The 273,430-nt window shown below is 44.7% G+C and overlaps 2 protein-coding genes and 1 non-coding gene across 3 annotated transcripts in view; 1 reads left to right on the forward strand and 2 right to left on the reverse strand.

The window, feature by feature from the left end:
• Positions 1 to 60,406: 60,406 nt before the first annotated feature.
• On the forward strand, positions 60,407 to 226,641 carry LOC135915618 (uncharacterized). Its single transcript, XM_065448724.2, has 4 exons — positions 60,407 to 60,494; positions 206,507 to 206,623; positions 218,825 to 218,959; positions 223,479 to 226,641. Exons 2-4 carry the CDS (start codon positions 206,535 to 206,537, stop codon positions 223,699 to 223,701), a joined length of 447 nt encoding a protein of 148 aa, XP_065304796.2. The 5' UTR covers positions 60,407 to 60,494; positions 206,507 to 206,534; the 3' UTR covers positions 223,702 to 226,641.
• On the reverse strand, positions 150,811 to 150,885 carry TRNAS-GGA (transfer RNA serine (anticodon GGA)). Its single transcript has one exon. It is a non-coding gene; the product is annotated as a tRNA-Ser (tRNA).
• A 12,917-nt stretch (positions 226,642 to 239,558) lies between the features above and the next one.
• LOC135915617 (neprilysin-1-like) overlaps positions 239,559 to 273,430 on the reverse strand; it is a 37,805-nt gene continuing 3,933 nt past the window's right edge. Inside the window, exons 3-11 of the mRNA XM_065448723.2 lie at positions 269,241 to 269,309; positions 266,281 to 266,394; positions 262,436 to 262,797; positions 259,245 to 259,622; positions 254,435 to 254,889; positions 249,179 to 249,446; positions 246,924 to 247,168; positions 242,332 to 242,614; positions 239,559 to 240,333 (exon numbers count right to left, since the gene is read on the reverse strand). Coding sequence (XP_065304795.2) covers positions 240,037 to 240,333; positions 242,332 to 242,614; positions 246,924 to 247,168; positions 249,179 to 249,446; positions 254,435 to 254,889; positions 259,245 to 259,622; positions 262,436 to 262,797; positions 266,281 to 266,394; positions 269,241 to 269,309 — 2,471 coding nt within the window. The 3' untranslated portion in view covers positions 239,559 to 240,036. The remainder of the gene's footprint in view (positions 240,334 to 242,331; positions 242,615 to 246,923; positions 247,169 to 249,178; positions 249,447 to 254,434; positions 254,890 to 259,244; positions 259,623 to 262,435; positions 262,798 to 266,280; positions 266,395 to 269,240; positions 269,310 to 273,430) is intronic.

Here is a 273,430-nt window from a genome sequence, read left to right on the forward strand (position 1 = left end):
ATAATGAAATTTTTATTGACTGCAGTAAGCGGGCACGTTTGCATTGAATAGTTAGTGGCAGTCGTGATTCTACGCAATTCAATTTCGCAGAATCGTTCCGTTATGCCCGTGTTCCGCGATAACCGACTTCGAGTTTCAATTTCCGTTCGCAAGATTACGCATTCAAGACTGTGAGGATCGGCGCAAAGCTCCTAGCTGACGAGACGCGGTTGTTGCGTACGGCGTTTTGCCTGAAAACAGGTCCGGGGGGAGGCTTGCATCGGCAAAGATGATAACTTTTCTCCTTTCGCACTCGACTGGCCAAATAAAAAAATCCCAGAACCCGGAACCGCTGTCGAAACACGTAAACATGCAGCCTGTAACGATGGTGGCAGCTGCCATGCCGAGATAAGGGAGCTAGTGGAGGAGCCGGAGGGAAATGCCCATGCGTATCGGCGAATAGACGAGCGGGCACTGTTCCCAGGGTGACGCATAAAAAGTGATTGTTAATTTATAAATATTGTCATCTTTATTTAAAACATCAACTAGAAGAAAAGCGGATTTAGTTGTAACAAGTATTTCGTTCTGCAATTTCAAAGTTGCCCAGCTCGTGCACAAATCCCACTTTTCATAGCAATAACGACAACCATCAAGATGTCAATGCTTTAAAAATGTTCAAAATGCTTTACTTCCACAGCAACGCAAAGTATAAACCACTTTCGCGTTGACTCCATACCTCTGCGCACTTCTGGGCCGATGCTCGCACAGGCAAGTATTTTCCTGTTCTTCATGTCATTAACGTCAGTGGACTCTGTTGCTTAAACTCCATCTTTAACGTATCCCCGAAAAAAGTCGAGCCGTGAAAGATGGAGGGATCTCGTCTGCCAAACTATCGATCGTGAGCCTCAAATCCACTGTCGTGGAAAATGACGGTCCAACCAGGTATTTGCAAAAGTGGAGAAATGTGGTGGCGCTCGGTTATACTGGAACCATGCATACCTGGCGCAGGTCATTCACAGGAAGACTGGAGACGCAGTAACTGTTGTCGATGACAACACTTGGTATTTCTTGCCTGTATTTGTTTCCGTTCAGGTTGTCCTTAGAAACGTAAGGTCTAATAGTCCTGTCCCGAGTATCTCACACCAAGTATCCACACTGCAGCAAACTTTGTGCTCCGGTTGCCGCAGCGAGTGTGAATCTTCTTTGGACTAATCAAGCGACTGTGACAGTGATGTCCTGTACCACACAAGAGGGATGGACTGTAACTGACGATGTGTGTACTGTGCTATGTGCTCTCTCTCTCTCTCCTCCCCATCTTCCATACCGCCATCCTGCCACCCCGCTCCCGTGTGTAAGGTAGCAAACTGGTGGAGCTAAACTGGTTGACCTCCCTGCTTTTCCTTCTCCACTTTTTTCCTTCCTTCCTTGGGACTAATAATGGACGTTAGGAACGTTTACAGTGTCATTCCGGCAACAGCGAGCTTCATCTGCCCAAATTACTCTTTGCATGGACTCCTTTTTCCCTTCAGTTTTGATCATGTCCCAATTGCAGAAGTCAAGCTGTCTCCCAAAGCCTGCCTCACTTCAGTCTTGGTGAAGGCAAACATGGCATGGATGAAACCTATGCTTCTTTAGCATTTATGCGACTGTTCCGAAGCTGCGTCCGCGCTCATCGGCAGTATGTGGAAATAGTGCTTTCTGGTATCAACGTTACGTATGCGAGAGCGTCAATTTCGAAGTTTTTATCAAAAATTACCTTCTTGGTCTATCTCTGATGGACTTAGCCTCTTGAGCGAAAGCACCAAGATATTTTTATAAAGGCTAACCTACTTGAAACTGGACGGTCTTGGTGGCAAGACAAAAATAGCCCCATCGCTAATTGCCATTCATCTCTTCCATTGTAAGAGCCACGTCTATTTTGTTTTTGGTAGAATACCTAGTCTTGGTAGAAGCAGCCCTGTGAGCACCAGTCTATCTCAGCGCGTTTCTTGCTAGTTACGCCGGGATCCTCAGTGACAGTTATTCGGAATTACTGCAACACTACAGGGGGACTAGATTCAAGTACCCACTGCCCCATAAAGCGCTGACGAAGGAGGAAGCAACTGGCTGGCGTAGGCTCCAGACAAACACCTTCCCCAACCTTTTCATATTAAACAAGATGTTCCCAACGCAGTATAGGGACACCTGCCCCTGGTGCGGGACTACGCCCACACTCTATCAGATAACTTGGGAGTGTGAACGAAACGACGCATTCCGCGATCATAAACCCCCGAGTGCGCAGCATTGGGAGAGCCGGCTCGTCAGCTGCGAGCTCGCCGTCCAAAGAAGGATGGTGGAGCACGCTAGGGACGCGGCCAAACTCAGTGGAGCCCTGGACTGAGGGACCACCCGTGCTGAAGAGGCTTCCCTTCGACGAGAAGACAGCGTGACGAAGAGATGACCTCGATCCGCGAGAATTCCATTTTATGCTTCAATAAATGTTTCTCTCTCTCTCTCTTGTCATTGTCCTTCCGGAAGCGCCGCTATGGCAGATGCAGTCTGGCAGATGGCAGTGAAGCTAACGCCTTGACAAGATAATGTCCTGGTGCTATCTCAAATTGTATAAAACAGTTCTGCAAAATTACCTTCTGCGATAGCTTTTTACAGGGTAATGCGTACCTCGTACTCTACTCCACGCAGTAGTTTCTTAATTTTGGCAACCTAGAGTTAAAGCGCTAGAGTTATCAACTTTGCTTATACGTACGTCCAGTTTTAAGGCTAAACACCGTACATAAACGCCGCATCACATCAGGAAGGCGCTTCTGACCGATCCGCGTGGTCTTGGATGCGTACTCATGCCTACGAAAATAAAAGTTTGCAGCCGGATATCTAAGAACGCGTGCATGCTAGAAGAATTTTGAAGAAAATGTTATATGCCTCAATATTTCCAATGCAAACATACCCGTTTACTGCAGTTACTAAAAAGTTTATTATTCTAGAATTGAATAATAAACTTTATAGTAGGTGCAATAAGCGTGCATGTTTGTATTGAAGAGTTAGAGGCAGTCGTGTTTCTACGCAGTTCCACTTGGCAGAATTAATGTTATGCCGCGACATATCATTTACATGGCAAACCTTTTATTTCTCGAGTTAATTTATCTGCACGATTTAACTTAACTGGCCAGCAGTCAGCCATAATTAAAATATGATATTGTGCTCCCCTAGCCACATAGCTTATTTGACGTACCTCCTAGCACCTATTTTTAATACAACAACAAATCATAATTTTGGTCTCACTGGATAGACAGTAAAGACGATCGTGCTTTTAGAAGCGGTTAGAGATATTATGTACTGATAGAACGAGACTGAAACAGTAATGTTACCTGGTCTGGTAGTGGTCAGTGTGTTTTGGTATAAAAACAAATGAGAGTTGCATTTCTGCTTCTGGGAGAACCAAGAAGGTTTAAATAAAACTGCTGGAGCGGAGGTCACCTATGCCTACCATTGGGCGGCTGTGAAGGAGAGCCCATCGCGCGGCGGCCATCTTGCGTTAGGGAAGAAACGGATAGTCGCAGCGCGTCCACAGCGCAGACTGCGTCTCCCCGCCGTGCTTTTTAATGGTGTGTGCGACCACTATGGGCGAAGTAGTCAATAATAGGAAGTCAAATGGCAGATGACAATGCAAGCGCCTTTATTTTGTTTGTTTCAGCGTCATATTAGAAAGCATCAACACCGCGATGAAGGGTCTGTATCACTGATTGTAAAAAATAATGAGTTTCCGCACAACTGTTGGCCATGGTCATTTTTCTGGCAACAAAGCTTGCGATATAAGGCATTATAGCTTCAGCAAAAGATGTTAGGCTCTCAGAATAGTTTACATGTTTTCTGAATTCATGGTCGTCTGGCTGTAAAACTGGCAACCACCTTGCTGCAGTCACAGCTGCACCAACACTTTGTTGAAGAGCAGCTGTGCCACACAAAATGGACACGATGTGTTGTGCGTAGTTTGCACAGCTTCAAAATTTTACTTCAGTTAGCGCAAGAAGTCGCTTGTAGGAGGCCATGAACTGCGCTGCTGTCGGGTTGTTATTGTACCCACCTCCTCCGCTAACACATTCAAGGTCATTTCCTCCTGGACTTGACTCAATTTGTGAATCAGGATATACTTGAGATCGCCTTCACCGAACAACTTGTGAAATATTTTTCGCGTACTTTGTATGTTCACAAGTAAGCCAGAAAATACAGTCTTCTTTCCACTTTCTAAGATGGGTTGCCCTTTCGAGTCTTTCGCAGTCATTTTGTCGGCCTTGGCTTTGGAGAAGGACAGCCTCCAGAAAGCTTCATTTTGCTTACTCAATGATGCCTTGAACGGCCTGTCGAGACGATTTTTGGAGTTGAGCATGTCAAAAAGCTGGCTAAAAATTCTTATCAATCTTGCAGAACCACTTGCCCCTTTGAATTCGGGCATCTTTAGTTGAGAATTACAAAACTCCAGAGCATAGCAACTGACGCATTTACTGCCTGGACCGTGAGCCTCACCTTCATTTTCTGATTTTCCCATTTCAATTGGACATTCGTCAGCCCGTTTCATAGCGACAGCCCTTTTTGTTATAATGTTTCAAGTGTTTTATGTATCCATACTTCACAATGTTGCCGTCACCATCAAACATGTGACTGATGGTTGCCAAAAAATCACGGATCAGCTTGACCATGTGACATGCATCGAAGATTATGTACACATTTATTAGAGTCGCACGGGTTCTCAAGTATTGAAAAATGCGCAGAGTATGGTTGTAGGTGTTCACCGGGCAACTTTGCCATGGTGAGGTTTGGTGCAGCACGATAAAATGGAAATGAAACAACCTCAATGCCTATTGGTGTTAGCTCTTCAATACATTGTTTAGTTTGCTCGGCTCTATCTGCTCGTGTCAACGAATCAATTAAATATAACAAACTGGCATCTTAAGTACCAAGTTCAAGCCAACGAGCACACTCAAAAACGCATTCTGGGTTTCAGGCGGACTGTCATCACGTATTCCAGTCCCAAAGCCCACATATATAACCATTTTGTCGCCCCCAAGGTCAATATATTTCCTGATTGACATGGCATCGACAGTCAAAGTACAGTACAGGATCTCCGTGCGGCATTGGACAGGCGTTTTCAAGAAAGACAGTGACTCAACCGTGAAGCCCGGATCCCCGCTGATTGAACTGTGCCATTCTCGTATAGTGCGCTCTGTTGTCAGTGCTCCATTAAACTTCGAGCCTGTGCGCTCATAAGGTGATGGAGAATGCAAGTGCAGCGTCAACGCAAATTCACGCAACTCGGATGGCTACGTACCTCTCTGGACTTTTCCTGCCGGGTTGAGGAGTTGCTGTACACCAGGGTAACAGGCTGCAGTGAACACGTCCATCCCTCATCAAACGTGATATTTTGGTCGTTCGTTACCTTATTATCTCTTCAGCAGTGTCGTTATTTTTGGGCAATCTCCGCTTCATCTGCTGCAGAATGTTGTTCTCGTTGAGCTGTGTTATCTCCTCTTGAGAAACGTGAAGCACATCTTTGTAAGCCTGCTTTGTAGGTGATGCAAGTGCCTCATCTTCAACAACTTTGTCCACTTCAACACCTCTGTTGGCTGAAGTACTCTGGAACCTCGCTCGTGGTCGCTATCTCTTCAGCGGAAACGAGAATTCGGCACTTTTAAAACTACTGGATTTACTCGCTGCATCGCGTAAGGCAAACACGAGTATAAGAATACAAAAGGCACAATTGTAAGACATAATGCTGCTCATATGTGTGTGTGTGTGTGTGTTTGTGTGTGTGTTTGTGTGTGTGTGTGTGTTTGTGTGCGTGCGTGCGTGCGTGCGTGCGTGCGTGCGTGCGCGCGCGCGCGTGTGTGTGTGTGTGTGTGTGTGTGTGTGTGTGTGTGTGTGTGTGTGTGTGTGTGTGTGTGTGTGTGTGTGTGTGTGTGTGTGTGTGTGGGTGTGTGTGTGTGTGGGTGTGTGTGGATGTAGATTTGGATGTAAAATCGTGGGCTTTGTCGGTGGCATCGTTCCACTCCTGTGCAGCCTCATGAATTCATTAACTACAGCGCAACCGAAGCACAAAAACGAAGTGAACACACAGAACCCCTCGTTCTTGTTCGTTGTCTATCTGTTGCACTGTATTTATTAATGAATACACACCAACTCGCCCACTTTTAAGTTCGGGCTCATGAACCCACTTGTGTCCTGAAATATCTGCATGGCTATGTATCCTGTAATTTAACTGATTGACCATGTGCTTGCAAGTTACGTGTCAATCTCCCTTTTCTTGACAATAATTTGTGATGAGCAGGCCCCGGAAGTTTCTGGTGAATTCATGCGAGCATGCAGGATGTTGTACTCTGCAAATTTTCACTGCAAGTGCTGCTTTGATTGCTTTTAGTTCACCTTTTCTGGGTGTAGAACGTTCTGGAATGTACCTTAATTTTACGTAGTTTAATGCTACTTTTACAATACTATTACTACATCCGTGGGCTATATGTGCCTGAGGCTTGGTTGTATCTTTATGATTAGAAACCTGCTCAGTGTGTTTGGCAGTTGCATGTAGGCTCCTGGACTAACTGTTTATCCCGATATTGCATGGTATGGGCCAGTTGTGTTTCAAGTTCAGGTGCTCCTGAGGTTGTGTTTCTAAAGGGAGGGGTAGCCGTCTATGCAACTCATATGCTAGCTGGCATAGTATCTTGGGACCAGGTTCCGAGCTATTGAGGGAAAAGAAATTGTGTTGCAGGCTGTAATGCTGCTCTGTCTATGGGCTTGTTCATTTGCTCTTTCCCGTAGAGGTTGTCAAGCTTGGTAAACCAGAAGTACGTGTTGCTTGGCTAGTCGGTTTATACTGCCGAGTAGACCATAAATAGGATCGCTTTGGCGCTAAGAAACAAGGATGGAAAGGAACAATGGAAGGGAATAAGGGGAGCGCCATCTTTGAACAGTTTGTCAACAAACAAACCGCCAAACGATGGCGCTCCCCTTGTTACCTTCCTTCCTACCCTGTTTTGCGCCGAAGCAAACATATTTGTGGTCTAATCAGCAAGCTTGGTAAAGTTGCAAGGCCCTGTAAGTACGCCATGTCTGTATTCGATGAGTGGTCTTTTTTGTGCGCTGCTGGTAATTGTTACTGTGCAATAGCTTAAAGAAAGTATAGCATCTGCGATTTTCCATAGCATCCGCTCGTCCACTCCCCCATGATCTTGCGATAATTCTTTTCACCAGGTGTAGAATTAGTGTCCAGGCATGGCATAATTGTTTCGCTCACGCGCCGACTCTACCGTCTTAATCTTTTACTTGTTGAGTTTCCTGGATGTTGAATTGCAGGTATATTTGTCTAGCTATGTGGAGCACAACGTGCAATCAGGGGTAGTTCTGGATTCTAATCCTTTTTCCGACGTCAATGCTAGCTGACTTATCAGACCGCGATAGGCCAGATTGGCCAAGAAAGTATGCAGTGTTGTTGAGAGCTTGTTCCAGCACTCTTGAGTTCTGTATAAGATAGCATTACCATAGACTCTATAGACTCCAAGTACTCCATAGACTGTAGTACTTGTAATATGTCTGTGTTGTTGTTATGGGTAAACCAAATGTACCTCCGACTCTCACCTGGAAGTTTCTGCATTTCAAAAACAACGGTTGACCATAAGTGCTGTACCACAAATTTTCTTGTTCATCATTCCTCCTATTAGAATAGCATGAGGTAGTGTATCGAAATCCTCTTCACTTTCTTCATTCTTCCATAAGTGGTATTACACATTGGCCTCTACTAATGTTTCTGCTGCTTATGGCGCACTCATATCTGCCAGAAACACACCTTTTTCACATAAAAGGTGTATGTGATCATGCTTATTTGTGCAGTGCTGTTGAACAACACACATTCGTTTCTCAATTTTGCATATACATGCCCCCATGCCCCCTTGTGCAATGTTCTTTGGATGTTTAAGGGTTCAATAAATGATCATGAACTAAATCTAAGTGCAAGAGCTTATTTTTTTACCTATGACTCCCGTCGAAATGCGACTACCATGGCTGGCAATTCAAACCTTTACCTTGTGTTAGTAGCATAATGCCATAACCACAGTTGCAGGTGAATAAATTAAACGACTAATTTATTGTCTACAGATTTGTTCTTTTTTCTTGCTTGTAGCCGAAAATTGCAATAAGTGCATTATGGAAAAAAAAGAAGTTGTGGTCGTTTATTGAATAAATTGCATATTGTTTAAATGAAATACAGAAAATTAATATCCCAAGGTGATAAGTTCTTGCAAATACATTGGTCTTCATTACTTTTAAAGGTAGTAATCACAGAGGATGTCGTTATATGGGTGTACACATCAAAAAATGTGATCACAATCTTATAAGAAACTCTTTTAAAACATGCAAAGCATGGATGTTTCTGCTCATTTGATTAGCTGTGGACGTGCAAGAAGCGTTTCTCTTAAATTATTCAAAGGTTCACACAAAGGCATGCAATTGGCCAATTGACTGCGCTGTTGAGATTGACTTTTCTTTGATTTGTCGTCTTGGATTATTTTATCTACATAAGTACAGGCTGTTCTGCTTGCTTTTAAAATTGTTGCGCGAGTTTTACATGACGGTGCATGAGGACGCGTTGTCATTTCGCTACTATAGCAAGGCAATAATTAACCAACAGTAGAGCTAATTGCCATTCAAAACGAATGCTAATATAGGTGCAGTAGGGATACAAAGACCGCAACGTATTCAAGATTATATGGATTCTGTGCACGAAAAAAATTCTCCAGAGAAGACATGAATCATAGCGTGCATGAAATATTCGAAAACAAATTAACGACGCTGTTCATTCAAGGCGCCATGTTAATGCTATGGTAGAAAATTCATTACGACAGCTTGCAGGTTTTCCCTGTTAAATTTAGTAACTAAGTGAGCTAAGATAACGTTTCAAGATGCATCGGGAATCGGAAAAACCGAAAAGAATGCAACTGAACGGTCCAGCGTTGAGCGCAACGTTGAAACTTCGGCCACTTTGCTGTCTTATCATTTGCCCTTTCCGAGGTTGAAATTATTTAAACTTCTCCATCCACGGCGATTTTTGCATGTTACTCTACAAAAGAAAGATGTAACGACCCCAAAAGGTGAAGTCGTCTAATGGGGAAAGAAGACTTCGTAGTATTGACAACTCGCAATGGCCTACGAAGGAAAGCTGAAATGCACTTAATTTTCAACGTAGCGTGCCAACGAACGCAGAGAAATGGGAGCATGCATTCTACGGTACAAGTTTTGTATTTTGATTTCGTGTACCTACTGAATTCGGCAATCCACGTCTCCGCGCGCTGCACATCTAGAGTGAGACGGCATTTGCAAAGAAGTAAAGAAAGCCTTGGGAGCCATGCAAGCGGGGAGACAGCTGGGGTAACTGCAGGATTGTTGAAGGATGGTGGGCAGATTGTTCTTGAAAAACTGGGCACCTTGTACACGCAATGCCTCATGACCTCGAGCGTACCAGAATCTTGGAAGAACGCCAACATAATATTAATCAATAATAAAGGGTACGCTAATGACTTGAAAAATTATAGACGGATCAGCTTACTGTCCGTGGACTATAAAGTATTTACTAAGCTAATCGCAAATAGAATCAGGAACACCTTAGACTTCTGCCAACCAAAGGAACAGGCAGGATTTCGCAGAGGCTACTGAACAATAGAACATATTCACACTATCAATCAGGTGACAGAGAGATGTGCGGAATTAACCAACCCTTATATATAGGTTTCATTGATTATGAGAAAGCGCTTGATCCAGTCGAAACCTGAGCAGTCATGCAGGCATTACGGAATCAGGGTGCAGACGCGTCGTATGTAAAAATACTGAAATATATCTATAGCGGCTCCACAGCCACCATAGTACTCCATAATAAAAACAACAAAATCCCAATAAAGAAGGGCGTCAGGCAGGAAGATACGATCTCTCCAATGCTATTCACAGCGTGTTTACTGGAAGTATTCAGAGACCTGGATTGGGAAGAATTGGGTATAAGCGTTAATGGAGAATGCCATAGTACCTTGCGATTTGCTGATGATATTGCCTTGCTTAGTAACTCAAGTGACCAATTGCAATCAATAGTCACTTACCAGCAGGGCAGGAAAAATAGAAAGGTGGGGCTAGAACTTAATCTGCAGAAAACTAAAATAATGTTTAACAGTCTCGGAAGAAGTTTACGATAAGTTGCGAGGCACTGGAAGTGGAAAAGGAATGTATCTACTTACGGCAGGTAGTGACCGCGGATCCGGATAATGAAACTGAAATAATCAGAAGAATGATAATGGGGTGCGGGTAATTTGGCAGGCATTCTGAAATCATGAACAGCAGGTTGCTTTTATCCCTCAAGAGACAAGTGTGTAACAGCTGTGTCTTACCAGTACTCACATAAAGGGCAGAAACCTGGAGGCTTACGAAAAGGGTTCTACATAAACTGAGGATAACGCAACGAGCTATGGAAAGAATTATGGGTATAACGTTAAGGGGGTTAAGAAGTAAGCAGATTGGGTAAGGGAACAAATGCGAGTTAATGATATCTTAGTTGAAATAGAGCGAAATGGACATGGGCAGGGCATGTAATGAGGAGGGAAGATACTTGATGGTCATTAAGGGTTACGGACTGGATTTCAAGAGGAAGGAAGCGTAGCAGGGGCGGCAGAATGTTAGGTGGACGAATGAGATTAAGAAGTTTGCTGAGACAACATGGCCACAATCAGTAAGTGACCGGGGTATTTGGAGAAGTATGGGAGGGATCTTTGCCCTGCAGTGGGCATAGCCAGGCTGATGATTATGATGACTGCGCAATTTTTCTTAGCGCAATTTCGCCGGAAAATCGCAGCGCTTGCTGCGACGGCGCGACGCTTTCGCGCGGTGGCCAACCAGTTGCCACGCGGGAGGGCGTTAGAATTGGGGGACGGGGTTAGGAACTACGGTGGCGATTTCCATCGCATGCGACGGAAATCACACCTCTGGTGCGACGAAAATCCGATCATGTGAAACCGGCATGACACGTGCTTGGATGTGCAGCCGTCTCGCACTCGGAAGCAGCTGCGCAGTCCGTATCTTTTTCTCTCTCTTTCTCACGCTCATTGCGCTTAGCTGCAGCGCGCCTGCCGGCCATGGTGGCCGCTGCGGCTTGCTTGGTGTCTCGGTGCGCAGGACGTCGGAGGCATGTTGCGTTGGCGTCGCGGGCTCCTGCTATCTGCTTGCTCGGGTAGCACCTGCCGTTATGGCACACCGCTCGCGGCGCGAAACTCGAAGGACCCCTCAGCGGCGTTCAATTGCACATTAATGCTTTCGCATTCATAACTCCGCTTTCTTTTAGCTCTCCGCTTTGCTAAGACAGGCCGGCTAGTCTTTTATTCAGTGCCGCTCATTGTTAACGTGCACAAGGCATCAAGTATGTAAAACTACGTGTTTCTGCCGTAAAATAACATGAAAGATATATTACTTCGGTAATGTAAGGTATTAATTTGCAGAGCAACTAGAAGTGTCGACAAACTACTGCTAAAAATTGTTAACTATTATGCTTCGCTAATAAACAATCTCAAGGTTATAGAACTGACCACAGGAACCTGAACGCAAAAGATACACCCTAGTTTTAGTTCTGTTGTGCATGTGTTCAATCTTTATACCTATCATGCGTGCTTTACAAGCTCGTTCGGTAGAGAAGACTCTACTCTAAAAAAACTTGGAGGTCAAGCCAAAGGGATGCCCCAGACTTGTGAATGTTAGTGCATGCGCAGGAGTTTCTTTAACAGCACCTGGCCATGTCGCCAGAAATGTGTGTTAACATTGCTTATTATTATTGTATAGATATCTTTGGCACCTATGTTAACGATTTTTCCAGTTCGACTGCACGTATGCAGCATGACGCACATCGTTATTTATTTATAAAATCAGGATATCTGCTTAACAACCGTCCCCCGGTATTCACTGGAAGCGCTCGCCTATTGATGTCTGCCCAAACCACAGGCAATATGGTCGTGGCTATGACTGAACGACTCCGGTGGCAATGCACACGGCACATTCACTCCGTAAGCGGGCATGCTCCTGTATAGGAAATCATAACCGCTATACAAACGCGAAGGAAGGAAACCGCTGATGCTAGATAGCCGCAGGGCAGCGGCGCCAGCATTTTCTCTGATGTTGTCTGTCCCTACCGGCCAGCAAGTTCCTTTTGCATTGGCAATCAAAAGATACTAAAACACACACAGCCAGGTTCGATACATGAACAGCTCCAGTAACTTCCCATAGCCGCGATAGCGAACGGTCAAATCGGAGCATCGTGACGTCATTAGAGAATTCGATGCAAATGAGATTATCATTTTTTTGCTTATGATACATATCGCATTGACAGTAATGCCGGTGTTCGGCTGCTATGTAAGTAGCTGTTTCAAAACATAGTGTTCAGCATCTACATGCATTAGGGTGTATACATATATTGCGCTGCATTTTTTTCTAGCGTATAGGACGGACTCTAATAGTTATTTTTTCCAAAGAAACAAAGAAGCGAGAACAATATATGTGAAAATAAATGAACTGAATAACCTGATACAAAGCTACGGTACTCACGTAACTGCGGACAACAAACACATAAATAGTTTTTATAGCTTGGTGAGTTGGTACGGGTTTATAACTTTTTAAAGAATAGCGCTGTAGGACAGGACACAAAGAAAGAAGTCAAACAGACGAGCGCGCGTCTGTCTCACTTCATTACTTGTGTATTGTCCTACCGCACGGCTTGTTAAAAAAAGATGAACACACACATACACGTGAATGTTTTTGAAAAAGCTTAATATCTTCACAGAAAGCAGGCAACAAGGAGAAGATGCAATATATAACACCTGCTGAGGTAAATTATTTGAAATTGCAAAACGTGACTATGCCCGACTGGGCACTATATTTCATCTAGAAGAAGAGGCGGTCTCGCACTTATTACAAGCACGCTATGTGAGTACTGAGCCACCCCGGTGGGGGAAAATGATGGGTAAGGAGTCACCCATATATTGTTGAAGTTCCCCACCTAGCACTCTACTTCAACTCATGAAAGTCGGTGTCGGCGCTACCCTCGACAGAAGCGGTCACTGCGCGCTACGTTGCCACCACACCAAGATTCTTGAGATGTTTAGCGTATTCTTGAATTGAAGGGTGAAGGATCGACTTTATTGAGTGGAAGGAAGAGCTACCTATCAGGTATGTTGTAAGATTAGGGGGGTACGCGTTCGCACTCGCGACAAGTGAGCATCGAATGGACAAACATACAAATAAGATAGAAACGTTGACTTTCTGCGGTAATGGCTGTCAAAGCCTTGACACGTCTTGCAAACAAAATAAATGATATGAAATTAAATAGGTGAACTGCAGAAAAATGTATTTCATAGTGCTTAGGAAATACGTTCTACTTTTCGCGGGTTCACTAAAACATCGAAAATCCTACTTTATTACTATCTGGGGTCTCTTATTCAGAGGTGAGCTTAGTTTCCTTTTTACTTGGCCACACGGAAGACGCTGTTAAGCCAATGAAAATGGATACAGGACAGAAGAAGCATGAATAATCTACAGCGCGCACGCATTCTAGGGATTGCACCAAGCATCCATTGTATAACAGATAGTATGCGCTTTTTTAGGTTTGCATTAAAGTAACCAAGAACGGATCATTGTTGAAGTACGCCAAGGGCAGTGGCGAGTGTAGAAAGTCCAGCATAGGGCTATGTAACCGCAGAAGATAACTCTGGTTCTTAGGAAAAACGACTGCACTTACACATCTGCTAACTATTCATGAAGCATATGAGTCATGTTGCTAACCATTTCCGTCCACGTAAGCACACTATATATATACTGTACGCTCACATGCTTAAGGTTGGCTACGGCACCAAAACATTCTTGCTGCCTCGTATTCTAAGTTTCATGGCAGGTTGGTGCATGCGCTTAAAGGTGCTCAAGATAACGCAGGGGAAACACATGTCGACGTCATGTAGGCCGTAAAAAGAGATTTGCTATGTTCTTTGTGGACTCCTGCCGCCAGGTAAGCAAGTTAGTGCGTCAAGAAAGACGAGCCATGTGCTTGTTATGCGCTATAATATTAAAAATGAAAATAAATTATGAGATTTTGCGCGCCAAAACCACTTTCTGAATATGAGGCACGCCGTAGTTGAGGACTCCGGAAATTTCGACCACCTGGGGTTTTTTAACCGGCACCTAAGTCAGTACACGCGTGTTTTCGCATTTCGCCCCCATCGAAATGCGGCCGCCGTGGCCGGGATTCAATCCCGCGACGTCATGCTCAGCAGCCCAACACCATAGCCACTGAGCAACCATGGTGGCTGCACTATAAAATTGCATCCAGAGCAATGTAGGCTGTCACCAAATATCATATCAGGCAATGGGCACTCTTATAACGGATGGCAGAACGATGGCTGCTATCGTTAATTGCGAGCAATATAAAAGCTGATATTCAATTCCTGCCAGCGCAGGTTGCCATAATCGAAATGCAAAAACAAAATCTGTATGCCTTTGAACGTAACAGAGCATTGGTCACGACACTTTTCAGACAGACTGTATACAGTATTGAGGGAGAGGCTCTATTCACTAAAAACACAATACTTCAGCAATAAACTGATTTTCGGAATTTCTTGGCCATAGAAGCAGCACTTAGACGTCCTGCACCTGCGAAAATCTTACGCATGCTTTTTCCTAATTACACAAAATATCAACGCTTTGACACAGGAATACCTCGGAGTCGACATCAGTTTCACTCAAAGTTATGCTCACATGGTTCAAAAATTCAAAACATCATTCAAAAATTATGTTTCATCAACTTGTACAATACTAATCGACAATTCTTTCGCATTGTTTGTGGGCTCTATTGACTTACTTTTTGTTCACTTGGGAGTTCACAATCAACAACCTTGTATATGCAGTTATTATAGCTCTTTCTTTATTCCTTGCTGTGTTAGGATTTCTATTATATTTATTTATCCGACCTTCAACTAGCCTTCGGCTACAGGTTGGACAAGTGTTTGTTACTTGTGTACAATAACATGTAAATAAACATTTCATCCATTAAAGAAAGCAAGCTTCTGAAGGAAAATACGATAATGCAGAATATAATAAGCATTGCTACAAATTGATTTGTACGTTAGAGAACCTAATACCCAAAGCGTTATTGTAAAGTATTCGGCCAATACCATTGTTATATCATTATTATTACATTTCGAACCACGTGTAACAATAAGATTGATAAGAAAAGAAACGCTAGGTGCAGGCTGGAAATTGCCACTGGAAATGGCACAACGCATGCCTACGCTCTAGAAAGAAGGCGAAAGCAACAGAAATGAATGATAGCAAGACGTAAATGAAAGAACAAGGTGGCAGATCGCAAGGACTAAAGTGAAATGACAACAAACAATAGAGTATGACAGTAACAAAAGAAAAACTTTGTTTATGTCAAGCTACATGTTTGAAAGTTGTTGATTTTTAAAATTCTTTCTGATCTCTGATTCAAAAGCTCTATTTCCAAGCGTCTTCTCTTTTTTCTTGTTTTCTTCTTGAAATTTGTTTAAGAATTTCTGCTATGAGCAAAATGCACATGATTATACTGTGAAATGTTTATTTACATAATTGATGCGCTGGTGATGCTTATATTTCATATTGTCCATCTTCTTTCGCTTTCAAAGCTCTCTTGAGAAGCGTAATTATAATTTCGTAGCACTTCACTGCCTACTTAATTGTTATGCTCAGAACTTAGAAACAAGAGAACAATAAGTGCTAAAAAAAGAAGAAACATTGTCCAAGGTATTGTCATTTGAAAAAGGCAAAGAAGAGAAATAAACTACAAATGCCACCAGTGTCAGTGTCAATTTCTTTCAGAAAAGTAAAAAGGGCATGAGGAGCTTGATCATGTCGACAAGCATAGCCACTGGGGATCAGACATTCATGGAGGTTCGTACATTACAGACGAAGTGGGCTTTAGTTCCGGAGAAGCCGCCTCCACTGCTAAAAAGAAATAAAAACAGCTCACTCCGTTATCATGTGCTGAAGTGCTTTGCAAAAACCAGAACACCTACACGGCAGACTCTCCACATATGCTTGTCGAAGGGAACCTTCACCCACCCAAGCTTTAGCTTCATTCGTTGTGCGACAGCCCTCTACCATGAACGCGGAGCGGAAACGTTCCACGTTTGGCGCACAGGTCATGGTGAGGCTTGAAGACGTAGCGACAAATTAGCAGGCAAGCTCCATTACATTCGCAGAAAATTTCCGGGTAGTTCGAGTCAATTTCAGCAAATGTAAAGCAAGCCAGGCTCTTCATTTTTGGCGATCCCTATAGGTGCGATAATATTCACTCGCCAAAGAGATTACCCCACAATATCTAATTTTTGTAGCAATCAGTAATAGTACGCTAAATAAACGAACAGCATCGATTCTCTGTAGTCTGCTAAAGTCAGTGCCGGAGCCTCTAAGTATATCAAGTTTTTCTACCGCTTTAGTCGGCCTATGATTATTTTAGCGCGCCATCAATCGATTCTTTACCTATGTAGTTGCTGATGTGGCTAATTGTGGTGGCTGAATTAGAGTGTACTAGACAGAGGGAGCCGGTCCAGCGCGGGTTCCTCACTGAGATTTTTTATTGAAAAGAGGAAGCACCATCGTCGCCTTCGCCGCCTGAATGAGTGGCCCCGCGCGCCAGCCGCATGCTTGTCGCGTCGGAGGCCCTACCGCATCAGCATGAAGCTTTGGCAGCCCTTTCACTCTGCTGCGTATAGTTTTGCTACTCGGTGGCAGAAGCAGTGATGTTATTCCACACTGACCTGCAGCCTACAAAATAGCAAAAGAGCGACGGAAACGACGCAAACGGCGCAGCAATGATGATGCGTTGAGCGGACGACAGCTACTCACCCCGTGAGTTCACCTCAGCCAATCGGCGCTGAAGGCAGTGCAGCCGCGATTTTACCGTTTTTTGCATCACGCTCGGTGCTTGGCAAGGCGTCCGCTGGACCGACTGCCCAATTCTAGTACACTCTAGTGAAATATACGTCATGTTAAAGTCGAAAAATACTAGAGAGCTGCAGAGGTGTCTGGGCCATCGCTGTGTAAGAGAGCATTATTCGAGCCATCGGTAATTTCAGTTCACCCTTTTTATCACAGGTGCTTGTAGATCATAAGTGAAGGCAAATTGATAATTTTCTATATCTGAAACCTGCACAGTCATGCCATTTTTACGTGCCAGTTCCTATGATTTAGAGTAAATCCTTGAAGGTTCTGTATGAACACTTCTATTGGCAGCTCACGTGTGCTCACAGTTCTCTTTAACAGAAATCATCATTCATCATCATCATACTGGTTACGCCCACTGCAGGGCAAATGCCTCTCCCATACTTATCCAACTACCCCGGTCATGTACTAATTGTGGCCATGTTGTCCCTGCAAACTTCTAACTTTCTGCCACCCCCTGCTACGCTTCCCTTCCCTTGGAATTCAGTCCGTAACCCTTAATGACAATCAGTTATATTCCCTCCTCATTAAATGTCCTGCCCATGCCCATTTCTTTTTCTTGATTTCAACTAAGATGACATTAACTCGCGTTTGTTCCCTCACCAAATCTGCTCTTTTCTTATCCCTAACGTTACACCCATCATTCTTCTTTCGATAGCTCGTTGCGTCGTCCTCAATTTAAGCAGAACCCTTTTCGTAAACCTCCAGGTTTCTGCCCCATACGTGAGTACTGGTAAGATACACCTCTTATATACTTTTCTTTTGGGATAGTGGCAACCTGCTGTTCATGATTTGAGAATGCCTGCCAAACGCAACCCAGCCCATTCTTACTCTTCTGATTATATCAGTCTCATGATCCGGATCCGTGGTCACTACCTGCCCTAAGTAGCTGTATTCCCTTACCACTTCCAGTGCCTCGCTACCTAACGCAAACTGCTGTTCTCTTCCGAGACTGTTAAACATTAATTTAGTTTTCTGCAGATTAATTTTTAGACCCTCCCTTCGGCTTTGCCTCTCCAGGTCAGTGAACATGCATTGCAATTGGTCCCCTGAGTTATTAAGCAAGGCAATATCATAAGCGAATCATAATATTAGGCAAGGCAATATCATAAGCATAACCTCCTGTAAACACGCTGTGAATAGCATTGGAGAGATCGCATCTCCCTGCCTGACGCCTTTCTTTATTGGGATTTTGTTGCTTTCTTTATGGAGGACTACGGTGGCTGTAGAGCCGCTATAGATATCTTTCAGTATTTTTACATGCGGCTCGTCTACACCCTGATTCCTGAATGCATCCATGACTGCTGAGGTTTCGACAGAATCAAACGCTTTCTCGTAATCATTGAAAGCTATATATGAGGGGTGGTTATATTCAGCACATTTCTCTATCACCTGATTGGTAGAGTGAATATGGTCTCTTGTTGAGTAGCCTTTACAGAATCCTGCCTGGTCCCTTGGTTGACGGAAGTCTAAGGTGTTTCTGATTCTATTTGCAATTACCTTAGTAAATACTTTGCAGGCAACGGACAGTAAGCTGATAGGTCTATAATTTTTCAAGTCTTTGGCGTTCCCTTTCTTAAGGATTAGGATTATGTTAGCGTTCTTCCAAGATTCCGGTACGCTCGAGGTCATGAGGCATTGTGCATACAGGGCGGCCAGTTTTTCTAGAACAATGTGCCCACCATCCTTCAACAAATCTTCTGTTGCCTGATCCTACCCCACTGTCTCCCCCTTTGCCTAGCTCCCAAGGCGTTCTTTACTTCTTCCGGCGTTATTTGTGGGATTACAAATTCCTCTGGACTATTATCTCTCACATTATCGTCGTGGGTGCTACTGGTACTGTATAAATCTCTATAGAACTCCTCAGCCACTTACTTGAACTATCTCATCCATATTCATAACGATAAAGCCGGCTTTGTCTCTTAACGTACACATCTGATTATTGCCTACTCCTAGTTTCTTCTTCACTGCTTTTAGGCTTGCTCTCTTCCAGAGAGCATGTTTAATTCTATCCATATTATAGTTCCTCATGTCAGCTGTCTTACGATTGTTGATTAACTTAGAAAGTTCTGCCTGTTCTATTCTCACTGTAGGGTTAGAGGCTTTCATACATTGGCGTTTCTTGATCACATCTTTCGTCTCCTGCGAAAGAATACTGGTATCCTGTATAACGGAGTTAACCCCGACTCCTATTGCACACTCCTTAATGATGCCCATAAGATTGCCCTTCATTGCTTCAACACTAAGTTCCTCTTCCTGAGTTAAAGCCGAATACCTGTTCTGTAGCTTGATCAGGAATTCCTCTATTTTCCCTCTTACCGCTAACTCATTGATCGGCTTCTTATGTACCAGTTTCTTCCGTTCCCCCCTTCAGGTCTAGGCTAATTCGAGTTCTTACCATCCTGTGGTCACTGCAGCGCACCTTGCCAAGCACGTCCACATCTTGTATGACGCCAGGGTTAGCGCAGAGTATGAAGTCTATTTCATTTCTAATCTCGCCATTCGGGCTCCTCCACGTCGACTTTCGGCTATCGCGCTTCTCGAAGAAGGTATTCATTATCTGCATATTAAGCTGTTCTGCAAACTTACTAATAACTCTCTCCTGCTATTCCTAGAGCCTATGCCATATTCCCCCACTGACTTGTCTCAAGCCTGCTTCTTGCCTACCTTCGCGTTGAAGTCGCCCATCAGTATAGTGTATTTTGTTTTGACTTTACCCATGGCACATTCCACGTCTTCATAGAAGCTTCCGACTTCCTGGTCATCATGAGTGGATGTAGGGGCGTAGATCTGTACGACCTTCAATTTGTACCTCTCATTAAGTTTCACAACAAGACCTGCCACCCTCTTGTTGATGCTATAGAATTCCTGTATATTACCCGCAAATAATCAGGAATCCGGCTCCTTGTTCTCGTCTCTCCGCTAAGCCCTGGTAGCACAGTACGTGCCCACTTTTTAGCACTCTATATGCTTCTTTTGTCCTCCTAAGCTCATTGAGCCCTATTATATCCCATTTATTACCCTCTAATTCCTCCAATAACACTGCTAGACGCGCCTCGCTAGATAACGTTCTAACGTTAAACGTTGCCAGGTTCAGATTCCAATCCACGGAAATGCAAGGGAATAAAAGTTCACATAGTCTAGAACCTTGCGTTTCGCAGGCGATAGCTTTCCCAGCGACAATTGCTGCCCCACCAGGCGCAACCTAACATGAATATGCAGCCAAGAATACTGCTCCTCTTTGCATGAGCGTTAGTTGGAATTCTCACGTTTTGTCACTGAAAGCATTGGCAGTTGGACATTGAGACACGCCGAATCTGGAGAGTATAAAATAACGGCCTTTATATACCCTGTATATATTCAAGTGGAGATTGATGGTTCTTGTCGACAACATTTCTTCATGGCGGCCTTTTTCATTCTAGAATGGAACCGAATACAGACATTTAGGCTGGCTCACATGAGGTGATGAACTGCAGCAGAACTTTTACTATATTTTTTTGTCTTACGATAGACCATTTCAATACAGGAGGGGGCAGAGTGGGCATCCTAGGTGATTAAGAGATAGCTTTATCTTCACTTCATAGTGACAGCAGCGAATCAGAAAACATTGTATTAGCTGAATAAACTCTAAGGCATCTCAGAAAAGCAAGGAAGGATGATCGCACCCTAATGTTCCAGTGGATACGTAGCTGATGCAATATACCTGCGAATTGCAGCGGATGAACGAGCTGGACAAGCGGATATGCGAATGTCAAAAGTGGACCTCTTAACTCAGCGGGAATTGCGGCATGTACTAATACTGGTTTCAGCCCGCGGTTACAGAGCGACAAGGTTCAATAAGGGCTCTAAATTTTCAGATTGATTTTGCATTTTACAGTGATCCTTTGCATGAATTTAATGTCCAGTTTACATTATAGCAGAGAAAATCCCTTGAAACGCTGGTACACCGTCTTCGATATACATAAAACATAACATAACTTAAAACACTTCCTACAGAAAACACTTTCATACATAAAACATAAACATAAAGCACTTCCTAAAGTGTTTGCCTAAAGTGTTTTGACAAAAAACACTTCCTAGGCAAACATTCACGAGCTGGTAGCCCACAATATAATTGTGGCCACGTTTATGAGGCTGTACTACATTTTCTGCTGGAAGCCCGCGACATTACACACAAGCAAAAACGTTTCCTGTGTGTATTACTGCAATTGGACCACACGCTCTTCAGCCTCAAGAGGATCCCAGATCAATGGACAACATATTCATCAAATAGGCAAGTGTTAACAATGCTCCAGAGACTTCTTGAAGTGCGAGATATTATAGAAAAATATTGTTTAGAGTATATCTCATCTATTTCAAGCTCACAGTTGTTTAATTTGGCATATCTTTGTTACGTTCTGTGCCAAGATTCGCAGAATATATTCCGTGTTTTGTTATGTGTCATGTCTTTATTGTTCTTTTGGGACTGAACTTTGTGTTCTTGTGCTCTGTCTTTAGGTGGTAGACTTTAGGCTGAGTATGTGACTTCTTTTTATATGTTCACGTTCCGTTTGAGCGTCGTTTTATGTGGTCTCTTTTACATCTCAGCCCTTTAGTACTCGTGCTTTTATGTGAAATGGCGTATCCGGCGCCCATTATAGGCGGAAACTTCTTCTAAACATCAAACATAAAAAAAGCGGATTAAGATACCACCACCACAAGAGGTTTTCTCTAACGAGAACGCAAACCTCGGCAAACGAGCATGTTTTGCACGTCGAGTGCTCCAGAATGGAACCACCGCAGCCGGCATCGCAAATTGCCGGATCTTGCACAGCGGCCCCGCGCGTTATATCAACTGAGACATCAAGCTCGAACTCGTGGGTAACTAAAACACAGCGTACTTATTACACATCTGTAACTGCAAAAGAACTCTAACACGTCTTTGTACGAAAGTACTAGGGTGGTTCCAAAAACTGCACACTATATATATCCCCTACAAGTACTTGCTCGTTAAGTGGAGGCTGAACACGCAGCAGGGCTTACGTACCGAGAACCGCATTTCAGCTCATGAAATTCCAGTTTCCTTTAGAGTTATGAGATCAGAGCGAGCAAAACGCAAAAATAGGCATTACTTTCTCCGTGCTGCTAATTTTTGTAAGCGCGCCTCAGGACACGCTTGCTTGAGTACGGGCCCATCAAGATTTCAGATCGCTATATGCGCCCGCGAGCGTAAATATTAATTCAGCAAGCAGAATTCTCTTTTCCTGAAAGCATGACGTAGCGTCTCGCACGCTGGGATTAGGAAAATAAAATCTGTCCATCATGCTGACGGGCAGCGCGTGCGCTTGACTTGAAATGTTTACGTAATGAACGCTTGTTTTTTACGGCAAGTATCAGCGGCATTACTCAGGCGAAAATAAAATAAATAACACTGGCGCGTCAGCGCATTATTTCATTAGAGCTATCTTTGCAGATCAAACTGGTGTGCCCAACTACAAAAAGCTATAAAACGTCTAGGCTACACGGAAAAAAAATGACTTGTGGAGGACATTACCCTCAAATCCTAAGTAGCATCCATCACGTGCGCTGTCATGGTGGAGTCGAAGCGTTATGAAACTTGCTCAGTAGGAGTTATTATGCTGCTACGTTTATTTGGTGCATTGGAAAGGCAACACATTGGCTGCTGCTTCATTTATTGCCGAATACCTTCTCCCTGCAGTCTTTCGAAGCTGACCAAGAGTATTATTTTACAAACTTCGACAGAGCTGGCGTCCTTTACATAAATACTCAGCGTTTACACCGGTAACGCTTCTATAACAGCAAAAATTGCTATTCCAGTTAATATTTACGAAATACATTCGCTCACCAGAGATGGCTTCCCGGCGATTTGCAATTAGTGCTTGAGCACTGAATGGAGAAAGCTGTGTACTGTATCTCGCATATATAAATAACGCAAAACGTTCTTCTTTGAGTCGCCGTTTTGGTGGGTTAGCTTGTCATACCGTTCTTTTGGCCCGATCTAAGTTTTACTGAGTCATGTCTTTCGCGGGCTGATAGCAGTAAGAGTGAAGTAAAAAATCACTTGCCACATGGCAACTGGGTGTTTGTAACGGGGAAAGCTAGGCATGTGTGTTCGCTATGTGCGCTGGGGCCAGTAGGCACGTTCCATTAGGCAGTCTCACTGGGTAGTGCACTGGCTATGTGTACTGGGTATGTACATACCCATAATGAATAAATAAATATTAAATAATAAATAACAAATGTACATACCCAAAATAAATAAATAAATAAATAAATAAATAAATAAATAGACCGCGTACTCATTGCTATGGTTTGTGGTAGCAAGTGGTCGGGGATTCCGAAGCTACGAGATCAAGGCTGGTAGAGTGGTTGGTGATACTGACGACGGCATGCGAAAGAACAACGTGATGGGCAAGGAGGACATCCGCGATAGGAGATACGACACACAGTCACCGTCAGGCACAGATGGAGCTGCAGAAAGCAGGACGCTTGCCGTGGTTTGTAGGGCGAGTAGAATGCACTCGGCGGAGCGCAGTCTGCTGGGAACTACCTCAGGAGGGTCAAGACAAGGTAAATCAAACTCAGCGAGTCTGGTGGAGCGAGCGGATGGGAAATCAGTGCGGAGCGAGCGGATGAGAAATGAAGACCTAGAATAACATCATAGGGACGCTCTTGAATAATGGTAAATGACATGTTTTGTAGCCACCGACACCATCACGAGCGGCACACATTCCTATTGTGGCACATGTCCTTCTGTCAGCGACTCGTAAAGCGCAGGACGCCGCCGGTGTCACTCGAGCCCAAGAAACACCAAGTTAGTCACTGTCATCTTTGTGTGTCTCAGAACAAGCAGAAAAGCATTTGTGACAGTTGTCACAGGGACGCCGTATATGTTTCTGGGGATCTTGTCCTCCTGTGATGTCCCACCCGATGCTTCGGCCTCTCAAAAAACTAATGTCCCTCAACTCCGGCCCTTGCCGGCTCATCTGTCAGGTGACCGACGTAAGCTACGAGATTTTTCCGGTTGCACCTACTGCTCAATCCATCCAGAACTTACCAAGATGTCGTTGATGTCAGCTACCTTGAATCGCTACCAGTACTCTTCTTCTTAAGGAAAACCACGAAGGCGCTTCAAGGCCGGGTTGAAATATGCTGCACAGCTCTGCACAACGCTGAAGAAGATGAGCATGATCTTGATACTAAAGATGGCGCTTCAGTGACTAGCCTGCTGCAGACCTGTCGTTGTCAACTACACTGCACATTCTGTAAATTAAGAAGTAAATTTGGTATGCAGTTTTACGTGCCAAAACTACAATCTGATTATGAGGCATGCCGTACTGGGGATTCTGGAAAATTTCGACTACCTGGGGTTCTTTAACGTACACCTAAACCTAAGTGGGCGTGCGTTATCGCATTTCGGCCTCATATAATTGCGGCCGCCATGCTGTAAATTCGTTACCCGTCTTGCTTCTGCCGTCTTCGACATCATCATCATCATCAGCCAGGTTATGCCCACTGCAGGGCAAAGGCCTCTCCCATACTTCTCCAACAACCCCGCTCATGTACTAATTGTGGTCATATCGTCCCTGCACGATATTTTCTTCGACAATATCATTCTTAATCTATCCTAAGGGGAAGCTTTAGCTCCTATACGGGAAATGAGTAATTGTTTCTTCTGACAGCCACTGCACGGAAATTAATGTGTAACGTAGAACTTAAAAGAAACACTTAAAATGCAATTTCAGAACGCGCATTCCTTATTATGTTTCCACTTTTTTACATTATTTCTAAAAAATTGCGAAATGTCGGAAAACAATACCTGAAGTATACAACTCTGTACCTCAGCAACTAAACACGATATCGCAGTTGTGTAGGCTGCAGATATTATTTTATTTATTGCGGACAAAAGCTACATATTATATCCCACCCTAAAACACACAACTAACTTCTCAATATGGCATTCCCAAAACCTTTACAACCATTGTAACGAATTCCCATAAGTCGTAAATTTATACGCCAAATTTGTACAATTGCGATGCTCCAAGGGATGCGGTTTATAGAGGCGCGATAATAGTTTTTGACGCTAACTAACGTAGTCCTAAACTTCTGTTCTTTTTGCAGATCTACTGATTTTTGACAATTCGTATCAAAAATGACATTGCCTGAATCAATATTACTTCGCAGCAGTCATTGTGATTTAATTTTCTCTCAAATGCAACAATCCTAATTCAGATAGGTTGAGTGTTTTTCTCAGAAAATTCTTCAAACGTTTTACATGTATTTGAGCAGCCCTCACCGATGATATACCCTAGCTAAAGCTTCAGACGTCTTCACACGTCTTCCTTTAGTGCGAGCTTGCGAAAAGAACGGAACCATTTCGGGTTGTTCAAACTAATGAGTCATGAGGCTGCTATCTTGAGATTCTGCACCCGCCTTCTCGAAGTACGATCAAGCCTCTTGCCCGGCCATCAATTGGCACGAAACTGTTGATTGACAATCGACCAACCGGTCACTTGTTTTATGCGTGCGGCGATCTTAGGCGAGCACAGCGGGCTCCGATCGCGCCCCAAATCACCGATTTTCGATTCTTCCTCAGCGGTGAATGTTGACGCTGTGGTCTTGCTTTTTATCGTGATAGCAATCATACGGAAACTCCAGGCACATTTCTGCCGCCGTCGTGAGATTCCGCATGAGTGAAAGCGTGTGAGGGTGAGCAGGCGAACGCGGTTCCATCTCGCGTTCGCGAGCGGGGAATGCGGCCCGGATGCGTGCCCTCTCCTATCACGCGTGAGGCATGGGGTCAGACGAGGGAGGAGGGGCGTCCTTCTCTGGTGGCTGCTAGGGTGTCTCGATGTTCTCCTCGGCCCCCGCTCCGTACAGAGTGGAGACAACTGCGGCGTCGTCTACGGCGTTGGCCACGGGAATCGCGGACGCCGTAGTATACACCTTTGGCGGACGCCGTGGAGACGCGTTCTGTAGAGAGCGATCTGCGACGTGGCGAAAGTCTGCGCCCACGCGGGCCGGATCACCAAAGTGGTCTGCGATGTTTATAGAGTGCGCGTACTGTCCCATTAAAAAAATTGTTGAAAGGTTATTCAAACGTCTTTGTTTAACGTCAACAAATGACATATAAAGATCATTGGAAATTGTTGAAATTGTTGAGGTAGTCATTGACAAGTGTTGGTAATTGGCCTGCAACATTTTGTCTAAACATCACTGGAACCTTTCAATTTGAAAGACCATTGGTGTATTAAAACCACGGTGTATTTCAATATTGAAACCCACTGAAGCATTGTTGAAGATGTTGAGTCTCAAAATTTAAAGCCCATTGAGGTATTATTGAAATGTGTTTGTCAATATTGAAAGCCCATTGAAGCAGTGTTCCAGATCTGTTGAGTCTCAACATTGAAAGTCGATTGAAATATTCTTGGAGCTGTGTTGAACGTCGACACTCAAATTACGTTGAAAGCCCTTTATACCGCCAGTAGGCATTTAGCAGTGTTTAAAACTGTCCTTTTCTTAAAATGCTGCTGAGCTATATTGTGTTGCATATAATTATCTGATGTCATGATTTGATGTTTGCTGTGAGAGGTTAGGGGTAAAACGTAAATACAGGCGCTTTTGTATTGCAGGCCTCGGTCACCCTGGACTCAAAAGTATGCTGTAATAAACTATATCGTAAAGCTGCTAGCAGTACTGTTTTGCCGCTCTTTCCTTTGTCACAGTGAATCCTTCACGAAATCAAGTGCTGAAGTGATGCAAAAACCATTTTTCTAGGTGAATTGTTTATTTGTAACCAAACATCTGTGTAAATGTACTACCATTTGTAGTGTGAGACCATGAGAAACTTCTTAAAGACTATTAAAAGTACAAACTTCCTGCAGCTTCACACATAACAAAATGGAATACTGAAAGATCAAGTCTGTGTAGCCCTAAATAGAAATAAATCTTAAAAATAAATAGCCAAATAAAGAAATGTGCAAGCAGATTGACATAACAGGAAATAAGAACACTAAGAAAGGTACTTGCTTTCTCTATTAGTTAGCCAGTGGTACTATAACGATGGCACAATTCGTTTGAGCCCATAGTACTGACTAGCAGGGTGCAGGGTGGTTATTTTTATATTTCATGGAATTTATTAAAGACTGGAGATGATAGCTAACATAATTCTAGATACAGAGTGACAGACAATACTTGCATAAGAAATGAAGAAACATAGTCGGATAATTAACAAAAACTTATTTCCTAATACTTTTTCTCCGAATTGTAGCCGGTAATCTTACAAGGTGTATGCCCTTAGAATGAATTTCCACCATGACAACAGTAATGAGATACCTGCCATCAAATTGGCCGGGGCAATGCACTGCTGTTCTACTTCTCTTTAACAAAACGCACTGTTATGCATTGAGCAGCAAACGCAACTGGACTGCCCATGTATATCGTCTCACATTTATGGAAAAATCCCGAAACTGGTGTTATCCTGGAAATTAATTTCAAGTGAATACGTCTTGCAAACTCACTGGCTGCAATTTGCAAATTGCAATATGTGCCGTAATGCTATAAGTGAATTAGCAAATTTGTAAGAATCAGTTGAATGTGTTTCTATTTCTTGTGCTAATAATATCCACCTGTGAATAATACAGCTCAAGACCAAGAATTATGCTACCTGGCATAGGAACCGTAAAAAAAATTTGCCAAACTTTAAAAGGATCACTCTATACAATCCATATTTGTCGGTTGAATCGTGTGTACCAATTTCAGTAAACATTATCTACTTTTAAAGAATGCCTATAGTAATAGGCGATGCGATGGGAGCGGTTTTTATGCTGCATTGCTTGTTGCATGATTGAGGTGTGTTTTCTGCCGTGATAACGTTCCTGCGCAGGTCATTCCATATCAAGTAAGGCTGCTTTAGATTTTTACATGAAAATAAAAGATATTAGGGGCATGCTGGAAAACTACAATTATTCTTGATGTGAGTTCTATTTCAAGTTTGTTCAGTGCAACAAAACATAGCGAAACAATTCACAAAAAATTTGGTTTGATGCAAACATGAAAAGCACATCATTGCCATTACCGGAGAGCTTTTGTTGGACTTTAAATTTAAGCCAACTTATGTATATAGTTATTACTCATGTATTTTAGATAGCAAAACAAGCAATTTTTATGAAGTTATGTAAACTTCAGTTTTTACTGAACAACTCTGACAATGGCACAGATGCACTTGTGTGTCCCATGACGAGTCGACCAGCATTTTTTGACACCACATATATACCTTAAAACATTGCCACAAGTTTACTGGAGATGAAAACTCCTTCCTCACTTTTATTTATTTTTGCCAAAAAATTTGTACCATTTTGGTGACAGTTTAGTTTCACTGCTCAGCTTAGCTAGAGGCCATCAATCGACATTCATTTTCAAACGCCCACTGTATGGATCGAGGCCCTAAAATGGTGTGCACGGAAGCACGGTCAAGTGATGCGACTGCCAAAATAGAGAATTTTTCAAATATTTGAATACTGCGATGCTTTTGGCACCGGCCAAAGTGAGTAAAATTTCCATGCAATAACTTTTTTGATAACAAACATTCGGAAGACAGAAATTAAATACAGAATGGTGGCCCAGGTGACGTAGTATAGCAGAAAAGTATTTGAAGCTCTGAAGGTTCCGCTGATCGCCTGTAAAAAACTGTGAAATTATAATCTTTTGCAAGAAGCTTCATGTTCAAGGTAAAATGAGCTTTGGTGGCTGGCCAAAAAATATGTGATACATCATTTGGTAGCTCTACATGTCTGCTAGGCATGTGTGATGCTAAAAAAGACATTGTTTTTAAATGCTATTTTTTTTATTTTTGCCATCCCTGGTTTTTCTCGAAAGTGCGAAAAAGCTTACCGGCCGGGAATACAGACGACAAAGCTGGCTTCGTCTGCAACACAGATGACAGACAAGCTGAGTTGGGGTCTGCGTTTTATTGCCAAGAGACGCACGCTCTAACGCAATGAGGTTTGTGCTTGGCGTGGGCCGGGTAAACCATACAGCCATTGCACATAAATTAGCAATACGTCCTAAATTCGTGTGGGGGTCCCTCAGTGTTAAAATATAGGTTTCGTGCAATTTGCAACCAGAAATATCTGATATTAAGTAGACAGTAAATAAAGAAATTGCGCTGATGTTGTTCATGCAAAGCATTTTAGAGGACGTGTCGCACTGCAATGCGACATGCATGGAGCAGGATACTTCGTGCCCTGCTCCCTGGAACCCAATGACTATGTAAGTAGAAAACATCTTCTTAATTAAAACTGAAAACATAGACGAGTATGAACAAGTTTCTTACGGTGTTGCATGTTACCACTGTTTTAGAGCCGGAACATGCTCATCTATAAAAGTCATATGTGCCGTGTTCAGTCTGATGTGTTGAGATATCGGCGACGACTTTTCGCGCTCATGCTAAAAAAATGAGTCGTGACTGCGGCGCTTGACATCACCTTCCTTTGTTGATAAAAAAAGGCAGTCACATTTTGTGGACTAGTTCTTGTGGCTAATTTATTCACAATTTTTCTTGGTAGATGAGAAGGTTTCATATATATATGCTGTGTATGTGATCCACAAATCATCATTCTAAAAAAAAAATTAATCGCACTTAGAAAATACCGTTTGAAAAACTTGTCACATGCACAGCAGATATGTAGGGCTACATAATGCCTGGTGAGATATACTTCTGCACCGGCCACCAAAGCTAATTGGTTCACCTTCAACACGAAGCTTTTTGGAAAACATTTGAAATTTACAGCTTTTTAGGTGATCAACTGAATCTCCAAGGCTTCAAATATTTTCCAGCTATACCAAGTTAACAAGGCGGGATTCTATAACTATTCTGTGCCTTCTGTATTTCCCTGCGTTCGAAGAAACAAATTCAAACTTTGCTATTTCGGCAGTCACACCACTTTATTCTCTTGACATGAACACTACCTGAATATATGGATCATACAATTTTGTATTGAAAAGAAACGTGGATAAGTGTCTTGTACCTTAGCTGGGCAGGAATAATTTTTGCCAAAGTTCTAGAAAATGATTGCGAAGGAAAATAAACCGGGAGAAAGAGTTCGGAGCTTCAACAAACATATCGAAATGTTTTCAACTGTATCTGTGATGGTAAAAAAAAAACTCTGGTCGGCTGCCCTGGTATGAAAGCAATTCTTTTCAAAAATTTTTGCATGGTAGCTACATTTGAATATGAAGGAAACTTTAAATGGTTTACCATAATGGAACAGTTCTTGACAAAACTGGGTGGCTTGGTACAAATCACTGAATATACCTAAAAATAAAATGATAAGGAAACACTATCCTTGCTGGAACTATATACAAAATTAACATAAAAATGTAGCGAAATATAACAAAGCACAACTGTTGTATTCTGGATTGAGCCATCCAACGTGGACTTCTCAGGAGACTAGCATAATTACCATAAAAGTGTCAAGGCATAGAAAGGCGCAACATTTATAAGCACGTTTGAGAAATCCGAATTGGGCTCTTGAGGAGACTAACACAAGCATAAGCGAACATAAAAATGCCGGGAGTTACAAAGGCACAACACTTGTGTTTTGATCTGAGCGGTCCAACTTGGGCTCTTCAGAGGCTTTTGGTCCCATACCAGACCAGAGTTCTTTACATACGACATGTTGGTCCCAGGAGATTCGTGACACGTGAAGCCTGCAAAAACAACAAAAAGCCACAAGTTTTCAAAAGCAACTTCCACATGAAAGAGCACGGCATGCAATATGCCCTCGTTATGATGATATCGATTTATGTATTTGTCTTGCTTTATTCCAACTTTCCGCGGGTTCAGCTTCACAGCATGACCATTGAAATTTATTCAATGTGGCACAGGACTCCACTAAATGTCAAATGGAGAAAACGGCAAAGAGAAACAACACGCTGTAGGAAATAACTCTATGAATATCTTCAATGTCGAAGATGTGAACTTTGCTTGCTTAGAAACAATGTTTCAAGTCGTTCAAGTAACCTAAACTACTGACAACTAATATTATTTCTCCACGTTCCTTGTAACTGTAATTACTTCGTGTAACTTTCATAGTTAACATGCACATCACTTTTCTGTGCTTTTTCTAGATCCAAATACAATACTGTCATTTCGCTAGAATTGAGTGTGTCTTCATTTGAAGCTAGGTTTCATCAGTTGCCAGGCAATTGGAGTGCACTTCTCTCGTTACAATCGCTTAGGACTTTCTACATTAAAAAAAATACTGCTTACAGTGAAGTGTGTTTTCTGTCTCAACGACTGAACGACTGTTATAATGAGGATTCTCTGTAGTTCTGCACCAAGTTGGTTACCATGACACATGCAGGATGTGACAGATACGGAGGAATACTCAGTCTTCTAAGAGTCATATGCCAGAGGACTGACTTCTTTGACCCTTTGATGTTCACTGCCGTAAATCTGTGGCTGCGACGGAACATTTTGAAAAAAAATCTGTCTTTTCAGAACAAAGTGTTGCCTAGCATCACACTGGAGGTGCTGCAACCTTCGGAGACTACTAGAGATATCCTTGTGGCGCTGTAGCCCATTGGGTTTCTCCAAAACTGATTTTTCACTTAGCCCCTTGGTGTCTGCCATTGCAGTAGTTTGGGAGGCTTGCCACTTGACCTAGCTTTATACATAACAAGTTTTTTGTAAGTTTCAATGCACAAAAAATTATGCTGCTTTATCCTGAATGGAAAATAAAACACGTAAACTGCGAATACTAGAAGGGTTTTCTCATTCAAAAAAGTTATTTACTGGATTTTTTTTTCTGAAAGTTCACTCTGAAGAACTTAAATCAGCGATATAAATATTAGTGACGTGCCAATAGTGATTTCTGATGCCGAACCGAATAATGCCAGAAGCAAATCAAATACTGAATAGCTTTGGAATTATGAACAGCTGATATCACAACAGCTGTAAAATGATGTTCACATTGTAGTATTCTTAATGTTATCAAGTTTCCGTGATTGCATACTATGTTATGAAGGGCTGTTTGTTAAAAGCGCAAATAGAGCAGCAAAAAGTTTCTTCACTTGTACAGGCTTCTTCAGTAAGCATGAATGATTTCTGTACAGCCTCTAAAGTACAGCTACTTAAGTAACATAGCCTGGTCTGCTATATGTATAAGTTTTCATGCTTTATGTCCATAGTATGCTCTTGGGGGTGAAAATTCACCGTACTTTGGCTCAAATGTTATGTTTCATTGATGTTTTGAAATGCTGAACTATTATTCGCATTTACAAATAGCGACCATTCAAAGACGAAATCGAATAGGGCACTATTCACTTCAGAAGTTTCGAGTATTTGCACACCACTAAAATATATAGCTCCTGAATTGGAGAGACATATTTTTCCCCAAGATGTTATCCTCAATGGGCTAAACAAGAGCGACGGGAAAGCCCATTCGTCTTTTTAAGCCCATAATCTATTCAGCAATGGTTCATAATAACACTGTAAACAGGCAAGAGAAGTAAAAAAGCAGGAACAATTCCAACAATTTCATTATGGGTGTAATGGGCATGTCCGATCATCTGTAAGAACCTTTGTACAGTAGTCGCCAAGGGCCTATTCTCAATTTATTTAAGCATATGGGATAAAGTGAGATAAATATTTTTTTTTTCATATCTTAGAATACAAAGTGATAAAGTGCACGTTAATAAATAGGTTAGTTGCTTACGATGGATGAGGTTCCATTAAACATAGTACTGTTGACAGTGAGGCTGGCAACTCTGTCCCTGTTGTTTCTTCGATTGAAACAACCAAAGAAAAATGCCACACAACTCATGTTCCCTCTGCTGAAAGGCTGCTCTCTGGCTTCACATGGACCTCCTTCAATATAGGAGCAGTTCAATGTTGTCTGTTAAAATTGTTGAAACTACTCTTTCATATTACTTGAAGAAAATAGCGCTACGAAGACGCGGACTAAAAAAGGAACATATACGACGGACTAGGCCCCTTGTCTGTCGTACATGTTCCTCTTTTAGTCCGCGTCTTCGTAGCGGTCTTTTCTTCAAGTTTACAAAACCAACTCGCCCACATCAAGCTTCTGCTCTTTCACATTAAAGAACCTAGAGAGCTGTTTTTATTGCTGAAATTTGGTGAATGCGCTGTTGCTCGAGCTGAGCAGTAACCACACTTGAGCATAGCTTCTCCCCAATTCGTGTATTAGAACAACATTTTCAGCCTAATTAAGCATCTCCTCCATGCCACTAGATTTGGAGCGTGCTTCACAGACAATTATTCAATGTAATGACAGCCATGTAGCACTGCTAATGCGCAAATGCAGCTCATTTATTCTGGTAGAGCTCCCAAAAATTTCTGGCAATAAAAGCAGCTTTCAAATTTTAGAAGCATTTGAGTGTGGTGGCATTAGGCACTTAAGGTCATATGAACAGCGATTCCAAATGGTAGGCTATTGTGGCACACAAGTGCACACGCGGGCTACATGAAAGTCGTTTGTTATGCCAACGGCAAGTTGCTAATTTAAAATGCAAAATGTGAAAGTAAAAATGCAACGGGAAAGGATATATAGTATTTGCCTATAATAGCGTTCACCCTGGTAGGGAGCCTCTTGTGCCCCTTAGTGTTATTTGCAAAGAAAAAATGGCTCATGAGCTCCTCCTCCGTGAACATATGGTGAAGCAAGGCCCTTGCAAACTTTCCTGGTCCACCATGACAGGTCATGGTGACCTGTGCCAGGATAACCTTCAAAATACGCACTCCTCCAACCTATGTGAACCTGCGTGTTTAGGTACCTGTTAGCAAAGCAGTTTTAAGGCTTTCAAACACATTTACACAACAGCCCCACTGCAAATAAATTACAGCAGTGCCTGTTACAGGTGTAGAATGCTAAATTTATTTGACTTCTTACTAGCTTCTTATGCTATCTAGATGCCACGTGTTTCAGAAAAACAAGAATTTATCCAGCACAATCAAGAAAAGTAATAACTGAAATAAAGTATCCAGGACATCTAGTATTATTTAACGCGATTACCATTCTTAGGATACTTCATATTTTCGGGGTTTTATCTCTATTTTTCCACCAATTTGTGTCAATGGGTAGCCCATGGTCTAATGGGAGGAGGTTGGACTCCCATGTTGAGGGAAGTGGGTTCATGATCAACCGTCGGAACAGCTTCGGTCACTGGATGTGTGAACCTGGGCATGTGCCACTTTTCAATGAATCTCTTTCACGCTACCTTGGGCAACTGCTGCTGCTTGTGTTGGCAAGCAGCATTAGAAGCTCGAAGAGGGACATGGCTGTCGATCGTTACTAAGAATAACACTACACATCCGGTTCACTTGCTGTGCTCCAGAAGTAATATGCGAGATTCCACTCTGCTGTATGAAATGTACATAAGCCACAAAGGCACTATCTGCCAAACACTACTTCATGAACTAAATTAATCGACTCGCAAAGCACAGGTTGCATAGGATCACGGAGTGAACTCGGGTGTTTGTGGACAGTCAGTTGATGTCCACGTCAGGGACCTCTACGAAGACTCGGTCATTTCCTCGACGTGCGTCATCATGCCCTCACACACTGTATTACAATTCTGTCTCCTTAGTGCCACCGTTCTGTGACTCGTCATCATGTATCACAACTAATTAAAAGATAAGTAGACACTTATATGTACTGTTCATTAAATCTTTGTCGAGAATACCTTGAGCATGAGTTTTAGCAGAGATGATGAATGCTACAGCAAATGAACACTATAGAAAAATTAAATTAATTACATTCCGGCGTTCTACGTGCCAAAACAACAATCTGATCTTGAGGCACACCATAGTGGAGCACTCCGGATTAATTTCGGCCACCTCCGGCTGCATGGTACATGGGCAGGTTTTCATTCGACCTCGTGCTTAGCGGCGGCGCTCTGCCAACGCTACGAAGCAACCACGGCATGAAAGCAGTAAAGAGAAAAATAATTTCACACGTATCAGTAAATGAACTTCCTACAATTCAAGACATTCACTCGTACCGTGACAAGAGTCTGAGTAAACTCAAAGGCGCAAGAGGGAAGGCTGGTGGCACTGCTGCCTTAAAGTCACCACACTAGCTTGGTGTGACGTCATGGATTTTTACGGTGTCTCCTCAGTGTAACATTTTTTTTACGAATAAAGGCATTTTTCATGGCATTCCGAAAAAGCCTGAAACCTAAATTAAGAAGCGTCAGGACATTTTACTGAACCCAAACGACCCACGTTTGTAAAAAATACTTGAAATCCAGGATGTGACATTGAGTTGTCACCAGGTAGATTTTGGGGCGATACTCAGAAAATTGAACTTCGACCTTTATTTTCTCTAATAATCAACGAATTACCGATAAATTTACGGAAATAGATATTTGAAACGACGCTTCTTTATCTTAAATTGAATTAGGGTATCATTAGTGTCCCCTCAACACAAAACAAGGAATGCACTTGGCTGCGTAATACGATAACATGCATCATTGGTTCTGATTAAGGTAGGATTATCAATACAGCAGAGGGAATGCACTGGCTAATCCAGAGGGGAGCGCTGCCACTTCCCCCCAGCCTCCCAATTTCCAATTGTTTTATGAGCAGTGATGCAATTTCTGCACCATAAAGAGACACAATGCCAAGCAGATTCCTGCCGTGCTGGCTAGTGAACGGCACTGCACACCGTCCAGCTTGGCATTATTATTTTAGGAGGTTGGCCCTTCAAATGCAGAAAGCCCCGATCACAGCTCCTTCTTCAACCAACTTTCTCAATGGGTGCTACTTTTTTGGTTTGATACTCCTAGCAGTGCACTGCTGTATGCCATAGGTCATAATGCCTTCATTCTGGTAAAGCTATAAAGACGTGCACTCATGTAGACCACTAATGTGCACATTATGTTTCTGGATGCCCCTCTTATATCAGGCATTTACGCTGAAAAAAGACACATTCTACATTTAATATGTTCACAAGTGAAATTAAAATTTACTCCCAGTCCAGGTACAGTTGCAAAATTTTTCAGCTGAGTGCTTAAAGGCACCATGTCTGCGACTGAATGCACTGTGCATCAACTGACCACTGGAGGAAGTGCTTGCAGTGGCATCAGCAATGATTCTTTTTCAGTTCCCTGCAATACACTTTCACTGCATCACCGCAGTGAAATCATGGTGAAGCTACGGAATGAATTGCCAAAGAATTCACCTTTCGTGTTCTAGCTAGGGCGTCTTCCAGCTCATTTTGAAACTGAAAAAAGATGGCGGTATTAAAACGTGAAGCTACGATGCACCACAAGCAACAATCAAAAGAGCTACATGGACCATTAGGCTGACATGAATAGATGGATATAAATGACTGATTGAAAACACTCAAGCGCGGCTGCTTTTGCCAATGGCAGTGTGAGCTGGTCAAATAATTTATTTCGCGTTCCTCTCCTTATATTAAAAGCTATTTCTGCTCATCTACACAACTGTTATGGCCACATCTTAAAGGCAGCTTCTTCATATAAAACCACAGTGGCGAATATTTTTACTGCCTATCTACCTCATGCTACTGAAGCTCTGCTTACTCTCAAATAAAGTATTTGATAGAACTTCACCACTGACAAAGCGTTATTCCAAGCTGGTGGCAAGCGTCATTTAGTTCCCAACGATGCGCTCCCCTTTCAATCTGTTCTCTCTGAAGTGCTCGAATTCAATGCAAAAATAGCTTTTTACATACCTATGGTCAAAACAAGCTTTGCTAATTGTTGACGTTTATGTTGCCGATAACGTATGATTGCCGCTGGAAACACAGTGAACGGACACGGCAGATATGTCCAGGCATCTCGTTCCTTTGCTTATGTTAAAGCTTTGTTAAATGAGTTAATTACTGAAGTGCGAAAAGCTGAATTTTAACGCTATTACATAACTTTTAATGTTCTATCCCAGTAAGGTTGGACCTAGAGTGCCATGGAATCTGCCTTTTTCCTGGACGCAAAGAGTGCCTTGGCGAAGCCGTTTGCACGAAACACTCCTTAACAGCGAACGGAGAAGATGAAGAAAGAAAGTTGAATGCACACGAACTGGTGGAAATCAAAACACACGCGGTTGGCATAACGCATAACTCGATGATTTCGCAACACATGGTGGTACCACGCCTATATTATTTCACCTATCACAAAGAATCACACGCACACCCCTGAAATTCTTTATTATTATCGCGCCATAGGCTCCTATATGTTTTCTGATCACGCGAACAGCGGCCGCACGGCGTGTCAGCGGCCTTGCAGCAACGCAGGCCACTCGATCCTGAAGCGCACAGCGCAGCAGAATACATTTCCAACGATCCCACCGCCCCTCGTTGCTACCAGCCCGCTCACATGTGGTGTACTAGACTGCATCGTCCAAATGAAATATCGTCCATGACAGTACACTTTAAATGATTTCATGTCACATTGTTTTGCGCTCATTAATGAGGCTAACTCAATCGGTGCTCGAACACCGCACTAGAAATCGTGGCGTACAACATGCCCTCTTTTAGCTGGTGCCACAATGCTGCGTTACGTCACCACAAGCGGAGTGTGAAGTTAAACCAGCGCAAAACTCCATGTTCAATACCACAAACCTATGGTTGTATAACCAATTCTCACACAGGCAGGACAGTACTAGGAATGAAAACTATAAAAGAGGAGCGCGGAAGACACGCACATGCGCTGTACGCATTTTCGCGCTTTTATTAACCGCGTCGCAATGGACGAACAAGGGGAATTCGAAACACTCACTCACCTTTGATGTCGGTGAATCAGAGCCGATCATGGAGACCTTCGAGGCAACAAGACGATAAAAATCTAGCAACACGCAGGAACATTCCAAGGAAGTCATATCAAAGCAGAGAAAGAGCGCAGAAAACGCAGAAAGCTCTCAAGCAAATGGCGTGCACAGACTCACAGAATGTGCCGAAAAGTAAACAGCGCAAACGCGCAATCATGCAAGTACAGGCATACAAATAGAGGCTTATAACATCATGAATTGAACTATTTAATACCAAATTTTGTGATAGATGGTATTGCTTAACCATTGCTGCGATTTGCAAGTGTATGAAAGGTTTCTGCTTGGCTTCTTTGATGGTATGGTATGATGAACTTTATATAATGTCCTGAAGATCAACCCTTAGGTTGACGCAGGCGGCTCCCACGTCGGGACAGTAAGGTTTAACCTTACCGCCGTATCATGGGCCTTCTGGACGGCCTGTACTTGATCGGAAAGAATTCCACTGTGTAGGACTCGCTGCCACCAGTCTCTCTCCTTGTCACAGTCTGTGAAAGTCACAGGACACTGCCAAAGCATGTGATCCAGAGTAATGATGCCATTACACTTCTCGCAATTGATTGGTATCTCTCTTTCAGGATATATCTTGTTAATAAAGTTTGGACTTGGATAAGTTCTTGTTTGCAACAATCTCAGAGTCACCGCTTGAGCTCTATTGAGCTTAGCGTGTGGCACTGGGAATTCCCTTCTGTTCATGTAGTAATGCCTTGTGATTTCATTATATGGAAGTAATTGGTCCCTGTTCTCCACCTGTATATTATTAAGGTCCTGGTCGCGTAGTGCACGGATAGTAAGCCCTCGTGCAGCTGCGTTAGCCATCTCGTTTAAATTCTTCCTAGATGGATCGACAGACCCCATGTGCGCAGGAAACCAGCGGATTTCGATCTCTTGGCTGTCCAACTCACCGATCAGCTGGGCAGCCCTTTTGGTTACAAAGCCATTGGTAAAGTGTCTAATAGCCACCTTAGAGTCGCTGTAAATCTTCGTCCACTTATTATTCCTTAAAGCCAATGCTATCGCTACTTGTTCCGCGACTGTCGTGTCTTTAGTCATGATTGTAATAGCATCCCGAGTGAGACCATCTGCATCTACTACTACTGCCGTAAAGGCTTTCTTTCCTCTGACCCACGCAGAATCTACAAATGCCGCATGTTCTCTGTCGTGTTCTATCTCTTGCAGGAGAGCTTTGGCCCTTGCCTTTCGTCTTTCCAGGTTGTGCACTGGGTGCATATTTCTGGGGAAAGGAGTCGTCTTGATTATCTCTCTTATGCTATCTTTTAGTTCTACTGTGCCTTCACCTGAAATTTTGGATTCGGTTGGGCACCATCCTACCTCTTCTAGTATTGCTCTACCTGGCCTTGTTCCAGAGAGCCTCTCTCTGTGGGCAATTTGCTGAGCTTCAATTATCTCGTCTATTGTGTTGTGGAGCCCCAGTTTCATTAATTTGTTATCCGGGGTATTAATCGGTAGCCCCACTGTTGTTTTGACAAGCCTTTTAATTAATCTGTTCAACTTGTTTAGCTCTGTCTGTGTCCAACTGAGCATCCCAGCTACATATGAGAAGTGGCACAAGGCGAAAGCGTGGACCAGTCTCATGGCGCTCTCCTCTCCCAGCCCTCTTTGTCTGTTAGTGATTCTCCTTAGCAGTCTTATTACCTCCACAGTCTTGCTTGTGATGTGTCGTATTGTTCTTCCATTTGCCCCGTTTGCCTCCAGAAATAACACTAAGACTCTTATGGATTCTACTTGCTTAATAGATTCGCCTGCCTTCGTGGTTAGTACTAACCGGGGTTCTTCCTTTGATGAACTACTTTCTTTATCGCAGTAACGCAGTGCACCGGCCGGAGCTAATGGGTGCGCGCGAAATGACGCAAAATTCAAGCATCGCAAACACCGCGCCATGTGTGCGCGCACAGTTTTCAGCGTTTGGATTTCAAAACATAATATATAACTAATGCGCGCAGCAACCACGTGAACTGAATTATTGACCAGAAGAGTACAGAATTGTCGCTGTTTGTGCTTGTTAGTTCGACATCAAGGCAAACCTCAGATGGTCTGTCGTCTCATTCTTTAAATATTTGTGTGTATGTTTCTGCGCTATACAATCTGTCACCGGAAAGGTATAGCAGCGCAGTTTGTGCTTGGTGGCCAAGCAGATTACCAGCCGATTACTTTCTCCGTCGCACCCTCCGTGGTAGCGTCGTGGCTGAGGTGTTGCGCTACTAATCCGAGTGCGCGCGATCTGATGCCGGCCGCGGCGGCTGCATATTTAAGGGGGTGAAATGCAAAAACGCCCGTGTACCATGCGTTCAGTATAGGTTAATGAACCCCAGGTGGTCAAAACAAATGCAGAGTCCCTTACTACGGCCTCACTCATTATGAAAACGTACTTTTGGCATGTAAACCCACAAACTTGAGTTTTGTTAACTTTCTCCGCTATCGTGCCCATATTTAACATGGAGGCAATCACCTTTCCTAACACACAGCCAGGGCACTGGCCATTTACAGTCGATGCCGATGGGAATGCAGGATGCCTCACATCATCGGTTGTTGGTTACTCCTTGTAGGGATGTTTAATTGTCTTCTTCTCAAACTACCACATACATATGTGTAGAAGGTGTTTCAGCTAACTTTAGACATAATTTAAAAATATGCCGATGCACTCCAAGACGACGCGACCAAATGCATGTTCCTCACTTCTGTATGTAGTCTGTCGCGCAATTTTTGTATTTAGCTTAATTAGATAATTAGGCAAGAATAATTATCCAACTTCTGATGCAATGAAGCTAGGAAAAAATTCAATTAGAAAGTTGCAGAGAGGTTTGCAAAACGTCCGAGTAAAACGTTTCTGTCTTACTGTCTGTCAAGAAAAAAGTGTTTTTGAGCTTACAGCGGGTACCCGCGAAATAGAAGAAAACACCGCGTGACAGGCCCGTTTGCGAGTCGTGATTGCACTGCTCCCAAGCCGTCCATGCGCAAACAAACAGCATTTAGCCGGTCTGAGCACCCGTCTGCTTATCGCTATCATCAACCACCACGAGGGAACACATCACTGGCGTAACTAACGCAGCCAATGCCTTCATCACTGCCCTGTCGCCTTTTAAGCGACCGCACGCCCTGGTAGGTGGTATGCTCGTTTGTACGAGGACAGTTTGGGAGCGCTGCAATAACGGCGCGCAAGCGGGTATGTCACGTGGTATTTCTTTTTCTTCGCAGACATCCACAGTAAGCAGCAAAACACGGATACTTAATAGATAGAAAGTTAGAATTTGCCTAATCGGGCGTTTTGCAATGTGTTCTACAACTTTGTAATTGGAATTGTTTGCCTTACATTGTTACTTCAGAAGTTCGTTAATTGTTCTTCACTAATTATATAATTAAGAAAGAAAAGTTGTTTTCCAAGAAGCGCATCAACATTCAAATAAAACCTTGCAGCAACCATACATACCTCTATTCTGAAGTCATATATATACATATGTGCGTGTGTGTGTACGCAGGGTATTTTAGGTAACTTAACATGTCAATTAGAAAATGTAGAGCGACAGGAAAAACTCCCGATACAGGAAGGAAGGAAGGAAGGAAAAAGTGGAGAAGGAAAGGTAGGGAGGTTAACCAGTATGGCTTAACCGGTTTGCTACCCTACACATGGGAGAGGGATGGGGGAGATTAAAGATGGGGAAGGGGGAGAGGGAGAGAGAGCACATATCACAGCACACACACATCAATACAGCTTTCTGTTGGTCAATACGTGCTACATAAAAGTATTTTTCTGAGCATGAAAGAAGCCCGCGAATACACGCAAATTGCCGCAAGCGGCCAGTGGCGTGGCTAATATATATATATATATATATATATATATATATATATATATATATATATATATATATATATATATATATATGTATATACGTGTTTGTGTGTGTGTACACGAGGAGAAGGCAGATAGCGGGGCTAAATTTGTCAATGTACCTCAACCACGAAACACAACGGTATTATTTTCGTATATATATATATATATATATATATGTAAATACGCGGGGCGTTGCACATGAAGCAAAGACGTTTCTACTGAGTGGACATGGGGCGCCCAACGAGTAATGTGAAAGGGGCATATCCCCTCCCCCACTCGCTGAAGTGGAGGAGGGGCGAGGTCACGTAATTTGAACTATAGGCGTACCTACATGGTGGGCAGGGGGCACTGTCCCTCTGTCCACTCGGTAGATACATCTATGGTTGAAGTAACGAGAAACAACACCCTATGTATATGCAATGTTGATTAAGTGATCAATAAACCAATATATATGAGCAAAATACGCACACATACAAATGTGCGTGTTTTTCACATATATCTCGAAACTCAATATTGCTCACTAAGACTGAATGTTATTCATTAATAAGTTAACTGCATTCAGTCAACGACTCTATTGTTGTGAACATTCAACAATGGCTTAATGTTACTCACTACTATTCAACGATATGGCAACGGCATTCAGTCAACGGCTATTTTGTTCTGAACTACCCAACAACTTCTTGTTGAATTATTGCTGTGCGCGATCAATAATTGTTAACATATTGTTGAAAGGTTGTTGGGTCAAGGATTCATCAACAATGTGCCAACAACCTTTCAATAGTCACTTTTATAAATTCCAGTAGCTTTGTACGCGCTGTGCTTTCGACGTTTCGTTAGCACTGAAGCAAGAGATGCATGAAGGCCAATTTGCTTGCTGCTGCCGCGATTCCTCACCCTAGAATTTCGACAGCAAGTTTGAGTGCTCATCGAGCGAGATGTGTTCATGTTTACCTGTGTGCGCGTTAATTTAGCTAAAACACTTTGGTTGGCTGGTTGGCTTGGATTCATGATAGAATGTGCAAGCGAGACTGAACAAGGATGTAGAAAGAAGCAGACACACAAAGGCAGCGCTGTCCCTCTGTGTGTATTTCTTTCTACACCCTCGTTGAGTCACGCTTACGCATCCTATCACTGTCAATTTAGTTAGTACGCGAATGTTTACAAGTTTATGCGGTTGATAAAACTACTATAATTACTCAGTTCTGCTATCTAATAATTTGCTCTTGCAATTGGGACTTCACCTTTCGGGCGGAACTGCGATTTTTTTAATGTCCATCTTGTCTTCGTCCGGCACACTGCGTGCATCATCGCGTGAATTTCGCATATTGAAGGTCCGTGCTCCACATGGTGAAAAAGCGATCAACTGGAAGCGATGTCCTAAATTTCTGGGATTAGTATATGTAATCTTATCTCCTAATAATATGTAAGGCACGCACAGCGTCACACTTTTCAGCTTTCCACATTCGTTCTTGAGCATTCACTGCATATTCTCTGCGAGCGCACGGACACTCATAAAAGCAGCCGATGATGACACCGAAAAAATTCTAGTTTATAGACATCCTGCAAATGCTATTGCCGTAAAACAATACTGTTTATTATTCAGAGCACTCACGTTTATTAAGAAAAATAGCCAGGCTTAGCTTGGTTAAGCCAAGAATGCGTTGCATATTGCGCGAGTTGGGGCCCAGCTTTTCGTCCGGCTGTCGTGACGTCACGTCACGTGGTTGCGCTTCAGGTCAATGGTGGCTGCCCGGCCGCGCCCAAGGGCTGAACTGAGTGATTGCAATATGCAACGCATAAAAATAAATGCAACCTACTAACAAACATAGCAAACTTAAAAGAGAATAGACCCACATATGAGACGCGCAGCAATGAACAATGGCTCATACCCTCAATGGTGGCTGCCCGGCCGCGCCCAAGGGCTGAACTGAGTGATTGCAATATGCAACGCATAAAACTGTTCGCAATACGTCAACTCAAATTTATAGTTTATTTTCTCCACGAAAGGAAATTGAAGTATACAAATTTATGTTCAGTGCGTTTCCCTATGCTTTGCATTGTCTTCCAACCAATTCTTGCCTGTTGATGTCTTATTAGAAGCGGAACAGCTACTTGACGAGGCCCATACACAACCATAACCTCGGCAAGAAGCTTTTTTTCCTTTAGCCTAGTGCAACTCTCAAACAGTTCGAATGACAAGAATGAGCAGTGCGCAAGAAGAGGGCACTGAAAGAAATGCAAATAAGGCGATGACATCCGAGACTGCATTCCCTGTGTTCAGTTTTCCAATTTAGAATTACCATCTCGAGAAAGCTTCCATCTTTGTCCTTGTGACACATTTAGCAAACATCTCAACATTATGTGAGCCATCTATATATCGCTTAACAACAGCCTTCTCGGTAGGCCGAATTATCATTTTCAATATAATTCTGTCATGTGGGTGACCGTACAGGTAATAAGGTCTCACAGGAATGCCTTTAATCACACATAGCAGCGTGAAAGTGCCCATATTCCATACACCAATGATTCCGGCTAACCTACCTTACCACATACGATAGCAGTAAACCGCGCTAAGGAGGCTGCGCAGAAGGTTGACGGCGGGGCCATGGCGGAAAGCTTGTTGACGCGGCTGCTCACTAACGAGACGCCGCCCACCGCCTCGCTTGCCTCCAGCGGAGGCGACCCGAAAGGAAGTTGTCTGTGATTCGGGAATCGGCGTCGGCCACAAGTACGATATAAACTGACCCGGCGCGTCAGCGCCATAAAGCGATTAATCTGAGCCCATCGGGAGAGACGGCGGCGTGGTGACGATTATGCGTTCAGCAATAGCACTGCGCAGAAGACGTGAGGGCGGCGCGTAAGACGACTGCGCGCCGTCGCCGGCAGACTGCGAGTACTTATTCGACATGTCCCGCGTCATTGTTACGACCCAATCGGAGCGAAGACACCGTGGGTCGTACGGGCGCCTGCTTCAAGCTTCACCCCGGCACCGACAATGTGATCGGAAGGTCCGGCAATACGACTGGTTGCCCCGGATAACGGGGACGCAGTGTGGGATGGCCACGTTGAGTGGCGAGCGAAAAACTCGATCTCAATGTCCTCTCCTTGCGGCATTTTACTGCACCCTTTTGGGTCCGCAATGGGCCAGAAAGACAGCAATGCCGGTTTATGTACGAGTGTTCTGGCCTTTGCGACTTTTTATAAAATCAGGACAACTAGCCTAAAAGCGTCCTTACTGTTCTGGCAGATCGACGTTGTTGAAGAAATATACACCTCGACCCCTTGAAGCTCGACGTTATAAGGGATTTTTAAATAAACATAGCGCCACAATCTGTCGACCACCGTGATATTACTTTTGAAGAGAGAGTGCAAACGAGGAGACGCTCATTTACCCATACAACAGATGTTGGTCGTCGTCCAGAAAGCTATTAAGCAGTAACTTCTTCAATTACTTGCCTGAAGTTATCCATTTTGAGAGTTCTTTCTATGACTCAGTCCGTGTAGAATTTCTATGACTCAGTCCGTGTATGACTCAGTCCGTGTACACAGGTCAGCACTTTCTGACCTGTGTACATCTAAATTGAATAAATACGTTAATGAATGAGAGGATCTTTATTGGAGAGAAGGCTGGTAGTTGACCTGCTTCGGACTTTCTTTTTTTTGTTCTCTATTTCTTTCTTCTTTGCAGGGGAGGGGGCAGGCAAGGGCGATAAACAAGTGGGATTATATTCGCTTCTCTCACGTAAAACCACTGAGCAAAGACGTTTTCTATGTAGAGGATCTACGTTCTTCAATTTAGCGTGGTGTGTTGTTCTTTGTATTTTCCACTGACAGGCTTTAGAGCTGGCTGGGCAAACCTAAAATTTAAAGTTTGATCCTCTGCTGCCGTACTTAAAGCAAGTTACATTGGTTGCTGCCATACCACTTCGAGGCTGTTTCTGCTTCTTTCATATCTTGTTGGCCGCCCACTTAGCGCCAACGCTTTCTGTAAAGCCTGTCATTGTTCGTATGGTTCGTGCACAATTGCCTAGTTTCTTCTGCTTAACCCTGCTGGCAAAAGGTTACTGTTGTTCAAGTTTTCCTGTGATTGACTTTGATAGAATTGAGTGTTAGCCTTGGGTCACTTGTTCCTCCCATGGTAGGAATGTGCTCCGGAGCAGCAGTACAGAAATGGCAGAGAATTTCGCTGCTGTCATGTCGACTGTTTTGCCACCGAAGCAGCCTGTGAGTTGTGCTTGGTCTGTAATGACCTGCAGTTATTATATTGATGATTGTATATAGTTGGAGTGTGCGTGCTGATAGATATTCGAGGGCATCCTCAGAGTCTGTGTACATTTTAATTGCGCATTGAGTCCTCATAGAACAGTACCGTGTAGACTTGAGTAAGGCCTGCACCCGGGTAAGAGCGGCACCTTCAAATTGGCAGCCTAAAATTTGGAAGAAACAACAGAATTTGCAACGGAGAAGCAGTCGGTGCCCAGAACCCGAGCGCGACATCGGCGAATTTTCGCGCGCTGCATACATCCGCGTGCCGCTATTACATGGCGAGATCTACGCGTAAACGTCTGATGTAATGGAACATACGGCGATTCGGGGTGTGCAAAAGTGAAGCCTGCGCCGGCATCATTGTGACCGAAAGGTTCAGTTCCGCGTAAGAGCCACACATCGTCAAAATGTTGAAAATAAGGCCCTTAAAGGAGTCTACACAGTAGTTTGAGGGTCTCTTCTTTTTGGAGTGGCAGGTATCCTCTGAGGCGAGTAGCATTTAGTTTTTATTCTAACGATGTGGCTGGAAATGATTCTTCTTGCGCGATGGAGGCTACGAGGCGCGTACTTGCGGACCAGACTGGTGTCACAGGGAAAGGCATTATGAGTCGGGATCATACGATGGCATGTGTGTAATAATACATTGCCCTTCGTATTAAGCAACCTGCTGGTGACGCTCAGTGACGACAGGCTTGATGCCGTAGCTGTTATTCCCAACTTACCGCACACATTACATGCCCTTAAAATTTGCGCCGCGCCATGCAATGCCATTTCAAAACCAAAAGCGACACCATTGCTGAATGATTGGCGAAGGCCAGATGCAGTTTAAGTTTCTTTCATTTGTTATCAAAGGAATGTGAAACTAGCAAGTCGATACTCTGTGCACGCGTTTCTGCGTCTCTGCGAAGCTAATAAAAACGCTTCTATCTCTACACAACTGTCACTGCATGTACGGTAATGTGCTAACTTCTAGCGTACAACTTCTCTTGGAGACGCACTTTGCGATTCTTCCTTTGACTTGGAAGGTAGGCATCTCATCCACAATTTAGCCCAGTTCTAGTAGAGCAATAATGCAGAAAATATGCCTAAATCAAGGGGACAGTACGTACACTTCGCACATTATGCTGCTTTCACTGTGTCAAATTATAGCTGTGACATACGCAAATTGCGCAATATACACGCTTTTTAACATAGTTTGAACCAAATATTTAAAAGAAATTCTTAGCCCCAGCCTAATGAAATCAACGAGATATAGTATACGGTCCCATGCTGCTCCTTAGAATATCTTTTTATATTTCGCCTAATTTGTTAATAACTAAGATCAAATATGCAAAAAACTTAATATTCATTTTAGGGCCAAGTGCGTTTGATTAGGTTCGGGAGGTGACTGAGAAACAAGCGATCCAATTCTTTGTGGCAACGTACCTGCTGCGTAGTGATTTCTTCAGCGTTTGAAGAAATCCCACGAAATATACAATAAAACCACGTGACTTCACTAATGCGCTATTGTATTGCAGCGCTCTCAATTGTGCTTCCAGCGCTAGAACCATGCGCACAGGCCGTGGCGAAATGAGCGGTCGCGTCTGTAGGCATCGACTCTATACAATGTGTCTTCAACTTTGACATTGGTACACGGAAGGCAAGCGCCGTCGCCCCTGACAGGCGATTGGCTTGAAGCACGGTTGAGAGCGCTGCAGTACTATAGCGCATGAGCACAGTGGCGTTGTTTTGTTTCATGTTTCGCGGGATTTCTTTAAACGCCGGAAAAACTCACCACGCAGCATGTAGGCTGCCACAAAAAAAAATTGAATTGGTCATTTCTGAACCTCCTCTACAACGTAACGAAACGCTCTTGGCCCTAAATTGAATATTAAACAATATTGAATAGTCCACCTCAGCTAAAGAACTCAGAAGGCTGAATACAAAAATAAATATGTTTTAAGGAACGACCCGTCACGACAAACCTTTGATTTCACCCATCTGCCGTTAAATACTTTTTGAAATCTTGAAAACACCATGTACGAGGGCGACTCGGGAAGTCTTTACCCCTTTGGTTTTTGCGACATTATGACTTTAAATGCGAAGTCAACACTTCCCTTCCCAGCGGCAGACCTTTCTTGGACCGGCCCAGCCTTATCTGCCGGTAGCTCCGCGGCACGGCGCTACTGTCAGTTGTTGAAAATGGTGGTTGTGCTTCACGCGTCCCGCGGCGTACGAGCAACAAAGTGCGAGTCGTTTTATATAAAGCAAAGAGCGAATGCCCATTCACATCCACAGGGAAATTCAGCTCACGTATGCGGTGTGCGGTATGCGAAGTTTTAGGTGATGGTGTTGTCAGTTGGAAAAGGGCCATCAAGACTTGCATAGCAATGAGCGTTCGGGGAGACCGCGTGCGCCGTTGACTGACGACGGGGGCATCTCAAACCTTGCGCTGCGATGGGACAAATGCCTGAACCCGTTTGGTCTCTATGCTGAAAATAGTATGAGATACGTAGAATAGTACGTATATTTTGAATTAGCTGTATGTTGTTCGTTTCGGCTAATAAAATAAAAGGGCAAATACTTTTTGATTCACTCTCGTATATTTTATACTCCGAAAGCTGTGTTTTCGAGGGTCTTCATTCCATGGAATCAATCTCATTGCCCGAGCCACAAAGCACGCATCCTTATTAAATAGCAGCTGCCGCGTTGAAACAACCGAAACATACCTTGACAAGCACAAATTCATTTAAACACCTAATGTCAAGTTCATGTAATGGGGTGAAGCTAACGATAACATAAAAGCACACGTCCGGTGCTCTACGTTTCTCGGTAATAACAGAAAACACTTAAACACACAGGCCTTCAATGCTTGAATAAGTTTGGCTCCTGATGCTTAGATTGCTCGCGCCAGCACACATCTGCAGAGACCACTGAATCATTCATTGGTGTTTACAAATGCTCGCACTTGTCATAACTATACTAGACAGCTAAATGCGCCTTTGTCGATCGGCCATGCCTACTTGGAAGCCAGAAAGTTGAACAGCTAAGTGCGCAATTTGTGATTTCTAAACCACGAAAGGCACATGGTTTAGCCGTGTTGTACAACCTTACGCTACGGATGCTAAATGAACAATCGATGCATTAAGGGCAGAGGGTTCAACCGGCCAAGCTAGGTAACACTACAAGAAGAGGTAACGCCACCGTAAGGTAGAGGCCATTTGCAAGAAACAAGAGACGGTATTACCAGACTAGTCTAGCAGACTGGGAGCACCGCGAAGAAATGGTACATGTCCATCTCATTCTGATTATTTCCAGTTTCTGCAGCGCTCAGCAGGATCAGTTTCTGCGATCATTTAGATCGGCTGAAAAAAAATAAGTACATCATAAATTTATATTTCAGAGCAGTAGTACTCAGCCCACGCTTTAGAACATAGTTATTAACGTTTGTACAATAATAATATTCAGAGTTTAACGTATGAAGAAGCCAAGGCCTGAGTCAATGGGTTTGACAAGCAGCACATGTCGTGCCATGATGACGGCCGGTTGGTGCCGTTGATTAGATGTCCAATCTCACTGAATGAACATGGCTGCGGAGAACTGTAACATATTGCATCTCTTTTACTTATTTCGCTGTCGATTTTGACGAATATTTATCTCAATCGCTGTATAATTATTTCTGAAGCGTTTCATCAGCGGCTTTTATAAATTAAGAATCATAGGCAAGACTATTTATTCTTGTTCGACTAATTCAGAGAATGGAGGCAATAGTTACATATCCTTTCATAGATGATGTGCAGTTAATGCTTCTATTAATGCAGCGTATATATGACAGCGTCAGCATTTCAAAGGAAAAACTCGTTAGAGAAATCGATTTTGAGAATTGCGCATGCAGCATCCGTTTTCATGGCACGTGTTAAGACATTGGCATCGAATGGTACAATTTGTGTTTTGTACCATGTGCCACGTTAGCCAGCAAAGGGAAAGAAAGACTTTTCTGTGAAATCCCAAACACAATTTTGTATGATGAAATGAGATTAATAGTTTTTCTCTAAATAAGGTAGTGGCACAACCGGGCACTTCTGCACCACAATGCCAACAGACCCCTTGAACTCTACCTGTAATTGGAGACATCATCACCACAAGTGTTCGGTATTTACGCGCTTTCAAAGACGAATTCGCTGTTGGTATCTGACAGTGTCTTGCAGCGAAAACAACCTTCCCAGATCCCGGCTCACGGCGGCGAAGTGAGTCCGAAGAAGCGGAGCACCCGTCGAGAGCTTAGATATGCACTGGCATCACTGAACGTGCTCACCCATCACAGTGATACAGGTCACATCATATGTCAAGTGAATTCTGAGGTGAGGTTTTGCGTGTCAAAACCATGATGTGATAAGCAAGGCACGTTACAGTGGTCAACTCCCGATGCACAATGCCCCTAAGGCACAATGCACGCGACACGGGCGTTTTTCTATTCCGCCCCCAATCGAAATGCGCCCACTGCGGCCGGGACTTGATCCCGCGACCTCGTGCTTAGCAGTGCCACACCTTAGCCGACAAGCCACCGCGGCGTGTCGCGCCACGTCCATCAATGAGCAAACTGCCGCTCGCTTCTCGAAGACGGCGACGTAGTTTCTGGGACGGCCCATGGTACTGAGATGGTTTCTTCGCAATCCTCGTGAGCTATCGTACAATTTAACCTATATGAACAGTCGATGCCACAATTTTCTTAGCCAGTAGCTCATGCCTAATGATATCACTCCTTTCTTTTTTATTTAAGAAGGGTAGCTGTCGCGAGGTTCAAGCAGTGAAATTATCCGGTGCGCCATTTCTTCCTTGTGGAAGAAAAAATAGAAAAGCGCTAATAAGGATAACGATATTTTGTAGACAGTGGACATAAGGCGCGTAGGCGAAAAAGATGAAGCTTTATGGCATCACAAGGTGCTTGAGAAAGGGGGTGCAGTCCGTTTTGAGTGTTCGTTGCCGTCCCATAAACACGTCCTTGCTCGAACAATGACGTCGGCTCAGATGTTCTAGGACTGAGCTAGCCACATTTCCCCACTCAAGCGGCAATTACTGCTCAAAAGCGTCGGCGCCTTCTGCATCCGGTAGCGCTGCCGACACATGCTAACGGAAGTCCGTCGCGCGCCACGGATTGTCTGCAGCTACATGCATAGTGTATTTGGGAGTTCACTAATAGAGCTTCGTACACAGCTTGTTAAGGCTCGCCCGAAGTATACGCCATTGTCGCAATCCTTCCAAATGTTTCAGTGACATCAGGAGAGAGCCCCACTTGCCCATGTAGTCAGCACTGCTGCATAGAACGCAAGTATGTAGACTGTTTTCCTTCTCAAAATTAGGTTGCCAATTTTTTCTGCTGTAACCGTTCATCGGCTACACAATGGCCCACGATATGTCGCGATAGTGGATGGGCCTGTATTTTCATTTTGCTAAAATCTTGAAAAAAAAAATGGTGGTCAAGTCGCATTTCCAGGACTGTTTCATTAGTTTGGTTCAGCATTGTTGCAATGGCAATAATGCGGACGTCCGGGCCACATTCACGCCGTCGCCACCGTCGTCACCGCTGTCGGGCTGCCCCACTGACGGCGCATGCGCAACTCGAGCACGGGGAGTTAGCGGGTTTCTTAGACACGGGCTCTCTTTGGCTGCACACACGAGGCATCGAATTGGATGCACCGTGAAAGCTACGATCAGTCGCCTCGGCGGTGGAGCTAGGACCGTGCTTTCCCCTCCGCTGCTGGCATGGATGTTGTGCGCTGGCACCCTATAGCCCCACTAACACGTCGCTGCTGAGCTGCTCTGGTGTTAGCAGTAAACGTTGAGCAAACGTTGTCTACTATTTCATCAAGACGGCAAGTTGTGCCAGTTGGTCGGGATTCATAGTAAAGTTCTTACAGCACAACACCAGACAAGGACAAACGTCGTCGTTTTAAACCTCCTTTTCTTCTTGTCTGCTGTTGAGTTGTCTAATATTTCACTGGGTACGTGGTCTCATCTCGTGCACCATCGGGGTACGCCACCTCTTGCGCCACTGGCGGTGCTCACTAGGCCGGCGTCATAGATATGGAAGTTTTGAGGAAGAGAAAGAAATATTGAAGAGACGTACACAAAATTGCTAGAATGAAAAGCATGTATAGTATACCTGAATAACTCAAGCAGGCCAGGTAACTATCTGTCACTGCCCCGTATCAAAGGGGACACGAATAAACCGTCACCATCGTCACCTTAGTGGCCAGGGTGTTGTTTCTTTTTGCCCAGCTGGAATTACATTGCGCGCTGCGCCGAGCCAAGATGACGAATCCGCATACAGCTTGAATGATACTCCACGAGTTCAAGCACAACACTAAGCCCTGCTATCACAGTCAGTGCTTCGCCCTTCCGGTGAACTTACAAAATGTCTTGTCCTTCTGACTCACGTGAATATTTAAAGTCGCGTTTGGTGCCTAGCATTTTAAATTATGCATAAGCTTCAGGTGGCGACTGACATAAAAGCATTAAGCGTCGCCCATCGCGGTGGTAGCTTCCCTGTCGACGGAAATGGTCGTCACGACTAAAGTAATCTCGACAACGCTTACAAGTATGATGACAAGGCAGCTGATTCAAAGGCCGTAATCCTCAACTTAAACTTGTGTGCAAAAAAAAAGAACTACAGCCTTCTGGCGGCTTTACCGCCACCGGAAATTAACATTAACGATAAGCACGACACATGTGCGAAGCACGGCGAAACTTGTGGAGGGTCCTGTACTGATCTATTATACTGAATCTGAGCGACGTATGAATTGTGCATGTGCTGCGCAGATACTGCCGCGAGTTTCCTCCAGGGCAGTAAGGGTTACATTCGGAGGGAGGTGTCTCCTCGCTATAGAACTATCGCAGTTCACACGCGACAAATGATAGCGGGAGACGAGGCAAAGCATGCAGTTGAACCTCAGTCTGCTTGTGGCAGTTGAACGTGCTGGGAATATGTGCCGAACGTGTGCACTCAGAAGTGTTGTTTTCAGCCGGTCTGGGTTAAGGTAACGGCTGCAAACCCCTATTCTTATAACCTTTCGCAACATTTGTTCTCGTACACGTGGCCCCATTGTCAAGTGTTTAAATCGATCGCGTGCTTCTGTTCAGGAAAGCATTCAGAGCGAAAAAAATTGAATTCTGCCCCACAAGAAGAAAGAAAGGGCAAAGCCTAGGGTCTGACGTCCTGAAAATACACCGTTGGTTAGGCGAGAGGCCGAACTGAAAGATGCCGAAACATCTTAGACGGCATTGGGTTGTTTAAAGCTGCACTAACGAAACACAATATATGAAATTAGACCGATTAAGTATTCATTCATAACTATAGCTCCAGTAATCGGAGGCCAATAGGTTGATTAGTGTATAAACAAAAATTAGGGCCAAACTTTAACGTCCACAATTTTGCGCCGGAACCTCGGCGCCAGTACGTCAGTGGGACATCACCGTTGCGAACGTATTTCATCACATTTGGGATGTTGTGTCGTAGAAAAAATTCCGGAGGCTTGCTAAGTTTATTCTTAGCACAGAGATATCCGACTGGAAATTTTCATATATCATCCTGTGAAATTCTCTGCGCCGAAAGCTTTTAGAATGATTTCATAGTTTTCAACTACTTCTTCTGCCATCGCACGTCTAGTTAGAACTATGTTGTCGGCCTCTGTATATTTTTGTAAGGCCTTAACCGTAAGGTTCTTGCCAGCCCTTACAGTTACACCGTAAGGGTTAAACCTTTACACCGTAAGGGTGTTGCCTGCCCTTATGGTTCCACCCGTAAGTCTAAAACCCCCTTACGGGTGCAAACCTTCTTATAGTGTAGTCACTATTACTAATGGGTCTCGGCTACCAATTCCAAACGCAGTTAGCAGCAGTGGATACAAAGCTTATATTTTACAACGCTTATATCGAAACAGCTCTGGCATATTCCAAAGTCGGTTCATTATACGCGTTACAAGCTGGAAACTTTCAATCGGGTGATGCTAATTGTGTCTAGAACCGATATAACTGAGCTACTGTAACAATCTTGTTTATTAGTAATTTTACTAATTCTGTGCCTATCAGCTTGCGCTGTACAAAGGCAGGAAATTGTGTGACAACTAAGCAGTAACTACAACGACCTTTAGTTTTTTTTAGTTGCATATTTACCAATTGAGATTTAGCTTGGCCCAATCAGATGCCGTCAGAATTCATCGTTACGGCGAGCTGGTGCAGCAAATGGAAAGGCAGCGTCGACAACCATGTATCTATCGTTCTCGCATCTTTTCTTCCTTATAAAACCTCTCCCCCGGGAACAATAGCTCTTCCGGCAATGTACAGATGTAATTTACTAATACAGCTGAACTGCTACATTTTGTACCCGCCACAGTAGCGCCGTGGCTATGGCGTCTCACTGCTTATCTCGAGGTCGCGGGTTCGCCACCGGCTATGGTGGCCGCATTCTGGTTGGGGCGAAATGCAATTACGCTTGTGTACCGTGCACTGGGTGCGCGTTAAAGAACCCTGAGTGGTGGAAATTCCTCTGACGGACGTTTACTCTGACGCACGTGGTTATGGAACGTCAGGCCCAAGAATTACATTCCATAAACTTCTCAATTTAGGGTGCCTTTAACGTGCACGCAAAGCATGGTACACGCACAATTTTCCGTATTTTTCTTCCTTTTATTTTTGTTCATTACGTCCCTAAGAAAATGCGGTCACCGCGTCTCGGAATGCAAACCACGACATCTTGCTCAGCAGCGGAATACTATAGGTGGGTCTGTGCACTGTACGCCGTGGGGCTGTACGCCACTAATCAAACGCTTCGAATGGGCCACGTGGGATCTAATGTAGGCGAACGTAGGCAAATATTGTATATATCACTGAACATCGCATCGCATTCGTATTTTATATCCCGTGAAGTGCTTTTCTCCAAAATTTGGATTCTGATGGCCCTCGAGCCCCACACCCCGCACTTCCTCCCTATTTCAAATTACGGTCACTTGAAGCGGAAATTTCCCGTCATTTCGTAAAGTAAACATGATAGTTTGGTGCTACGGTAACCTGACCACGTTGTCCCGTAAAATATCTTGCGACAATACCTGTGCGCTTCAGCATAATCTCTATCACAAAGTAAGGAATTCGTATTAGGGCTACAAGAAAAGCCAAAAAAATACCTAATGAAGCGGAAACAGAAACAAACATCTATTCAATATACGCGCCTTGGTGTTTCACAAGCTCGCCCAGCGAAACATTCTACCGGGTTCTTTCAACAGTGCTGACATTTGTGCAAGCCGGCATGACTGCATTTAAATTTTGGGATGACTGACTCTCTACTGAAAGACCTTTCTGGAAGATAAGCGAACGCAAGTCTTTGTGATGCCCATCACGATGAAAGTTGTAAAACCCGAACTGGGAAGACATGAAGTTGCCCAGTCTGATCGGTTGTATTTCGTAAGCAATACACTCTTAAGCGAATCTGTTTTTTTATTTGTTTGGCGATATACATGCATGGTTCAATAACATCGTTGGCGCCCTCATCAGGCAGAAATTGCAGTAACATTGTTTAGAGAACCTACTTTTGCATAAGCCAATGCCTATAACTACCTGCCTGTTCGATTAGCCGCATGGTACGTTCGCTCGAGTATTCTCAAACAAGTTAAAACAATCATAACGGTTATAGTTAAGACAACGAAGCGAGAAACAGTACAAATATGAGTAATTGCGAAAACGAAAATTTGCTAAACACATTGATAACGTACGTGTAATCTTACTCTATTTACCGCGATTTTTACCTCTGAAAACCAAGAAGGTTGTCCCGAGCTAGGGATATTTTTTTATGTCACAATCACATTGCAATAAAATGTACCACTGCCGTAACAACATATCACTTACGGCATGTTGGTGTACCAACTATCATAGCTTAGGCAGAGGCCAGTGGTGGACAAGACATTACATCAAGAAATCCGCACGAAACAGGTGAACTCTTTGTTCCATATCTCCAGCAAAACAGCGAACGTTGATACCTAACGTCGTTCACCACATTATGGCTTTTAGCCTTGCTTCCGAAACGGCTTAGCCTAATGGCTGAATGTCAGGTACATAGGTTTGTGAAAACTGCTATAATTAAGAAAAAACAGGCTAGAGCAACACTTACGTATGTTTTCGTCGGAACGTTGAGTGACAGACTAACTGAAGTACGAATTACACTAGGCGCAATGCAGACAACAAAGTGGTGTGGGAGCCTTAGTTCTGCAGCCCTTTGTAAAATTTCGATCTGTGCGTTAACCTGTGTTTGTTTGTCAAGGCTAAACGTTGCCTGTGCTGTAGCGCTGCGAGGATCAATATTTACTTTGTGTCTATGGTGCGCCACGTTATACCACGACGGAGAGCTAGAGATGTAACGCTAAAAGGAACAGGGACAGAAGAACAAGGTAGCCACGTAGGCAGGGCTACGTGCGTGTCTCCCTTGTTCTTCTCTGCCTGCACCTTTTAGTGCTACAACTAGTTTTCCCTCATTCAATACCAGCTGGCCCACACTGCTGCTCTAAGGGCCATACCACGGCTACAGAGTAGTTCATTTTTTCAAAATGTTTGTGGCTTTATATTTCGCTGTTAGCGTATAGGCAGAGCATCTTGTAGACATATGCTTGCTTTGTTTCCCCATGGGAACAACTCGTTGGTTTTCTCAGTAATAATGTTCCGGCCTAAAGCTGAATACGAGGTATAGAATAAAGAAAGTACAACTTACGCTGGAGCCTCCAGTCACGATGATAAAGAAATAGAACACTTTTATGAAGATGTTGAATTAGCGATGCGAAAAGTTCAAACTCGGTATACTGTAGTCATGGGCGACTTCAATGCAAAAGTGTGGAAAAGCAGGCTGGTGAACAAGCAATTGGCAACTACGGCATCGATTCTAGAAACCCTACAGGAGAGAGGTTGGTAGAATTGGCGGAAAGGAATAAGCTGCGAATAATGGACATCTTCTTCACGAAGCATCGGGAAAAAGTGCACCTGGAAAAGCACTAATGGTGAAACAAGAAATGAAATAGATTTCATACTTTCTGCTGATCCCAGCATAGTGCAGGATGTAGAATTCTTAGGGTAAAGTGCAGTGATAATAGGTTAGTGAGGTCTAGGATTTACATCAATTTGAAGAGATAAACAGTAAAATCAGTCACGAAGAAACAGACCAACCTAGACGTCGTAAGGATAAAAGCGGACCAATTCAGTTTGGCACTTGCAAACAAATATGCAGCCTTAGAACAGAAAAATGAAGATAAAATAGAGTCACTTAATGAAACCGTAACTAGGCTTGCTTCAGAAGCAGCAACTGAAGTGGGAGTTTAGGCACCAAGGCAACAAGTAGGTAAGCTCTCGCAAGTAACAAAGGATCTAATGAAGAAACGACAAAGAATAAAAGTGTCCAACTCAAGAGATGAGATAGAGTTCGCAGAACCGTCAAAACTGATGAACAAGTAGAAAATAAGGGATATTCGAAATTATAACATAAGAAAGACTAAAGAAGCAGTAAAAGATAGACGCAGCACAAAATCTGTGTGATGTAAACTTGGCAACGGACAAACCAAGAGGTATTCACTGAAATATAAGCTCGGTAATATCATCAGCTATCTCTAAGATGTAGTAAAAGCAGCGGAAGAATTCTGTACTGACCAGTACATTACCCAAAGCAGCCATGATACCTCCATTTGAAGTAGCAATGAACAGGTTACAAAGACTCCTTCTATAACTAGCGGTGAAGTTAGGCGGGCCTTGCAAGACATGAAACGGGGAAAAGCGACAGGAGAAGACGGAATATCAGCATACTTAATCAAAGATGGACGAGACAGAATGCTTGAAAAACTGGCGGCCCTTTATACGAACTTGCTATCGACCTCAAGGCTTTTAGAGAACTGGAAGAATGTCAGCACTATATTGATCCACAAAAAGGGAGACGTTAAAGAGTTGAAAAGTTATAGGCCCATTAGCTTACTTCCCGTGTTATGCAATATAATCATCAAGATAGTCTCGAACAGAATAAAGGCAACACTGGACTTCAGTTAACCAAGGGAACAGGCTGGTTTCAGGAAGGGATACTCTACAATGGATCACATCCATCCCATGAATCAGGTAATCGAGATATCCACAGAGTACAATCAGCCTCTCTATATGGCTTTAATAGATTACGAAAAGGCATTTGATTCAGCAGAGAAACGAGCAGTCATGGAGGAATTACGCAATCAAGAAGTACAGGATGCTTACCTAAATGTCTTGGAAAGTATCTACAAAGATTCCACAGCTTCCTTAATTTTCCACCAGAATAATACGAAAATATATGTGAAGAAAAGGGTCAGACACTGAGACACGTTATTCATTGCGTGTTTGGAAGAAGAATTCAAGCTATTATACAGGGAAGGCTTAGTAGTAGGGATAAACGGTGAATATCTTAGCAGCCTTCGGTTTACAGATGACATTGTCCTGTTGAGCAACGCTGGAGACGAGTTACAATGAATCATTGAGGACCTTATCAGAGACAGTATGAGAGTGTGGTTGAAGATTAATATGCAGAAGGCAAAGATAAATATCAATAGCTGGGCAAGGGAAGTAGAGTTCAGGATCGCCAGTCAGCCTCTACAGTCTTTGAAGGAGTACGTTTAACTAGGTCACTTACTCACTGGGGACCCTGATCATGAGAAGTAAACTTAAAGAATAAAAATGGGTTGGAGTGCGTACGGCGCACAATATGAGATCCTGACTGGAAGCTTGCCATTATCACTAGAAAAAAAGGTGTACAACCGATGCATTATACCGCCGCTGAGATATGGGGCAGAAACTTGGAGAGTGACAAGAAAGCTCGAAAAAACGTTAAGGACTGCGCAGAGTAATGGAAGGAATATTGTTACACTTAACGTAAAGAGACAGGAAGATAGCGGCATTGATCAGAGAGCAAACATGGATAGGTGGTATGCTAATTGATAATAAGAGAAAGAAATGGGGAAGGGCAGGTCATATAATTCGTAGTTTAGATAACCGGTGGGACATTAGGGTTGCACAATGGGTGCCAAGAGAAAGAAATCGTAGTCGAGAACGGCTGAAGACTAGGTGGGGTGATGAAATCAAGAAATCCCAGGCGCTAGTTGGAATCGGTTTGCGTGGGACAGGGGTAATTGGAGATCGCCGGGAGAGGCCTTCGTCCTGCAGTGGACGTAAAATAGGCTGACGATGATGACTCTTACATATTGAGAGATAAGGCCCTCGATAATTTCTTGAAAGTCACCTCCAGTGTTGCTGAAGAGAACAATGTCATCTCCGAACTTCAGCGTATTGAATGTTTCCGGTTGATCCTTGTCCGTAATCGTTGCCAGTATAAGAGTTTGACTACTGTTCTGAGCATGCAGTGAACAGCACTAAAACGGCCATGTATCCTTCCCTTGTGCGCTTTCTGATGGTTATTTTTCCGCTTTTCCTGTGGATGAAGGAAGCCATGAAATATTTGCAGATGTTTACTAAGGCATTGGCAAATGTTTCCTGTGTACTCCTTGAGGATGCAGTGCCTGCATGAGCAGGTGACCGGTGCAGCGCTTCGAATGACAATCTGTTGAAAGTAAATAGCAATGATAATTTCTACGGAGGAGAACAAACTGCTTTACTTCAGTCGTGAAATTGTTAAATATAAACGATAACATGGGAAACAAAACGAGAATATCTTTACTTATTGCGTAAATATATGTAGAAATAAAAAAAGAAACGTAAATACAGTGAGTGACAGCAAGAACGTCTCCGCGATACTTTCCTTGTACTTCGTTTGAGTCGTGCTGTTTAGTAGCAAAGCAAAATTAATTTCCGATAGGCAATTTTATTATGATAATCAGTCACAACCGAACTGAAGTGTCTTTTTCCGGCTGAGAAACATACGCTTGCACAACCCGGACTTCTCATGTGGAAACTTGTAACATGGACATTGTCATACCTGCTTTCGAGGTTATCAGAGTCTGAATGTTGTTGGCGTGCTTCCATCGCCTTGAGATTATGACCTATTAAATCCCGTTAGGTTGAACGTGGCGTCTGGCTAGTCACTACATCAGAAGACTGTCGGGAAAGCATTCCGCAAGGCCCTCCACTCACTACGCGGAGAGTAGAGAAGCGACCATTTCCCTCGTCGGGGTCGTGATCGCGCCCGCTCGTATCCCGAAACGGGACTCCGTGGGAGCCAGAATCCTTGTCCAAGCACCAGCCGACAGGACGACTGCAGCCACCATACAAAAACAAAACAGAGAGAGAGAGACGGGAATCAGCTAATAAAATGACAGCGGCGACTTTAGTCGAGTCTGATTGGTCGTCAATGTCAGCCGCAAAGCGTGTGACGTCGCACCGCCGGACCAGCGAATCCACTCGCAACGACTGCGTGACGTCACGCATTGAGCGATCGCGGCGCGCGCGCCGGGATAAAAACTCTGGGGGAAGCCGGGAGAGTCCCGCAAAAGTGCGTGCGCGCAGTCAGACGGAGTTGGACGCGCCACTCACCGACCGGGACCACACGCCAGCGCCAGTGCCCTCCGACGTCTCCATCGGCAACAGGTGCGTCGCTCGTCTATTCCTGACTTCCCGCAGCTCGTCTCGATTGCATTCGGAAATGTTTCAAGGATTTTGGAGAAGTGCGTGGCAGGGATCGCCGCGGAGATACCAAGAAGCACCGCGATGTCAGCGCAAGGACAAACCTTATTCGTCGCGTGGCAGGGGTTTCTATTAAATCACTTTTGGGTAACTGCAAGATGCTAACTCAAACTCTAGCCCTATAAAGGAATTTATACCAGTATTAGTCCTCACACGTAATAATGTAAGGTTATCATATACAACCACGCCGAAAATTGACAAGATTGTGTATAATTGTTGGCTACGATGCACACAACTTTCTTCAATTAAGTTTTCATGTCAGACTAAAACACTAATGTATGTCTGCAAGGGTGCAATGGCTATACACATCAGATTTGCATGCCAATATACTATAGACGCATTTGAAGGGCAGAAATTCGGCCTTGTCTCTGCGAACTACTGCAAGTGAACCGCAAATAAACATGGAAAGACGGAGGGTACTGCACATGCGCTAAATGATCATTATCAATGAAAAAATCATTTGTTGGAGTTAGCGGATGTACCCTCTGTCGGTCGCTGTTTTCTTTTTCATTTCATTTGAAACATATATGGAGTTGGGTATTACGAACACCTATTCTTGAGTTGTACCAAATTTAAGTTAAAATCAACCTGCTAATGTATTTGTTGCATGGTAGTTTGACGGGCGTACGTCACAGCTACGTAACATTGACTACTTCCAATGCTTCCTCATGCAAGCACTCACGTTTGTATGCGTAACGTGGAGGTACTGAGAAATTCAAATTCCCGGGAGTACTATGTCCGTTCACGATTAATAAACATAATTTCTCTGAATACACTGTTGGAGTTGTAGTGGCGGAATGCATGAGTACACGTAGAATAGGTGAAGTTATAATCTTCTTTTTCAGCTCGTTTGTCGCTGCCGCATTGTGATCAATTGCGGAATGACATCCAGAGTTGCAACAGCGGCTCCAAAGGACAATGGGGTCATGTCCGGCATTAGGCGCATGATGAAGCTGTCACGCTTGGCAGCGTAATGTCTATTCAATGTTATGAAAAAAAAAGCATAGGACAGTAGTTTTTGACCACAGTGCTTCCCCGCACAACTATGTCGAAGATGATATCTATGGCTTGTATAGATATTATCTATGGCTATTGGTTTGGTGATCTTTCTAGTTTGGTGCAATGTGTGACCCCACCAAAACACCTCCTGATCCAACCACAGTAATTCTAGTTTTAATTTATGTGAACTTATCGATGCCCTGTCTACTAAAGCCATAGTGCCCAATGCAGGCAATTACCATCACCGCTCCACACTGGACGTCAAGTAAGGGTGCATTATCATCTCATAAATTAAAAAAATATCCCTGGTATTTCTACATTTAATGACAACCACATTTCACTCCTCACCCTTTTTGTTGCTTCAAGTGAGCGGTGCAAAGTAAGCTGACTGCTATTATGCTGCTCCTTTTCGATCTAATGCAAGGCATAGGCACACACACTAGGAAAACAACCCAGACTGCCTTTTTGACATCGGAGTTTGTGGGATTTGTCATACAGATCATGTTATGCATAAACACTTCGAGGGCAATTTCAAATGCTCAACTTGTTCCTAACAACCTATTTGGTTTATACAGATTAATCTCGCACCAAACTGACCGCACATTTCAATGGTCACCCCTCACGCACAATTCTGCTGGTACTCTGATCCTTGCTTCTTGTAGGAACTTTTCCTGGCCCGAGCATGCGCTTAATCCCTCCGTAGTAAAAGTGCGCCAGAAAACACAAGGTACCAGACGAAGAAGAACGACACGTACACAGGGCGCACTAACAATTCAAGGTTTATGCACTGGATGCGCAGAATAAGCACCGGCTGAATGTGTATATAATGTTCACACAGAACTAAAGAAAATGTAAGAAACACGAAATAGCATCACATCGTCAAGCCTATTATGTATGAAAAAAGGTTCCTGTAAGAAACCTGCTGTCTTTCTACAAAACCCTGAGGCACGGCACGCTGACACAGGAATCACCCAGCTTTTCGATTTCTAGGGCTACAACAATTTCATCTTGTTAGCCCCTCTGTTGACTTAGACATGGTGCTAGTTTTTTTTTTCAAATAATGGTGCGCAGCCGCACCCTCTACAACGAATACCAAGATGCCTTGCTGTTATTTTCGATGTGTTGCATTTATGTTCATTCAATGGACATCTTTTCCGTTTGGCGCATGCATGACGCGCCGCATTCCAAAGTAATTGTGTAGACAAAGTTTTCAGCGTACTGTAGAGGCTTATCGCGATGCTTCTTAGTACACATAAATTTCCTATCTGCTTTATTAACTGCTGTGCCCATCGAATCGACCGCACCGTGCATGTTATTTTTGAACGCGAGTAGCGTTAAGGGCCCCGTGTCCCAGAAAATCGACTGTCGGAGTCTTCGGGTTTGTTCGTGAACGAAAGTTTCCGCATATATTTAGGTACATGTATATGATAGTGCAGCTTATGCACTCTCGACGGCTCGACCTTCGGTGTAGCACAAGATGGATGTACCCCGTGTCTCGTCGCTCTTTGTGTAACAGAAGCGACCACTTCCGTCATTCTTTTGCTCCCCACTCGTTTTAGGTGCTTTTGACATCGTCGGAATGTCTCGTATACCTTCACGGTCGTCTGTGTACGTGAGATTCTGGAACAACGAGGTCAAAACCATTTAGAAATAATTCTATATTGTGCTTTGATTTTTACGCATGTAAGATCATCTGGGCCGAAATTGTCCGCCATAAAGCGGCCTCACAGCCTGTAGGTTAAATGACTGAGCTAGCTTGGATGCTCGGTGGCCATAGTCAGAAGCTCGAATCCTCGAGGTGTTTTTAATACGTAAGCATTTACATGATTATATGCAATGAGAAAAATTTTTGTCGGTCCTTCCTTCGCGTAAAAGGACCGCTTTCAAGCTAGAGCCAGCCAGCTGTGGAAGATGAGAAACGCGCAAGCAGTGGCACTAAAATTTGGGGGTGGGCCAAGTTAAAAGCTAGGGTTAGGCTAAGTAACATTTGGGGGGTGGGAAAACTGGAAATTTGGCCGTGGGCCTACCTAAATTTGCGGGTGGCCCACCTTAAAATTTGGGGCTGGGCAAACGTATCTGGGGGATGGGCCAGCTTAAATTTGTGGTTGAGGCAATTTAGATTTGAGGGTGGGCCAGCTTGAAATTTGGGGATTTGCCAAGGTGAAATCTGGGGGTGTGCAAACTAGGGTGGGCAATCTTAAATCTGGGGTGGCCCAAGTTTGGAGTAGGCCAACTTAAATTCGGGTGTAGGCCAACTTCAAATTTGGGTGTGGCCCTCATTCCATTTTTGGGGTGGCCCAATGTTCAAGTGAACGCTGCTGAGCGTCCTTCGAGTTATGAACACCTCGAGGGCGAGCAAGTGTGCTAAGAAGCTTGGCACGCTTTCACCGGGCCTTGCCGAGGCGCAGTCAGAAGGCAGACGATAGCTTGCGTGGACAAGGAAGGCGCGCATAACACAGACTTGCGTGAGCGACAACAAGGGTGATATGGCTTCGCGGCTATGCACTCTCCTCTCACGCAAGGCCTCACGCGCATCTGCGGCAGCTGGCGTTCGCTTTCAATTCAATTCTTTATTTGCAGACATAGAACATACAGAAATACCGGAACTGGTTGGACCCATAGCCACAGGCTAGTTGCGGGTCCAATGAAGAATGAATAACAATTGCAAGTACAAAGCAAATAAAATACATCACGTGCAGACACATATTTGTCGCATACCATTAAGTTGCACGAGCGTATACAATGAAATGTGAAACAGTGAAAAGCACTCTGCTCCGTCGATTACTGTGCTCCTTCGACCACTGTGCTCCGTCAAGGTGCACTCGTGCCTGCGTTCCGGCTCAATTGGCACAATTACGTTCAAGGGGTTAGATACAACGAGAAAATCAGGTAATTGTCTACTAAATACTAAGCGTTATTTGCCACCGGAAGTCCATGGGTAAACGTGCATAAGCTAGGAAAGGCATGTAATCAAGACTAAGCAAGAACGAAGTCACATAAGTGTCAAACAATGTTTACGCTATAGTAGACAATTCTCAGAATTTCTTCAGTTAATATTTCTTTTAATCTTAAGGGGGTAATCTTCAATTCACCTCCTGCAGTACACAACATCTCCAGGCTTGTAGTGACACTTGACACCGGCAAAACTACCGAGAGCCATTCGGGCTATACTAATCCAATTATGAAGACCCATTAAGATTTAACAAAACACAGTCCCTCACCAGAACAGTAATTGGCCGCCCTGGTGCAGTATTCAGCCACTCCCCCTCTAATGACTCATTCATTCAACCAATCGTCCTCAGTACCAAGCAACTGCGGAGCACCTGACCAAGCAGGTGGTCAGACTCGTAATGCAGCAGAGGGTGCTAAGAATCTCTGGACCCAGACAGGCCGCCAATGGAAACTGACCCTGGCAACGTTTAAAAACCGAACTCTCTCGAGTGAAGCTAGCTTAGCAGGACTCCTTGAGGACCTATGAGGTATTGCTTGGGATATCATTGGCCTTGGTGAGGTTAGAACCGGTGAGGCTTTTACAGTGCTGACTAACGTTCACGTCCTCTGCGATAGTGGGCTCTCAGATAAGCAGTACGGGGTAGGATTTCTAATCCATAAGAAACTATCGAGCAACATTGACGAATTCTACAGCATTAATGAGAGAGTAGCAATAGTCATAGTAAAACCTTATAAGAGGTATATATTGAAGCTAGAATAAGCCTAAGATCCAACCTGTAGTTATGACAATGATGAAATGGATCTGTTTTATAGATACGTGGAATTAGTGACGAGAAGAGTGCAAACTCATTATAGTGTAGCAATAGGTGACTTCGCTGCAAAACTAGGTCAAAAACGGGCTGGTGAACAAGCAATTGGGAACTACGGCGTCGATTGTGGGAACAACAGAGGAGAGGTGTTGGTAGAAGTCGCGACAAGGAATAAGTTCCAGATAATGAACAACGTCTTAAAAAACCATTGCAACAAAATTTGACTTGGAAAAGTCATAATGGTGAAACAAGAAATGAAATTGATTTCGTACTTTTTGCCAATCAAAGCATATTGCAGGGTGCAGAAGTGCTATGTAGGATAAATTGCAGAGATCTTAGGTTATTGAGGTCTAGGATTTACCTCAATTTGGCGAAAGAGTAAAATTGGTCAAGAAGAAATAAGGTAACGCATAAGGTAGCGCAGTAAGGTAAAAAGAAGGCCAATTCAGGATGGTACTTGCACACAAATATACAACCTTAAAACAGCGGGATGAAGATGACTTAGCGGTAATGAATGAAACCTTAACTAGGCTGGCTTCAGATGCAGAAGTTCAAGTGGGAGGTAACGCACCAAGGCAACCAATAGGTAAGCACTCCTAAGCTACGAATGACCTAATAAAAAAACGACAAAGAATGAAAGTGTCCAACAAAAGAGATCAGATAGAACTCACGGAATTATCAAAACTGATCAACAAGGACAAAATAAAGGATATTAGAAATTGTAACGTAAGAAAGACCGAGGAAGTAGTAAAAAATGGACGCAGCATGAAACCAGCGAAAAGAAAACTTGGCATAGGACAAGCAAAGATGTATTCATTGAAAGATGAGCAGGGTAATATTATTAACCATAGTAGAGACAGCGGAAAAAATTCTATGCTGACTTGTACAATACCCAGACCACTCACGATATCTCCATTCTAAGCAGTAGTGAACAGGTTACAGAGGCTCCTTCTATAACTATCGATAAAGTTAGAGGCCTTACAAAGCATGAAACGAGGAAAAGCGGTAGGAGAAGAGGGAAAAGCAATTGACTCAATCAAAGATGGAGATTTCATGCTTGAAAAGCTTGCGGCCATTTAAACAAAATATCTCACGACTTCAAGGGTCCCAGAGAACTGGTAGAACACCAACATTATACTAATCCACATATAGAGAGACGTAAAGTATTGAAAACTTAGAGGCCCATTAGCTTACTTCCAGTACTACATAAAATATTCACAAATTTTGAATAGAAAAAGGGCAACACTTGCCTTTAGTCAGCCAAGTGATGATATTTTTGCTAGCTTTTCAAGAGCGTTAAAAACCAACTCCCGCCGCTTCGATCTCTTTCTTCAGGTTGTGGGAAACGGAATTTTTGTAACGAATAGATCACACATTCTTTGTACCTTCTTGGGCTCCCGCACGGTTGGCGTTATTTCCTTCCTTCTACAGCTTAAGCATTTTTTCTGCAATTGCTGAGAGTATTGTACACGGGCGTCCCGCTTCAGTTAGGTGACGAACCTGCTCGTCTAATCTCTTTCGCAGCCGATGAACGCATGATTTCTTTAAGGCACTGTCAAATTATGAATGAACAATACTGCGCATTACGAGCTTAGAATGCCAAGAATGAAACATTAAAACCTGATTTTTATTTTGCTGTGGGCTGCAATTCCCAGCAAATCTCTTTGGATGAAAAATTTTGCCCTAAATCAAGAAAATGTAAATAGCAGTCCACGGGAAGCTCGTGAGTCACTATCAAAGGTGCTAGGCACTACCGAAAAACTTAAATTATTTCGGAAGACTGCTCTTGCAAATCTTTCTCATCGCTTTCTAAGAGTACTATAAGGTCATCAACAAACCTAAACACACGTAGTACTTGCATGGGTGGTAGTTGCTGTGGCAAAAGTCTGTCTCATTTCGCTAATATCCCTCAAAACGGGAGCAATGCAAGATCCAATGCAAGTACCGTCCTTTTGTGAAAATGTGTCCCCATTCCACTCTGCATAAGTGGAGCCAAGGTAGGTGCTTAGCAGCTTTAAGAACCAACCTACGGCTATACCGGCAGCATGTTGGAAGGCCACTACCCCGTAGATGTCTATGCAGTGCACTAGGCTAGTTAGAAGGGCATCCTGCGATGTCGAATAGTACAGATCTTTGATATCTATTCAAAAAGCATTCACCTGTTTGGTCTCATTTGCTGCAAGAAAACATACCACTTCTTCATAATTCTTCAGCTTTAAACGGGACAACTACCGACAAATTGTCTAGCTGCTGCTTCACATACAAAGATTAGGGTTTCTTCCATGCTGTGTTTTCCAATATCAGTACGCGTAGAGCACATTCAGGTTGATAGGTCTTAGTCGCAAAAGCACGTCAAGGCTTAGTGCCTTGTTAGAAATGAATGGACCATATAGCTTTGTGAGATTTAGCCTTTGAGATAGACTTAAGGCTTCGGCTCTAATCCGCGGCAAAGAAACATCCACGCATTGGTTAAACGTTGCAGCTCAAGCGTCGGACAGCCTTTGACAAGTACGCCGACTTGGGCATCACCGCTAAACCGGCTTCCTTATTCGCAGGTAGCAGAGATTGTTTTACGACGAATATGAACCAACTAGATGAAAAATACGTCGTGACTCCAATCCCTCAATATTTCGATAGAAAATTAACACAAAAGTCGGCGCAGTATAGCACCTAATGCCGGATTCACTTGTAACGCTGCCTGCACACATGCTTCTGTGATCATCGCCAACGCTCCTACAATCCTTGCAAATCTGCCCATCCCTGCATTTAGTACGCCTTCCGACATCTCTGCATAGCCTCGGTCTGCTGTCAGTTCCACATTGCTCATCAACACGAAATTCTCAGCGAACTTACTTAGCCCCGCGTTTAGATGCAGTCCAATCAATCGATGTTTATTGCCAATTTAACAAATCGCCGTCCTATGCAAAACACAGCGCTCAGATAAAGGAAGTCGTCTCTAGGATTCTTCCTTTTTCAACTGACCACTGAAGAAGCAGTAATTCTAATCGTTCGACCAAGCGAGAATCGTAGAAGTCGTACGAAATCACAAACCACTTCTTTAGTACACTCCCGCAGGGCCCCTATTGAGTTATTTATTTGAATGAAGTTGGAAGTGTTTGCAACCACTGTGTTGACTGGTTACCTTCAAACAAATTGTCGAATGATCAAAGAACGATAATATAAAGCGATATGCGAAAAATATTTGGCAATAACAAAAATTTGCACGCGTTCTTAAACAGTCAGTATAGAAAAGCCAGCAGCATAACATCATATTCTGCACCTTCCGCAATCCCACACAAGCCAATCAAATGATAAAAGATACAAAAGACACACCAATGACATTATGGGCTATGATGTGCCGCTGCTTGCGCATGAGCATGCGTCTTGGCTAGCAACATCAGAGTGCATGCACAAAAACGCCCTGATGCTCAGACACTTCTCGCAGGCGTGTTCTGCGTCTCCTTTCTGAACTACAAAATCTGCAATGGTCTTTCCGATTCCCACTGAGACTTCGTCCCTTCTTTATATTTGTTTTATCTTTCGGAACATTTAATCATGAGACCGAGCCTGTGCCTCCGAATTCACGAGAGAACGAGAACGGGGAAAGTATGACGCAAGAGCCTGCCATGATTCGCGCTTTCTTACGAGTTACATTCATTGTGATAGCTTTATTTGTCCACATGACGCTAACCCTTGTTTATAACAACAGTATGGAGCAGGAGAGCACAGGAGCGGTGTAGATACCGCAGATTCGGGGGACGAGGTAAAGGGGCGCCTGATTGGTTGGCGCAACTGGCAGCAGCCGGCGCTGAGTGAGAACTTCATGTGAGGCCCGTGCTCGTGGGCATGCACGCGGTGTGAATCAACATATGACGTTTGTGATTTAATTATATACATGATCCATCAGATGGCACCTGATTTCACCGTATTATCATTGTTAAAAGGTTATGACTTGCTTCAAGAAGCGCCTACGCTATGAAAATTTCCTTAATCTGTCATTGATTGGCGCACAAAGTTTACCGGGAACTGCAGCATGCCCTGGAGACAAACCACAGGGTGGCAATACTGACCTTTACACCGACCTTTACAATCATCTACCGTGGTTCCAACTGCAATGTCTTGTTTGTTAAGCCCATGAAACGTCTCGAGGAATGGGAATTCCTTCATGCCCTGGATCATATAGTGTTCTAGACATTTTAAACGCTTCTATTTCTTATATTCTCTGCATTTCTCATCTCCTGCCATATTTTTACTGTGTACTTAAATGTTGTTTTAATGCGTCTGTTGATCAGTGTCCCTGTTACGTCTGGTTTACAGCTGTAGCCTTGAGGAAAACTTCCAGTGCTGGCAGCACCATGCTTTGCTTCCACGCACAACAAAAAAATATTATACTGATTGGTTATACCTTTATAAGTAGCAGTAGCATCGCCTCTTATAACCGTATAATAATATCTATGAGGCTGGTTTTTGAAATCTCACAACTATGGTCATATTGGCATGTGACATTGGGAGGTCTGCAGAATCCCATGTTTTGAGCACTGATCAATTACTACTCAAGTATACTCCACATGCCATTATAGCAAACAAGGTTAACAAGTCAAGAAGAAATATTTTTTGTTATGTTCGCTTCTACCAAGGCCACCTTCTGCAGAAGATTGACAGTAAAAATGAAACAAAACTGTGCATGCTCTGAGTGAGTTTGAAGCCGGAAAAGACACGCCTTACAACTTTAATAGATTAAGCACATGCTTTTGGACAGTGCTGTCTGAACTCCGGCGGCGCGTTAATCGGTGGTAATATTTACGTACAAATATTCTATCTTGTACAGCACTGCTAACGCAAATATAATTCAGATTGTGATTTTATAACGTTAAGCTGATAGCTTTGTGTGTTTCCTCAACATGTGGTAACAATGTACTAATCTGTAAGATATATTACTATCGAATCCCTATCGTGACTCCACCGATAAAGAATATTGAAACAAAGTGGCCAGAAGCTGCCTCCCTTTCTTTCTTGAGCAGATAAAACGAGTGGCCGAAATGCATTTCGCCCTTAGAACAAAGCAAACTTCATCTCAGGAACTTCAATGGTTGCAAATCCAATAGATAGGGTAGACTGCATTGTTAATATGCGCACCAATTTGTAAGCAGTTTCTCTTCCATGGAGTACGAATGAAGTATGCAAACCGCTGGTATAGCCCAAATTTATCACGATTATATTTCTTATCCCGAAACAGAAATCTGTTTATTACGGAGCAGTCCCCTTACACAGAGGTTAAAACAACAATAGACGTGCCTTAGTGGATCTCTGTGGCTATTAATTGAGTGGCTGCTATGAGTGCTACAGTGTGCTGTGTTTGTATGAATGCAGAAACAACGAGAAAAGTTCCGTTAGCAAGTGCGTGAACGCAATTCGAGGAGCATGCAGTTTTCTCTTGCACCCCCCAGCCCTCCATCTCACCGCAATTTTTTTTTTTACTATGAATGACCTTTCATTTGTCTTAAGCATGCTTTGCTTCTTAATGCGTTTCCACCGTCTACCAGACTATAGTTCATTGAAAGTTCGGCAATTCAACAATGGTCGTACTTCCTGGTGGGGAATGGTGTGATTAAAGATGGGGCACAAAAGTAGAGCATTGTCATTTCGAAGCCTCAGGGGTTCCGCGACTTGCTTGTTGCACTTAAGACCCTCCGAGGCTGGGTATCTCAGTGAACAATTGCGATAGGAAGACTGTTAGCCGTGGCGAATACCGCCAGCATATGCTCCGATGTACACCATGTAAGGCTTCACGGCTGGGTCTAACGGAGTCTCAGAGCAAACTCGCATTCCAACTTTGCCTACTGCAGCATTTCTCTTTTAACGACACTGCACAGTCACTGGTTGTGCCACAGGTGTTATTTATTGTCCTTAAATAGCAAGGGAGGCTTTACGGTGCATGCTTCATCACTTTTTGAAAAGTCAAGGAGCTTAATAATATCGCGTGGGGGCATTATTAACGGTTTACAAATCATTACTTGCTTCTTATCGTTCGGTGCATGGAGTGACCGATTCCGTCGACAAACACGCTGTAAAGCCGTGGAGTGGAATATGAGGTTAGAGAAATACAGAAAAGGAAAGGACGGGAAGGTTAGCCAGGTATTTGGTTTGGTGCGTTGCACTTAAGGAGAGGAAAACGGGTAGAATATGAGATGTATCGTTGAATATAACAGCCTTATCCTATACAGCTTCATTTTTGTGTTTTCTCGTATGCAAATATCAGTTACGCTTTGTTGTCACAAATTTGCTGCTGTCCTCTTCGTCAGTCGTTCCGTTTTCTTACCCTTACAGATACCATTATGCTAGTGGTAACTCGCACGGCTGCAGCCTTGTCAGCTTTTCACTATCAAGTCTATTGCTACTAGGTACGTGTGCTCTAGCGATACCTAGTATCTGACTCTGCATGCGCAAATATCATGTCGTTATCATGTGGCGATTTATTGGTTATTTACAAAGAACAGGCATGCGTTCGTCAGTACCACTTGGTGGGTCAAACTTCTGTACTAAACAAACCGGATTTCTTAAATTTGTAATGCAGTGAGACCGACGTGTGCACGTGGACGTTATCGATTTCTTGCTCGTAAAACATGTATTTCGTGGAAGCCGAGCGGGCGTCACAAGCGCTGGCCTAAAATGCGGAAGGAGGCCGACAAAAGGATGCGCGCGCGCACTGTCCAGCGGATAACGAAACACAGGCGGTTTCGTTGTGTTTTGGCGGATAACGTCATTAGTTTCGACCATCGTCTCACACCTCCGTTTCTGTACCAGTTGGCAAATGTGATCGCACTTGCTTGGATAGCCACGGCTGTAAAAAAAAAAATAGAGATGTTCCATTCAGCAATACCTTTCTGACGCATGCACTAACCCGAATCAGTAGCGAGGTTTCACCGAAACGCTCGCTTAGCTGTCCTGTAGCTGCAGATATAGTAGTTTATTCACCCGGACGTTACATAGGGGCAACTTGAAATTAGGTATTGTATAACCGAATCACTGACGGCTCCCCGCATGTTTCGCAAACCCGGGGACCACGCTTCCCTAAAACTATGGTAGGCAGCTAGGGTGCGGCGCTCTACTTGTCCTGCAGAACATAGACCGCCCCTCTTAGTTACCTTTAAGCTCTGTACCGACACTGCGCAACCCGGGCGCCTGCAGACGCTAAATACCTCCCAAGTCTACAATGTTGTGTTTCTGTCGACGAGACACGCTTATCGAGTAAAAGAGTTTGCCGATTTGCAACGTATGCGTAGAAGAGGCAAAATATATTTTTAAACATTCTAGTGATGTGTTCAGTACCATAAACTCCTCATCCTGGGTCAGTGAAGGAGCGGTCTGCTGTAGACAAACAACTCTGCTCATGCCGTGTCTACTGACATTGCACTAACATGCTTATGGCATTACACGTCATTTTCCGCGACTCCCTCAGGGATACGGCCACCTTTGATTTCTTTTTTCGGAAAATGATAAAATACCTCAAAAGTGACGTGTTTTCATAAAACGACACTCACCTCCACGACCACTCAAAGACGAGTCACTGGCGCCGTTTGCTGTAAGAAAGTGAGGGCCCTACGCTTATATTTCTGCACCTAAAAAGCTGGGATATTAAGTGAGTCTTTTTCAAACTAGCGACGGTGAAATCACCTCGAACTCCAAAAACAGCAGGAGGTCACCAGCCACAGGCAAAGTACTTGCTATATGCAGTGTAAACGACGCATAGTAATGAGCGACAAACTAATACCATGATGTGAGTTCCCAGCAAAATGATTAAATGGAGGAGGCTGCCTCATGGAGAAAATACTGAAGCGATGCTATCAGTACTAAACTTTCGAATGACACGTGGTCCGAAAAATGGTGAACAAAACTCAAATTTTCCCAAATTCCTTACAGTAATCGTACAGTATTTATTCTTGTACACGAAGGTTTCAACTTCTCCCTCGAGAGAAAGTTAGGACGAGTTCACGCTTCACATGACACCTCGGTGACGCAAAAAAGAAAAAAAAAGAAATTGTCTGCCTGCCTTTATTGGTTCAGAGATACTGGGAGGTTTAGAATGCCATGGATAACTACGTCGTAAATGCTAAGGAACGGCAAAAAGAGAGCTGACGCATTGTTCTACCATGATAGAAAAAAAAACCTTTTTCAAGTATCCAAATAAATTGTCAATACCTTGTCAATAACTAACAATTATTCAAAAATGTCCATAACTTGTTAAGTGAGCAATCTTAACCACATTGTTAATTGAATAAAACAGAGCCTTGCGTTCGTTTCATGGTGATATCTTGTTGTAACCACCACTCTAAACTATGATGCCGGTAAGCCTTATCATGCCCCAGGTGGCGCATAAGAAACCGTGAAGCGTCGACCTTTCTATATGAGTCACTATGTTTTCTTCTTAACACCACTAATTATTTTTAAGCACTTGTGTGCCTTTGTATTCCACGCAAAAATTTATTGCAAAGGATGAGAATATGTCACGACACAGAAACTGCACAGTCTCCAATGTTCTAAGCAGGTATCCTTTTATGCGTGCGATATAGCAAAACGAAGTCTTGTGAAAACCTGCGCACGAAGATAAAGAGACTATCTAGAAGAAAGGAAACTCCGTGCATAATTATAAACATACTAGTAAATACGGATAAAAACCTTGTCCCACGTGTGCGATAAATACTGCGTTTTAGTGTGTTTTACCGAGCGCACGATACATTAAGTGCCAGCATGATTAATTGTATAGAATTGTTCTCCGAAAATTTCAACAATATTATTTGTATAGAATTGCTCTCCGTAAAATTGGATATTTTTCTATTAACAGTAAAGTTCATTCACAGTAGAATTGCCCACATGTTTCATATTTAAACACTAACTTATGTCGAAGGCTTCAGAGAGTTCTGTTTGATTTCATTTCTTCGTGAATAAACTAGTTCCCTTGTTTATGAAATCATGTTTATGAAATCATGTTTATGAAATCCTGCGTATTCGTTTCACTGAGGATAAGAAAGTTTTTCCACCGTCACCTCGCGCTACGGCTATCGACGCCGTTATCCTTATTTATTTATTTTGTTGCCTCTGAATTCCGAACTGTTTGCTTTACTGAAGTTTGAAATCGGAGTAAATATAGTCACAGGTCAGAGAGCTTGCTTTGCGGGCAGTTCATACAACTTCAGTGGACCTACTTCGTGTCATTCGCGAGTGTTTCTCTTGCAAGGCTGCCTGAGATGCTTGAGCTTCATTCGTTGGCCCTAGCACTCGGAATTCCTATTCATAAGTAGGTCGGGGCCTGTCAGAAACTCTTCAAGCGATCAGCGTGTCATTGAACCGCTACTCTATTCGTCAGCACTCGCATTGGCGCAGCAATCGACACGCATCATGATGCCTGTTTGAGTGACATGGAGGTCGTTGGACTTCAGTCTAATCCGCGTGCCGTTAAGAGAAAGCGCGCGTCACAGTTCAAAATTTTGCCACTGCCCTAGTTTAGCTCTGGAAGGTTGACGAACTTTCTGCCTTCAACTGCTGAAATTCCTTGCATGTCAAGAGACGTAAAAGCACATGTCACTGGTAAGAATGCAGCGTATAATTTCAGCGTGTTGGCACCCCTGTTCTGTCAATGGTAGCCACATGTTTTTTGAATGGTGCGGTTGTAGATACGATTGTTTTGATGTGAAAAAGCTATGAGTGTGATTTTGCTTATCCTACTTCATTTCTTTTCTTATTCCTTTTTGCAAGGCACGCGAAGGTTAACATGTCAGCAAGCGGAAACACAGACGCAACAACAGAAAACAAACGTTAAAGGGAAGAACACGGATATTGTTTTTGTGAGAAGGGAAAAGAAAATCACTGCCGAGAGTTCATTTTATTCTACTTCTATCTTCTATGTACGACACCACGCTGTACTCTTGTTCGAATATGAGAAATTTAATTTTTCTTTCTTTCTCCAAAGTTCAGCGTGGTTCTAGTTTTCTGCTTGACCATTCACTTACACACAAGTTCACATATTCACGCCGTTGGTTCTTACATGAAAACGAAGGGAGTGATAAAACGGAAAAGGACACGTATTAACGAAGCTGGCACATGCTCAAAGCCTGGAGAAGTGAACGATTGCTACAGGCTAGATGGAACGACGCAACTTCTGTAATTTCTTCTTGCTAGAAGCGTGGCTACATTATTGTCCTTTCGCGTTTATTTCCGCCCTTGTGAAAGCCATTTTATTTATTTTTATTTTAAGTCAAGGATTCTGCTTATTTACATCTATCGGCCACTTCCGCTTTGCGCAACAGCTTCTTCTGCCTATTTCCTTTCGTCTTTGCAAAAGACCAGTGGCAACGCTATAAGGTCTGTCCTTCGCTCATTTCAGTCTTACATTGGTCATATCTATTTACTGCAGGTTTCCTTTTATAAAATTGTAGATGAAGACAACCACTCCCAATGTGTATTGTTTTGTTAACAGGCTACGAGGTGTGCGTTTCTGACAGTGGTATTGAGAGGCAGTCTTCGCGTGCGTCAACGCCAAAAATAAGAATTCATAAAGAAAACAACATACATCGATGAAAAATAGTGCACCGCAACAGCCTCGCGGCTTGAATAATATCGATGATAAGTTCATTCTCGACTCGGAAAAGAGGTGCACAACACTCTTGTTCAGCATCGGATCCGTTTCTCTTCGATATTCGAAGCGTGTCAGCTATACAAAACGTGCCGAGAGATACTTCGAAACGCGTCTTTTCTTTTTTTTTTTACAGTCAAGTAATATTCTAGGACTTGGAACTCTGCAGCTCAATTCTCACCACAAGAAGTGGACAAAGCTGAGACATGCAGATGCGCCCACAAAGGATGCCTCAATCCCTCTTGAAATTCATCACATGGAAACCATATTTACACGATCAGTTCGCAGTAGTCGTCGACACGCGTGCATCCCATAAGCTGAGAACCCAAGTCTCTATTGAAACGGCCCAAAGGCCGTTTCACAGCTCATAATGAGCATTTTTTGGCCTCTCTCAACTATCTTCTTTCAACAAGTTCAGAAAGGACTTTTCAAAAAGAACTCAAGAAACGTTCAAGTTGAGGCAGTCCACGACATCTTATTTCAATGATTGCAGAGTCATTGTGGTTTCCTTGAAAATGAGCAAGCCGACGCAGCTGCTCAATCTTTGTATGACAATGGCGATTGCGTCTCTATGCCTATGTCAGAAGTACACGCAGAGGGAAAGTTGCCTACTCTGGTGCCCAGGCCACGCGGGGGTACAGGGGAACGAAAAGGCTAACGCGTTAGCTCCAGGGTTCACTAACCGAGCGACGGCGTCCTCTTCTAACCCCAACCACCCGCACTACCCCTCACAAAATTCCACCAATTTAAATGCCAAAGACATCCTTGCTCATCAGCGTGGAGTCCGAAGAAAATACCCGCCGCCTCACCCACAACTTAACGGGGAAGAGGCCGCCGATTGGCGTAAAATACACACCGGGGTGTTCCCCCATTTAAAATTGCTAAACGCCATGTATCCCACTCGTTATAGGGCCAACTGTCCTTGGTGCGGTGGCATACCTACCTAATGCACATAACCTGGGAGTGCGCTAAGCACCCTCATAGGCCAAACACCAGTAGGACAATGGAGCAGTGGGAGGCACAACTCGCCCGCTCCGACCTGGCAGGACAAAAGTCCTTAATTAGCCAAGTCAGACAGGCGGCAGAGGCCAGTGGTGTCCTGGACTGAGAGGCTCCGACCACCCCTCCTTCAAATCTTTACAATTACAATAAAGTTTCTCTCTCTCTCTCTCTCCGTGTGCTTGCTCGCGAGCTCAGGTTGGCCCAATGCCATTCGGCAAACTTTAAGAACCAGCGCCTTTGTTCACTGGATCCTCATCTGAAGCTGCACCTTCCACATGGCTTACCACGACGGGAGGTAGCTTTAATTTTTCGCCTATGGAGTTGCGCACCTTTTGCTAATGCGTACTGTTACCTTATCGGAATGACCACAAATTCAGAAGGCGAAGTTTGCGGGTACGAACAGATGATAGCGCACCTGCTCTGAGATTGTCTCCGCTTCAATGCAGAAAGAAAAGTCTTCAGAACAACGCTATACAAGACTGACAACCATCCCCTTGATGAAACCAGAATTCTTGCACCCTGGTCCCAGCAGACGTCACCCGAACTATTTAAAAATGCTAGCGTTCCTTCTAAAAGAAACGGGACTCATCGAAAACTATAGAATTCGCGAACTGATTCGAAGTTTTTTTTAGCGTTCTCTTGTTTTCTTATATTTTCGCCCTTACGCCATCCCCCTGGGAAGAGTAGCCAACCGGACACTTAATACGGTTGGCCTCTCTGCCTTTCACCTCTCTCTCTCTCTTTCTCTCTCTCTAGGCATTATTAGGACCCAATTACTTGCAAAGATATTTCAGCCATATAAAGTATAAATTTTACTATTCACAGTGTCCTCCATGCTAGGTAACATAAGTGCAATTTCCCTAAATGACACTTGAATTCTTGCACAGAGATTACAAGACAGAGCGGGACAAGATGGCGTGTATCCTCTGAGGCCTTCGTCCTCAGTCTCAACTTTCTCAGCACCCTCATCTTCTAGATCACGCGTGCCAGTTGTAAATTATTTCTCAGCGCTGATTGGGGAAACCTAGCGGCATTGCTCCTACGCCAAACGAAAACCATCAACCAGAGGCTTACTAAACTAGTATGTACAGAGGAACAAAACAGTGCGCGCACAAGAAGCGACAGACAGCATAGAGCATTCGGTGAAGTGAAACTGCAGAATTCGCGTGAGGTCGGAATTGCACCGCCTTAACGCACGAAACAAGGTTTTAGGCGAACAACGCTGAATATGTCAAAATGACGCTGTCAACGCCTCAGTGATGCAGCACCGTCCAGTTACCTCGTACTTCGCTTCACGAAAGTTTTGTAGCATTTGTAGCATTGAAAGTATTGACTAAGCAGCTTCTCAGACAACCCCTCGTTACAGGTCGAAGTCCACACGCAGACTTGGTGACCTGGATGGTATTCTACTTTCGAATGTCTAAGGTTGTAGCACCGTGCTTCTGCTGCCTGCTGCTCTGTGATGTGCTTGTGTGCGGGTAGCCGATCTTCCTCTGCATATTCAGTACGTTGCTCAGTGGAGAAAGCAAATGAAGCGTCTATGTCGGGTAGAAGCATGTCGTCTAGCACCGCCAGTACTTCAAGCCCATAGACAGAAGGGAACGGCGTGGCTTGTGTGGTTTCCTGTATGGCGCTGTGCGCCAGTCTAACGCATAGGAGCACCTGATCCCGTGTTGTTTGCTGAGCGTCTAGTTACATCGACTGCATGCCAGCGATAGTTCTGTTTGACCGTTCCGTCGGTCCGTTCATCTGCGGATGGTGCGGAGCCCCTCTCGATCGTAGCGTGCAGCTCAGCTTGCAGATGTTCTAAATGAGTTCGGCTGTGAAGGCAATTTCTCTGTCGGTGATGACGTATGATGAGGCACCGTGTCTAGGGAAAACGTGATTTAAAAAAAACTGAGCAAGGAAACAGCTCGTGCCACCTTGTACAGTTTTGGTCCCGGCGTAAACATCTACGTAATCTGTGGTGACTATAATCCACTTGCTTCCCGTGGTTGACAAGGAAAAGAGTGCCAGCAGAGCTATGCTGATTTGAACAAAAGGCGCGCTAGGTTTCAGTAAAGCCCGCTAGGAGTAACCCCCCAGACTTTATCAACAGCGATTTTCTGCGCTGACGTTGACGGAAGCTTAGCCTGTAACTCTTCACACCGTAAGGAAGTCTGGGGCAGTAGTACGTCGGGCGTACTCTGACAAGAGTACTTGAAGAACCAAAGTGTCCACATGTCAGCTCATCATGGCAGGCAATGAGGATGTCATTTCGGAGGTCGTCAGCCACAACCATCCGATATACTTTGTTGTGGGCACTCGAGTTTTAAATGCGTAAGCATTTCTATGCTTACCTAACAAGAAAAGTCGTTCGTCTGTCCGTCCGTACCATAAGACGATCGCTTTCAAGATATGGCTGCAGTATCGAGCGAATTCACTTTCATGCTGCCTCTCGCTTCAACGTAAATTAACCGGCTGGAACACACCGCTGGCGAAGCTATCAGCAGACGCCGCATTCTCTGCCCCCCTCAGAGGTCGCTTTCAAGATAGGACCCGCGCATGGGTGCCATACGCAGCCGCCTCCGGAGTACGGTTGATTACGGTTCATTGTGGTTCGGCACGGATGTATAAGGTGCTAACGGCTTGCAATGACTGGAACGTCATCAGTGCGCCTGGCACTACCACCTGCACTAGTTTACTTGTGTCACCGATTCACCTTGCGCTCTAATCTGCAGAAGTTGGTGTCGCCGCAGCGTTATCATTTATACAGGTCGGATCAAGTTAGATAATATTCTTAATTACACCGGACTACGGGGAGCTTAGACAACTCCCAGAGAAGTTTCTGCGTTCCTTTTTTTATTGTGCAGAACACCCTAACCAAGGCAGAAGATTCAGAGACCGGGATAAAGGTGCCGAAGCATAGTAATGACTTCTCATCTATGTGATCTATGAGAGTGCGTATGTCGGTATGCTCAAGCTGCCGTAAGATCCCGTCAAATGCGGTGAGATCACCAAGGAATTCACCTTCTTCGTCCGCGTCATTATTGCAAGGTTTGACGGGATACAGATAAAAACGTCGTATTCGCGATTCCGATTTTGAGACGATGGTAACAACTCCTGTAAACGGAGAATCCATTGTTCCAGTCGTAAGGGCGGCTCTCTTAGATCGACCAGCCAACGCAGCGAATGGTGTTCTGTCACTACATCGTAATGAATGTATTCTGCGATTTTACCTCTCAGAAACACGATATACGTAAGAGGCGCGCCATAGTCGGGAACTTCTGATAATTTTGACCACCATGGGAAAGTTTAACGCGCGCCCAATGCATGAGACACGGCCCTTTTGCGTTTCGCTCCCTTAAAAAAGGCGGTCACTGCACCCAGGATTTGATCCCGCGATCTCATGCTCAATGAGCGACCTCAATGATCGCTAACCACAGTTGATGTCCTCGAAGACAAAATTTTGGGAGACAGCAATACAAAATATATCAGAAGAGCGTACAGCAATCTTGAGTACATATACGCAGCATTGGCAATCGTGCGGAAGACTACGCGAAGAATTTCATAGGACGGCAGCCTGTTGGTTCTACTTCCCTCACGACGAATAGGACGGCGCTGACGCTAACGCTCACGACGAATAGGAAAATATGAAAACGACGTTCGCGACCAGCAGCGCATTCTTTCGCGGAATCCAGGTGCACAGAACAGAAGCGCTGCCGAGGAGTTCACCCAAACCGTGCCTCGGATAATGCATGTTTGTTCGCCGGGCAAACTCAGTCGCATTACGTGAAAGCGGCCTTGAGGCAGCGCGCCCCGGCAAATGTCGCGGAGACTCCGGCTGCTCTCGCTTCCGGTTCGCTTTTATAGTTGCTTTCTTATTCCTTTCTTCTTCGTTTGCTATGTGTTTCTCTGCTGTTTGCTTTTATTTCTCTTCCCAACAGTCTGTTCCGATCTCCTTGTTTGTTTTCGCTGCAAGTGTTATACTCGTCTGCACAGGCTGAGTCGCTCGAACCATGCACGAATAAAGCTGCAAGGCGCCAGGTTAACGTTATGCTGGCAAGGAACAAGCGTGAACGTATGCATTAGAATTGTCCAAATTTATAGTGACGAGCTGTGCGTAGCGAAAGACCCGATCTCGGTTATTTATTTACTTATTTATTTATTTATTTATTTATTTATTTGTCGAGAGGCATTCTGCTGGCAGCGTTCTGGTTTAATCTAGCCCGTATATAGAGCACTACGGCCAAGAGGTCACGCAGCTCTGGCAATGCAACCACAAGGCTTTGACCAACTCGTCGTCGTCGTTTTCTTTGAAGCATTGCATAGTGTTCGTTCGTCTCCAGAACTGTCTATTTATTTATCTATTTATTTATTTATTTAAGGTGTTTATTGACAAGGTGCGCAAGGAGAGAGAGATCGAATTCGGTGCGGTAGCCGAAAACCCTGCGAGCAGTTCGAACCAGCCCCGAGCGTGAAGCGCTGGTGATGCGCCTGACTGGCCTACACTTATCCTTCGTTACAATTTATTTATTTTCGAAAAGAGCTCTTAGGTTTGTTATTATGTAGATAGAGTGTTTTGGTCAGAGAGAGGTTTCAAAATACCAATACGCATGAGGTAAAGTTTAGATCTGGCAACCTCCCAGTTATGTTAAGAGGACTTCACAGCATAGAGTTTCATATTAGTATTTTTAGAAACTCTATGCTTCACAGCTTCACACCCGTCTTCGACCTCTTCCCCCCCCTAAACAAAAAAAAAGTAGCAGACGCTTTTTTGAACTCCTTCAGTTGTATGTTTTGAAGTTTGCATACTTGGTGTATGTGTGGTGGAGGAATGTGGGAGGGTAATTTAATGCGATAGGAAAGGTCTCCCAAAGCACAATGGTATAGATCGACACTTCTTAAATGGAAAGTAGAGGCTTATGCACGGGTCATTGGGTTCAAGTCCAAGTTCAAGTTCATTTATTTACCTCATACATGAAGTTTAACATAAGTGGGTGGGACGAGGGAAAGAAAGCTGCATTAAAAACCGCTTGACTAACCCCACGTCCCCGGTTCACTCAGGCAGCATGGCAGTCAAGCAAAAATACATTTCATCGTCGATGTCAAATGAGAAAACACATGATATCTACAGAAAAAATATTTTACAGAAAGTTAAACTGACCTATGAACACATTTAACACAGCATGCTTAAAACAGAAGTGTTAGAGTGTGCGACAGTTTTCATAAGAAATCCTGAATTTAATGTCTTCGGCAAGCAATAACTTAATGCTTGAAAGCAATAGTTTGTGCGCGGCCGTGACACATACCATTGTTCCGAGTATCTGTTTAGGCGCGAAGAAGGATTTGGTTGCAAGTTAGCTACACTGTGTATATAACCGCGATTCCTTACAGTATCAGATCTAAATGAAATTAATAAAGTGTGTTCATATAGCACGTTTAATTTATTTACGCTATATTTAACGAATAGTTCTGAAGTATGTGGATTAAATTGTAGAGAGAGAGAGATAACTTTAATGATACGAAATGCCGAGAGGTCGGCCTGAGGTATATTCCTCTAGCCAGCTACTCGGCATTGGGGGAAGGGGAAGAGGGAAAGAAAGAGGGAAGAAAGAGGCGCATGATGGGTGACGATGACGATAGAAGGAAGATGTAGACCATATGGCAAGGAATTCGGCATGCTCAAAGTCTGCAATCCGGGCGCGTAATTTTAAAAAAGTTCAGTAATGCATGGATGGAGTCGAACCTATTGAGCATCTGGCCAAGGGCCTAAAATAAGGTCCTCCGACAATGGTGCGCTGTCGAGACGCGTAAGGTCGTTGTCCATTTTTTGACGCTCTTCCACGTACTTAGGGCAGTCACAAAGCATTTGACTTATAGCCTCAGTCACATTGCACACCTCACAGTGTGGAGACTCGGCGCGTCGCATGAGGTGCACGTATCCACGCGTAAACGCTATCCGCAGCCTTAGTCTGTGCAGAAGACTGGCACAGCTGCATTGAATTTTCGGTGGTAGCCTAAAATTCATGGTAGGTTTCAATCTCTGGAGTCGTCTGTGGCGATTATTGGGATTGTCCCAGTGCTCGACTCTTTTATGCTTCCCGGCTGCTTTTCAGCCACAGCTTTAGCGAGGTCGTTTAGGTCACCAGAATTCATTTCCCTGCTCGGCTCAACTTTGGCAATAGAAGACAACAACAACCCAGCAGAAAATAGAAGGCATTCACAAAAAAATAGAACCTAGCGCAAGTCACCACGTACGGCTATACATTAGCTTAAAGTACTACACTATTCATGTTAACACTCGTGGCAGCAACAGCGACGGGAGAGCAGTGTACGCAAGAGCGGGATAGAAAGTATACACCATCCTACAATATTGTGGAAGAGTATATTAGTTCGCGCCCGCACACCGTCGCCGTCGCTGACACAGTGAAAAGAATGCGTTCCCAGAACACTGCCCCCAAGATGAGAGCGATAATCCAAGGTTGCGGCAGCCTCAAACAGATGGCAGTTCTGGCGTGGAATCCGGCCCTGATGGAAATCAGGAAATATGGGCTGCGATGAATCGCTACCGTTATTTCAGTAGCCGGGTAGACGACTGCACAGGCCTCCATACGATCAGATGGGGCAGGCACAGGCAACTGCAATGTTGTTGAAGAGCAGATTAGTTTGCGCCCGCACACCGCCGCCGTCGCTGCCACAGTGAAAAAGACCAGCTTGTAAATAACACACTAAAAAGTGAATGTAGTTATAATATTATTTAAATTCTACGCTGCCCTGTAATGTGGTGTCCAATCTAATCAACTCCTTCGCGATGTATAATATATTTTGCATTCAAGTGCTGATCCAGTTCGATTTACAATTTATCGTAGCACTAGGAATGTTTGACGACAGCGACGTACTTCGGCACACTTAAAAAGGCGGCTGGTGCCTCCTTGTTCTTATTAATTTATTTTAATACATTTAATTATACAATTATCCCTCTGATCAGAAAACGACGATGATCGTTACCATGAATTTGGTGGAACCTATGGTCAGCTGGAAACAACCTATAATATGAGCCCTTGTAATGAAGGTTGGAAACTTAAGAATTTTAGTAAGCACTGGTTCACCGGTGAAAATTACTCAAATATTACATGCCTTGTAGGTGAAAAATCAACAGACAGGAAGAGAGTGGATTGGACTAGGGAGCAAACCGGGGCAGATGATAGTATAGCTGACATTGGAAGGAAATGAGTAGTTGGGCTAGTTATGTAATACGTATGGCTGATAACAATGGGTCTGTAAAGTTACAGCGTGGCGGCCAAAAGAAGGGAAGCGCACTCAAAATCAGCAGTGATGAAGGTGGCCTGCTGAAATAAGTAAAGTTTAAGGATAATACTGTGTCAGCTGGCTCAAGAACAGCCTAATTTGAAACCACTGGTAGACGCCTTCGCTCTGCAGTGGACAAAAAAAGGCTTATTAAGATGACAAATATCATGATGACAATGACGATGATGATTCAGCAGTAGTGTTCAATGGGCTTCTACAGTCGCTTCTTCAAGGAACTAGGTTAGGAGGACCGTTGGACATTTATTTATTTAGCATACTTCCAAGGCGCGAGTATGCATAACACGAATTCATCAAAAATAAACACTACATATACAGTGAAAGCTCGTTAATTCGAACTTCAATAATTCGAATTTATGGATAATTCGAACTGTACGATTTGGTCCGGCCAAGCTCTACAGAAGTCTATGTATGAAAAAGTTCGTTAATTCGAACGCGAGAAGGTTCCCTCACGGATAATTCGAACTACGCTCGCCTGGCACACGGCCAGAGAAACGCACCTACTGCCTACACACAAGGCTGTATTGCCTCCGAAACGGAGAGAACGGCGAGAGGAGGCAAAATCGGAAAAAAATCTAACCGACGCGGGGTCAGCCAGAAGGAAGCGGCGGCTGCCGCCTCTCCGTTCTACGTAACCTCCGAGACTTCTAACCCGTTGCGAATCTCGGAGGGTTTGCAAATCTTGTACAGCTGCTAATGTTGTGCGGAGATGGCACGGCAAGCGCCAAAACACAGCGAATCAAGTACGTCGCAGCTGCGCTTGCAATCAAGAACCAACGAATCAGGGCCTTCGCCACCTTCACATGTTCAGCGTCTTTGTCTCGGCAGTCTTCATCAGCTGTGCACCTCTATTTTCAGCTTAGGAGGTATCGACCCTCGCGATTCATTGTGATGGTGTTAAGCCTCGGCTAACGTTCGTTTCGGTGGACATCGGTGGTGTGGCACAGTCGGACCCAGAGCTTCGACTTGATCACTTTCTGACACGCCAAATTTCTGACATGCCCTACTGCTTCCAAATTGCAGTGTACTGTTGCTCTGCTTCACTTTCGTTAGTTCGAACTTTCGTTAATTCGAACTGAAGCGGCTTCCCCTTGCAGTTCGAATTAACGAGCTTTTACTGTAATATATCCACCTTCATTTAGCCGCTAAAGAGCGCCCTAATACAATCGCGGCTTACTAAAATTTCAGCTTAAGCAACGGCTATTTTTCATTCGCACGGCTAGAAAGACTTCGTCCCCATTTAGCGTCGTCGTCCTGTACCGGCCAAAATGTTCATTTCCGTTTTGCTATAGTGAGTTCGAGGCTCAGGTAAAAATAACGGCAAAAAACAATGCCGTAAACGCAAAAATATTCATTACTTGTAGTGGCTGTGCAGAAGAACTCTTACTGGTACAATATCTCATAAATGACTTCATGGAAAGAGGGCAGTGCCAATGACATGGTCGAGCGGCTACATCAGCAGCTAAAGGCGGCGCTTACGGCACGCCTCGAACGCAAACACCAGGTTTACCCATGCAACAGCTTGTTCTGAGATTAGTCTATTGCAATGGACAAGGCTGCTTGGTGGACGACCTGGTTTTCAGCACTTCCTTGCGTCTTCCTGCGGACTGCCTTGTTTTCCCTAGAATACAGCACTCCAGCGACAACACTACCTCTGGTTTGTCCAGGACTGCCCCGATGTTCTACGCCCTGTGTCTCCTAGTAATACAGACTACAAAATCTTTGTGCGCCCCAACCTCGCCTATGGCACTCGTATCTCTCGCTGGTAGCATGCGCTTGAGTCACCTATGACGACAGTTAGCAAAAGGAGAACAAGGTGAAAGCAGCAGCGAACGTTTCGACAGGCGGACTTGTCTTGTTTAAGGCGTCATATTATGTCACCTATATAGTTATGTCGCCCATTGTATTATGCCGCCTTGAAGAAGACAAGTCCACTTGTCGAAACTTTGGCTCCTGCTTTCACCTTGTTCTCGTTTTGCTCATCGTCTTCAATTGCCTACTGCCACCTTCCCCGTGTTTTGCCTATGGCGCTGGTCTACGATAGATCGTTTCGCGCAGTTCTACGTAACGCCAAGTACGACTCTACAGAATTGCCGTGAGGAGGTCGTCAATCCGAATTGCTTAAGACCGGGCCATGTAGACGCGCCACTTCACACGTTACCAGTGAAAATCGGCATCAACACAGCCAGCTGAGCATCTGTCGTCGACACAACATCCCCTTGTTGGCGTGTCCAATTCGTCATCCCGTCTTAGTTGGAGGGTGCCGTAGTGTCCTCCTCCGGCGGGTTAAGAATTTCGTCCAAAATTCGCCAGCATCAGTTGATGAAAAAAGATACACGTTTTCTGGCGTGCTCAGGAGCACGACACGGCTGCTAGAAAGCTTCCGCTGAACAAACGAAGATACGTCTTGTTTTGATGTGCTGTTCCTACAGACGTAGTGCTATTGCTCAGAAGGAGCAGAGAGAGAGAGAGAAATAGAAGACAGCAAAGGCAGGGAGGTTAACCAGACGCGCGTCCGGTTTACTACCCTGCACTGGAGGGAGGTATGTGGATGAAGAGAAAGAGGAACAAGTTGTTTAGAGGCATAATAGGTGCTTAAAACCTTGTTTTCTACACTACTTCAAAGGGAGGATGCAAAAATGTCATGCAGAACCTGGCCGAGTGATACGCGCTTGATAAGTGGGCCCAGTATACGTTTTACTTGCCTCGCCGACAGTGGCTTTGGTCGCGAATCGAAATATCGATGCAGAGATCACATGAGATCTGTTGGCCGGCTTGGTGTTGACATTCCAATTATTGACATGTCTCTTATACACCTTACCTGGTGGCACATTGAAGCGAGGTCGTCGGTTCGATATGTTGACACAGTGAGGTATCGACATGTCTGACAAATGCTTTTCATGGTGGCATAGTGGAGTGAGGTTGCTGGTTGGACTGCCAGCCATGTCAGCTGCATTCCCCTGGGGAAGACTCTAAATTCGAAACCGGCAGGTTACCCAGGCAAAGGTGAGCTTCTAGTCAAGTAATCCCAGCATTTTATCTGGAGCCGCTCACTGCAGAGTGTCTCTCAAGGCCTCAGTGCAGACTTGGTTGTTGCTTCAACGTATTATCCGAATGCTTCAAATGATGATCACTGAAATACCTTGATAGTAATAATGACATGGACAATACATAACTCTGAATGTGTATTTCTCTACATGGCCCCTCGTGGTATTTTCTGCTCGCGCCTATTTGCCTGCAGAGAATAAGCAAGCGCACGGTTTCCGGAGAAATATTTATAAAGACTAAAGCTTACGCATGGCCAAATTGACTCATTTGATGCAGGTGGGATCTAATGTTTTGTGTCATTTATGCGTTTACTCTGCCTACTTCGACTCTCGTCTTTCTGAAGTGCCTAGCACTACAAGTTCTGCACAACTACGTTTCTCATTAAATAGCAGCAAGTCTGATGGAATGCACTGTGAGAGAATCTACAACTGGGCTCCCAATGTTTCTTCTTCTCTGACAGTTTTCTTTAAGAAAAATTTGCATTTAGGAGCCTAATGAACATTATACTAGTCGGATTCCACCAATAAAATTTCGATTGAAGCCACTTCGTCGTTTTTCTTTCTTGTTTCTGTGTTCTCAGCGGCAAAAACAGCAGAAGCAGTTATTTGTCAACGAAAAAGGTGGGAGAATTTTCTGTAATAAAAGTAGTGTACTGTAGGATAAACTGCAGTTCTTTCTGAGTAGGTACATATCTGGTTCATTCGATTTGCGGTGCACATAAGAAAGTTCTGCGCGTGGTTACGTTGTGCAGCATTGACGACATATTGGGGTTTGAGACCAATCATGTAAAAAAATAAACCAGCAGCTCTATTTTCTGTTCTAGCTCCTAGCACGGCAAATCCACCAGCATGTCGACGGAAAGTAAATTCGTAAAAAAACCTTTGCAGACAGCAGCAACGTGATAAAATAGCCAATCAGCCTCGACATAGGAAGACAATGAAAAGCTTTCAGTCGAAAGACGTCTTGTTCAGCTGAAAGAAATATTTTTCGCCCATTGAGTTCTGCTCAGGCCTCAAGATCAAAGAACAAAAGTTGGGTGTCCAAGTTACAGAAACAGTGTGACGAAGAATCCAAGCAAATATACGCAAGCTTCTGTCTTGTTAGAAAGGCCGTTTGTAAAAAGAAACAAAAAAACGTGAGAGTGAGTCCTAATGTATTTCGTGACGGCTCCCTCTACTACGTTGCACGTGGAGAATCCTTGTACGACGAACCGTAATATCAAAATCAGGTGGCTTAGGCTTGTTAGGCGGGACCTTTATCTCAGCCCAATCTTGCGTTGTTATTGCACAAAATAGGGAATGGACGGACATTTCACAGAGTGCCGTGTCTCTGAGTTTGTTTTTTTCCCTATTCTTCGTTTTCTCCTACAGCGCATTGACCACCCCAAATCCTATCAGCTTCTCTGCGCTCTCTGCTCAGTGAACACGAAAAACTAAGCGCATTGGTCACAGTGAGGTTCTTCAGGCTGTAAAAAAGCCCATTTGGCATCTAAAGACGGCGCATACGATTGCGTGTACCTTCGAAAGCAAAACCCTTTCCATCGGTTTACTGTACAGCGTCCCCCGTTTTGCTGCTACTTGTGAGCTCATATGGCGCAAATTTCATGCGACCATTCACTTTGAAGAAGACAAGTCCACTTGTCGAAACGTTGGCTCCTGCATTCACCTTGTTCACGTTTTGCTCATTCACTTTTAAGTGGTTCCAATGTGTTCCAACCATGCAGGTCCGCATTTTTCGACTAAATGTTTTCTTCTTCTTTTCCGAGGCTAAGCTATTCCAGCAACCATTCTACTAGCCTTCTTGTTCAATATAGCTCGTCAATCTGCACATGCATACTTGAGTGTTCCAAAAGGTTATTTGGTAGCGAACGCGTTTCGGTATGCACTCATTGAACTGAATAACAGTCCTTTTCCCGAGAAGCTAATCTACCATGAGGACTTGGGGGAACTTCATTTCTCTATGTACCTGCTGCACAAATGCTATGAATCTCACGACTTCTCAATAGTGGCGCATGATACCTGGCTTAGGTATCGCTACGAAAACGACTTTCTGAACTGCAGACGTCTGTAACAAGATTAAGAACTTGGTGACTAGGGAACTGATAACGATGCGAGACTTTATTTGACCACTGTTATTGCAATACTCTTCTTTTAAGCCGATTATGACATAACGGATGAGACAAGCCTTGAGTTGGTCCAGACGGGCTTCGGCACTCAAGGCCTTAAAGGCTTTGCTGAAGTATCTAAGGACTTGCGAATTGTGCGATCGCCTTTGAGTGTTGTATCGTGTAGTATCGCGGTACTGCGTGAATTTCCTTAATTTTTTTTTCTCCTCTTCTTCTTCTTTCTCCTTTTACTCCCTTTACCCCTTTCCCCAGCACAGGGTAGCCAGCCAGTACTTACACTGGCTAACCTCCCTGTCTTTCCTCCTCTTTGTCTCTCTCTCTTGAGTTCTTCTCTTCAAGGCCGATTAAGCATTGCTGGCCAACTGCACGTGGACGTGTTCATGGGAAACAAACTGTGGCATTTCGCGACTGCCGAGGTCTTTGTTCAGGAAAGAAAATGATGAAAGTATTTAGCATCAGTCCTTACCGAACCGAATGCCAAAGTTCGATAACATTATTCTATTACAAGGAATGCATTCGGCTTAAGTTATCTTTCACTGATAAAAAGTGAAAGGCCTTCGGTTTTAACCGGCATCAGCGTAGCAACTGTATTTGTTGCGGCAGTTTCGGAGCAATATCGACTGTAGCTGAATTCTCACCTAACGTCTCTGATTCTACTCAGAAGTCCTCAATTTTACCCGCTCCATTTGCATTCAAAGCTTCAATACCACAACAAGCTTGAAGTTTGCCGTCATTCTTATAAGAAAGCATGCACACCAGGAAATTTTCAATAGCACTGTAAAAGCGGCCAAAAAACACGTCCTATAGTTTGAGCGGCGCTGTCATTGTTATTAGAGGTAGCATTATTCCATATGAATGAACCTTCTGCACTCAGAAGTGAGATCTTGTGGCCACGAAGATAATTTTATCATAGTGACGGCTAACTCTACTAAATTCTCAGCTTTTGTCGGCTCCCAAGCTTCAGGACCTTTTGCTTTGTTTTCAGGCATCGGCTTTCGGCATATTTAGCAGGGCTTCCCCTACACCCGGTAAGATGCTAGCACTTTCTATATCTTTTAAAACTAACGTGTTATCGCGGTTCCACGTAGAAACCTATGCAATAAATATAGCTTTTTATTATATAAATGGAGTAGGCACACTGTGACAGTCAATGCAGAGTTGTAGTGTGTTGTACATCAGTGAGCGCTAGACTATAGTAGCAAAAAAAAAATATTTACAGGAGAGCAGGCTTGAATAACACCTTCATTACTGACTCTTGCAATAGGTTCATGCGCAAGCTCATATGCTATAGAAGCCCTTCGACAATTTCATGCCATGCTCTCTTTCTTGGTCGTTTGTAACACTTAACGAGATTTAACTGGATTTGGAAATAAATTAGGTTTTTATGTTTGTGTCAGATGTTATCGCACAACAAGTTTGGAAACCATCGGCAAACATTTAAAGTCGTACTTTGGTGTATTTGGCTATGTGCTGTGGCTTTAGGGAATACAGTATCAAATAGCCACACTATATTTGCGCTGCGACACGCCCTTGAATATTAGGGATGTTCTCGCCCCACTGGGAACCTCTGCCAGCCGGTTCGTTGCAACGAAGTTGGTTTCGCCCTTCCTGTGTGCTGCAACTATTGACGAAAGAATACCTTTGTTCTACACGTGCCGGTGGGCGCACCAATGTACTTATGCCATTTCCCTTACTACGTTTACGATAGATGAAATTAATTCATTCGCCAGTAACCTACAACGAAGATGTTCAACCGTAAGCCCGGCTAGCTTTTCTAATTTCTTGTTAAGTCGATTACTTTCCGTCTTTTTACGACCCTTGTAGATGATACAGTTAGAATGCTCCAATACGCTTGGAATTTCAAGCATAAACATAGTGAAGGTGAAATCGAAGCGACATCATTAGAGAGGTTTCTTATTGGGCTTTTCGAACACCCATAAACTGAATCGTCACTCTTCAGCTTGCTCGTACTTGGGCATACAATTATGAACACGTTGCATCTGGTGAGGGAACGTGCTTTCCGGCACAAGCTTCGATATCGGCGCGAGAATTGTCTTCGTGATAGCGAGAAGTCGGATATAACCCGAGTATAATAATTGCCGTAAATGGCTCAAGGGCAGTGTCTCATTTTTGCAGGATTTCGTGTTACACCTGACGCGTTCTGAACAACGTAATTATACAACTTTTGGAAAATTCGCACAGGCATATTTTGCAGTTGCGCAGACCCGTTCACCTAAGAAAACATGGAAAAAAAAAAAGTCGCGCAATTCTGGTATGCGACCTGTAGTCAACGCCTATACCTTTCTTTTTTGCGCTTCAGGATATACAAGTTTTCCCAAACGATTAATATTCTGCAGAAAGGTATTCAGCCCACAAGAATACCTTTATCTTGATAATCGTAAAGAGGGAATATATATTTTTCGTTCGTATATTTTTTATCGTAGTAACAATTTCATCTTTTTCCCGCAACGCTTACGCCAAACACTGTCGGCTAGTATAGTTAGTGCCTCGGGTGGTCGAATTCTCTGTATGCCTTCCTTCAGCATTTTACGATCAATGACTACTATTAAGAAATAACGGCGCAGCATCTTCCTCAATGCTTAGATAAGCTGAGCTTGTGTGCTGGTTAACATGCGAGGGAAATTTCCTGCTGCTGAAGTTCGGCGTCATCTTACCATGTGCGAAAAACCCTCGTATCTCACAAAAACTTACAAAGCTCTACTTCTCACCCAATGAAGTTCTGGCGCTCTTTGGCCATATTTAGCCCTTGCGCCACCGATCATCACATCCGCAGCATAATGAAGTTGTTGATAAAATCATCCTGGCTTGAACGATTGATTTCTCAATATAGTTCCTGTGTAAATTTCGAGTGCATGCTCTATCAACAACAGCATCATTAGCTTATTCAAGCTACTCGAAAGACAAATGCCTGTGTCACCACTAATATACTACCACTGTTCTGCATTAGCCAATTCTCTGCTAGGCATTACAAGTTTCCTAGTCATTGCACTCCATCCAATTGACTCTCAACACCTATTGTTTTGGCCCTTTCGCATTTTCTATTACCCTTATAGATTTGACAAGTACGTTATAGCCTATGTCCATTTAATTATCGTTCGGCATACAAAACGCTAGGTTTGTATGTCTAACGAGCTGTAGGACAGAGTTTGTTTATGCTGAATGGCATCAGCGAGTAATGTCGCTGCACAAATTTGTGCTATGCTAGTGACGGCAAGAATACGTAATTGTCATTGGTGGATCAAACGAACAAGGGAAACGCAGCTACGGTGGCATATGAAATGTAAAATGCCCAGGGTACACTTCGAAGGCAAACGTATTTTGCAACGACAGAGTTGCAAAGTTTAGTAATTGGGCGTTTGAAAGCACAGAACTAACAAAAAGGCGAATTAACATATTTGGGTATTGAATTCCCTAGAGCGAGAGTCGGTTTCACAAAAAAAAAAAAACCTGAGTGAATTGAATTCATCATAGGAGAACCAAATACGTGGGGCCTAGTTGAAGCTAATCAGTGAAAAGCTCGATGTCTCTGAGAAGACCCTACAGTAAGATAATACGTGGTACATAATTTATTTTAACGTACTTTCTGGCTGTTGGCATGTTGGCATGGCTATAGACCTATCCCATATCCGTTACATTAAAATTCACTGAATATCAGTTGCTAAGCTTATGCTAGCGGATCTCTAGACAAAGGCCATATGAGCAATATTTTATCATTGGCATTCTGCGCTTAAAATGTGTTCCACTATTTATTTTCTGCAAAAAATTTAAAACACTTACGGTAATCCACAGATTAGACTTCATCCGAACAAAAATATTCCATGTGCACACGTCTAAGGCAAACCCATTTCGACATAAAGCGATTTGGAAACTGACGTAAATTACCATTTATGCTAATAAGCACTTACTGGCATTTGTGCACATCTACCTTCTTCGCCCTTGGCCCGTTTTCGCCTCATCTGGCCCTCGGGCCAATAAAATCCATAATCATAGTTGTCATACCTTCTGCGCACATTGATGTACAACTATACGCCATACGCATCCTTAGTTCTCTTTTTTTTTTCGCTTTTCTATGTCAGAAGAGGAGTGTTTATAGCAAATACAGTTATCGCCAACTGCGTCCTGAAATCTGGGACTTCACATTGATTTTCTCGCCATTTACGTGACTTTATAAAGCACTACGCCGCTAGAATAATGTTGCTGCTGACCAATTCAGAGAAAGAGAGCCTTTTTTCACAGCACCGGGAACAATCACCGCAATGGCCGGCAGTTTAAGCTTCAACCGCCAATTTTCTCATTCTATTACATGTGTGGCGCCAATTTGTGCACAGGAACATCGAGGTTTGTTTCCGCGAGCAACTCCTGAAAGCTTTTTGCAGAAACAGAGAAAGCCACAGGATGCCAAGACCCGCTGCAAACACGAGAACATGTCGATTGCACCCCTGCCCCCAAGAAGCATCAAAAATCTATAAAAAGCTTCGAGGAGCTTCGCGCGTCCTCGCCCCCATACCTCTCCTGCTCGCCAGCTCATTCGTCGTGCAATGCCTGGGGCGCGCCCATTAGGCAAACAAAGCGACTGCGATATTTATTTTGATTGTGTTATTTCTTTAGGCCTAGCAAAAAGGCGCGCGAGTTTTCTCTCGCTTTGTTAATGTTATAGGGACAAGCCGGAATCACTGGTCGAATTACTCTAGAACAGCTAGATTCCGGCGTAGAGCGTTACGTCACGCAGAACAAACGGACGATTTGTCCCTTTCGCCATCTTCTCACGCCTAGGGCAAACAATATATTGCGTCGCTTTGGCCAGGGCGTTAGGATCGCTTTGCGCAAGATCAGCAAACGAGGCGGCAAGATTAGATGGTAAAGGGAAGCCAGAATGCATTTGGTATAGTATATTTCACGTGTCCGCCAAATCTTCATACGATGATGTTTGTGCATAAAAGGGAGACCAGCGAAACGTAGCTCTGTGGTGTGGGTAAGACAAACAAGTCGTAGCGGATGTTTTTTGCTGAGCTGTATGCGTACACCGCGTAAGATGATGCAAGGAACTTCCTGCCAATGGGGACAAAGAGGCAGTTAACATTGCAAAGCAACTAGTGGTCGAGCTCTTCTTCGTTAAAATTTAAATGAGTAATGAACGTCCTCAAGTACGAAGTATTATCATCTGCCAATGCGCGCATTTTTTGTCTTATTCTAAAGTGGTGGTGCTCAACTTTTCTACAAAAACAACAAAAAAGAAAAGAAAATCTGAGGGACGCCCGCAACAAATGTCATGCGGATTAGCAGTAGCCGCTTCCACTTCTCGTTATCTTACATATAAAGTAGGTAAAAATATAACACGAACTATGACGAGGTTGATACAGAGGCACGCAGAATGTTCAAGAGAGGTTATCAAAACTTTCGCAGCAACTTATAGTGACGCTAGCGCGGGGAGTTGGGATAAAGAAAGTTTAGCCATGCATGAAAAAAAAAGAACGTGTGCATAACAGACTCCGTATGCACTCCCTCTAGAAAAACACGCACTCCCTTCGCTGGTCGCGCGCCGCCGGCGATAAGCCGAAAGATCCTGATGCATTGTCTTGTTTATTCCGTGCAGTGAGGTGGCAGATATACTGTCTTTGCAACAATCGCGCATTCCAGTAACGGCACCATTCAAGTGACGTAAAAGCCGCTTGCGAGTTGGGGACGCATTTCTTAGAGTGGTGTTTATTCTGCATTCTTGAAGCTCAGGCTCTCGCGTAGAGTATGGCCTACTCAGTACTAAACAAGTCAAACGTCGAACAGAGTGGCTATACCAGCCTGCAAGGCCTGAGCGGCAGCGCACCGTTTTCGCCGAATCAGGAAAGCGGAGCCTAGGAGTTCGACTGCGAAGACTTCGCAGGAAGAGGAAAAAAATGACAAAGACCGACCTGACGACTGCAAACAAGCCGTCTCTCCTTTATACAGTTGGGCCTTAGTCCCATTGGAATATGCTTTCTTCATTGTGCAACTTTGTAAACCTTTCTTTCATCAACTCATCATCACGCTTGAGAAGGTCTCCGCGACATTGGGCTGCCATCGCACTTCTGCGAGGTGGTCTCTTTTGTAGCTTCCATGTTTGTTAGTGTGTTTCTTCAATACATTTGTTCTTCAACAAGTTAAGCCTGCCGGCGTAGGTGCGCCCTTCGAAAAGTAGACTTCCCCCTACACATGGCTGGAAGGGTCATCGCAGCCCCGTCCCCGTTGTCTCCAAATACTGCGAGCGGCCTTGTGTTTGCGTGTCCCTTGTAATCCGAAGAAGCGTTCACATAATTGATTGGCTTTTGTCTCTGTTACCCAAATTTAGTGGTTTAACGTGGTGCATTGAATTTTGAGAATCCTACTAGAAGGAGTGTATTTTATTTAGCCTAACCAAATTTTCAGATACAAGGGAGTCACTGCGCGAGAAAAGGAAAAGTTACTCTAAAGAGTTATTCTCGCGTCTTACAAAAATAAGTATGCTCACGGTCGGCTGAATGTCGGACTTGCGTTTAGAAGCCTAAAGAAAACGGTACAACCTCTGTGATGTATCTATGCGCCACTCCAAATTTTCATCATATATGGAGTTTGATTGCATGCTTCGGTGCTCCTGACACTTCATACCTCTGGAAAACGAAAGTTCTTTTAACCATCAAGTGCTATTATCTGCTTTTGCCGGCGACCTTCGAGCGAACTTGAGCCAAAAGCCAAAGCTGCTATCCGGGAAAATTAACAAGAAAATTCATTCGCCCGTAGGCACGCGTACAACTGGGGTATGAAGGTAAAGTACATTATAACGCTCATCACATCCAATACATCCTTCTTGATAGCAACTAAACAGATAAGCAAATACAATAGTAAATTCTCTCTACTGGACACTGGCTTTGTCGCAAAAAAGAAGGGTTAGAAAACGATAATTTGCGCGAACAAATCGAGATCATCCGGGCATACAGGAAGGAAAAATATAGGAGCGAGCATTACGTCACGCCTTGGAAAGCGCACGCTCCGTGAAGCCACAATCGCGGTTCAACACATGGCATCTTGCGTCGAGATAAGGGAGGAAGGATCGAGATTTACTGGGATGTTCGATTCCCAGTAGCTATGCCAGTACTTTTTATTTGGTGGGTGCTTAATTGTTCAGCTACCCTTATGCGGCTCTGCCTGCCGAGCGGGAACAGTAAAACCAACCGCAAAATTTGACGTGCGATCACATGTTGGGCCCCCAGGTTGGCTTCAATCGTGTTGTGGTAGGCTCATTCCTATCATTTTCCTTCCTCCATGCATACGGACAACCAAACGAAGCGTTAAAGAATGCGGTCTCTTACCCCCATTCCTTTGTAACAGTACATCATTGCATACGGTGGTTGCTGCCCAAACAAATGACGAAAAATGTTGCTTTCCAGTTTTTCCTAATGTTTGTTTACAATATCGCTCGAGCTGCAAATTTTAGTACGTTGAAGTTTTATTTGTCACTTCGAATAGCGACGTTCAAAAGGCAGATACAGGGCACTACACCCTTCCTTGTCATCTTTTGCGACCATGTGTGACCATTAATGCAATTTCGGTAAGACCACACATGTCAGCGAACTCACCGCAATTTCCTTCTTTCCTTCCTTCCTCCCTCTCTCCCTGTTATTTTTGTTTCCCCCTTCCCCATTCCCCCGGTGTAGGGTAGCCAACCGGACGTTATACTGGTTAACCTCCCTGCCTTCTACTTATCTCTTTTCCTCCCATCTCCTTCGCGCTGAGCGCTGAACGCCAGCGGTCCGCGTGTACAATGGGGCGGGTTCTGCGTTGCCTTGTGATATGGCGTCGTAGGGAGTTTCCATGCAAGCTCTGCTTTAAGGTGGTGACAGATTTTGTAAGGCTACTTGCCGCCGCTAGTTAAATTAGCGGGTTAAGCTTTCCGACAAAAAAATAAGATGTGCGAAACAAAATGGTGAAATACGTGCCGACAGAACACCTTTCCCGCAACCCTTGGTGACGTGAAACTAATTAATCTTTTTTTTTTTAACAAGCTTGTGCGTCAACAGCTAGAGACACATAGCGTGTCTGAGCACGGTACGCGGCACGTCTGCGCTTCAGTTAAACAGGCTAGTAAGCAAAGCCTTTACTACAGCAAACTTAGAAAAACACCCTTTATACACTACTTACAAGGGGAAGGCAATGACAATGCTCAATGCAGTTCGTATTCTTCGCGTGAGATAATACTACCGCGAGCACGCCAGCGTGCCTTGTTGCTTTATACGAGTCGCACGGCATACAATATGTAAAAAAAATACGTTTCGTGCGTTAAAATAAACAGAAAAGCGCTAGTATATTAAAGATGCATGCAAGTTTCCTGTGCGCATTGCTATAAAACTACATTTCAGAAATTTGATAGATCGCTTGCCAACATAGGTGCATCAGGGCGTGACAAAAAAAAAGCAGGAATGAGCCGCCACTTCTAGCGACATTGGGGACCAAAATGTCTACTGACCCAATTTGGCGGCACGTAGCGGTTAAAATTGTCACCACCCTAAAACACGACCTGCATGTAGTGCTCCTTCAGGCACTTCTACCCACCGGTTACCGTGTTGCGTTGCTAAGCGTGAAGTCGCGGCGTCAGATCCCGGCCGTGGCGGTCGCATTTCAATGGAGCACAAATGAAAAAGTACCTCTGCATTGGCGACATGTTAAAGATCTCCCGTTACTCCGCGGACCCCTCAACTACGGCGTGCCTCGTAATGAAATCGTGATTTTGACACGTAATACCCCAAAATTCATTCGTCTTCTGGCTGGGCAGTGCGTTCAATCTTCCTGGCGTCTTTCGCTGCCTGTTGTGCGGCCTTCAGCCGGTTTTCTTCTGGCTGGACAGAGTCTCTACGGACCAGTGCACATTGTGGCGTGGTGCGGTGTGGGGCGATGGGGTGTGCCGTTGCGAACACGCACCGCACCCATTTCAACACGGTGGCTAGTGTCATCGCCAACCAATTTGCTTTGCCGGTTACCATTTCATGCTTACATATACTCTCGGTTACGGGAAGGCTAGCAATTCTTATTTCAGAGAGCAATGCTGTTTAAGGCAGTTTAAAATGTTTCGTTTAACAGATTTTAGTCAGCCTGGTGGTAACAGGGAGCACAGCCGTCATATTTATTGACTGACTTATTTATTTATTTACCCACAGCCCCAATCCATATTGCAGTGGTACAATTTCAGCATAACAGCACAAATCCAGAAAAGCAATATAGACAGAGCAAGTCTACGTATGAAATTATGCAATGGAAACATCGAGGATCAAAAAAAAAATAATCAAGGGTGATTTAGCGATAAAAGTGAAGAACATGAATTAGCAGTACGTCGGACCTCTTTAAGGTTTCTGGATTCATGATTTACAGCGCGTTCACATTTGAAATTGTTTGGAACTTACTCGACCCACGTCCTGCCTCTTCGAGGACCGATGCGCCACGGAAGCGGTTGGTCATTTGCTCTGTATATATACGGAAATAATACCTTTGTGTGCCGTGATTTGGGGACATCGATAAATTTAGCCCGGCTATCCCCTTCTCCTCGTGCACACACACACACACGCACACACACACCCACCCACCCACACCCACACACACACACACACACACACACAAACACACACACACACACATATATATATATATATATATATATATATATATATATATATATATATATATATATATATATATATATATATTTTACGCCTGCCCACATTAGCTCTGACGCGCACTCTCTTACACTCCAAGGGCTACATCTAGATAACAGAAATATCCAAGTTAGTGGACAAATTGAAGGCCGTGGCAAGAACAGAAGTGGTAGTGCCACGCACGTGTCAAGAGCAGGATATCGGTTGGGCTCCCACCGGCGACAACATATCTTTTCGTTCACTTTAATTCCTTTTTGTTCATTATTTTCTACATTTATTATATATATATATATATATATATATATATATATATATATATATATATATATATATATTGTTGCAGGAAGAAAGCAGGCCCACGAGTGTAAAATAATGTATGTTTACAACTGAGGTATATGGCGCTCAGGCACCTGTCAGACTTCGTCTTCCTCTAGTCTAACTCAACTTTTTCCTTCCCTTCAGCGTAACATCACCCTCCCGGCGGAGTAGCTCCGTCACGGTGCAAGTTATAGAGCCTCACTTAAGGGGGGGACATAGGGCTTGAGCCTGACGACGTGAACAACATCGCTGGTGATGTTGGGAGGCACTGAAGACTGACCGACTGGGGCGATCTCGCATGTCACGTCGGACAGTTGGCGTAAGATCTGGTACGGACCAGAATAACGGGAAAGTAGTTTTTTCGACAAGCCGACAAATGTTTCTGAGTGTCCTTTCATTGAGGCGGGCTCCTGCTCACGCTTGTCCGGTAGCCAATGGCTACCGATAGAACACGCCAGTTTCGTAATCATCAAGCGAAAAATTAAAGATAATGAAAATGCAGCTACCTGGCGAGGGGGAAGAAACGTAAAGAAGTTGTAGTTTTGAGTCGTTTCAAAGCGCCAACCTTCTTCAATGGTACAGGGAAGGGCTACACCTATTCCGCTAGTGACAATAAAGTGTTTTATGGCACTGAAGAAAAAAAGTTAAACATCGTGAACCTGGCGGAACTCCCTCGATCTAAATTCTGTTTTATGCATCGTGCTCAGGCAAGGAGTAATTTCATGTATATTATGTAGTAGCTGCGCAGAGATAAGTAAGATTGTTTGCGAACATTAAAACCGACAACCCTTATGCAAAGAAAGACGAATACAACACCCGCCGTGGTTGCTCAGTGGCTATGGTGTTGGGCTGCTGAGCACGAGGTCGCGGGATCGAATCCCGGCCACGGCTGCCACATTTCGATGGGGGCGAAATGCGAAAACACCCGTGTGCTTAGATTTAGGTGCACGTTAAAGAACCCCAGGTGGTCGAAATTTCCGGAGTCCTCTACTACGGCATGCCTCATAATCAGAAAGTGGTTTTGGCACGTAAAACCCCAAATATTATTATTATTATTAACAGCAGTTGACTTGTCGGAGTAAAGTCCGAGAACGCAACCTCTTAGTGTGATTTAGCTACTGCAGTTACAACTAAAGGTTCGTACTGGGAGCGCTTTAACGATGCCATATAATGTCTGATGCCGAGCATTGAATGTATAGCACCCAGTTATAAGGGTGCGCCTTTAAATTACCTCCTAACCATGCTTCTTTTAAAACATACTACACAAATAAAAAGAATGGCATTTTCTATATATATGCAAATTTTGCGGCAGCAACTAATAAGAGGCTTATTGTGTACGAAACTGTTTAGTTTTGAGAGAACTCCTGCCTTCAAAGCGGATTTTTGTATAAAATGCCGGGTTGATTTCAACGCCTGCTGCTTTTTCTTGCTTGCTCCTTCAGCGGGAGTGAAGCGAGCTCCGTTACGCCAAAGCAGGCTTCGTGCGAAAAATGCTGCTGAGCCGCTAAGACGGCTATGCACGCATATATATTTCCCAGAACCAGTCATTTTCGAAAGAAAACGTAAAATGCGCCTGAGTAGCTTGTCCGGAGCTTGTACGTTTCTTCTTTTTTTTTACTCCACAAGACTCACAATGCCACAATGACTTGCCTCTCATTGCGAAACTGGCTGAATTTCCTGATGATTCCCTATTGGCGTTCACCTGCTCAAATTTTTCGCGTCTTACGAACAACGCGCATGCCCAATATGCCTGTCCCGGAGATTGTGCAATATAGTGAAAACAGTTCGGCAGAACCCATGCGCCATTGTCCGCCACAAAGAAAGCAATAGTTAGCGTCACAGCGTCAGATGATTTATTCCTGCTGCATAACCAATGCCTCTCTCGATGATTTTCAATTACCGGCGTACCGTGTCAGGCAAAGCCAGCCTTGCCCTGCGAATACCATAATGTCGTCACTGCATATCTAATGCATATAGTTCGCAGCTGCGCTTTCCTTCCCACGGCCCCCAACTGATCAATGAAAAGCTGCATATTATACACACTACATGCTTTCCTTTGGCGCCACCCGAGAATGAAGCCCACTATGCAAATCACGTGTCCAACTTAAAAACAACACAAGGTAGAATATAAAATTTTGAATGAAAATACTTGACCTATTGTTATTAGAGCTTACCGAAGGCATTGCCAAATGGCTCGCTTCCAACTGCAGCGATGAAATATATATGCGAGCTCAGCCAGACGTAACAGCACAACATCACCTCATATATATGCAATTCTTTTCACTACTCCCAACAATATGACCATTTGTGGACCCTTTTCCTTTTTTCTATTTGCCCGATTTTCTGTGTCGCATTGGGGCCGCCAATAATTTTTAAGCTAAGCTTTCTCGATCAACCTTACTGGACGTGGCCAGGTTGTCGCTGCCGCTGTCGTGCGCATAGCTCCAACACGGGATGGCGTTCATGCAACCAATGAAACAATGTATAGCAATATGTATACTTATACATGTGCCGGCGGCCGGCTTTCTTCTCTGGGGAATTAGTGAAATGACGAACAGACCCTAACTATCTACAGTGCAAAACCAAACAGGCCTACGAGAGGTTAATCCTTTGATTACAACGAAATTTCCTTGCGTTCTTTTCCGTGGCTTGGAACGTCTGCGCGGTCCGTTTTTGGGCTGAGTAAGTTGGACCGGTCCTAGAGACTGCGAAATATATTGAAAAGAGTTCGGCAGAACCCGTATCCCGATTATTCTCAGCAGTAATGCGTTTAGCATTGAATCAACGTAGCGACAGAACGTATTGCCACCCTCAACGCGAAGTATTGTATGAGGCGTGTTCTGCAATGGGACTACTGTTTTGCCCTTCGACAGCTGGATGGATGCTATGAGCATTAATTTGAAACGGTGCACTGGGCTTGTGCCAGCAAGCTTCTTTTCTTATTTTGCTAATCTCTTGTCTAGCCTTTTTTAACAAAAGCAATTCCCTGTATGAAGCTTTCTTAAGTATTATGGGGAACTTTCTTTTTGGGTGCCTCCCTTGTTCGTGAGCTCACTACTGCTCTGCCATGAAACCTGCAATCGCCTTTTACGAATTTCTACTGCGGACATATTTACTTTCCTCCATCTAGCTCTGCACCCAAGAGCTTCAAGCAGGCCAGCTGATCCTAAACTGATAGCTGGATGGATATCTTCACACTCTAATGCAACATGTTCAATAGTTTTTCTAGCTTTACCGCAGCAAGCACATGCATGCTTGTTCTTCCTTGATTCACGTCATCTTATAGCTAAGCGTTCTAAGGCATTCCTACTTCACTTCGAAAATAAGGAGAATCAATCTGAATTATCGTAAATTGTTTCTTTCCTGATTTAATTTTCACCTCTTAGGCAGCTACTCACAGCCATGTTTTCTTTTTTCATTGGTGCTATCCAAGATATTGTCTCCACCTTTCTAATTTTGCGTTTAGCGTTCGTGGTTTCCTTGTTGTTTACTATAGCAGTCGTGTATTTCTTGCAAGCTGCCTAGTTCTTTTTCACCACTGTGAGTCAATATTTTTTCTCCATAGATACTTGAACAGCCTGACAAATATTATACTTACTTTCATATTCTTCAGTCATTCTTCAAAATCATTTGCACTCTGAGCTTTTCCAGTCCCTATCATTCTGTACAGCTTCATTTGTTTTCATCCCGAGAGAGCCAACGCGAGGCGTCCTACTGACATTTGGCTGCCATCGCGTCTTGGTTCTACCTATGGCTCAAATCACAAAACCGCATTTCCAAATGTACGTTCTGAAACCCTTACGCCTTTCCACATACTATTACGATGATGATGATGAGCGAGCTTGAGCGCCGGGTTGCTGCCCTTGAGTAACGCTTGCGACGTGGGTTTGATTCAGCCCAGCATCGCATAAATTTAAGGGATCTTCTTCGTGATTATAATTCGGCACATTCCTAGTGGCACATGTCTATTTACCCACGTTGGCCTCAATGGCGTTCATTGAAGAGTGGCACACAACTGCGCACAGACCTAGCAACCCAAACCGGTGTCAAAATAATTTTGTTGAACAGTGGTACCTACCCAGCCTCGCATCTGCAGTTATTTGTTTCGGTGTGAAAGAGGTTAGTGGAAGAGCTGAACAAATGTGCACATTACCACAAAATAAATTACTCAAGTTGGTGCGACGTTTGGCTCCGAACCCTGTTCCCTCAACACAGCAGCCCATTCGACCATAGAACACCTAGTAACCTAGGTAAGCGGAAGGTCCAAACATACATAGTTAGCCCCGTGAAAACGCCTTAGGTGCCCTATGAATGCAAAGGCATTGAGATCCTCATCCTGGAGATGTCATAATGAAGATGGGCTGATCCCGGAGGCCCCACAATCCGCGGTCGCATGGAGGGCCAGTGTCGCGTGGTAGTATTTCCAATTCCTTGCAGATTGGCCGGTGTAACGCCCTGTTTTACTTCTTATGTAGGTCTTAATTCTGTCAGAACCTCATCAAATACCCTAAATGGGCGACTTGAGGTGATGAGTATGTAAATAGATGAATAAGTCAATTATTAAATTAGTAAATGAATATTTTATTACGCACGTAGTAGCATCTAGCATTGAACAAAAAATAACATAATTATTTAAACGAGTGATACGTCTCTAAAAAGGAGAACTTCTGATTTAAGCTTTTGCCAGCATATCTTCATATTTTGGCTAGAGAAGGTTTGCAAAACAATGCACCTTGTTTCACTGTAGTGTTTCACGACATTCTGGGAAGCATTTTTCTAGTGAAGGTACATAAAAAAAATTCAGGTTATAGAAGCATGGCATTTCCAGAAAAGAAGCGCAGTTTTCGGATTTAACGTTTAACACAATACCTAAAAGGATCTAAATTAAAGCAAGTAAAAGGGCTCCATTCTTTTCATCACTCCGAAAGAACAAGATGATGATAGCTTTAGCAACTATGGTGCATAACCTCTATGGATTGACCAGCCAAGAATCGGGCTATACCTTTCCTGAGATTTCGTTTACTTCTTAGTATTCTTAGTCATCTGATGACCAGAATAGCTTAATTTGTCAACCCGGTCCTTTTCAAGGCAGGTGAGGGAGAACACATGGTTTGACACTCAGTGGACTCAAAACAGGACTTTATGCTTAACTTTCATAATTGCACATTTCACATACACTTTTACTCCCCCCCCCATCCCTCTCCTTCAAATTGTGGGCACGACATGGATAAATACATGGGCATATTTGAAAAGCAACAAGAAAACCGATCCGATGGTGCAATGTTCTACAATGTGCTCACCACAAGAACTTTTGGTGAGAAATAAACACGTGAGAAACGAAATGCCAAATTGCGTTATTCAACAAGTTGTATGGCAAGTTACGCTATTGAACAAAACCAGCAAACACATCGACGAGAACAGCTACAGCGACATGTAAAAACAAATAAGGTCTTATATTATATAAAGCGCATGGTTCAGATGCTATTTCTAAATTTCTTTAAATGACTCGGCAACACTTTTAGATAGGCGCGGGTAAGCAAGCCCTGGCGGAAATTCTGCTGAAAGGAGACATATGTTTAGGCTCGCGATTTCGCGCTCGCGTTTTCGCGTTTTCTTCTTTCTGATAGTCGAATAAAATTGCTTGTCAAACCGCTAACAGTGAGTATCTGCAAACGACAATATAACTAAGCTAACAAATCACAAATATTTCTCTCTCTTATACGCAAGTCATTTTAAGGACCGTCAATCGATGCTTCTTTATGGTACCGGGAAGCACCTCGCAATGAAGGACGCATTAAGCTCGCTTGGCTGTTCATTTGCCTGATATGCATCACTGAGCAGATAACAAATATACTGAGTGTATGACCTCATGAATTATGTTTCGCTGTTCAAAGCGGCAGTTTCCTGAACACTGTATAAAACATATTGCGTTCGAAATGCACGGCGCCGCCGCATCAGTTAGCGACAGAACTAATAAAACCGTTTTAAGACAAGGTTGGTTGCTTGCTTTTCACTTTTTTTAGAAGGATCAGGCAAAGCCGACCCGCTGGTTTTATGGTTCTACATTGCTGCTGGCACTCGACGAGTGAATAAACGGAACCCTGCGCACCAAGCGTTGCACGCGGGGAGACAAAGCATCAAACCAACCCTTAAAGCTAAAGGGGGACTTCCTCAGCCTGAACATCGCAACTACTAACGGAGATAGGAAGTGAAAAGCATGAATGGCGTCGCAATGATATAGCTCATGAATGGCAGCTAACGCTCTTAACGAAGCGTGTGGACATCGCATAATGCATCAATCTGTCGTCAGTATAGGAATGGATGTGACAATATCTTCGTTGTAACGACCACATTGAATTGCCAGGAAAGCACGCTTGCACGATTATTAGAGAAAGAAGGCAAAATTATCCACAGAACGAGGCGAACTACATACTAATCGAAAAGGAGCCGTTGCTTATTGTCCTTCAAAAACTTAAGGCCATGTCTGCATGTCGCTTAGCAAGACAGGCATGGTCTAATGCAAAGGCAGCCTCAACGTCTATCACTTTATTTGCCAGAACAGCTCGCAGCTTCCGACTGCAAGCAATCAATTAACGTCTTCATTATTTCTTCCAACTGCTATTCGGATTACTGTTGTTCATGTTATCAAATAGCTTTTTTTTGTATGCTGGCTTCTTGACATGCAGTCGAATGTGTTTTGTACCGTGACGTTATCAAATCGAAAGCATTACGGTCGTCTTGGACTTGCCTTTTCAACAAAGCGTTGCTGTGTTTGCAAATAGCAACCTAGAAACGGTAACAAACCCTCTATAAAATGCATTTTCTTTTATTTTAAGAGGACCGGCAACATGAATATGCATATGTACTGCGGATACCGAAAATTTTTTTTCAATTAACATAGAAATAAACTCCTTCCTCTATACAGTAGAGACGGTTTTCACCAAGCTTTGAACATTCCGAGCCAAATTTTAGTTAACTATGTGCACAACAAGAACGAACATAATATGTTGTACTTAATTTGGTGAAATCTATGAAAAGCGAAGTCAGCTGCTAAGTCAGCTTGAGCTGTTGCTGAAATATCTACAGGTTTGCTTCAATGACACGATAGTGATGAATTATTATTATCTGGACCTTTTCATTCAAATGAAGCTAAAGAATAAATTGTAGGAGAACAATATAATGCACTCTAATATTATAATACTAATAATATGATAAACACTGAAATTGAATATTATGGTATAATAATATAATAATTACTGAGTATAACAGAACTAAGGAATAAATTTTTGTCTGACGTTATTGAAGAGAACCTACGATGTTGCATTATTATTTATTTCTTATCAAGTCGAGCATGTGTAGGCTTTCGGCCTACAAAGAGGACAAAGGCATCGACATTATTGTAGAAAATAACGCAGAAACGTAGAAAGAGCGTTGAAAACAAACGTAGGAACACTAATAGGCCTTGCACGAATGCATAGTAGGAAATGTTTCTCGCGCAAGTACATCTATGCCAGAAGTTGCACATTGCAAGAACCCTTGTCGTTCCTTCGTAATGTAATGTGAACGTAAAAGAAAATTCACAAATCAGCCTTAGAACATCAACACCTTGAAACATATTTTCCTCTTGTAGCGTGCTGGCCAGTTACCATCTATCCACGTACACAAAACTTCAAAATTCAGCTATCGAACATGGCACTCAATCCAGTTGATTGTACCAATAAAGACTTAGAGCAATTACAATGCTGTGCAATATCAGAGAACACAATGAAGGTCCGAAGAGCCTCAGTGCGTTTGAAGTATGACGCATGCCACCATCACACGGTATCAGGGCCAATGGTTCTGCCTCGCCGGTGTTCAAACATGAGTGCCATCTCTGTACCATCTCTGTACCACTTACGTGTGTGTTACGTGGAGTTAAACGTGTTAGGTTACGTTTGACGTGGAGTCAAAGACATATGAGTAGTCGTATCAGGTCAGTAAGTGTTCAATGACGTAACGACCGCGTCAGGGCTTTCCATTTTGCTACCGTGCCTGCGAACTAATCACGCCTACCCAGGGAGCGAGCAGTCACCCCAGGATTCCATTCTCGCCTTGCAACCATCCCTCCCATCACCTGTGGCCTGCAAGTTCAACGACCCTTCCCTGTGTGTTACGTTGGGAGAGGCAACAGAAGCTGCTGCCGTGTCCGCATCTTTGCGATTGTTAACCGACCACGTCGTATCGTCTACGTAGGTTCTTTTGGCTTAATCAAATCTGTCACCGTCATGGATTTACATCATGGGCCTTCTAAAGTCCTAATGCCATTCGTAAACAAAGAGGTTCTCCTTTGAGTAGGACTTGTTGCTGGGCGAGCTGTTTGAGATCCAATGAATGCATTGCTTCGCTCGCAGGAAAATAAAGACTTAGCAAGACAAGTAAGAAAGGATAGGTCGAGCGCTCAGCTTCAACTAATTTTATTCTTACAGGAGAGCAGGGAGAATCAACAAATGCGCTTGCGTACATCAGGGCTGTCTAGAGCAATTACAGTAATTATTTTAACACACGCACCTCGTTGTCAAATAGAAAAACAGACATATCACTAATGCAACTCGTGCCTTTCTCTTTTATGTGCTATATGCCTCCAAAAGTTCTCTTCCTTACGTACCACCACTCCTGCCAATTATCCCAATTCCACGCTGTAGTGGCTGACATTTGCCTGCCAAGCAAACCATGTAATGCGCAGGTAAATGAGCATTACCTTTGTTAATTACGGACAATTCATGATCCCGTGCCCGCTCATTGACACATCTCCCCGCTTGGCCCACGTAGCACTTCCCACATTTCATCGGCATCTCGTATATGACGCCCGTCGCACATTTCACGTACGGTCCAGTGTGGTGTTTGTGCCATCCTGACCTTTTTCAACGTGGCTTATGTGCCGACAAGATCCAGCGAACCTGCGTGGCGCCGAGAAAGCAACTGGTGTACCAAACCTATTAGGGACGTCCATAATGTTGTGGGAAAGTTGTGGAGGAGTGGCCCCATACTTCCACAAACTTATCCATTAAATCAATTTTTTTGTTGCAGTTATAGTAACTTAGGATTTTTTCTCAGATGCATCGAATTTCATTCAGATTGGCCTTGGCGCTATCTCGCAAAAGCATTTCTGAATTTTGCGTGTAGTTTAAGGGGCAGCATTGCAGTATGCATCGACCTAGAGTTTCCTGGCAACACCGTAACTTCATGAGGTGCTTTTAAAGAACGCATTCAGTGCAACTAATCACACCTGTGAATACAGCGGCAAACGCAAGTACCTCTACGGGTTTGGTCGTATTGTCCGTGTACCTCGTTGCACTTAACGGTTTTCTAGAACTCTCGGATGAAAATCTTGTTTTCGGTCGAGGGCTCTGCTTCTAGTGCGAGTACAACAATAGCATATAGAAGAACAGCTCTTCCGTTTTAAAGACACGTTCCTTTATTTATTTATTTTTTCATGTCATAGACGAAAAAAGCGTACGCACACGGGCAAGAACATTTTATGGCCACGCTGTAAGGAATGAAAGGTTAATTTGCCGAAACCGTGATACATGTCCTAACGGCATTCTCTGCGTTCAATGCGCAAAGATATAAGTGGTCACATGTAGCATCGAACAATCCTTCATAGCCCGTGCGAAGCTCCGGAAGTGCTAGACTGAATGGCCCCATCCGTATCCTGCATCAACGCCACATATGCGACAATTCCTCTACTGCCTACACCCTGTCGTTGTAGTGGCCCAGCAGGTCAGGTCGCAGCACACGGGAAACAAAGGTGAATTGGCCAGCGTGTACAACGCACAAAACAGTAGATAGAGAAGAATAATAAAAACTGAGAAGCTACGTTTCTTGGTAACAAAAACCACATAAACGCAACAGACAGTGCAGCCACGGATTCACTGTCTGTTGGGCTACAAACACAGTAAAGTATAAGCTACAGATACTACGCGTAGGGAACATTCTTGAGGCAAAATAGGAAGTCGACTAACACGGCATTTTTTTTTTTGCATTACCGGTGAACTCGTGCGCTTGCAGAGCCTCGGAAGCGGAGCTCTTGCTGCGTTAACTGCACCAATACTAACGGTCTTGTTTACTGTGCTATTGCTGAAAAGTACACCCCATTGTTCCATTTTCATTCTGAAGTGTGCGGCGCTTATTTGTACACCTGCCGAATTCAGTGACAATCGTGATTAACGACACAAACGCCAGTGCCCGAAAGTTCTCTCTCATACTGGGTCCTCGTGAGCAAAGTGTCTCTTCTCGTTTGCGCACGACGGCAGAGATGTGGGGTGCAGCCGGGATACATAAACAAGACAACCATTTATTTATTTATTTCAACAGTCGCATTGTGTGTGTCAACGTTTTACTTCCGGGGGAGGGTGGTTTGTAATGCCCTCAAAGAACCAGCGTATCATAAATGACGCGGTGAGTTTCAGACCTGAAAATTCAGATTTAGGCTTGGGTAACTTGAAAAAAAAACAATTAATAATGAACTAATTTTCATATTATCGATGTTTCGCCGAAAACAACACCTAACTTGGAAAGGCGGCAGCTCAAATACACGGACGGAGATGAGACGACAAGCACGAGCGCCTTTTCAGATATCCACCAACAGACCAAATTCGCCACATTCATCACTTAAAAGTTTCTTTTTGTATAAACTTACCCTTAACGGTCGTAAGTTAAGATGAACTTATTGTTCTACGTTTGGTCCATGCGGTGTTATGTCTGGGCTTTACACACAGTCAACAATGGTGTGGGGATCTTGCCCCGTTTCGCTTTACGCCGCACGAAAACAGTGCGGAGGCGGAAAACATTTCCTAGCGCCCTTGGCTAATGGGATCGTTGTATCGCGTTACGGCCTCGTGCTGCCGAGGTAGACACAAGTGACGAAAGCCTGTATGGGTGCACCGATATGGCTTGTTGCGTAATTTAGCCAAGGTCACCCTCTTTTTACGCCTACACGAAAAGAGCAAGCCGGTGTAATCACCCTTGCTCAGGAATCATTACGTAAGAGTCTATCCAAATGACTCGAGATAATGACGAAGCGACCTATGGTTAGAGTTGCATCGACGCAAATTCGGACTTTTCGTACTTAAACGCACGTAAGTAAATCAAGTCAATTCAAAAACATAATGATAAGTTAACTCACAATGGCATTCTAAGTGTTAGACAGATACAACAGCACTTACAGTAAGCTTTTGCTGTGTCGGAGAATTTTTTTAATTGACCTTTGCAGAATATGCTTTAATGCAGGAATGATTTTTCCCAACACTTTATATTACGATTCTTGGATCCTCGAAAAAGCAATGAAGTGAGGCTTTATTTTCCTTTTCACATTCTGTCACCTCCCTCTTCTTTTTTTTTTTTTGTTTACGGGTACTGGCTGCTGACTCACATCCTGCATGACTGCCCGGTCCCTAGTATTGTAGCGTAAGTCAGCACCGCATATAATTCAAAATGATGCGGCCCTGTGTGGCCGGTGACATGCGCGCGAGAGTGGACGTTGTCTTCAACTAATATTCGCCATCGTCACCCGCTGTCGCTATCATTACATCGCCTTCGCTATAATCGTCGCCACTTTTCCTTCTTTTTTTTTTAAATTCCTTAATTAGTTAAACTTTCCTGTTTTCTATTTATGACCCTGTGCTATTACGATGGTCATCTTATCTCCTATCTGGCCTGTCCTTTCTGCGCGTTTTTGGTATTAAGCAACTTTATGAACTATATATGAACAAAAAATATATTTTTCTACGTTTGACTTGCCTACTAGAAAGGTTATAATTCTCCCAGATATCCCAAACCTGCTCCGTTTGTTTTCGCGTGTTTGTTCTAGTTCTCCGCTATTCGTCCCCTGTTTCATTCCCTCCTTACCGTTCCCCCAGTGTAATGTAGCAAGCCGCAAGTTCGACTATTGAGGTTAACCCCCCATATTTTTGTCTCATTTCTCTCTCTCTCTCTCTTTCTCTCTCTAGCAACACACAATTCTTTGAACCGAGTTCCCGCTTTAATCCGACGCCGTAAAAGGCGTGCACTACCGGATAATCAATTTTTTTTTACGTATAACCTCGCGCTTCCCAACAAAAAACAAAAGAAACTGATGCGTGTCAGTTTTAACCTCGTGAAGGCAAGTCTTCCTGCACGCCCCCGATTCTCCTCGGCGCACCAATCGGCATATTGCGCTGTCCACAAGTAGATCGCCATGGAGAGACGCATACATATATTCAGTCGTCCGTGGCACATGGTTGATGTGCACATTGATTGCCTTGGGGACCTACGCTATCCTCCCCCTCCCCCCCCCCCCCTCATTGTCTTCTCGCGAGCCTCATTGTCTTCTCGGACGAGGGACCCGGATTGACAGCCGAGCGCCACGCTCCGAGCCGCAAGCACCGCGCGCTTGTCTTTCTTCTTTTGTCTCCAGTTGCTCAAGACACCCTCGCCCTTCGCACTCTCTCCTGCAGTGTATCTTGACCGTCCTTCAAGCGGTGGGACCGCAGGTGCGCTTCGTCCGAAGCCTCGGGTCGCACTTCAGCGAGCTGTTCGTGTGTGCGCCCGCGCAAGAGCCGAGGAGGGCTCCGAGCGAGGACTCGACAACTTTCGGTTGCCCCGCTCACATGCTCGCCTGCCTTCGCCCTATTGTTTGAGGACCTGCGAAAGCAACGGGCATACTTTTGCTTTCTTCCGACGAATCTTTTCTCTTTTCTTTTCTTCAACGTCATTCTCGCTTGCCTCCATCTCTCGTGACTGGTTTCGCGCGCGCGCGGCACGCGCACCACGGCTATGAAGCAGCAATAAAGAGCACCAGACGCGCCACCAGCATGTGTAAACAGCTCGAACCACGCCCACCGCTATTGCGCCTTATTTGCATTGAAATGGCGGCTGCGTTGTGAAGCGTCAGGGCGGCACCCTGCCTTGTTTTTTTTTTTCTTGAGTGTAACGGAGCTCGAACCCTCTAGACCGACTTACGCGCAGGTTGCGCATTGTGGCACACTAGCGAGCTCGTCGTACACTGGAAGAGAGAAAGAACCACGGCGTTCCATGTGCGTCGGTCGCAAATTTTTCGCGCTTAATTTTCCAGTAAAATAAAAGCATGGCGTGAGGTACAAATTATGAAGCAAGATGCAACCCGCAGACATTTGCGTCGTATTTCAGGTTAGGTTGATGCTGCTGGCTACCTACTGCTAGCACTCGTGATGCAGGCGTCCTTGTGATGCCACTCGAAGGAAACATGCCCTGAGTTTTATTTCTTACACGGAGAAGTTTGAGCGCTCAGCAATGCCTTCCCTAGCTTCCAGGTAGCCTGGCCGAGACATTAGTTTAAGTTCACGTTCCCGGTTGTGGTGTTTTACAGAGTTGTGGCCGACAGTTATTGATTTTTGAAGTCAGATAATGCCACTGGTGCAAATTTTATTACGGCGCATGGGCGTGTGAGTTGCAATTGTTATTTAACTATGAGATGAACGAGAACAATTGAACTGCTAACACTACTTGCATTGATTCGTAATTTGTTGGTTACAGATGTCACCGGGGAAAGGAAGCAAATAAGAATTTTAATTGAACTATATTCATTAGTCAGACTGGTGCGCGTGATGTTTGCATATTCTGTATGGTTATTCGGCTTTTAGGGAAAATTGCAGTTATATATATATATATATATATATATATATATATATATATATATATATATATATATATATATATATATATATATATATATATATATATATACATATATATATATGTATATATATATATACATATATATATATACATATATATATGTGATATATATATATATATATATATATATATATATATATATATATATATATATATATATATACATATATATATATAGTCATACAATGAGAAGCCAACAAACACTGACACCAAGTCCAGGGTTCTACTCCAGGGTCCAGGGTTCTACTCCCAGGGTTCTACTAGTACACATAAATACCCAAGAAAGTGGATGGGGAAACGCCGCCGCGGTAGCTCAATTGGTAGAGCATCGCACGCGACATGCGAAGGTTGTGGGTTCGGTTCCCACCTGCGGCAAGTTGTTTTTTCATCCACTTTAATTTCCATTAATTTATCATTACTTTATTTCATATATTAAGCACGTGCAATTTCCCCTATGTTGTACTTGCTGTCAGTGTTTGTTGGCTTCTCATTATATGACTAATAATTATAGGGTCCCTCGGTTAACCCCCTTTCTTCTCATTTATATATATATATATATATATATATATATATATATATATATATATATATATATATATATATATATATATATATATATCCAAGAAGCGCATTGCACATGAGCTTCATGTATCTGGTACCTTTAAATTTACGTTGTCTCTCCCTGTAAGTCCTCCCGCGTGCAAAATTAGCAGTTTTGCGTGGCTGTAGTAGGCTAGGACTATATATGACTCATTCATTTGTTTGAATACGTCAGCGATACTAGGTCGAACAAGTCAACTGTCACATTGTTGTTGCAAAGTTGGACACACTTGGCATTCCACGTCATTGAAATGTCCTTAACTCAGTTCCTTAATTCCACGAAGCATATTTCTGCGACGACCGCTAATGAGCCGAAGCTGTTATCCGACACATGTTGCCGATGATTTCATGAAACCAGATCACGAAAAGGAGTCGAAATTCATCGCGCGGTTAGTTGCACCTCCACAGTTGGCGAACGGCAACGAGCTCTCGAAAGTTGGCATGTAGCCGCGCTTCGCAATCTCATTAAATTCTCGCCCTAAACGAACCAGTGCGTGGTGCAGCGATGCCTCAATTTCCCACGACTGAGTGCGACGCGGATAATTGTTTCGGATTTCTTCCGGTTGAACCTGGTTCGTCGGATCCTTGTGACAGTTCGCTTGGAATTCCAACCTTGGCTGCCTTCGTTGGACGGCGCTTGTTTATTTGTGTAGCCGGGCAAGCGAGGCTCCCGAGAGACAGCATCTGAGTTGGCGGCGGAAAATCGATTCTTTGAAGCAGTTTGGCGCACGGCGAATGTGATCCGCACGCCGGAAGGCGTGCCGCCCCAACTGCAACCAAACTTTCGTGCGAGTTGATATGTCGATTTGACTGTGCCCAATTTTCGCGTGTGCCTCCGCTACAAATTCCAAAGCTTTGCGTGCCCTGAAATGATTTGTAGAAGATCATACGATACACCCCCTTCCTCGAGAAGTGGTGTCTGTACTATAGTCCACTGCTACTTGTCATGGCGAACGCAAGGCTCAAGCTGTTCGGCAACGTTTCTGCATGGTACTTTGTAGCGCTCTTTACTGATTGTACTGTTGAGATGTCTCCGGTTCCTGTATGAGAGTACATTGAGGATTTTAGTAAAATCAACCGTTCATCGCTATGTATCTTAAGAGCCGTTGCTTAGGCTGAAGGTTATGGGGTTAAATAACCACGCAAGTGTCTGGAACGCCCGCTATTGAAGCAGCTTAGGCGATGGTTGAGTGTTTTCGCAAAATAAGTTTCATGGTAAGAGTCACTGCGAGTGCTTTGGCACTTTGCATTCGTTCATCTGTATACTGTCACCGGAAAAGTTGCAGGTCAAGAGTTGCAACTCGCCTTCCTTTATATAGATTCGCATGTGACAGAGAAGCGCTGAAGATGAGCTGTCAGCGAACTCCGCGGAAATAAGGAACTAACTACAAGTGCCTACATTCGCGCAACACAGCACGTTGGAGCAAGATGGCCTTCAGCATGTCGTACTCATTCTTCCCGCGTGAATTCCACAGGATGTCGGAAACTTCGAGTACAACGTCGCTAGGAATTGAAGACAGTATGCAAGTGATTCAAATATGTTCAGAAGTAATGAGTTGTCGGTACACCAGACCTTTACGTTAGAGTAAAGAGATGGCATGGGTTTGAACCCAGGGGGGCCAAACAGCAAAAAATGGAGTTTTAGCAGCGGTGGAGATGTAGTTCGGGCGGGGTCTTCGAAGCACCGGGCTCGGCCATTCCAAGCAACCAGTGTAGAGGACGTCCTCAGAGAGAAAGCGATGCCTTCCCACGGCGAAAGCAAGTTGCTGTATGCTAATTATATCTTGCACGCAGGACATGCTATATTTAGCTTATACATATATTGAGTAAAAGAACGTGCGTACTCAGGCACAACGAACATTGCCCTCTGCGAACTTTTCAATACGTAAATAACCATTTAGGCAGGAATGAATGAAGGAAATTTTTTTATAGGAACATTTGTGATTCACAAAACTAATGCGTGACCGATTGAAATGGCAGTTTTCTGTGCACAGGTAAGAGTTTAAAGCCGTTTGAGTGACTGTCGTCAGGCCTCTGGTATTCTTTGTAGTCTTCTACGATAGCAAGTTTTTATCAAAAATTAGCAGTGTAAGTTGGAAAGAATGTTGAGCGGCTTAGTCATGATGCATGCAACATTTCTTCCCTTATTTTGCTTTTCTTTTATGTAGCGCTCCGCGAGTCTTGCCATTGTGTATAAGGAAACTTCAGATGCTTCTATATCGTGTAACAGAACTGCTTGTTGGCCTAGTTGGTGCTCTCTATACGACATGTTTGTTGCTACAAGTTAAAACACACATCAAGTGAAGACACACACAAAGGGAGCAGCCCGTGTTGTCTTCTATGTGTCTTCCTTTTGTGTGTGTTTTAACTTGCGGCAAAAACATGTCTTCTATATCGTCATTCCAATTGTGCGGAAGGTCGCTCTTGCATGTACATAGAAGCTTCCTCTAGACAATGTATATTACTGAGTGAGCTTGCATGAGAGAGGCGGCGGCCATCCAGATGGGTATTCGCCGGTCAGCACGCAAGTTTTGATCATCATTTGCATAGACCGCTTCGTAAAAGAATACAAAGAACTCTGTTTCAAACGTTTCAATTTCTATAGCTCACGTGTGAATGAACCTTATTTCTTCGCTTCTTCCGTTGCCAAGTGCTTCGGGGATTCTTTCTTTCCATGTCGCACCTATGATTCAGCGCCGAAGGCAGAGTCAGCGTCGAAGAAAATTATCTTTTGTAAGCGCAATTTGTACTTTGCAGGAGAAAGAGAAGTACTTCCCTTGCTTTGACACCGTCACTGCCGCTAAAAACAGGTATGCAAGCGAAGTCTTTAAAACGCTCGCACGTTGACGTAGCTTCGGAACCAGCGAAACCGTTACGAGCCTCGTACAAGCAGAGACTATAGCCATGACGGCATGGCAATGTCGTTCACCGCGCAATTATTTTAGAGAAGGCGCAGTGATCGCTAAACAAGCCTGCGTTTCTCGCAGGCCCGGATGTTGTACGTCGCTTTCTTCACATCACTTGCCCTCACGAGTGCGACATAACTTCCGGCAAGCGCAGTTGTACTGGTTGCGGCAACTTCCGACTCCCTTCCCTAGCTGCTAGGAAGCCAGCTGCGCTTTTGCGCGCACTTTCGACAATTGGAGAAGAGCGGAGGGCGCACTGAGAAAGCAAGCGCTATTTCTCACGGCAAGTCCAATGGCGACGTCACTAGTTTTCTCATACGTCACGAGGCACAGTTTCTTTTTCTTTTTTTCATTGTAAGCAGCTCAATTGTAGCCTTTGACAGACACCGGCAGAGTACGATCAACTAAGTGAGCACAGGCATCCGTAGAATGACGCATGAGAATGAGACGGTACGCCAGCAACGGGTTGAATCCTTGCGCCAAATGCTGTGGACGTTGCGATAGCAGTCGGTCACCTCATGTACGCTTCTTCACACAAGCGGCTTAGGCTAAACTGGGAGGCTAGGAGATGACGTGATGTCTAAGATCTTTCGCAAGGCCATTTCTGGCCGCGGAGCAAACAAATTGGCACTGAGTGGCGTTAGCCCGTAGCAGTTTGGCTCAGACAATCTGCATAGCTTCACCTATCGTGGCCATCCGTAACAGCGGGCGCTGTGCCCAGCAAGAGCCGTCTCTACGACCGGACGTGGTAAGTCCCGTTACCCTGCTTTTGACAGTTACTGTAGCACTGAATAGTGACCACCTTATTTTCTGCCTCTTTCTGCCCTTAAAAAAAACTTTAAAAAAGCACCTAACCAAAGCTTCAAAGTAAGTGACGCGTTTTACACGAGCTGTCTGCGATTAATTCCCTGCACGCGTGTTTCCAGCGCCCACGGTATTCTTTTTTAAATCGCAGTACGCTCATTTTGAGTGCAAAGCTGGTAATTTTCTTCCATGTTGTTACCTTCCCGAGAATTATTTGTTCAAAGCAAATAAAAACAAGGTACTTGCATGCACTACGACTATGCAGTCTCCAGAGATAATATAATGCCACAAATAACTATGATGATACATGGCTCATACCCCCTGACCACATTAATGCCTGTCAGTTTTTTCGTATATATGATTGTTGGCAGGTCACCCGTTGTATTTTATAACCTCAGAAACGCAACATGTGCCACGCTGTATTCCATAATCAAGCTTTTCTTTTGCGAGAATTTCTCTACGCGTAAAGTTTTCATTCTACCTCATAGGTTACTGTTATAAAATTATCGTATACACACACACACATACACAGATAAAGCTAGTGGAATCGATAGAACCCTAATTCCTGCTCTATTCGGCGCCGAGAGGCAACATCTTCTAATCGGAGCATATTGTGACGTATTCTGCCAGTTGCAGGGCTTCCGTTTATGTTTCCCAAAAATACTAGATACACAAATTACACAAGCACGCACGCTGATTAAACGAGCGCCGCTCATGTAAATACGTCAAAATATGTGAAAGCGTAAATCTAATTACATTTTGTCACATTTTCAGACGAGGCCAACGCAAGTGACTTTGTCGGCTTTCACGGGCACGTTTTCATAGATACGCCGTGTTCATCGCATAACGTGACTTTGAACTTAACTGCCGCAGTATAAGATGCTGAAACCCGCCGTGGTTGCTCAGTGGCTATGGTGTTAGGCTGCTGAGCACAAGGTCGCGGAATCGAAACCCGGCCACGGCGGGATTCGCTGCCGCATTTCGATGGGGGCGAAATACGAAAACACCCATGTGCTTAGATTTAGGTGCACGTTAAAGATCCCCAGGTGATCGAAATTTCCGGAGTCCTCCACTACGGCGTGCCTCATAATCAGAAAGTGGTTTTGGCACGTAAAACCCAACCTTAAAAAAATTATAAGATGCTGAAAACAATCCGGTGTCGCTTCTAAAGACAACGAAGCTTTCGAAAAAAACTGAGGACACGTATGGCGGATTTTGTTCGAACAACGAAAGGTAAAGGAGAAATAGGGCATGCAGAAAAGTTCTTATGTCGACGGTGAACAAGATATTCGTACAGCTCCGAGCTTAAGTGGATCTTGTAATACAGAGGATGAATCCCATATTTAGTCGCAGAATGCTCTCACTTTCTTTATTGCATAAAACTGAGGCAAATTTGTGGAGATAGGGGTGGGGGGGAGGAATAATTACACGGGGAAAATTTTACACGCGAACATTCTAGGCCATACATAGAAAACAAAATAAAACTCAAATAGTTCTATATCTAGATTCTCACGCAAAACCCCTGTAATCTCAAAGAAAGTATCTTTTCCAAGCAGCACTTACATTTGGGATAAAAGCGATGATTCTACACAAACTTGAACATGAATGGCCTTCATTTGCAGGCGTTCGTTGAAACCAGAGTTTCCAAACGAATAAACAATGTGGCTCGGGCCCGACCAATTCAAAGTGACTGCCAAAACTGACGTCACTAAACAGTGTCATCGCTAGCAGTGTCCCCATTGTCACCACTATCATCAGCCTTAAGTTTCAAACCAGCCATGGAGCTTAATTGCAGAAGCAAGATATGGCGAAACAAGCTGATGAAGAACGTGGCAACTTTAGCTACCCGTGTGCAACTGACGAATTTCACGAAATGACCGAAACCGCGCCATTTGTGTTTTGGATTTGACCGAATTCTAGTTGCGCGCCCGTAGTGTGAATGGCATGTAACAGACGGCACTCGAATGCCATACGCTACCTCATGGTAGGCGGCAATGCAAAAAAAGCGCGCCATGAGTAACTACTTAAGAGGAAAAAACGAAATGAAGAAAGACAAAATTTATGGCAACTGAAAGGGAAGCTCATTATTTTTCGAAGCGAGATCAGGAGGCCTTAGAACACGCACTTAGAAAGGAAGATATAAGAAGGAAGAAGCATGTGCTTGCTGTGGTAGAGCTCGGGAAACGACCGAGCATGTTTTATTAGAATGTCAAGACGTCTGCCCCGCGGTCGATTTAGGCGCCAATGGACTCCCTGAAGCCCTTGGATTCATCGAGAGCAGGGGGAAAGTAAACTCGTCCACAATATAGATTAGTAAGAGGCTGATGAAGATTAGTGGAAGAAATGTAGGGAAACGACAAAAAACGGAGATGTACAAGAACAAAGTTCACAATAGGGGGTCAGAAAATTTGGTTGTGGGACTTCGTCGTGTTTTTATTCTATTTTGTTATTTTCTTTATTATCTAGGTAGAACTTTATGCTGTATAATAGCAAGAGTTTGGTGGCGCAACCCACCACCCCGTTACAAAGGGGACGCTCACCACATCCATCGATCCATCCATCTATCCATTATCGTCATCGCCAGCTGGAACAACCAGGCGAAAGTCGCTGCTGGGAGGTTGCTGTGATTCTTCGGGGTCTAAAAAAAGAATAGTGTTTTTCATGGACAATGAGGGGTGCGCGAACGTTATGTCAATAAACAGGGCATTAGGCAAGATTGAGTTTCTTCACAATCAGACAACGGACTATCGAGAATTGTTCGAGCTTTCTGGTGAAAAACCACAGAGGTGATTTCACTGCGACGCTCATTTGCGCTCCTGATCAGCTACTAAGCTACTCATGCTAAACGTCTCTGAACAAAGTTTGATTCCTTAAAGCGAAGCTTTACTTGCCTACCCTTCCAGATTTGGCATAGCTGCTGGATGCTCGTTAAGTATTGGTCAGCCATTATCTCTTGGAGTATATATTTGTGGAATATTAGGGGAATGTTACATTTGCGCTGATTGAAAGTACCAGAAAATACGGCTATACATTCGTTTAACCTTGCTAGGCTCACCGGCATGGTAGTGCAAGTTAGTACACGTTTGTTCTGCGTAGGATAGACCTGTTATTCCGACCTGCGACCTGTTATTGTGATAGTGTATCATATTTACCGAATTCTTTTATTTACTTTCTTCTATTTTTTTTTTTACTTAGCCCTTCGGTATGTGCCACTAAGTGCGTGCTCGTTTTTATCAAATCTCCAGAGTGGATAGACAGTACTAAAGCACCGTCAGCATCGATCATCGACTCAGAAGGCAGTGAAGGTACTTTTGGGCTTTCTCAAACCGTCTGCTTTGCGCGAGCGACTTTAACTCAAGTACTGTCCGTACACGTCTCTGCACCTTCTCTCTCCGTTCTCCCTTGCCCCTGCGTACAGTAGCCAACCAGACTTTTGACTGGTTAACATCCCTCTGCCTTCCTATACCCTTCTCCCTCTCTGTCCAGAATGTGCACGTGCCACTGCGAAACAAGAGGTGCATAATTCCGAAATGTTGTTTGATACATGTCGTACTTATCTATGCGTACGGCTGTCGTCACCATTCTTCCTTCGACGAGCGTCATACATCGCCCACGCCTTCGCGACGCCGTCCCCTAAACGTGTCCCGTTGTGCATCCACCTCATTTGGAGTTTGCATTGGGACATGTCTTGCGAGCAGTGTAGTAGATGAACATATATTTGCATGAGAATGAACTTGTCGGCGTTGTGGCGGATGAACGTACTCACATCGCATCAGATTACCGGTAGCATAGCGTAAATGTAAACGAAATTCCAGGTATCGCCATCAGTTGCAAAAGATTGTCGTTTGTCGTTTGTTTTTTCCTGTCTTTGTTTTTCCTGCTCACTTATGTTGCCCTCAAATACCGGTCGACAAATAGCATACAATTGTAATTCACTGTTTAACACACATTGACCTGGACGTCAGCGAGCATGACAGGTAGCAAACTTCTCAGATTTTTTTTTAGAATATGATCACGAAAGAAGCTCACTTTAACTGCCACAAGCACAGAAGCCCGTAAGTGTCAAACCGCCATATTTCGTTGTCACGCGGTGTCTACTTCCTAAATGTTGGGCGCGTTCCGCAATCTGGCTGCGCACCACAAAAACAGAAAACGAAAAACGCAAGAGCGATGTTATTGCGTCAAAACATATGTGAGTAATGAACTTCCACCGCAGAACAGAAGCCCTGCAGGGTAGCGCAAGACGCGTATGCCAGTGCCGGACGGCGAGGTATTTTTTGACAGCAGCACGATTAAAGCTCGCAGCGCTACCTTCAACGGCCTTTCGGGGCATTGTCATCTGCAGAATGTCACTGGTGCGGCAGTCTACAAAGTACGCGGTCGCGTTCTTTCTCTCTCTCTCTCTATTTATCTCTCCCTTTCTCGCGATATGTTAAGGCCCACGGCAAGGTGCCGAGTATAGCGCGTAATTTAATTTCCAGCGCCTGCTCGCTCAGCTTGGCACTCGGCCCACGAGGGCATGCAATCATTGTGAGGTGCGGCAAAAAGTAGGAAAAAAACATGTCAGCACAGGCTTGAACCGCCCTTGGCGCTCTCACCAAAGGGCGCACAAATTTTGAACCAGTGCGCTTACTCGCGTTTAATGTGACGTCAGTAGATGAAGCGAGAAAATCCGGATAACGCTGAAGAATGGCGTAAAAATAACAGAAAAATAAAGGGATGTGCCCGCATTACAGGTTGCCCCACATAACTTGAGGCAAAGTTTTAGAAAACAAAGGCCCTCCGGACGCGAGTTGAACCAAATGCATAATGTTGGCACTGGCCGAGAGTTACTCAGGCTATTTTTTATTTTCCCTTAACTAAAGAATTAGTTATGTTTAACTAATCAACTTTTTAAGTATTTGCTACAGAGCCCAAGTGTGATACGGAAAGTTGTAGAGCACCCTGAGAAACATCTCAATATATTGTTTCCAGCGCGATATATCTCACGCGGTCCTTTTCTCCGCGTTCCGAAAAAGACCGCGATATATGAAAAAATACATAGTGACGGGGCGCTTGCGCACTGTTATTCTGCTGCTCTCAAGTGTGCGATGGATGATGAACAAGATGATGATGAACATGAACGATGATCAGACCAATCAAACACGCTCTCCTCGTTCATAGGAGATCACTTTTGTTTGCTTGAAAAACGAATAACATTGTCTGCACTGAGCGGCTTGTCTTATTTAATTGGCTGACACGCGGCGAGGAGCACGTTCAAATGGAAAGGGACTCGATAGGGCGGAGCCACTGCACTGAAAGTCGATTACCGGTTGAAGAAGGTGATGCCGGCGTCTGTGGTTGGTCCGCTTTCCCTTACTTAGCTTGCGGTGGGTGGTCAAAAATTGCGGCGGCATGCAACGGAAGCTTGACTATAAAACGGGTCCTCAGCAAAGACGAGTTGGCAGAACGAGGTTGTAAACATGCCAAAAGTGCTCGAAAAGGCTACACAGCCACACAAGAAGTTTTATTATACGCAAATGAACCCATGCCCTCTGCCAGGTGCGAGTAGCCAGCGCCTGAGCGATCAGCGGCAGCAATCTTTTATTCCTTTCGGAACGGGACAGCCTGCGGCCATGCTGAAAAAAGTTCAGTCTTGTTCGGCATATTAAGACATCTTTAACGCGTACATGTCACTTTGACGCCAGGAGTTCTTGCAGTTTTGTGACGTCGCGTGACAGGCAGGTGAAGTGGGTGCAGCCCGAAAACTTTTGACCAATAGCCGAGGGATAACGGCGAAGAGGCGTCGAATACGAAATTGCTATATTTCTTTTGTTCGGTCAAATCATGCATAGTCAGTGTGTACACGTCATATCAGATCAGGAGCTATCGCGGTTTTCGTGACGTCGCGTGGCAGACAGGTGAAGCGGGGGTGGTCCAAAATGTTTTCGACCAATCGCGGAGGGCTGACTGCAGAATTGCAATAGAAAAATTTCTAATATTTTTACGTTAAAGCGTCCCTGATTGGCTTTCTCTTACGGCGGATCGGAAAAAGAGAATGCAGTTGCAACGATGTGTGACAGTTGCGCTTTCATTTATATGTATTGTGTATTATTTCATTCTTCCATCAATAATCACGAATTACGGGCCGATCGAAAAGGATAGAAGTGTAGTGTAGTTTGAGGAGATCATCTCTCTAATCTGTCACTTATTCCTCGTTCGCAGAGCGCCGCCTAAATTGTAGAACTTGTGGTTTAAAAACGGCAACTTCGGGGATGGAAAATACAAATCATGATTTTTTTGGTTCATTACCCAAGGGGTCTTATTTTGTAAACAGCTTTCCTCCGGCTCTTGTTTTTTTTTTCTCCATGTACCATCTGACGTGTGGAGTTCTCAATATATACATTATTAGTGCGTGGCTAAGTGCTGCCCATTAAAAAGCGCACAAAAATAATGCAACTTTAATAGTACCACTGCAGGATGAGCGCATAGCTCATTCGTATCGAAGTACAGTCCTGAATACAAGTTTGGAGACCATGACTTCAGCACATTAGTGAAATTTCATCTAGCGTGTCATTGCAACGTGAAACTGCTTCAATACATACTTTTTCTCGTTACTCTGCAATGAAATGTGTCCAGCAATAAAGGCACCGCCGTTTTTATTTCTTCAAAGAAACAGATGATCTCATGGTATGTGTTTGATGCTCACACAGAACAGATTTATGAGCGTGAATCGCATGTATTGTAAGTGGTATGCACACACACACACACACACACACACACACACATAAATAATACAATACTGGGCTTGTATTAAATTTAACGATTATTTCCGTTTTGCCTTCCATATGTCCTTCGTCATTGGCTGACATAGCACTACGACTTCCTTATCCGCTGTATCACCGACTCGCTACGACGAATGATAGGAAAGGACTACAATTCAACGAGCCGTATTCTCATGCAACCCTAGAGACACCGTCACTACATGGCTCATTAAGCACTGGCTAATTGAGATTTGTCATGCCAAGGATGTATAGTGCTCTCGTGATGGCTTTAGCGTAGCGATGCCTTTAACGCACTAATGTGCCAAAGTTACCATAAAAACTTATTTGCAGCTTTTTCGCCTTATTGCGTTTTTTTCCCTTCTTTTCGTTGTCTTTCTTTTTATTTTTAACGTTTCGTCAAATCGCACTCAGTCGCATGCAGCAACCCTCCTCGTAGAGCCCTAGCCCTTCGTTCTGGCAAGAAATACTCAGAACAATGACGCGTACGTCTGAAATCAAACCGCAGGTTCTTATTTTAATTCGGGTATTCTCACGTGCCAAAGCCGCGAAAACTTCAAGAGGCACGTCACAATGGGGGACTCCGGTTTAATTTTTACCACCTGTCGATCTTTAATGTTCTCCCAATTCACAGCACATACGCTGTCTTTTTGCATTTTCCCGCCATCAAAATAAGGCTGCCGCAACCGGGATTCAATCCCGCGACCTCGAAGTGCAACGAGCCGCTAAGCCACCCCGGCGGGTAAGTCGAAGATTCGCCTTTGTGCAACTGCAGGCGCTCTGTTTCGAAGACAGGTAGAGTTCCTTTCGCTGATATGTGCTGTGCTTTACCGAATGCCGCTTCACCGCTCGCGAAACCAGCCGCCGTTGAAGCGAGTGGAAATCAGGCGTCGTGCGACGATTTCTTCCGGAAGTATACAGACCTACGTGCTTGGAAAGTTTGGATGCGCTTTGTAGACAATGACAAGGAAGAAGACGGGACAGGCGCAAAATTTCCTTGACTTCTTCTTCCATGAGACTGTCTACAAAGCGCATCCAAACTTTCCAAATAAAATAAACCAACTTGCCCAACAACGCATCCTGCTAGGCGTACGTGTGGTACTTACTATTGCGCATGGTCGAATAATGGTGCGGTCCTAACCATCTTTCTTCGTGCTTTTCTGCCTCTTTAAAGGATGCGGCTGTCTGTTCAGATCTGGCGAGAGCTTTTACGAAAATGTCAACGCGTTTGCAATATTTGTTTTCTTTTCTTTGATAAGGTGTTTTCTCAATCACCAGCGTTTCCAGAGCACGACACTCGTGTTAGCGACACTGCGGGCGCTGCCACGGCATGGTCCATGACCCGATGCCATGACCTGAAAGACTTCTCCTACCTGCTTGGCTACCTTACGGCAAAACAGGCAGCTATATTAGGGGAAGAAGAAAAAAAGAAAACGTTGCCGAGCTCCCGTGCAGGCGAAGTATCTCTGCAAAGTAGCAAGGCACCGACTTCCTGTACAAGGTACCTTCATCCCGGTGGCTTTAGTCATAAGCAGTCGATGCGTTTTTCAGCCTTCCTAAAGTGGAAATTAGTGGTCCGTTCACTATGACTTATCCTGCCAATGTTTCATCAACTTCAAAAAAAAAAGAAAGAAAGAAAGAAAGAAAGAAAGAAAGAAAGGAAGAAAGAAAGAAAGAAAGAAAGAAAGAAAGAAAGAAAGAAAGAAAGAAAGAAAGAAAGAAAGAAACGTGCTCAAGAGTGATTGACGCCAGGGAGAAACTGCCTTGTTGCGTGTACCGCGAGCCACGTTTAATGCTCATATGTGATAGAAATTTCGTTTCCTTTCCTGAAATCGCGCGCACAGCTAATTTTGCAGTGCCTCGGAGGTCATGTGGATGCGTACTTTCAGGCACATGTTCGTCACGTGTTTCCGCTCAGTTATCCACGTGTACACAACGTGGGGCGCCGCGCTTGATCACCTGTACGACAGGATCACGTGTGCGACAGTACGACAGGACACGGCATAATCAAAGAAGAAAAGAAGATCGTTAGGTGATCTCACAAGCGCCATTGCGACGGATGCTCAAAACTCTGTGCCTTCGTAGACTCAAAAATGTTCACCGCCACACGTGAATGTCCGCATAGCGCGGCGTCCACGTGATGTTGCGCGAGCACCTCTCGAAATTGACAGCCATTCTAGCAGGGTTTCGCAAGCAGGCGGTGTAGCAGCGCGACTATCGCCTCCAGATACGGCGAAGAAGAGCGTGCCTCACTGAGCACACTGCAGAGCGCGAGAAATAGAACACGTTAGTGGCACTCAACCTAAGCGGCTGCGGTAGCGGTCGTTCCCGAAAACCCGTGGCACCCCATATAGCTGGCAGGCCTAAATAAAGCGTGGCCACGGCGGCTGCCCATTCAGGCCGCCTCCCACAAATACCGGCATCCCGCCGCCACAGGTGTTATACGTGTTTCCTTTTCCATGCGCGCCGCGACGGGGCCAACAGCAGCAGCGGCGTGTCTCCTGCGCCTGTCGCAGACATGTGCTTGGGGGCTTTTTGTTTATATTTTTCTGGCTATCTGTACACTGCTTCTGGCGTTAGAAAAAATGTGCACAAGCTTATGTACTCTTCGTGCCTAAAGCTTTGCTTTATCATGTCTTGAAGGCTGGAGAGTCGAGAAGAATTCGTTGCCGAAATAGTATGGCAGTCTCCTAAAAGAAAACGTCACATGTGGTATTTTTTTAGAAATGCCGGTAGCGCAGTTAGCAAACCGAGAACTGCGTTCTGTTTTTCAATTATGCATAGGACACATTGAAATAACAATTGGAAATATTTATTACATATTTAATCACTCTATAAGTTGTCGTGGCTTAGTTTGGATGCAGTTTGGTGATAAAGAAAATGATTAACTGATCGCTAGAGATGAATACGATCCACCTTTTGTATACCATGCGTTTGAGCTAGCGTTAGCCAAGCTGTTGAAAGATAAAAAATATACATATTTTAAGAAAATGCGGCGCAATTTACAGTTATAAGAGCTACCGCTTTCGGTCGTGAGAAGTTAGACAAGTGAACACGATATATTTTAACATCGTAACCTGTGCCGTGTTTCTTCAAACCTTATTTTTATTTCTTTCAACCGCTGGCCTAACTATACTGTGAGGCTCTGTATAATCACATGGGCATCGTGCATTTCGATGTGTCAACTTTCGCAAACTTCATGAAGAACTTGTTCATGGGCAAGTTGCTACGTTTATTTGCTGTGCATTATTCGGCTTGGTGAGACTTAAAAAGAAACACAAAATAACGTAGAAATAAATAACACAGACACGTTAGTGCTTACTTATTTTTGAGTCATCCATGTAATCCCATGAAAGAGTGAGTGAGTAAAGACTTTATTTGAAAAGGTGTTGACGGATGACCTTGTTGTTAGGCAGCCACGAGCTCCTGGGCCCGGGCGGCTTCTTTAGCTCTCTTGATGACCTTGGCCTGTAGGTCAGGGTCGGAGCTGAGCAACACGGACTCACACTGCTCAGTATTACTTATTTAGTGATTTGTGTGATTTTCCATTAGGCACGACCACATATTATGGAACAGATCCGCTTTTTTCTCACAATGGTTACATGTATTAGGGTATTGGTCCGGGTAGTAGTAGTGATAGGCTATGGGGTTGGGGTAGGTGTTCGTCTGAAGTAGTCTCCAAGCTACTTCTTGTCGCTCCTTAAGCAATTTGTGTGCTGGCGGGTACACTGCCCTGGCTAACCTGTAGTGCTCAGGTATTTCCTAGTAACTGACCATGCGATCTCTCTTTCATCCTAGCGTGAGCCATCCGGGTGCTCGGGCGGCGAGTCCTCGAGCGGCGGTGTAGGCGGCATCGTTGCCGGGTAGGGAGGAGTGTGCTGGTGCCCAAATGACCTGGATTGGTCGTGGGTGTTAATTGGCGTCTAGTATGTACTTCACGGAAGCCGAGGCCCGACCTTTCGCAAAACTGCGTACTGCTGCTCTTGAATCGCTAATTGTAATGACGATATGTGGAGGCGATTGCCAGAGCGATAGCCGCCTCTTTCGCTGTTCCAGAGCTTCTGGTTGCGGATTGAACCACCAGCGCGTATTTGACCTGAGGAGTCCACCACTGCAAGGGACATACAGTTGCGTTCTATGTATTCTGCTGCGTCGACATAGACTACGTCTTTGAAGGGGTGAAATTTCTGATGTAGGGCTTTGGACTGCTCGGCCCTCCTTTCCTTGTGGAATGGGGGTGCATGTCTTTACGGAGTGGATTAATTTTGAGATGGCGCCTCTGATCGTGTGGAATGTCTACTTTAGTGCTTTGCATCCACTCGTAGTTTATGCCGAGATTCTGGAGGATATTTCGCCCAGCGGCCCTCTGAGCTTACCGGAAGAGTACGTTTTTTAGATTCATTGTCCTAACCAAACAATAACGACTGCATCAACGCGTAAAAAACATTTCGTCAGACTGTAAGCGTTGTCCTCGTCCCCCTCCCCCGCACTTCGTCCTTGGCGCAGATAACTCAGAGGTGCCACAGATACGCAAATGGACAATAAAATATCGAAAGTTTAATCGCAGGGCTGGCAGATCCACATACCATATGATGGTGTCGGCTGACCTTGACTACACTGATTAGCGCCATAGTGATTGTGATATTATTTGTAATAAATTCAGAGGGTCAGAGTTCAATACGAAACGGCCAGCATCGGTAGGTTAAACACACGAACGCACAATTACATACGAAGTCGATATAGTAAGACCAATTACGCGAATGCTCGCATTAAGAATTTAGGGCTCCAGTATGCAGTCGCCTTCATTGGAACGACATAAATCTAAGAGCAAGCACCGACGCATTGATCTAGAACACAAACGTGGGCAGGCGAATTTTTGTTGGCCCTTAGCCAGCCGGGTTTGATAGTAACATGATTACCATACTTTGATTATTTGCCTACTGCCTGTGGGAACAATTGACCTTGTCAAACGAACCTGTTCGTAATTAGGAGCCCATTCAAATTACGTGACGGCTGCATACTGAGTATCAGAAGGCCCTGTTTTATTCGAAAGCATCGCAGTCTCAGTGGTGTAAACAACTGTCGTGATACGTAACAGGTTGAGTGTATCTGCTTGAAAGGCGGTGCAAACGTAACATCTCTATACAATCGGAAAGAACTTTTGCGTCGAACCGGCATACTGGCTGTTGGCAGCCCTAGTGGTTCCACGACTGTCGTGCTTTTACTCCTAAAATTTGAGTGCCTTCGTCCCTACGCTGAACCTTGTAGGGGAAGACAAATAGATATCTCTATATTAAAACACGGAGAGCGCGAATGCCGTCGGAGGGCAACGGACTTTACCAATCACAATAACTGTAGTGTGTCTGGGACACCGAATATATGGGAAAGGTACTGAAATGTCATTTTGTCGAAGCACTCAGTTTCTTGAACGCCTGAAAGAAGTGCCAGGTACTGATGCCTATAATTGGCGTTGCTTTAGGGGAACAAGTTAAGCGAATTAAACGATGGCATATTGGGTTGCAGGAGTTGTGGATATTTGCGGTTGTTCAAAGAACGACAACGTAAGAAGCATTGCGTTGCAATGAGCAAAACGAGAAGTAAAAGAATGAGCCAACGTTTGCACAAGTGGACTTTTTTTTTTCAAGGCGACTTATGCTTTCCTCGGCACAGTATATATAGGTAGGGTTATTACACAGGGGACAGGGGGGTAAGGCGGGTCGTCGAGGCAACGACTGTGGATGTGTTAGCGCTGAGGGTGTAGAATTGAAAAGAAAGGTGTGCTATTCACACGGCCATGACACACGGCCGGTGACATCACCGTGCGTTAGCCAGCCGTCTGTGTTTCCGTGGAAGGTTCCTGGACGACGCAGGAGGGGGGGATATCTTTTCTGCTGGAGGTCAGTGAGCTATCCTCTTTCTCTCTGAGAGAGAGAATAAAAGAAGCGGCAGAAATTAGTGTTTGTGGAAATAAAATTACTAAATGCAATAATTGGAAAGAAAAGGATGGAATAAAACAAATAAAACACGTCTGAGCGTCTGAGAAAAGCGTTCCCATTGGTACCAAAGCTGACGCATCCCCACAACAGAAATTTTAGACATGTTAGTGCACGCAAATATCAGTCAACATCATCCCCCATAATAAAAGCATGTAGTCACCCCAGGTGCAAGCAGGCATCTTCAGAGTGACATTAAAATTAAAAGCACCGCAAATAGTTATGCACGCGAAGTGAACACTAGCTGTACTTGCACTAATTCCAATGTGATTTATATGCTTGAATGTTCCTTCTGTAAGAAAGAATATATCGGTGAAACGGGACAATCGATGAAGGTCAGGTTAAACAGACATCGCGCAGACACTGCTAAAACCTTCTCAAAGCCGTGGCCGAGCATTTGAACCAACCAGGTCACAACTTGAGCTCTACATCCTACAGTCAAATTCCTGTTTTGTGCGCCACAGAAATTACAAAGAATCATGCCTCATCCGTAAGTTCAGGACATTACAACCAATAGGCATAAACGTTTCGAATAAAACTCTTGCTTGGGCTAGTTGGTTCATGCTTGAAGTAGGTAAAGGCAAGGCGCAGAAGACCAGGACTTAGGAAGAAGAACACAAACGACAAGACGGGCGTCACTCACAACTAAGTTTATTTTCGCAACAAGCCTGCCTTATGTAGGTCATTCACGCCGAGTCACGCACAAAACTTTAGAAGAAAACAGGTCGATGTTTCAATGAGCGGGCAATGGAACATTGTCGTAATCTGCGCAACAAGGAAAGGAGTTTCCTTGCAGAGCATTGCAGAGACTGCTCTAATTGCCGCCCTCAGTTTGACAAAACCAAATTTTTGAAGTATGGAAAAGACAGATATGAGCGGGAAATTATGGAAGCCTTTTTCATCAAAAAAGAGGGGAACGCATGCGTCAGCAGGCCGTCCATTATGCTTAGTGACAAGGAGACGACTTTTTTAGAAGGTTTCACTTAGGCCTCTTGTTAGAGTGATTTCATTTGTTTTACCGTCTGTCATCCTTTTATTTAACTAGTTTTTATTTTGCTGACGATTTTCTAGTGGCTCTTAGGCTTTTGTTGCTTTTTTTTTGACGCAGACGCTGTTCTTAGACCTTTATCGTTCATCACTTCTGCCCATTTCATTGTTGGTCGCTTGGTTCTTTTTTCGCGCGGTTACATGTTATATCAATTTTTAGGTGAGTGACTATTAGAGATTTTAGTTTTGACGCAGACACTGTTCTTAGACGCATTTTTCATGTTATTTCCGTGTTATTCGTTGGTCATTATTCTCATCGTCGTGCGGGTTTTATCACTGACTGAACCTTAGGCGTTTGAAGTGTGTTATGTTGTGGTTAAATTGGTTGGTAGTGAAGTGTAGACGGTACTTTTTATGTCTGGTTTTTTGTCCCCGTTGGCGTTGAAAAAGGCTGTACTAGATCAGTTGGCTCCTGTGCTGATCCACGTGTGGTTCTTGTTTGCTCTTTCGATAGCTGTGCAGATAACATTCCTGAATGGTCGATAGATTGCTGTGTTTTTTTTTTTCTGAAGTTTTGTGCGTGACTCGGCGTGAATGACCTACATAAGGCAGGCTTGTTGCGAAAATAAACTTAGTTGTGAGTGGCGCCCGTCTTGTTGTTTGTGTTCTTCTTCCTAAGTCCTGGTCTTCTGCGCCTTGCCTTTACCTACTTCAAACGTTTCGAAGGAAGCTTTAGAATCTATTCGCTATGCTAAATTTCAAGCTATAGGCAATAGTATTTAGTTATTGTTGATTGGGTTGCTTAAAGTTATGTATTTCTCTTTGCTTTCCTCACTTCCTTTTTTTTCTTTTAATAATATTTGTTCCATTTTAGTATTTTTTTTCCACGAGCACCATTATTTAGCGCTTCATTTATTCTCTCTTTCACGGAGACGATAGCTCACTGCCCTGCAGCGGTGCAGATAGCTGCCCTCGCCTCCCCCCCCCCCCCCCCATTCCACCCTATCGTCGTCATCGTACAGGACCTTCCACGAAAAAAAAAATACATCGCCGGCTGACACACGGCCATGTTACCGCCCGTGTTTGAGGGCCATGTGAATAGTACACCTTTCTTTTCAATTCTGCACCCTCGCCGCTCACACACCCTCGGTCATTGCCTCACCCATGCGCCTTACCCCCATCTCCCTTTTAGATAAGCCTACACACACACTCCTATATATATATATATATATATATATATATATATATATATATATATATATATACTGGGCTGAGGAAGGCATATGTTGCCTTGACAAAGACAAGTTTCACTTGTCGAAACGATGGCCCCTGCTTTTGCCTTTTTCACGTTTTGCTCATCGTCCTGAATTTCCATCTCTCGTCTGCCCTGTACTTTCCCTGGATTGCCTTGCAAAGCAGCTTTAAAGCGAGCTGATGGTATGCTCAGCATATGGCGGCAGCAGTGTACACGGAAACCAATGTTGAAGAAAGTAAGCATAGTGTTTGCAACCCCGTGTTTGGCAACGAAAGCATTTTATCCCGTCATTGTCGGGCTCATTGACCGCGAAGTTACTGAAGCCTTCCATGTCAGATGAAAAGGAGACAAATTGTGTCAGTGAAGCGTTCGCTACACTGAGAGACAAATAATTTGAATTTTTAGAGAGCTTGTGACAGCCTCCGGCTTACATAGTACTTTCGTGCCCTTCAATGCTTAAAATAAGTGAAATGAATTATCTAGCATTAACACATGCATAGCATCATGAGTCGAACATTTCTTAATGCGCCTTTGTGACTGTGATGCCTACGTACTTTTCACTCACCCCTTCTCTTTTATTGAACGTGGATACTAGCGTTTCTCACAATAGAAGGTCGGTTGAGAGTTCAGCGCAAGGCCTGTTTCCACTTCCTTATGTCTTTGTCTCAGAATCGCTGCCGCCATACATTTAACGTTGAATCATTGGCCCAATGCTCTATTCTGATGATGTGTTGTTGACGCGTACATGCAACATGCGTTGTCAGGACGGGGCATTGAACTACTGAAGGCTTTTCCGCCTTCCTGCTAACTAGAACAGGACTAAGCTAATAGTGAAATCAATTTTGAAGGAAAATTCGGTCAAACTCTGAATGAATGGCAGTGGGGCAATATTAAACCCAGAAAAATGTATACCTTAAAAACGAGGTTGCTACCTGGGAGAGCTTTGCTAGTGCGTGTCTTCTGTATTTACCCTATAGGGCGTCAAGATGCTTGCACGTGGTTCACTTGCTGATTGCACAATTATCCATTTGTCGCTCAACATCAGAAAGCGTATCTCTGTTTCCTAATATTTCAATTTATTCGTAGTCTAATATCAAACTGCACATTGGACAAATTAATGCCGTTGCAAATAAGAATTTATTAAACCCAAGAAACCCAGTAACGCGATCCGAAATGACTACAGCGCAGTTACATGCTTCCTACGATACGACTGGTAAAAATCGAGCCCTCAATTTCCTTTCTTCTCGTAGCGCAGTTGTGTCGTTTATACATAAAGATATTTCATGCAAGCAGAATATTCAGCACGGGCTTTGCCACAGTCAATTTTTCTGCCTATATTAGCGGCTACGCCGTACCACACGCTTGGCAACATTGTGCGCTTGAAAATACTATCAAAGCAGTCTCGTGAAAGCTCTTCTCCAGTGCTGCTATTGTCGCCGAGACAGACACTAGGCTCAGTGCGACAATCTTTGGTGCGTTATTTCAGGCGCTCGTCCTCAGCCATTAGAAGGCAACGTTGTTGCGGAGAAACGTGAAAACTATGACAAGACGCACATTTCTAGCCTCAAATTATAAGTACCAGTAGAAGCCTCTGACATCAGCGTTTTTAGAGCCGCGTTTAATCTTTATTGTGGTGTCTGCTTTCTCTTATTTCAGATGCACTAGATTCCATTTTTCAGCATGCCACCCCGCTTACGCTGGTACACACATCCCCCCTTTTACCGAGTGGCTTCAATTCCATTCAGTGGCCTCAGTGAGACATTTCACGGCGTAGGTTTCGTCGGCCGCAATACATGCCACAGGAAATACACCAGCTATATTTTGCATGTTTCGAAGGATGGGCTACAAACTGCGACCTCGGTCACCAGGAGGCAGCCGGCTGTATTGAATAAATAAACAAACATACCAAAAAACATCACTAAATAAAGAAAGAAAGAAATTCAATGTTCAGACGCACACAAAAAAGGAAATTCAGGCTTGCATACCACCTAACTAAGCTGCAACCTACAATTATTTAGTAGCGTACATTACAGCCTCAAAGCTCCGAGTCGCCCCTGCCCTTCAGGTTCCATATAAAGAAATGCAAAGTCCCTTTACAGAGTGAGTGCGGAACGGCAAGACGAAGACACTTTGTCGCCCGCAGAAATCTTAAGGCTCACAAGATTTAGGGTCGGCGGCCCGGAAGAGGTGGGAACGAGATGTCTTGACATCCCCCCGATGTGACCCGCACCAATTTTTGGATTTCAAAGGATGCGGAAGACAAATGCGGTGCGGGCGACAAAGACCACATAGAGGAACGTCATGCTCGATGGGTCCTCTAAAGCGCCGCCCATCAGGCGTTCCTTTGTCTTTGAACACAAAGAGCCCTGCCAGACGCGAGCGTCGGGAAACGAGAATTTTGCACCAGAACTTAAGGACTCAACGTAGGAAGCCATTCACTTAGTGAGTGTGTTTACTAAATACGGTGCGTTAAAGGTTTTTTTTTTTTCGGAGGGGGGGGGGTGTTTGTGTGTGTGTGTGTGTGTAAACCATGTTAACTAGTGCATACATCACTTCCCTCAAAGCGTATCAGCCTGTACCTGGTCGTGATTGTGCTTCACACCGTCTGACTACTTGCTGCTTCTGCGAAATGGAATATTGTAGTGTCTCACTAATGAAAAGTAGCGACGAATAAGGACTCCGTCAACGTATCTGTACCCATGAATTGCATTATGGGGTTTTACGCACCAGCAGCGATTCGATTGTGAGGCACGCCGTAGTGGGGACTCCGGAATAATTTTGACCACTAGGGGTATTTAACAACCCCTCAATGCATGAGCGTTTTTGTGTAACGCATATGTACACATGCAATGCCATATAAAGATAGAGAAGGAGAAAAAAAAGAGGGCAGGGATAAGAGCCAGAAAATCACCTAGTTGGCCCCACTACGCTTGAGAAAAGCGAAGCAATTGAAAGATGAGAGACATATACACACAGGGAGGAAAGACGCGGTGAACGCGTACACGCTTGCGCACAGCCCAACGCAGTAAAAAGGGCTCGCACTGGTAAGTCGCTCAGGACCAGTGATCGTTTGGCAAGTGTTCAACAGCGTCTACGTGGACAGCGGATGCTCGTCTAGTCGCCGCAAGGCATTGGGCATTGATTAGCTTTTCAATATCAAATCGGTGGCCGATCTATAGGTTCTCTTCGAAGTCGCAGACACAACCAGCAGCACTGTCATGAGGTGGTATGTAAATTCGAGTAGCAGACGACGAACGAAGCAGCGCAAAGTAGACGAATGCACATTCTTGTAAGTCATTAACGTAAGCCCTCGCAAAGTGTGACCACAAACGCGCGCATAGAATGGACTCCAGACGTACAAAGCGATGCTATCACGTGTGTGCACGAGGGTCCCAAATACAATCAAATAACATATTGTTGTATTCGAACATTGAATATTTAAAACAAGCTCCACATAAATAATACCACATATCTTGAATAGTTAAACGATCGAAAGGAATACCAGCTACAAACCGACCACAACACAGCACTGTTTTCTGTTTTGTACGTGCCCTTTCCTGCGCGCTTTTAAATTTTTAAGCATAATGAACCAAGTCACCTAACAACGTGTCTTAATTTAAACACTCTCAAATGCTTGTATACCACAATGAGCATATATAATAATGAATATTCGGTAAGAACGTGTATATCAATTGCAAAATGTATGAAAAGTGCTCCCTATAGACACCACAAAAACTCTCTCTTTCTCATTTCTTTTTCCTTTTGTTGTAAAAATGTAAGAAACAGGGAACACTCAATGTCCTTTTACCATGCGGACGTAAGCAGCAGGTATTCAGTGCATTAAATAGTACTTCCTCAATGTATTTTATCTTCCTCAATAGTACTTCTTGAGCAGTTCCTCAGGCTCAGTGCAATAAGTTAGTAGTTCCTTGGTTGCCGCAAAGCAATGCCAAGCTCCCCCGGTTGAGGATGTCTGTTATGTTTGTGGGTGCTATCGAAGAACCGACTTAATTATTGATTGTCGTTAGGGTTTCCTTTTTCATAAAACACAGAATGCCCGTATTAGATGGTCATTTTTTTCTATCTTTGTTATCTGCTCTCTCCTACAAAGCGGCTGCAAGGAAGCAGCCACATCATCTTCAATTTTCTAGAACTTCTTTTTTTATGCTCTATACAAGCATCACGGCCTATGCTATGGCTTTAAAGCGTCTCACAGAGTGTCTGGTATAGTTACAATACCAGTGGTTTAGGATTTGTATCATCAGTTCATAGAAAGGCTTCGAATGGTATAACCGGAAATGTGTCTGTAAACATAAGAAGGAAAGAATGCAGGAAATTCAGGCCTATGTAAATGATGAACATATAGCACTTTCGTAGGTTCTATAATATTCACTAATCGGTCAAAGGAGAAATCGGTCAAAGGAGACCAAGGAGACATCGTTCACCCGTTCACGCATTTGCCAACGCAGAAGCTTCCACGAGATCACGCAATTTTTAAATTAAATTATGGGGTTTTACGTGCCAAAACCCCGAAATAATAATGAGGCACCCCGTAGTGGGGGGACTCCGGCATAAACTGCACCACCAGCGGTTCTTTAGCGCGCACCTAAATCTAAGCGCATGGGTGTTTTCGCATTCCTCCCCCATCGATATGCAGCTGCCATGGCAGGGATTCGATCCCGTGACGTCATGCTTAGCAGCCCAACACCATAGCCACTAAGCAACAACGGCGGGTAGCTCGCAATACTTGTAGCTGAGAAGCAGCCAGGCCGTCATTTATAACATTTTCTTTCGGTTACTGTAGCCTCGACGGATTACTATAGGACACGATACACAAAGGAACGAGAAACGAGGACGACGAAGGCACAAGAATAGCTTGAGGATAAGTTTTTGACATCACCATCATTATAAACAACAACAACAATGGCAACAACACAAGTGATGGCCGCTGCAATAAATTGTGTTTTGTTCTCGCGTGACGGGCCCGTTACAATTGGTGGCAAGCGGTGGGATGACATAACAAGCGGAAATAGCTGCAGCTTTACGCCTCTTCGAGACAGAACTAGTGAACGACATAGAGGCTATTCTTGATCGTTTGTGACGTTGTCGGCAGTGATTTACGTGGCTCGCTTGCGGTTACGAAAGCGATGTCGGGATGACTTGATGAAAGGCTGAGCCAATGCCTTGTTTGAACCGGACAATAGTGCGAAGTTTTTCACCGCAAAGGAGCTGCCTGTGCAGTGTTATTTGGAATGGCGTTCCCGGAGCTATTACGCTTGTGCATGTGCATACTTCTTTTGTATCTAGCTGTCTTGTATGAACGTATATGTAACATCCCTCCCTGTTATGACCCTCAACTGAGGGTTGACAGTATTTCTAAATAAATAAATAAAGAGAAAAGTCGCTGATGTCGAAGTCGCTTCCGTGGTTGTGCGCTACCGAGTGACCCTGGCTGAAACGAGAACGTATCCTCGAAGGTGATTTTCGTAAAATGCACTTTCGTTGGGAGCTATAAAAGAAAATTGTAATATTCAAAGTTAACTAGACATGCCAGAAGCAAATTCAGGAAGGTTTGATTCGCCAACTTCCTTTCTTTTTCTGCAGCTGAAGCATAAAATATGCTTTCTCAACAGACAAACCAGCGTGTGTCAGGCTTTCATAGAAGTGGTTGCAGTATTAGTTCATAATAAAGGCGGCAGAGATGGATCGCCGTTGAGCAAAAAAAATTGAATGTCTTCGTAAGAATAGCCTTGAAGCACCTCATTTTGCTCAGTCAGTTGAACTCTTACCTATATTTTGACTAGTAGCGCAAATTCATAAGCCCTACAAGTTATATTTAGAATGAACGGCTCTTCTAAGCTCAATTATGCAACCAGTTGTTGACACATTCTAGTTACTTTCCAGAGAGCGCGATGCCTGCTAAGGAAAAGTGTCTTCTTACACGCGGAAGCCATCGTTAATGACCTAGCCTGGAACGATGATGTTACTGATATTATCTCATCAGATAACAAAACGTTGCGTTTTATAAAACGCCCTCTTCGTTTCTCTCACTAGTGAGATGAAAGTCGAAATTACGCATCAATCATCCAAGGCCCGCATCGAGCTTATCTCGGCGAAGCCATTGAGGCACTACGAAATCTCGCTGCATACATTCCCATTCATACATACATCCCCGCATACTCATCGACGTTCCCCACATCTGTAAAAGAAGAAAAATATTCCTTATCAACTTCTATCCTGACGTCGCCACACCGCCTCAGAGGTTTCTACATCTTCCTCTAATGGACGCTTATTCACCCACCATACATAATTCTTCTATCATCTCGCCAATTCCAATGCATTGGTCATCCTCTTCAGGTAGCGTAACTACGCTCGCATATGAATGCATCTTCGCCCTCGTTTTTTTTTTCTATGTATTTTTTTCTTTGCTTTGTGCTAAGCATTTCAAGTAGAACGAAAAGTACAGCAAGGTGGTACACGTGTGTCCATTCATTCGTTTTACTAGCGCCCTTATTATTATTATTTTCTTTTTGTTTTCCTTTTGTAGAAGTTGATCAGAAAATTGACTGTACGATGCAATCGGACACGATGCCAAAACTGCCTTCGTGGCAATCATATGCTCTGTCGCATGACACTTGTGCACTGCGCCAAACCTGACTTCAAAAAACTACGCGGCAAAGCCGACTTTAGAAAACGACCGCCATTATGCAACTTATATTTTACCCGTGCTCAGATTTCTTGCTCAAAAAACTCGGGTGCACTCCCCATTTCCATTTTGTTTAGGAGCTTTTATGCTATTTGTGTTAGGTTTAACAAATGGGCACACACAGAACGAGTGCGCGTGTTTGATACAAAGGGGTGTAGTATCAGAAAAGTACCACCATATGAATCAGCGGTGTGTTTTGTTTTCTTTGTTGCAGCTTGTTTCATTTGACCTGCTTGAGAATTCGATCAATCTTATTGGTCCCGTCAGGTTAACGGAAACTGACATAGGTGACTTTCCCCACCACATAGTGCAACTGCGTTCTAGCACGCTTAATCCCATTTGAGAGCGACAATGCGTCACTTTAGTGAAAAATATATTCCACTACAATTCGCTATATGCTTATAAGGGCTTACTATAGAACTGCCATTTCTAAACATCGCCTTTCCATGGAAAACTTGCAGGTAAACCACGTCTGTGGCAGGGCTTCTCAATAAAAGACGTTGGCAAACGTCCTTAGAATGGTTGTTTCGAAGTAACGACGAAAAAGATTTCACGCAAAAGATACAAAACCTCTAATCCCACCTTTTATGAGCACATCGCAAAGCTACGCTGACGCGGTGCATTCTTTCTTACGTAGTCGCCCTCAGCACAATCCTACATCTCTTCAAGGACTCTGACGCCCGTCGAGAAAGTGCCACCTTGACATGCGCCTGCTGACGTCGTCTTTCTCTATTCGAAAAAGATATTCGTCATTTCCAACATGACTTCACTTTCTCCTCCTCTCGCCACATCGGAGATTTCTCACTATTTACACTTCTAACGGTTATGCAGCGCGCCCTGCGCCCCTTGTTCACTGGCGTGCCTATATGTACAGCGTGACGTCGCTGTAATTTGGTATTTATTCTACCGACGCGCCGCTTTTCTCACTCAAACACTTCACCCGCACGATATTTTAGATCCAATTCCTCACAATAGTATATTCCTTCATCCTAGCCGTCTCACTAGAGGCAGCAAAAAAGTTATTTGCATATTAGGGGGCGTGGTAAGTTAAACGAATCGGGTGGTTCTGAGGAGTTGCACTTTTCACTCGTGATTTCATAGCAGCGTAAACAACGATTTGGTGAGAAAAGAAAATCAGCGCTGACGTGATTCCGTGACCCAGAAACTGGTGAGTGACTTGACTGAGCGCTCGCGACACGGCAGCCCTGACACAGCAGCCTGTGTCCATATTTCCGTTCCTTCAATCAGTGAACCGCGTTGTGGGGAACATTATAATTGTCGGCCGACGAACACAAATTCGGCCTCTCTGATGCGCGAATTTCTGTTGCAATCAGTCATCCTCCTGCATCTTCTTCCTCTTACATCCAAGAACCAGCAGAGTGGTTCTCTATAGCGCTTTTTCATTTTCGAGGGCGCCAATCATCCTACGTTATGCCTCGTTTTTCGTGCGTGTAATAGAGGAAGAGCATGTGTAGTTTTCTGAATAAATTTTTTCGATGCTTCAACATTCTGACATGGAACACTTTCGTCAGTCGAGCCTAAAAACAACAAAGAAAAGGCGAGTCTAAATACCGAAGTGTCCAACATTTCCCGGCGGAGATCCAGATAAATGTAGATTGGTGTCACCCTTTTCAGAGCCATAATTCGTGGTGCCACTGTCGAGTCATACAGAGGGTCTCGGAACTGTCGCGGTCTTCAGTAGCTCTCATCGCGCAATCGACTTTCGCAGACGCCCTAATTAGCGCCTCATATCCCATCTGTATGGTTTTGCCCGGAGCGTGGTTGATATGATAGGAAAGTAAGATCTTCCCCGCAGGCGCAATAAGCAGCTGCTATATATATAAATCTGCACAGTTTTCACAAGAACTTCTAGTATAGCGGTACAAGGTATGCAATTAAAACATTGCGTATGAAGAGGGTTTGTCGTTTCCTTTTTTCTTCGAGACTCGACATATAACAATGCAATTATATATGCATTTCCGATTACATGAGCGTATCTGGCGAAACGCTAAATTGAGGAACGCGTGGAGTACCTAAGTGCCTTGCAAATGCCCATGACGTGGGTTGCTTTGAACCAAGCAACAACATATTTCATAAAGTGACAGTGCCATACTGGCTACATTATGCAAAGACGCATCAATAAAGAATTCATACGAACATGCGGATGGAATACACGTGCGTCGATATACTTTAATATAGCAGGCATTACGTAATGACGCGGGGTACGGCATGCGTAGCTATAGGTCGTAACGCAGTCCGTCGGCTCATATTATAGCGTTCGATACGCTGCACATTGCACAAATTATATCGGCGACGATGAGTTCAAGAATATCACTACAATCTCATGCGAAACTCTATGAACCACGTGTTCACGTCTTATTGAACCATTCTATTGACCGTTAAGCATGTGGTTATACACTTACGGTGCAGGCAGGCGATAAGAGTGAGCTATACTCGTATACCTGGCCGGAAGAGGTGTGTCGCTTTGGCGAAGATTATTTCTAGCTTCTCGGCCGAGCGAGACACTCCTTAATGCTTGCCAACATCAATGAATCTCTTCGGGCAGTATTCTGTCAATTTGCGCCAATATGAAGACGGGTCCTATTTTAAGCCCGTGTGCACCGCGAGTGTCAGCTTCTTCGTTTTCTTGGTCCATAATTAACGATCACAAAATTTGCTGCACTTTTGTTTCCCCTCGAAACTCCGGATAACTACCTCTAAACCACGGGTGGGGCTACTCCTTCACCATACCACAATTTTTACGTCTGGTTAATTTATACGGCTTACACGTCCGACGATTTGTCCGTGCCTTCGAGAAGCTGAGTGTATAGTAAACAAAATTACGCGCCAATGCGGCGAAGCAAAACGGAATGGGGACGCCAACACTTGCCCCAACTGTAGCAGCGCAGAGGACAGAGACCACACCAATCAAAAAGGCTAAATGAAGAACCGTGCCGGAAGACCTTTCCACCACGACGTTACGCGAGTCGTGCCTGCAGCGACCGGTAGTTAATCGCTTGTCGGACACCCCTAGAGAAACGATGGAATGAGTCCGGAAGCTACTCCGTCGAGGTGGAAGCCAAATTAGCCACCGGGAGAAATCGAGCTCCGAGGTGTCGATCGAAGGCACGTGGTGAGTAGAAGCAGAGGTGATAGCAGACGGAGAAACAAGAAAGGAGCGCGGGAGCTATTCACCTCGGCATCCTGATGAGCCCTTTGGCCCCACAGGGCGAGTCAGTCGCCTCATTTCCCTCGAGGTCAAGACACAGCGCCGGTCACGTGCGTTCACTCCGTCAGCTTAGGTTGCACCCTTGTGCAGAGTAAAATGGCAGCTACACCAAGATAGCTTTTTGAATGACGTTCACCGCACACTGAATCCGTCCATGGATCGAGTGAGGCCAGAAGGCAAAAATTTGCTTTTTGTTCTTCCGCCAATCGAGTTGCTTATCATTCATCGTTACGGTTGAATGATGTGCATTACATGGATTTCTAGCTCCCTGCGGCTCCGCATGCGTTTGTATTTGCTCTGAGATATTTACCGTAATAGAATGGCTGAAGCACAATTAAGAGGGCCACGAACTGAAGTGCAAGTGCCACTGTGTTCCAGCGAGGTCATTAGATATTACAAAGAAGCAGTTATACTCTCGTTGGTTGGCATTTTACGTTTCTATGTCCGTGGGCAAAAATATGGGCTGATCCCGGAGATTGTGCCATACCGGGCCGACCCGCGGCCGAGGTGAAGCAGGCTTCAAGCACTCAGCAAAATGAAACTAACAGGGCGCACTTGTCAGCTGTGTCGTACCCGGAATGACTATAATAAAATGAAGCTGCAGTTCCTGTCCATAAATTGCCACTGCTGCTCGCCGAGTGAAAAATACCGTGGTTATATCTTCCTTCTCATGGATTTTACGACCAATGTTACAGCGTTAGCTGTAACTTTTATCAGTCAACTGGACATCGTGCATTGTTCAATTCAAGAAAGCAGTACTCTGTATGCTGATTTCGACGGTGCCGCATTATTAAGACTTATTTTCCACAATTTCCCATTTGGGTCAAGATTAGAGCACATGCCTGCAATAAAACGTTTCTCGATGTAGCCTTTGACAGTGCTCGCAGAACTCCCAAGTAAATGTCTAACATTGTGTCTAAAAGCTATTGATGAAATTTAGCGACTGCCTGCGGAAAGATGAGAACAGAGTATAGCTAGCCGGAATGTGCAAAGTTCGTCGCAATAAGCCGACATGAGCGAAGGTCAGACAAGAAAATGATATGTTCCCTCTCCTGTACGAGTATGCGGCACGATTACAGCGGAACATTCTAAACATGTGCCAAGATCTAGCTGAAGGTAAATCGAAACGAGCTCTCCAAATTTAATGTGAACGCTCGGGCTCGTGCCCGATTTGTTATTCTATAGGTAAGAATCGTAAATAAGTGTGAAAATATCTACAAGCTTTTCACAGCCACACATCCTTTAGGCATTTCTCAGCCAGCCTCAAGGACCGTTTATGGTCCTGTGTATTGTCTCGCATGGCTCGCTGTGCTCACTCTGTTTTCCTTTGCTTCCCCTTCTCTTGCCCCATTGTGTAGGGAGCAAACAGGAAGCCCATTTCGTTTACCTCCCTGCCTGTCTTCACCTCGCTTTCTCTCGCTTTCTCTCTCTGTCTTGGAAGCGGCAATTCTATATGGCATTACGTGGCCATTTGAAAGTCGATAGCGAGCCTCTTGAACGTGTAGAGAAAGGCCCAATCGCAGCGCCTCGTCGATAAAAACGCAAGCCGACAGACGTACGAGGGAGCGCTGCAAGCACGCGGCGCCGCTCATTAAAGTCCACAAAAGGATGTGCCAGGCTTATTGCATCATTTAAGTAAGCATTCTTGAGGCCTCTATTCGCTTGCAAGCCAGGCAAGCGATAAAGCGAAGAGTAAGGTCAGTCATAAATTTCCCTTGAGATTATTTATTCACTAATGAAGTTTACGTGTATGTCTTTACCTAGACAAACTTAATTTGGGGCCAGCAGCACGCTCTTGTAGGCATTCACAAAAGTGTTCTGAGCGGTGGTGTGTTTCAATGAGTAGGTATTTTCTGCTATGATGCAGGGACAGATCGGAGAGATATATTTGTGCCAAAATAGCTAAGGTGGGCGTGTTCCGGCTATATAACGTGCATTAACGACGTTTGCGCGAAGCGAGGCCAAAGCTCCGTCGTCTCAAAGGGCACAGTTGCGTTTCGAGCCCCGGAACAATTTTGACAACACATCGCCATACAACAGCTTAAACAACACTTAAATAAAAAGTATGTGCCGCTCGTTTTGTGACCAAGTACGAGGAACGGAGGTGTACAACACGATATTGCTAGGCTGCTGTTCTTTCGCATATTCTTGAGCTTGATCCTCTAAACCTTCCCCTGACCTTTCATTCGGATCATGTTCTTGTCGTACTTTCCCTCTGATGGTATACTTGCCGACAGGTAATTAGCTTGTACAAAATGTTTTCTGCTGTAACCCTCCTATCATTGCGCAATATGATTTCGTCAGTGAGCATTCTCATAGGGTAAGTGGCAATAAAATCAAAGTAATCTAAACATCTGAAACGAAATTTCGCGCTGTGTCAGATCCGCCAATGTTTACAGCATTAAAGATAAAAATTGAAACACCAAATATGTACCTGTATGCAGACATCCCGTATGACAAGCAAAAGGAAGAGGCGAATCAGTCACAGTGCGATGGCCTCTTCACGGGGCAAGCTCCGAGCAACGTTTACATAACTGATGTGCACGCGCTGGCGATTACTTCATCCTGAGCTTCGCCTAGAAGCACACGTGCATGTTGCCTAAAATAATGCGCTACTTGCCGCGCCAGTTAGTAAACAACATTTAGCAGCAAGCGAGAGAAAAATACACGTAAGTGCCCAGGGAGCACCGGTTCCGGATCTGATAAGTAGCAGCGTCAACGTGCTAACGGCCCATTAACCACCTCGCCCTGCGCTTGAAGCTTGCTTTGTGCCCTCTTGCCATCTCTCGCGTTTTGCGTACGCCAATGAACTTTTCTTTCAGGTAGCGGCCGTTAATGGTTATATAAGTGCCCGCCAAAACGTAGCAGTTTATCTCCATCTGAGTGACGCGCCGAGTGGCGAAACACTAATTTCAAGCCGTAATCTCTCGCAAGGCTGTTTATAGGAAAGCTAATTGGTTAACTGCACTAGCAGAAGAAAATTTGCGTTCTTCGCTCTTTAAGCGGAACCGTCCGCTGGAAACAAAAACAAATCATTTTTTTTTACTCGTACCCGTGCGTCTTGTCAACTACAGAGCTCCGAAATGGCAGCTGCGGCATATATTTGAAATTTATGCTATGTTTATTTTATATATATCCCTTTCGGAAATTTGTCCGCTTGTGGTAGTGCATAAAATAGCAGTTGGTTAATAAAAAAAAGGAAGAACATTTTACAGAACAAATGTTAGTCTTCTGCGGTTCTGGGACTTTCTTCGTACAAAGGTATACCGATGGTATTTCTTTGTCGTGGGAGATATTGCATTGCTTATAAGCGAAATTGAAAAGCATAACGTAACCTACCAAGGCAATAACCTTCGAAAGACGTGTTTTTTTTTCTTCTTTGCTGCAAATTAAAACACACACGAAACGAAGACATATCGATGACAACCGCTCTTGCCGTCGTCCATGTGTCTTCATTTTGTGTGTTATTTTTAATTGCGGCAAAATACATAAACATGTCTTTCAGCGAGCACCAGTCAGGCCAGCAAACAGTTCCGTTGGAAAATGTTCTTCGAGAAGTGGAGTGCTCAGTGCCGACAGGTCGTTCGCAATTTCATTCAGTGTTGTCTAACGCAGCAAACATAACTGCTCAGAATAAATGGAGGCGAGTGCTCGAACGGAGGCGGGGGAATGTGCTGGAGGGTTTTGGAAGAGGTTCAAGCTGTTCTGCTCCGCTTCGATCTCCAATGCCCTATTCGTGTCGGCTTCCCGTTACGGGCGTTCCTCTTTTTCTGTTCTTCTTTTTTTTTTGCTTCTGTATAAGCTCGCCAAGACCTCCACACACAGAAAGAGTGCTTCGCGCGTGAACGGGGCTGTCGGCTGCGGAAACTGCCGTATTCATCAACAAGAAAGGCGACCCAGCTGTGCTGTACAATATTGTGTACAGTTTGAAAACATAAATTAAACCGCGGACCACCGTGTGCTGCTTATTGGCTTTGGCTTTGCACTGCTGAGCATGAGGTCGCGGGAGCGGTTCCCGGGAGCACATCCCGGGAGCGGTTGCCGCATTCCGAAGGGAGCGAAGGCAAAAAAGAAACGCCCGTGTACCGGGCATTGGGTGCGCGTAAAAGCACTCCAGCTGGGCGAAATCGATCTGCAATATTTGACTACGGCACACGTCATAATCAGATTGTAAAACCCCAGAATTTGTTTTGTTTTTTAACTTAATCCCAACCCACACAAAAGAAATTTCGCGAATAGAGATTACGTGCGAGAAGGCCACAGAGCAGTGGCACCCAGTCACCTGTTTTACGAAAGCTTTGTACCAGACAGAGAGCCCTTGCCTCACATTTCTGCAACAGAAACATGCGAGCATTTCTGGTTTGGCGATAAATCTGTGCTCAACACATGGTGTGCTACCGCCATTATTGAAACGTACGTACTAAACCCGTGTAAGTTCCGGGGCATGCCGCCGTACAACATGGCACGGTCGTCGATGAAACAAAAGGGGATGCTGTATTTTATTTTCACCAGACACCAAGTAACAAATTTTTTTCTGGTATTTCAAACAGAGATATATTCGGCATTTCTTGTAACAATATTGGAATTGGGCTTCTTTTTTTTTCTGCATCTGTGCCTGCGGCAGCTTGAAGTGTTGAAAGTCAGTAGCCATGAATAAAGTAGCTTTTGCGCATTCGCCTGGCCCTCTCCTAAACAAGGCGGGTGATGGTTGGGGTCATAGACGATGGCTTATTGTAAATACTGAAAATCTTGCCAACTAAAGCTGGCCATTACCAAGAGTCAACAATGCCACATATCCATAGAAATGGTTTGCCAGTGCTATGCCCTTAACACGTGCCATTGTTTAAGAAAAAAAGTATGTCGCTCTAAACATTGACAAATACACAATTACCACCCATGACCACCTTACCAACTGCACTCAATGCGCACTGTGAGGATGCACAGTGCCACGTGCATCCACCTGGCATCGTACAATTAGGCTCCAAACGATATAATTTTTTCAGTGCCTTTTTTTTGGCCATCATCGAAAGATTCTCATCATTGATATTTATGCTGAGCTCTCTGTTAATACCTGCAATTTCATTCAACATTTTGTAATCATTCTGTAATGGTAGGTGCACTAGAAGAGTATTTTCAACTTACATGCTTGTCACCTGATTATTATAGCTGAGTTAGGGAAAAAAAAAGCAAAATCCTTTAAGCACTATATTTTTGGTGTAACGAAATGCCATAGTAGTCATTTCACGCTTGAAACCCCGTGAAAAAATCAAGTTAGGGCAGAGTTGGTGGTGTCACAAAACGATAGCAACGGTGGCGTGCAAGCGCCGGGGGGAGAGCAGGGGGGAGGAGGAAAAAATGGCATTCATTACATTCGACCCCACCTCCTATTTGCGCCCCTGATTAACCCGGTTACCTTCCCTGAGTAATTTCACATATCATGCGCTGTAGAATATTATGAGCTGAAAAATGGGGACAAAGAGAGAGAGAGAGAGAGTGAGAGAGAGGGGGGATATGGAGAAACCATTGAACGCGTATATCAGAAAACCATTATTACTGGGAAAAGCGGTGAATGGTCAGCCGCAAAGTATTCAGATTCGACCTTCTTTTCCCAAATGTTCAACTCTCCAAATGCTTCCCTGTATCAAAACGCAATTGCTTTTTTTCCCGTGAACTAGATAACCTATGTTATTTTCCTCTTTTTGCCACATGACGAGCCTTTCTCGCTGTTCTACGGAAAGAGGAGTTGGCTGAATATTGATGCCCGCACGCGAAGGCTAGATCGGAATTCATAAGGCACGAGCCGGATGCTTCTTTGCTGCACGGTCATGTTTTGCAATTATGAGAACGCGTTGGTTTCACTGCACAAAACCAAATCCTAAATACTTTGCTAGCGAAAAGCACGTTGAGTAACGTTACTATTGTTATTATTTTGTTTTGAACACATATACACAATTAATAGGAAAGGGAAAGCGAGGAGCAGGCTGGCAACTGCCACCGGAAGGGGCGCAACGCCTGCCTACTCTTCAGAAGGGAGGTAACAGCAACACAGAAATGGAAGATACGAATCACGTTGTGCAAAGGAAGAACACACAAAGACGAACAACGCTCTGTGTGTATGTGCGTCGCTCTTCATTTGTGTTACGTGATTCAATGCATTTTGCACTAACAAGTATATAGCATGCCCCCCAACTCGCGAAATCTTCAAAATTCAGCAAAATGATGAAAGGCTCGCGCCGCAATAAGAACAAGAAAAAAACTGGAATGAGAAAGTCTATCGTGTTACGTCACGCACGAAACAAACGCGCGAGAAGTTGCACTCGCGAAGTAGAGGTTTTCGAACCTAACCGTTACACGGAAAACGCTAGGATCTACTTGCAAAAAAAAAAAATCTCATAACTTTCCACGCACTTCTTTGCTATACTCAAATGGACAGGTGACGTGTAAAAGTATTTCCACGGGCTCCGAGGAAAACAAGAAAGCACGCTTAGACGGAATTTAGGATTAAATTTGCCTCTTCCGACATGCAGGTTCCCGCAGACGGCACAGAATTAATTTCGTCATCAGGCACACGCATGCCTTCTCACGACTATACGGAAACAACGTACACTGTAAACGCAAATGAGCCGAAAAGGGCATATTAAGGGATGTCACCTCCCTTGAGACAACGTGCCTGAAAACCGTGCTCCCTTACAGTGGTGCAGAAATGTTCAGCGTCCTCCATTTCGCTCCCTCGCAAAATGGGGGTGAAAGAAGGAGAAAGAACCTCAATTCTACATCCTTATTAAGAGGGAGTTTCGAAGATAGAGACCTCCCTTTAGCGTAAACGGAGTTCTCTGTTTCTTATTTTATGCGTTATTTTATTTTAGTATACACATGTGTGAGAAGGAGACGAGAAAGGAGAGATATATTGTCCAAGTGGTTGCTTTTCTTTCTCCTAATTCTGCAAATTTATACATTTCCAGAGTGCAAGCCAGCTTATTTAGGGCGATATAAAAGACGATTTGTTCGTCTCGTTGATCACAATGTCCTGTCGCGCTGCCAGAACCACCGGTCGACCTTACGACCTGACTTCGGAAGCGCGACCATGCAAGACTTCGACGGCTTCGGCCGTAGAATGTCGTCGCTTCTGTTTGTTTTCCCATCAACTAAAAGTGATACTGAAGGCAAAGCCCTCGAAGCGCCACTGTCGTCGGCGCCGGTGACGGCACCTGTTTTGCTCTAGCTTCGTAGTTCTGCGCGTGTGTCTATATGCGTTCTTACGAGAGAATTACGGCGGCCGTCGGAGAGTGTTGCGTGTAATATGTGGAACCTCACAAGAATACCTGCCCCCTGCGCAGCACGGCGGTGATCGGCCACCGCGTAGCCATCGCCTTGTGATCTGTGTACTACAATACACTTTTGTGGTTCGCGCGGCCGTGCTCGGGCATTCCCTACTGCGCCACGATATGAAAGCGGCTAGTGAAACCTCGCCCACAGTCCTCACAAAATCGGAGCGCGTACGGTGTGGACTGCTTTGGAAACGGCGCGTTTCGGATTACCGCTTGCCCAGTTGCCTCATGTTTCACGCGGCCTTATATATTCAGCTGCGGTGGTGAGTACGGCGCGGACCCATTGCGTAATGCACATAATGCTCACACCTTTTATGTTGCGGTGTTGAGACCCGTCGGTCCGCTGAAGAAAACTCAAGGAGCTAGTGCCGCACGAAAAAGAAACATTGTTTTGTTTCTTTCAATTTCTCCCGTTTTACGTGCCGGAACCACGATCTGATTACGAGGCACGCCGCATGCAGTTGGGATCGACTTCGGATTAATATTGATCTCCTGGGGTTCTTTACCGTGCACAGCCACGGCACGCGGGCGTTCTTGCACGCCACCGCATCGAAATGCGGCCGCCGTGGCCAGGATTTGATCCTGCGACCTCGTGCTTAATACTAAGCACAACGCCAAGGACACATAGCAACCTCGGCGGGTCAAAGAGTGTTGTATTTTCGTCATGAGGTGTGTTTGATAACCATTCCCTAAGTGTCGATATAGGTTGTGACAGCGATTTGTGCCACAGCAACATTATTTCTAAGGCGGCAAATTACTGTTATGCAGCATGAACAATGCAAACAGCCAGCCTGTTTCTGTGTTAAATGGAGGCATGCAGTGTGTGCACACAATTATGTTCATTTTATCAGTTTTGTGAAATAAGCTTAAAACTGCATGCATGCATTTTCACTGGGAAATCTGTACCAGCACTTTCTTGTACCAAATTGTCTATGCACAGAAGTTTGTGCATTAGAAATAAATTTCAGGCAGTTACAGCATACAATTTCTTTTTCTTAATTAATAAAGGGAAAATTAGACATCCACCCGTTCATAGCAATTGCTACAAAGGAAGCCCATACGGGTTCCTGAAAAGCCTCAGAGTTGAAGAAAATCGTCCTGGTCCGGGACTCGAACCCGGGACCACCGCCTTTCCGGGGCAGCCGCTCTACCATCTGAGCTAACCAGGCGGCTAGCAGATGGCAGGGCGAAGTCGAATTTGTCGACAACACACGAAGCAAAGACAAGTGTTTGACGTAGTAGTTCAGCAGAACTAAAGTCTGCAGAACATGTCTAAAGTGAGCTCCATCATCAGGGCAGCTAGGGCTCCCAAAAACACAAGTGCCAAAAATCTGGAGGCTCTTGGTATTCACAACACATATGAAGAACATGCCACAGCAGTGGTCACGCCTCAGACAGAACGTCTGAATTCGACAAAACAAGGAAAGGCCCTATTGCAAAAGGTGGCCCTGAGAGCGCAGTATGGCTGGGAAAAAACAGTTTCGCTACCCAGACAAACAAGAGAGAAAATTCTAGTTTCACCAATCCCAAAGAATATGAGCACGGAACACCACCAAAGCAGGAAAGCGCAATCAAAGGCTTTACTAAAGAAGTATGAAAGAAATCCAGACATATACTACACAAATGCGTGTAAAGTGGCAGCAGACAAATTCACAATAGTGGCCTTCAATCGGTTCACAGTGATAACAACCTCCATTCGTAACCCTTCAGCCTGTACCATGGATGCAGCAGCCATAGCACTGGCCTTTCGAGGTGCAGACAGACAGACAGACAAAGAACTTTAATGACAAGGTCCTGAGAAGCTTTGCCCTAGGGCAGAGCTGCGGGCTGCTCTCACGTGGGGACTGTTAGGCCGAGCCTAACGGCCGCATCGTGGGCTCTCTGGACAGCCTAAGTTTGACGTGCATATTCTGAACGTTAAGAGACGGGAAGATAGCGGTATGGATTAGAGAGAAAACGAGGACAGCCGATATTCTAATTGTCATTAAGTAAAATAAGTGGAGCTGGGCAGGCCATGTAGTGGGTAGCCTAAGTTTGATGTGCATATTCTGAGCTCTGGATGGCAGAGCTCCCAAAAGAAACCATCTGCATTGGCTATGGTGTACCTCTAAGGCAGCATGCTGTTCGTTAATGACGGGTACCGTCCCACGCAAAACTCACAGAATTGCACCAGGTGGTAATTTGGTGCCCGGCGCATTCTGGACTCGAGGGAAATGAGAGGGCAGACCGACTGCTCGGGCAATAAGCATCCAAGCACTAGTCGGTCCTTTCAAGGAACCCCCCATTGACCCACGTGACACCTTCGAAAACCAGGCAAAAGAGAGACAAAAATACAGGCGTCCGCACCCCAACCTTATGGGAGAACAGGCCAGGGATTAGTGCTGTGTACAGACTAACACATATCTACGCCTACAAATACTCAGTAAGATACACTCTGCATTCTATGAAAGTATGTGTTCTTGGTGCGGGGAGCTGCCAACTCTTGCCCACGTAACATGAATGTATAAACTACAGTCTCCAAATTCCAATTCGCCCCTTACGACGCAAGTGTCAAGTAACAGACAATGGAATGTTTGGCTTGCTAGTGAAGATGCAGAGAGCCAGAGAGCTCTTCTTGATCAAGCCCAGCAAACCACAGAGACCAGTGGAGCCCTGGACTGAGGGACGCACCGACCGCCCAAACGACTAAAAGAAATAAAGTTTATACTACTACTATTTGCCCTTAGTGCTATCAGCCATCAAGTTTACGTGCAATTACATATGAGCCACATGTCACTTGATTCACTCAGTTTCCATCCAGAAAATGCACTCTTTGTTGGAGGGCATGCATGATTGATTGCGCATTATGCTAATAGTCATTGATTGTAATATCATGCTGGCACATTTGATTCTGGAACTGTAATAAATTTCCAGACATTTTATTGCTTTGTCATAATTTTTGCACCTCGTTAGACACAATCTACTAAACACACAAAAAACTCCCTTCAACCTCGTAAAATTCCCAAAAGGTGCATAATAAACTCCCGACCTACCTGTAAAAGCTCTAATAAAGAGCTAAAATGCACTCCCAAAACATCTGTTTAAAACTCCCTTAATAAAACAGCTCCCTAAAGCTGTAAAAATTAACTCCCAAACATTCTCTTATATATTCCCATAAAAAGCAAAAATTCAACTCTCAAAATTAACCATAATTGCTCCCTTAAGCAAAGCTCCCAAAATATGGGAACAGTTGCTCCCATGTTTACACCTAAGCACTCCTACAAGGAGGCAAAATAATTTCCCAAAGGTCTCCTTCAACACTCCCTTAAGAAGCCAAACGTTTCCGAAAATGTACGTAAGGACTCCCATCGTTTCTCCTATAAATTCCCATAAGCAGCAAAATAAAATACCCATGTCAACTTGTAAAAGCTCCCAAAGCTCCTCATAAAAAGTTCCATAGTGCTGGTGTCCAAAAGAGGAATGAAAAACTCCCAACGTTCCCCATAAAGACTCCTGCAACCGCTCAGGGGTTGGTGTTTAAAGGAGAATTCAAAAACTCCCATAATTCCCCATAAAACCACCAAACACAAGGAGGTGAAAAAAAACTCCGTTCGAAGGGAGGATCTTGTCCTCCCTTAAGGGCTTGAGTTATGCAACGAGGCCAAAACTCCCTAAAAGGGTCAAACCTGTTTACAGTGTACATCGCAGTCCCCCTCCCGCCTCTCAAACCAGAATTCGACGCCAGAAGAACGCGAAAAAGGGGCTGCCGTGCAATACCGCCGTCAGATACATGATCGACGACCTTGGCCATACCATACAAAAAAAAACCACACGAATGGGATGTTTACGAGCTATCTGCGGCCCACGCCGAGACACACCATCTATCACTGATGCACCGTTAACAACGCTGTCGCTTTTGAGGGTGGCTCGAGGCATATAGGAGTGGGCGTAAACTGACGTCGTTTCAGTCGCCCTGCCGCTATTTAGACACTTGATGCCTGCCTGTGAAAGACGTGTATAGAATGAGGAGGAGCAGCGCCTTGTCTCCCGACCTGGTCCTCTTGTATGGTACAGTGTTCCCTTTTTTTTTGTGTGTGTGTGTGTAGCTAGCGTTTCTCGAAACTCCCTCGGGCTGTAAAACTCAGTTGCCAGACAGAAGCACAGGGTAGAATCATTGAGTTCGTGTCGCACTGGTAAAGGGAAAATGCAACTAAGGAACACCCACATTTACCCCGCTTACGCAGGATATTTCGCTTTCTGAACAACCGAACCTATGGTAAACTAATTATTAGCTGCAGATTCCGACTATGTAATTATTCCATGTAACTGTTCACTCGTGAGTTCCAGCTGACCGCCGACGACTAGGCCCCAGCACAAAGACAAAAAGTGATAAGGAATGCATTACGGCACTGTCAGTTTATACAAGACCGTCATTATGGCTCTGCGGATCATAATAACTATTATTTTGGCTTGCTAAAGACAAGTGCAACAGCTGCCATATTCGTATTAACTGAGAACAGCGCTTTTAATGACCAGTGCGTATTCTAACGTGACCGAGCCACAACATACAGTGATGTCAATTTACTTTGCTGATATGCGTATGCATATGAAAGGTAGTGCTCGTTTTGCTGCGCGTCGAAACATTCGCTGCGATACTTTCTTGCCTAAGGCAAGGTCGAAGGCCAGATTGAAAGGACATGCCAAAAGATGCAAGTAAGCAACATGATGGCACGTGTACCTCTAAAATGACTTTGATAAGTAGGACAAGAAAGCGTAGGCAGACGCACGCACAACACATCCATATACAAAAAGTACAGTTGCACTGGACACAGCGTCGGACGTTAATAGAAGTGCGAAATACAAATTTACATGCGAGCCACAGGTTTACTAGAAAATGCCGACTTGGTGTAAGCAGGATGGGAGCCAACGTTTTGACAAAGGGACATGAGATCTCCTAAATTGAAAGAATTCTTTCGGAAGGTAAATTCATACATGACGTCACATCTGCGAATACATACTGATGTTTGATCCTACTGTCTCTTTCGTCATCCGTCGCTATCCTCGAAAACTTCGCTGAGCCGTTGAATTTGTTTCCTACAGTTACTGAAGCTACAGTGGGTGTTTTATGTTGAAAAAGGAAAATGGTTAAGAAGAAAGGCTATTTCAACACATTTGAGTGGACCAACTACGTGCGTTTTCCGCGGTTGTTGCTGGTCATTGCTACTTCTTTATGCTTCTTCTATTGTCGCACAATACCGCAGCGAGCTGCAGCCTTTTTTTGCGGCCGCAGGAGATGGAAACCGCGAAAGCAACAACGCCGCTACACGCAGAGATTGCGAAGCCAAGCTTTCGCTCTGAAACGTTGTCCTCCCTCGGCTCGCCGACAACGCCGAGGCATGCACAAGACCCACTTTCTCATGGCGCGCGAAATTCGCCGAAAGCTCAATCTGGCAGGGGCAGCATTGTTGGTGCCAGGACCCACCGCTGCGCAAAAGCGGTGTATTCGCCGATGGCGCGCCTGAGCGGAACGCAAATAGCTTGCAGCCCACGTGGCACACTGTCCCGTTAATAGACGACGACGTGCGGCGAAATTGCAATGGGCGTCACGGAAAGTCACCGTCTCTGTCGCTCTTTACAGCCAAAGCTTTCTGCACTGGTAACAGCGTCACTTCTTGTTTCGAGCCTTTTCTTTGCTCCGGTGCTCAGATTTTCCGGGATTTAGCTTCAACGTTTTCGGCTAAACTTTGCTGTGAAGTGGCTGCAATACAGCTTTTTTATTTTGCAAAATATACGCTTATCTTAGCGTTCTTTTTAGAGCGCAGCTCTTCAGCGCCTCTTTCTGCAGAGCGCGTTGGTGTCGTCCCCCGACGTCGCCGTAACGAAGCGAACGAGAACAGCAAAATCACGAAAAAGCGAATGCAGATTGAGGATGAAAGACGGAGATAGTGAAGAAAGCGCGAGAAGGAAAGGGGAGGGGGAGGGTGCAGCAAAACCATGAGGCGGAAAGTGGAGGAGGAGGAGGAGGTTATGTAGAAAGTGTGAGAGGAAAATCGTTGTACCGCACACGATGGGCTGTGCGGAGACGTTGGCTACGAGATTGCGCCAGAGTAACGCACGTCGTCTGCATGGAAACAAAGCGCTGCATGAACGGAGGTCTGTCTGCAGCGGCTGCCGTAAAGCGCGACCTCGCGTCACGATTAGCGAGGCAGTCGCACCACGCTTCTCTCCGTTCGCAGCGTGCCCCACAAGACAGATTGTGCGCGCCAGCCAATTTATCGCGAAATGAAAACACCTGTACAGCTGTGCTCAAATTTCGCATTAGGGAATCGTAATCGTGGATATTTTTCTGCAATGGCAATAATAATATACCTTCTTTTTATTTCGCTTCATTCCAGCGATACTGTTACTTCAAGATTTCTCTTAATCGTGGCTTAATTTTCAATCGCTGCGTCGCGGCTAGCAGGTCACAGGTGTTCGAGAATCTCCTCTTTTTTGTGGGCTTGTCTGCTCACTGTTCATGCGCAATCGTTGTCCTACAGAAGTGGTCTTTGGCGCATACTATACGTTTGCTCTGAAAGCGTGCCACTATTTAATTTTTGTCGTTTCGTTCACCGACCACTGCCTGCTTATTTTCATAAGGCTCTTAATTCTTTGCGCATTAAAGGAGCTCAATGTAGCTACTACAAAATCGAAGCAACGACAATAAACTCTCAATACACAGTAATATGTGACACCCCCTTATGTAATACACCCTGGAAGGGTCTTTAAGGCATTAAACTGAACTGAACTGAACAAAAACAAATACTGCAAAGACCATCGACGGTAATTATGAATTCACACGAATACTCGATAGTATCTAGAAAGCTATAGTCGCTTTATTAAAAAACAAATGGTACGCTTGAAGGCCTATATTTGCGGGAGTGAATATATTTACGTACCTTTTGTTGTTTGATTGTGCAACTCTGCAGAGAACACCGTTAACCAGAGAGAGAGAGAGAAAGAGAGAGAGATAAATGCAAAGGAAATACAGGGAGGTTAACCAAAGATTATCTCCGGTTGGCTACCCTCTACCGGGGTAGGAGCAAAGGGATGCGATAGGTGAGAGAGATAAAAAAAATAAAACGCGCACACACACTCACACACACACGCGCGCCCACACACACGATACAGAACTGTTTCTGTGGGCACTGTTACGTAGTCTGCGAAGGCGTTCTACAGTGTTACACAGTGTCACCATCCAATCTTACCTCACACAGCATGCATTCACAGCACATGTGTATTGGTATAATAGGTGTTTATACATGTGCGCCGATACGTCATATGTGCGTTGTCTCGAGCAGCGCGACTGGTGTCTTGGAAGGCAACTGCCATCCTCCTCTGCGGTTACGCGAGCCTCCTCCCGCTGCCCCAACGAAGAGAGCGGACCGTGGGAGAAGAGCCGCGCTGTCTTTCCACAGCGCTCCACAAGAGCAAACATTCAGACGCTCCAATACCCTCACGCAACAGCAGGGGTATCTCAAATATCTATAACAGCTGGCGCTCGGCAACGAACACGTCTGGCAACATGGGCGTGTGCTTTGCGTTGGCGCTCTTGTATCGGTGGTCAACTGCCATCAACCACGCCGAGAAGGGTCGATAGGGACTAAGAGAACAATTCGTACTTGTCAATTACCTTGCTCGATTTTTCGGCTTCGATACTTCAAGCCATTTGTGATACAGTATTTATTTATTACTATCACTTGCGACTTGAGCGCTGCGGAAAATCATTTGAGCGAGTATTAATTATTCCACAGGCTTAGATTGCCGCAGCACCTATTCTTCTAGCAGTACCCGAAACTGTTCGAGCGCTAATATTCTTCAGAGTACGGCAAATGCATGGCTGGCGAACTCTTTACAAATGTTCACGGTACATGTTCTAAGCACACTGCCTACATGCTTTCTTGGGAACAAGCCACAGCAGAAAAAGAGGACGCAAAACTAAATAAGCATGCGCCCAACTCTCACATTTACGCCTTTACCTATATACCTGCATATCTTCACAGGGTAGCCTCCCTGCAGCATGCCGTACCTCTCACGAAGGTCTCTAATGATGGCATGAATATCACGCATGTAAAGATGGCCTCAACTTGAAAACGTGCCACTAGCACTGTTACGTGCGCAGGTTGCATATTATTTTTTTTATGTTCCCCCCTACGTTCCGTATTTCCCTAAATATCATGCTTCGTCACCTCGTGCAGGTTGTGTCGTCGTCGCGTTTGACAAGCTATATGAGAAATGAATGCTGCGGACCATTGTTTCATATATTCAACTGTCCTCTATATCTAGTGCTGTCGAGTTGAATTGTAAAGCAGTTCTCGGGCGTAAAAAAAAATATGTCATTCGATTAGACTACGCACGTTTGTTGCGTTTGCTTATTGCAACTCATCGCGAACGATATCCAAGACGGGAGAGCCTGAACTCAGCAGCCTGCATGCTGGCGAGAAACGTAAACATAATCGCGGCGGAGATAAACGCGACAGGAATCGTACTCAGTAACAGAAAACTTGTGGGGCATCTATTATGGACTATTCTAGTTTTCTTATTATTTCACGCATAGCGTACAGCCGGGTTATCTAGATTACGGAAAAATAAAAATAACGCACACTGCGATAAAAGTGGGGCGAACAGGCAGGCAAGCAGGAATGTACATTTGAGCGCTTCAAAGTTGTGGCAGCAGCTGGTTGGTTCAATTGCCACGCGAACTGGAACTCCAGTAGGAAAGGCTGTACTGAGGCACACTGAGAGTAATTAGCCGAGCTAACTTAATGATCCGCGGATTGAAAAGTGCGTCAAATTTTATCGGCAGGCGTTCCCCCCTTGCACACAGAGCATTACGTGCGTTCAGTTACGTTTTGCGAGTACAGACTGTGCACCGAAATAGCGTTCACTACTGAAGGTGTGAGGGAAGCCACGGTAACGCGTGAAATATTTCGTTGGGCTTGTTTCAGGCTACTGCTTTGGCACTCCGCCAGGATTACGTAGCTCTCTGATAGAAAAAATGAAGGAAAAGCTCAATCTGCTGTAGAAAGAACTTTGTTCATCTTATGCTTACTTACGTTGTTCATGTAAAATGTTTGGCTACCTCCTCAACTTTCTCCGAAACAACGCGCCTCAGACGAACCACATTTGAAATGTGTACTGCAATTTCCCACCTTCCACGACGTCACACTTGCACGTAGCATAAGAACTAATCCGTGAACACGATGCAATTATCAAGGGACAACTGTACTAGCGTTCCTCAGAACTATCGTAACTGAGCGCCACTGTAAACAACGCCAAACTTAAGTTTAAAATTTACGCAAGTTACCGGTAAAACACTCGAGCACAAATTACGTTTTTCTACTTTTTCGCGGCTCAAAATGACGCTAGGACAGCCCACCGCCGCCTCCCAGACCTCATAGCAAATCAGAGCTGCCCGTTTATTGTAGTCAGTAACGTCCTCCCGTAACCCCTTAGATGCTCAGATGCTGTCCCACAGCCATAACTGTAGGTCGGAGCGCACATGAACTAAGGATAAACGGGGCACAACATTCAACTGGCAATGCCAATAAACTTAGAAGACAAGTGGTTCGTATATTAGGAACGCTGGCTTCTTCAGGATAAAGAAAAATAGGAGTTTCATGCTGGTACAAGGAAGTGCCTCCTAAATTTCCTGGGGCATACGGATGTCTTTTTTTATTTAGAAGGTCCATCGATCTTCGACAGGCTCATTAAATGTACCTGCTGCCACCCTTCTTGTTCGGTTTCGCTTCGCCAGCCCACCGTTCTGCTTCTGCAAGCATACTCGCCCACTCTTTTGCTAGCCTCAGCTTTTGTGGTGGGCCGCAGACCCGTCTTAATGCGTAACTAGAGAGCGGGTGCCGAGATTCGTTTGCGTATGCGCACAATCTCATCAGGAAAATCTCCTTCCCCGCGTCTAACTTCTTAGAAACCCTTTCGTCGCATTCCTGCTTCGCCATCGCCCATCTGCCCCTCTTTATGCGGACCTTGCAACCTAAGCTGAGCGTGGTTTGTGGGTCAGAAGTCATTGCACCGCTCGTTACGGGCCGCACTCGTGTAGCTCCTAATAGCGTGCCTTTGTGCTCCAGAAGCTTATGACTTGGCATTTTTGTTGCTTCTATTACGCTGGCGGAGAGGCGACGAGGTTGCGTAGAAAGAAAGCTATAGGCATGTTTAGGCGATTGCAAGAAGAGGCAGGCGATTGTGATTGCTATGGCGTCATGATTGTATCTGGCTCGCGTTTCGGCAATTAGCGAAATGACAACGGCGTTCAGGAAGAAAGCGCAATTTACGCCAGCGTAATGGAAACAGTGCCTGGGAAAACAAAGACTGAGAAAGAGGAATACTGGATGGAGGGTGAAGCGTGTGGTAGTTTCCCCATCGTAGCTGTGGTCGCCCTACCCTGAATATGGAGACATTTTAGCACCGCTCAACAATATAGGTCGCAAATTTAACGAAAGTGCACTACCACTTAGTCTTTCCGTAGGACATGCCTAAACAGAGGTTGTGAAAAAAATTATTTAAAAACGCGCTTGTTCATCGGCGTTGTGTCCAGAGGGTTACTTTTTAACTTTTGATGAAGGTATCACAAGCTGCTTATCATGCCGTATTCACAGACGAGTAGGAATAGAGGGCAATACAAGGAAGTCAGCCGGTGCTTAGACCAACTGGCTACCCTACTCTGGGGTAGTCAGTCGCAGAGGATTGCTGTGCCATAATAACAAGGAGACAATTTCACACCTTCCGTCCACCATCCCCTCCCCCTCCTACTCCGCGTCCCCATCCGCACGGATCTACCATTTTTAATCCATGAAATCAAGGTGGCGCTAACATTGCACAGACGTACATCATCACCCGGTCGTGACGGATTTTTTTATGGAGCCTTCTGTTATCTGGGTGAGCGGGCCAGTAGTTTTCCACTAGATATGTGTAACGAATCCTGGCCCGATACAGACACCCTACAGGCTGCAAGGTTAGTCGCGTAGTTCCGCTACTGAAGCCTGGCAAGTAGCTGTGGGAGCTTTCATCGTATCACCCGATCGCATTGGCGAGCTGTGTGGGCAAAGTGATGAAGATGATGAGCCTCGCAAGCCCGGAGTGGCATCTACAATACCGCAACGTATACCTAGAGGTCATGGCAGGCTTCCGACGTGGCTGCCTATGGATTGTCGATGCTGTCAACCTGTTTGCCTACTTTTATAACCAAAACTGATGTAAGACGTCCTGCGCTTTCTTTTTCTGCCACGTGAAAGGGGCATACGACAACGCCACACATCGAGCCATCCTCGCCACTATTGAAGTGGTAGGTCTCGGCGGCCGGATGTTTCGATGGATACGCAGCTGCCTCTTTATGCGATCTTTCGTTGTGAGCAGCGAGGAAGGGCGCACTTCTTTATGGTACCCCTACGGTGGCGTCTCCCAGGGAGGTGTACTCACCCTTGCATTGCTCAATCTCACGTTGTGAGGTCTTCTTAATCACCTTTCAAGGGCAGTTAAATTATCGATCAACGTGGACGATATGGGTTTAGGCGTATGCAGTAACACGCATACAGTTTCGCGCAGGGCTTCAAGGAACAGCCACTCAGACTACTCTTTACTCCCTTGACGTAGGCCTGTAATGTGCTCCTGGGAAATGTGGAGATGTGGCGTTTAAGATCAATTCCACAACACCGCATTAATCCATGGGCAAACGATACCATCAGTGCGGTAATACAAATTCTTCGGTGTCATAATTGACAGACACATTTCATGGACCCCCATGTATTGTAAAAAAAAATGCAGTTGACAGGCATCTGTCAGCTTTTGAACTTCATCGGTGGAAAGACCTGGGGAATGTGCACAACCGCTTTGCTGCAATTATATGAGGTAGTTTTCGTCAGCTTTTTGTGATACGGTTTGCCAGCATTGACTAAGGCAAGGGAAACATGCTTAAGTACTATACAAAGTGTTCAGGACCAGGCGCTTCGGAATCGCTTAGCCCTTCCTTAAAGCGCGTCAACGGCGGCAACTATTCGAATCGCCATGGACCACCTCATCAAGGCCCACAATGCAGCTGAAGCACTAAGAGTGCACGTGAGGCACTTTGCCCGCATGCCTTGCTACCATCTAGCCTCTCTACCTGCGTCGACACCACGTACCTCGTTCTGCCGAACGGTATCCGTATATCGTGAGGCTTTACCATCTTGATTCACACCTGCCGCGAGAGCTTCGACTACTTCTTCGTGTATCAATCAGATGAAGATCAACCTGAAAATACCTGGCGTCCAAGAAAAAAAGAAAAGCTGATATGTCAATGTCAGATCTTCAACAGCTTACCCTGCTCATTTTTTATGACAAATACCAGAATTACGCCCACATATGCCCTGGAATTCCGCCCTGCCGAACAGCTCTACAGCAGCTGTCGTCATTCAACCAAAAGCCACCACTATCAAGATGAGATGTCTACCTTGACACCGTCGACAGCCGCCGAACGCGCAGCGCTTTGCGTCGCACTGTGCTTTATTACTGACGTTACAACACGCAAATTGTCCATATCCGACGAGTACACAATGGCACTGCACTGTTTGCTGTCAGCCTTGTGGCGCGGTCCGCATGAACAGTTGGTGCTAGAATTACAGAACGCCTATACACCACCTGACTGAGAAAGGGTGCGAAGTGATTTTTCAGTGCCCTCCAGGTCACTGTGTAGAAGACCACCCACTAGACCACGTAGAAGACTACGTAGAAGACCAGCTACTATCGATCGCGCTGCCTAGGACAGATGCTGCACTGGCGCTCTGCTTACTTGCACGCCAATACAAGGCATTGGAGGGGAGCAAACAGCATTTTATGCATGCCCGATTGCACACCTGCGGTCCAACCTTAAGCCTTCGACTTCAGCCATGGAGACTTCCCCTTTTATATAGTCTACGGCTGGGTGTCTCGCACAACAATGGGCGACACCGCAGCTTGTGGATATTGAAGCGACGAGGAAGCAATCCTTCATGTTCTTTGCCACTGCCCACAGTACAGTGCAGATACTTTTCTGCACTGCAGTGCAGTGCAGAAAATAAAGGAATTCCAGATCAAGCTACAGAACAGGTACTCGGCTTTAACTCATGAAGAGGACCTTAGTGTTGAAGCAATGAACGACAATCTTGTGGGCATCATTAAGGAGTGTGCAATGGAAGTCGGTGGCAACTCCGTTAGGCAGGATACCAGTAAACTATCACAGGAGACGAAATATTTGATCAAGAAACGCCAATGTATGAAAGCCTCTAACCCTACAGCTAGAATAGAACTGGCAGAACTTTCGAAGTTAATCAACAAGCGTAAGACAGCTGACATCAGGAAGTATAATATGGATAGAATTGAACATGCTCTCAGGAACGGAGGAAGCCTAAAAACAGTGAAGAAGAAACTAGGAATTGGCAAGAATCAGATGTATGCGTTAAGAGACAAAGCCGGCAATATCATAACTAATATGGATGAGATAGTTCAAGTGGCTGAGGAGTTCTATAGAGATTTATACAGTACCAGTGGCACCCACGACGATAATGGAAGAGAAAGTAGTCTAGAGGAACTCGAAATCCCAAAGGTAACGCCGGAAGAAGTAAAGAAAGCCTTAGGAGATATGCAAAGGGGGAAGGCAGCTGGGGAGGATCAGGTAACAGCAGATTTGTTGAAGGATGGTGGGCAGATTGTTCTAGAGAAACTGGCCACCCTGTATACGCAATACCTCATGACCTCGAGTGTACCGGAATCTTGGAAGAACGCTAACATAATCCTAATTCATAAGAAAGGAGACGCCAAAGACTTGAAAAATTATAGACCGATCAGCTTACTGTCCGTTGCCTACAAACTATTCTCTAAGGTAATCGCAAATAGAATCAAGAACACCTTAGACTTCTGTCAACCAAAGAACCAGGCAGGATTCCGCAAAGGCTACTCAACAATAGATCATATTCACACTATCAATCAGGTGATAGAGAAATGTGCGGAATATAACCAACCCTTATATATAGCTTTCATTGATTACGAGAAAGCGTTTGATTCTGTCGAAACCTCAGCAGTCATGGAGGCATTACGGAATCAGGGTGTAGACGAGCCGTATGTAAAAATACTGAAAGATATCTATAGCGGCTCCACAGCCACCGTAGTCCTCCATAAAGAAAGCAACAAAATCCCAATAAAGAAAGGCGTCAGACAGGGAGATACGATCTCTCCAATGCTATTCACAGCGTGTTTACAGGAGGTATTCAGAGACCTGGATTGGGAAGAATTGGGGATAAAAGTTGATGGAGAATACCTTAGTAACTTGCGATTCGCTGATGATATTGCCTTGCTTAGTAACTCAGGGGACCAATTGCAATGCATGCTCACTGACCTGGAGAGGCAAAGCAGAACAGTGGGTTTAAAAATTAATCTGCAGAAAACTAAAGTAATGTTTAACAGTCTCGGAAGAGAACAGCAATTTACAATAGGCAGCGAGGCACTGGAAGTAGTAAGGGAATACATCTACTTAGGGCAGGTAGTCACGGCAGATCCAGATCATGAGACAGAAATAATCAGAAGAATAAGAATGGGCTGGGGTGCGTTTGGCAGGCATTCTCAGATCATGAACAGCAGGTTGCCATTATCCCTCAAGAGGAAAGTGTATAATAGCTGCGTCTTACCAGTACTCACCTACGGGGCAGAAACCTGGCGGCTTACGAAAAGGGTTCTACTCAAATTGAGGACGACGCAACGAGCCATGGAAAGAAGAATGATAGGTGTAACGTTAAGGGATAAGAAAAGAGCAGATTGGGTGAGGGAACAAACGCGAGTTAATGACATCTTAGTTGAAATTAAGAAAAAGAAATGGGCATGGGCAGGACATGTAATGAGGAGGGAGGATAACCGATGGTCATTAAGGGTTACGGACTGGATCCCAAGGGAAGGGAAGCGTAGCAGGGGGCGGCAGAAAGTTAGGTGGGCGGATGAGATTAAGAAGTTTGCAGGGACGGCATGGCCACAATTAGTACATGACCGGGGTTTTGGAGAAGTATGGGAGACGCCTTTGCCCTGCAGTGGGCGTAACCAGGCTGATGATGATGATGATGACAGTACAGTGCGCAGAGACAATATCTTTCTCTTTGGCACAACCTGTTCGACGACCGACCTTTGTCGAAAGAAAGAATTATACAACATCCATGGAACTTTAGATCACATCAGAGAGTAGTGCAAGCGCTTCTGCGCTTCTTGTGGTCCAATGACCTGAGTGAACGCCTCTAATTTGAATTTGACGGCGCTTGAAAAACTGGATGACCACTCCTTCAACGAAGAAAAAGTTCTGGGACACTGGTCCAGACGGGCTTCGGCACTCAAGGCCTTAAGAGGAACCTTTAGCTCGGGTGCTCCTATCTAAAGACATGTAAAAGGAGAATTCGTTTTTCTCGTCTACCACTGCACCAAATTTGGCGAGAGTTGTCGCATTTAAAAGAAAAAACCTAAAATCAAGTGATTGTTCGTTTCAAATTTTTATTTAGGCCGTCAATGTTTTATTCAAAATTTAAGAAAAAATGGACAATTTTCAGAAAATGAAACTATCAAGTTTACAACTCTAACTCAACAACGAAAAATGATACCCCAATTCTGTGAATTGCATTTGTTAGGACATCTAAAGAGGACAAAATTCATGTGTTGCATATGAATCTCAAGAAATTTAGTAATATAGAAATACACCTTTTGCAGTGCTTTTGTAAACGCCGTAACGAATTAATGTAATGTATAAATTGAGATATCGAGTGCATTCGCTTTTAATGATTTAATGGATGCCGTTTAGAGAATCGCAATAATGGTACTTGATGTAGAGCTATTAATTTGTAAACTTCATGCTTCTATTTTTTTCAAATGTCCGTATTTTTGAAAATTTGTTTAACACAAGTCAGGCCCTAAATCGAAATTCCGCTTCTAACAGTCACCATTATTGAATTTCCTCTCTCAAATACAACAAGTTTCACTAAAATTGGTCCAGGGGTTATCTCAGAAAAACTTTTTGCGTTTTACATCTACTTGAATCTACTTGCCAATGTACGGGTGGCACGGCCTAGTCAGGCAAATGTTTGCCTTTAGCCGTGTCCCCTAAGACAATCTGTTCATTGTCTTAAATAAATCAATAAAGAAAGAAAGAATAGGCCGCGTCGGAGTTTGGCCCAAGCTAAAGCTTCCTCGTAAGGGCTTGTGAAATGTGCGAGCAATTTTGAAACATTTTGCGTGTAGGATCGCGTTATTCTGTGATCCTTTACTTCTTTTTTATTTGTTTTTTATTCACCTTTTATATCCGTTATTCCTTTCACCAGCACAGGGTAACCAGCCGGTACTTACATTGGCTAAACTCCGTCTTCCCTTCCCTGTTGTCTCTCTCGATCTCTCTATCTCTCATTTGAATTGCTTTCGCGTTGCTGCTTCTTTTTAAGTTGATTCTCTCTCTCTCTTCTTTTCAACCCCTATTTCCCTCATTCCAGTGCGAGGTAGCAAACCGGAATCTAGCATTAACCTCCCTGCCTTTCAACCTCCTCTCTCTTTTTCTCTCTCTATTCCGGGGAATGAGGGCAAAGGGAAAGAAAGGCGATAGAAGCAATAACTAGACTGGATATTTCGCCTTTTTTAGAAGACAAAATTCTCGGACCATGGTCCCTACCATCATCAGCACAGAAGGCGTTGGACGCACGGCTGCCCCTTTTGAGGGCGTGAGCACTGTGTGACAGGCTTTCAGTATGCTCATGCGCCAGACCATGTTCATGTGCAGTTTTCTTTTTCTATCCTTGTCCTTCTCTTTATTTTAGCTCCTACCGCTATTAACACAAGTTCTTCAATTAGTAAAATTCAGAACGTCATGGTTTCGCCTAACTTAACGAGGCATTACATGTCGCAATGCCATAGGCGCGAAGTACAAATGAGCTCTTGCTCTTCATACAAGGGAGACCCAAGCCTGCATTTGAGAGAAGCTGGCTTGTTGCCTGCTCACTCAAGATAATGCGGGCGCCCACCCTCGATTGTGCATCCCAGAAGAACAGAGTGTTCGGCGTTAGAGAGAGTAATGGGAATGAAAGTTCGGTACCACAAAGAACACCCTCAAGCCTTCCATGAAGCAGACGGCTGCCCGCGGCGTTGTACAATGAGTGGGTGACGCATGACATCACAAGGTCATAGTTGTGAAGATTGTAACCGCTAATAAAAACTGCCTCCGCTAGCACAGATATTTAAGTTGTTGCCTATATAGAGTGCTTACACTTATATACATGTCACGTACTTGCGCCTAGGACATTTCATGTCTGTGAGCTGTAGCTTATGTACATCCACATTATAACATTTTTCCCGCCTGTGTGTATCATTGTCATATCTTTTCTGGCCTTTACTTTTGAAGTTTCCCGCCCTCCTCATATACTAGGAACTCTTATTCACCGGTACCCTTCCCTATGCGGAGTAGCATGTCGTAGGCGACATACACACCGGCAGTGTTCTCCGTACTTCATTAAATAGCTTCTTTTGCCCCTCGTCACGGAGCCTTGTCCTAGTGAATACACACGTCGACCCATATTCACAAACAAAAACGTGTCACTATAAAAAATTAGGATGAAGTGTAAGCCAATCGCCGTATTGAATACAGTGTTACTAAACGAGGCCCGCCAATCAAAACAAACACTTACGAGATCATACAAGAACTAAGCTTCCGTTTGCCACCCTATAAACAGAACCACCACCCATGACCCGCTCCAAGTCTTAATGCACTAACGTATCGCAACCCGTGAATCTCAAAACGGCAACGGCTCGCATATTATTTGACTGTGAAGTCAGTGACATGGCACCTGCACGCGAACGAACGTTAATTATCTGCACACTGCTGATTTTTCGCTCTCAAGCGAAGGACGTTCTATTTTAAAGTCGTGGGTATGGCAGCAGCTGGCATTTTTAATTGAAGCTGGACATGCAAGTTCGGCAGCTCTCGCTCCTATACTCCGCGTTTCTATTCTTCCTGCCTTCGTTTTCGTTAATTATCGCTTTCGAGATTTGCGCGGCGAGGCATACTTGTATAAGGTACATTTTTAGGTAGGTAGGAGGTGTATGTATATATGCATATATAATTGCGACCATGTAACGTCAACAGACAATGAAACCAAGCAAAGCATTGGGAGGAAAAGTAGCTGTAGTTGCAATAGAATTGTATAAAATAATAAAGAAAACGGAAATGAAGGTGCACGAAAAACTTGCCGCCGATGGGAGCCGAACCCACAACATCCGTATTACGCAGAAGTTGTGGGTTCCAAAGTGGAATTATTAAGTCTAATCATTTTGTATATACTTTTTACTTCGCTAACGAAGTAAAATGTACCTACCTATTTCTGACTGGGTTGCCACTGGGCCGTAGCCATGAACGGGCACGTAGTCTCGCCCGTTTGAACGACAACGACGAAAAAAAAAATTCTACATACCTGTAAATCAAGACGACCTGAGGTAAATTTTGATCCACTTTTTCCTAGTACGTTGGTGACAGTGTCCACTGCAACGAGAGGTATTCCAATGCCATTAACGTGGCGCTATTAGCGTTCGCGTCAGCGGGCACGTAGAACACTCATGGCCGTGTATATTGGTGGAAAATGTGCACAATATGTGTCAACTGAAGTGAAATGTTTTTCGAGCACATCTATGCTTCTCCAAAGAGCACTTCGACAAGCTTCTTGCATGAAAAACAGTGGGTATCACACAAGGTGCTCCTGTTGTACCTTAGCCCTGTTCATTATTACAGCAAAAGCTGTATATGATAACCTTCCGTAGGTTTTTAGGTGTATGACAACAGAATCGTACTTGGCGATTTCAAACAAACCAATACACAATGGGTTTCATTGTTTGCTTTGTGTGTGATCACGTACGGGTGCAGTGCGGCGGCGCAGATGTCCAAATGCAGAACAGATGAGAACGCTCGCCGTGAAAAATAGCGTGACGTCAAGGTTATCGCATCGCATCAAGGTTATCGGTTATCGCAGTATATAAGCAGGAGAGGTATCGACGCTAAAACAGCTGCGTTGTCAATGGGGAGGACACGTGTAGTTCGTACACCCGAAGAACAACATACCTACGAGGAGCGCCGGAGGGAACAGCAACGAGAATGTAAATGGCGCCGGCGCGAAACGACCACCTGCGAAGAACGTTCCCACGATGCCGAACGAAAACGACAATAGCGAGCCCGGGCAACCACTCCGCTCTTTAAAGATGGAATGGCGGTGAAAACACCTTGCTTTTCGTTCGCTAGATTTGACTGTCGTCAGCTTTCGCTGCCATTCTATCTTGGAATGGTTGTCATTTTTATGCGCGATCTTCCAAATATTTGAGGCAGCATTTGAGGCGAAATGTTCGAGGGAAATAGTTGAGGCGTATTGCATTCTAAAATGTACTGATCAATGTGTAAGCGCTTCGTAACTGGCGCTCATTGATAAAGAAGTGTCGTACCTTAAGAATAACCTGATTAATGCTTTGTAATGGCTTGCTGTGGGCGTCTGTCAGTTTCGATGCGCATTTCGTTTTCTCCTACGCGGCACACTCGTTTATGCGTCTGTATGCGAATTTATTTGAGCATACGGTGGTTTCCTGCATGTTTTTCTTAATAAAGCTCGTCAGTTGCAGTGTAGCGCTCTGTCCTGCCCCAACTTTTTTCCCGTTAGTCTTGCTAGCGCTAGTTACCTATGTCGCAGCAAATACTTCCAACCCACTTCCGCGCCGTGAAAGGCAAATGACGTATACGGCAACACTAGCCAAGTACATTACAGATTTCGCATCTTTTATTGATCCTAAATTTTGTTTTCGTTAGCTCGGAGAGCGAATCAGTAGCGTTGCACTAGGCATATCACACTACTCGCACTATCGCTTTAGATTGTTCCCTTTTTCTGCATTTAATTATCCCGCTGGAGATTATACGCAGGCCCGCGCCTAATTTGTTGCGCACGGCTTGGCCGAAGCGTCGTACGCTGCAGGAGGGTGAGGGCGCCCAGTTTTTGGGAGAAGGAGTCGGCTGTCGGCGCAACGGTTGTCAGCGTTCACGCATTCTGCACACCCCGCAGAGTCGCTGTGTGCGCTTCGTTCAGCCGCTGACCGCTGTCGCCAACGGGTCTCTGCTGACGAGACTGGTTAGAGGTGAGGCTCTGCAGGACTGCGTTTCTCCCGAGCACCGAACAATGTCTCCGTTTTTTGGGTCTTCTTTTTTTTTTCTTATTGCACGCACACACGCGGGAGCTTCTGCCCTGACAACAAACAAGGAATACATTTCTTGGCTACCCGTTACTACCGGAATTCTCCACATAAACTTGGAATGTCTTTTTTTTGTATCGAGTATGCGTTGTCAAATGTAGGACGCTTGTAGACAAAGCTGGTAACGACTTATGCAATCGGCCTAGTTTCGTAGTGCGGGACAATTAATTTTATCTAGCACGGAACCCTGTGCATTGCAGTAAAATCATGCACGTTTAGCCTGTCTTCTATGTTGCATATACAGGTAGAGGCGACACCCCGTTTTCTAGGCTTATGTAGAGTGAACATTTAAACATATTGCAAAATAATTGCATTTTCGCTCATAACGAGGCACATGTGGCACGATAGCTGGTGCAATATTATACTCGGTAAGTTTTGCATTGTTTCCTGTATTGGATCGAATGAACTTTTAAACACATGTTCGAGCCACCTGCGTTGGTGAATAGGAAAGCGTTGCTCCGTGCCCGCTCTAGCTCTCGTCGTCTTGCTTTGTGGAGGGTGGCGCTTCTCTATTGCAAACAAGCTGTTGTTCTTGTTGTCATGCATATGCACTTCCTAAGAAATTTTCGCCTCTTGCAACAGTCCCGCTGAAGGAACACTTTTGGGTTAATTCGTATAGGAATTCTTTTTTAAAGTTGTCTTAACTTGTTACGCGAGGTGGTAGGGTCACTTATTCTGGGAACCCACTGTGACGAGTCACTGTATCAAATAAAGGTTTATTCATTCATTCATTCTGAATTTGAATAAAGAACCTAGTATACATACTTACAAAATTAAATGCGTGTATGCTAGTGAACTCTGTGTGAAACACCAAGCAAGTGATTGATTCCTTGAATGACATTGAAACATCGCTATTATCAGCACTTACAGTAGGTGAGAGTTTCATATTGGCATGACAATAAACAGACAGCGGGGGGGCGAATGTAGTACAAGCTACTCTTTCCCTCGCAATCAGGAGGTGACACACATTGCTGCACTAAACTCTTATACATCGATACGCATCGCTTACGTTTCTAATATTACAACCCAACACTAAATTAACACAGAATTCATGGTAGCACTTGAAGTGACAGTTCTTACGGAAAGAAAAAAAAAACACATTGTGCTGGGAAAACACCAAACAACATATTAGCTAGTATCTAGGCTAATATAAGATACTGATGTATCTAGATACTCCTCTACATGAGCTTTTAAGACCAGTGTTTGTAGACACGTCAAAGGGACGCTAAAGGCAAACATTAAGTCAAGCAAAAGTGATAGAGTAGTGCTTGAGAATCCCTAAGGTGTCAATATTATCGCCTATAGGGCCTTAATAAGCAAGAAACTGAGCTAAATGCAGGACATGATTAGAGATTCCCCCGGGACATTCAAGCAGTTGCCTGATGACGAAACCACACCTGAGGAAAATTCTGTCACCAGTACTCAATCACTCGTTGCAAATAGACGTAATTCTATTGCATTACGCGACAAAATAAAATGCTGTTTATCCAGTTCTATTTCATTTTTAGGAAATATAAGTCATTCAGATTACCCTTCACAAAATGTGGGTGGCTGAAAAGTTTCGTTTTCGCTCTACTCTGCGCAGCCCACGCTTTCGTGTTGCAGCAGTTTCGTTATCGCGTAGCGGCTTTTGCTGGATCGCGAAACTCGCAAAAACTGCAACTAGCAGAGAATTCACATTTCATATAATGTCGTGGTATGCTCAAACGGTCTACGCGACTTGACCAAAAAGCTGCAGTGGCGAATCCAGCGCTGTCTTGGCTCGGTGCCGCCGTCTGTCGGGCGGCACCGAGCCAAGACAGCGACCTACCGACGGCAGCAAAGGGTGATGATGGCGTATGCAACGTCATCACTCCCCCGGTTAAGTGGCGGGAGATTTTAATTTCGTAAAAGGCATTCGGACCCTCCAAATGCAATTCTCTCGCAAAATAAGTCTTTTCTTGGCAGGAAACAACGTTGCGATGTTTTTGGAATGGTATTAATATAATTCATGTCGCCTTATTATTTGGCTTCAGTGTCCCTTTAATGGCGCCCAGCACTGTAACTATGATCTAGAATTTCTCTCAAAGTAGTGACATTGCAGGTTTTGCATAACATTAGTTGCAAACGCATGCAGTAAGTTTTTATCATAATTTCTTATTGAATATTCGTTTTCCTTTGTTTCTGTTCGTTTGAGAGAGGGAGAGAACGAGAAAGGCAAAGGAAAGACAAGGAGGTTAACCAGATGTTATCTCCGGTTGGCTACCCTGTACTGGGGGAGAGGCAAAGGGATGCGATAGGTGAGAGACAGAAAAGGAGAAAAAAGGAAAAAAAATCCCAGCAACATACACACACACACGTGTTCACTTCAGAGTAAATGAAAGAGAATCTATAACGAAAATGCAGGCAGGCTAAGCAGGCCGATCGTGCCCGGTTGGCTATCCTGCATCCGCGAAGGGCGAAAGGGAACTGAAAGGCTGGAAGGATTAGATAAGTTCATACTTCGCACGGGCACGCACACAATGAATCGTTCATTGTTACAATCGTCGCAAGTGGTCACACAGGCCGGTGCATCTCAAGAAGCGCAAGATCACTTTTGTGGCTCTGCACACAACATGGTACCAGGACTCTAATGAACTTTTTTCATTGCATGCGTGCTTTCGCGTCGCTCATTCAACGTAGCTTTGTAGTACTAGCATTTCATGTTTGAAGCTTGATTCCCCTGTGTCAGTACTAAAACACTATTTCAGTGCAGCATACTGCTACATCATCATCATCAGCAGCAGCAGCAGCAGCCTGGTTACGCCCACTGCAGGGCAAAGGCCTCTCCCATATTTCTCCAACAACCCCGGTCATGTACTAATTGTGGCCATGCCGTCCCTGCAAACTTCTTAATCTCATCCGCCCACCTAACTTTCTGCCGCCCCCTGCTACGCTTCCCTTCCCTTAGGATCCAGTCCGTAACCCTTAAAGACCATCGGTTATCTTCCCTCCTCATTACATGTCCTGCCCATGCCCATTTCTTTTTCTTGATTTCAACTAAGATGTCATTAACTCGCATTTGTTCCCTCACCCAATCTGCTCTTTTCTTATCCCTTAACGTTACACCTATCATTCTTCTTTCCATAGCTCGTTGTGTCGTCCTTAATTTGAGTATTACCCTTTTCGTAAGCCTCCAGGTTTCTGCCCCGTAAGTGAGTACTGGTAAGACACAGCTATTATATACTTTTCTCTTGAGGGATAATGGCAACCTGCTGTTCATGATTTGGGAATGCATGCCAAACGCACCCCAGCCCATTCTTATTCTTCTGATTATTTCCGTCTCATGATCCGGATCCGCCGTCAATACCTGTCCTAAGTAGATGTATTCCCTTACGACTTCCAGTGTCTCGCTGCCTATTGTAAATTGCTGTTCTCTCCCGAGACTGTTACGTATTACTTTAGTTTTCTGCTACCTACCAACTGCTACCTTCCAACCTTAACCTTATCGAATTTAAGCAGCTTATATCATTGGCTGTTTCATTAGATCTAGCACAGGCGATATAGCAAGTGTACGACTGGCTGTGACGGTCCTTGCGCTGTAAATATTTTGGTGACCGCTCATAATCCTTACCATAGTTTGGAGGGAATAGGCTCTGTGTGTCAAAAGTGTTGTAACATTAAGCGCGAAGTATCTATTTGCTCATTATAAGGTTCTGGCAACAGAAAACAACAGCTATTGAGACAGGTTTGCTGTACCACATAGTGTTTACATTTTAGCGTGTTCATAAACCGGCGTGGCAACTTGATACTTTGCAGCAGTCAAAGCACGTGAGTGCAAGCTCCACCTCAGAATGGAAAGCGTCAGTCGCCATTTCATCCGGCATAGATTTCTTTCTCGCGGTCACTGAACACATAAAATGCACGCTGTGCACAAACAACCCAATTTTCAAGGAAGTGGCAGTTTCCGTTTAGGCGTGGCGCCCTATCCCGTCTTTCAGTTTTCTCGACTACCCTACCCTTATCCCTACCCCTACCCAGATATCATTCGCAAGATATTCCTGCCAGGTCACGTGGCCTTATTTCTTCCCTCTGACAAGCTCTGGCAAAATTATGGCAGAGTTCTTCGATCGAAGCAGCCGGCACCAAAGTGACCGCAAATTCGAGCGTGTCATTGTAAACCTTATATGCGGATTGTGACCGCTGGATGTAAAAAGGCGCAAGAATGGCTTTAACTTCGGAGAATTGCTGTTGCAGTTCGGTTATAACTCAAAACGCAGAAGGCAATTAGCAAGGATTTCTTCGTTGAATTTGGCGCCCAGTGGCAGGTGTAGGCCAATATGCCATCATGTATATACCGTACGTATGCCGATTATTTTCTTGGAAATCATTAAAGAGAATAGAGCACGAAGAAGAATTTCGTAATTGGAGGTGCGTTGCAGGCATTTTAAATTTTGCAACATCAATGATAACATTTGCCTCGTTATAGTCCCCCCGTTTTATCGCGTCACAAGATTCCGAGCTCATATTGTTCGCACATGGTGCCACCGAGTATATTTACATTAAATGCTTATTGACGTTGTAGTATTTTCCTAGCAGCGCACAGAAGATTCTGCCCCCTTTCAAAGCTTGGAACGCTTTCAAGCAGTTTGGGTTGTACGACAGTACTCGCGAACTTGTAGAGCATAGAGCGAATACGTTTCATCAAAAACGTTTGTGCACCAAAAGTGTCGAGAAGCGTGCACGCTGGAATTCTTGTATTTTTTCTTTTCTTCGGCACCACTCTTACTCGCGGCACAAGAGGATGTTTCTTGCAAACGCCTTCTTCAATCGCCATTTACTTAAGCGAATACAGGCGTCTTTCCACACAAAATTCCCTTGAGACTCGTGAACAGGCGGGCCTCATTCCCAAAGCGTGTGTACCACAGGCCACCGTAATTGGTCGGGACAAACAATCGGCTGTGTAAAGCAACGGGTTCATTTCCTTCGCCCATTAGCGCACTGGGAGCCTCTAGCTTTGAGTAATGCCTGAGTATTTGTTCCTAATCTTTTGCACATCCGTTTCCCTCACTGCGCCTTCGAAACCGTATTTGTTACTAGGTGTGCTGTTTCGCTCTAGCTTCTTGCATGATACTACAGAGTGGTAAATTCCCCCACAACATTTTTTCTAATTCTTTCTTTATCGGGCGGTTCGGCGTGGACGTGCAACAATTCTCAGGGGTAAGGTCGCGACTAGAGGTTCCAATTTCCGGCGGGCCGTGTACACAATGGTGATACGACCGCGACCTGAATCTTTCCCTCTTTCCCGAATCTTTCCCTCTTTCCCGTTCCTGAGGCTTTTCATGAACGTTTCTAGATTTCGCATGCAGCGGCGCATAGGGCGTCAATATCACCAGCAGCGCGGGCATCGCGAGGTCTCAGGGTTCCAGGTCGATAACAGAATGGTTTCTAACCATTCAACAACATTCCGCCGCCGGTTCACTGTGCCTTGTCTGGGAGTGTTAGAAGGCGAGGCGACTTTGAGATCGAAATGATGTATCTGAAGCAACAGTGACGGCTAACATCTTTTGAAAACCGTCACAAATCTTACTTCACAACCAAACACCAAGAAAACAATGTCTTCCTTTCTTCATGGTCGAAATCTAATCACCACTTTTTTCTCAAAAGGCGTAAACACAGATGTGATCAGCGTATTCTTGGCCTAAAATGTCGGATTAAGCTGTACGATGTCGACTGCAATCCGCTTCACTCTCCCCGCTCTCCCTTCTTATTTAGCAATGGCTTCTGGCACTCATTACTTTCAGGCAGTCTGATTTCTCCAACTCGCACTTCGTTTAGCCGCAGTGGTGAGAAAGTTGCAGTGTCGATCACGCAAAATTTTTCACACGCCTTTTTCGAAGAACTCGAAAGACAGGAAAGGGAAAAATTACGAACAAAAATCTCCTCATTTCCCGTGTCCTCACGGGGAATGAGAGGATAGTTTCCAGTGATTCTAGCCGTAAGCCTCGAGACAGATATATATATATATATATATATATACTTTATATTAAAAGAATTACAAACATGTTGGCCCCAACCCTAGGTTATTACAGAGCAGCTGTAATACCCTAATGTGTGCTTTCTCTATTTATCTGTTCTTCCCTTTTTCCTCTCCCGATGCGTAGGCAGGGGGAAACCAAGCACGTCCTTAGGTACACCCCTACCTTTCGTTCTTAGTCTTTCTCATTTTGTATATGGGTACCTCATTCGTCCGTCCGTCCGTCCGCGCATCTGTCACCTGTACTCCGGAAAACTACTGTGGCGCAACCACCTGCGCATGGGCGAAAAAAAAAGAGAAAGAGAGGCGCACGATTGGCTGCGCCAGTAGTGACGTCACTGCTCTCCGTCGCAGCTTAGCGCGCGCGCGGTTTCTTTCCGGCTCCGAAACGGGTAAGCCACGCGTCATACGTACTCCTGAGGAGCAGGCAACTTTCGACCAGTAATGCCGCGATCAGAACCGGGAACGAGCTCGTCTACGCATGCCGATGATACAGCCAGGACACAAGGACAGGCTCGTGCAGCCGAGCGCAAGCAGCAACTACGCACCGAGGATCCCGCAGCCTACCAAGCTGTCGTTTAATGTACCGCCGGGATGAAACCAGCGATAAGCAACGGCGCCGCACGTTTCAGGCTCGCTGGTTAACCATCTGTACGGAGGGCTTGGGCGGTCATTTTTTTAAAGGCTTGCGTGGGTGCTCGTGGTGTCCCCGCGGAATCGAATACTCGAACCAATTAGACGGAGTGTGTGAATTAGGAACGCTCAAACATCAGCAGGAAGGCTAACGTCAGTAGGAACGCTCAGATGCGGGTTGGAAAATGCGCATCTGACACCCGTTTCTCCTCCCCGTCGAGCTCTTGCCTATTATAGCGTAGGAGCATTCCACGTCGCGCTTTTTTTCCGCGAAGAAGGCACATGCAAGCACACATCTACGGAAATAAAAACAGACACTCGCATATACGGGCGCCCCTGGACCCCAAAAATGAGGGGTGCGTGCCTTTGAGGCTTTGTCGAGGCGCACTTGCGTCAAACTCTGCAAGTGTAATTTAATTTTGTGCTCAAGTATCCTCTTGCATCAAAGTGTAGCGCTCATTGGTGTGGTGGCTGCCAGCGCGATCTTTGTTTACTGCGAGCGAGTACGATGGAGACTTTCAACGCAGAATATGAAACGTTTCCTTCTGGTGTAGCGACTGCAATGTTGTGCGTGGAAAAAACCGTGGTTATAGTAAAGAAAATCATATGGCCTGTAAAACATGTGAGCGGGATAGAACCCAAAGTAATTTAAGGTCTCCACGATCACAATTCTGGCGCTTCTTGTGCTTGCTCATTTGCTTCACCAATGCATTACTGAGTGCCTGGAATAACTTGCGTGCAAAGGTTAACTCGTGCGAGTATAGCACTGTATAGGGAAGTCATCCACATGTATCCGTCAGTATAAGCTTCCGGAAGAGCCTAACGCTGCGAAACAATAAATCCGAGGACACCTAAGCACTTCTTATGCGTTCTAAAGGCGAAAGCATTAATGTCCGATTGAACGGCGCTGAGCGGTCCTTCGGACCTTGCACTGCAAGTAATGTACCATAGCGGTATGTGCTGCCCGAGCCAGCGAGCAGCAGCAGCGTGCGCTGCAAACGCCGCACGCCACCGACGCGGCTATGCCCTCACCCCTCACGCAACCCCTGGCGCGCTAGCGCTGCAGCGGGCGCTTCCTTTCACCCACTCTGCCGCTCTGCTCCGCCGAGAAGCGCTCTTGTCGATAGCGAGGGAGACGCGGCGAAGCCCTCGCCCCTTGCGCAACACTTGGCCCGCCAGCGCGGCAGCAGGTGTTCCCTTTCGCCCGCTTTTCCTCCGTCGAGGCGCAGCTGGTGACGTGGCGTCGCAGCCAATGGGAACTCCGTCGAGGCAAGATCGTGACGTGCTGTCGCAGCCAATGACAATGCGAGTTTTCGTGCCGTTTCGCTGGTACAGGGGACAGACGCCGGCTTTTAAGCACTGGGCCAGTTGAGGCTCTTGCGTCAATAATGCGAATGATTCCTTCAAGCTATCTGTTAACAATCTCGTTTTAAATGCAATGCTTTCAATGATTACATTGTTACAGCTACGGCTATATTGAGCTAGGCAAAATGCCCTTATTCATATTTAAAAAGCTCGTTCAGTAAGCGAAGAGAGCTGGCCTCATAAATACGCGTTGTAAAATAAAGTCTACAATACAAGAGCATCTGCTATATAACACGTTAGGTAATAAGCATCGCAGCAGCAACTTCTCGGAACCCCCTAACCGAGTAGGGTGAGATATATTAGTTGGAAGCAAATAAAACAGCAAAAGCTAAAATTTCAACACAAAGAGTGTCCACAACCTTGGTAATGCTGATTTGGGAGGCAAGATAATTTTACAAATTCGCACTAGATCTGCAGCGAGAATGCATTTATTTAAAATAAAAGGAACAACAACGCTAAGACGTCTGCCTGCTTACGCTTTTGATCTGCGCCCTGTATAAACCTGGAAATCAATGTGTAGAAATCATGTCGTGGGCTCAAATTGTAAGGTATACATGCTGCTCACATCCGATCTGAAAAAGCAGGCGGCCCAGTGATTTATTTTTGTATCGTTTTTAGAGCGAAAGCTGCATATGTCTAACCTTCCGTAGCTCTTTCGGCGTCCTGCAACAGAAACGGACTTAGCGATTTCCGACAAACCCATACGGGTGCAGTGCAGCGGCGCAGATGTCAAAATGCGGAACAGGTTAGAACGCTCGCCGTATAAAATAGCGTGACATCAAGGTGATCGCAGTATATAAGCAAGAGAGGTATCGGCTCTGAAACAGCTGCGTTGTCAATGGGGCGGACACGTATAGTTCGTACATCCGAAGAACAACATGCGTACGAGAAGCGCCGGAGGGAGCAGCAGCGAGAATGTAAACGTTGCCAGTGCCAAACGACCACCGACGAAGAACGTTGCCGCGATAGAGAACGAAAACGGCAATCGCTAGCCCGTGCGCCTCCAAACGAGCAACGACGCCAGACTCGCAACGCAAAAAATGACAACCATTCCACTCTGTGAAGATGGAATAGCAGCGAAAGCACTTTGCTTTTTGTTTGAAAGCTTTGACGGTCGTCATCTTTCTATGCCATTTCATTTCCACAGAGTGGAATGGTTGTCATTTTTTCTATCGATAGCTGTGGCACATGACGTTCAAGGCACATTGATACCATCAGCATTGACGCCGTTTTTCTCCGTTGGTTAGACGCCGTATGCGTGGGCTAGACGTGGAAGGTTAAGAGGTCTCCTGAGACATGCAGTGCGTTTTGATACAAAAACCGTGGAGCCAAGTGGACGCACCGCCAACGTTCCACTCAGTCGTCCCAGCATTGGATCCCAGCCAGGACAGCGAACTGCTTTACGCCGGTGGCATCAGCGCTGGCCGCACTGCTCTAGAGTTTCTTCTGAGCACCTCTTAGCCCAGCACAACATGGTCGCGCTGGAGCGCGAAGTGGGCGGAAACCTAAGATTTACAAATAAGTTCCTCCTCCTCGCCCCCCTCCCCCACCGAAAAAAAAAGGAAAGGTCTTAAATCCACGCTATGAAGGTGGTTGTACAGCGAAGCTGTATACAACTAGAACGATTATTCGTTGCGATCTAGCTTGAAATTATTCACTGGGCGACATTAACGTGCACTTTACCTAATTATTAGCCTAAGACTTTTCAACGGCCTGCTACTTGGCTTGCGACACTACTTCGTGCACCTAAAAAGAGTGGACCAGAGGGAAGATGAATGCTATTCACCACACTTTCGCCGCGCCTCGTATGCACATTGCCCTTCAGGAGTCCTGACTGTATGTGGCCTCCTCACAGCATTGTCACAACACAAGTCAGTTTCTAGGCGGGTTCTTCTTTTAAAGTGGAAACGGTAGTCCCTGCTTCGTATGCTACAGTTGCCACTTCCCGGCAACTGCAGCTTAAGCAACCGCAATCTTTACCGGGAAACGCTTTCGGCAAACGCTATGCGTGGAGGCGAGCTTTCTGGTTCTTTTTTTTCTTTCACCCACATGGCCAGCTCCACTGCTGCCGCAGGTGCGCGAAGGCGAGAGCCATCTGCCGGTGCTGCAAGTAATCCAGCGGCTCACTCGACATGACAGACCCATTGAGAGGTAGAGATGTACAGCTTCGCTGCAAAAATGCAGTGCACTTGCCCTTCACCTCTTGAAAACAGCCGAGCCTGCTGGAGTCCTCTCGCAGCTTAATGACCTTGCTCTGCTAATGAAAATACTTAGCTTACTGGAAAAAAAGGCGATTTGTTTCAAGCCAAAGTATCAGCTATGGCTGAGAGTGATCTCAGCGCCGTCCATATAGCTTCCTTCTATACGTTCACGTTTCATCCTGAAAGCAGACACAAAGACGGTTCTCTGCGGAGAAAACAGTTGTTTCAAACACGCGAAATCATTGGACGTCAGGCAAATAACCAAACCATGTTTGTTTCACTTGCTCCTTTGGATTATACTATATCATGTATGCCATTAGTGCGACAAGTTATATTGTACTCAATCCACCGTTATTGATATACCGTAGTTGCACGCGCACCTAAGGGTTAATAAGCTTTTGTGTGATCCATAAAAATTGTGTTTCAGTTCGACAGCGTACATATAACCTCGCAATTTTAAGTTGTCACCGACTGCAGTGCTCTGCGTTCAACGAAGTCGTGACTCCGCCGTTGTTTATTCGGTGGACTAAGCGGAACACACAACCTACGAAAGTCGTCGATTTTCCTTCAGTCTCGTGCACTCTTGAGTACGACTCCGCAGTGGCAGTATATAGCAACGCTTCTTGTCCCGCTAGTGTTTCGAGACTCCTGGCAGCTGCCCTGGTGCTGTTTGTGTTGCACAGCAGACGTTGGTCGCTTGTGGCGTCGAAACCGCGTATTCTTAAAACACAGCGGCAGGAGCTCGGCAGCAGCTGCAAAGGTTGCGGTCGCTTTAGATTTTTCGCGCTTCTGGTGACACTACCCATTTTAACGCGATGGCGTCAGAGAGCCCATGTCGCAGAAAATCATGCGTGGGCTTTCCGCATCCGTTGAACGCTGTCAAACATCGTTACGGCAAAAAGATTTGCGAACCACGTATACCCAGGCTCTCCGTGGGACGCAAGAAATTGACTGAACTAATCGAAGTTCTCAAGCCGAAAAACGTGGAAAAATCCTAACCTTTGACTTATACACAACCTACATACATGATAGCTCTGGTATTATAATTTTAATCAATGAACAAACATAATTCTTATACAAACCCTTTACCAGCGTTTCTACAATGCATAGACCGGCGACGGGGTCCGCCATTTGCCCACGCCGGCACGTAAATATCTCGGTGTCTACGGAGCGGCGTGCACGCTTCCTTGAAACACTATCAGACGGCGCTCGCCACCACCGCATCGCGGCCCATGCAAGAGGCTGCGTTTCTACCAGAAAGCCTGCATTCGTGCATAGCGTACTCTACGAGCTTTTCCCGGTAAACATTACAGTTACATACGCTGTAGTTGTCGGGAAGCGTGAGGAGCAGCCAGGGATCTTTGAATGCTACCGCGTTGCACTCTTAAAGGCGAAGCCCTTAAGCGTCCTCCAATTCCTTTTTTTTTTGCTTTCACACAACGTTGTTTCATTTTCTTTTACAGTTCTTACTTGCGTTGGTTCAATTTTGTGTACGTTGAACGGGGGGGGGGGGGGTCAGGGGAGATGAGGCGTTCGTTAGTTTATCTTCCAAGGTAGACGTCAATAAATGAGACGCAACAACCTCCCTTTGAGGTGCACAGCGCACTACTCATGATGGACTGATCGTATGGGGCGCGAAGTTTAGGTCTCAGTTTTTGGCAAAAGTTGGGGCTCAGAATACCGTCAAAATAGGGCGCGCACAGATCGTGAGAGCTTCTTTGTGAAGACAAAACGATGAATGCGATATAATACGTGCGCGTACCGACAGAGTTCTTGGCGAGAACTCGCATCGCATCGAACTTGCATCTTTGCATCGTGATCTAAGAAAGATTGCGCGAAAAAAAAAACGCACATCTACGACGGGAAATTGCAATTCGCTCGCATGGCAAACTTACAAAAAGAAATGAAATAAAGGAAACTCGGGTTCGGCTGTTTCAACCATATCAATTCGATCACTGCTGTTCGAGATGAAAACTGAAAGCTATATAATCATCGCCGTCTTGTCTTCCTTTCTGCTCTTCCCTGAATAATGCGTATATTGTTCCCTATAACCACAATTGTAAATGTGCACGCTGGCGCTTTTATGTGTGTGCCTGCACCATCTGTCTTCCAGTAGCGATACATAAACTGAAAAGTAACATAGCGAAATGCTGTGGCATTCCCCAAGTAAATGTCTAAATCTGGAGAATCGTACTTTTCGTAAGCGTAGCACCAGCGTGCAGAAAAGAAAAAAGAAACAAGAAAGGCGTCTACGGCTCTGAGCAACGCTAATGGAGACACTTTCATATTTCGTCTGCAGCAAAAAGCGGGTCACGCTTTCCTGAATTAAGTTTTGTGAATTTTGTATTTCTTGGTTTATCTTGTGTGCAATGTACTTATAAACTAGATAGCATCTTTGAAAAATTTCTGTAGCGCTCTCGATGATATGAGTAAACAGCAGCGAATCGCTGACAATGACACGGTAACGAGAACAGCCGTGAAAATATGTTTACCGACGTTCTATCTTGTTGTTTGTCTTCGTTTGTAGCCTAGAAGAAATCCTAAATCATACGCTCAACAGCACATAGCTGTCTGAGGTTTTGCTGTTATTGCGGGATTTCTGAGCGTCTTTGTTTACCCTAGTAAATAGGTCGTGAGGCTGACGCCTCCAGTAGTACTGTTGGGCTCTGTTATCCTGGAAAGAGGCCGCAATGTACTGGTCGCTCAAAACGAAATTTATAGTAATGCTATACAAAGGAAACACCCATGTGTGCGCGATAAGACTATGCTTTCATTATGCGTGCAATTTTTATAACGAAGCTTCTAAGGGAAGTCAAGGGGACATGAATAAAATTTTAAATATTGATTCAGCGCTTTAGAATGCATCCCGCAGAGACTACCAACACTGACATACTATAAAAACATTCTTTCAGCGTCCTTTCCTTTTTTTTTGTCTTGAGACACTTTAAATTTATATGTACTGTCCTCTGATGTTATACCAGAACCTATCTATTTTTCGCTGTTATGACATATTGGGTCTGGATTTGAGGAGTGACCAACCTGAAGACTACGGAGGATGGCTCGTCGACGATGAATACATTATATAAGCTGCTTCGTCAGTAAATGTGCACGAATCTGTGCTTTATACTAATATTGAATTTCTTTCCCACATTATGCCGCGTGGTCATTTGGACGACTAATAAAACAAATTTTCCTAGCGTGTTCCATAGAACCTAACAAGATGTCAAAGCATGAATATCCAATCGCGGTGTTGTTTTTCGGTAAGTATGACTGAGCCTGGAATTTCGCTATTTCGACACGGGTGCCAAATATTATTATGAAGCCCTCCAAATGGTTACGATACAGAAATGTCAAGCCCGAACTTAAATGCACATTAACTTCTATACTGTGTTTGCAGCCATCACTTAGCATCATCGCACTTCAGTTACGGAAGGAACTACAATGCCTTGTCTCTTGCATATCCTCGACCCTTTACTGAGTGTTCCAGTGCTTAGATTCAGTTGCATACACGTTAAAGAACCCCGGGTGGTTAAAAATTATACGGAGCCCCCAACTACAGCGTGCCTCAATCATATGGTGATTTTGGCATGTAAGAACCCAGAACTAAACATCGTGTTTGCAGCGTTACATAATTAAAAAGTTATAGAGCATGCATCGCAGATTAGACCCCCTTTTCAGCGTTAAGATCGTTCCTTCCAGTCAATCTTATCTTAAAAGCTATGCGCGTTTTCTTATACGACATTCTAGCTTGTGCGAAGACCATCTTGGTTCGAATATTATACCCGGTACAGAAGCTGATACACGGGTTTTTCATCATTTGTCAGCCTATCTGGCAGTATATCTCCTAGCTTCCTTTCTCGGTGTACACATTAAGCTTGCACAATCATACATGTATTTTTGTCGCAGATGCGTATACCGTTTCTTGGTTTTCATTCTAGGTAAAGCGTGGTAACGAAACTAAAGAAGTGTCGCCAGTGTAGCAGCATGCGGTAATATCTTCCATCGGTTACTTGAGCATGCCATCAATTTCTTTGGACCAATGTCGAGAAGGAACAATGTAGCTCTTTGACGAGCTTTAACAGTTAATTTAAACCCGGAGACCTCCCGAGTCCTTCGCGCAAGACCATTCGCCATGACTATCGTTCATTCAACCGGGTGATCTTAGATATTCGAAAATCTGTGCTAGCTCGACTGCTTTCTCGTTGCTAAGGAATCCATCAAATGGACTACACTGTGGAACAGAGTGCATTGCTGCAAACACTGCACGGGAGAAAACACCAGGCACTAGAGTGCAAATAATTGGAGCAGCACGGCCTGGAATGCTAGGCGGCTGTTTTCGAAAGAATGGTCCTTTCCGAGAGCATCGCCATTGTCATGAATCCTACGCGGCCCTTCTCGTCATACGACTGAACAAGTTCCCTCAAGACCTTCCAGCTGGGTCCGCAAACATTGCAATTGTACGTGCGCCCGCAATTAATATTTTGGACACTTTTTCACAGCCGAGCGGTTCTAACTTCGCGCCTTCGTATCCTAAATGTTTGTTATTTGTCATTTTGCCGAGAACCGGACACGTATTGTGGTTGTCGCGCGCATGTCCAATAAGTGCCGAATGAAATCTTTTCGCCCAGCTCCGGATCAGCGAAACGCAGTAACGATGAGAGCACGTGGTCGAGTACTGAGGGCGGGGGGGAGGGAGGGGTATTGTGTACGTCAATGCGGCGGGAGCATTGCGATATAGGAGCCGGCTGTTGCCAGCGCTGCATGCGGGTTCGCCTTCACTGCGTGCATTTCCTCGCCTAAAATTACGATTCTCTTCTGCATCTCGTCGCGCTTCAGGAACAGGACCCAGTCTTCGAAAGCGTATACAGTTTGAAGAGGATACGATGAAACGGTTTTGCGTCGTTTCGGGGCGTATTTTATTTTTCTTACACAACAAGTGGGCCTGCGCGAAGGCGGCAAGCTCGAAACTTTGCCGGCCCCCGTTAATATCCATATTGCAGAGGTGACGTTTGCGCGGCGCGAATGCATAATTGCCCCAGTGCCTGAACTTTACTCTGTGGCCTCAGAAACTGCATTTGAAGTTGATAACTGTTTTACCGACGATTCGCAATTGGTTTTACCGACGATATCGGTAAAACCAATTACGTAGAGTAAAACAGCCTAACAAAATTAGTTTAGCCCCAGTGACACCGTTTGAGGTATTAAGCATGATAAGTATACTACGTAGCAATGTCGCAACAGGTTCTGATGAATTAAGTGCGGCGCCTATGAAGTATGTTGCGGATCTCATCTCGGAGCCCCTGGCTCATATCATTAATTGTATGTTCGTTTCTGGACTTTTCCCTTTCGATCTCAAGCTTGTGCGTGTATGCCCTGTGCATAAAGGCGGTGCTCTAAATGAAATTTCGAATTACAGGCCAATCTCTGTTTTGCCCATTCTATCGAAGGTGTTTGAATCTGCCAAAAATTGCAGACTAAGGAACTTTCTCAGTAAGTATAACATAAACAATGCTCAGTACGGATTCCAGAAAGGCAAGTCCACTGAATTAGCCCTATTAAACGTAAAAGAAGAGATACTAAACAATTTTGAAAAAAGGCTGTATACAGTTGGATTGTTTCTTGATCTGGAAAAGGCTTTTGATAGCATAAAACATGATATGCTAGAACAAAAATTATTCGACTACGGAATACGCGGTGTTGCTCTTCAACTTATGAAAAACTACTTATTTGCCAGAAAACAATATGTTAAAGTCGGAAGCTTAACGTCAGCAGAAATTGAACTCAAGCAAGGCGTCCCACAAGGTTCCATCTTAGGGCCCTTATTGTTCTTAGTTTATACTAATGATATATGTAATATCCCTTACACAGAAAAACTAGTTATGTATGCTGATGATACGAATGTCTTTTTTAGTGCTGATTCATTGAAAAGTCTCCAAGTTACTGTAACAAATTATCTAAGGCATTTGGAAGTGTGGCTAAATGAAAACAAACTTGCATTAAACGCACGTAAAACAAAATACGTTATGTTTAGGCCTACGAACAAACCATGTATTAATCTGAAATTCTCATTTCAAGGCACAACATTAGAGTGCGTTCGCAAGCAAAAAATTCTTGGTGTTTGGTTCGAGGAAAACTTGTGGAATACCCATGTGTCTAGGCTTGCTTCTGAATTTTGAAAACCTGTAGGCTGTCTGTACAGGTTACCAAACCTAGTTCCATTATGGCTAAAGAAAGCTATATATTACGGCCACTTCTACTCTCGCTTGTCTTACTGCGTGCTAGTATGGGCAGAAACGACTGTTCAAAACCTAAACAGACTCGAAGTGTTGCAGAAGAAGGTTCTCAGAATATTTGAAAATTTTTATGGGCACCCTCGCGAACTGCGTACTCATCAGCTGCTCATAAAGCACGATATTACTATAACAAGTGATCTTTATACATATAAACTACTACTTTATACAAAAAAGAAGAAGCTTTATGAGCATTTATTTGATATCTCCCCCCGATACTCTCCGTAATCACCCTCTACCAGTTCCTTTTTCCCGTACAAGCTACGGAGAATGTCTTCTTCAATACCAGATACCAGCAATACTGAACGAATTCTTAACTTGTACGTAATTCGAACTGCCAGAACATAAATTCGAGAAACATGTGCGAAATAAGCTTTTAAACATGTAAGAATCATTCGAACAACATCTTTATTTTGCTATTTGGCATATATATCATTTTGATGTATAAAATTATTTTTTGCCTTTGCACAAGTGCTTATAAGGATTTTGTGACATCTGTATTATATGCAATTATGTTGTGCACTAAAGGTGTTGCGTTGCGTGTATTATATTTCATGCCTATATTTTTGTACAGCGTTTCAGATGATTATTTTTGCAATCTGTCTGCTGCTCTTTAATGGGCCCTTGGGCACTCTCAAGATCTCTGCGACATCTTTTCGCCGTAGAACCTCCGACTCGGTGTTGGAAATAAACTTCACTTCACTTCACTTCATATTCATATGCCGTGTGCTGCTACGTTATTTTTAGTCTCAAAATAACGAATGCCCCACAGGCACCACGGAATTGCGTACGTCGCTCATCGTCACCCCCCCCTTTCCCCCTGCCTTCCTTCCTACGCTAACATATCTTACATGTGCGTTTTCAACTCGGCAGCGTCAGTGTATGTCTCGTTTCGAATTGCTTCTAGCGACAACATACTCATCCGCAAACAGAAGGCATTCGCAGTGAGAGGGCAACACATGCAGGGTGTGGACCCCGAATTCGCTGTGCAGGGCCATGCATTTGCCACCAGTATTTCATCATCTGTTTCTCCAAATCGCGATATCACCGCCAGCATTCTAAAGCGCAGTTAGGGTTATTAGGTTATTAGGTTATTATTAAACCTTTGCAAGAATGCTAGTTTACCTGTTCGCGGTGTAGCGGCAGCGGCACAACATCTATGGATGCGTGGCTTCCGTTACGCGTACGCTTACCAGACTTGATTTATTTTGTTAGCAATCGATTTTGATTTGCATAAGCGATCACATATGTGATCGAATCAATACAGATGGCGCTGCGAAATAAGAAAAAAATGACCTACCACGTGCTCAGGCATATTACGAAGCACTGAGGATTACAACCCATCATAAGGTAGACCGTGTCAACGCGAAAACTTATTGAAAATGACGAGTTGTGTAATTTTTACGCAACGCGAAATATTTATATGAATACAAGCCCTCACGCCAAGGCATTTGATTTACTCAATTATGAGGTATACGACCTAAAAAGCCATTCGTTTAATCATAAAAAAAAATTCTTTATTTATCTGCTTGTTTTTAGGCGCTGAAGCATTTCTTCTAGAAAGAATAACTAATTGAGAGACCAAAATTCTAACAACATTCTGTTTTTTTTTTCTTTTTTGATTTAGCATAAATTGTTTTCTTTCTAGATGCTTCACTACGAGTAGAGCTTGTGTACGCTTACAAATATAGTTTCCTTCAGTCGCTAATTGTTCGTACGAGTGCTTATCTTTCATCACTGTTTGTTTGGTCTCCGCAGGGGCGTCTGCGACAGCAGGCGCCTGGTGTGTAGCGACACCACGTACCCGAGCACACGAGGGTTGGCCCCTCCCGCGTGTAGCCATGCGCGGCTTAGCCGTGTCTGGGGAAAGGGAGTCCTGGGGGTTGAGCCGAAGCCGGGTGTATGGTCCTTTAAGGCGCCCCGGCGGAGGCAACACACCTCTTCGGCCTCTGCTTCGCATAGAAGGCACCTCTAGGCTGACCAATCTGGAGGAAATCGGCAGTCGCCTTTTCCTGTCCTTCTCTTCAATCTTCGTCTTTCTCTTTCACTTCCAGTCTTTCCTATCTTCTCTTCACTTCTACTTACTTCCAGACTTCCAGGTGGCGAGGGTTAACGTGGTGTAGTTATCCAACCTTGGGTATCTTATATTAGGTTATAGTGACTATATATAGCTGGCGTCTTTGTTGCTTTTGGACTTCGTAGCGTCCCCATGTTGGGCTCGGTGGTGGGCGGCTGGCATAGCTACCAAAGTGATATTTATTTTGATGGCTTTTTCATCATTCCCCCGACTCCCTGATCACCCTCTTTCCAGGAGAGGGCGCACCGATGACCCCCTGAAATTTTTGGCCAGACCAAGGACATTCACCCGAAGTACCATGTCTTAAGTTGTGGAAACCCTGATAAAACAGGAAGAACTCTATGACAATTTGTTGTCGCAAAGTCTCTTACTGAGAAACTGTGTCCCGGCTACAAGGTCACAAAAATGGCCAGCGGTGATCTGTTGCTCGAAGTTAGTGACAAGAAGCATGCCGAGAATCTATCTGGACTTGTTGAAATTAATAGTACCTCCGTCTCTATAAATCCGCATAGTTCTTTGAACAGTACACGCGGAGTCGTATCTGAACAAGATCTCCTCGATTTGAGTGAAACCGAGCTGATTGAAGGCTGGAAGGAACAGCACGTGACAAATGTCTAAAGAATAAAGATCAGGCGGGATGACAAAGAGATCCCCACTAAACACCTAATTTTGACATTCTGCACAAGCACCTTACCAGAATATATTGAAACAGGCTATATGAAAAATAAACTAAGACCATACATTCCGAACCCGCGCTGCTGCTTTAAGTTCCAGCGATTTGTTCGCGGCTCTCAGAGCTGCCGGGGCCGTACCACGTGTGCAAAGTGCGCGTCACACGAACAATGGATAAAAAATATTAGGTATCTTGGTTTCATTTTTATTAACTGATGAGATCACGAAAAAGATCAGCCAACGAAAGGCTGTCTAGCCTCATCATGAAAAATAAACCAGAGTAACTTATAAAAATGAGGATCGACAACAAAAACAACACGAAAGTATAGAAATGTATAACGTATAGGCCCAACCTTGTAAGCGCTTTCTTCTTGCATATACAGCAACCATTCGCTTAGCTTTTATGAGTCGTTATGTGAGAAACAGGCTGAAAGGCAAAATATCGTGCTTGGCAAAGCGTGCCGGTATTTCTCAGAATATGTATCGTTAGTGTAGACAATGGCTATCAACAACGTTTATTCAAAAACTATATGGAGTACGATGGCAGTTAAACGTAATGCGTTGCGTTACGCAAGAAACAGCCCTTTAAAAAACAATCATGCAAGTATGCACTTATATCCAAGGCATATATATGCAGCATGCAATAAATTGTTATGACGCGAGCAAAATGAGCGTGGTTAAAGTATGCACATGCGAAAATTCCTAGCTGAACGACAGCCGGCAGTACATAAACGTAGTCATATATGGAACACGTGACCAAACTCATAAGTTTTCAATAGAATAAGCGCCAAAAAATGACAGCACACACGAAGAAAACCAGACAGGACAAGGCGCTACTTGCAACTGTTTATTGAAATGACAAGTGGCTGATTATATAGCCATGAGGAGAGGAGAATGAAAAAAGAGGGACACTGAATACTTGAATGCGCACGTGCGAGAACACTGAAGATATAGGGAATCACGCTTAATCTAAATAGAAAACTTGTCTAAAAACATGCATTCATTCGTGTATATATTCAAAGACGGGGTACTGACACAGTTATCCCCTCTTTTCTTAATCTCGTTGGCCTCCAACAACTCCCGCGCAACAGAATCTTTACTTTTATACATGATTGTCGAATCTTGAAGCCTTGCTTCACATACCCGTTCATCCTCATTTCCGCAGGCCTTGCAATGCAGCGGTAAGTTAGAACCATATCCATTTTTCAATGATAGCTTATGCTCGCGCAGGCGTTCATTAATACATCGGCCTGTTTGGCCGATATACTCTTTTCCACACTTCAATGGAATGTGGTATACTACCCCTTCGTCACATTCAACAAAAGGGTTCGTGTGTTTAATACAACACCCTACTTTTTTAGAGGCATCCAGACCAATCAGGCGGCACAAAGTAGCAAGCTTTCGCGGCGCGGAAAAAAACAACAGGAATTTTGTATTTCACGGCGACGTGTTTCAGATTATGCGCCACTTTATGAGAATATGGAACCACCACCGCTTTATCTTTCCTTTCGACTGATTGACCTTCTTCACTTCTTTTTCTTTCTTTTTTCAGTTTTTTTCAATAACGCCTCCGAAACTGCGCACATAGTAGCAATTAGGCACATAGTAGCAATTAGGCGCATAGTAGCAATTGCTCGTTTGACAGTCTTTGAGTTTGTAGACTTATACGGCAACACCTCCTATCATTGCAATCATAGCTATATTGCAATCATAGCTATCATTGAAAAATGGATATGATTCTAACTTGCCACTGCATTGCAAGGCCTGCGGAAATGAGGATGAACGGGTACGTGAAGCAAGGCTTCAAGATACGACAATCATGTATAAAAGTAAAGATTCTGTTGTGCGGGAGTTGTTGGAGGCCAACGAGATTAAGAAAAGAGGGGATAACTGTGTCAGTACCCCGTCTTTGAATATATACACGAATGAATGCATGTTTTTAGACAAGTTTCCTATTTAGATTAAGCGTGATTCCCTATATCTTCAGTGTTCTCGCACGTGCGCATTCAAGTATTCAGCGTCCCTCTTTTTTCATTCTCCTCTCCTCATGGCTATATAATCAGCCACTTGTCATTTCAATAAACAGTTGCAAGTAGTGCCTTGTCCTGTCTGGTTTTCTTCTTGTGTGCTGTCATTTTTTGGCGCTTATTCTATTGAAAGCTATGCACCAACTAGCTCCACAACGTGTTTTACTGCAAAACTCATAAGAAGCGAGAACAGATCGCCTTCATATGAGGCAATGCAGTGGCCTCCACGGCTTTAAATTTTGTGGAACCGCACTTTGGCTTGCACAATAAAGTCATGCAACTACTAAAAAAAGTTAATAGGCTTCATAATAGCAATGGAAATCTGATCCTGAAAGAGAAAGAAGAGAACGAGCACGCACATTGCAAGGTTAGCGACAAAGCACTGGACGCTACTCTGCGTTCCGCTGGGATGGGCAGTTTGGAGTGCAGTGAAATACCCAGCAGGTTTAACAGTTTAAACGCCATTTCATTGACAGACATCGTTCGACGCCTGTTCGATCCAATGCGGAACCAGTGCAGAAGCAAACAAGGTCAGGATTCATATTCACCAAGCTGTTTCGATACTGTTTCGAGCTGTTTCGATTCACTAGGTTGTCTTGCACTTTAATTGGGCAGGCGCGACATTATAGCGAAACAGGATTGAAGAAGAAAAGTTCTCCGAATTAACCCGCCATGCTTTTTTTTTAACAAGTTCTTCTAAAGGATGATATTCTGGATAATATTCTGGAAAGTATTGAGTCAGGTCAAGCATACGCCTGCCTTGGTAACATTTATTCCCTACTAATCTCTTAAGTCCCCACTGTTGATAGTAAGCAAGGGGGCCAGGCGAGAGAGAGAGAGAGACAGAGAGAGAAAGGGACTGTTCTGTCCTCAACACTGTATACCATTATCCTTTTGATAGCGCTCGATCTAGTTGTTGCTGTTCAGGCGGCGATGTATGTTCCACATTATGGTCTAGGTTACGTCACGCGCTTTTCTCGCTTGGTCCCGTCGCTTGTGGCAAAACTCTGCGCAGTAGAAGTTATTCATGTTGCTCGAACATTGCTCAAACTGACACGAAGAACAGCGTCTGCCACGTCATCTAACTTGTGCTTCCAAACCGGTCGTTCTCACTTACTGTGACGATAGGTGCAATTCGGCTCCGAATCGCACCAGGCACCAATGTATTCAGCTAACATTTGTCACAGCATGCAGGGTCACATCGGGACTCGGTACTTTCTCGTAAAATTTGGTATAGTCCCTAAAAGTCCGAAATGCTTGGAGACTTTATTCTGTATCGGGGGAAAGTGTAGGGGGGCGCTGGTAGATATGTCTGGTGGTATAAGTCATGCCATGTAGCTACTAACCTGGGCCAGGCGCACCTGATACATAATCTGAAAAAGTGATTCATTCTTTATCGACTATGATTGTATGTACATGGGCTTTCGTTCAATCCTCGATTCTCCCTCATTAAACGGTAAATTTAGGTCGAAAATGTTATTCGCACATAAACACAGTGGGCAGGAGCTGGCCGACCGAGGTGCATATGGTAGCTCAAGACGAAGAAGGTCATGCGAGTACGTTTAAAGCTTCTCGGAATTGTCATTGCCTATTTGCTTTCAGGTATTGTTCGGCTACGGAAGAAGTTGGCTCTAAAATTGTGGATAATGAAGTGACAAAATGGTGATGTGCTACTGAAAACAAGTTCAGGTAACCGTTAGCCTGATTGATAATGCAAATCCTTACACGAACACGTGATAAATCTCTTCAACACTTTTGTGCACACGTAGAAGGTAAGAGACATTGATAATACTGCTCTGAAAATAGGTGTGTATTTGGGGGTGTAATTGTATAATCGGTAAGGAAGAATATTGCCTGAAACTCCGTAATGATGTCTAATACATTCATGCATTGTATTTCGCATTTTTTTCGCAGCGCCAGTGACTGAAAATCCAAACAGCAGCTAAGCTAAGAAGTACACTAAATCCAGTAAAAAGCATGTCAAAAGGTGATTCAACCCCACTTATTCACATCGGTCGCACACATAACCATTCTGCGCATAACCAGGTTTTCGTGACCGTGGATGTAGCAAGAAGGTAGACTTTTTCCGAGCCCATTATTCCATGCCGTGTCTGCCGCGTGTGAGCTGTTGTGACTTTCTCCTGCCGCCTCTTGCCATCGTCACCCACGTTCATATTTTTTTCCATTGTGGTTTCATTAGCCGCCGTCGTGTCTTCATAGGCGCTGTTATCTTCCTCGCACCTCCTCCTCATCCAAACACGTGCGTTGCCATCGCCACAGACAATGGGAGCTATTACGTAAAACTATTCCAAACTGAAAAAAATTAAGTTTTGTTCGGCTTGTTATTGTGTCTTCAACGCGTGCACGTCACTTTGTCACAGTGAGTTATCGCGGTTTTGTGACGTCGCCTGACAGGCACGTGAAGTGGGCGAAGCCCGAAAAGTTTTGACAAATAGCTGAAGGCTAGTGGTGAAAACGCGGCGAAAAAGAAATAACTGTTTTTCTTTTGTTCGATGTGATGTTTCATAATTAGTGTGTACACCTCGTATCAGATGGTGAGCTATCGCGGTTTGCGTGATGTCGCGTGAAAAACAGTCGCAGTGGGGGTGGTTCTTAAAATTTTTTGACCAATCCCGGAAGGATGCTTGCAGAATGGGAATAGAAAAGTTTGGAATAGCTTTACGTTATAGCGCCCCCATGTCACGTTGCCTTCTGGCTAAACACCACACTTTTAACGTGACAGCTATGCGACAGCGTTGGGCCCCGTGCCGCCAAAAATCCGATGTCGGCGTCGGACGTCGCATGGCGCAAAATGATTCCGAATCTAAACAAAGCAGGGCTTCCGTGTGATACAGATGCGTTACTGGAGTAATTGAATTCCTTAAAGTAAAATACGTCAGCAAAGGCGTAAAGTACAACCTAAGCACAACCTACAGCCACTATAACTTCGGAGTTTAATTTGAATACGCCAGAAAACATAAGTCTGTCGCACGGAAACTCAAACGAAAACCCCTTTTCGAGCGGCGCGGCCCACTCGGTTCCTTGCAGCAGCACCATCGAGCTCGGCTCCGCGCATCCCCAAGAAAGCTGCGGTTGCCGGAAGAGTGACAAGCACTCAGGGATCTTTGAAATCTATCACGTTCCATTCTTAAAGGCGAAGCTTAAGCGTACTCCAAATTTTTGAGCGGCAGTAGCAGCCTTCCCCTCTATGACACTGTCCCCCTTTTTTTCTCGTAGCTATTCTTGACAATAATAATGAGACGACCAACTATACCCCATCGACTGTCGTTTAAATGTGTGCACACTGTACGAAAAATTACAGATCTGATGAGACGACCAAATATTTATGGATTTCATTTGCCACCCGTTGTAAATATGCGCTGTTTCTTTGCTCTGCAATACGAAGCAGAGCTTTTTCTACCTGGGCGAGTCAGCTAATAGACTAGTTATCGACTACGTCACTGGGTAATTGAGGCTCCACAAGCTCCACATCAAGACGAAACGAAACTGAAACCTTCGCGGCTTGGCGACCGCGCGGTACAAAGGCCGCAACAATTTTCTGGTCTTATGTATACGTGTTACAGCGCACCTCAGCGCACCTCACTTCTTTTTTTTTCTATTGTCATTCCTGTGAGTCATTCGACCCTACCACTTGATTTCTTCTTTCGACCTTCTTGCGCAAGGCTTGGCAACAGCTCTATACATGGTTCTCATCACGGTGGCGTTACGTCACCCCTACGAAGTTCATACGAAACAAATCCCTATTGGCGACGGCTGCTGTTAGGCTGCCTTGTTTGCCTTTGCCAAACCGACCACGCAACCGCATTAAGGGGCCAGTAAAAGGTCATTAAGTGACGGCTCCATTAACGAATTACTACATAAATTTTCTGAACTTTAGGAGCATTTTGAGCATTGTGATTTTCTATACGTTTACCCAACCAAAGATGTCATGTTACGCTAAGACGGGAAGAATAGGAAACGCCGCAATGCTCATGAATACATTCGAATTTCACGAAAGCAACTAGAGCGGCGCCAAGTTCTTAAGCTTTGTAGGATAAATTTTGAAACCGGGACGTAGATATTCCTACAAGCTTGATATCACACAAAAACAAGTGGCGGTGGCTTTAACGCCAATCAGTATAAGCTGTATGCCACTGGTATAACTGAAAGGCTGCCAATTGACTGCCCCATCTTCCAGTGTGACATGCGCTGGTAGTGGCCAACACGCCTTCGTGTGACCAGGTGTCTCTACGCGCTTCCTCAGGAGGTAGCTGATGCGCGACACCTGGTAGCGAAAATATTTAGACACATCAGGACACCTCACGGTTAAAGTTCGGTACCAGAATCATGAGTCTGTTACAAAAGACTATTCACATACTATTTTGATTTACTTTTCATTTTGTGTAAAAACGGTGAGATCCCTGGATCTCAAAACCTCAGACGAAGTAGTGACAAGCTTCTGAGCGCGCACAGTTACTTACTATGATAGTGACTATGTCTACAGCGTGCAATAGACCGGACAAACAGAAATAGACACACAGAGTGCTCACTCTAAACACGGCTTATTCGAAAAACGGTGCGCAGCATATACAGGGTCTCCCACTTAAGTTCAGCTAAACTTTAAACATCTGCAAATACCCCTTAGACGGAAAGAACTAAGGTAATGTAGTTTCTCGTCGCTTGGAGAACTTAGATTATTATTTGCATTCCGCCGAATTACATTATGAGACCCAACTATTGAATCAACTTCTCAAACATTATATAAATAAATGAAAAGCTTCAATGAGAAAATTGTAGAGCAACCTGAAACACTCTCGATATAGCTTTCAGTTGCTCAATACCTGCTACATAAATGTGTTTTTCCGAACGTGAAAGAATGCCGCGAATACACTCAGAATGACAGTGCGAATGGCCACTCGAGGCACTTCGCGTGCATTCCTGGGCTTCTTTCACGGTCGGAAAAAAACACCTTTATGTAGCACGTATTGAGCAACAGATAGCTGCATCGGGAGGTATTCATGTTGCTCTGCAATTTTCTCATTGACTCTTTTCATTAAATATTTCAGAAGTTGAATAATTGCAAGTAATTTTGTAATTAGACGCGATGCAAGAAATAATGAGTATCTCCAAGCGACGGCAAACAACACTACCTTGGTTCTTTCTGGCTAAGGGGCATTTGCATATTTTTAAAGTTTGACTGAACTTAACTGGGACATGCTGTATATATACACAAAATCACTCCAGAAGAACACAATCTCGGCATTACATCACGCAAAGATACATCATCAGCAAGTGAGTCCTAAGCCTGCTGTTTAAGGAACAAACCACAATGCTTCCAATGGCATATCATACATTCCGATAATTTCTTCTTAGGAAATTTAGCACTTTTGTCGCTAAGGCCATCGACGCGGGGCTCACAGAGGTATCGCCAAGATGCGCAATATTCTTTACTTGAGCAATTTCACGCGTTAGTCACAATCATGAACACGCTGTGCCCACTGTCATCAGAATTGAATAAGGCCAATTTTCTACACTTTAATTTGATAGCCTTTTTTACGAACACCTTTCGATTTAGCCTCCCAGGAGGTGTATGTATAGGAGCGTATAAGACGAACCACACAAGCCTAGGCTACCAAGCGCTGACTACCAAAATACCCCGATGTTCTGCTCCCGCTTGACTCGTTTGCGTCATGACGTCATGTGTAGTCTTACTTTTCCATCTAAGTCAATATCAGAAGAGGAAACTCCCGAAACAGCAAGTAAGAAACAAGCGATTTCTTCTCGTCGTTGTCGTAACATAACGTTTGTTTTCTGCTAGCCCATGGTCTGCATTAAGGAAACATGATAGTTGGCCAAGCGCCAAAGGTCAGTGTGCACAAATCGAATACTGTCCTGACTCTCAGAAGCCTTGCGTTATACAGGACAGTGTCATCAACGCTTACGCCAACCGCTACTCGATAGGCCCGCTTTTGCAAACAAACAGCAGCTTTCGTGACCATCGGATAATTCCTCACTATAGAAGGTATACACAAAGAAAATCTTCCCGAAGAAGTCCCCGTCCGCCCGCAGTCCCCGGAGGAAGTAATCAACCGAATTTCTCGGAAACGGAGAGAGAAAAGAATACAGAGAAAGGAGCAGGGAGGTTAACCAAAGGGGGGGGGGAGGGAAGGTAAGGGGGATAAGAGAGAAATAGAGTGAAAGGGGGAGATAGAGAGAAAGAGAGACGAGCACGAACAAAGCGCGTACACTATAGAGCGGTAGGGGCGGCATTCTTAAGGACTATCGTGAAACCCTGTAGACCGCAGGAACCTTTATAACGCGAGTAAGGCCTTCAATGCGGATGCTCTTTCGGAGCACTGACCAAAAGCTTTGACTTCTGATAGGGGACAACTGTCCACCTGGTCCAGTACTCTGCACATCACTTGACTCAGGGCAATATATCGCGGGCAGACAGATAATGTGTGCCAGCGTCTCATAGCTGTTGCATGTGTCACACGTGGGGCTGTTGGGCATTCAAATAAGGAAAGCACATGAGTTGGTAAAGGCAATGCCAAGCCACAGTCGGTATTGCATGGTCCGTTCACGGAAAAAGCTCCACTATGTGGAGCAATCTCAAGTTGCGGAAATCTTGACTGTGGGACGCGTGATCTTGGCCTGCCCGATTCGAAACTGAACTTCTTCACTCTCATTGCGCAATATTTCGCAAGAATATCATTTGCGGAGCACTGCTCTTCCTCTGATGGTCATTCAAATTCAATGGCACTTAATTCAATGCTGTATCCAATTGTGTATTCTATTCCCGCATATTTAAAGGCTGATTTTATATACCCATTGGACATGAAAGCATATGTTCGCAGCAGCCAATTGTTCATTAGTATAGGAAGGCGCTGAATGGCACTTCAGAATTTATGTATTCCGAAGTGCAATTATTTGTAAACCCTGATGAAGACCATTGCACTGGTCAAAACTGTTGAAATTAAACACGCGTGTGTGTGTGTGTGTGTGTGTGTGTGTGTGTGTGTGCGTGTGTGTGCGTGTGTGTGTGTGTGTGTGTGTGTGTGTGTATAAAGAAAGGAAACCGAGCTGGCAGGGTGTTGTATACGACCAGCATTGCAGAAAGCAAGACTAAACATCAAAGAATTACTAAGTCCGGAGACACGTGGTGCAACATGTAACCACGTATGGTTAAAACAGTTGAATTCATGCTTTGTCAGTGTTATTGCTTGTTGGATCCCACATGAATACACGTGCCTTTCCAATATGAAAATCTTCTGGGAATTTGCAGGGGCGCTGGTCTGTGTTCCTCATAAGAACGTACTTGCGATAGCTAGTGTAAGCGATAGTGAATTGATAACAGAGAAGCGTTTTGAAGTGAGCCAATCAGTACATTGCGCAAGTTTAAAGCAATTAAGCAAAAGAAGGACGAAGCCCCGAGTATACAAGCATTACGTTGATCTATTCTCGCCAGAGAATTATTGGGCAAGCGCGTTAACGACAAGCAGACACAACGATAGACTTTGGAGGGCGGTGTCTGAGCATGAACAATTGCAAGACGCGAGAATGGAAGCCATGCGTAATTTCTAGCCAGTTGTAATGATCTTTTAAACGATAATTATTGCATTGACTAGTTTGATCAATGTATGTCTTACCACAAGGCTGTATGAGTTGTAGTGAAGTCAGTATTGTTTCTGAAGTTTCGTGCAAGTGCTGTGCTTTGCAATAAATAGATCCTTCCTGCTTTCTTTTTTCATTCTTTCCCGAAGTGATCTATAAACGGAAGTCGTGGCCAGAGAAGTCGCTGTCGGGGACAGTCGATGTATTCAACATGCGAGATTGGCGTGAATCCCTCTGTTATAGAGGCAGTCATGTAATCAATATCGACATTTTTACGACTGTATCATTTGTGCCATTGATAACCACTCGTGAGTAAGTTATACTGTCCACAACTAAGTCACGGATAAATAGGAGCCCTTTCTCTGTGAGACACTGCATCACGGGCAACGCTCACAACAGTGCAACCTCACAACGGTGGCCTTACTCTCCTTGCATTCATCCTGCGCCACTAAACATCAAAGAATAACTAAGTCAGGAGACACGTGGTGCAACATGTAACCACGTATGGTTAAAATAGTTGAATTCATGCGATAGCTAAGTATATAATACAAAGCTGTGGTCTGCGATTTACTGGTACTTTGCGTCGTTCGTATTCATGCCTGGACAGAAATGATGCAGACACAAGGTTTTTCGTACAAAATTGTGTATCCGAGACCATGGAATTGCGACGCGAAAGCTTGTCGACGTTCCCTTGTGAGAAGCACAGGAAAACGTGAATATAGAGAATGTAGCGCGCAATCGATTGTTACTAACAATGATAACAATAACAAGCAATGAACCTCTCTTGAGGTGATTGAGAACTGCAGCAAAGCGATGGGGGGTGAATATCTTGCACGCAATTTTTTTTCCCTAGTTTATCGAGAATAAACGAACAGATATATAGCTATTCACTTCGGATGTGTTCTGTATAAAAGATATCGCCTTGGGGCCCCGATGCCTGTAACGGACGGACTCAGTTTCCAATTTTAAAGAATGTTGTAATTTGCACTTCCTGGTGTGAATTCTAATCGAGCGCATTATGAGCCTTACTACGGGTCACATTCAGTCTACAAGATAGAAGGGTAACGAAGAAATTCACGGCAACAAAATTTACCGTCAATAAACATTCACCGCTCTCGCACCTAACCACTTATTTCGGTCACTGGTGGCACGCTCCGTTTTCTTTATTTATAGCTAGTGAGGAGGGCGATGAAACGGACACGCTGAGAAACAAAGCCGAAACTAAAACAGAAAGTTAATTAAGGCCGCTATAGTCGCCACTAATTGGGCGAATCCGCACCGTAGATAGCTATATCCTTCATGCGCTGCTTGCGACGCTGTATTTTTTTCCCTTCCACTCTTTTCTTGGTAGTGAGCACGGATCGAGCTGAAATTCATCCACGACGCTGAGCCTACTCAAGGAGGGCATTACTGAAAAAAAAAACAAAAAAATCATAAGTGCATTTTCAACTTCTGAACGAAGGTCGGCTAACGCCCTAACGCCGTTCCAAAGGAGCTAAAAGTTAATACCAATAGCATTTCGACTCATTATACTTCGTTTTTGTGTGCGTTCTTAGAAGTGCAGTGGCATGGGGCGCCATTTTGCAGCCTTGGTTGGTAGTCCCGGCGATGCGTACGCTTTTCGTGCTTTTCTTGGTATTGAGCTCAAAGCCCCATACTCATATTCTCAATACTCAATACTCAAAGCCGAAAGCTGAAAGCTCAAAGCAGTATAAGTTGAGTGCTTTCGGAAAGTTACCTCACGTTAGTTATACCGACATAGGTAAAATTTGATAGATTTTGATGTGCTCTTTACAGTGCGTTGGGTTGTGGCTGTGCCTTAGTATAATTTGAACACTACACGACTACCGACCTAACGTAACGCATTACAGCTAAGTCGGCAATCTCATTGGCTAAATGCGGGAATCACGGCTTTCTTCATTACCTTCCCCCCTTACCCCATTGAGACTTTCTATCTGCTCCTAAAAAAAAGAAAGCATTTCTAGCCAAGTTCAAAATAAAAACAAGGATCGATTTGCCTTCGCGCGGTTATTTGGTCACACAAAACGCACTTTTAACGTCGCTTCCCTTGGAGCAGCAGCACCATTTCTCACACACGCGTAGTTTCTTTATTCTACATCAAGAAATCTGCACGTCTGCGGATAACACTGAAAAGGACAGCATAAAAGGCAAAGAAGAAGCCATAGATAATATAACCTCGCCTCTTGCAAGTACGGAATCGAAGCCCACCACAGCCGCGCACGTAACAGCAAGGGTATAATTAGTTCGCCTTCGTCGCGACTATAAGAAGGAAACCCTCGGATTGCGAGAATACGTCGCGAAACCGTTGATCGCTCGCTTAAAGCGCCGTCTTTCCTTCTCGGCTGCAGGCTTCATTTCCGAGCAGATCGCCCCCGTTTAAGACACGTGCTGGCAACGTTTAATTGGCCCCGCTTCTAGCGGCGAGGGGCACGGGTCAATATCGGCGTCAGAGGCCGTGGCATAGTCCGGCTCGATCCCTGGAGAGACGCGTGGAAGGGGGCTCTCGCCCGAAAGTGTAAGACGCGGCGCATTCGAAGCCCTCTTGGAAGCCTTCGTTATAAATGGTAATGAATTGCGCATAGTAATCAGGTGGTCACTTCAGTGTTAGCTTTCTGTTTCCGACTGCAGAGTGCTTCTAAAGAAAACGAGCGCCGGAGACCAGCACTTAAAGCACGCTGTTTCGTGACGCTGCATCTGGTTCGCTTCTGGCGCACCCTATTCCAAAAACGGTTTCGATGTCGCTATCACTATATTTATACGACAGACGCGAAGCGTTATTCATGTTTAGAAGCGCCCTCTTGTGCTGCGTGGTGAGAACCGTCTTTCTGGTAGCTGCCGTTCGGATAAGCCGAGGTGTCGCACAAAGCGAGGTATGAACGACCCAGTGGATTGTGTTAAGGTGAGTTTAGCAGCATCCAGCTAACCTTACTTTATTACGGTAAATCACGCACACTGTATTATTGTTTCTTTCGTTTGCATTTCGTTCAGCTGCACGAATAAGAACGCCCAAATCACTTTACCATGGCGCGCAGTATACACCTTCTAGCTCGTTTACAACGCACTTATCTTTTCAACAATCTGCCACCTATTGAACGCCACAGAAACGACTTCGCTGGAAGGCCGTTTCCAGAAAGCCTATGAACGCGGGGAATACGTCTAGCTAAGAGAGAGAGAGAAAGCAAGGGTAGGGAAGGCAGGGAGGTCAACCAGAACAGCATCCGGTTTGCTACCCTACACTGGGGGTGGGGGAAAGGGGTATAGAAAGAGGAAGAAAGGGAGAGAGTCAGCACTGAGTACATGTGGGAGGGACACCTTATACAATGACACTACAAGCGGTCTCTTAAGCCACTGCACTTTAAGTACCGCACTAGTGCACGAATCGCTTTTCGAGCCAGTGACGGTTGTGGCCACGGTCCGAGTATCTTTGACTCGGTGAATGGTCTCGAGTCTAGTCTGTGTAAAGTTGCCCGCAGAGAGAGGCGTTGGACATCGTAGCGAGGGCAGGTACATAATACGTGCTCGATGGACTCCTCGCACCCACAGGAGTCGCACATCGGGCTCTCGGCCATTCCCATACGGTAGGAGTATGCGTTCGTGAACGCCACTCCCAACCACAAGCGACACAACAAGGTTGCTTCGCCGCGGGAAAGGCTAGGTGGCAGTTTTAAATTGTACAATTATAATAGGGGTGAATAAATCACGCAATAAATTTTAACCTTTCCTCTGCTATAGCGTTTAATGCTGTTATCGAACTGTAGCACTTTCATTCGCACAAGTTTATCACAGCGCTGGGAGAAGCAAGGAAAAAAAATAATAGACGATGATCAAGGGTTCCCTTCTGCTTGATATACACCTATTTTTGCAAGAAAATGAGTCAGACCTTTCGTCCAATAAAGCTAGTTTCCTATCACCGCTCTTTCTTTGTTTTTTCAGTATCAGTATTCTTTGCGCCCACTTGTGTTTCTCCGTGTGTAGTGGTATAGCTGCACGCTTTACACGCTGTTATGAAAGGCCGACAGTTTCCTTTTTAACCTTATCTTGGGACTCAGCGGTCTGTTAGAACCTGGCGGAAGAAGGTTCATTTAAGAATTCAGTAACTTCATTTGTAAGCAGTAAGCATCATTTTGAATATATAACAGCAGAAATTCTTTATTACATAAGCATCGGCCACCCTAATTTAAATGAGCTCGGAATTGGATTTGTAAATTCACTTCATGCGGATGTCGAGTCACGCGTAAAGTAAACTGGAATCTAGTCGACGAAATACAAGACGACTTCATGAATAGAGCAAGAGGGAATTATGTACCAGAATTTATTCACCAAGCTAACGCGCAGTCCAATCTGCGTACGAATATTTTGCAAAGAAGGAGCATCAAGTAGACGCACTTACTTGTGAATAGCATAGGCTCATTCAAAAACTTCTCTAATACAGTTGCGGAATTCTTTGCTATACGGAACCACACTGTCGTTCGAAAACCTCGGTGTGCTTAGTCATTAATTAGTGTTTAGAGTTTCTCCAACCTCATTATTCTGCCATAACGCTAAACGAGTGGTCTGTATATATTCGCCCGAAGTGTCCACGATTCGCAAAACCCAGACCTTTGAAGCAGGTATCAGGATTTGCATGGTCGCCGCACCGCACCTCCATGCAGGTGTGCACCCGTTAATACATTACAAAGACCACGTGCTCTAGAATCGCTGAATCGACACAGACCCTTTGCACTTACTGTAAAAAAACATTCAGTTGTATTCCAGCACGTCACGATGTCGGGAGCGAGCGAGCGGATTGATTTTCCAGAACCCCGCGGCTCCGGTGCGAACTATAATAGAATTGTTGGTCAATTCCAGCGGAAGCTTCGACTAACTGAATTACAGTTCGCAGAGCCACTCATATTGTCCGACGTTTTCCGTAGCGTACTAATGGCTGTGTAAGGTGAGTAGGCAAACCAATCTGGACGAAATCCTAACAAGGCACCTGCCTAGTCTCGTCATTGACTGCATTCCCTATAGGGAACGAAACCGATGTTGACAGTACACAAATGCACTGTCAACAAGGGAAAGGGCTCGTAATGGTTCCTAAATAATGCATCGCTATTAAATTCCTGGCGAAGCTGCACAGAGCGAATGGGAGTCTACCAGCTGCGCGTAGAGAGATCGCGTGAATGCGCCTTTGAGGAAGCGAAAATGCGAAGACCATGTGTGAAACGTCCGAAGGATATTTCTGCATCCGCAGTGTATGTCCACAGTCTGGAAAAGAAAGGCTGTCCAGTAAAATGAACCTATGGCCGTCGCTTTCTGATGCGGCCAATTTAAGGAATACATCAGATAGCTTATACAATGTAAGTTTTAGATGTCTCTGTGGCACTTATTTTGTTATCATTTATTGACCCTATCAGCTCATATTCAGCCTGCAGGCTTTGGATTTCTGCAGTGAAATGAAAGCTTCGTAAGAAATGAAGAAGCAGATGAGCCTAAGAAGTAATGTCCGCTGTGTTTCGTAGACTCCGTATACCCACAAAAAAAGAAAAGAAAGCGGAGGCACTCAAAAAAAAAAAAACAAGAAACTTCGTTCAACTACCTTTGAATCCAAAATCCCAATACGATCACAAGCACCCAAGAGTATGTTAGCCAAATGTACATTAAATGAGACGTGTGCTGAAAGGAACTGTTTGATCAGCTTCAGAGCGCACTGCCTAAGAAGCAAATATTTGGAGGTACTGTCGAGAGCCCCGCAGCTTTTTGGGAAAGGCAGCTGCAACGCTTCATGCGAAAGTTCTCGAAAAGCACATTCGGTGTAAAAAAGGTAACTGGCAGAAACATCCAGCGCACAATGATTAGCAAGAGTAAACTACAGTCGTTTTAGAAGATAGCGTGAAGCAGCTATGCCATAGCATGATTTGTTGTAAATGTCGATATACCCGTGCCGGCGATTTAACAATAAATGAGGTGCAGAAAAGAAAGAAAAAAAAACCCGGGCAATAGAAGCACCAAGGTCTCGTTGCGCGGGACTGAAGGTGAGATTAAGAAGCGTTCGTACGCGATTTACAGAATGCGGCTAATTTAGTTAGCGTGGGAGGAGTCCCAGAAGTGAATCAAGCAAAACGCCGAATCTCCATTGGAAGCGCGGGCACTTAGAATTAATTCTTTCTTTACTCGTTATCTAATAATAGTGGCAATCTCCATTATCTGTCAACACTACATCCGAGTTCACTCTGACAGTAAGGATTGCAAGGCTTTCAAGCAAACCAATACTTGCCGTTGATTACTCGCCGCCATACCCGTCAAGCAAAACACGCCACATTTGACCAACACAACACGCTGACCTGCAGAGTTAGATGTATCACAAATTTCACCGCGGGTGCGGTGCTATTTTTGGTAAAGCGCCGCATTTCTCACTGCACCATGAGCTGTGTTCTAAACGCTATTATGGCCTAAACTTAGAAAAAAAACGAAGTCTAGGCTCTTCTCAACGAAGTGCTGCACAGTTGAAGTTCTAATGCGAGGTCGTTCCCTGTAATGAAGCTCATATAACCAGGTAGTCAATATTGCTGGCAGGCTCTGATAGCTTGGTGTTTCCAAAATAGCACGCCATGCGTCACTGAAGCGTGATGACGTAGGCACATCTAGCGCAAAACTTGAACCTTGTATGCCTGCACAATCCCCAAGCCGGCATTTTTTTATGTTTCTATTATTTTTTTTAATGCTGGCCTCTTATGAGGGCTGCACAGGGCCTTATGTCTGTCCCTGACCGTTATGCATGCCGCGAAAAATGTTAATGTGCAACAACGCTAATATGACTGAACAAGTTTCGCCAGGCAAATGCTCGCGCAGAACGTAAGAACTGTGCATTTGCTAATAATGCGGCACAGCGAACACGGCATGCAAGGTCCAGAGACGCTGTCAAACACAGAATTGGGTTCTCTGTGGCTCTACATCGTGCGGAACACTCATTCGACAACAAAAATTAAACCAGCTTAGCGGCCCCAGGTGATTGCATTGGCAGAAGTGCAGTTTATTTACCAGGAATGGCAACTGCACAAACTGCCGAAGCAAACAAATATGTAAAAATTAATTACACTTGGTCAATCAGTCAGTCAGCCACTTTATTACCTGGGGACTGTAAAGAAAACCGCTAAAAAGATAAATTGGGTCAAGGTTCGGTAGTAAGATGCGGGCCATACACAAGAAGGCTCACGTGACAAGCTGTCAATGAAACAATACGTTTTGTGCAGTGAACGACTGCGCAGAAAAATTTACGGCATAATGTCGAAGATACCTTTAATAAAGTAGTTATCTTCCTCTCTCGGTGTCAAACTTGCGCGTGGAAGTACTTTCGCTCATTGTGGAACTTCGCATACGCAAGGTTCCCTTTGCGTCACGTGGTAACCGCAAGGCCCGTTTCCCTCTCTTTGGGCGCACGGAGCGGAGAGAACGCGCTCAGCCGGACGAGCGAGCGTGGCCTGTTAGGCATGAAATGCCAGATGCCGCGGTGTTCGCTGGCGCCCCCACTCGGCCAGCGGGTGTTTCATTATAAAACGCCAATGTTTCTGCGCCGTCTGCATGGCGGGCGCTGGTCTCATGCTAGCACGTCGCCGCATCTCTCATCTCTTCGCAGAAACCCAACGAGCCGACCGAGCGAGCTCATGATGGCAGGCAGCAAGCTAACGTTCCTGGTGTTCTTATTCGCGGTGGTTGTGCTGCCGGCGATCGTCCACTGCAGGTCCATCTTCAAGTGAGTTCAACTTTACCCCGTTACAACGCGCTCAAACACTTATTGCAGCTTTATTCGGTGGCAGTGGCTTCTATGACCCTCTACTGCTTCTCTTTACACGAACGTAACCTAAGCTTCCGTAATAGCAAAAAGCTTTTGAAGCATTTTTATGTGCCTGTAGAGATCCTAAATTCAATAATAAACAAATATGCACAAGTGAAGCAGCTTGAGTTAAGCAACACGATGTTGTTGTATACCAAGTATCGAAGTTATTTTGAGGCATGCGATGCAACAAACCTCATCTATAGTAAAGCCGATGAGCAATTGTAAATTTTCAAAATGCAGTTCTGAAACAAAAAACGGAAAAAAAGATGTTCGAACGCTAGAGTTTCCTTCACTACTAAATTTTAACTTACAGTCGACGCTCATTATGCGAACATATATTGCCCTGAATTTCTTGTTAACTCTATTTTCATCATCATATTATAGCGAAATTATGCCAACTGCAATGTACAAACTTGTCCTGAAGGGACGGATCCAGTAGAGAAGCTAGATGGTCGAGCGCAACATTAGAAAGCAGCTGCATTGACGCCGTGTTTTACCAATTCGCCAGTGTTATGTTCAACATCCTGCGCATAAAAATCTAGTAGTTGACAATGCAAGTATGAAGATACACACTGCTGACATATAGGTGAAGCCTTGCGGATGACAGATAGCCAGATAACTGCAGCTTTCAAACAACCTGTAAATGTAAATGTAAATGTAAATAAAGGAACGTGCATATGAGCGTTCCTTAAATGCAGAGGCCGCTTTTGATACATATGTCCTCTCAGGCCGAAGAACAATGACACTTTAATCGCCTCGCTACTGACCTCATTTTTTTTCGGCAAGAATGCTAGCATCCGTGCGAAGAAAACATTACATTGTGTTTGCGATGCTTAATCTTAGGACCAATTATCAGCTCCATGTCAATCTCCAGGTTTCACAAGGCAAAAAAGAAAACATAACTACTCCTGATTACAATTCTTCAGGTTGGTTATTTTACCCAAAATATCTAGTGACGTACTCCTTTGCCCCGTATACACCAAAATATACAGTTATAAGTTGGCTGAGTCGCAGACGACCGCAAAATGCCGTGGTACTGAAAATAAGCGTCAATCGTTAATATCTGCATTGTTCTTTACAATCTCAAAAATGGACATGGTTTCCAGCTCATGTCGTAAGCCAGATATGCTGACTGCCGCCTTCTCGTAACTGAGAGGAACGACACCATTAGGGAAGAGCGGAGGAACACAGATACATCGTATGGGACAGAACAAATGCAACCACAAGTAAAGGTAACCGAAACCAGTTAACAAGATCAATATATGGAAGCAAGGCATTGCACATCAGGCGACGCTTTTGCGCTGCCGCGCCATCACCAGCCGCTTTACGACCTTGCTTTGTTTAACGATCTGCCTGCACTGTTCTGAAAGGTAGGGTGTAGTATACTGTGTTGGACGTATTCGATATTATATTGCGCAGTCAGCGGCACCTGTCATTTAAGGGAGCATTTCTACTCTATTACTGTTACGAGTAGTCTTGCTTATGAAAGCAAGGCAGTCTTCTGTGGGACCACGTCGATCGTCGCAGTCGTTATCTTGCAAAAATTCCCATGTTACCCGTTGCTTGACTGCCGGCCTCACGAAACCTGCGCTGTCGCCGTTCAGGTCAACCAAATCAGATGGCCTTTACGCTGAAGCAGGGTACATGGCCGCGTTGTTTCAGGTGAACACTGTGCGGAGACACTGTTATTGTGGCGCTTCATAATTAGCATTTGCCGAAATTTTGCCACCAGGAGCAACAAGAGCCCAGCTTTTTTATATGCACGTCTTGTCAAGAATACACACTGATATGAGTGAATGTCGGTGTAGACTGCTAGGGACATGACTGGCCCTATGCAGAATTCAGGAATTCATGTTCAAGAACGACATCAAAAACAAGGACAGCATGGACCGTTGCTTGGAGAATAGCGCATTTGATTTCTTATACACGAGAAGCGTGCAGCAACGAATTAAGCATTATACTCACTTCTGGCAAGGTGGTGAAAAAACAAAAGCAGAATCTCTTGTGTCTGCCTAAAGAAAGGGTTAACGTATCGAATCAAGATCGCTATGTCAATGTGCCCAATCTAAGGCCTCCCTCTCAGCTAGACCGTTGTCGATGTGCAAGCAAGTAGAAGCTTCTTCAACATCTCACCTTTTGTATGGAAATCGCTTCGTTAGTCCAGCTGATAGCCAGCGGTTGATTTCAATTTCTGAAGTATTCAGTCACGAGGCTTTCAAACAAGACTCTGAGTATTCGCTGTAGTTTGGGTGCATGTTACCTGAAATTGAATTGAATTTAAACTTTGAACCATGTTTAAATGTTATGTATAAGGTATGTGCTTCATGCAGCTTTTGCATATACTACTTACACTAAATTATCAAGGAGGACATTTTTCTATGGGGAGAATATTCTTATTGAGAAATTGATGAACACGCAAGAAAAATAGGTCTCAACACGTACAGTTATAGCTAATCTAAATTATTATTCTTAATAATCGGCCTTCCGTACAGAGTGATTCTTCCATACACAGTGATTGAAAGAAGAGCTCTTATGAATTAATTTGTCACACCTCTTTAGTACGGCTCAAGTAAAATGCGTAAGAGACTCATTTATCCACGGTATCAGTACACTAACAAAGTTTAAAGCGCACTGCAAGCTGCCTTAAACTTGTTGATTCAAACATGCAGCCTCATTGCTATTTATTAGTGTTCGTGAACAGCATTTTTCTAAGGTACGGAAGTAAAAATAAATAACATGAAAGCGAAAGAAAGAGCTCATTGAAATGCTCCTCAAACAGGGATTCAAATGTGGAACCTTACACTGCGGATGACCGCACTAAGGAATTTCCTAGACGGTATCTGCGCGTATTCAGAGCAGGAGTTGAGACAGGCGGTATATTATGTATGAGAATTAAATTTATAGGCAAGGTTAGCTATTAGCTGGTTTATTAACTAACTTAAGTGCTAACTAAAGACTACAATATATGCTCGATATCTCACTGAAACTGTACTTTCCTTTTCCGACATAGCCCGAGCCTGCCCTTTTGTAGGGCCATTTTGTGTTGTGAGAATTTTTGGCGCAGTAGCACTTGTTTCCCGTTGAAGTAAATTATAGAAAAATATCATCAGTAAAGCTTTGATAATTACCTGAATGAATGTTGATGATTGTCAATATATTATCTTCGCGCCTCGCAGTAATCCACCTGAAAGGGCAGAGCTGCATAAAAACCGGAGAAAATTTTTTGTCATTATGAAACAGAGAGCTCGTAAAGTAACAGTGCCTTTTGACACTTAATGACGTCGCCGGATCGGTACACAGTCGTAGTGTCACAATATTCATAGTTATATAAGAAGAAAGCAAAAAAAAATAGGTTAATGACTAATACAAGCGGCACCTTAAGGCCACTCAAGGCCATCGACTGAAACCTTAATTTGAAATCTCCAATTGGCTACAAGAGAGTATGACTGAAATGAAAATTATAGGAGTGCTCGAATAGCAAAATTTTTGGCTTGATTCAGGTACCGGTATACGCGAGAAAAATCACCTTGAAAGCAGTGGGGAATATTTTTGTATTTGTAAACAATGGAAAATATTACGTTTTAGGTGGAGCCCATTCGTTGAAAAACTAATGGTCATTTACAATTGTTTGGCTCATGTGTGCAATAAGGTTCCCAGTTGCATGTACAGACAACTGCGGAGGTTGTAAAAGAGTTAAAACTGCTTTCAGTTATTGGGGACACCACAACAGTGCCCTTAATTACAGGTGGGCGAATACAAACATCTTCTAATGCTAGCTGTATACGAAGAGTAAATATCAGATATTGAATGAAATATCGAATAGCCAAACACGGACACATATATTTAGAGCAGGAATATTTATTCGCTATGTTTAAGTAGCACACCTGTACTGACTAATTCGAGAAAGCGAGCCTTACAATCAGCTAGAAAGGATTAGTTTTCAACGCAAGACCGTAGTTTTCATCAAAAAGAGCTTCACGAGCAGCCTGTCATCAGCTTTAGAGCCTAGTTGCAAGCAAGCTTTCCAAAGAAACAATGGCTACTGTAAAACTAGTCTGCCAAACAATGCTAGCTAAATGGTTGCCAGAACAAGATAAGTAATTGTGAGGAAAAAAAGCTGCTGAAGCAATAATGTGACGTAGACACATGTAAACGGGCCCGTTGCAGCGACATCCCAGTTTGTGGCATACAAGATAATGCTACTTTATGAAAAGGTGGCGTAAAACACTAAATGACCCGCGACAAGCAAGCATCACAGGTGGTCATGTAGGCTTCCACCGCGAAACCGAAAATAAAGGCGGCACGAGCCACTTTCTATCTCCATTGCTTTGAAATGGTTTGGCGTTGTCCAACATGTGATGATTTGAGATACTTTGCTAACAGGGGGAGAACCGCAACCATACTTTGACATTTAGTAATTATCGAATCGTTCCTTTTCGAATACCAATAGGAATATTTCGTGTGTATTTTCCGATTCATATTCGAAGCTTCGAAAATTCGCCGACCCTTATTAACGGTGAAACAAGGTAACATCACGTCAGCCGATGCACACATAGCACATCCATAGTCACGTGTGCACATATGTGAATTTTTTCGATGTAGAGAAATGTGATATTAAGGAACCGCAGGTTCTTCCAAATATTTGAAAACATGGTCATAGTGGCCAAATGAGAAATCGAAACAACAAATTCATATAGAGGCTGACGAAAAGCGAGGCGATATTAATGAATCCAGAGAAATAATAATTTATATGAGGTTAACGGCCCCGTGTCACTTGCTTAGGTACTGGTGGTTCTGCGAAGCAACCACAACTCTTCTATACAGCGGAGATCATTTGGAACGCTCCTCACTACCCCGTTCGCATTCCGCGCAGATTCAATGTTCGATTGGAATGGATATTCCCCAATTTCGAATCAGAAATTCTCAGATCGTTTGCAAATCAAACAGCAGTGACTATTCAACTAGAAGTCGAAATTTTGTATATTTGCACAGCCACAGCACATTAAATTCTTTGCATTTGGCTAATTCCTCGAGCTGGTGCTTTCGGGTGTTTCTCGTGCCACCCATGGCATTGTTGGAATGCTTGAAAACCCATTTTTGCGAAACCCGGCGCACCTTCACATCGACGTATTGAAATGGCCCCAAATTACAACCAACTACTGCCCGTCATTGCTTTTTTTTTCTTCACTTGAACACCTGCGCTCTTTAGGCAATTCCACGTTTTTGTTTCAAGCATCTCTAACGACTTACTCACTTCTTTTCTTATTTTTCTATATTTGAACGTCTGTATTCACCGTACTTCCGTGTTTCGTCTAAGCGCTCTTATCAGCTTCAATTTTTCTGGTGGCGCAATACATGTGCCTGAAAGGCGTTTGCATCGCTAAATGTAGCAATTCTGTAGTTACGCAATACGCGTAATACCTCTTATGCAATACCCTCCAGTGAGAGGATCTTTGGGGTAATAAAATGAATTGAATCTAAAGAAGAACATCAATTCAGATGGGAACAGCGTGAAGCAGTGTGACAGCGTTCCGTATCGCGGCACTGAAGGAGACATCCATCCACATAAACGCGACAATGAGTCTGCTCACACGAATAAGCTCTCACTTTCGTTTATTTAAATTAAAAGAATCGCAGTGAAATTGCAAATTGTGTTACAGCATTTAATTGTCGGTTCGCAAGAGGTAGTAGCGGCAATGGGTGAAACGCACCTAACAACGCGTGGTGCAAGCACCATTCTACACTGTTTTTTCTTCGAAAAGTCCCTAACCTAATGTGGCCGCCACAGGCAAAGATAATTAGAACTAGATCCTGCCACCTCATGCACTGCCAGAGTGAGTAAGAGGTCTTACATGCTCGGAGAGAAAAACCAAGGACCTTGTTACATGAGCAAACTTGCATGAGATGAGAGCACACCTGTAATTAGTAAGAGCCTGTCAAGCACGTGCATGAATAATCACTTTGTCCTTCCCTTCTGTAGGTCATTATGCGAATGAAAATCGACGTTTAAAAATTCCGATGACCTTTCTCTCTCTATATCTTCTTTTTTCTTTGCAATTTACACTGCACTAGGTTGAGTCTTCTTTCTGGCTTGATGAGCGCCCTGCGATCTGGTAAAAAAAGACTTACCGTCACCTGTCCCGGGCGTTCCAGTGTTCAGCTTCTTTATAGAAACGCGGAAAGGTGCGCGCAACGACGCAAAAAAACAAATTGATCTTCTCTACATTTGCTAACCTGAGGGGGTGTTCTCAATTAGTAAACGCCTCCGGTATCACCCCCTATGGGATTACAATAGAAGCGCGACCTCCCACTGTGGTTACGCACTACATTTCGCAACCGCAAAGTAAAACTGAGAGAGAGAGAAAAAAAAAAACATTTTGCTACAGACGTTTCGCAACTCAGAAACAGAAGCTTAGGATGCCTGCACCTGAGACATTAAGCGCCTCTGCATCTTTTACGTGTCCCTGAGAGTAGGATCTTCCCCGGCGCAAACTTCTAAGCTTTCTTTTTATTGTACTCGGCGCATCATCTTGCGAATCTTTCATGTATGAACTGTGAAGGGAACATATCGGATTGAAGAACCTTCCCACGTGTGCACGTACTTACCTCAATATATATACATACAAAAGAAGAAAACCACCTTTGCTGAGGATTAACTCTGAGCTCGTAACGACAATTGTTATGCATGATCTCTGCAGGGCATTACGCGAAAAGAGGCACAATTTCTTTGTTATAGCTTTTCGCAAGTTTTCTCGATTAAGATGTCCCGTCATTGCGTGCTAAGGAAATGGTTGCTTTAACATACAGTTTGCAGAAAGTCTTCCAGCAATTTGCGCCCGTGAATGTACGCATTTATTTACAACTGTCTGCATTTTCATAGTTTGGTGCGTTAGATACACACACAAGAAATATATTAGCTAAGAAGGGATACAAGGAAGCCAAAAATCACGTACATCACGAGCAATGTGTGAACTGTCGTTAGTGCGAAGCACTTTTTGTGTATTTTTATGAAATAATTTGACATTTCGGCTAGTGCTTACTCGGCTTCCACAGAATAAATTAATAGTGCCCGCAAAACACGGACAAGAAACAGCACAAGGAACAGCACGAGTGCTCGGCTGAGACAGCACGACGATGCGAGCACGCCTCGAGAGTCCATGTAATTACTATCGCAATAAAATATACATACATTCCTTCGCAGTAAAGAGAGAGAGAAAGAGAGAGAAGTCATAAGGGAAAGGCAGGAAGGTTAACCAGGCTGAGCCCGCTAGGCTACCCTGCACTGAAAAAGCGGGAAAGAGGACATAAGGGACGTCACGCATTGCAGAGTCCCAATTTCTCCTAGAATCTGCTGCATCTTGAATAAGGCAGCAGCGCATTTGCAAAAGATTGCGCTGATATCCGTGTAGGATGGCGTCCAAGTGTTTTGCTTTCTGTGAGTGGGTGCATGCCCACTTGGAGATAATCACTAGCATGGAGCATAGCGCTGCTGTACGCTGCTTGGCATAAATGCTACAGTGATCGGTTCTCCACGTGTTCACTTCGATGAGATGAGCCCGACATTATGGCTCATGTGCTTGAAGGGAAGTGCGCGTTTGGACCTACATACTGTCAGTCTAGTATGTGGAGAGCACTTTTGTACCAGTGATTGAGGACCACGAAGTGCATACATCGTTCACTTGGTGGCGTAGGCAGACGTCTAGTGAAGTCTCCATTGTGGCGGTGTTATCTTTAATATATTCTATGTCATCTTTATATAGTTATTCCATATTCAGTAATATAATTTATTCCTTTTGATTGTGCTGCAAACATAAAAGGAGAAAACAGCAGACATAATTTTCACACCAATCTCTCCGCAGCAACGCATGAATAACAAAACAGGCCAGAACAGCCCTACTCGCTAGATGTGTTCAAAGCATTCTGCATGCATGAGCAGCCAGATATGGTGAGGGTGTCTCTCGCGTCGACAGGATTCCGATAACGCGTACCTTGCTAAATCTGACAAAATGTATAGTTTCGGCCTTGCGAAGTGATGACGTCAAGAGCCTCAACTCTAGCACCCTGCCGATACCAAATAACTCGGGTGGTATAGACAAAGCCCATGGGCTTACTAGATATACGTAGCTACAAAGGTTCATGCCAGTGTTATTGCGTTCTCACTGAGCGATTACCGCTCTGGGCATTGTTCCCTTTGTTCGTTTGCGCAATCCAGAGGCTTCAAATCCAGTGTGATTGGTTGTTCATAAATTAGCATTACAACAGCTAAACATACTACAAAAATTCAGCAGTTTTAGGTACCAAATGTACAATATGTTCATGAGGCACGCCGTCGTGGGGGCACTACGGATTACTTTTGACCAGCTGAGGCTGTTTAACATGCCCCTGTATCTATGTACCTGGAAATTTATAAATTTAGCCCCCCCCCCCTCCCCGAATATGTCGCCGCCGCGTTCGGCATGGAACACGTGGCAGCAGCGTCGCCTTAGTTACTGGGCTACCGCACAGCAAGTAGTTGAACACGTAGCATAGCAGCCATGCTATTACCGGCGCATCACGCACGCTATGAACAGTGAAGCGCAAGCACGGTAGTGCAGGCGAGCTGGCGAAATGGTTGGGCCCCGTTTTATGCGACAGCAGTGCATGATCGAGCTCCTCCCCGTTGGGCGAAATAACCAGTTCGTGAGCAAGCGGTGCAAACCCACCGGCGGCACCGTCAGGAGCCGTGGGTAAGGGCCCAGCTGTTGCGCCTTCGGGCAGGGCACCAAAAGCAGGCGGCCGGGGGTCGTAAACGATTCGCATCGGCCCACGCCCGTCGATGCCACTACAAGGCTAAGTACGTGGTCATTAAGCCAGGCTGCTCTATTTCGCTACATCGTGCAGCGCGCTCATCAGCTGAGCAGATGACTGCGCCGCCGCTCAGGGACCAACAGAGGTCTCGCCTGCCGCCGCCACCTTTCAGCAATAGTGGCGCCGGCACTGCCACTGTGACGCAAGTTACGACCTAATGAAAGAAAGAGGCGATGCATTTTTGAGATACGGTGCGACACGACCTCTCATTGGTACGAGAGGCGGAATACGCTGGCAACCTGTCACCTGAGGCGTCTGATTTTCATTGCATGTAGAGGTGTCGTATAGAGATTACGACGAATCCGGCAGTATAATGGACTCTCTTGGGCGAGTGCGTCATGGATGAACTGCGGCGCCTGTATCCAGGCGTGTTCGTGTCCCATTTGGTGAAACTACGTGGCTTTTTCTTTCAGCCGTCTGTATGGAGCGTCGGGTTACAAGGAAAATAAAGGAATTACGTTCAATCAACTCCCAACATGCACGTTCAAAAGCTCAGTACATATATTTTTACGTGCGTTTTTCTCTAAAAAGACGAAGAAGAACTCGCCACTTGGCTAGAGCGTGCCAGCAGCTCTGTGATTGCTTAGGGGTTTGATGGTATATGCTTTCTTTCTATTGCATCTGATTTATCTAACTAAAAACACTGAACGAAGAAACGAGACGCGTCGAGTGGGGATAATGAAATGATTCTACTCCAAAGCTATTGCGTTATTTGCTTCGTCAAGTTCGAACTGTGCTATGCCCACGTTGTCTCCGAGATCGGTAGGCCTCGGAAGGTGTCTGAGTCGAAATGAATAGGATTGACCGAAAAAACTTTCTGCCTTCATAACGGCCCAGATACTTTGCCTCCGCGTTGTCCCAAAGCTTTCACGATTTGAATAATCTGGTGCTATAAGCTGCAGACGAAGAGCCCAACAGTGTGTCGTCTCTTAGAAGCAAACAGAACTCCTCAGGACAATATCTTTATGTACCGCGGCTTTTGTTGGAGTTTAACGCATCGCCTTGATTCCCGGCACAAGGGAAAGCGAGTGAATCTGGTTATGGGCCTGCATCAAATGGTTAGCCTTTTGTCGGCTGTGTGCATTTTATTCATCAGCGAGTAGTAAATGACACTCAAAAAAGCCGCAAACAACGGAGAACTTGATTCGTTCTTGATTAGATGATTGTAGAGCGCGGGAACGTTAAGCAGATGGGATTGAACAAGCGCTGACACACAGCCTCTAAAACTTTGCTGGCTCTGCTGTCTGAGAGCGGCTGGTACAAAGACTGATACGGCCAGCTTTGAAAGGCTCTGCCAAGCAAAATGGTTGCATCACAAATCGAACAAAAAAAAATAAAACATCACGGCATCAGCACCAACATGAAGTCCCTATACGTCTCGCAGGCACCTGTTTCTACGACCACGCAATTTACGGAACGAGTTCCCAAGCAACAAGTTCGATGCTCCATCGGATGTGCATGACTGGCTGAGACTATTTAGTTTCGCATTCAGTGTGAATGGGCAGTCATCTGGTGCTAATAAAGGCTAATAAATTGGTGCCTGAGGTCGACCTCCCTGCGTTTCCTAAGTTCTCTTTCTACCTACACCCAAACAGACTGCACGAAGCGATATTATCGTTTTCTGACGAAGATTCATTTTTTCTCAGTAAGAAGAAGACATTGTCACACCCGGAAAATTCAAGCATTCTTGCTATAGCTTGAATGGCAGCGATAATCACGGATGACCCCTTGCGATGCATCCCTGAGCGATCACGTATGCGTTTGTTACCAAGTGCATCCATCACAATGCATTTTGATAACAATATGCGCATTTTCTTCTCGCCACTGAAGAAACTGGCATACATAAAAAAGTTTCATCGCAGGGAGGCATAAATTAGCGCCTACTCGCTTACCTACTGAGAAGATTTGGCAGGTTTCTCCAAAATGCATTCATTGTTAGCCACAGTGGTCTAGCCTACTCGCATGTATGGGCACAATGCGTCCACCATAGTGAAGATTCCGTACTTGTGGCTTCTAGTCTGTTCAGCAGCTTTCTCTAAAAGAGCTTTATTGTTCATCGGAGAGGTTTACTTTATCCAAGTTGCGATGACTACCTGCTTGAGAGCTGGTCTGCGGCTCGCAATAAAGGTCCACAACATGGTGACGTGCAACTTCGACATGAGGTTTAAGTGTATTCGCATTAAAAGGTACGTTCGGAGAAAGCAAACTGAGCCCTTTCCCCGATCCGCATGCCTTTTTCTCATAGCAACGAGGTGAGGTTTGCAAGACAACTGTGTAGCACTAGTTGTGATTCTGCCCCGCGTGAATGGGAATCACATGTAAGCATTTTATTGTGATATGTCCGCGCTACTCTTTATTCTTGCCTTATTTCTTAGCAACAGCCGACGTGCTTGATGCATTCACGAACACTAGAACATTAAATGAAATTCTTCCCTTTCTTTTCACACCTCATTCCCTCTCGTTCTTCAAAGAGGCTGCGCTGTTTTGATCACATTGGCTACCTAATGAAGTTTGGCACACGCAAGAAAGACATCTATGAATCATTTCCGCTCATCTGGCATAAATGACGACACTATATGACATACGAATGCTGGACCTTTCTTTTTTGCTCCTTGACTAATAATTACTTCTGGGTTATTTGAGACGTCATTGGTAAAGATACTGCGCCCAGCTACAATTGTCATTTCAAAAGTGCGGCGGCTGCGTGCGCTCTCAGTTTGTTCTTTTTAGGCGTGAATCGTTTGGTGTGCGCAAAGGTGTGTTACTTTGAAGCCAAGCATTATTCTCCTCTCGCGGGGGCTTGGTATGATTAAGTAAGCAAGTAAGTTTCTCGCCAAATAGACGAATGCGCGTTGACCGACAAAGTTGTGCCAGTAGGCGCATCTCTGTAGTGCTTGGGCGAAGAATAAATCGCAACATTGCCTCCTGTGGACATAATGTCCACTCATAAGTCTCTCTGTCTCTCTCTCTCTCAATATATATATATATATACTATTATTAAACATCTTCGGCTAGCATCATATATCACTTTCGTCATGGTTAGACAGAGCGCTAACACCTTTATAGGTGACGAGGCCATGGCGCTGGCCATACTGCGGTCACCCCACTAACTCAATAAAGCTTCACATGATATAGATTCCACCATTGCCCTGCAGCTGCCTGTCTTGCGCTCTGCGTACGTCGGCTGCATTTTGTCGGAAGTTGTTTGTGGGTCCCGGAGCAACACCTTTTACGAGTTGTGTGTGTGTTTTTTTACCTGCCACCCCACAGTCGTGACCGGCGCAGCGGCATCTCTGACCAGCGGCTGGCCGAACTCGAGACCCTGGCTGGGCTCAAGTCCCTGCGGCACCGGCTCAAGGGCATCACGTTCCCAGTTGCCTACGGACTCGTCGATCCCAACCAAATGTAAATGCCTGCATTGCGGCTTAACGTACATTTTAGCTTCAACTCTATCTCTCTGTATTTCCCGCTCTAGTTTGCCTTTCTTTTCTCACTTTGTTACGGTTCCCTGTAATTTGACGAAACAACAAGACACCGACCACAAAAGGTTTAGTAAAGTCGATGTTTTCGTTCCGCACGAGTGCCTTGTTCACAAATGAACTCATTTGTGAACAAGGCGCCCGTGTGGTAGCCGATAGGTAACTTTAGTAATTGCTTTGTTGTCGGTCTCTTGTATAATTTCCCCGTATTCCATTTCGATGCGACGTGATTGCGTCCCAGTCTCGATTTCATTCCTGTCATTTGCGTTCGGAAGAACATTTACACTTTCAGTTGTTCATTGTTACCGAATAAATTATGTGCATTCTTCACCCTTTATTGACCAGTGCTGCCTACAGAGAAGATACCCGAAAAAAAGTTTTCTTCCCGAGTATCAGTGTTGAGTACGAAGTTCATGGCTAAATGTATTTGGCCAGCACTGAATGACAGGCAGCAAGCGCCATTTGTTGGTTTAGAGCAGCAACACTAGACGAGGAAAAGTTTGGCACCGTGACTCACTGTCTTGCGAAAGCAAGGTCAGAGGAGACAGACCGATGCAAGATATTCAGGTGGAGTGCTGTCACATATGTGATCTGAAGCAAACGAAATGTACAGCTATGGTTCACATATGATGAGAGCGCTCTATACAAATTGAAAACTAAGCCATAGGTCACTTGGGAAGCCCCCTTCCAGTTTCCTGTCTGAGGTTCTCTCCCTATTGCTGAAACAATTTCCGACATTTTTTTTTGTTTTCTTGTTTTCGATTATGCTTATTCTCGATGTTATTTGCACATTTAGATATAAAATAAACATTCTCTCTTGGGTATGTATATGTCTCCTCGTTAAATGGTTAAGGAAATGAGTGCGCTTACACGGATAAATGTGGGACTTAGAAGAATGCTTCTCGCGTAAAAACATTGCCTCAGAGGGCCGAGTTTACCCGCCACTCAAGATAGCCATCAGTGTTTAAAAAAGATGATCACCGTGGTGATACCTGGTTGTGCCGTAGGCGCTTGATTTTAGGAAAGTCCCTTGTGTGGGACTTTCCTTGTAAAACAAGCATTCAAGCACGACCACGGTGTTTAAAATAGGCACCATTTGAAACTGTGAAAACCGGCTAGACAACTTCGTCGTGCTATACAGAACGCGAGAGCGTAGCACAGATCAACGGCGCAAACCGATTAGCCTTGTGCAATTTCATGAATGACATGTGAAGACAATACAGCGTCTGTGAGAAGTTTTGCGAACACTTATCAGATGTCACCAGGTGCGCTCCCAAAGCCTTGGGATGATAATGGTGGGCAGCTGAATCTACCTCCTACTCTTCCCGTTTTTGCATGTTCTCACTATATGATTTCATCTGTGCACTCCACCCCTCAAGCCGTGTCACCAATGTACTATCCCTACTTTATGCCATCGGTAATTTATTTTAAAACGAAATAATTCTTTTTTCAGCTGTGAAGCTTCCTTAATGAGAAACCCATGTAGCCTTTTCGGCAGCTTCCTGCTGCTCTCTGTTGAAAGACACCTTTTGCCTTTATTAAGTGTTTCGGCACTTTGGCGTTTTCGAACACGGTTCTTCCGTACAAACATTTGTGAAGGGTTGAAATCCGGGCCTGTTGGTACATACTTGAAGGAAAAAACCAGTCAAAAAACACAAAGGACAAGAGGAGAAACCAGTCGTTGTGGTGTGAAATTCTCCTCTTGTCCTTTGTGTTTTTTATTGGTTTTTTTCTTCAAGCGTTTGGTAGTCTTTCCTGTTTCTCTCAAAGCTCAATATACGTGTTAACAGATGTAGAGCTGTCACTAAAAGTGATGTGGATAGGAATATGAACAGCGAAGCTAACTGCGCAAGTTCTCAATGAAAGCAACTCACCACAAAAATTGCATCCTAGGGCAAGTGAACTATTTCTTTAGAAGGAAAGTAATTGTCCAGTGCTTTTCCATGGCTCTGAAGGTACACTAAGGTTCACACTTGAAAGAAATACTGATAAATAAAATCCCACTTAGGATCACAGCTAAAGGTGGTATGAAGTCTTGCAGAACATGAAAAGACTTGCTGGATGCCCTCTTTTGGCATACATGGCATAGTTAGTAGGAGAGCGCGCACACCCACAATATGCACAATAGAAAAGTACTGGACATTGGAGAAATCGCACTGTAAATTCTTTATTCCATAAAGCCACCACGAAATAGTCGTACCTTGTTCCTGAATGAGCATCTAACTTATAAAAAAATGAAAAAAACATTATGTTTCCATGCCTGTTCGTGTATGTCTAACGCATCATATCACATACATTTTCTGATGAACTTGAATAAAAGCTGCCGTCTCATTCATTTGCTTACCAGTTTGGTGTTATTTTCAAAGTTTGACCCTCTTCTACAGTCGTCACCGAAAGTCTGAAGTCAGTTGACGTCATAAAAATATTTTTTTCTACCGAGCCTAGGCATGGAAGCTAAAATTGGTAAAGCCTGTGTGTGCCTGTTATTAATGCGTTTCGATCAAAGCATTAGGAAAATTTCATGTTGCGAGGCTGTGCCACAAGAAATTTTAAATTCTAGATGGCGCCTTCGAGTTTAGCATACAACTACAACTTGTCTAAGAAGTCGACACTTCCAAATTCTCTGATACTTTCAGGATTTTACCGGAGTGCCTCTGCTAAATTGCCTGAGTGACAGAGGAGTTTGTCTTGAGTCAATACGGACTCGCACAATGTCGCCCGATGCTGTCACTCTCTAGTAACCATGGTTAAAAATAAAGAAGACCATGTATTGAACAGTAAGGAGTAGTGTTTATTTTATTAAAAAAGAAAACAGGAGGGAGGGGTTAGTAAAATGCACGGCAAATAAAATATCTTTAAAAAAAAACGGCAAAACCGATTGCAAATCGAGTCGAAGATTCTCAAATAAGAATAAATATGAGATGCATACAAAAGCAAATATTGTCGAATATGAGGTATTTCTATCACTTCATAGCATAGCATAGGTCATTGGTATGAGGGCCGAGCTTAGCCACAAGTGAGATTCTCTCTCAACAGCTGGTAAGTCAACCTCAACTGTCCTGACATACTCTCAGCCCGCACACAACACCTCAGTGTTGCGTTTCACGGCTTTAAATAGTTTATATTGGTGTAAATGAGGGACAGCTGCATCTCGACATCAGCCAACACTCTTTTTTTTTTTTAGCTCAAGCTCCTTGAAAGAAGCGGAGGCACGCTTCCTTTTCCGTTCATTGCTCAATGAGTCGGTCCTCTCTCTTCTCTTCCTCCTTCCGCCACGCGTTCGCCCCACGGACCATTTGAAGCAGCCTCTTGGTCAATTGTAATGTCAACGTCCGATATTTTGGATTGCCTAAGAGCCACGAAAACGTCCTAAAAATGGAGCAGTTCGAAAAAATGAATGCTTGCTTCTAGTGCCTTTAAGTGCTCGAATCACCATAGGCACATATTAAAATGTTTTGAAGGCATACCAGTACGCTTATTAGGCGCATGTAGCAGGAGATGGCGGGCGCACCCGTATATAATTAAGGAATACATACGGTGTCTCGTGACAAATGCCCCTTCCCGCACTTGTTATGCTTCACCGCAGTAGTTTTCCGTATGTTTCAGCGTCTATTTATGTACCAAGGCAAAGCTGACTTTCGGAAACCGGCATTATGTGGCGCGCTGTTCTATCCTAACTTCGAAGCCATTCGCGAGGACCACAAAGGCGGAATCGGTACTGTTGTTGACAGCGGCGAATTCTTTCAATGCAAAACACGGCACTGAAGGGTAATAAGCTTAATAGCAAACGTCGCAGCAGCTAGGCCTAGCGTTGCCGAAATGGTGGCTATGGATGCCAGCGGACCTGCGTACGAGAGCGCCGGTTAGAGACGGCGAAGTATTCAAAATGGCCGTGGTAGTCGCTTTGACTAATACCGTTTCGGACCGGCGGTGATGGCAAAAAAAAAAACAACAACTGGAAAATCGAAGGGCGAAGGGTTCTTGCGTTTGAAATTTCAGACGATCTTGCACATTGACTCTTTGGGGTACGTGGTAGTGCCGCGAAGCCGTCCGAATTATCGGGCGTCCTGAAAGACGGCCGTTGACACGCATTACACTGGCAACTCTTCCAGCCGACGACGCGGTGTCAAAGGCAATTCGTTACGATTTCTCTCTGTTATTCGAGCCAGCATTATCACGACTTTCATTCCCTTTCAATAAAACTGCAGTTTCTTTTCCCTGATAGAAGCACAAATTCCTTGAGTTTTCCCTGAGTATCTCCCGATGATTCAAAATCACTGAGAATTCCCGGCTTTCCCGGTTGGTTGCCCAGTGCGCAGCATACGTATACGGAATACACATGCTGCGCATTGGGCAACTGTAGTGAGGTCTTCAGCTTCGGGAGACAGAGAACTGTTGTTCACAAGTGACGTCAGCGCTCCTTCTTTTCTCCATGGTGTGCGCAGTGGCAAGAGGAAGCGTTCCTTCGACTCCCTGGAAGAGTCCCAGCAGGCGCAGCGGCCATCCCAGCACGGTGGCCAAGCGGGTGCCACCGACTCTTCTTCCTCGTCGTCCCTCTACCAAAACATTGTAGACGATGCGGCGCTCGAAGACTACCTGACCGGACTGCCCACACCCGACGTGACGGCGCAAAGGGTCCGGTCGCCAGACCAGCTCATCAGGATATAGAGCGGCTTCCTTCCTCTCTCGATCTCGCCCTTCCTTTAAGACACCCGCATCGACGCCTTTGTTCAATACTCGCTGTAAGACGAAAATGCCCCCGATTCGTCTATAGCCCTCATACGCTATTCGTTCAGGTGGTGGTGCTGGCGTCTACGCATCACAGTGGCTATTAAGTGAAGCGTAGAATCTATGTAAAAAAGAAGCAACGTTCACTGCTGAAAAGCCAGAAAAAAAAAGAACACCGAGTTGTTTTCTTATGTGAAAAAAAAATAAGACGAGGAAAATCAACGATACAGCCTTACTCCGCAAGCATATGTTGTAGTTGTCGAAATAACGAGTAAAAAAATAAAAAATAAAAAAAAGACGAGTGCGGTTCTAGCGAGAGCCGGAGGTGACGATGACCAATGAAAATGAAATGGGTCAAAGGTTAGCAAAGAATGGAACCTGGATATAGCAAGCAATGAGGGACTGCCGCGCTCAACACTTTTCCTCAGACGAAACAGTCCACCACGCTTCTTCTAGTGCTTTTTGTGCACGATGCACTCGCAGCGTCCAGTGTTTCCCTCTCTCTCTCTTTTTACCACTGCTGTGCTGAGGCTTCTCCTTTCTTTGTTTCCTTAACAATATGTTGGTTTGAAAGACATGTGTGACGCTTTATTGTGAGCGCCTTGGCAATTGTCGACGATGTGCCCAACACCAACTGTTTGTAGTGATGATAAATTGTTATGGCGCCAATGCATCGACAACCAACGCCACGCGAACTTCACTACAGGTGCGTAAAGAAAAAAAATACAGAAGATACATCTTGGATTATGAGTACGAAACTTTGGTAGAAGTGTTTTCCGATGAAGTTGAAACACTTGTGCACGCTGATTCCATGTAGAAATTGGGCTGTTTTACAATTCTTGAGAACGGAGAATGGGTTGAATGAAACGCAATTACAAACGACTACTTGTTCATGATTTTTACGCCGTAGACACCACGTTGTCTCGTGGGTTTTGGAGAAAGAGGTTTAAAGACGCCTTGGGGCATCTTGAGGTTGCCAGAAGATATCACACGCATTTCCTTATATTCCACCTACGGCAAGACAAACGCTCCAGTCTTGGTCAGCAAATTTCTTTCTTGTATTATAGTGTATTATTCACTCCTGCTAAAGCCCCAGCAGGGGCTGCAGTATGTGTAAATAAATAAATAAATAAATAAATAAATAAATAAATTAGTCTTGGTAAATTGAACAGGCTAAGCACAGAGTGGCTAACGACAATAATATATCGCTGATGCTTTGAATAAATGAGTAAATGCTGGAGGCGTTGCCGTGAGGAACACCGGCGGTGTTTCTCATACACCAGCAGGGTGAATAATTAGTGAATAGACGCGTAATTAAGCTTTCTAACGTCACGTACCGAATAAAGCAATAAGCTAAAGCACTTGCCCTTGAGCGCAAATCAAAATTTGTGCAAATACCACCAGTTAACATCTATGAAACGGTGCGCAATGTAAAAACAAAAAAGTTAATCCTCCTTCTCTATTTCTCCCGACACGTTTTCTACATCTTAGTTCACTGGAGTTAGAATTCTAAAGCGTTCAGTGCTGTCGGCTTCTGAACATTTCACGAGAGCTTCCCATAAAGCGCTCCAATCTGAAATCTCCTGCCTCCGTATTATAGAATGTTCTCTTTACATTACGGAAAATCTTTATAATATCCCCGCATACATGTTGTAGCCGAAACACGAACGTCCTTAATTCAGCTATGGAACGCTCGTTTTAGGGGGATGATAACCGCTCCGGAAGGCATAAGGTGCCCAGATCGGTGAATCCTGGCTGCAAGAGGTACACTCAAGGGATTCGGCTCAAACGTGGTCCAACTTCATTATTAATATTTCGTCATGATGTTTCTTGAAAATAAATTTGCTTTGTACTTTTTGCAAGAGCCGTGGCAGGGGCCGGATACAGTTGAGCACATACTTGCAGAAGATGGGAAATCATCGGTGCTCATTCACTGAAAAAAAACATCTGACACGAGGCCTACGAATGCGGACGTAATCCTAATGAGATGCATCCTATATAATGCGTGCAGGAATTAGAACGAACGTAGCTAGCGCGGGCACATCGTCGGCACGGGGCAAAACTGCAGATTGCATCACTGCGTCTTGTTGCTTTCTTTACGATCGCTTGCACTTAGCCCTCAACCGTTGGCTTGTGCTTTCTTATCAGGGCGGCTACGCGCGATGAACAACAACAAAAAAAGAAGCAAACAAATGGGGCACGCTTCTTAACGCTTACAAACCCGCAGTGCGATGTTTGTCAGACTGTCGTCGGCTATGATTGAGTAATTTATGCCGCTGCGTTACACGTCAACGTTTCTGTCTCAGACAACTGTACACCTATAATACGTGCGATGAGTGGTTCGAACATATGCTTTCCAATAAACCTCCCCGCCGCGAATCCTCAGTCGACTGTCATTGGGTCTTTGGTGAGAGATGCTTATGATGATGTCGTTGTGTTATGCTCTACATTGTGATGTCTTGAGATTATATTTATTGAAGATGTGTTGCGCAGATTGCGTGGATGTTGTGGAGCTGTTCATTTTGTAATTACCCGGGAATACCCTTTTAGCAGCTACGAGTTTCAATTGGTCACGTCAGCGCGCGACGTCGTAGATGACGGTACGATATTCGTTGTCGCTAGAAAATTCATTTCACTTCACCCAGCGGAGTGTTCTGTCCGATGTACTTATTCGCTTGACTCCCATTATGCTATTTATGAAATAAAAAGAATGATTTCATTGTATTATATACATTGCTTTGCCATTTCAGTGCAATTGTTTCTGTAGAGTGCCGCCCTCCTTTTCTGTCCTGCGCTGCATTTTGTAAATATAGGCGCATTTAGAGAGTTCTACTCAGTGTTTGTGCCGGTTAGGATCAGTGTTGCCAGAATAAAATGTACTGTTCGTCTGTTGAAGCAAACGTCTCAGTCTTTCTTTTCTTCCATGCCTCTGTTTTAACAATAATGCTGACTCAAAGAGAAACGACTCCACATTCACACGCGCAACAATGACTAAGTGAATTCACGGTAAAGTTGCAGACGGCAGAAATTCCTAGACATCACGCTAAAGCATGTGATTGATTTACAGTCACGCTGTCAGCGTTGCCGGTTAAGGTGTAAACCAAGGCAACAGACCGCAGCTCCATCAATTTCAAAGCGAAACTTCCTTTAACCAAATAAAGTTTCTTTAACCGAAGAAAGTTTCGCTTTGAAATGATGGAGCTGTAGCCTGTTGCCTTGAGTTTACACCTTGACCAGCCACGCCGACAGCCGTGAGCGTAAATCAATCACGCGCTTTAATATGATACGCGCGATTCGCGGATACGGCGCGGCTTCCCGGCTTCTGGATCGGCCGTCTCGCCGGACATATAAGTGGATATATATATATAGAAATGTTATTTCAAAGCACCCGTGAAGGGGCTTTCATAACCCTTGTACCCTGACCACTGCGTTGCACAAGAAAATAATAATACTTTCTGCATAATACTCGACCAATTAATTTCGGCTGGCAGACATCTATAACGAACACCAATTTCTTAAGCAGTGGGGAAATATACATTTGCCACATTCTTCTGTGGAAGACATATTTTATTTTTTTTAATTATAGGGTTTAACGTGCCAAAACCACTTTCTGATTATGAGGCACGCCGTAGTGGGGGACTCCGGAAATTTCGACCACCTGGGGTTCTTTAACGTGCACCTAAATCTAAGTACACTGGTGTTTTCGCATTTCGCCCCCATCGAAATGCGGCCGCCGTGGCCGGGATTCGATCCCGCGACCTCTTGCTCAGCAGCCTAACACCATAGCCACGGAGCAACCGCGGCGGGTCATATTTTATTTAGCCATTCAGAATGTGGAATGGTTTGTACTCGTTCTTGCACAATTATTTAGCATATGAGCTTGTCTCACTGCAATTCCTACATGAACCTCCCCCTCCCCTAACCAAGCTTGAATAAACCAAACTAAACCAGTCTTTCTATAGTACCAAATAGCTGACACCAGTCAGTATAGCTTAGCTTCACATAGACTCCGCCATGTGCATTGGATGTACATTTTTGTGACATGCATTATATACACATATACGAACTTCTGGCCGACAGCCAGGCTGGCGATTCCAGTAGGTGTGATGAAACCATTGAGCTCATGCTACGTGTATATCGTCGATTACTATCTTGTCGCTATATATTTAAAAATATTTCGTTGAAACTCCACTCCTTGTACAACCTGAAAAAAATCTTCAGTTCTATTTTAGCTGGAGTAAATTGAATATATCTTGAAAGAGAATTGAAGATCACGCACGACATATACAAAGCTACATATGACTTTCGTAAAATAATTTTTGTTGCTTCTTTTGCTTTCTTTATGGCCTGCATGGCAGCCGTACCAAAATGGCTTTGTCGTCATATCATTTAGCGGCAAGATTTTGCTGTGACGGCTTCCCTTCTCTTCAGCGTCAGCTTAACGCAATGATTGCCATTCAGGGCATTTTTTGCGTTATAATAAGGTTACTAAAATTGAAAAAAAAAGGAAATGAGAGACTTGGAGAAGCACTTGTAATACCCGTCAGAAAAATCATCTGGACGTTTACTTGAAAACCGCGTGATAAAGGGAACAGAGTAAACAGTTTCTCACGGTCCTTTGGATTTGCATCTTCCCATCACCTTCTGTCTGTCTGCCCCGAAAGTAACAGTACACTTAGGTGAAGAAACGCTATAAAGCTTTCTCGACGGTTAGAATTCGGGTAATTTGCATATTCTGGGTGCTTACATATGCAAAAAAAAAGAAGAAACCCGGCATACGTTTCTTTTCTTTTGGAAGGGGGGGTGGAGTGGGGCACGATTCTTTTTAGAAGCGCAGCGCGAATTCACAGGTTCTGTTTGATTTAAGCAAATTGAATGTTGTTTTTTTTTTGTTTCGCTACCGGAGCTCATCGATTTTCCTGTCGAGCTGTAAACGAATTGCTTCGAGGCTTACAAGCTAAATTTGGTCTCTCCCTTTCTGCGACGACGTTCATGGCAAGCTGGTAAATACGGCACTACAGCGACAAAAAACGTGTTCTTTCAGTTTCGTACTCTGCAGCTATAATATATTTTGTATTTTCTAGGAGACAAGCCTCAAACAGGAAGGGGCGACGCTTTTACGCAGAGCAACTACCATTGCAGGGATGTAAAAAGTGGCATTTTCACGAGCCTTGGAATGAACAGAACAAAAAACACTTTCATGTGGGTTCATCAAGTCTCTCTCTCTCTGTGACGTCATCCTGATACGCACTGTGTGTTCCTGTGCCACGGACACACACTGAGATAAGCGCTATGCTTTCATTTCCTATGACCAGTACTCACACAAGTCATGTGACCATTCTGGCTGTATATATTTTATGACGGAACATTAAAGGGGGTCATTCTTGGTCATGAGACCACGAGCGTCTGTCTGACTGTCTAACATGGTGTAAGAAGTGGCCATGTCAAAGCTGACTACGATGTAGCTGGGGCAGCGCTGCAACAACCCGTCAACAAGCGAACGAGCGCCTGCTTCCAGAAGAGCTAGTCCTCCCGGTGACAATTGTAATGCAACGCCTCACCATGGCGGGGATCAAGCCTCCTAGGCCCTTCGACTTCCAGAACGCTGCGGACTGGCCCGCCTGGATGGACGAATTTGACGACTACAGATTCGTATCCGGAATACGCGAGAAACCAGATGAAGTACAAGTGAGGACTCTTCTCTATACAATGGGCAGAAAGTAACGGGAGTTTCTTCGGTCGCTAAACGTCAAAGACGAAGAAATGGAGGACTTCAACCTCGTAAAGTCAAAATTTAAGGGCTATTTTGTCCATACCACGAACACAATGTACGAGAGTGCTCGCTTTAATCTACGCTGCCAACAACTGGGAGAAAGAGTAGGCCAGTTTGCAACCGAGCTTAACAGGCCAACAGACAGATGCGAGTTCAAATAAATGAAGGAATGCCTAATAAGAGACCGCTTCGCAGTAGGACTACGGGGCCAGCTTCTTTCGGAAGGACTACAGATGGATCCCAATCTCACGTTGAGCACTGCTTTGGCAAAAGCGCGTACAAGCGAAACGGTAAAGAAACAGCCAGCCGAGCTAAAAGAGCACTAGGGCACGATCCCAGAAGCTTGCCTCGCCGCAGTAGAGCCCGAGAAAATCTCTGGAAAGAGGAAAACGTTTGCACGCGGTCACAAGCCTGCTAATCGTGAAAAGTTCTGCAGTTTCATTGCCGGGCCATTTCATCGGAGAAGCAGTTGTCCAGTATAACGAAAAAGATGCAGGTTTTGCCGAAAGTTGGGCCACTTCGAAAAGGCGTGCCGAAAGAAGAGGCAAACAGACGGTCATCTTGACGACATTGCCGAGCCTGATAAATTTCTTGGTACGGTCGAACAATCGGAGAACACACCATCTGAGCACTTCGTCACAGTACTGATAAACCACGATAAGCATGAAAGTAGATACGGAAGCCGAAGTGACACTTGTCGGGGAAAATTTCCCTTTACTTCCGCGTTCTCTGGACAAAGCAGGTGATCTTAAAGGACCGAACAATGCAAGCATACGTACGATAGGAAAGTTTGACGCTTAAGTAGCTTGGAAAGACAGCTGTTCGAAGCAGACCATTTACGTCGTGCACAACTTGTGCACACCCTTGATGGGACCAGCAGCTATCAAAGCCCTATGAATAGTTCGTTTCCTAGATCACTTGGAAACTGCTGACGACATCGCAAGCAGGTATCCTAAGATATTTCAAGGCACGGGTTCCATATCTGGAGAACATACCATACATCTCATCCTGAATGCAGCACCGTACGCCCTGTCTGCACCCAGACGGGTTCCTATTCCCATGAAGGAAAATGTCAAACAAGAACTGGACAGGCTAGAACGAGAAGGAATGACACAAAAGGTCGAAGAACCAACAGAATGGTGCACTTCTATTGTACCCGTAATGAATCCGTCTGAAGCAGTAAGGATATGCGTCCACTTGACTCAACTGAACGAATTTGTCAGACGGGAGCGTCATCAGCTACCAACGGTAGAGCCAGTTATGGGAAGCTTCCAGGAAGCCAAGGTCTTTTCTAAACTGGACGAGAATTCTGTATTCTACCAGATAAAGCCTTCCGAAGGGTGTCAAAAGCTTACCACTTTCATGACGCCTTATGGGCGGTAGTGCTACCGCAGGTTGCAGTTCGGGATCGCATCCGCATAAGGAATTTTTCAGAGTTCTCGCATGTCAGTGAAGGGCTAGACGGCGTACTGAACTACATGATGACATTCTGTTGTACGGCAAGATTAAAGTGGAAATGACAACCGCCTTCGTACGTGCTCGACCGACTGGAACAGGAGTAACCCTTAATAAGGAAAAATGTTTCGCTGTTGAGCAAGCAGCATTCCTGCACATGATTCTTGATGCCAATTGTGTGCGCCCAGATTTTGAGAAGATTAGAGCAATCAAGGAGTTGCCTCGCACCCAGAACGTCGCTGAGCTTCATTCCTTATTAGGTATGATGAACCACCTCGCAAGGTTTCTTCCTGATGCTGCGTCTACATTTGCGCCTCTACACAGCCTCCTCAACAAAAACAGCGAGTGGTGTTGGGGAACTCAACAAGAGGAATATTTCGAGCACATCCAGACTACTCTCAGCTCGAAGAGATGCCTGGCAAGGTACAACTACATGTACTCGACAATAGTTTCGGCGGACGCGTCTTCGCAAGGGCTTGGCGCCATACTACACCAGGATCAGCCATCTGGCGAAAAACGCCCAGTAGCATATGCCTCCAGATTGCTCACAGAAACAGAGCAGAGGTATTCACAAATCGAAGAGGAAGCGTTGGCTTTGACCTGGGTAGCAGAACGCTTCGACGGATTTCTGAGAGGTCTCACGTTTTTATTTGAGACAGACCACAAGCTCCTCCTTCCACTACTGGGTAGTGATCCTCTCGATTCTCTTCCACCAAAAATCCAAAGGTTCATAATGCGTATTATGTTGTACTCGTTCACGCTCACACACGTCCCGGGTAAAACAAACCATCACTACAGCGGACACTCTTTCTTGAGCCAGAATGATCAACACGGGACTGCTTATTGGGAGACTGTCTCAAGCTGACGTCTGAGCTCATGTGAATGGAGTCGTCCGATATGCGCTCTCAGATGACATGCTCAACTGCATACACTCAGAGCAGGCAATGGACACCGAGTGCGCATCGTTGCTCGAAGCTTGCATGTAAGGTTGGCCCACAAAGGACCGGCTACCGCAAGTTCCCAGACCGTTCTGGATGCATCGTGGTAACATCACGGTTTGCAAGCAATTGCTTCTAAAGGGCCCCAGACTAGTAATCACAAGAGCTCTGCGGAAAGAAATGCTTGAAAGAATCCACGAAGGCCATCAAGGCATTGCCCGCAGCCACGCAAACGCTAAGTAATCAGTCTGGTGGCCAGGAATTAGCCAGGAAATTGCAACATCCGTAGCCAACTGCCAAGCTTGTGCCGCAGAGCGCATCTAATTTTCGGAACCGATGATCCCATCTGAAACAACGGAGCTTCCATGGCAGAAAATCGGCATTGAGTTATTTGAGATGACAGGAACTGTATATCTTGTTGCTGTCGACTACCACACCAGGTATCATGAGCTGGCCCTACTGCATCACGGAACATCGTCACAGGTGGTCATCCAGCATCTGAAAAGCATCTTCGCCAGGCACAGGATCCCGAAAATGGTAATATCAGACGATGGACCACCGTTTATCCCATTTGCTATCATCGATTTTGCAAGAAAATACGGCTTCAAGCATGTCACAACGAGCCCGCGTTACCGACATGCTAACGGGTAAGCTGAGTGCATGATAGGAACTCTCAAAAGACTACTGAAGAGAGCGGCGGACGCCAACATTACCTTGTTGAATTATAGAAACACACCGGGCCCATCCAGCGCCACCCCTAATGAGCCGTTGCTTACGCTCACGAGTGCCATGCATGCCATTCGTGTTAAAACCGCGACTGGTAACCGTTCCTTGGAAAACGCAGGATGTAAAATACAGACAGAAACAACAGATTTTGACCGACGTCATGCCGCGAAACCTCTTCCCAGTTTATCCGCAGGCAACCAAGTATGGCTGAGAGACAGATGCGTCTAGGGCACAGTCCTCCATCCTACCTCAACACCAAGATCCTACTGGGTCCAGACTGCAGGGAAGACCATACCCAGAAACAGACGCAATCTGTTCCTGCTCCGCAACGGAAGAGAAACCTGTCCCGTCTCGGCTGAATAGCCTCAACAAAGCAGCCTGCCAACGGAAACGACCTACAACGAGGACATCGCGGCTACGCAATCGTCCGACACTCAAGAGACCCTTCCAAAGACGAAAGTTTGAGACCAGAGCAAAGAACGACGCGATATGGGTGCGTCATACGTATTGATGACTGATTTGTAGAGTGGTTTTCTTTCTTGGTAGGTACACAGTGCTTGTAAAATGGGGAAGATGTGGCGTGATCCTGATACGCACTGTGTGTGCCTGTGCCACAGAACACACGGTGAGATAAGCGCTATGCTTTCATTTCCTTTGACCAGTTCTCACACAAGTCATGTGACCATTCTGGCTGTATATACCTTTACGACGCAGCATTCTAGGGGATCATTCTTGGTCATGAGACGACGAGCGTCTGTATGCCTGTCAAGAGTGACAACTCGCAAAAGAGTGATAATGCTCACGAAACACTTCAAAGAAGAATATGGCAATTGGTTGCTTGAATAAATGAGTTATTTCTGAAAATAAGTACACAAATAAAGAAAAAATATACAAATAAGGTTAGAAAGCGGGCACTAATAGTGTACTCGACAAGTTCTTTCACTTCTTCACTGCAGTGCTAACAGGTTCGTTTAAAAGTTCATTGAAGGTACGTTGCAGAAATACACGCCTTCTAGTAGACACAAATATTTTTTATCGCCCATGGCAGCCCTTTATGCCAGCAGCTAAGTTCACTGCCTTCTTAGAACCTTCCGTAGCGCTTCCGGGACTCTCTGAAGTGACCAGTTGTATCTGCTATGTAGGTGGGACAACAACAAAGCAGTGATCATACACGCGGCGGTAGTCGAATTCCAGGACAAGGCTTGCAGCAAGGAACAAGTCATCATGCTGCGTTGTAGATGAGACGGTGGTCCTTCAGGGAGCTCCAAAAAAATTTCATTCATCCTGTACAACCTGATCGCGAAAGGGTTGATCGATCCAAAAACGGATATGTCATCTATAGTAGCACAACAATGTTACAAGATGCCTTGTTGTTGGACGAAAAGCCACCATCAACAACTTAGTGAAAACAATTCCGACAGCAGCCCGAAATCAAAAGCTGCGAAATCTACGAAATCAAAAGCTGAAAAAAAAAATGCGGAGGTGGATAAAAATGATGCTTTCATTTAGTTGTCTTACTTCCATGCACGTGCCACCTGTACGAATGCCACAATGCGCATATAACTATTCAGATCGGCATAATGCCTCCAGCGTACAATTTACTATGCTCTTTTCATTGCACTGCCGCAATTCAGTGGCTTATTTTGCCTCCCTGAAAACCACTGAGACACAGTATTTATTTCTCGCACTCACTTGTAAGCCTGACTGCCAATTTTACTGACCGCCAATTTTACTGTATGCAGATGTCTTTACTCGCCATCAATTGACGTTGCTTTAGGGAAATTTAAGACTTTCTGTTTATACATCACATTATTGTGTTTTGTTTGCGCTAGCAGAACGCATAATTTACTTGCGCAGGCGTCCAGTCCCACTGCTGGCTTCATGCAGTCAAAAACCTTCCATTGAAACGATTCTACTACAGTACACGTCACCGGGTCGGCCTAGGCTTTGAATAACTTTATCGTGAGTGAGTAGATGATGCGGATGTACAAGCGACGTACAAGCCGTGCACGTGTGTAGTTCCGCTTTTTGTTGTTGGTACTAATCTATATTGCCCTACTATCAACTAGCAACGTATACACACCTGCTGTGAAACGCAGAACTTTTACGCAGAGGTTGCGCTCTCCGGAACTTGACGCAACGACGGTGAGCGCAAAGGAGCTTCAAAACAGCAGCTGCACTCTCTTAATTGAGGAAATTGGGTGCAGTAATGACCCGCAGCTGTAGAAATCAGCTACAGGTTTTTAGTTACCAAGCGAGAGGTCGGTACAGTTCAACTTGGCTTCATTCTTAGGAGGGCGCCATGCCGAAACATTTACAGTCAAACACCTCCACAACGAAATGCCTTGTATAACGAAGGATTGATTAGGTCATGGCTGTATTCCTATCTTTTATGCGGATTGTATATACCGTTAAAGTGAATTTGCCTGTGCAAGGAAGAAGAAATTCCGGCATCCTTGGCGGCTGATTTGTTTCTTTGAGACAAGCTCTCCGTGAAACAGCATACGAGGCAGCTGTAACGATGCCACATAGCTATAGTGTTACTGTGCTGCCACACTGCTCCAGCAACCATCCAACTGGTATGATGGCTTAACATGTATGCTCTCTAGTCGTAACTGATGAACGACGGCGTCATCAAAGCAACCTAGGTCGGAAAGGACGCGAATCATTGAAGACACCATCGAACCAAAATATCTGACCGCCAGCGATTCGATAGCAACATTCGACCGTCTCAATTTTTACCTTTCTTCGCATACGCTTTTAGCAGCAAAGCATGCCATGAACCTCCGTTAAATAAAGGCAGCTGCAATCGCATATTCCGTCAAACGAAGTGTGCACAAGAAATTCGGCACTCATTTCACTAAGCTCTTCTTCAATTTTTTGCTAAATAAATATTTTCTCGAGTTGGACGCGCTGGAATGGTCTGCGACTTTTATAACAAGTTTACCTGCATAACGAAGAATTTGGAAGGTCCCAAGTGCTTCGTTATAATAGCGTTGGCTGTATACGGAAATTGCTGTGCCTTTGAAGCAGGAAACTGACAGGTATTTTTGAAGTCGACAACGCAGTACATAACAGCACGGTGTTAGCAAACGCATATTACCATAGGATTAAGGGTTATAGTGGTACAGAACGAAGCCGTGCCCTAGTCAGTAGGGACGAAACCATTCCATATTATAAGCCCTACATTAGTTTTACTTCTTGTTGATACAGCCACCACCGACGTAAATACAGGAATCAACCGAGTAGGAATTAGACGATCTACTGAAGGAAGCTTTTGGAATCCAAGCATATACTGGGGAGACGATCAAAAGACCAACCTTCAAACGTTTACTAATTGTCGCATCCCTTCCCCTTGGAGAATGTAGAATTTAAACGATGCATATTTTCAAAGAATCATAATTAATAAAGGAAACGTTTCTTCTGCTCCGTTCTCCCAGAGAGTGCGTCCTTTCACTGGCGAAGGGAGAAATTTCAGTTTTTTCGTGACATTTATATATTAACCCGCGACAAAAACCAAGCTCATCTAGGTACTCTTCTACCTTTCTGAGAGTACCTGAGGTACCCTTCTAGGTACTCTCAGCTCTCAAGCACTGGCGCCAGCGTAAGCGGGCAGCCCAGGAGCAGTCCGTCTCCAAGAGCGCACCTTTTCGCGAAACGGAAAACGATGCGGCATTCGTTAACGCAAGGGAAAGACGCGGAATGCAAGACTACAGCTGCAGCCGGCCGAAGAGCACAAATCGCACTCTCGGCCTGTCTACCCCGGATCTCATTAATTCAGCGACAAACCCTTCTCGGGCACTGCGACGGCTTGCCGAACCTCGTGACCCCATAGCTCGTGGTACGCGGAAGCGCGACAAAGAGAAACGCAAGAGGGGTAGAACTATCTCCAGACGGAGAACGTAGGGGAGGACGCAACCACTCCGGCTGCGATATACACACAGGCAGATCGCATAACCCTGTCGGCGGAACAGGCGCGCGACACGCGCCAAACCTCCGGCGAACGCCGGCAAATCGGATTTGCGCCGCCGAGCGTGCTGAATTCGCGAAGGCCAAGCGGGCGCTCTCATCACGAGCCGCAGGCAATGAGCGTCTCCATCGCCACTCGCTGCGAAAGACGAAGAGAACCGCGACCTGCAACTCGATGTGCCCGAATCGCGTGGTACAGCATGCAGGGAGTTCAAGCAAACACGCGAAGAATACACGGTGCGCTTCTGTGCAGAGTTTCACGCGCTCGAACAAATTAGCGCCGAGTAAAAATATGCACCAAAGAGATCACTCTGAGGGAGCATAGCTTGAGCGTTGACTTCTGTTCTGCCGCATAGCAATAGATATACTGTTTACTGTTCGATCTTGCTGGCGGACAGGATGGAAAAATCTGTCCGATTGGGCAAACCCCCCCCCCCCCAAAAAAAAAAGATTACTCGTGACATTCTGCTGGTGTCACATCTCAGGTTTTTTTTCGGCATAACTAACAGGTGGGAAACAGCATAAAATAAAGGGGCGTTATAACGTACTTTTCTATTCAAACTTTATAACAAACTTTTCTATTCCCATTCTGCAGTCAGCCCTCCTTCATTGGTCAAAATCTTTTTGGCACCACCCCCAAGTCACCTGATTGTGACGCGACGTCACGAAAACCGCGATAGCCCCCCTTCTGATATGACGTGTACACACTGATTATGCATGATTGGACCAAGCAAAAAAAAACCTTTCTGATTCGATGCCTTTCCTCGGCTATTGGTAAAAAGATTTAGGGCGGCAAGCACTTAACCTGTGTGTCATGCGACGTCACAAAACCGCGAAAACTCACAGCGTCAAAGTGACGTGTAAGCGTTAAAGATGCGTTAATATGCCAAACAAAACTTTTCTTTTCTGAACAGACGCAGGCTACCCCGCTCCCAAAAGAACAAAAGATGGCCGCCGCCGATCGCTCATGAACTGGCTACTCGCAGCTACCGGAGACCATGGGTTTATTTGCGTACAATAATAATACTTTTTGCGTGGCTGTGTAACGTTTTCGAGCACTTTCGGCACGTTTACGACCTCACTCTGCCGACTCTCCTTTGCTGAGGATCAGTTTTAGCAGCATTCTCAACCTTCCATTGCATGCCGCTGCGATATTCTACCAGCCACGGCAAGCTAAGTAAGGGACAGCGGACAAATCGCAAATGCTGACACCACCCTGTTCATCCGGTTATCGATTTTCAAGGCACTGGCTTGGTCCCATAGAAATCCTCTTTCCTTGAGCATGCTCCTCGCCTCTTGTCAGCCAATTAGATAAGACAAGCTGTTCAGTGTAGGCAATGTTATTCGCTTTTAAAGTACACAAAAGTGGCCTACTATAAAGGAGAAGAACCTTTGATTGATCACTTCAGACAATCCTGTGGGTCCCCGCCCGGTGTTTGTGTCCACGGTTACATAAATTCGACGTCAGGAGATTCGAATAAAACATTTTGGAATAGTTTTACTTTATAGCCCGGTGTTTGTGTCCACGGTTACACAAATCTGACGTCAGGAGATTCGAATAAAACATTTTGGAATAGTTTTACTTTATATATAGTGCCACATGTTAGCATGTTCAGTAACGAAGCCGATCATTTTTACTATTTCCAGTTATTGCAGGTACGATGCCAATGCGCGAAAAGTTTCAATTAGCGAGGTGTATTGTAGCCTCTCGAAGACTCAATTTATGTCTTCCATGAATCGCACTTAAACTTTCTACCCGTTGAACAGTGCTAGCGTTAAACTATCTAGCGTTAGTTAAACTATGCTAGCGTACACTTAGGGCTTCGTTTGTGCAGTAACCTGGAGTGGAAAAGCCGTATCGACACCATCCTCACATCTACTAACCGCTCCTTGGCCTCATCAAACGTAATCTGAAGGAGGATTCGACGTACATGAAGAAACTGGCCTACACTAGCTACATTATTTGGCCCAACAGTTGAGTATGCGTGACCTCTTTGTGGCACCCAGTCCATGAATACCATATTCATGATATTAAAGCCCTGCAAAATCGTTCTGCTAAATTTATATTTTCAGTTTATTCACGAAGCACCAGCGTTAAACTCATAAAATACCATGCCCAACTTGAAAACATATTTCGTTACACGCTATCACGTCCTCATTCTCTTTCATAAACCTTATCGCCACCCATGACTTCACGGCCATTTTTTTTCACTCCGAGTCTGCTGCACCCCTTGTCGTGATGATCCTTTCAAAAAGGAAATTAGGAGGACCCTTAAGCTTCAGCTTTAAGTGTGTAACGCGATAGCATTCAAAGATCCCTGACTGCATCTCACGCTTCCCGGTAACTGAAGCGTATGTAACTCTAATGTTTGCCGGGAAACGCTGGCCTCGAACGCTATGCACGAATGCGGGCTCTGTGGTAGAAACGCGGCCTCTTGCGAGGGCCGCGACGCGGTGGAGGCGAGCGCCAGTTGGAGATATTGCAAGGAACCAGGCGCGCCACTCCTTCGCCTCCCAGACACCCGCGCACGGCTGCGCGAAATTGACGAATGCCGCGGCCGGTCTGTGAATTGTAGAAACACTGGAAAAGGGTTTTTTTAGGTTCCACATAGCAGAATTCGAGAGATATTATATGTGTAGGTCGTGTGCAAGTCATAAGAATTTCTTGGTATTGAAGAATGCAAAATTTGTTGGTTTTTTCGTCGGAAATCAGGAAGTACTGAGTGGTACACGAATTCAACCTGTTCAAACAGTCTTGTTGACTAACGTTTACCCGCCCTGATATGTAGACTTCACTTGGCAACATAGCCGTGACACATGATGAAACCTCCTGTACACCTCTTTTTGAGCACAGCTTCTAGTCAGAAACAAAAATGACTGCGCAAATATTAAATAAAACTAGAAGTATTAGGCAGCACTTCGCGCAAAAGCAATTTATTTCAGAAATACTGCCATCTGGGGCACGACACCTTAGGCAGGAGTCAGCGATACGACAAGAAAACAGACTGGCAAATGAATACGCGGAGCTACGGCATATTCGCCATTTGTGTACAACAGCTAAAAAAAATGCGTACAGCTTCAAATCGCTCACCTCGTTTTGCTTTGTTGGCTTCAAGCGACAAAGACGGCGAACTTTAGCAAGTTTCTCGTTTGCGTGGCGCAAGCAATTTGTATATTCTTTTTCCCTTCCGGAACAACTCTGCCACACTTTCGCTTTAACAAGGTTCGTCACTGCAATAAGCATATCGCTCTTGGTTATACTTTTTGAAGAGAAAAGAGATAATGATTGTCATATCTACGCTAACTTATTATCAGCAGTCTGAACCCATGCAGATAAAAAATAACGCTGTCGCGTTAAAACAACTGGCACATCTCCACGAAGTCCTCAACTTCAGCAGCGCCAAGTGGGGAGGCTCATACGTAGGAGCACCGGTTTCCGAGATTCATGGCGCTACCGAGCGGGCAAGTGAACGCGTCGGCGAAGTACGAAGAGCTCTTGAGCGGTATGTTGCACAACGTGTCTCTGGGCATGACGCTGCCCCCGCACTGAATGAGGCAGAAGGCGATGAAGAAGAGCATGTCTTCCGAGTAGTCCTCGAGACCAGGCAGCCGTCGATCCTGCAGGTACACCTCGGAGCGATAGGCTGACCACAGCGCCACGTGGCCGCCGTACAGCAAGAAGGCCTCCTCCATGTTTTCGACCGTGTCCACCTGGGATCGCCGGCGTGAAAGGTTGAAATTCATAAGTTGCAGTGGGAATTATTCAATGATTCGACGTGCGAAACAACCGAATGCTAATCCCAGGAGAGAAAAGAATGTTGCATTCTTTCCTCGATTAACTTCTCGCGTCATGTTGACGTGAAATGAAAAATCCCGATGACATGTTTGAGTGATATATATATATATATATATATATATATATATATATATATATATATATATATATATATATATATATATATATATATATATATATATATATCCGAATGCTTGATCGGCTTGTATTTGTTTGCTTACTTGCTGTTTAAAAAGATTATTAAGAGCTCAAAGGGCATTCTACCCATTGTGCGGACACCGGGACTGGGCATAGAGACTACATCGAGCGATCAAGCTCTTGATTTTGCGTGATAGATATTGCATTCACTACCGCAAAGCGTATTCTTGGGTAGGCATCTCGCTCGTTGAGTGGTTACGAAATAATGTGTCCTAGCAGAAAAGGTCCCTACCACATCAGCTTCCAGTGAATTCAACTGCATAGTTAGGTTAACTGAATGAATACTGCCTTTGTACTGCGATACAAGTGCCCGTTAGAGAGTTAAAAGTGGTCGTAATGCTTCCGTAGTGCCACATAAAGGCGTTTCTATGGACGTATAAGAGGAGCTCCTGAGCTTGCCTAATGTGGGCTGATTTTCTGACTTATTATTCATCCGTTTACTGATCGTCACACTCCGTTCTTTTAACAGATTTGGCTAGAGGAACAGTTGGAAGTACATTCGAACACGTGTGCTTTGTGCTTAAGACGCGACACGTTCACTTTGAACGACACGTCCACAAAAAACGGCTGAAAAAGGCGCGTTCGGCCACCCTAACTACTTAATCGGATGAACTGCAGGTGTGTGTTCATGGTACCCACTTTAAATCAATCGTCTACCACATACTACGGCGTGGATTCCCTAATCTAGGAAGCGGAGGCAAACCTATGCCAACATCTTATTTCAATACAAAGAGATTTTCACTGAACCGCAAGCGTAAAGCAATTGTATCGATGGGGAAGAGCTAAGTAGTAGCTGAAGTTACTCATACCGATCTGCGAGTGGAATGGTGGAGAAACAAAAGCATTAGATGCACCCAACTCGTGAAACGGAATAAAACATGTGCTCCACGTTTGTCGCGAAAATCTGTTGTTCGTTTTGTTTGGAACACCTAATTCATTTCGATTTGACTGACATCTTCAATAAATAAATAACAACAGGGCACTGTGCCTAACATTACCCCAGGAGCAAGCACCTATCATAAAGGCTAATTTTCAGGACTAAATGCAGCAGCTTTCGTTAATCACCCTGCCCCTTTTACAGCTGTGCAATGAGCCAGAAGCTGAGAACCCGAAATATAAACGCACCCCTAAATTTACCGCTTTGCCACATACCCGCGATTCCAGCGCCGACAGGGTTGTACTTATTTGTATGGTAATTACTGAGGAATCAACGCTTCTTGCAACACTTAATTTTTTTTACCGCCTAAACAACCAACTCCTAAGTCAAGTGCATACATAAGACCACATTGGCGATGCCGGCGCTCGTCCTGCTCGGACGCGTGTTTCCGTAGCTCAGGGTTTACCCGTTTGTTGGTTCTTTTCCTCGCTACTGCAACGCTAATGTTTATGGACCTCTTTGGAAGTTCATAATCAATACTTGCGCCTATGTTAAAGGTTCGTCGGCATCTACACCTTCCTGCTGCGGCGTGATGCCGTGGTGCTCCGCGTCGGGATGCTGTCGTGGTCGTTCGACAGCACAGCCAGTGCTTCTTCCAAAAATACTTGAGTTATTAACACCAAACAAAAGGAAGCCACAACTGTGATAACAAACTGCAAAGTTTAAACGACTAAGAAACAGTAAAAGTGACACACATGAGCTACGCCAAACAAAATATAGATAAAAAAAGAGGACAGAAACAAATCCTCGCTGTAGGGAGGGCGTTCGATGGGCGTACCTTGAAGATGGAGCGTTCGATGCATGTTCGTGCACTGTTGAGCTTCTCCCGGTGCGTCGGGCTAAGGTCGTCACGCGTTTCGTAGAAGGCCTCGAAGAGCGCCTCGGAGACAAGCGATCCAATGGCTCCGTACCGGAGGCCCGAGCTGGTCTGTTCGTCGTAGATAGGAAGCGTGACCGCAATGGGCGACACCACGACCGAGCGGCACGCGTGGTCGTAGAAACGGTAGTAGTTGACCCGGTCCAGCTTAGGCGCGTAGCAACCACCGATCCGTAACGTGCGCCTGAAATGTATGGTCTTGCTGAGCCAGTTTGCGGAGCAGTCCAGGCAGTGCCGCACAGAAACTAACAAGTGCAATCGCTGTATCTTGTGGGCAGGGAGAGCTCTAGTCCTTTTGCTCAAGACGCCGGCCGCGACGCTCGGCCAGTACAGAACCTGCTGTGTGTGAGCTCACCAAAGTAGTCGCGCAATAATGTTATATAGACGAAGACTTGCAGTGCCTTAACGCGAATATAAATGGATAGACCTATATAGAAAACCCGATGAGATGCGTCGTTGATGTCAACTGACAATAACACCACCCGGTGCAGGAGGCTGCAAAGCCAAAGGCTTGACTAAGCTGATTGCGATTGTAGCACACGATGTCTGTCCTTGCAAGGGTTTTCGTACCGAAGGCGTTGGTGGGCCATTGCTCATAATGTTATGGAGTTAAAGTTGTTCTGGTGCATAGGGCATGGGAAGCGAAGATTTTGTTTTTCTGGAGTTCTCCTGGACTAGGTTTTAACCCGGCGACTGCTAGTTCCAGTTGCGCTTGACTAAACGACATGAAGTGCACAAGAAAGGTTCCTTTACATGCAGCGAGTTGCCAGAGCCGCTATTCATAACGACTTACAGTAAGAATGCTAGGACACCCTATGCCGAAAGCAGACATGCTAGTGAGAAGAACGAACCTTCGCTAGATCACTACGATGTTACTATGGGTCTTCCAGTGAAATTAAGATTTCTTAGTGTTTAGCACGGACGATGCTCGATCTAACAACAGGAATAGTCACGTTGTTGATTGAGCTGGCATGTATTCATTTATCAATAAAATTATCCAGCGTTAAGAATCCATTAAGTTTGGCTATTCTGTGGGAAAAAAATAAAACTTAAGTTAGAGAGTTCGTGCTCCTAACTCAAAACACTGAAGCAGAAAAGCCTTTGATAGATTTGCCACCATAAATTTGCAACAGACCGAACACGACTCCTTTAAAGCAAACAGTGGAGATGGATTCAACAAGCTCAAAACCATCGTTTCTTGAAATTTTCGAGATAATTATGGGTTTCTTCAATTGCTGATAACATATGGCAGCGCGTTCCACAAACGCTGGTAACTGAAGTGATCGGAAAAATACAAGTGTCACCTACACTCTCAGTGAAGGGGTGGATGACGTGTTACGTAAAAGCGATAAGTCTTCAGTTTAGCGTAAGCCAACGCATAGAAACGGGCCTTTAAGCGATAACACGCGTTACATCATGGGACAGCTGTAAGGAGGAATCGCTGTAAGGGAAAAAGCTGCATAAAAATAATCAATATTAAGGCGTCTAAGAGATGGAAGAACGAACTTCAATTCGGTAGACGTGGCCATTTTTTTAGCAAGCAACACTAATGCGATTCAGCTCTCGTTGTGACATCTCGTAACACTCTGAGTGGTCTCAGTGATGTCCATTTAAATCGATGCTAACGCCGACAAATTTCAAGAAGCTGGTGCAACTGCGAGAGCAGGCTCAATATTGACGGACACAGAAGTGCGATATGCAGCGGCGAGCAGCTACGTGTTCTGTATCAGGCGGGCGAAAATGCGCGTGCTGCTTGATATCATAGCTACCATAGCCCAGGGAACCAGTGTCTACTTGGTAAATTTATTTTTTGCCCTTACTGTAAGCTTAGTATCTCGTTGACTTCGAACATCGCATTGTTGCCAGGGAGCAGGTGACGAATCTCAGCAAACTAGCAGTATGTGCTTGCTTAACTACGGTGGATGTGACTACGCGAAGCGATTATTTTACAGCGGAGCTCTATATCTCTACCGTCCAAACAAATTTTAGCGTCGTTGTTGGCATGGTAAGCAAGAAACTCCCCATACATGGGCCGATCCCGAAGGTAGTGCAATCACGGCCCGACCAGCGGAGGAGGTGAAGCAGCTGTTAAGCACTCCTCTACGTGGGCCGATACCGAAGATAGCTCTATGCCGGGCCCACCCACGGTGGAAGTGAAGCAGGCGTTAAGCACTCGCCAAACGTGGGCCGATCCCGAAGATAGTGCAATGTCGGGCTGACCCATGGTGGAAGTAAAGCAGGCGCTAAGCACTCCCCATAGGTGGGCCAATCCTGATGATAGTTTAATGCCGGGCCGACCCGCGGCGGAGGTGCAGTTCGCCATTAAGGGGCCCACATGCACAATTTTGCTGGTCATCTTTCTTCACAGAGTGGAAGGGCACTCAACTTCTTTACGTTTTTTTTTCTTGTTTTTGTTTACTTCAAGTCAAGTAACGCCTGTGATTCCTCTATTGCTTTGCGAGTGACAAATTATTGAATTTTTGATGTACGAACTTTGCTGAATGCCTGCATTTTGTGGCGCCGTATGTGGGCGCGTACTAACGCGTACTAGAGTGCCAAAACTCACTAGTATGACAGGCAATAGCGGAACGTGATTTCACACCACAGGCGTTGCATGATGCATCGTAGGCCTAGATACAAGTGTCTTAGTGGATTTTTTGTATATCTGGTTCATTTTTTGCACAATATCGAAATTCCTTCTTTTCCGTCTCATCCAAAAATGAAAGAATGAACGAAAAACAAGAGACTCAACCTTCTTTTAGGTACTCTAACCAGGAAACTTAATTAAGGGGCAACTACGGCGACTTTTGCATGCCCATTTATGTTAATAAAATTGTGAATATACGTTCTCTTTCTCTTTCTCTTTTTCTGTCCTCCACAGTATGGTTGTAATCCTTTAACTTTCGTGAAAATGAATTTCAGAGATTGGTTGCCTTCCCGACTCATGATTTTTACTGGCTACCTTTGTTTGTGACGTCAGAGACTAGACCGCCACTACCGCTGAAACCATCGCTGAAATCACCGCTGTCCACACTCTCAGGCGAACTACACCCTTTGGTGTTTATCTCTGCCACGCAACGATAATCGTCATCTGCCTTGCTTGCGTTTCCTTTCTTGAAAACGCCGCGCCCTCTACTTTCCTGTCGGGAATGCTATGTCATGCTGATAACGCTCATGCCGTTCGTTGCTGGGTTGTACCGGGCTCGCCGCGTTAAAGAAAGGAAATGCGGACAAGACAGATGACGATTATTGTAGTGTGGCAAAAGGGTGTAATTGTGCTCAAGAGTGCAGTTCGGAAAGTCAATAAGAGCTCCCTCTCTCGTCAGGAGAAATCATCAGGTTCGCTTCTTCGGCTTTAGTGCCATGTGTGCTGCTTGTGTATCATGCGTTCTGCGTGTTTACGTTATGGTAGTAAAGGATCTGACACCACGGACTCATCGTGACGTCACACGAAGGAGCGACCCGTTTTGGTTTTGGCATCTCGCTTATTGGTTATTTGAAATTATTGATGAATTTCTAGGCAAACTGAGCTACCCTACTGGTGACAGCACTGTCAGTCTCATATGAAAATCACAATATGCTCATATGGTTAAAAAATACCGGCATTGCACTTTAAGCATTCCACGCAAAATAGCAATGCTCAAATGGGGGGCTACATCTCCACAAGCGATCGCGTGCTTCGGTTCATGTCGTGCTGTTTCACGCATCCAAGCTGTGCTTTGACATAAGGCAACAGCTTTTAAATAAATAAACAGGCCGCCATGCGCAGAGTAGGGATATCTGTTTCGATGAGCCAGGGCTCATACCTTTCATAGAAGACAAGGGCGAAAGTTGTAGCGCGATCATGTGCTTTCAAAAGGATGGTTTCCAATTGGTTCCTTCGGGCGAGCGTACGTTGTTCACAGCGGGCAAGTCTCCACCTTATAGATACAGTTGTTGTGTGACAACCTAACACCGCCCCCCCACCCCCTCCAACACGCGGTGGCACAAAACCTGTCTCATTGAACTATAAATTATGCCCTTTCTGCTTGCCAGAATTATGATATGATTATGAGGCACGGCATAGTGGGCGCATCCCAATTTGTCTCGCCGACCTGAAGTTCTTGAACGCGCATCACTTGTACGGTAGACGGCCGTTCTTGCATTCCGCCCCGAAGGAAATGCAGACGCGCAGCGGCAGCGATTTCATCCCTTGCACTTGGGCTTAGTAGCGAAATGCCAAAGGAACTACGCCACCACGGCAGGTACAAAGGAGCCAAAGCTAATTGTAGCGACCGCTACGGTTTGTACCATGCTTACGCTGGGCGCTCCGCGAAGCCTTTGTACTATCTGCACATACGTACTCACAGGCCAACACATTTCTCTAATGATTACCTGCGATAATATAAAGAAAATAAAAAAAACAGGGTTCAAGTATTTCTGGCACTATGCACTCGATTTCTTTCTACTAATTTTCTCCCTTATCACTCAATACTTTTCCTAAATGTGCTCGCCTGAACGACATGATCTGCCGGTAGTTGGCGAGCACGGAGTCGCTCATTTTCGGCAAGGCGTCCGCGGCGGCTTGCTCGAGATCGGCGACGCTCGCAAAACGGCCGTTGTCGCCGAACAGATGAGGTCGCGTGGTGAACTTGGAGAAGTCCCTCGCTGGCTGCGAGCCGTTGGCCGTGAATTGGGTCAGAGTGATGTTGAGAGGGTAGTCGATGTTCTTTGTGATGCGGCGGATGTCCTCCTGAGCCTGGGACCATCACGGACAATAATGTTTAAGTAGGATCGCATGACGCTGCTGTAAATAATTTTTTTTGTATTCTTTCGTACGCCCTTGGTCTGTGTGCAGCATCTATCATTCGATTCATGGCATGTTTGAGAGTACTAATCTTGCTGCGCTCAGTCGCCTAGTCACGTCGTACTATTTAAAATCGCCAGCGCTTTTCTATGTTTTGTAGGGCCTTTGGGGCATTGTAAATTAATTAAGTAATTAAGTTTGGCTCAGAATTCAAGCCCCTCTTGGCTCGAAAACGCGAAGCAGAGCTGAATCGAATGGCGGTGATGAGGCCCGAGGAACGTAGTGAAAATTTGGCTCAGAAACACGATGTGCTGATGCGTCAATAGATGCAGTGAGACAGTCACGGATCTGGCAAACTCAACAGCATAGCCAGCCGCTAAACTGGAAACATTACTCGTAGCGCAAAACTGGATGGACCGCTCAGCGCCGTTCAATTGGACATAAATGCTTTCGCGTTCACAACTCATGCAAAGTGCTTAGCTGTTCTCGAAGTTTTGTCAATTAGCGACCCCTAAATTTCCAGCAGAAAGTACTCTGTGTTGCATATGCATACATACATGTGTGCGTTTACATCCGGAGGATAATGACCCAGCGCTATCTCCCCAGGCTCGCTAGGCAGTTGTCATCGGTAATTCATTTCCTTTAACGCATTGCTCTCATACATCCTCATCATGCATAGAATATAGGGAACTGCCATTTGAAATGTGGTAGAATGTTCGTTTTGATTTCATTCTCACCTGTTTACGATAGTTTCACAGCTGGCTTCTTCTCCATCACACTTATTCAGCAGGCTGTTTCAGCCCCTCCGCTAACACACCCCTAATTCGATCTAGGTATAAATTAAGTGAATGTGTTAGTTCTCCATGAGTATCGTGTGAGCGAGCACCATTAATGTTTTCGAGTGCCCTTAGTCGTACAAATAGCTGATCTGTTAAAACATCCCACTTTTTTTTTTTACTTAGAAATGCTGCCGCCTGAGTTCTGAGACAATGCATGGCGGGTACATTAGAATTGCACAAAAGGGAACAAACTAGAAAAAAGTGTAGCATTAAAATGACAAAATACACGGGTTTCTTAAAACATAGAGAACAGCTTGAACAGGTTATTCACGCACTAATATGTCATACGAATTAAAAGCTTTTTAGGGAAAGCTTTGTTAGGTACTTTCTAAGTGCATGGATTACCAGAAACAGTTCAAGGATGCTTTCAGTGGTGCTAAGTTTACTGGGTTTATTCGGCGATGAAACAGGCCGAATGGCTGATAAAAACTTCCCGTGGTCGCTTAGTGACTGACGAGGTCCCGGGATCAAATTCTGGCCACGGCAGCCGCATTTCGATGGGAGCGAAATGCGAAACTACCCTTGTACTTAGGTTTAGGTGCATGCTGAGGAACCTCTGGTGGTCCAAATTATTCCGGAGTCTCCCACTGCGGCGTGCCTCACAATGAAATCGTATTTTGGCACGCAAAACCCATAATTTTGTTCACAACGCTGATGAACGAAAAGGGGGACATGATTGCAGCAGCGGAATGAATGAACTTGTGTAAGTTGATAAGGCGTCTAAATGTGTGCCCGTGTGACATCTACTGAAGCGACAAAGTTTCAGCGTGAGGAGCAGGGCGACCAATTATACTGAATAGAGCTCATATATAAATGCGATGGATCTGATGTTGGTGGGTCATTTTGCCCTTTGTCCGTTTACTTTCCCTTCACATCGATATATTTTTTTTTGCTTTCAGCATTTGCTTATCGCCGATTTCATCATTTGCTGTACCACAACGACTGTGGTGGAGAAGCAAACCAAATGTTGTCGCACCGAAGGAGAATGTACGAAAAGCCTGTTCGGGGTTTTCCTATGCCGCCTTTCGTTTCCAGAATTGCCGCATGAGTAATGAGGGCCAGTAGCCCAGCATTCGTGCTACAGAGTTTCTTTATCTGCTCTGTGCCAAAAGGCTCTCCTTACCTCCTGTGCAACATTGAGCTGCACGAAGGCGGCCGGCATACACTGCCCGAGGAGTTTCTCCATGAGGACGAGACATCGTGCCTCAACAACTCGATCAGGCTGGGATGACGGTGCGCTGCCGGTCATTGAGTCCGAGAGCTCGGCACTGAACAGTGGTCCGAGGTTGAAAATCGTAATCCATGCCATGTACAGGACCATCGTGTCTTCACTGAACTTGGCAAGAGCCTCGTTAAGGGCCCGAAAGAGAGCCGGGTCCTTTAGGTCGAACCTGTTGGTATTAAAGTAATACGTTCGGTTAGCTTGCGTTCGCGTCCTTAGTGTCACTTGACGAACGCCTTTTAAATTCAGCCTTCAGCCAGTTCCAACTTCCCAAAACACGACTGTTCAGAGCAATGTGCAAACTGCGCTAGGAGATAGGGATGAAAGCTGAGCACGGTAACTTGGCGCATCACGTGACATTGAGTCAAACATTTGCCAAAATGCAACACGGTGTGCCTGATAAGCCGTATTGTTTGGCAGACAGATTACAATATACGAGGACTGACATCTAGCACCAACATGAATTTTTGAGCGTAAGTTAGGGCCCGAGCTGAGAGCGAGATTGATATTATCCAGCCCGAGTGACACGCATAAAGCCCCTGGGATTCATGGAAATGTGCCAACACTTAGGACACAAGCATGGAGGCCTTTTGACGTTTTCTTAATTAGTTCCCCCTAAGTCATTGAAATAACCTTAAGAGAATTCGAAACGACTGCAATGAAAAAACTGCTCAGTACGATTGGCAGAAGGAAAAATGCTCAACCTTTCCCTGCAATGCGGGTTTAGATATCATCATCATCATCATCATCATCATCATCATCATCATCATCAGCCTGGTTACGCCCACTGCAGGGCAAAGGCCTCTCCCATATTTCTCCAACAACCCCGGTCATTTACTAATTGTGGCCATGCCGTCCCTGCAAACTTCTTAATCTCATCCGCCCACCTAACTTTCTGCCGTCCCCTGCTACGCTTCCCTTCCCTTGGAATCCAGTCCGTAACCCTTAATGACCATCGGTTATCTTCCCTCCTCATTACATGTCCCGCCCATGCCCATTTCGTTTTCTTGATTTCAACTAAGATGTCATTAACTCGCGTTTGTTCCCTCACCCAATCTGCCCTTTTCTTATCCCTTAACGTTACGCCTATCATTCTTCTTTCCATAGCTCGTTGCGTCGTCCTCAATTTGAGCAGAACCCTTTTCGTAAGCCCCCAGGTTTCTGCCCCGTAGGTGAGTACTGGTAAGACACAGCTATCATACACTTTTCTCTTGAGGGATAATGGCAACCTGCTGTTCATGATCTGAGAATGCCTGCCAAACGCACCCCAGCCCATTCGTAGTCTTCTGATTATTTCTGTCTCATGATCCGGATCCGCAGTCACTACCTGCCCTAAGTAGATGTATTCCCTTACGAATTCCAGTGCCTCGCTGCCTATTGTAAACTGCTGTTCTCTTCCGAGACTGTTAAACATTACTTTAGTTTTCTGCAGATTAATTTTTAGACCCACTCTTCTGCTTTGCCTCTTTAGGTCAGTGAGCATGCATTGCAGTTGGTCCCCTGAGTTACTAAGCAAGGCAATATCATCAGCGAATCGCAAGTTACTAAGGTATTCTCCATTAACTTTTATCCCCATTTCTTCCCAATCCAGGTCTCTGAATACCTCCTGTAAACACGCTGTGAATAGCATTGGAGAGATCGTATCTCCCTGCCTGACTCCTTTCTTTATTGGGATTTTGTTGCTTTCTTTACGGAGGACTATAGTGGCTGTGGAGCCGCTACAGATATCTTCCAGTACTTTTACATATGGCTCGTCTACACCCTGATTCCGTAATGCCTCCATGACTGCTGAGGTTTCGACAGAATCAAATGCTTTCTCGTAATCAATGAAAGCTATATATAAGGGTTGGTTATATTCCGCACATTTCTGTATCACCTGATTGATAGTGTGAATATGATCTATTGTTGAGTAGCCTTTACGGAATCCTGCCTGGTCCTTTGCTTGACAGAAGTCTAAGGTGTTCCTGATTCTATTTGCGATTACCTTAGTAAATAGTTTGTAGGCAACGGACAGTAAGCTGATTGGTCTATAATTTTTCAAGTCTTTGGCGTCCCCTTTCTTATGGATTAGGATTATGTTACCGTTTTTCCAAGATTCCGGTACGCTCGACGTTATGAGGCATTGCGTATACAGGGTGGCCAGTTTCTCGAGAACAATCTGCCCACCATCCTTCAACAAATCTGCTGTTACCTGATCCTCCCCAGCTGCCTTCCCCCTTTGCATATCTCCCAAGGCTTTCTTTACTTCTTCCAGCGTTACCTGTGGGATTTCGAATTCCTCTAGACTATTTTCTCTTCCATTATCGTCGTGGATGGCACTGGTACTGTACAAATCCCTATAGAACTCCTCAGCCACTTGTACTATCTCATCCATATTAGTAATGATATTGCTGACTTTTTCTCTTAATAATATATGGATAGATTATGGATATATGGATATATATGGATATGTAATAATATATGGATATATAAGTATAATATGGATAGAATTGAACATGCTCTCAGGAACGGAGGAAGCCTAAAAACAGTGAAGAAACTAGGAATTGGCAAGAATCAGATGTATGCGTTAAGAGACAAAGCCGGTTTAGATATCAATCCAGATCATATATTAATATATGCTTCATATTCTGCTCAAGCAATTAAGCTTATGAAACATACAAAATTTGTGCAAGATTCCCCAATAGTATGACATCCTCGCAAAACTACACTACTCAACATGTTAGACTAAGTACACAAATGGACAAGATGTTTTGTCCTGGCAAACTGCATTCCCAGATTACGGCAGGCAATATTTATTTATAGATCGGTGTTTTATTCTGTGAATATTTTTATGCATACCTTTAAACGGGAGTGTTATTGCAGGACTACCTATGTAAGAGCCCCAGTTTTTGTTACGTTAAGAGGGGGCTGTGGGCACCCCTCAAGCTGCTCTTTGGTGCTGCCTTTACCCACAACCTGCTTCATCTTTTTAGGAAAATACGAATATATATATATATATATATATATATATATATATATATATATGTAGCCGTTGGTTATATGCTCTCTGAAATAGCTCCACCAAATTCGATGGGGTTTGTTGTATTTCAAACAAAAACTTAGAACCTTGTGATTGTTGAAAGCGACTGTTTTATTTCGGCCGCAGACTATGTTATAAAAGTGATGAAAATTACAATACCTCAAGAAGATGAATCAGCAAATCTCATAACTCCCTAACTCAGCAATGGAAACTAATATCACATTTCTGTAAACTGCACAATGTATCTAAAGCGGCTAAAATTTATTTATTAATTTATCGATTAAGTCAAATTATTACTATGTTTAGAAGGGCTTGGGAAAATTTCTGCTCACATATAGTCCTGTATTTGAAAGCAACGTGAATTACAGAAATTTTGGACTCTTTTGAAGGTTGAGCAGAGGTAGTTTACAGAATTTCCATATGTGTTTGTGATGCAGAGTTTGGAAGTTTGTGACGCAAGGTTTGAAAACGGCGTGGTTCTACCTTTCTAACATACCAACTTCTGACAATTTTTGTAAAACATTTCGAGCCATAAATCTATATTCTACTTGCTGCAGTCACTTGAATTTAGCTTTTATTTGCAAGTGCTACAAATTTTATTCAAGGGATAACTGCAATGCTACTTCTTACAATGCATGTAAAACACGGAAACCCCTTACTTTAACAAACAATTTTTTATTTGGATAAATCTTGTTGCACGTGAGAGAAAAAGCTAAATTCTTATTGCTGTAAGACCGAGCTTGAATTGCGGCTTCGTATATCTTACAAAATTTTCTCAAATTGATATGTTTGAAACAAAACCATGTCGTTTATAAATTTATCATTCTGAACCAAAATCAGACATCGCAATTCTGTAGATTGCGTGCTTTAGAACAGCGAAAGCGGACAAACTTCCTGCAATAATTTAAAAGTTATGTGAATTCGTTAAAGACTTTACAAGTTCCTTGGAATAAAGCTACTAATGTAATAATGGGGTATTTATGAGGGGTTTAAAGTAAATCAATTTAGTTTGTTTTAGATGTATGAAGAGCTGCAGTTCTCACAAGCGTGATCAATTTTCATAGCTGAGTTACAATGTTTCAGACGTGAAAGTTTGTTATTAATTTGTTATTTATAACAATTTTTCATACAATCTAGCCACCTAAATAAAAGATAACCTGTCTTCAGTCACTATATTTTAAAATTATTTTTAAATGCCACTTACGTAAAAAAATGTGATGCACTGGTTGCCCAAAAAAACGATTTGTCAATTTCCATGTATTTAGCTAGAAGACCCGTCATAAAGCTTCCTCCTATGAGCAGTGTCTTTCGACAACGCTACTGCACAGGCCACCGCTAGTCGGTGGCTACACAGGAAAAGAAAGATGAAGAGAAGTAAGAAACGTTCAAGGCCGATTCTGGTTACATGTGGTCTCGTGTTGCTTACTGAAATGAAGTCGTCGTAACGATCTCACCTAAATTTCTGTCAGCCCAGTACGCGAAAAAAAACATAACCACCTTTCCATTCTAGACCAGATTCATCGAAGAGTGCTGTCAAGAACCCCAGTTTGGCGAAGCAGCACATAATCATATTTTTTTTCATAATTGTACTCACTTGATATGTAGCAGCTCTTGGGATCAATTTTACAAAAAATCGAATTTTTTTTCCCGTCGCGAAATACTTATTCGAAGTCGACATCGAAGACAAATGGGGCCGCGATGTAGCACCAGCTCTCTATACGGCATCTTAGATCTTTCTCTAGCAACGTAAAACAAGTGAATCGATGTTAAGCTTCGGAATGTGGCATCAGGAAGGCATGCATGAGATAATCGCCGCTTCTCGGCGTTGCGAAACTGATTTCTTGATCGCCCGGTCTAGATTGATGACGACATAGCTAAGAGAGCTAAGGCATTGTGGTGTTTGGTTGCTGTAGCCACAGGGAGTTCAGCACCAACCCACCTCGCACCAACGAAACAGGATAGAAGTCACAGCGACCTTGGTGTGACCGCAAGAGTTAAAGAGCATATGATATGGCTGATCAGAATTCACTTTGCAATCTCGTCTGCGCAACGGCAGGGCCACTCAGCCATGAATACGGGTGGTCTGAGCAGGCGTTACGGCCTCCGCATCCAGCGAATACGTAACACACATGACTGACCTTGTGGCCGGCGATTGCACTTGCTCCACAGCAACCCCGAGGAGCTTGGAAAAGACCCGCGCCCAGGCATCGAAGGGTCTCGCCGAGCTGGCATTTTCGAACTGGCTTCGCTTTAACGGCGGCCCGTCGTCTTCTCTGAAGAGTACGGTGAGCGCTCTGCTCACTTCGTCGTCGACGCTGGCGAAGGCTGTGAGCTCGGCTTCGCACGAGCTCCGCTGGTGGCTAAAGTGGCGGCACACGCGCCGCAACTTGTCGTCGTACGCGTGCGTAGCCTTCCACTCGCCTCTCGTGTGGATCCAGTCCGGGATGACATCTCTGAGTTGCACGGTGACGATGGCGTCGGTGACCTTGCCAACAGTGAACACCGGGTCGAAGCCGACTTGGAAGTGGCTGTAGACTATTGCGTCGAAGAAGAAGCCGTCGCTGTCATTGGAAGCTGGTTTCTCCTTCGCAGGCTACAATGACGAGGAAAATGCGACAGTCTTGTTAGTATAAGTCCGGACTTATTAAGACCCTCAGTTGTAATGAAGTAGGGCCCCGTGTCCATTGTATCATTATTATCCTTATGGCAAAAAAATTTTAATTGCAGCAGATTCAGCGGGGAGGAATAGCTATAGAGCGAAGCTTTGGGTAAGTGCATGAGGAGTCGAAACACGAGTACACGCACGCACGCACGCACTTTAGGCTGAGTTGCTTACTGCTAGCGAGTACAACATATTCTTCGAATGCATCAAGGTTTCAGAGGCAGCGTGCACCTAGGTACGTAGCGCAATTCAAAACCATTCTATGCCCAAGAAGCGCTTACTCATTCATTCAGGCAAGCTTTCTGGTTCTGTTTTGTTCCCGCACGCCTGCAGCGCCGCTGCCGCGGATGCGTGCAGGCCATGGCCATCTGGTTATAGTGCAGGAAGCCCAGCGGCGCACACGACGCCTACTCCGCTGTTATTGGATGGCCCATTCGGCAAGTGAAAAACCAAGCCGCAGCCATGGACAGGAAATACGGCGAGGTTCTCAAAGAAAAAACTTCGCTTTCAATATGGAGTGACGCCGGATTCATTCCAACGCCGGAGCTACTCCTCCGTCACTCCCGTCCGAGAGGGTAAGGGCTGTCCGCCACGGCTACGGGAGGTGTATCCTTCCTAACGCACCACCGGTGCCCATGGGTTCAATAAGGGTGCATGCGTCCCAATGACCGTCGTCTGGTTCTTATAGCAATGCCACTGTCTTGAGATGTTGCGGGAAGTCTCGCTTGCCCTAGTAATTTATTCAGTCCGAACAGCATCAACACGGAAGGGTGGTATTCGTTGTACTCTACCTGACCACAAGTTTCTGCAGTAGCACATCATAACCTACTAGTATGCGCTCGCACATGCGGAGCTTCTGCTCTTCGTTACTACGCCAGAAAATGCCGACATATTTCTGCGTGTTTACAGGACCGGGGAAGCCGGGCATGGATAAAAGAAAGCCGGAAAACTACGAAGAGCATTTGTTGAGAGATAAATCTTGAACAAAAATAAATATAACAAGTGGTACGATTTGTTCTATGGTACGTAACTTCCATTTGATTACGTGCGCCGACTACATGAAGATGCAGAGTAAAAAAAAAGAAGAAATGTGTGCTACAGCTCCATATATCTTTCGCTGTGCTGCTACAGAATATTGTCACCGGGTGTAGTCATGGTCGCCCGTATCTTCAATGAAGAGCTTTAGCTGACCATTTCACCAGCCGCCATGGCTTAGCGGCTATGGTGTTGCGCCGCTAAGCAGAAGGTTGAGGAATCAAATCCCGACTGCGGTGGCCACATATTCATGGGAGAAAAATGAGAAAACGCCCGTGTCCCGTGCATTCGCGGGACGTTAAAGACCCACTGGTGGTCAAAATCAGTCCGGAGTCCCCCACTACGGCGTACATCATAATTAAATCATAGTTTTGGCACTTAATACACAAGAATTCAATTCAGCTGACAGCTTACCATCCGCCGCGCTAAAACTTCTGTATCAACCATTCTTCTGCCAACTCTCCCACTTTCTCCAGGAGACTGGTGAATTCCCCACCATCTCTCCCAATTGTACGAGCAAGGCTATCAAATATATGGCCGTATCCATAAAAGTGGGAGGATTGTCTAAAAAAAACTACCCAGCGTCACCATGACAAAAATATTTTTTAAAAAAGAAAGTCGCTTCATCCAGCACTGCCACATCGTAATTGGCTTTATGTAGTAACACCCTAACTTAAGCTGGTTTGTGCGTGCCTGAAGAATACGAGTAACAGCGCTGCACAACGAGATGTGGCTAAGAACGAAAGCCAGCGCTTCGTCTGCCTCAGTCACGTGACGTGGTCCAGCGCTGTTACTCATTTTCTTCGCGCATTATGCGCTGCTAGATAGCCGTAGCCAGGCGTAATTCAAGCCATTAGTTCGTAGCCAGCGTAGGCTTAATTCAGTTCGCTTCAGATCGTCATGCGTTGAGGAGTGCGCATAAGGCAGAGGCCTAATATTCGTTGCATATTGATCGGTTTCTTTAAGTCAGCTTTGCCGCTGTACTGCATCGTTATGCGAATAAGCATTTTAGGCACGGAATGGAGCAATTGTAATAGGACATAGCACGCGCACATAAATTATACGCATGCGCACGCGGCGTCTGCGGTCACAGTATGACCATGGAGACGTCTAATAACCATACAGGCCGCCATTGGAGGCTGTTTCTCGCGTTGTGGGGGTCCGGAAAGAAACAAGCGATTTTTGTTGTTGCTGCTGTGGCTGTTGCCACTCCCTGGCGCCGCGAAGGTTCTGGTCCCCAGCGTCATTGTTTTGTGAGTTGCATAATGTGCTGATCATCGGCCGTATTGTATTATGTTGTGGCCATGGTTCACATCTATTGACCGCGCCCTTAATATGTATACGCACGTTGTAATACCGTATGCTGGATTCTTATGCATACAAGATAATTTCGTCAAAAGATCGCCTCTAACTTGCGCGCACAATGTAGGACATCCCGAGCTTTATGCCTGCAACGGAACATGCAGGGCGTTTATATATGACCCCAACGGAACCGAGTTGAGTGGGCTCTTTGGGCTGGAATAGGCCTGTCGAGTTCATGTAAAAAACTAGCCGGTCAGGTTGAACGAGTGTTAAGTCGCGCCGAGTCAACCGGATGGCATGGGGTACGTTGACCGAGCCCGACCTACTCGCAGCATGCATGTAAACGTGGACGGACTGGACCCGCCAGCGCCGAGACTTGTGCGGGATCACTTTGACGTCGCGATTTATGCGCCACCAGCGGCAATAGTAACAGGACCAGACTAAGACAAGCACTGACCAGTGCAACCTCATCGTAACCATAAGACCCATGAAATGGAGTTGTTGCAGACGGCCGCGGGCAAGGGAAACCATGTCGAACGCGTTGATGCCTCGGCTCGAGAGAAGAGAAGGAGATTCTTGATGATGGGAAGGAAAGGTTGGGGTAAAGTGCAGTGCAGTAACTGTCTCTCAGCGGAGGACACCTCAACCGCGCTGCACAGGGGGTAGGGAATGAAAGTAGAGGGAGAGAAAGTGCATCAGAAACAGCAGCACGCCGCGGAAATGTGATGGAGCCAAAGGCGGTCGGCGAGGCCGACAGCCTCAGCGAATGTCAGGAGCGCACGTAGTAGTGTCCTGTGTCGTGAAGGGCAGCCCGAGGGGTGCAGGAGTTCAGTCACGGTGTCGCACGGCAGGCCGTGCCCATGGTGGACACGGGCAAGAGACGCGCGCGCGAGCGAAAAGTTGGGGCACTCGCCTAGCAGGTGCTGGAGCGTGTCGATCGCGTCGCAATCGCCGCAAAGGGGAGAGGGGGCCGTGCGCTATCGTTGTCCAGACTCCTGGGAAGAGAGTTCATGTAAACGCGGTCACGTCTGGCTCGATTGGCCTTGGTATTTACTCGACCCGCATCTATTGGGTTCATGTAAACGCCCTGATAGAGCGTCTCCCTCACTCCGCTAAAGTGATTGAGCGGAGCGTGATGATGGGGCCACATTGGTGCTTAGTCGTATCGCAGTCACGCTGCCAGCGCGCCACTCGCGTCTCGCGAAGACGCAGTTATGAAAATTTCAAAGTCCACAAAATTTCCTCCGATGCCGCGGCGCCTGACGTCTGAGCGGAGCGCAAGCGAAGCTCGGGTAAAGCTTCCTCCTGTTACACCCATCGTCCAAATGCGTGTTCTGTATATCCATGCTTAAGGGCGTGGATATAGATCGGTTTTTCCACAGCCTGCCTACAGCGGGAGGCGAAGTCGGGTGCGTCACGCTGGCCACGCCTAGATCCCTGAAAACATGCGCTCTGCGGTTTGGCGCTGTGAATGTGGCCTGCAGCAGCGCGGCGTTCAGGTGATGCTGCAGTGCGTGCGCCCAAGGCTTAGACGAGCGAGCGCTTTTTCGCTTCGCGGAGGCGCTAGCGACGCACGGCTCCAATCATTGCACCGAAACTGTAGGCCTGCAAGCAGCCGCCCAGCCAAGCCAGCGCTCGAAGCTCTCTCCATGGTCTATCGGCTTTGGGGTGAGATAGGACGTGCTCTATTTCCACGTCAGCAAACCACAGCACGCCGGACCACGTAACTCTAGAGCGTCCAATCTTCTACGGCGTAGCCTCACAGCGCCGCGCGTGGAGCACGACCGGGTTACGCAAGACTATATCAACACCCTAAGCGTGAGGGATCGTCCTAAGCATGGAAAGTGACTGCAACATAGTCACCTCTGTTTGGCCACGCCTTGCTCTGAGGATCATCAATAGCCTAAGATTACACACCAGAACGCAGCAAATGTGCTCGCGACAGTCACCTGCGGCCAAGTCAGACCTCCCTTCGCCAAGAGGTTGCGGAACTGTCCGGTGTCATCGCGGTGCCGCTGCGCCACGGCCTCGCAGCTCTGGTACAGCAGGGCGGCCTTCTGGCGCAGCGTCTGAGGTGCCTCGTCGGCGGCCACGACGACGGCGCGCGCCGTGGCCGCCAGCGACGCCACGTACTCGTCTCGGTGCGCCTGCCTCACCGACACGTTGTGCTGTGAGTCCCAAGTGGAGCACACGAAGCGGTAGAAGTTGTCGCACGGATCGATCGCCGTGCTGATGCTGCTGCGGATGAGGCGGCTGAACTCGGCGCAGCCGCCGGTCTCGCAGATGGAGTAGAACTTGGTCGGTATCACCGGGAACGGGAACATCACCTGGGAGACAGGTCCGTGGCGAAAATGCTCTCTGATAAAAGTTGCGTCGATTTCGGAGTAACTGCGCAGCCTGCATTCCTCCGGCCATGCTCGAACTGAATGCAGGTGCTGCAGCTAAACTGAACTGCCCTTGTGTATTTCAGCGTGCGTTCTCCTATTAGCAACCAACGAAACCCGTGATGTCAACAGTAAGCAGCAGGAAATCATACCTGCGTCTTGACGGCGGCCTAAACAGCCTTTCTTGGATCATTAATCTTACTTGCTGAGAAATCAGATACGCTACAGCGCGCCAAAGCTCGCTGAAGACCTCGTTGCCGTTTTTTTTTTTTTTTTTGCGCAGCCGTGATGACATTGCATATAGAATTTTGCTGAGCTTGCGTACAAAAACAAGATGCAAACAAAGTTACAGAGGTAATAATAATAATATTTGGGGTTTTACGTGCCAAAACCACTTTATGATTATGAGGCACGCCGTAGTGGAGGACTCCGGAAATTTTGACCACCTGGGGTTCTTTAACGTGCACCTAAATCTAAGCACACGGGTGTTTTCGCATTTCGCCCCCATCGAAATGCGGCCGCCGTGGCCGGGATACGATCCCGCGACCTCGTGCTCAGCAGCCCAACACCATAGCCACTGAGCAACCACGGCGGGTGAAGTTACAGAGGTACAACAGTGAATATTTTATTAGAAAACTTGATGCCGTTTTGCGACATTGCTCCTCAACAAAATCAACGTTCCTTAAGGTGTCGCATTTGTCAGGTTTGGTAAATATGAATACTTAACGAAGGCGACGTATATGAGTGCCTTCTGCAGTGGGGCCCAAAATTAACATTTCACAATTTGTCATTGTTAACAAGTCATGTTTAAGGTAGGTGACGAATGCCTGAGTGCTCACGTTGGCTGTGGAAACTCCTCCCCCCTCCCACTTCAATGGCAGAAATATGTTAAATTCCTCGATGAAATCTGCCCCCATGCTCCGTTGTGATTATGACAGTATATTTTGTTTTATATTTTTTACGCTCCCTCACTCTCTTTCTGCGCCGCCTTCACGCTTGCTTACTATATGTTTTTCACTTAATTGGGTAATTTCAATGGTGATCCCGTGCCACCAGTTCTTTCTTGCCTGCTTTTTTAGCTACGCTGATATGTACTCGAATAGACGATGGCCTTCTTTCGCGAAGTAAAGAAAAAAAAGGGGGTGGAGAGGTGTAACGTTCGTGAAAGAGAAGGAAGAAGTGCACAGGAGATGCCAAATAAGAGAACAGGAAGAAGAGGGGGCCAGATCAATTGGGTCTGATTAACCGGAATGTTACGATTCAGCGCAGTCACAGTTATGAACCATGTGGGCGTCATTCCCCATCGCCCCACAGGAAGACGGTCGTCTACTGGTGAGGAACTACCAGAAAGATGGAGACGTTGCCATCGAGTTACCTGAAACGGTCAGCACACCAGACTCCTTGGCCTTCTTAGTTGATAGAGCCAATTCACCAATTGAGAATCTCGAATCTATAGGCTCAGTCAGAGTGTATATGCGTGTGAATGATTTGCAACGCTGGATTAGCCAAACCACAGTTAAAAGCGAAACTGCATCTCTGGGACATCTAATAGAACACCATTTCAAAAACCAACAACAGCAAATGCACAGACAGTAAGAATTTCTGACTATCTTGTCATCAACACCCCGATCAACACAGAAGACGGTGCAAGAATTTATCAAGCCAGAACGATGGTCGTTCTCATGGGCATCTCTAACGTGTATACAGGGTGTCCCAGCTAATTTTATCCAGAGTTTTAAAATACGCGAATACCATGTAGCTAGACAGAACCAAGGTAAGGTTGCTTGCCGTCGCTTAGAGATACTTAAATTACTTTTTTTCTTCATTCGGGCTAATTAAATAAATAACCTTAATTCTTTATTTAACGTCTCAAATATTAAAATTAGATGAAAAGTGTCAATGAGAAAATTGCAGTGTGACATACAAACTCCCGATTCAGCTTTCTGTTTCTCATTACGTGCTACATAAAAGTTTTTCCGAGCGTCAAGGATGCCCGCGAATACACGCAAAGTGCCTCGAGCGGCCAGTCGCGCGACAATTATTGTGACAGCATACATGGTTTATCTTCGCGCCCATTATTTTGCGGTTTGAGCCGGCCATGGGCCACGGCTATTCGGCCCTCTCGGATCTCAGTGGAGGTTCTCACGGGACAGTGTGGCCCTGACGGCCCATGGACACAGGGACTCCACCTTGCCCGATTTCGGAGAACTGATTTACCGTACTCTGCGTCCCTGTGCTTCGAGCTGACGATTAATTCGGCCTCGCGCGGCGGTGTGCGACCCTCCTGGTTAGCTTAGATGGAAGAGCGACCATCCCGGAAAGGCATTGGTCCCTAATTCGGATCCCAGACCAAGACGAATTCGTCCTTATACTGCAAAGCTTTCTTTCTCACAAACCCGTGTAGGTTTCCTTTGTAGTTTCGTGCTACATTTGAGTGGATGACAATTTTTCCCCTTCATGATACTTCATCCAGCTTGCCGGTTTCCGTAAAAGTGATTTGCCACCTTCTATATGTTTGATGCGCCCCATAGTGCTGTTGCAGTACAGTCAAAACACGTTGTGGGGCTAGTTGGTGCACAGCTTTCAATAGGTGAAGCGCCAATAGTGACGGCACATAAGAAGGAATACAGACAGGACAAAGCGCCTTGTCCAATAGTGACGGCAGAGCCATCACTATTGGCGCTTCACCTATTGAAAGCAGTACAGTCATCTCCTGCATTCAACAGCGCCGCAATAGAAACGTAAATTACACAAACCCGGTAGAGGAGGATTGTGAGTATGAGAAATAAGACGCCTCCGCCGAAGCCGTACGCCGGGTACTTCCAGGTGTCCCACGCAGTCGGCTTGCGTCGGCCAGAAGCGGGCTTGCAAGGCTCGGGCTTGGCGGGCGGTGCCGCTTTAGCCGAGCTCACAGTAGCCGACGGTGGCTTGCAAGGCGCTGACGCCGCCCCTTCTCCGTTCTCCTTCTTGGTCGGTGCGTTCGCCGAAAGCCTCGTCGTGTTGTCGTGCCTGGAGGATTCGGGATGGCTGCGGGACTGGCGCGACTGGTCCGTGGTGTTGCCCCGCCCGGTTAAACCCGAGCTCGACTTTCTCGAGGCACGTCTCGAAGGAAACTTTCCTGTATCACGTGGAGTACAAGGATACGTGGAAAGAAAATCGACTTTACACTCTGCCAATATTCTGCCAGTGTCCTTGAAGCTGCGGAAAAGACAGATTGCATGCAGCGTTCAATAATTCGCTCGGTGGTCTGCTCGAGGCTGAGCATGCGATCGTCTAGCGTCAACCAACACATGGTGTAGGGGCACGTGCATTCGTTTAAAAGCGCTTCTGATTGCATTTCGGCAAAAATGGGGTAGCGCACACTCGCGAAAGAAAGTAGCGTAACAACAAAACTGTACAGATGTTGTGAACTGTAGAAGTGTAGCTTACTCGATGGCCATCCCGCATGCACCTGGATTTGTGAGTGCTCCGAAGACTGCAACTTATTATTCATCGAACAACGAACGACAAGCGCCACTTTCAACTACCTCTTTAGACGATGTGAGAAAGAAACGCGCATACGCTTCTTCATTTATTAATCTCATCTGCAGTGACATCTCTCAGAGCTGCGATTCCATAAGCTGTATAGATGTCTGTTAACCGTCTCCTGAAAGTGAATGTTTTATGATAAGTGCGCTAACACTAACAAATAACCCAGAAACCAAGATGTTCTTTAGGTGGTAATCCAATGGAGCATCTAGTGATAGGTGGAGGACTTTTTCTACGTAAAGAGAAAAAAAAATTTCACGAGAAAATACACAGCTACGCAGAAAAATATGTTTGTTACGTGTTAAGCAAACTAGCATTTAGGGTTCTTCCTTCAATATTCATACGTTATTGTTACATTTTTACACTGCACGAAGACTGCACGAAGTTAAGTGCCTTGTGGTCAGACATCGCAACTCTCCTATACACGCAAGTTCAGGATCACGCATACAGAGAGTCAAACTATGGGAGCATAATATGTGGTTTTGGTGCATCGCTGAGGCATGGAATGGCTAGGCGGAGTGAAAGCGGCTTTATGCAGAGCAGATAAGGATGAATGCATAGAGATATTATAGGGAGAAGTGTACGTGCGCTAGTGCTTTCGGTCTAAGCCCGACGGAAGGGAACTATAGCCGGGTACAACTTTAGAAGGCGGCGACATTTGCTCCTCAAAGGCGGATGCACACGAGCTTCCATCAATGGGCGTGCTCACTAGACTGACGTCATGGGCCGGACGTAAGGTGACCCTGCCGATGGAGAAGATGGCAGTCCGCGCTTCGATGTGGGCCGAGTCGTGTCAGCGGGACTATTTCTTTAGTCGCGGAGGTCATCAGCTGTCGCGCTTCGGTCATCTAGGCGCGGCGTCTACAGGGTGTCTACATACTGCCGTGCTTACGTGGGCTGCCTTGACGATCAGCCTTCTACTTCTTATGATCAGCTGCTTCCGCTCCGAATGTTGCTGCACTAACGATGATGTGTTTCTACGGAACAAAGCAACCTAGAAACTGGTGACGCTTTGTAGTATAAGCACGGCGGAGTGCTTACTCTACAAAGTAGAGTGGCATCACTCCTTCAGAAATTGTCATAAGTAGTTCTCAAGGCCGATTTCGATATAGAGGAAGTATTTTAATCATGACGTCATACACGAAGCTCTCCTTATTCTGCCACCTGCTGTGAAAGCTCAGTGGCTATCGCACTGTGTGGCTGAGATCTAGTTCACAGGTCTGACCATAGAGGCAGTGGCCGAATTAAGATGCGAGAGAACTGAGACGTACTTGCATACCGTGCATTGGGCGCATCTTTACGAACCCCATACGTCGAAAAGTTTTCGTACTCCCTCACTACGACGTTGCCTGATAATCACACTGCAGGTTTGGTACGTAAGAACCCCAGAACTTAGTTTTAATTATATTATTGCAGTCATAACACAGTGGAAAAACAAAGCTGCCTTAACCTAATACTTAGGGAGCGTCACAGAAATTTCAGCTGTCGAGCAACGCCTTGGCACTGCACGGGCAATGCGAACGAAAGGTAAGTGCACTAGTCGCCAAGATCCGTCTCGAGCTGTAAGCTAGTGTACTGGCTACGCTTTGTAGTGGCACGGGCTAAGATTGCCGGTACTGGCTACCTAAGGTGTAAAGAGAAGCGTCACGCCTCCCTAATCCGCAAAGCACAATAATGGGGCTGATGGCTCACGGGCAAGGCGCAGAGATGACTACAGCGTTGGTATCGACGAAAGGATATATGTTATGATTCAAGCTACGTTCCCTGTGATGTACAGAAGGCGTGTAACGCACAGGGGTTCCGACACTAGGGCGGCTGCCACTGGTTACGGGTGCGAAAGCTCCCTGGAAGTCCGCTCAGCCGAGAACGCTCTTCCGAGCTAGATTCACCATTTAAAAAAAAAAAAAACGAGCCGTCTTCCTCAGAAGGATCCGGGACCACGTGGGCCCGCACGTCCGAAAGCCAAAAGAGCCGAAGGTGAACCTGCCGTGCGAAGGCGCTCGCGTACCACGGATGCTGAAGGAGGCAGATGCCGAAGAGACAGCGAGATGAGCTGACTACTCGGGCACTGTTCCTACGCGCGGCACATGACATAACGGGAGCCGCGCCAGCGGAGGTAGGCTCCACGTTGCGCCGGTGGCAGCGGCCGCGGGAATGTACGTCACATGACATAAGGCTGGACAGGCGTGTCCGTAGAGATCACTCGGGTGTACGGCTCAAGTCACGCGTGAGCCAGATCCAAGTGATCCCGACAGAATATAAGGGCGCGTGTCCTATATAGTCGTATTTGACGACTGCCGTACAAAGAGCCATACTACTAGCAGCGGGCGAAATCGCCCCGTTCCCTTCCGCATTCATTCCATGGGATTCCGAGGGCTGTCCGTCGCACGACCCGTTTTGCCACAAAACCGAAACCAACAGATCTGCAACAGGTTCGTAGCTCTTTCATTATATGGCGATTATGTTGTCCGTGTTTTTGTTCGTACGAGTCCATTTGCGTCAGCCTTTCATTGCATATGTGTCACAAAACAGCACCACATGTAATACCCCAAATGATCCGACGCCTCAGGATGACGCGTCGGATCGCACGCCAGACGAAGAGGCAAATCACGGCATGTAGTCGTATAGAAATCTGAAGCTGCAAAATAAACATTTACGAATGGTTTCGCTTTCTTTAAAATTAGCAGCGCTGTATACATAAATAAATCACTGCTGTTGTTGCATTTCTTGTTCTTTTTTAAGCAAGCAAGCAACCAGGTGTCTTAATGACACTCTCTAGTAAACGATACTCCTTCACAAATGTAGGAATGTTTGAAAGTAAGAGTTATGTGTATGATGAGAAAAACCTACATGTTATATCGGAAAAGGGAAACTGTGGCCCGTTAGACGAAATTAGGCGTCAAAATTGGGATTCGGATTTCCGTGCAACCCAGGATAACACCTGTGTTGTATCAAGGTTTGCTACACTGCACATTTTCAAAGCACATTTCTTTTTAATATAGTCTACACGTTTCGAGTTACGCTCACTTATTGAAGTTCATCTTCCTTTTTGTTCCGCATCTCGGATACTCACCCAGAGAATGCTGACTTGGTGTTGGACCGCTCTTCCTGCTTCCTGTACTACTTGCAAAACGCCGATTTGAGGAATTCCACCGACTCCAGGGTTTTGAATTTTCTGCGGTATTCGCTGCGGAATGAAATGAAAATTGTCATGATTCCTGTGAAACTTACTCTTCAATTTTCCCTTCAACTTCTAAAAACAGCCTTTGGTCACTGCTAAACGCACTGTGAACTTGAAGGACTCAGAAAACGTTATGAAGCACTAGAAAAGCCACGCAGAGCATCAGCATAACGTACACTGAAAATGCAGTCTGAGAAGCACAAGCCAACAATGATTGCTAAAAATTAGTTGCCATTACAGAGTGAGAACGTGTTTCTGAGAATACCGCAATGGAATGATCCCAAGCACTTTTAGCCAGCTACGGCCCCCTACAGTTCAACAGAGCCTGCGTATATAGCCGGTACTGCAATACGTGGTGCCCTACACCATGGATTCACAAGCAGCCAGAAGAACTTGTTGTTTCTTTTAACACGAGATCATTAGGGTCCCGTGCCACAGAAAATCCTTCGTTGGCGACCCCTGTCCGGCGTCCAGCGTCGGACGTTGTTTCGGCAAAAAGAATTTCCAACCCCGCATACCGAGGCCCTCCATGTAGGGCAAGGAATGTACTGAAATAATTGAATTTCTCAAGCTAAAATAAGAATAAAAATGGTGAAGTTCGACTTACACACAACGTGCATACATCATAGTGTCAGATTGCAAATTTAATGTAAGAGAAAAGATAATTCTGTTACGCAAAAACTAAAAAAAAAAACAATTTTCCAGCGGCGCGCGATTATCTTGGAGGCCATGGAGCTGCGTGCCCGGTTCCTTGCAACATCTACAGATGGTGCTCACATCCGCCGCATCGCGGCCCACGGAAGAGGCCACGTCTCTACCATAAAGACCGCCTTCGTGCATAGCGTTCGCTGCCAGCGATTCTTGGTAAACAATAAGGTTACATTGGCTGCAGTTGCCGGGAAGGGTGGCCAGCAGTTGGGTATTTTGGAATGCTATCGTGTTCCACTCTCAAAGGCGAAACTGAGGCGTCCGGCAAATTTTATTGCATTTGCTTTCTACGAAATGTAATAAACTTAAGAGAATGAATTGCCACATTTCATTTCATTAGTGGCCCCAGTTTCTTGTCCGCATATTTCCCACATTGCTTTGAACTTGCTTGCCAGTAAGGCTCAAATTCCCAAACACAATAACTGTGTTTCCGTTATACATTATTGCACGTAATTCCTAGCAAAACGTTACACTTATAACTAGTCTAGGTTATATTCTTGAACAGTTACTGAACAATGGGCCTGTTAATCTGGGTTCTTGTTTTCTTTAGGCAAAGAAAAAAATTTCAGAAGAATTTAACGAAGTGACCTAAAAGACATAGTGCATAGTAATAACTGCTACTAATTTTGTGTTGAAAAAACAGCTTTGTTTCACCTAAATGGAATAAAACGGAGTTATGCAATTCAACAATCCCTTGATTCATTTAAAAAGTAACACAGTAATCGCATTACAAGTGGGAAGGCCGAGAAGCCAGAATCACCGCGGCGTTTAACCTGGCAAACACGACGTACGAAGAAATGCATAAAGGTACATTAAATACTCAGCGCGCAGCCCTGACTGTCTTCTCATAAATAAATGTCTGAGTGCTTCCGCGCGTGAATGCGTCTCTTTGCGAGATGCCCTTCTTGATCACTAGTTAAGGATTGTGGTAACTGCGGGTTCGTTGTAGATATTTCCTACAATATTCATGTATGTTTCCTTGACTCCTTGAGAGCGCAATGTTACCATTACTATTGGAACTAATATTTGATAGAACGCGTTTATGTAATCTAACAAACCCATATGGGTACGCAGACTAACTACATTTCGTAGACTTCTCAATTGCAGGATTTATGACATTAGTACTATGCACACATGAATGCAGCTTTCCAAAGCAAGCCCGTCGTCGGGGTTGCTTGACGTAAAATGTTTACCTCATTCTACTCGAGATTATATTACTGAATATTTCCTATAATATAGAAAGCAAGCTAATGGGCTCATGATTATCGTGTCCTTCAAGGTATCCCACCACATGGGTTATTAAGGTGACATTCAACCATTTGGTTAGGTGGATGTGGTTATGAACTGCGAGTAAACTGTCGCAAGTACTTAGAGTGCAAATATCCCCGCCATCATTTAGACGATGGACAGCTATTTCATCATTGACTGCAACCTTCCCTCAAGATCTATCTTGCAGAGTCTTCAGAACTCATACCATATTACGCACGGAACGAAATATTATTTTGTGCAGCTACCTCATATCGTGTTTACGCACATAGATCATATACTGGACAGCTGAGCATACGGTTATTTGTGACCCTAGTGAATAACACAATTGCTAATAACTTGCCCCACTTATCATTGCCGATATGTTTTATCTTCGTGGAAATTCGATTTTTTTTCGGCTAATTCGTCATCTACCGTTCTCTACCGCTTTCTGAAGCTTTCGAATGTTTACAATTTCAAATGTCATTTATGTTCCTCTTGTTATTCAATTGTCACGCTTTAACCAATTTTACCTCATCGCCGAAGTTCAACATTATCATGCTCCGACATTTATTATGTCATAAGTATTGCTTGGGACACGTTGCCTCTTTCCAGTGATCATGCCTTACCTCCTACTCGTAGTAGAACGTCAGAAACCATTTGCTAAGGGATAATTCATTATCTTTTGTTGTCTGTGAAGTTTCAGCAATTCGACCTGCCTAGGGGCAAAGAGTGCGTCGCATGACTACTCAACAATGAACTGAAATAGATTTCAAATTCTTAGCCGAAACAAACTTCAAGTAAAACAAGTGTACTGCCGATATGTGGACAAACGGTTTTACATGTTTTGATTAGGTAGGGCTTGTGTTACCGGATTAATAAAAACCAGCTGTACTCACATTCACTGGCTCCACGATTTAGCTTGGAAGAGAAGCGTGACACTCGAGATGTTGGCTTGGTGGTTTCGCCTGCGGTTATTGTGCATTTAACAATATTTCACGACACTGGTATTAGCATATTATACTAAAACAACACGACTATCATGCTTTTCATCAGCGTTGTACATAAAAGCTGTCAAGAGTAATCTCAATCTTTTCCTGGCTGTTAGGACAACGTGCGTGTTGTCCTGCAAAAAATACTGTGAACGAAGCCAAGCAGAGGTGGTGCAAGCGACTGAATTGTAGCATTGTAGAATATTAATGATGCATTGAAATCACATGGCAATTTGCGAGTGATATTACTTCTGTCGTCTGGTAATGGACGGAAAGCAATATAGGGCGAGAATTTGTTGATTAAACAGCCTATAGTCTCGTTAAAATATTAGGCATTCTAAAACACTTATAATCATTTCAGGAAACATGCAATCTCGGAATGTACATTTAATACATCACCCACTTGAAAACATAATTATTTATTTTTATTTCTGGCACAACGGCTTGAAGGAATCAAATGTTGTACATATTAGCGTAGCACTTTCAGGCAGATATCTAAGAACGAATCATAACCAAGGCTTTCCTAGTGATAGAACGTTGCATTTCAGTCTGCAAATGCTTCGGGAAACACACTCGTAGTTGTTAAGCGCCGTAACATGGACATTGTGTTGCCTCTAATGTCAGAAACACATGCTCAGAGGTTCAGGTACCTGAGGCCTTGTTAGGCACATACCATATGAACAGTAAATTCTAGCTTGTTTTATTTTCTGCTCTCCGGTTGCACATAGCTTGTAGCAATCGTATCAAGATGGGGTCCTGTGACCTCCGTTGCTACCTACTGTCACACGTGAGCAAAGGTCTACACAAGAAACTTTACGAGTGGACGCCACACAACGTCCTCAGGACACTTTTTAGTTCAGTTATGAAAGTGCGCACAAAAAGAAAAAAAAAGACTGTATACAAAAATTAGGAAGGCGATAGAACATCCTGTTAAAGTTAATGAAAACCCCAGGACTCCCGAGCGAGTTGGGGGGTGAGATCAAGGCGGAATGACTGCCTACCGCACTCTATCGCGGTACTCCTCAAGTGAGGGAAGCAGGAAAGACGTCGCACTCAATTTTATATACTGCACTATCTACCGAATTGGCCGATATTTTTGGACATATGATGAGGAGTTAATTATTTGCAGATAATTTCTGGGATTTAACATGTCAATATTGCGATCCGATTATGAGGTCCGCCGCCGTTATGGGCGAAAATCGGCCATGACGTAATGAGTACATTATCGGGTTCTTTGGATGGCGTTCGAATCAGGCCATTGACATTTGACTTAGTTACAAAAAAAGCCCAATTTCGCAATAAGGGTAAAAGAATGAATGTGATAGAAACGTGTTAGAATATTACACGAAGGAAGATTCGGTGGCAGAACCAATTCTAGCAAACTGGCTATGTAAACAAGCGTGGCGTGACATGCGCAGACGCACATGGGAAGAAAGTCCATGATCCCGAGCAGCACCCGCTAGAACTACATGGTTTTGTCAGCGTTGTCACTTAGCCGCGGGCTGCTGTTTCAGCAGCGTCACGTCTGGGCGCCTCTGGTGTTGAGCCGCACCATGTGCCGCAAACGCAGCAGCCCTTTGTTTTTGCATCTGGATCTCCTTGCTTCAATGCGATTAACGTTTCGCTACGCACGCTGTCTCTCTGTCCTCGGCCGGCGATCGGACAGCGACACACAAGGGGACACGCTTGCGTAGTTTTAGGGATGCTGTGCTTCGCTGCGGAAACCCCACACCGGCAAGGTGCTATGCGAGCCACCCTACTATACGGCTACTGCGTGTGGAAAAACGGTCGCCCAATCCTGTAGGGTCTGCACTGGGTACGTTACAACTCGTTCCAACAAACATGGATGTCTAACAAACAGACAGATAAACAACTCTATTGAGACAAAGAACTATATTGTGGATGCCTAACGTGATGTGTTATAATGAAGCTTCTTCTGTGCACCAGTCTCTGAGATTCGAACACGAACACGCCTCGACATCTTTCAACACCTGGCGTTCAAATTTTGGCGCAAATGGCAAACGAAAAGTTAATGTGAGCAATATTCTCCAGAAAAGCAATATATACTAAAGAAATCGCTAGTTGTATATGTAGTTACCGATGACGGCTAAAGATTGCGCGGATTGTATATAATTGATGTTGCAATAACACGCGCCCAGCGCCTCAATGCGTTTGCTTGCGCGTGGGCAATTCTTACGGATATTCTTTTCCGCCTACTGCGGCATGCCCCAGCGACCTAAAGGTTAGAACATCGGGCTGTTGTACTAGGGGTTCTTTGTTCGAATCCTGCCTTCGGAGAATGCATGTATGTATGCTTGTATGCATGCATGTGTGTGTATGTGTGTGTATTTGTTTGTATGTGTGTTTGTTCGGATCATAACGGTGGCCAGTGGTCCTAGGGGCACATAGCCAGTGCAACATATCATCGGTCACCATTTTGAAATTGCACGATCTGCGGGTTCGGCCCATGATGGTAGGCTAGAAACACTCCCGATACGTAAAGTGGTGGTAATTTGCTAAGAAAGAATTTGTTTTTAATACGTATGAGACCCACTCATGAGTGCACCAGGGTTGGTCCTATATATAAGCTTAAAACCTTCGTATTCAGTGGTTCTAACTGCATTTGGAATAGGTCGTTGCGAACCATTATTAGCAGTGCCTTCCTTGTTTAGTCAGTAGTTTTACTGGCACAAACGTTACCAGTGGCAGTTACACCGAGGTAGTATATGGTGTGAAACCTAGGCAGTAACGAGGACGACATTCTTTTTAACACTGCGGGTTTACCAAAAAAATTGTTGAGTCGCTCATGCAGATACAATGACACCTATTTAGCACGAAAATGAATTTTTCAAATTAGACGCACGTCATCCAAAAGCGAAAATTCAGCATGAATAGATGCACGCTGCTGGTGACTATAATACGTGTTTGATCTAGAATATCCATTGACACAATCGACAAGCTTATTATGCTCTGTTATTGTACTGTGTTTCTCACAAGTCTTCTGGGAAAAAATTTATCCTTGTAATTTCAGTCTTTGTTCTCGCCTTCAGAACTCTATGCGGACCACGAGGCTCCTCAGCATAAAATAACCCAACCGCGGTCTTAGAAGGGATATCGCCGGAACCGAAGTTTCGACAATGTTCCTTGTCTTCATGGGCAAGTGTCACAAAAGTAGCACGTTAATTGTGGCTACTTTCTTGGTTGAAAAGCGCCGGATATATATATATATATATATATATATATATATATATATAGCACCTAACCAATCAATCCCACGTATTGGGTCTTCTTGAAGTAGGTTTACGGCTTCAGAATACGGTTCGTGTGATATAACTATGACTAATTAAAATCGGGGCACTGGGTTGCCTGCATTGTATATACATATATATATATATATATATATATATATATATATATATATATATACAATGAAGGCAACCCAGTGCCCCGATTTTAATTAGTCATACTTATATCACACGAACCGTATTCTGAAGCCGTAAACCTGCTTCAAGAAGACCCAATACGTGGGATTGATTGGTTAGGTGCTAATCAAATATATTTAAACAAAAATAACCACCATGATATGTTTTCGAAATCTTCGTAAGACTGTTAGCCTAGACCTGCCCATTCATTTACATGGCTCCCAGTGTTTAAAGTGCTCTTGCATGTCTCTACCTCTATCCCCTTCTGTTAAGTACCTTGGTCTTCATTTTGACGATCGTATGGTGTGGGATGTTCACATTGACTACACTATGAAGCGTTTACGATCGGTAACAGCTCAGTTATACTCGTTTAAATTTAACATGCCTGTTAAGTTGCGAAGATAAGTTTTTAAGGTTCTAGGCCAGTCTGTGCTAAGATATGGTATTTCAGTTATTGGTTCCTGCTCACAAATGAAAGTAGATCGAGTGGATAAGCAATTGCATAGGATAGCTGCGAGCATACGGTACGGTACCGCTTGTGATTATTCAGACAATGACGTAGGAAGTAATATTGCAGGTGTTGGGCCCTTTTCGGATCTATTTGTACAAGTGGTACTTCTTCGTAATATTTTCTCGAATCGTCATAAAATATGACAGAGTAAACACCAAACGCTA

The sequence above is a fragment of the Dermacentor albipictus genome, chromosome 3 (assembly GCF_038994185.2).
Source record: "Dermacentor albipictus isolate Rhodes 1998 colony chromosome 3, USDA_Dalb.pri_finalv2, whole genome shotgun sequence".
Lineage (NCBI taxonomy): Eukaryota > Metazoa > Arthropoda > Arachnida > Ixodida > Ixodidae > Dermacentor > Dermacentor albipictus.

What these genes read in the sequence shown, in the direction of transcription:
- LOC135915618 (XM_065448724.2), top strand. Translation starts at nt 206,535, where the DNA reads ATGATGGCAGGCAGCAAGCTAACGTTCCTGGTGTTCTTATTCGCGGTG. An exon ending in CACTGCAGGTCCATCTTCAA is followed by an intron (nt 206,624 to 218,824) that starts GTGAGTTCAACT and finishes GCCACCCCACAG; the next exon opens with TCGTGACCGGCGCAGCGGCA. An exon ending in CTCGTCGATCCCAACCAAAT is followed by an intron (nt 218,960 to 223,478) that starts GTAAATGCCTGC and finishes TGGTGTGCGCAG; the next exon opens with TGGCAAGAGGAAGCGTTCCT.